At 44.0% G+C, this 288,358-nt stretch overlaps 3 protein-coding genes across 9 annotated transcripts; 2 read left to right on the top strand and 1 right to left on the bottom strand.

The window, feature by feature from the left end:
• Window positions 1-51,541: 51,541 nt before the first annotated feature.
• LOC140906085 (histone H4-like) lies at window positions 51,542-51,844 on the bottom strand. Its single transcript, XM_073329594.1, has one exon. It carries the CDS (start codon window positions 51,842-51,844, stop codon window positions 51,542-51,544), a length of 303 nt encoding a protein of 100 aa, XP_073185695.1.
• A 9,873-nt stretch (window positions 51,845-61,717) lies between these two features.
• Window positions 61,718-182,337, top strand: CTDSPL (CTD small phosphatase like). Of its 5 annotated transcripts, XR_012157652.2 has the most exons (10): window positions 61,718-62,260; window positions 135,239-135,393; window positions 148,487-148,519; window positions 159,900-160,001; window positions 160,343-160,459; window positions 162,968-163,024; window positions 173,680-173,772; window positions 175,558-175,743; window positions 177,276-177,613; window positions 177,763-177,848. XR_012157652.2 is itself a non-coding variant. In XM_073334730.2 (9 exons), the coding sequence occupies exons 1-9, from the start codon at window positions 62,185-62,187 to the stop codon at window positions 177,886-177,888; spliced, it is 945 nt and encodes a 314-aa protein (XP_073190831.1). In that variant the 5' UTR covers window positions 61,718-62,184; the 3' UTR covers window positions 177,889-182,337. The 5 variants fall into 5 exon arrangements, 4 of the variants coding, with proteins under 4 accessions (XP_073190831.1, XP_073190832.1, XP_073190833.1 ...); XM_073334730.2 differs by lacking the exon at window positions 177,276-177,613 and having other exon boundaries at window positions 177,763-182,337; XM_073334731.2 differs by lacking the exons at window positions 148,487-148,519; window positions 177,276-177,613 and having other exon boundaries at window positions 177,763-182,337.
• Window positions 182,338-222,013: 39,676 nt separating this feature from the next.
• Window positions 222,014-287,977, top strand: VILL (villin like). Of its 3 annotated transcripts, XM_073334726.2 has the most exons (20): window positions 222,014-222,156; window positions 235,614-235,695; window positions 240,629-240,703; window positions 245,776-245,972; window positions 249,437-249,545; window positions 251,792-251,902; window positions 253,317-253,516; window positions 253,635-253,713; window positions 255,093-255,191; window positions 256,067-256,220; window positions 263,681-263,781; window positions 264,304-264,441; window positions 266,695-266,853; window positions 271,305-271,484; window positions 271,940-272,085; window positions 272,862-273,006; window positions 274,553-274,741; window positions 279,847-279,915; window positions 282,999-283,259; window positions 284,742-287,977. In XM_073334726.2, the coding sequence occupies exons 2-20, from the start codon at window positions 235,627-235,629 to the stop codon at window positions 284,853-284,855; spliced, it is 2,595 nt and encodes an 864-aa protein (XP_073190827.1). In that variant the 5' UTR covers window positions 222,014-222,156; window positions 235,614-235,626; the 3' UTR covers window positions 284,856-287,977. The 3 variants fall into 3 exon arrangements, with proteins under 3 accessions (XP_073190827.1, XP_073190828.1, XP_073190830.1); XM_073334727.2 differs by lacking the exon at window positions 235,614-235,695; XM_073334729.2 differs by lacking the exons at window positions 235,614-235,695; window positions 240,629-240,703.
• The last annotated feature ends 381 nt before the right edge of the window (window positions 287,978-288,358 follow it).

Here is a 288,358-nt window from a genome sequence, read left to right as displayed (position 1 = left end):
CAGTGCTTCCCTGCTTTTCTGGTCCCAGAGTTCTTGCTGTTCTTGCCTGGGAATCTCTGTTCTCCATTCTGTCTGCTAATGGAGATGCCTCCTTGTCCCATCTTCGGTGCAAATGAGGCTATGGGAGTTTCCTTAATCCTGTCATCCTTATCCCAGGGGTGTAGGTGTGTCTCCCACTGCCTTTTCATTGCTTTTTGTAAGTCTTTCTTCTGATGCAGATTTGGTTCAAGCAGAGGCTGGGGGCGGGGAAGGTCTTTCGTGAGTCAGACAGGCTGGGTACTGCGCTCTGTTTCCCCAAGAACACAGAGCTGCTAGGTAACAGAGCCCCCGCCCCCATGCCACCCCTTCCCGCGAGGCCCTGGCTGTTCCCCATTTGCTCCTCTCCGCCCTCTCTGCCCCATCACTTGCCCTTACGGAGGGTAAAAGGTGGGAGGGCATAGGGCTCCCACTTTTAAAAGTGGTGGGGCCATGGTCCTCCTGGTCCCCTGGGCCAGTAGTATTGCCTGTGTAGTCACAGCCTGGCTGCACAACACTAGCCTGAGGGCTTTGTGCAGTGAGATGCTTGTGGCCCTCATGTGATAACTACGGGTCTGTCTAAGGGATAACTAAGGGTCTGCGACTGGCCCGTGCCAGCTGACTCAGACTCAGGCTGTGGGGCTGTTCCACGGCTGTGTGGACTTCCGGGCTTGGGCTCGACCCCAGGTTCTAGGTCCCTGTAGAGGGTCCCAGGGTCTAGGGTCAGCCCGAGCCTGGAAGTCTACACCACAGTAAAAGAGTCCCGTGAACCCAAGTTGCCTGGCACGGGCCAGCTGCAGGTTTGTCTTTGCTGTGTAGACAGACCTTAAGGGCCCTGTGACTCTGTTCTCTCTCCCTTCTAGTTGGGCAGATGTGCCTCTCGGCTTGACTGCTACTATGGAAATGAAAACAGCCGAACACAAGACTACACATCTGTTTTTCAACTAGAGCTAATACAGCGAACACAGCCGCAGAGGCCCCAGTCTCGCGTCCCATCCCCTCTGCACCATGGTAACTCAATTTATCACTTGGAACAAGCCCTACTGGAAGGCTTTCAGCTCAGCCGGGGCAATAAAACATAGCATCAGAGCAGAGGCAATGCTAAAAATATTTGGCATAAATCACATCTTTCAGGGACACAGGTAACGAGGCTGTGATTTAGCTCCCCTTGCACATAGGGATTTTTTTTTCCTAGTGTTTTCCTTTTTAATGACCCACTTAACCCGTTTCTGAAGATTTAATTTATGGCTCCACATTCTTAACAGAGGGTTAGCGGCCTCAGTGCATCAGCTTTGGCGGCTTTATCGCTCGATTCATTCCACACGGTTTTGCGTGACAGCACAAGGGCTTAGTGTGCTGACTGGTCTGCAGATAAAACAGGGGAGGAAAGCTTGCGCTCACAGCTGCAGCGGTGGAATTGCTAAGCGGGTGTGTCTGGGGAAGTTGTGAATGGCCGAGCATGCTGTGATGGATGCAGTGTCTCGGCTGCTTTGATGGAGTCTCTGAATGAGAGTGAGATGGCTTTTCCTCAAACCCGGTTTGAGCCTTGCGTTGTTGGAAACGTAGGGCCGGATTCAACCCAGCAGACACCAACTGCAGTAAATCAGTGCCCTGGGGGTGAGGTTCGACCCAACTGAGGACCAATGGGGTTACAGCCTGTTGCCTGGCCTTGGGGAAATCAGGCAGGAGAGGACAGCTGTAAAGGTACAAGCCTTTAGTAACAAGAGGCAGGATGGTCCAGTGGTTATGGGGCTAGCCCAGGACTTGAGGGGTGTAGATTCAAGTCCCTGCTCCATCACAGGCTTCTTGTGTGACTTGGGATGAGTCACTGAGTGCTTCAGTTCCCCAGCGGGAAAATAGCAAGGCTGTACCCCACAGGGGTGTGTGAGGATACACATGATAAAGATTGTGTGGTGCTCGGATACCATGGCAATGGGGGGCAGATAAGTACCGAGAACAGATTCCACTGTAGCCCCTACTTAGGTTGAAGCAGTGCAACTTGCTGGGCTGGGCCTCCTCCCAGCCAGCTTTGTCTGCTTCTGGGGGTGTGCTGGGCCCATGCTCCCTGTGCTGGGTTGCTGCAGTTTTCCACCATTGCAGCCTTCATCAAACAGATTTTTCACCCGCCCAGTTCTGTGCTGGTGGGAGCCACAGCTGACCCTGCTGTAAGTCATGGCCCCTGCCTATGAAGGTGCAAGAAGAAACTAATTCACTTTCCCTTCACGTGTGGCTGCAAAGTGAAAACATGCCTCCTTTTACTGTTTTTTGCGAGCGGGGGGAGGAAGAATTCCTGCCTGCTTTGCCACGTTCCTCTGAACTGACTTCATTGAAATGCCATCCGCTATATTTAGATCTTGGAGATGAGAGGTAATGAGAGGTAGGGTTGACACAGCAAAGAGAATGGGATTGTTTCCAGCTGTAATGTATAATGTTTAGCTGAGAGACGGAGCTTTAGGAAGACTGGTCGTGCTGCAAACTGATCCTGGGGGCAATTGTATTTGTGTGGGGAGGAATGTGATGGGTCAAGCTACATTCTCATGGGTAGGGCCCCACCAATTTCACGGCTGTGAAAATTGTGTCGTGGACCATGAAATCAGCCCTTCTGTGTGAAATCTGATCTCCCCCTGTTGCTGGGTGCCAGGGGCTCCTAGCTGCTACTCCAGGGGGTTGGGGAGGGACAGGAGTTGTCCTTCCCCTGTACTACAGCTCTTGGTGGGGAGATCAGACCCACCTCCAGAGGCAGCACAGAAATGAGAGTGGCACACCCTCACTTCTGCGCCACCCCAGAGCTGGGCTCTGGGCTTCCACTCGCCCCCGCCCCCTGCGGCTCCGGCCACGGCTCCAAGTGCCAGGCTTGGCACTTTCGCCCCCTGCCACTTCAGCCAGAGCCACCCGGGCTCGGAGCTTCCGCCAGCAAGGTTTTTTCCAGGGCTGGGGCACCCATTTTTCCAGGGGGTCCCCAAATAGGCCAGGGGCCCCTGCTTTAATCTGCCACTGGCTGGGACTAGCAGCTAGGAGCCCCTGGCTGGGGCACTCCCAGCAGCAGAGGGGAGATGGTACCCACCTTCACCTCTGGGAACCTCCTCTAGCTGCAGGAAACTGGAGACTGCACATCTTTAAGTGCTTTAAGGCCAGTTCTGAAGGCAGCAAAGAAGTCAGGCTGGCAATTCTGTGACCCCACCCCCTCAAGATACCCTTTTGGGTTGGCACCTCCACAGTTACAACACCATGAAATTTCAGATGTAAACATCTGAAATCGGGAAATTGACAAATTTTAAAACCCTCTGGCCATGAAATTGACCAGAATGGACGCTGAATTTGGTACTCATGGGCCTGTTGCTTTGCAACCTAGTGATTTCAATTCTTCACCAACAACCGTAAGAGGCCATAAAGATTTGATCTAAGCTAAAGGCTGGGTTTGGTGCTCCATTTGGGCCCTACTGTATATATTTCCCATGAGCCTCGTGACAGTCACAACTTAATGCTAGAGGCAGGGTGGAATCAAGTACCCCTCCACACCCATCTTTACTCTGACTGAGGCTGGGCTCCCAGCTTTGTGGGCTTCCCTTCTCTCTAGTGGATCACACCAGAATCTCCGAGGAAAACTCCAGATCCACTGCTACTACATATCAAGAGATAGGAAGTTTCTGCCCTCCCTGAACTTTGGGGAAGATCTGGACCTAGATCTACAATCTGCAGCTTAGACCCTTTTCTTAGGCCATGTCTACGCTACAAAATTAAGTCGACCTAACTTACATCGGCAGACAGCCACCATGGTAATTAGATCACTTGTGCGTGTCTACGCTTTGCTCCTTGTGTGGGCGGTGCGCATCCTCACCGGGATTGTACTCTCATGCAGGGCATTGTGGGATGGCTCCTGAAAGCCAGTAACAGTCGAGGTAATTAATGTAGGGTCTACACTGACACTACATCGACCTAACTACGTCAACTTTGATTCTACGCCACTCGTGGAGGTGAAGTTATTAAATCGGCGTTGCAGGGTAGTTAAGTCGGCAGGAAGGAAATTTTAGCACAGATGCATCTGTAGTTAGGTTGACATGAGCTGCCTTGCCTCGACCCAACTCTGTAGCATAGACCAGACCTTAATTCAAGCTTTAAAAAGCAGGGTTGTTATTTAGTCAAGACTATGTTCTTGAGAAGCCAGATGTGGTGTGAAAAATGAGTTAATAAAATGTGTTAATAGGAGCATTAACATTTCAGCAGTGTCTGGGGCACCCTTTATTAAGATATTCCCAGTCAGGAAGGCAGTGACTGACTTCAGGTTTCCCCTTAAGGAAGACTGAGCAGAGTGTAAAGTTTCCAAGGCGGGGCTTTGGACCAGAGAGGAACTGTAGCAGCAACAGCTAAAGTCATAGGCAAGACCACTCTGCCAAAGTGGCCTATGGTGCAGGGAGATCTGCTGCTGAGGACGTTACAAACAAAGGATGGTGCTAGGATTGTTCACACAAGCAAGGTAGGGTTGCAATGGTTCAGAAATAAGATATCAGGACAAGAGACTGGATAGTTCTCTATAACGTGTACCAGCAAAGTACTGTCATTCTGGTACAGAGGGACTGAGACTGAGTGAAAGAGAAAGGGGAGAAGGAGCAGTTCTCTGCAAAGTTTCTACTGTGCCAGAAGCCTTGTATCCCGTAGTTTGTTTGGTCCACTGTGTGCTCCCTCTAGCCCTACTCTATAGGTAAATTCCAACTTTACCTGTTCCTTCGATCCAGTACCCAGATAGTTGTCCTCATTTTTCTCAGGTTCTTTGCCAGTTAGAGTTTCTTCCCCTGCAACAAGGACAACCACGAATGGCGCAGGAAGTAACAGTCCAACAACAGATTAAACAAGAGACTATACAGGTGATTTTTACCAAAAGGAGAGGAAATTAGAAATAGGGGATTGTAAATTCATCCTTGCCAAAGCATGTGCAAAACAGGAAAGAAAAAAAATCAGATGTGAACGTAAAGTCGGTCAGAGTATACTGCACTGCCTGGTTAGCTGCTGTTATAGCACTGTTACAAGCTGCCTGGCCTCTGAAGAGGAGTGCTGGATTCTAGCCAAGAAACAAACCACAACAATAAAAATCCCATAGATCGTGACTCTGAAAAGCACTTAAGCTTGTGCTTAAGTCCATCCCTATCAGCAAAGCACTTAAAGATGTGCTTAAGTCCCATCAACTCAAATCCATCTTTGAATGACAGGTCTGAAATTGCATAAATTCTATTTGGGACTAAAGCATGTGCTTAGATGCTTTACTGAATGCAGGCCTTAGAGCCAGTGCCAAAGCCCAATGAAGTCGATGGCAAAGCTTCCACTGGATTCAGTGATGCAGGATTCAGCCAATAGAGACTGTGAGATTTTCTTTTTCTTTCCCTTTTCAGATTTTCTTTCCCTTTCTTTTAGTATATTCGGCTCCCTTGTCTTTTGAAGTTATCACGGAACAAAATACCTATTAAGTTCCTCACTAAACATTGTCTCTGGTGAATTGAAAACTATGCTGAAATTACAAGCTATCACTTAGGTGTGAAGGGTTTCTTGGTCCTGCTTGCAGGCTAGTGGGCCCTATAGGGAGGCATGCGATCTGGCTCCTCAGCTGTCAGCTGTAAAGAGCCAGCCCAGAGCTAGGCGGATTGAGTTCTGCCTCCCTGCCCTAGGGAGCAGTCTGCTTTGTCTCTCTGTTTTCGGTTCTTGTGTGTTAGGGTTCTGGAGTCAAAGAAATAAAGTAATGTCCCGTTTCAACCATCCAGCGAGTATTTTATGTTTTTATCTAACGTCTCTGTTTGTGCACAGAAAACGTAACAGTGTCCCAGTCGGTGGAAATCAAATGCGATTGTATAGCTGTGGGGTTTGGGATTTGCTTAAAATTCCTGTCTCCTCTGGACATCTTTCTTCCTCTTGTATTATCAGTGTTCAAGCTGGACAAACAAAGATCCAGGTTACGTATTGCTGAACTTTTTTTTAAAAATGTAATATTGTGCAACAATTCTACACCACTTTTACCTCAAAGTGCCTTACAAGAGGTGGGTAGATATCAGGCCCATTTGGTAGAGGGGGAAATTGAGGCAGAGATTATGTGAATTACCCAAAGTCAGACAACAAGGGAATAGCATCGCTAGGAACAGAACCCATGCCCTCCTAACTCTAAGGCCCAGGCCCTAGCTTCTGGACCACACTGTGTTCCATATAGTCTAACAGAGGCATGAGCTGAATGAAAGAGTTGAGACATCCATTCTTGGGAATTAGACTGCCCCGATATGGCAATGATGAAAATGGAACTGCCAGCCACTCCTTGGTTTTCTGTTAAATTAATGCATTGCTCATGAGAGGCACGAAGTAGGCAGCCTGGAAGACAACTTATTTATCCATGGAACACATGTGACAGGCAGCAGCAGTGCAAGATTCTCATCTTATCCCACCAATGGTATGTCTTCTACTAGAGGAAATAGCCGTGCAGGCACCCGACCTAGTTAGTTTTGGGTCTTTTTGCAGGGATCTTCAAGTGGGCGCCAGGGAGCAGCAGTCACTGAGGTCAGTTCTGCTCCCACACTAGGGTAAATCCTGAGTAAACCCACTGAGAAAACAAAAGTCACTCTGGAGTAAGTGAGGGCCGGATTTGGCCTTCATCATCCACTTGTGTTTAACACCACTTTATTGTAGGTGACATTTAGTGACTTGCAGGGACTTCTGTCCCTGAGGGTACTGAGAGAGTGAACTGCAAATGCTTCTGTGATTGAATAGGAACCTCACCTGCCTCTGACTTTAATCTACTTTGCAATGGTTGCAGGGATTCTTTGTCTTCATTTCCGTAATCATAGAAGATTAGGGTTGGAAGAGACCTCAGGAAGTCATCTAGTCCAACCCCCTGCTCAAAGCAGGACAAACACCAACTAAATCATCCCAGCCAGGGCTTTGTCAAGCAGGATCTTAAAGACCTCTAAGGATGGAGATTCCACCACCTCCCTAGGTAACCCATTCCAGTGCTTCACCACCCTCCTAGTGAAATAGTGTTTCTTAATATGCAACCTAGACGTCCCCCACTGCAACTTGAGACCATTGTTCCTTGTTGTGTCATCTGCCACCACTGAGAACAGCTGAGCTCCATCCTCTTTGGAATCCCCCTTCAGGTAGTTGAAGGCTGCTGTCAAATCCCCCCTCACTCTTCTCTTCACAGATTAAATAATCCTAGTTCCCTCAGCCTCTCCTCGTAAATCATATGCCCCAGCCCCCTGATCATTTTCATTGCCCTCCGCTGGACTCTCTCCAATTTGTCCACATCCTTTCTGTAATGGGGGCCCAAAACTGAAGGCAGTACTCCAGATGTGGACTCACTAGTGCTGAATAGAGGGGAATAATCACTTCCCTCGATCTGCTGGCAATGCTCCTACTAATGCAGCCCAATATGCCATTAGCCTTCTTGGCTACAAGGGCACACTGCTGACTCATATCCAGCTTCTCGTCCACTGTAATCTGCAGGTCCTTTTCTGCAGAACTCCCGCTTAGTCAGTCGGTCCCCAGCCTGTAGCGGTGCATGGGACTCTTCTGTCCTAAGTGCAGGACTCTGCACTTATCCTTGTTGAACCTCATCAGATTTCTTTTGGCCAAATCCTCCAATTTGTCTAGGTCACTGTGAACCCTATCTCTCCCCCTAGCTTAGTGTCATTCGTGAACTTACTGAGGGTGCAATCCATCCCATCATCCAGATCAGCAAACATCATATTACAATGTAATATATATATATATATATATATATATATATATATATATATATATATATATATATATATATATATATATATATATATATATATATATATGATGTAAAATGTCCACTCAAGCTGCTCCTCTCATCAGTGTAAAGCTTGTTCACCGGTTAAGGAAGAAAGCACATTGGATGGCTACTATTCATCACCTAAGGAGAAGACTCCTGGCTGGTCTCCTGCTGCCATTGGTGCATCTTGATATTCTGGAAAGATGCTTCCGACACACCTGTGATACCAGAATGTCTGCATCAGGCAAGATATGTCACCCCTCTGCTGCTTGCCCAGTGACATGTTGATACTTCTAAACTTCATCCCAGCGGTCGTAGTGCAGTTCTAGAGCCTCACTTTCCCCGCTTACCTTAGCCTGCGGTATCTACATACCACTACAACTGGACTCTACCTCGGAGTGCCCCCTGCCTGGTCTTTCTCCCACTCCCGAATCCTAGGGTTTCCTCCTAAATAGGACAGCCCACTAACCCCAAATGACAAACACCTGGCAGCAGTCAGATGCGCTACATCTCCATGCATGGACCACAAGGACCAGATGCTGTACTAGGGTTGCCAACTTTCTAACTGCTGAAAACTGGACCCACCTGCCCCGACTCTTCCCCCAAGGCCTTGCCCCCTTCCCTGCCTCTTGCCCCTAGGGCCTGCCCCCTGCACACTCCTCTTCCCCCCTCCACCCCTCAGTCACTGTTCTCCCTCCACCCCCATCTGGGCTCCCTCTGGTCCAGGGCTGGGATGGGAGCTGCAGCCTCTGATGCGAAGCCTGACTGAGCAGGGGCTGGTGTGGGTTGATGACCCGGTGCCTCCCCACCCATGCCCACAGTAACTGAACTTTTGGTGTCCCGTCACTACATCTGACCAGACACTGCACAGGTCCCCTTTTGACCAGACCTTCCGGTCGAAAACTGAACACCTGGGAATCTTATGCGCTACACCTTTACTCAACAGACCACAAGGATCGAAGACATATGCTTTAATCCAGCCCTGCTACCAGCTGATCAAGTACCTTTCCTTCCCCAAGCCCTTATAAACAATGCAAAAGAAAGGTCAAAGCGTGCACACACAGCTTTAACGTGGAGACCAGGTTTCGCACTGTTAATGTTTCCAGCATGTCTGTGCAGGATCCATGTATTACAGCCCAGGCTAATGTGGAAGTCTCTGAGCTAGCAGGAGCCCAAGAAAGGTTGCAGTCGAGAAGGAAGTTTGGTTCAGCATGGAGCTCAAGCAGTGGGGTCCCCCCCGCAGAATGACAGATGCTGCAATTTAGCACAGCGGACACTGCAGGCAGTGGCCTGGATTTCAAAGGATATCACATCTGTACACTAAACCATGTGTTTTTCCCAGCCCTTATGAATATTCTAAAGCAGGTGCAGGATGGCGAGACAGCATAGTGATGAATCCTATTGTGATAACTGAGGAGGGACTGAAGGAGCTACAGTAGCGTTTATGCATCCGAATGAGAGACATGCCTAGACTAGATGCCAGATCAGAACACTCCTGGGGTATGGCGAATGGCTATAGCCCATCTCTGAGCTACATGTAAAGAATCCCTAGCTCATCACATCGAATTCAGTGAGTTCTCCAAAAGGGCCTGGCAAGATTCAGGCAGGAAGACTCCAAATGCAGAGTGGCTGTCAGTGAGTTGAGTGCATGGGAGCATGGAGGAGTGATGGGGAAAAGGAAGCAGAGTAGTTATGTCAAGGGAAGCAACATGGGAGAGGTACCTGGATATACGAGTCCATTCTTCAGACCCATTCAATTCTTGGCATCTGAGATGCCAGCAAGGCTAAATGACTCCTTAGTGTCACGCCATCCTGCAGGTGGCTTTGGTGCCGCCCGACCCAGCGCTTTAGTTCAGTTCTCTCTGGCAGAGGACAGAGCTGCCTCTTTGAGGGTGGGTGGGGCAGAAAGTAAGTCAGAGTTGCTGACTGCCTCACCAAAGTGACTGCAGCATGGCAGTCCTCCATCTCAGACTGTGTCCTTCGTTTAATAGCCAAACCTCCCATGTGGGATTAGAGCATCCATTCTGGACAGGCTCCCAGCACCTGGTGGAATGAGTGGAGCTGAGAAGCCATCATGGAGCAATCTCAGGCCATTGACTTGGATTGTCTCTCAACTACTGGCCCATCGCCATGGAACTAGGGACTCTCCGCTGCACCTGGCTGAAGGGAGGGATGGATATTTCTCCGCTGGAACATGTGGGCAAAAAAGGGACAGAGACTGTATTTAACGGGAGGTTTCTCTGAGCATGAGGCCCTCCACTGCCACATGCCAGAAGCCCAGGCTGAAGAGAGAGAGGGACTTTGCCTTGCCTGAAACACTCACCAGACCTCAGACTCACAGAAGGGGCAGTATCAAACTCAGGGGGGGCTTGGCAGGGGTTAGACACTGGTTTTGGGGTCTAAGGCAGCCAGACTGCAGAGTCTCATGTCCTAAGGAAAGAGGCAGACACGAGGTCTGCCCCTGGGAGTGTGCCTTGGAGATCTTCAAAGCTAGGGACACTAGCCGGGCTCTACCCAGACCCAGGGGGCTGAGAAGCCTGTGGGATGCAGCAGCTGGGTCCACTCACAACAGACTAGAGTCCATCCAGACAGGAAGGCTGGGCTAGTTGTGACATAAGGGACAATGGCACCTTCGTAGTCAGCATATCTGCATCTCCAAGTCATATCTGCTTACCTCGCTGTGACCACAACCAGGCTTTTAGTCCCGGTAGCTGCAGCTGGGCAGGGGTGCGAGGAGGAGGAGGAGGCGGAAGAGGAGACAGGGCTGCAGCCAATCCCCTCTGCTTTTCCAAGCCCTGGCTGAGAAGGTGGTACAGCATACACTCCCCCTACATGCCGGGAGCTCCAGAAGAGATTGTACTTCAGGAGGCCCAATGCTACCCTGCGATACTTGCCTTGGCAATACAGTGCCTCACCGCTCCCAGCCACAAGCCTGGGTCTGGGTAGAGCTCTTAGCGATTGTTTGTCTCTTGGTATTTGTTCTACTCGGTAAGAGAGGAGAGGTAGGGGCTGGAACTCAGGAAAGACTGATCCCTACTGGGTGACAACTGCCATTAAAGAGTTGCCAGCCTTTCATTTTAGGAAGACTGGTATCACCTCTCGTTCCTCCCAGCCCATCTTCTGGTACCACCGCAGTCCTAGAACTGTTCAGTATTAATTGGCATTAGTTTGGTCAGTTAGCCCATTCTTTTCACAGTGCCCTAGGACTTATGATTTCTATACTGGCAGTTGGTTTGTGTTAAGATTGTCAGGCATTCCCTTACTTGATCTTTATCACTTCCAGACCATATAAACTTTCTCTGTTTTTCTTACTAAAGAGAAATTTAAAAAAAAAACAAAAAACCTTCAATACCTCAAATGAGCACTGCCCTTCCATGACCCTAAATTCTCCCCGTCCTTTGTGTTACACCCTTGAAGGGTATGTAGAGGGTTATTATGCTCCACGCCCCTGTGGCTGTCCATTAGCAAAGCTATATGTATTTATCTCTTCCTCAGAAGTCAGCCACTCCAGCTACCCAGTCACCATGGCTGGATTCACTTGTCACGCTTCACTTCAGCATTTCTCCTGGATGGAGACATTATTTGTTGCCTATTGCACGCCAGCTACACGGGAAGCTGCCTGTTCCCAGATTCAACGCACAACTTGACCGTTAAAGTCGCTCCGCTTTCCATACTCAGTTCTGAACCACTGTTGCCAATTACCTTAATTTCAAGTGGCCAGTCCTCAGCGGAGACGAGCTATGATCACAAATCATGTCAAATCTGCAGTGTTTCGCAGTCTCTCCTCTGGAGACCTAGCACTGAAATAGCGTAACAGAGAGTCTGCATCACGCCGCACACCAAGCAAGAAGTCAAGACTGATGTTAATTACTGGAAGTGCAGTAGTGCAGGGGACCTTGAATTGCAGCAGCTGACGATAGAGCTGGGAATAGCTCGTGAATTCATTTCCAAAGGCTGCTAGCAGCTCCCTGGTTTCCACTCAGAATCTCCCCAAATTCCTTACGTGGCGAGGGATGGCAGAGAGTTACTGGGGATTTGTAGGGCAAGGGTCTTGTCAAGAGCGTGACAGCTAGACTAGGAGCCAATGGAAAATCATTCCCTCCTCTTCTTTCCTTCTTCTCTCTCCTCTGTTCTTCTCTGCTCTTTTGGATTGTGTCCGTGCAAGAGCTGAACTGAAGAAAGCGGGTAAAGCCCTGGCCCCATTGAAGCTAATGGAAGTTTTGCCACTGACATTAATGGGACGAAGATTCCCGTCCCCCGCTGCCCCCCGGTCAGATTTGTGGGTGATTGTAATCATTGGCAGGAGTGAGCACCAAACCACTGGCCCCTTGGCTCAGAACATCCTGCTTCCCCCTGTCACGCGCTTCGCTCCTGAGTGGCGAGCACCATCTTTCTGAGGAACATGGGTGATCAGGTGAGGTTGGTGCTGCATTAACCTGGATTGCCTCCAGGGAGGGCCTTGCAGATTAATGCCAAGACATTGCATTTGGCCTGGTCTTGTAAAGGGAGGCAGAGCAGGGGCTAATGGAAGCTTTGTTTTTAAACGACGAAGTGTTCATCCCTATGGACAGTGAATTGGGGTAGCCCAGCTCAAAGGTCATAAAGATGATCGCCAGCATGGCCAGTTCCATGTTCGATAAGATGTGGAGTGCAGTCTTCTGCCTTGCTGGATATGAAAGAAAGATAGCTTTTTGTGTTGCCACGTGCCCAACAGGAGCAGGAAGCCTTAGGTTATGGATCAGCCTGTTAACATGGGACCAGCCCCTTAGATGGAGAACGAGGCGATAGGTATTCAAAACACTTCACATCTGCCCACCAAGATCGGCTCTTTCTTCCCCGGGTTCATCATCAGCCAGTTGCCTTGTTTTTGAGGGCTGCTCTGTGGCAAAGATAGAGGGGTTAGTGAATAATAGCAGCCAGTTTGAAAAAGAACTGGAGGCTTATTTGCTACAAACTATTCAAACCCTCGCAAACAAGTAGATCGCGGCCTCTTCATGAGTAATCCACAAACAGGACGAAGGGCTAGATCTCTCAGAAAGAACCATTCAACCAGCTGTACAAGCTGCCTAGATTTTAGGAGCTCCCAGTAATCAGTATATGGCCATGGTTTAAGGAGGTGCCAACTCTTGTGACCGGATGGGGCGGGCGTGGGCTTTTGGGCTCTAACTCCTGACATCTCTCAGGGCATGGCTATACTTGCAGATGTAGAGAGCTGTGAGTTAAACCAGCCTTCGGAGAGCGCAGCAGGGAAAGCGTTGCAGTCTGTCCACACTGACAGCTTTGAGTGCACTGGTGGGGCCACATTTGCAGCACTTGCAGCGGCATTGGGAGCAGTGCATTGTGGGCAGCTATCCCAGCATGCAAGTGGCTGCAATGCGCTTTTCAAATGGCAGGGTGGAGTGTGACAGGGAGTGTGTTGTGTGTATGTGGGGGGGAGAGAGAGTGGGTTTTGGGGGGCTGAGAGCATGTCAGCATGTTGTCTTGTAAGTTCAGACAGCAGCAGACCCCCCTCCCCGCCTCTCTCTCTCTCTCACACCCAGCATTCCACACTAATGCTTGCTTTGTCTCGGAGCAGATAAGCAGCCGGCTGTCAGAAACGGAGCTTTCAAAGGGCATAGCCGCATTCCTACAGCGATTCAAAAACAATGACAAGAGTGGCCACGTGACTTAAGGGGATTATGGGATGTTTCCGGAGGCCGATCAGAGCGCAGTAATGCAACACCTCGTCCACACTGGCGCTGTGGCGCTCCAGCGGGGGCGCAGCAAACGTTCTTCCACTCGCTGAGGTGGAGACCAGCAGTGCTGCAGCCGCGGAGTCAGAGCGCTCTACGTGCCTTGCCAGGGTGGACGGGGAGTGAGCTAGTGCGCCCGGGGCTCCTTTATTGTGCTGTAACTCGCAAGTGTAGCCAAGCCCTCAGTTGCAGAGAGGAGATACCACTGTCGCGCAGAGCAGCCTCACAGGTGCATTTCTTGCCATTTCAAGGCAGTTCCTCCAGCACACAGGAAACCTCTCAGAGCTACTGATTGCCTCAGCGGCACAAACAGCCTTTGGAAAATGTCAGCGTCTGGCTTCTCAGCCCTCCTGCACTAACTGACGACATCCCAGGACAGAGCGGTGGGGGGAATAAGGAGGAGGCAGTGCTGGTTTAGGATAGGCTGCAGGACAGTGGCTCAGCACCGCAATTCCGAGAGGTCTGGTTGGGGTAGGGAAGGATGACAATGTGGGGCCACTCCCACACATTGCAGAAAGAAGATTCGGAAATTTGAATGTGACTCTGGATTCAAATTTTGCAGCTGGGCCCAGTGGCTATCCTGGACTGGTTCAAACCCCTGCACTGGAATGCGGGGATGTTCCAAACCCAGATCTAACCCATCTCTAGGTGTGTCACTTGAGACTGTGGCTGTCCCTAAAATAGAGATTTCCTCCTGGAACTTGTTCACTAGCACTGCACATGACCATATTTAGTTTTTTCCAGTGTTATCAGGGGAAAATATCATCCTGGAGGCATAATTATATCTCAGGTTCTCCTTTTCATGGGGCTTTTTAAGCAATTGTTTTGTTTCGTTCTTCTCCTTTTCTATTTTCAGGTTACAGCACTTGCAGGAACGGGAGGAAGATGACAGTTAACACAGGAGAAAAGCTGTGGGTGTTGGAGCTTCTCTGTGTGTGTGTGTGTGTGTGTGTGTGTGTGATGTGAACGCTCCAGAAGAAAGCAGCACAGATCCAGCTTCAGGATGTTAATATCAGTGCTGGCTTTCAAGGAGGTGTTTCATAATCTCTGATTACATTAGGTACAGGGACATAAGGTTCATTAAGATGGATTGGGCCATTGGGTCCTGTAATGGGACTTTGGGTGCTCGAGGAGCTCCAGATTGGGCTTTCAGGCCCAAATTCTCCAACATGAGCTCCTAAATTGGGAGCCTCCATTTTTTGGATGCCCATCTCCAAGCATCTACCAGGACCTGGTGCTTCACAGCAGCAACTCCAGTCAAATCAATGGGATCTGTGGGGGTTCAGCATTTCTGAAAACTGGGCCCTAAGGGTGTCAAGTTGGGCACCCAGCACTTGAAGCACCCAAATTAGCCTTATCAACCGATCAAGGTTCCTTCGTACCCCATCGCAGCAGCCTCCGAGTTACACCCCCCAACATTAATAGTTACTAGTTGATTAATCGGTAATCATTAATTAGTAGACACTTGAAATTTGTGGCTTTAGACTATTATTTGACAGACATATCTCTCCTGCTACAATGATCAGCACCCCCCACAACACACCTTTCAAGATCCATGGGCCATACACATGCCTATCACAACCAGGTGTATCATCCCATTCACTAAATGTCCTGATAACAACTATGTGTGTGAAACCAGACAATCACTAGACTCTCAAATGAACTCACACAGAAAAATGATAAAAGACAAAAACACCCTATCACCTGTGGGTGAACACTTTTCACAAAGGGATCACTATATCTGACCTCTTGGTTCTCATCCTCAAAGGGAACCCGCAGAATGCCTTCAAAAGATACACCTGGGAACTTCAATTCATACCTTTTCTAGACACTAAAAATCATGGACTTCATAAAGATGCTGGATTTATGGTTTATTGCAACAATGTGTAACCAACTAATCTCCCGCTTTCTTTTGTCTAATGACTGCAGAGGTGTTAGCTGGCCACTTCACCTTGAATGGTCTCTTACAGTATGTGTTTTACTACTCATGCTAAGCAATCTGTTCCACCTCCTATTTAGCTGTGACACTCTGAATACATTTCCCAGACCTGAGGAAGAGCTCTGGATAAGCTCAAAAGCTCGTCTCTCTCACCAACAGAAGCTGGTCTAATAAAAGCTGTTGTCCCTTCCACCTTGCCTCTCTTATGTTAAACCTCTGCATTTAAGACACACACACACACGTTCGCATCATCGATCAAAATTTAAAGGGACACTGTCCATTCAAATTAGCTCCCAAATTTAGGATGCGTCAAAACAAAATGTTACAAAATCTCTTACTATTTGAAAAGGGCCCGATCCTGATCCCAGTGAAGTCAATGTGTCACCTTCCATCGCAGATCCTCAGCTTGGGGTAGATTCTCATGACTCCATGGAAGTCAGTAGAATTATGACAATTTACCCCAGCTCAGATTCTGCCCCGAGGTGTTTTGCCAGTAAATAGGCAGCCCGATGAAACGCTGACTAGATTTTAAAAAACCTTTTGGTATTCCTAACCTACGGTGGTGGTAACAGCATTGCGAATCCCAAGCCTTCAAAAATCATGAATCAGGCCCCTGAAAGTCATCAGACTGAGCCAAAAATCAGGGCCAGTGTAGGGATAGTCTTACTTTTTCAAAAAAAGAATACGCTGAGATTTTCACGCAACCGCCTCTTGATTCCAGCAGCTGGGGATTTAAGAAAAAACACTAAATTTCGCAAGTCGTATGGTAAAATCATAAGAGGTGGCAACACTGTTCTTCATAATATAAGGGATTGGATGCTACTATTCTTAACTGAACAGTGTCCCTAAAGCACATCCCCTCACACAAGATTTCATCCAATTGAAGCTAATAGACAGGCTCCGTTGATTTGAATGGGCTTGGGTTCACATCCACAGCACGCAGAATATATTTCTTTGTGAGACTCCATTCATAAAGTCAGTTGTCAAATTCATATAAAAAAATGCCATAAAGATCAGTGTAGCTGCCCAAGAAGGAGATTTGTTTAACTCTAGGGACCATCCTTAAAGAGATACCATAAATACTGAACTATTGCATATGGGCAAATACCACTAGTCAAACACACCTGATCTGACTTGTGAATACTTGTGATTAATGTAGCAATTCCTTCGCTCCGGTTTTCTCTGCCACTGTCCCATTAGTATCCAGGCAGCAGTCGAAGTAGTGAAAGCGAAACAGTTCTGAGCTGGAATTTAAACAAACCATTAATTACTGTGATATTCCAACAGATGATGATGCTAACCATGCTTATCATCAGATGCTTCATCAAGGCATCTGCTCTTCCGTGTAAGAAGGGATAATGATCTTGGCGAAACTGCTATGAGAAAATAATTAAAAGCCATATAACAAGATGTTTTATTAATGACACACATTACGACGATGTTCTAAGAAAAATTGGACAATCTGCTCATATGCCACATCTTTCCACTGGGGGATTATATTTGCCATTGTTTTAATAATAACTTATTAAGCAGCTGTCTATACCCCTGGTTTTAGCTTCGTATAAGGAAAAATAAATAAATCCATACCCAAAGTCATACACAGATGATCTTTTATCGAAGCCAACCCATTGAGAGCCATTTCCATGGAACAATGAGGAGTATTAAAAGCACAGAGCTGGACAGAGATGCAAAGAGGATTATCCTGGAATGTTCAGTGCATTTGATTGCATCTAATCCCATGGGTGGCAGGTATTGAAGGCCAGGGGAGGCTAAACCTCTCCTAACCCAAGTCATGGCCCCATCCACGATCCGCCCCAAGATCCTGCCCACGCTCCCCCTCTCCCTGAAGCTGGCAGGAGGCTCAGCTCCAGCTGGTGGCCTGGAGCTTGGGGCTTGGGCCAGTAGCGGGGGCTGGAATGGCCAGGGGCAGCTCAGACCGGCGCTCAGGTCGGCCCAGGGGTCAGGCCAGCGCCCCAGGGCTATTTGGGCCAGTTGGGGCAGTTCAGGGATGCCGGCCAGGGCTCCTCCGGCCCGGGGTTGGGGAGGCTCGGGAGGCAGAGGGGCAGGGCCTTGGGCAGAAGAGGCAGGGCCAGGGGCTAGCTTCTCTGAAGGGGTGGGAGATTCACCCACCGTCCAGGTCTAACCCAGAGATCTAGGGTGCTTTCTTTTCCCCTTCCCCCCTCCCAACCCCGCAGCAAGGCAACAATTAATAAATATCCCTTGAAGGGATTCACCTGCAGAAGAAATAGCAAAAAGACTCTCTTTTCAAAGAGAAAGAGCTTACAGTCGTACCGCTTTCATTATGGGCCTGATTCCGCTCTCCATGGAGTCAATGAGGAAACGCCCAGTGATTTCAATGGGAGCAAGATCAGGCCTGAAATGGTACACATGAGGCCCAGTAGACCTGTGGTGTAATCCTGTTTACATAAACTGAATCATTATCCATTTTAACCGGTGGAACTGAGTGCAGAGTTTGGCCCAAGGTGTCTGGTGTTTTTAGTCATGGGAGTCAGGACTCTTTGGTCCTGGTCCTCACTCATTGGGAGACTTTGGGTGAGTTACTCAGACTCACTTTATCCAATTCCAGATTTGGGGCTGCAAACCAAAAACTTTCTGGTTTTGGCTTTCTCAGCAAATACTTGACGTTTTCCCTGGAAAGTAGACACTTCTTGGGGAAAATGTTGCGTAGTTGATAACCCATTTTTCTGTTCAAAAACAGGTTTGATGGAAATTTTCTGACTGGTCCTAATAATATTTACCTGCTATGTGAGGATTTGCTACCTGGTGTTTCTGAATGTGCTAGAGAAGTGAAAAGTATTCAGAATAATAATAAATGGTGGTTAACCACATGTATCCTCACTGATCTATATTGTCAACTCTCTGCACATAGCTAAGTGGGATACAGGGCCCTTGTGTTGGTAGTAGTGCCATGCACCTCTAGAGTAAAGAATTGCTCTTTTTGTGTAGAGCACTGGCTTGGGGCTCAGGAAATTTATATTCAAGTCCCTGCTCTGCTACAGACTTCCTGTGTGACCTTGGGCAAGTCACATAGTCCTCTTGCACTGGAAATTAGGAGCCTAAATATCTTTGAGGCCTCAGATCCTCATTTTACAGGTGGGGAATGTAATATATGTCCATTCTCTCATCATTTGTCTGTTTCGGTTGTAAGCTATTCAGGGCATGATCTGTCTCTTGCTAGGTATCTGTACAGCGCCAAGCACAATAATAATACCTAGCTCTTATACAGTGCTTTCCATGAGTAAATCTGAAAGCACTTTAAAAAGACAGGTAAGTATCATTTACAATGGGGCCCTGATCTTGTTTGGGGCCTCTAGTGGTGCAATACTCTTGCTCCTTAAAAGATGGCGTGGCTGGTGTAAGGGTCTATGCAGAGAGTGTGACACACCAGAGCCTCCTTGGGGCAAGTAGGCCTGGCCTAGGACTTTTATATTTGCTTTGTTTCTGGTAGCCAGTGTGTTTTATTTTTTAACTTGGGAGTCTGAGTTTGTTGCCCTGCTTAAGGTCGGAGGATGACCATGATAACCAGCAAGTTAAAGAAGTATGGGCTGGATGAATGCATTATAAGGTGGGTAGAAAGTTGGCTAGATTGTCGGGCTCAACGGGTAGTGATTAATGGCTCCATGTCTAGTTGGCAGCTGGTGTCAAGTGGAGTGCCCCAGAGGTCAGTCCTGGGGCCAGTTTTGTTCAATATCTTCATAAATGATCTGGAGGATGTGGGGATTGCACTCTCAGCAAATTTGTGAATGATACTAAACTGGGAGGAGTGGTAGATATGCTGGAGGGCAGGGATAGGATACAGAGGGACCTAGACAAATTGGAGGATTGGGCCAAAAGAAATCTGATGAGGTTCAACAAGGATAAGTGCAGGGTCCTGCACTTAGGACAGAAGAACCCAATGCACAGCTACAGACTAGGGACCGAATGGCTAGGCAGCAGTTCTGCGGAAAAGGACCTAGGGGTGACAGTGGACGAGAAGCTGGATATGAGTCAGCAGTGTGCCCTTGTTGCCAAGAAGGCCAATGGCATTTTGGGATGTATAAGTAGGGGCATAGCAAGCAGATCGAGGGACGTGATCGTCCCCCTCTATGCGACATTGGTGAGGCCTCATCTGGAGTACTGTGTCCAGTTTTGGGCCCCACACTACAAGAAGGATGTAGATAAATTGGAAAGAGTCCAGCGAAGGGCAACAAAAATTATTAGGGGTCTGGAACACATGACTTATGAGGAGAGGCTGAGGGAGTTGGGATTGTTTAGCCTGCAGAAGAGAAGAATGAGGGGGGATTTGATAGCTGCTTTCAACTACCTGAGAGGTGGTTCCAGAGAGGATGGTTCTAGACTATTCTCAGTGGTAGAAGAGGACAGGACAAGGAGTAATGGTCTCAAGTTGCAGTGGGGGAGGTTTAGATTGGATATTAGGAAAAACTTTTTCACTAGGAGGTGGTGAAACACTGGAATGCGTTGCCTAGGGAGGTGGTGGAATCTCCTTCCTTAGAAGTTTTTAAGGTCAGGCTTGACAAAGCCCTGGCTGGGATGATTTAATTGGGGATTGGTCCTGCTTTTGAGCAGGGGGTTGGACTAGATGACCTCCTGAGGTCCCTTCCGACCCTGATATTCTATGATTCTATGAACCAACAGCCCCTTGCCTGGTTCCTTGGAGAGGAAACTGCCTGCAATAAGGGTTAGACCCTACCAAAGCCAAAGTAATAATGTGTTATGAGACCTGAAGTGAACTGCCAAAGCCTCACTTTACAAATGGGGAAACTCAGGCACAGTGAGGTCATGTAATTTTCCGAGTGTCACACAGAAGTCAAGAATAGAACTGAGCGCTCCCATGGTTTGGCCATAACAGAATCTTCTTCTCCCTTACTACTAGTAGTAGACAATATTCATAGTATGGTGTGCACCAAGGTCCCAGCTGAGATCAGAGGACCCTTGTGGTGGCCATTCTCCAGATATAGATAACAGACAATCCCTGCTCAGGATCTAAAAGGTGCAAACCAGACAAAGCGTAGAGGCCACAAATAAATGAGAAAATGTAATTAGTAGAAAATAAGCTTTTGGAAAAAAGAAATTGTCTCTGTTTACTGTTCTCTGGGCCAGGCTGAACGTGGAACTCAAGAACTAGGGACCGACTGACTAAGTGACAGTTCTGCAGAAAAGGACCTGGGGATTACAGTGGACAAGAAGCTGGATATGAGTCAGCAGTGTGCCCTTGTTGCCAAGAAGGCCAATGGCATTTTGGGATGTATAAGTAGGGGCATTGCCAGCAGATCAAGGGACGTGATCATTCCCCTCTATTCGACATTGGTGAGGCCTCATCTGGAGTACTGTGTCCAGTTTTGGGCCCCACACTACAAGAAGGATGTGGAAAAATTGGAAAACATCCAGCGGAGGGCAACAAAAATGATTAGGGGACTGGAACACATGACTTATGAGGAGAGGCTGAGGGAGTTGGGATTGTTTAGCCTGCAGAAGAGAAGAATGAGGGGGGATTTGATAGCTGCTTTCAACTACTTGAAAGGGGGTTCCAAAGAGAATGGATCTAGACTGTTCTCAGTGATAGCAAATGACAGAACAAGGAGTAATGGTCTCAAGTTGCAGTGGGGGAGGTTTAGGTTGGATATTAGGAAAAACTTTTTCACTAGGTGGGAGGTGAAGCACTGGAATGCGTTACCTGGGGAGGTGGTGGAATCGCCTTCCTTAGAAATTTTTAAGGTCAGGCTTGACAAAGCCCTGGCTGGGATGATTTAGTTGAGGATTGGTCCTGCTTTGAGCAGGGGGTTGGACTAGATGACCTCCTGAGGTCCCTTCCAACCCTGATATTCTATGATTCTATGATTCTATGAACTGTCTATTCATCTGTTAAGGGCTCTGGCTCATTAAGAAACCGAAGATGCTGTGTTGCTCTCCAGTTGGTGTCTGGTAATAAAACGTGACTACTGAGAATTTGTACCATGCAAGACGATCAGTTATCATGGTGATGAGCTCTACCCATTGGCCGGAGTTTGGAGCAGAGAGTATCACCGATGACACGTTTGTACAGAGCCTAGGGTAATGGGGCTCCAACTTGGGTGAGGACTCTTGCTGCTACCATGATATGAGTGTTAAATCTTGATGATATACAAATATGAGAGAGATACTAATTATCTTGCCCTAGCACCCACAAGCTTCCATTGGGAGCAGGGCCCCCTGCACTTTCAAATGTTCTTCTTCACTTCCTATTCTAAATCATCCTCTGCTATCCAACAGCTGCCAGGTTACCCCACCCCCCGCCCCAGTGATGGCTGCATTACTGTGGTGGGTGAAGAGATTCTGACAAGTGACATGAAGAGCTCACTCTGTTGAGTCTGTCAAAAAGAAGAACAAAAGCTGCAGAAGTGTCCCATGAGGTGAATACACTGGGTATCAAAGGGCACTTTAATCTAGCAGAGAAAGGCAGAACAAGAACCAATGGCTGGAAGCTGAAGCCAGACAAAGTCAAATTAGAAATTAGGTGCAGATTTTTAACAGGGAGGGTGATTAACCACTGGAATACGACCATGGTGGATTCTCTATGTCATGATGTCTTCAGATAGGTCTGGATGCCTTTCTGGAAGATGATATGCTAGGACAGGGCAGGGCTGGTCCCCAGCCTGACAAGCATACACAGCCACACCCAATCTCCTTTAAGTAGGTTGATTACCCAAACATAAGCAAATAAATTGACAAAACAATCCCTTAACTCACCCTTTGTCCGAGGCTTTTACAGCCTCCCTACCCAGGGGTCTGTGGTAATAATCCTGCTTCCTGCAGTTTGCCAGTACCATTCAGTCAGCTCTGTTGCTCTTCTGGAACTGCAGGTCCAGTGCAACCTTCTTGGCCCTTTGCTCCAGGGGCCCACCATGATTCCTCTTCCCCAGGTGCAGACCCCAATCACTCCTCCTCTTCCTGCCCTCTGTCAGGCCTTTATAGCCCCGTTGTAGCCCTGCCTCTTTGAACTGGATCAACAAAGACCATAGGCCATAATTACAGGATGTGGGATTCTCTCCTGGGAAGCAGTGACTCTGAAAAAGATTTGGGGGCCATGGTGCATAATCAGCTGAACATGAGTGCCCAGTGTGACACTGTGGCCAAAAGGGCTAGTGCAGTCCTTGGAGGCATAAACAGGGAATCTCAAGTGAGAATAGACAGGTTACTTTACCTCTGTATTTGGCACTGGTGTGATCACTGCTGGAATCCTGTGTCCAGTTCTGGTGCCCACAGTTCAAGGAGGAAGTTGATACACTGGAGAGGGTTCAGAGAAGAGCCACAAGAAGGATTAAAGAATTAGAAAACATGCCTCAGACTCAAGGACTCGACTACTATATCTATTTAAGTTAACAAAGAGAAGGTTAAGGGGTGACTTGATTATACTGTAAGCACCTCCATGGGGAACAAATAGTTCAGTCTAGCACAGAAACACAATCCAGTGGCTGGAAGCTGAAGCTAGACACATTCAGCCTGGAAATAAGGTATAAACTTATAACAAGGGGGAATTAACCATTGGAACAGTTTACCAAGGGTTGTGGTGGGTTCTCCATCACTGACAATTTTTAGATCAAGATCAGATGTTTTTCTAAAAGCTGTGCTCTAGGAATTATTTGGGAGAGATTCTCTGGCTTGTGTTAGACAGGAGGTCAGATCAGATGATCTCAATGGTCCCTTCTAGTCTAGCCTTGGAATCTTTGAGTCTGTGAACTGGGCACGTCTGCTCTGATGTGGAGAGCTGGACCTGCTCTGCTTACAGGGACCAGCTATCCGGTGCCATGTACCTTAGCCAGTCTCAAGTTACTGTGCTCCATGCAGGTTAACTGGATGAAATTCCATGGCCTGTAGCATACAAGAGGTCAGACTAGATCCCTAAGTGATCTACTGGTTCCTTTTGAGCATGAAAGTCCATGAATACCCCTTACCTACCTCGCAGAGTGTTCTGTGTAGGCTTCATTCATTCATTCATGTTTGCAAGGGACTTTGCAATCCTCCGATAAGGCACTATAAAAGGGCAAATGATTTATAAGGAGGATGATGTTTATTGCATTACAGGGAAAATTTAACAAACTAGCTGTGTGAGAGTTGTAAACCACTTGTTGCATTTCACTCATGACACCTTACAAGATAAGCTGCTCCACAGCACAGGGCCCCATGCTCACAGGCGGCCAGAGCCAGCGGTCAGTTACACAACACACAATCCACATCCACTGGGACTATTAGGCCCCCTCAAGAGGCACAGGTTGTGCCGTATGTTGACCTGCATGAAATGCAGCCAGTAATTTGTGGTACTGGTTTAACGGCCCCATACTCACAGCTGGCTTTTTCAATTGTATTTACTTTTCCAGTGTTGCAATAAGCATCCTCATAAATCATTCGTACTTCCAAAGGGTGAACGTCACCCCTGTGTCTGCTCCCCCCTGATGTCCCATTTGCAGAGCTTCTCAGTGGTGTTTATGTTAGTCCTCGGCGCAGGGCTGAATTTTACCTGTTGCAGGTCTTACGGGAGCATGTCAAAACATATCACAAATGCTAATCAGTTACGCCTCACAGCACCCCTGTAACACTGCCATGCATTAAGAACTTCAGTACAATTATTTCAGACTCACGTCAGTGTGACAGAGCGGAAATTATCCCTGCACGTCTACATTCTTCACTGCTCCCATTCAGGAGCCAGTTCAAAGAATAAAAGAGCACTCCTGAATTTTTGCCCAGAACTAAATCAAACCCAGCATTATTCTTGGGTAGGGAGGCTGACGTTATTCTCCAGTCTGCACTCACGAGAGCTTTCCCAGGTTCGGTGGTGGAGATTCTAGCTTAGAACAGAAGTGCAATACTACCTGAAAGGATCTTTGGTGTCGGGACTCTTTCCACTCTGTATTTGTGCAGATTCTAGCACCATGGGACCTTGACCTTGTTGGAAGACAGCAGGGGCTGCTGTAATATAATAAATAAAGTAAAATAATAATTAGGTAGGGCTAGGCTCGGAGTGAATGGGATTCCTTGGGTGAATAACTCCTCCCCATCGAGAATAAAGGGGGTCATAATATGGCTGCTTTCATGATATTTTGAGCCAATGCTGCAGACACAGAGATGAGATCCTGGCCCTTGAAAAGTCAGTGGGAGTTTTGCAATTGACCTTAAAGTCAGGACTTTGCCCAGAGATGTTTGGCCAAGCAGGAACACAGCTCGAGAAGTGCTGGGAGAAGGTTCCACCCCCCCTTTCCCCCCATCTTCAGGCCCCTGTACTCTTCTGCAGATAGAGAGAGAAGCTAGGTCTCTCTGGCTGTTAATCTGGCCCCTCTCACCGACACTAAATCCCACCTAAAACTAGAACAAGTGGCCCTATTCGTTCTAGACTGGTGTGTTAAGTTCATCCCTGCTCCTGACAACCTGTTCACTGGTCCCTCCGTTAAACAGCAAGCAGGATTCTCAGGGCCAAACTCAACATGATAGGCAGGAGCTAAAAGAACTGGAGGGAAAAAGAGAATGGGCACATAAGGAAGTGAATAAAATGACAGATCAAGCTGCTGACAGTCACATCCTGCACTGGAGTGTCAGCTACTGGAGCAACAGAGAGTCAACCCAGATAGGAGCGTGCTCAGCAGTTCGGTTTGCATTTCTGTGACTGGGGGGAGGAGGGGGGGGGCATTAGGGTACTATCTGTAAAACACAACACCCAATACCTCTCGATGAGTTGTCAGTAGCACCACTGAACTGGGGACCTCTGGATCAAAAGGCATAAGCTTTTTGAAATGGGTTTCTGTACCTTAAAGGCTGTAGATGACTCCATAAATCACGAGAGGGAGACAGCGAGCCTACTAGAATGAAAGCCTGGGTTCTGTCTGGAGCAGTGATTTCTTGGGATGAAGCCTCTCCAGAGGCAAGAACAGATTCAGAGCTAGATTGTGACCTAACAACCTGCCCTGAGTAAGGGGGGGGGGTAGTTATGCTGCCCCAGGAGAAGAGCAGAGAATGAGTTGTGACAATACCTGCTGTGGTTTCCCTCTTGCTCCAGTGGGGGAAGTAAATTGCTACTGGATTATCCCCAAGAGCAGGTAACTTCCCATTCTGCACTAGCTCAGCTCTTCTGGCTGGTGCATTGGGAGGAGTGGGTGTAGAACCAAGGGTCCCTACCCTCACATGCTTCCCACTCACACCGCGTGGAAGGTGGGGGGAGAAGGTCTGTGGAGGCTGCTCTACTTCCCGGGCTGTGAGTGACTCCAGGGGGGCAGATGCCCTCTCGCTCCCTGCGTGCGCTCTCTTACTGTCCTGCATGGGCACATCAAGCAAGAGACAATCATGCCCTAAATTCTCCATGGACTTTGTTCTTCCAGCGAAGAGAGCTCGTATTTAAACATTGCATAACCCAGCAGCAAGAGACCGCTCTAAGCTCCAGCCTGCAGCTCACTGTCTCTGCAGTCTGAAGCCCCACCTTTCAACATGGCGGGTAATCCCTTTAACCCTGCAGCGACACCTCACATTCTTCCTCACCAATAGCTGCCCCATGCAAACTGCATGGGCCACATCCTCCGCTGATGTAAACTGGCCTAGCTCTGTGGATCTGGCCCCATCAGTGTTAACAGTGTACAGCAAATCCACTGTTTTCTAGAAATGATCATGATACGAAAAGGTCTGTCCATAGCTCTGCCCATCCAGGCATTAATGCATAATTTATTCGTGGATTTTCTTAGTGGATTGTTTTGTTCATGTGCCAGTATCTGGGAGAAGCCAAACAAAATTGTAACAAATTAATCAAATCAAAAAGAATAACAACAATCTCTCTATCAATTGATGTAGCGTATCTAGGGGTTAGAGGGAATCAGGACTCCTGGGTCCCATTCTCAGATCTGCCACTAATCCGCTGCTTGACCTGGGACAAGTCAATTAATCTGTGTCTGTGATGGGGCATGTCCCCCATCCCAATCAGGGGAAGGCTAACGAGCCCCTCTGGGCTCATTCCCTACCAAATAGACACAGTGGCAGAACCTGCTCCAGCACGAGGAGGCAAGCTTAAAAAGGCAAGATGGTCAGAGGAAGGGGCAGCAAACAGGAGGAAGGCTGCTGCTGCTCCTTGGAAGAGGCTGACTCTAGTTACAGAGTAGCGGAGAGCGAGCGGAGAGGGAAACCGCTGACAAGCCTCTGCCGCCCACAAAGACTAACCAAAAACCCAGAAAGATCTTTGAAAGGGTGAAAGCCCTTCAAAGCGCCTGAGTGTGACCGCCGAGAAGGGCCCGGCCTATCAGAGTGTCTCATTTTCACCTGCCTGAAAAAAAGAGAGCATTCTTCCTAGCTCACAGGGGTATTGTGAGACTTTATTGCAAAGGGCTTTGTGATCTTCAGCTGGAAGGCGGAATAGGTGTGAAAAGGCTAGTTACTGTGTGATAAGGGTAAGACTGAAACCCAGCACAAGAGGAATTTAAAGCAAAAGCTGACTTACTACCCCCATAGTGTTCTACTGCAATGAACAGGCCAGTGGGCATGCCTGTCACTGCCCTCTCCTGGTTGGCATCAGAACTGTTCCGCTGTGTGGCATACAGCCTTTACAGCTGTCTATTAAAGGAGATACTCTTTAAGTTCAAGTGGCAGGGCCTGTGCTTTTGCAGCAGTCAGATCTCTTGTCATCATAATGTTCCAACAGGGACATTATCGTGAAATTCCCAGGTGGGCTCAGGTTTGTCAAAGTACTGTATAGATGCACCTATAGAGCTGATCCTCAGCAGGGGTAAGCTAGTGTAGTTCCATAGAGATAAATGGAGCTGTGTTGATTTACCTCAGCTGCAGATGCGGCCTTTGTAATGTAATTGACTCTCCCATGAATGGATCCTCTGGTTTACATATTTATAATTTACCAGCTGAGGGGCCTGCATGTAAGCGGATCGCTCCTTCTCTGTGTAACTGATTTTACTCCTCTCTCCAGCAGGGAGCTATCTCCAGGTGGGAGGGGAGAAAGAGGAGCTCTCACTGGAGACCCACTTCCAAATGCATCTGCCTCTCCGCCGGGCCTCCACGTCTGCACTGAAAAAGCAGCAGCAACCTCCTTGTACCACTTTTGCTGTTTGTTTGGTTTAGGCCATTTCTGCCTGAGAAATAACTGGAGCTGAGCAAAACGTCTCATCTCCGTCCCACAGGAAGTTCCGATATTTCAACATCTGGTTTTTGCCCATAGTGGGTCAGTTCAACAAGATGAACTATTCTGATTTGGGTCAAACTGTCTGGAAAGAAAAGATTTCATTTTGATTTTCCCAACCAAAAAAAAAAAAAAAAATCAATCAAATTGGGCAAAACGGAGGGGTTTTTTTTTCTTTTTCCCCATGGAAAACTTTGATGTTTGCAAAAACTGCATTTTTCATGACAAAATTCCCAAGCTATAGAATTAAGATGGACGAGGATGGTCCATTTCATCTTCGATTTACACTCAGTTTCACTGTCTGGGTCTCAGGCACTAGAGCAATGTGCTGCTGGGTTGCCTACATGGGAGGGGAATGCCGACCTCCCAGGAATGCTGCGGAAGGTAGGCTCCCAGACGCCCCGTGTTAAAATTCTGCCACCATCCTGACGGGAGGGTTGGGATGATTTCCCTGCCTTTTCCAGATTCCTCACTCATCCCGGGAGCCCCTTGTTAACAAATACGCAGCATGGCTTAAATCCAGGCACGAGACTCTTCATTAAAACGTATTTTAAAACAGCCATGAAAACATTACTGTGACTATTAGTTCTGTTCTGTCTGCCAGAATCTATATGTTGGGCATAAACTATTTAACAGTGGGTCTGATTCTCCTGTCACCTACACGGCTGTAGATCAAGAAAAAACACATTTAAGCTGATTGAGGTTTTGCTGCTGTAAAACACACATAAACAAAAGGAGAATCAAACTCCATGCTCCTGTGATTCAGAATTTCAAAGGAGCCCAGGGCCAGATTTACAAGTGCTCAGCATCCACAAGTGGGACAGGATTTTCATGAGCACTATGAGCAGCTTCCAGTGTGACCCTCACGGTCAGATTTTCAAGACAGCTCAGTAACCTAGCATTCTGAGCCCTCTTGAAAATCTGGCCACAGTGGTCCCTGGGGGTCGGGGGGTGTCTCCTGTGAGTGTACACAACACATACAATGGCAGGAGGAGGAATTGCTGGTGTCTACAATACGTCACTCTATCGGTCAGAAGGTATCTCCATCCTCCCGTCACCTCCCCTGGAATCATTGTGGATTCGAGGCTGGTGATCACTCTCCTTGCACTGCGGAAACGCATCATTCCAAATTGCAATGCAGGTGTGCACCAGGCTAGGAAGTGAGTGCGTCACTCCTGCTGTTATACAGTCTGCCCAGAAGAGATGAATACATTATGTCAGCAGCTTCCACACGGCTTTTTTATCTCGATGGGAAAAATTCACATGGACTTGCAGATCTCCTTGTGAAAAGTCCCCCTCCCAGACTGCCTGAAAGGTGTTATGGAGAGTGAGTGACACAGGTCAACTCTGGTAACATCTGTCGAGTATCCTAGTTACCTGATCTTACAGCAGTGCTGCCATTGTTTCCTATTATGCATGACCCCTCTACACCAACTGTGCCTACTAGCCTATCTGTAACCGGTCCTGATCGATTGTTTTGTATAGCTCCTTTCTTCCTCAAGGATCCCAAAACACTTTACAAATTATGGATTAATGCATCATTCCTCTTCCATGAGTGGATGGGACCAAAAAGAAGCAGGTCTCAACAGAGGTGAGTGCATGGAAAGAGGCAGCCCAAGCTCCCCTGACCTCATGGAGGCTCCTTCCTGGGTTTCCATGCAGCCACCGTTCCATAATGGGGATTGAAAGGCTAGGGCTGGGGGTGGGCGGGGACAGGGCCAGTGAAGGACATGTGGTTTTCTTGGAGTTCTCCTTCTCTCAATACCATTGGGGTTCCTGGGTGGCTTGGGTCAGGGACACATCCCAGCATATGGAGCTCATAAAATCACATCTTCTGTGCCAAGCCAGGCTCTCACAGGAGCAGGAAGATGAGAGGAGCTATGTGGAGGCACAAGGCCCCTGTGTTGCAGGGCTCAGGGCTCCAGAGGGTCTCCCAAGATCCATGTGTTTTTTAGGATCCAAATTCACACCACAGCAGGGAGGGAGAAAAACGCCAGCTCCCCAGAGGAGTCAGAAACTCTCCCATAAATGGAAATAGCCTGAGTAGGGCTCTTGAGTGCAAGGCAGAACACTGAACCAAAAGTCTTGTTCTACAAAAAATGCTATGGGAGAGTTGGTGTTGAGCCAGTGGAGATGGCCATGGCCTGATGTCCCCACCCTCAGCACACACAATAATGAGAATGGTACTCATGTTATTTACCCCAGCACACGGAGGTCAGTGGAGAAGCTGTGAGCAGTGGACCTGGTGGTTCTGAGGTTATGTAGGCATTTCAAACCTGAACTAAAAAGGGAGCGGATGGCATTGGGATGAGATTAACCCTTTGAACATGAACTGGCTTTGGGGGTCATCACAAGAGCCTTAGAATTACACGCTGGCTGTAAACTGCCTCTTTAACAAATTAGAGAGAAGTTTATAGGCTTCCAAAACAGTAAGATCAGTCTCAGTCCAGGATGGATTTCAAATAACCATCACCTACATGAATGATAACTAAGGATAAGATTTGGTCATGGAGGTCACAGCTTCCGAGACTTTCAGAGACCTTCTTGACATTTTCTTCAGCTTCAGCCCCGAGCCCTGGGGCGGTGGGGCCTGAGCTGCCAGCTGCCAGGGTGGGGGACCCCACAGCTCCAAGCCACCAGCCCTGGAGCTCTGAGCCACCATGGGTGGCAGGGTCCCCAGAGCTGTCAGCCACTGGGGAGGGGCACTCGGCAGCTGTAAGCGACCACCATTGGTGGCGGGGGCTGGAGCTGTCATTTCACACACACACACCCAGCCGTCAGCCCCAGGTCACGGGCTTCTGTGAGTTTTTGTTTATTGCCCAATGCCCACCACCTGTCCGTGACTTTTACTAAAAATAACTGTGACAAAATCTTAACCTTAATGATAATGGCAGGACAAAATAGATTTAAGAATATGCTCTTGTAGGACATGATTCAAAATCGGGGTGACTCTTTCCACTGACTTCAGTGGGCTTTGGATCAGGCCATTAGGCCTTGGGACAAAAAGTGGAATTTTTCTTTGATTAGATGTGGCCTGTCTTAAACCCATGCCCACAGTGGCAATGGAGGTCTGACAGATTTGTTTGTCTTATGCATTCCAGAGCAAATGGACATTCCATTCAAGGCAGGGACTTTACCACACCTCAGATGGGTAAGGTCACTTGACCTTTGCTCTTTTGCCTGTAATGCTACCTCAGGAATGCTGGATAATTACTTAGAAATGCATTTGCTTGTTCCTCTCACCCCTTAAGGACAGGATTCTTTACTGGTCTCTGAATGGCTGGAGTCTGTATGCCCCTGCCTGAGGACAGTTATTCAACACTTGTAAAGTGAGCTGATGCCAGTCTGCAGCTGCATTGGGGTTCATCAGGCCAGGGTGCTGCATCGGCAGTGATCACTTGATACAACAGGAATAAGGTCACAGTACAGTGGAACATTGTCACGTGACAACAGCATGGCCGATTATTGTCACATGACCAGCACACCTTTCACCTTCAAACTAAGTCCCTTGGCTGAAGAAGTAAACCCATTATCCTCAGGGGAGTCATTTCAGAAAAATTCCGGGGGACGGCGGGGGCAAAGTTGTGTCAGAGTATAGAACATTCTAGGTGATGATATTATATCCTGCAAAGTCAGAGGGGGGTGGAATGGAAGATATAACGGAGCGAATAGACCTATGAAAAAGTCAGGGGGTGGGGTGCCCCACTTGCCCCATAGCTAAGGCTACGATTTAGTCACGGAGGTCGCAGAGGTCATGGAATCTGTGACTTCCACCGACCTCCGTGTCTTCAGCCTGCGGTGGTCGGGAGTTGCCAGGTACCCCGCTGCCTCTGGCGGTCCCCACAGCTCCTGGCCCCCACAGGCAGCAGGGAAACCCCCTTGCTCCCGTCCTCTGCTGGTGGCGAGGATCACCAGAGCTGCCAGTGGTGGGGAAACCTCTGAGCTCCCAGCTGCCTCGGGCGGCGGGGGAACCCCCAGCTCCTGGCCACCGCAGGCAGAGTAGCAGGGGAACCTCGAGCGGGAGCCCCAAGCTCTCGACCACCAGGGCAGCGGCAGAACTCAGAGCTCCTGGCTGCCGGGGGAACTCACAGATCCCCACTTTGTCCAGGATATTTTTTGTAAAAGTCATGGACAGGTCACAGCTTCCATTAATTTTTCTTTTTTGCCTGTGGTCTGTCCCTGACTTTTACTAAAAATATCCGTGACAAAATCTTAGCCTTTCCCATAGCACATAATGCCCCTGACTATTCTGTGATGCTGTATTCCACTGGAAAATATTCAGTGTATATTATCCACTTAGCACATAAAGCACTTAAAGAGCCCAACTCCCATTGAAAGTAGATGGGCCTTGTGTTCCTAAATCCCTTAGGTGCTTTTGACAATCCCGCCCAGGTCTTGCCTATATACTACAATAGATTCCACTGTTACTGTCACTCAGCTGTAATAAGCTAAATTCAGCCCTGAGGTCCTGGTGAAGTTAATGGAATTTGGTCCACTGTGTGACTAGTGCTGATGGTGCATTTAAAGTCCATTAGGGTAGCAAGACTGACCGAGAGAAATTCATCTCTTCAGAGAGGTGGCTTTCACTTCCGTTCCCCACTGTGTCTGCTCTAATAGCCAGCAAAAACAGACATCAAAACAAAAACATGTCTTTGAAACTCTAAATGCTTCTGGGCCAAATTTTGATCTCACACTAGAAGCTTTGCTGACTTCAGTGAGGTTATTCCTGACTTCTACCAGTGGGACTGAGAGAAGAATCAGGCCCTATGACTTGAATAATGGTACGTACTGCTTTAAAACCTCTAACATTTCTAAATCTTTAGAAGCTCTGAACTCTGATTAACATAGCAAAGCTCTGCCTTTTCCTCTCTCTTTTCTCATGGCTAAATTCTTGGCAGCTCTTGCCTGGAATTCTGTAACCTTCCTGCCTCTTCCCTGGCAATCTAATATGCTTCACCTAAAATAATCTTCCTGTCACTGGATCTTTGGCTCCTGCAACAAGTTCAAACATGTTCTGTATTTTATTTCAAGCTCTTCGTGGCCCTGTCCTGACCTGAGCCCCAATTCAGAAAAGTGTTTAAGCACACGCTTAAATCCAGCCCTATGCAGGCCAACACGTAAGCAATTAACACTTATTATTAAGCATCAGCCTTAGCTCTGCTCTGACTACTTTCTTGAATGGAAGCTCTGCATCTCAACTCCCTCTGCTTGTGCCTTGATCTTAGTCCACTCTTCTAACAAATAAATTGGTCATGCTCAAATAAATTGGTTAGTCTCTAAGGTGCCACAAGTACTCCTTTTCTTTCTTCTAACTTTGTTGCTCCCTTTTGAACTTTTGTTTTTCATTTTTTTTCTTTTTAATGCAGCCACTAGTGCTTGGAACAGCCTCCTGTTCCCATGTACAAACGCCCTCAGCATATTCACAGGGCCCTTCACCCTCCATGAACATTTAAGTTCCTCTTTGAGACCCATTTCTGCCATGATGAACCTATATGACTTGTATAAAAGATCTCTGTTGTCCCCTTCCTCTGACCACTGGTATCACAGGGCAGCCCTGTCCCTTCTGGAATGTCCGGAACAGTGGTTCTCAATCAGGGGTACACAGAGGTCTTCCAGAGGGTACATAAATTCATCTAGATATTTGCCTCGTTTTACAACAGGCTACATAAAAATCACTAGGCATTGATTTCAAGCCTCCCTCTTTTAACAGTTACATTGGGGTGAACCTGGAGATAATGCAGCAGTGAATCAGGTCCATGAACAATAAGAATGAATATCCCCTCTCCGCTCCACTCCTAGAAATAGACCACTTCCCTTTGTCTGTCTCATTCACCCCTGCTTTACTCCACATGCCCCCTTGTAACTGTACGACCTTCCTAATTAACATACTCCTTCCATTTTGTCTATCACACGATATCTGATACCCCCCCCATGTACCCTTCCTGTCTTCCTTCCAAAATTCCTTGAACCCACTTGTCTGGTAATACGTTCCAGCTACAGGGCACAGTCTGCAATGGGAGCTGCAGATGTTCAGTCCATCTCTAGATCAAGCCCTCAGTTATCCCCTACCACCCCCTCTTTGTTTTTCCATTGAATTCATACTGCACCAGCTTGTGCCGATATGGCTGGCTCTTGCTCCTATAGAAGTCAATTTGATTTTTTTTCATGGCAGCAGCCTTGAAACCTTAGGCTGAGATAAAGCCATTTAGGGGACACCTAGATGGGCATCCAAATCCCAGAGGGCCTTTGAAGACCTCCACCTTAGGCTGTATTTTTTATTTTCCCTTTGGGGGAAGGGAAGCTCATATTTATTTGACACACTAGGCAAATAAATAGTTATCATGTAAAATAGGAAAATAACAACTCCAGGGAATAAGTCATTGCCAACAGTTAAGGGCTGTTAGTTTAAAAGGGTGGTAAAAGTTCTAAGAGGCTGTATGTCAAGCCTCTTAACTGTATGTCAAGTGACTGAGAGAATTATTGCATTTACACATAGGTCAATTATTTGCTCATAAATTTCTCTGTTTAATTTCCTTGTAGTCTACTTCCTCCATTACATTTGCTTAATCATCTTCCTCCCATGTTCTCCTCCTACAGCTACTAATTATTCTTTCTCTTTCTACAGTAACCACATATCCTTCTGTGCCATATACATGGTGAATATTAATTTTACATGTAGCCAGGATTTTTAGTTAGAGGAATGTTCTTTAGAAAGACATTTAATCATCAACTAAATTTAACAAATACTGAAAAGTCACTGAACAAGAATGCCAATCAAGGCACTGGGCTACAATTCCCTTTGATAGCTCAGCTGGTAGAGCGGAGGACTGTAAAGGAGCTGCTTGCGGGAATCCTTAGGTCGCTGGTTTGATTCCGGCTCGAAGGAGACTGACTTTTAGGGGGGGAGGGATAGCTCAGTGGTTTGAGCGTTGGCCTGCTAAACCCAGGGTTGTGAGTTCAATCCTTGAGGGGGCCATTTAGGGATGGGGCAAAAATTGGGGATTGGTCCTGCTTTGAGACAGGGGTTGGACTACATGACCTCCTGAGGTCCCTTCCAACCTTGATATTCTATGATTCTGTGAAGTGGCATCAATCATGCTTTCACTGTTTGTAGGGCTGGTATAATCAATCCAGGGTCTGTGGGTTTTCTGTCTGGGACCCATATACACACTTTAGCCTTCGTTTCTGAAGTAGATGCATTTGCCCTCTCAGTACCTGGTGCAATCAACCAGCATTTCAACTGCTCTGGAAAGGCACTGAAAAGGAGTAGCTTTGTGCAACGTGCTTCAGCCAAGACAATAAAGAAAGAACCTCTTGTATGGTGTCTCCACTTAACAGTAGGACTAGGGTGTGTCTTGCCTTTCCTAGTGAGCTAAGCTAAGCAGTGAGTCTACATTCATGTTCAAACTCCAACACGGAAGACTCAGCTCTTCTTCCTTCTGTAGTAGATACACTGAGTGCTTTGTGTGCGAGTTTCCAAAGAACCCCTGTAACTGGGTCTACAGGACTTTTAAGGCTAATGATGCTACTGGGCCTGAACTTCCTCATTCCAGGTTTGCTGCTTAAGAAAAATGTCTGAGGGACAAGGGTCACTGAGCTGATGGTCTAAGGGAAGCAGTGTACAGTTTGACACAGTCCATGCTGTAGGGCCTGGGGTTAGTGTTCATTGAGTTGGGCTGAAATTCCCTTTCCCCGCTCTGCAATGAGGGGAAAAGCTTGCTCAGGATGGTTCCCATCTCACCTCTCTCAGAGATCCGGGGGAGCAGGATTGTTGGGAAACGTAGTTCCCAGGGCATCTAGAATGTAGTCCTAGTCTGGGGTAATAAACCCTGCCCTTCCACAAATGCAGAGAGAACGATGAGTCAGGGCCTCTCCTGACATTTATAAGCAAATGAAGCTACTTTCCATTGTTTGTTTCCTTTTACAGTGGTTTTGAGGCAGACGTCTCTGAGGAGCATCTTAATCAGCTTCAAAGAGCACCTTGGATATTTTGTACTGCTTTGTTCAGCAGGTTGCAATAAAGTCCCTGGCAGAGGAGGGGCATCTCTTTTCTGTTTATAAGAAGACAGGATGGATGTGCCTTTTCTCTGTTTGGGCTGCCATGAATGCTTTAACTGAGGTCCTGTCTGCTTCATGGATATTCTTGGCACATGTGGCTTGGTTACTCGCCAGCTCAGAAGGAGCTGCATTTTCAGCAGCAAACGAGCAATCACTATAACTGGTAAAACACCTTGTGATCACTTCACAGAGATACACTCTAGGCTTAAGAGTAGCAGCTGTGTTAGTCTGTATCCGCAAAAAGAAAAGGAGGATGTGTGGCACCTTAGAGACTAACCAATTTATCTGAGCATAAGCTGTAGGCTTAATTTTTTCAGAATTTTGTACTAAGCACCCAAATTTACAACTGAAGTGGCTGGGAGCTGAGTGTTTCGCAGCAGCAAGCCCTATACATACTGCAATATTCTTGAAGTCACTGGGCATTTGCTGAGTATGGGCCAAATAAAAACTGAGTAGAGACCTCAGGACTTAGCCCAGAGACAAGGCAGAACAGTCTTGTTAATTCATCTGGCCCAGGAGTTCTTAGCCAGTGGGGTCTGGCGTATTCTTGTGTCCCCACAAGGTTCTGAAACAAGCAGAAAATAATACTGGCCTGATTTCCAGAGAGAGAGAGATCATGTGGTGAGATAGCTACACCTTAGGGGCCATGTGAACATAAGAACGGCCATACTGGGTCAGACCAAAGGTCCATCTAGCCCAGTATCCTATCTTCCGATAGTGGCCAATGCCAGGTGCCCCAGAAGCCATCGCTCACCCATTCCCAGCTTCTGGCAAACAGAGGCTAGGGACACCATCCTGCACATCCTGGCTAATAGCTATTGATGGGCCTATCCTCCATGAATTTATCTAGTTCTTTTTTGAACCCTGTTATAGTCTTGGTCTTCACAACATCCTCTGACGATGAGTTCCACAGGTTGACTGCATGTTGTATGAAGAAATACTTCCTTTTGTTTGTTTTAAACCTGCTGCCTATTAATTTTATTTGGTGGCCCCTAGTTCTTGTGTTATGAGAAGGAGTAAATAACACTTCCTTTTTTACTTTCTCCACATCAGTTACCATTTTATGAACCTCTATCACATCCCCCCTTAGTCGTCTCTTTTCCCAGCTGAAAAGTCCCAGTCTTATTAATCTCTCCTCATAAAGCAGCCGTTCCATACCCCTAATAATTTCTGCCCTTTTCTAAACCTTTTCCAATTCTGATGTATCTGTTTTGAAATGGGGTGACCACATCTGTACGCAGTATTCAAGATGTGGGTGTACCATGGATTTATATAGAAGCAAAATGATATTTTCTGTCTTATTATCTATCCCTTTCTTTATGATTGCCAACATTCTGTTCGCTTTTTTGACTGACACTGCGCATTGAGTGGATGTCTTCAGACAACTATCCACAATGACTCCAAGATCTCTTTCTTGAGTGGTAACAACTAATTTAGACCCCATCATTTTTTGTGTTTAGTTGGGATTATGTTTTCCAATGTATGTTACTTTGTATTTATCGACATTGAATTTCATCTTCCATTTTGTTGCCCAGTCACCCAGTTTTGAGAGATCCTTTTGTAGCTCTTCGCAGTCTGCCTGGGACTTAAGTATCTTGAGAAGTTTTGTATCATCTGCAAATTTTGCCACCTCACTGTTTACCCCTTTTTCCAGATTGTTTATGAATATGTTAAATAGGACTGGGCCCAGCACAGATCCCTGAGGGACACTACTATTTACCTTCTCCATTCTGAAAACTGACCATTTATTCCTACCCTTTGTTTCCTACCTTTTAACCAATTGCCAATCCATGAGAGAACCTTCCCTCTTATCCCATGCCTGCTTACTTTGCTTAAGAGCCTTTGGTGAGGGACCCTGTCAAAAGCTTTCTGAAAATCTAAATAAACTCTATCCACTGGATCCCCTTTGTCCCCATGCTTGTTGACCCCCTCAAAGAATTCTAGTAGATTGGTGAGGCATGATTTCCCTTTACAAAAAACATGTTGACTATTCACCAACAAATTATGTTCCTCTATGTGTCTAACAATTTTGTTCTTTACTATAGTTTACTATAGCCCTTTTTAAAAATTGGCATCACTTTAGCGATCCTCCAGTCATTTGGTACAGAAACTGATTTAAATGGCAGGTTACAAACTACAGTTAGTAGTTCTGCAATTTCACATCTGAGTTCCTCAGAACTCTTGGGTGAATACCATCTGGTTTTGGTGACTTATTACTGATTAGTTTATCAATTTGTTCCAAAACCTCCTCTACTGATACCTCAATCTGGAACAGTTCCTCAGATTTGTCATCTAAAAAGAATGGTTCAGGTTTGGGAATCTCCCTCACATCCTCAGCCATGAAGACTAATGCAAAGAATTTATTTAGTTTCTCCGCAACGGCCTTATCATCCTTGAATGCTCCTTTAGCATCTTGATCGTCCGTGGCCCCACTGGTTATTTAGCAGGCTTCCTGCTTCTGATGTACTTGAAAAAAATTTGCTATTACTTTTTGAGTCTTTGGCTAGCTGTTCTTCAAATTCTTTTTTGGCCTTCCTAATTATATTTTTACACTTAATTTGCCAGAGTTTATGCTCCTTTCTATTTTCCTCACTAGAATTTAACTTCCACTTTTTAAAGGATGCCTTTTTGCCTTTCACTGCTTCTTTTACTTTGTTGTTTAGCTGCAGTGGCTCTTTTTTGGTTCTCTTACCATGTTTTTTTAATTTGGGGTATACATTTAAGTTGAGCCTCTATTATGGTGTCTTTAAAAAGTTGCCATGCAGCTTGCAGGGATTTTACTTGTGATGCTGTACCTTTTAATTTCCGTTTAACTAACCTCATTTTTGAGTAGTTCCCCTTTCTGAAATTAATTACTACAGTGTTGGGCCCCTGTAGTGTTAACAGGGATGTTAAATTTAATTAAATTATGGTCACTATTACCAAGCTGTCCAGCTCTATGCACCTCTTGGACCTGATCCTGTGCTCCACTTAGGACTAAATCAAGAATTGCCTCTCCTCATGCGGGTTCCAGGACTAGCTTCTCCAAGAAGCAGTCATTTAAGGTGTCAAGAAACGTTATCTCTGCATCCCATCCTGAGGGAATATGTACCCAGTCAATATGGGGATAGTTGAAATCCCTCATTATTATTGAGTTTTTTATTTTAATAACCTCTCTAATCTCCCTGAGCATTTCACTGTCACTATCACCATCCTGGTCATGTTGTTGGTAATATATCCCTCCTGATATATTCTTATTATTCAAGCATGAAATTACTATCCATAGAGATTCTATAGTACAGTTTGGTTCACTTAAGATTGTACTTCATTTGATTCTATGTTTTCTTTCACATAAAGTGCCATGCCCCCACCAGCACGACCTGTTCTGTCCTTCTGATATATTTTGTACCTGGTATTACTGTGTCCCATTGTTTATCCTCATTCCACCAAATTTCTGTGATGCCTATTATAGCAATATCCTCATTTAATACGAAGCACTCAAGTTCACCCATCTTATTATTTAGCCTCCTAGGATTGGTATATAAGCACTTTAAAAACTTGTCTCTTTTTAGCTGTCTCCCATTACATGATGTAATTGAATGAGACTTTTTTTTCATTTGACTGTTTCTCCTCAGATCCTACCTGTTGAACCAGTCTAGAGGAATGTCCCACTACCCACATCTATCATTAGGGTTTGTTGTTAGCCCCTTAAAAAAAAGGTAAACCAAGAAGGATGTGTGGGTGTAAACAACCAAGGTATTTATTAAACCATCAACAGTTCTAAACAAGGTAAACCAGAGGTAAACCAAATGAATAGGAACACAGGTAAAGCAAGGACCCCCACAACAGATGATATAAAGGTAAGTAAAGGACCGGTAGTAAACTGACTGTGACTGAGGATAAGTTCCCTCCCCTAGGGTGTGACCCAGGTAAGAGGATGAAGGATCAATGGACCACGACGATGTCTTGCAGCTCTGAGGACCCATGCGACAACAGGACAGCTCCGGACTCCGTCCAGGTAGATGGAACCCACAAGTAAGGAGTGAACCTCAGGATCAGGCAATGACAGCTCTGCCCCAGCGATGACTTGGCTTTTACTCCCCCTGAGACATTGTGGGGGTGTGTTTGTCCTCAGTGAAAGATGGCAGCTGGTGACACACTCCCTGTATGCAAGTGAGAACTACTCTCCCGCAGCCAGATGGATGAGCGCAGTGTTCAGCATACTCCTCTGAGGCAATCTAGAGAGCTGAGATGTCTGCTGTTCTTTCCAACAGTTGCAGCAGCAGTACCTCCAGACTCTGCCACTCAGAAAGGCAGCCCCTTCCTTCTGACGTGTTAGCCCTTGTATTCCCTGCTGTTACTGGGCAGGTCACTGGTCACATGGTTTGCTTGGTTTCCCGCCTTTCAGTAGAAAGGGCGGGAAACTATACCTGAGGAGGGGGAAGAAGGGCAGCCAAGATGGATTCCTAGTTGTTGTTTGGGCATTTCAAGTTGGCGCACCTATGATGTTAGGCACCAACGTTTTTCCCCTACACTACCTGTATATTATCTTCCATACTCTCCTCCTTACTAGGACATAGAGAATCTCCATTAGTAGATCCTCCCCTAAGGGATGTGTCTGTCCGAACCATGTGCTCCTCCACACCTGTCGGCTTTCCCCCAGCCCTTAGTTTAAAAATTGCTCTACGACCTTTTTGATTTTAAGTACCAGCAATCTCGTTCCATTTTGGTTTAGGTGGAGCCCATCCTTCCTGAATAGGCTCCCCCTTTCCCAAAAGTTTTCCCAGCTCCTTATAAATCTAAACCCCCTCCCTATACCTTTGTCTCATCCACACATTGAGACCCTGCAGTTCTGCCTGTCTAACTGGCCCTGTGCATGGAACCGGAAGCATTTCAGAAAATGCTACCATGGAGGTCCTGGACTTCAATCTCTTACCTAGCAACCTAAATTTGGCTTCCAGGATCTCTCTCCTATCCTTCCCTATGTCACTGGTACCTACATGTACCATGACCACCCGCTCCTCCCCAGCACAACACATAAATCTATCTAGATGTCTCGAGAGATCTGCAACCTTCCCACCAGGCAGGCAAGTCACCATGCGGTTCTCCCAGTCATTGCAAACCCAGCTACCTATGTTTCTAATGATCAAATCGCTCATTACTAATATTTGCCTCTTCCTAATATCTGGAATTCCCTCTCCTGGAGAGGTATCCTCAATGCGAGAGGATACCACATCATCATCTGGAAGGAGGGTCCCAACTATGGGATAATTTCCCTCTGCTCCAGTTGGATGTTCTCCTTCCCTGAGACTTTCATCCTCCTCAGCAGCCCAGTGGCTGTCAGACAGAGGGTGGGACCATTCTCCTGTGTCCCAGAAAGTCTCATCTGTGTACCTCTCTGTCTCCCTTAACTCCTCCAGCTCAGCCACCATGGTCTCCAAAGCCCCTACATGGTCTCTGAGGGCCAAGAGCTCCTTGCACTGAATGCACACATACGCCACCTTCCCATAGGGCTGTTAATCATGCATGTTGCATTGGGTGCAATAAATTGGGTGGCCCCCACTCTGTTGCCGGACTTCTGCCTGCATTCTCTTTTTACTCCTGCAGCTGGTTCCTTTGTTGTTTTGTTTTTATCAGGGGGTGTTTTTTGGCTTAAGTTTAAAGAAGTTTAAGGAATGTTAAGTGTACGTACTCCCCCGACCCACTCCCTCTGTAAACTGCCTCACAAAACTCCCCTGTTAGCTACTCCTGTTCACTAGCTCCTCTGGTCGCTAAGGAGCGGGATGTGGCACGTGACTGGGGGCTGGGATGAAGAGGAGAGAGAGAAAAGTAATGGGAGACTAGAGGAGCTGCATGCTAGTCTGTTTCTCTTAAGATATATGGGCCAGATCCTCAACAAGTGTAAATTAGCATAGCTCCACTGACTCCAGTTGATTGGCTGGTTGTATTCCATGGCATTATGCCAATTTGCACCAGCTGAGATTCTACCCCATTAAATTTAAGCAACACAGGTTTCTCTGTGGGCTGGATTTTTTTCTTCTCTCTCTTTCCACTGTTCTCCCCTTTTCCCTCCAGCCCTACAACAGACCTGGCTGCAATGTTTCAGACGAAACATTTTTTGATGAAAAACTGCTTTTGTCCAGAAATGGAAGCTTTGTGGGAAATGTCCATTTTCCATTAAGCTTTGGGAGTGTTTTGCTGCAAAACTGGTTGAACATTTTCAGTGTATTTTGAGGGTTTTCAGTGAAAACCCAGAATATGTTCTGGGGTTTCTGTGGTTTGTTTGTTTTTTGGCGAGGAGCGGGTGGCTCGTCAAGATTTCCCTGGAGGAGAAAACCCGCGTTTCCTGCCCAGCTCTACCCTGTAGCTCTAGATGGTCTGTTCCCATCTTCTCTCAGCTACCCAAATTTAAAGGTCCGGAGGCAGGGAGAGACCAAGACAAGCTGGTGGAAGGGGAGCAGGGCAGGTGGGAGAAAGGAAAGGAAAGATGGTTGATCGGTAGATGGGGCCTATTCTTCCTCCTCTTTTTCTCTTTCCCTCCCCCTCACTCAGTGTGGCTGATGCCTCAGCCTGTAATCTGACGGAAAAAGCCCAGAGCAAGCTGTGCCTCCTCTGCACCAGCCGTTGCTGATCGCGGGATCCAGTGATGTGACTCTTGTGCTCATTTTTCTCATCTTGAGCATTGACTTGCATGTAAAAATTCACTGATTTACGCTCATGTGGAAGTCCATCAGAGGAAACAACGGTTACTGCGGCCGCAAAAATGTGATGCTAAGGGAGATGAATCAGGTACTGAAAGGTCTTGTACAGCAAAAATATGGTCCCATTAAATGTCACAAGTTACACACATGGGAAAAGAGACTGAATCCAGATCACAAAAGTCATAACAGAGCTCTATTTCAGTTGGCTGCCTAAATCCCTTAGACAATCTCAGCCAAAGCATATTGGATGGTGAGAGCATGAAGCCATTAAATTCCAAGATATTTTGGGACAGATTCTGCCAACTTTACTCACGTTGAGTAATCCCATGGTCTGGAAATAGTGCCTGTTTCTTCAGTGGGCTCATTTTAGGAGTAAGGTACCACTCAATGGGTATAATGATGGCAGAATCTGGCCCTGAGAAAGCCAACATAGTATGAAGATAAAGATCAGTTGATGTGACAGAGTGTACCAACCGCACAATGGAGAGGTGAGGGTTAAACTGCTCTGGGCCCAAGAAGCCCTGCCCCCTTGTCCCTGCTGGGCATTCTCCTAGTGGAGGGACCATTCAAAAGGGCCTGAGGAGGGGAGCGGTTGGATGCAGCAGTCTCCTGCTGGGACATGAAAGCTGCCAGGGTCGAGCCTCCTGGCCGCACCAGAAGAAGCCACTCAACCAAAGAGGACAACTCACTGTTGCCAGCAGAGCAGACTGTGGAGAAGAATCAGAGGGAACACAAGAGGGATCCCATGTCCAACCCCAAGACAATGCTGGAGTGGCTGAAACGAAGGTAGGAAGCAACCCGGGGAACGTGCTTGGGAGTATTGGGACCTGAACCCTGTGTCAGGGTCCACTGTTTCAGAGGGCCCTGGGTCAGAACCTGATGGAGTAGGGCAGGCCCGGGTTCCTCTACCTTCCCCGCTCAACTACTTGGCAACACTATCCCTGAACTGTAGCCACTACATGGAGCGGCTTTGGGACGCTCACCAGCGGGCAACACTACCCTGGAATATTGCCACTAGGGAAAGCTGCCTTTGGACTCTCACCCCAGCCCTAAGCAGTATATCCTGAAGTGTCACCATTAGGTGGCACTGCCGGCCCAGAGCACTCAACCAGCCTCCTACAGTTTAATATTTTTAGAAAAACATCCCTTGCCCTCCCCAAAAATGTCAGTTTTGGAAAGAAAAGCAAGGTCTAACTTCATCGATTCCTGCTTCTGGAAACAAAATACCAGCTTCTTCTTTGGCACCGTACAGAACTGCAAAATGTAAGACGCCTCCTATGACTGAGGGGAAGTCGGTGCTACCAGCTGCTATTATCACTTGTAGAGAATTGCTTGGGGATTCTATTGCAAATAATTGATGTGTGCTCCACTTTCCAGTGAACTGGGGAAGCATGTTTCATAGTACACAGAAAAACTGATGAGAGAGCTGAAGATTTTAAGCTTCAGTTGATAGATTGAGTAAAACAGAGTATAAACCTTGCAATTTCATGCTATTTTATTGGTGTACATCTCAGGATAGTTAATGTGCATTGGTTAGCCAATGGTAATATGCCTTTTTTTTTTAGCAGTGAACACAAAGCCACAGACACCGCCAAGAATGTACAGGAGCAATCAGTGTCATGGGGTTGCCATTTTTTTGTAGTGGAAAGCACTAGCTTGTATGCTGGACTGCATGGTGTCCCGAAGACAGCAGGTAAAGCTATAAACCAAAATCCACGTTGGTTGAATAACAGTATTGGTCAAAGCAAAAATCCAACCAAACCAGCGGGACTACTTGTGCAGAAAGGTACCACTCCACAGAAAGGTGGGTTCCAACTATCTGATTCCGAATAATTTCAACAAATATTTCAGACTGGCTCACTAGAGAGCTATTTCTGAGCTAGCAGCAAAGAGTCCTGCGGCAACTTATAGACTAACAGATGTATTGGAGCATAAGCTTTTGTGGGTGAATACCCACTTCGTCAGATGCATGTCACCCACGAATGTCACCCATGTATTCATCCATGAAAGCTGATGCTCCAATACGTCTGTTAGTCTATAAGGTGCTACAGGACTCTTTGCCGCTTTCACAGATCCAGACTAACATGGCTACCCCTCTGATATTTCTGCGCTGTTCATTTAGTTTATGGCCTGTGATTGGTCACATGTCACTTCAGTCCCTGGAAAAATCATGGAGCAGGTCCTCAAAGAATCAATCCTGAAGCACTTGCATGAGAGGAAAGTGATCAGGAACAGCCAGCATGGATTCACCAAGGGAAGGTCATGCCTGACTAATCTAATCGCCTTTTATGATGAGATTACTGGTTCTGTGGATGAAGGGAAAGCAGTGGATGTATTGTTTCTTGACTTTAGCAAAGCTTTTGACACGGTCTCCCACAGTATTCTTGTCAGCAAGTTAAGGAAGTATGGGCTGGATGAATGCACTACAAGGTGGGTAGAAAGCTGGCTAGATTGTCGGGCTCAATGGGTAGTGATCAATGGCTCCATATCTAGTTGGCAGCCGGTATCAAGTGGAGTACCCCAAGGGTCGGTCCTGGGGCCAGTTTTGTTCAATATCTTCATAAATGATCTGGAGGATGGTGTGGATTGCACTCTCAGCAAATTTGCGGATGATACTAAACTGGGAGGAGTGGTAGATACGCTGGAGGGGAGGGATAGGATACAGAAGGACCTAGACAAATTGGAGGATTGGGCCAAAAGAAATCTGATGAGGTTCAATAAGGATAAGTGCAGGGTCCTGCACTTAGGACGGAAGAACCCAATGCACAGCTACAGACTAGGGACCAAATGGCTAGGCAGCAGTTCTGCGGAAAAGGACCTAGGGGTGACAGTGGACGAGAAGCTGGATATGAGTCAGCAGTGTGCCCTTGTTGCCAAGAAGGCCAATGGCATTTTGGGATGTATAAGTAGGGGCATAGCGAGCAGATCGAGGGACGTGATCATTCCCCTCTATTCGACATTGGTGAGGCCTCATCTGGAGTACTGTGTCCAGTTTTGGGCCCCACACTTCAAGAAGGATGTGGATAAATTGGAGAGAGTCCAGCGAAGGGCAACAAAAATGATTAGGGGACTGGAACACATGAGTTATGAGGAGAGGCTGAGGGAGCTGGGATTGTTTAGCCTACAGAAGAGAAGAATGAGGGGGGATTTGATAGCTGCTTTCAACTACCTGAAAGGGGGTTCCAAAGAGGATGGCTCTAGACTGTTCTCAATGGTAGCAGATGACAGAACGAGGAGTAATGGTCTCAAGTTGCAGTGGGGGAGGTTTAGATTGGATATTAGGAAAAACTTTTTCACTAAGAGGGTGGTGAAACACTGGAATGCGTTACCTAGGGAGGTGGTAGAATCTCCTTCCTTCGAGGTTTTTAAGGTCAGGCTTGACAAAGCCCTGGCTGGGATGATTTAACTGGGAATTGGTCCTGCTTTGAGCAGGGGGTTGGACTAGATGACCTTCTGGGGTCCCTTCCAACCCTGATATTCTATGATTCTATGATTTGCTGCTCCCTGATAGGATGACTGAAACACTAACAGGAGAACAATGAATGCCTAATAATAAACAGTGTGTTTCCAGTGCAAACTCACAAAAATGCCAGGATTTGCAAACTGTAAACCAGTAGGCCAACATGCTAGCAGTGCACCAGATAGCCTCCCAAGAGCAGCAGGACTTCAACTCTTCAGGGTTGAATTGTAGTTCTCCAAATTAAAAAAAAAAAGTCCGCATAACTCAAAGATAAACCAAGTTCCTTCCCCTGACCCAGAGTCTTCTGCAGGTCCCACTCTTTGACTAAGCTGCTTGCTGAACTTTTATATGAGGACCCGGTGACCAGCAGACTGTCACCTGATCTATCACATGGGAGACAGCTCATTAGTTATAGGTGGGGGCCTAAGTCCAACTCCCTTAAAGGGCCATCCCACCCAGTGATATAAACACTTTCACAAATACCACTGGCCACATGCATAGTTGCAAATAATGAACAGCACAGCCACATAAACAGCAGCAAATTGAAGCAGCCATTGATCTGCTGACTGATTGGCCAACCTGTTCTCTTCATTATTAACCAGCTCTAGTAAAACCTAGTGCACTTAAGTGGTGCACAGGTCTTGGGGTGGGCCTTTGGCCAGGGGTGAATTTCACCCATAATGCTAGACAGTTGTGCGTACAAATGGGAACCAAGTACATTACACTTCTGCTATGCCCAGAAGTAGGCAAATTAACAGGCGGCAAAACATTGCAAACCTTGATTGAACCAGGATATTGCAACACAGTCTTCCAGTTTAATTATGTTCTTTGAAGACAAGTTCTACTTGTACCTAGTGGTATATTTTCTCCTCCAAATAAGCTTAATGCAAGCATGCAGGGGAAACTGCTTCTTTGTCTCTGGCCATGGGGGAAAATATATATTTGTATATTGCCTGTCAAGAAAAAAAGAAGTCTTGTGGGGGGGAAAAGTAGGCTGAAAATGTCAGGCTACACATGTTTCCTATCACAGCCAAGTGTTCCAAAGACAATAATTTGTGGAGTGCTTTACAGATGACAGACAGGCAGGATCTGATTGGATTGGGACACCTATATTTCATGTGTTGATCTCGCCACAGAGCTAAAGACCCGATTAATTGAATTAACGTGTGATACCAGGCTCAAAAGCCAGCTCAACACTGTCCCATTGTTTGAATTTTGGAGTTCTGACAGAACTGCATAACCATCTCTAGCTAATAAGGCCATGATCTACTTACTTCCATTTACAACCATATGTCTTTGTGTGCTGGAAATCTCAGAAATGACAGCCATTAAGTTGGAGGCTTGGAACGGGCTTTCGGTTGGAAAAGGCTCAGTGACGCCCTGCTGTGATGCGATCTTCAAAATAAACAAGCACAGATTTCTCACTGATTGAATGCACCAGTTACGTTTTACAATTGGTACTTTATTAAGTGCTGAGTTTATTATTTCATTATACCACACTCGCCTGATGACAATAGGATACACACTAAGCCTGTTTTGTGTATGTTCATAATACTGGGTGAGTTCCAGTACCTATATTTGTGACAGATAAATCGTAAAACTGGAAATCATGGCTCTAGTCCATCTACTGGCTAGCAGGGCAGAATTTTCCCCACAGGACTTTTTCTTGTGCCTTGACCAGGTTAATGGTTTGATCTCATTTGAGAAAGGAAGGATAGCACCAGACTAGGACTCAGGAAAGATGGGCTTAGTTCCCATCCATGTCACAGACTCCCTGTGTGACCAAGGGCAAGTCACTTAATATCTCTGGGCCTCAGGTCTCCATCTGTAAAATGGGGATAATATTTCCTTTCTCCCACCCTTTGGTTTGTCTTTCAGGATATGGACTGCTTCTTACTATGTGCTTACTATGTGAGCACAGTGGGGCCCTGATCGTAGCTGAGACCTCTAGATGCTGCTGTAATAATAAATAATTAATAATAATCACACAATCAAAGTGTTTCTTGTTATTTAATCTAAATTACCCTGATATTTAATCTAAATTCTCCTTTTATTAATTTCATTCCACTCCTATTTATACACCCCTTTGTACAACCCTATATAATACATTTCCTTGACGTTTAGGCTCTCCAGATATCTATAGATACATATTATAGTCTCTGCTTCATAGTCGGTTAGCCAAGACATACATATCTGTAATGTATAGGAAGAAGGTATTATCCCTTTAAATAGCTGGTGAGCACACTAGTTCCAGAAGTTGCCAGAAACCAACCAGAGAAGCAGAGAATATGCAGCCAGGCCAGGCATGTTTGTGTGTATTTAGCAAACATGGTTATCTGGGACTGTGACAGGATCCCCAGGCAACAACCTGGAACTGTGGGACCACTATACTCCCTTAATTCTTTAGCCCTGGATTGTCTCACACAAAGCTATGCCAGTGACAAACTGCAACACCCCTCCAAGCACTGTGATCATTCAGCCATCAGCATGTGGAGACCCACACCTAGCTGTGTTACATGAATGCTCCCTGAGCCACTCAGGAATCATACAGAGAGAGGCTCCAGCCAACCACCCCAGCCTTGCACTCCAGAAATATACCGTCTTACACTGCTCAAGACTTTCTTGGGCAGTGCAAGCTCATTAATTAGTTTGCCACTTCTTCATAGGAAAGTGGACACTCACCAGCCTTTATAATCTGAGCTGAGACTCTCCACGCCCCTCAACCAAAACCACACTGTTTTAGGTAAAATATAAAACAGATTTATTAGCTACAGAAAGAGAGAATTTCAGTGATTATAAGTAGCAGGCATAGAGTCAAAAGTGGTAACCTAAGAAATAAAAATAGATATGCAGTCTAAATTCTAACTTTAACCGACTAAGCAGGATTTGAATCAAACAGTCTCTCACCTTAATAGATGTTACAGATAGTTGTAGTTCTCAATACTCAGACTGAACTCCCTTCCAGCCTGGGATCAATCTCCCTAGTTCAAAGTCTTGGTCTTCCAGAGAATCTTCCAGGTGTTGAGATAAGGTTGTGGGGAGGCCAAGTAATGATGTCACTGTTTCTCTTTTTATACTTTCTTCCAGCTGCGAGAAAGATCCTTGCTGTGACGTAGGGGTCAGGCAGTCCCCACTGTGTGTGCGCCCTCTCCAAGGAGCCTCTGGGATAGTGGATTCTTCTTGATGGGCTTAGCGCCTGTCTGGCCAGTGATGGCTGCTCCTTTGTTGCAACTGAAAGGTCAGCCCTGAGCATTCCCAACCTCACCACATATTTCAGTAACACATATAGCAACACTTCACAACTTCACGTACAACGATAGTACATACAGTTCCACAGGATATTAAGGTTCAACAGATGAAGACTTTTTAAATGATGCCTCACAAGGAGTACTTTGTACAAAATAGATCACAATCACATGACAGTTGTGAATATGGGGGTTCCAGGGTGCTACTTTGAGGTACAGGGTGTCGCTGGGGCACAATTGTGCCCGTGCCTTTATTGTTTTTGTTGTGTACAGAGCAAAATAAACAATTGGCAAGGAGGATGGGACTCCTCCTATACACTATATTACCTAATTCATTTAGTTTTCCCTCACAGTCCCAGCCCGTTTAGCAGTGCTTAATTTGTGCTAGGGCTGAGCCCTGGCACCTTTGGGCTTGCTGCGTAGGGTATAAATGTAAAAAAAATTGCTTGAGCTGCAGCACCTAATTGCTTGAGCCCCGGCACCGCTTTCATTACAAATTAAGCACTGCCCTTTAGGGCTTGGCTACACTTGCAAGGTAGCGTGCATTAAAGCAGCCCCGGGCGCCCCAACTCACAACCTGTCCACGCCGGCAAGGCACTTAGAGCGCCTGGACTCTGCAGCTGGAGCGCTCCTGGTAATCCACCCCCACGAGAGGCATAACGCTTGCTGTGCCCCGGCTGAAACGCCCCGGCGTCAGTGTGGACGAGGTGTGGCATTACTGCGCTCTGATTGGCCCCCGGAAACATCCCATAATCCCCTGAAGTCACGTGGCTGCTCTTCTCGTTGTTTCGAACTCGGCTGCAGGCATGCGGATATCCCCTTTCAAGGCGCCGTGTCTGACAGCCAGCGTGCTTATCTGCTCTGGGACAAAGCAACCATTACTGCTGCTGTGAGTGTGTGAGAGAGAGACAGGCGGGGGGAGGGGGGTCTGCTGCTGTCTGAAGTTACAAGGCAGCATGCTGACACACTCTATGCCCCCCAAAAGACACTGTCTCTCCCCCCACATACACACAACACACTCCCTGTCACACTCCACGCCCCCCCCCGCCCCCCATTTGAAAAGAACGCTGCAGCCACCTGCACACTGGGATAGCTACCACAATGCACTGCTCTTTGTGGTGCTGCAAGAGCTGCTAATGTGGCCACGCCAGTGCGCTTGAATCTGACAGCGTAAACACACGGCAGCGTTTTCCCTGCTGCGGTCTCTGAAGGCTGGTTTAACTCCCAGCCCTCTACATCTGCAAGTGTAGCCAAGCCCTAAGTCATTTTGTTGCTCCACTCAGAACTCCACCTACTCTGTTGCATTTTTCCAGCAATCAGGTGCTGAGGACTGTCTCACCAGAAACCCATAGAAACAGATGCTGCTTTGATAGTGAACCCTTCTGAGTGTGAATGAGTGCCTAGACTGAAATGCGGATGTTGTCAGGCGCCATCCTTAATGAGGTTTCTATAATCACCTCTCTCCCATTCCTGGTCTTCCTCTACTCTCCCTCATCACTTTTTTCTCCCTTCCCCCATCACACTCTTTTTCTCCCTCCAAGCCACAGCATGTAATTCACACCTGCTCAGGGCTGTCTCTCCTTCAGTGGATTCTACGCCTCTCACTCTTCTTCCCACTTCTTCCCACTTCCTCCTCTTCCATCCACCCTCTTCCTCTACATTCTGCCCTATAAGCCCTCCCAACTTGGAAACTTGTGAATTCACAAAAGCATTCATGACACTGTCCTGTTTCACGAACATCCTTGCAAATACAACTTCCCTCACATGAATGCTCCCAAAAAGGCAAAGAAAAGTGGGTTACAAATACCATCAAAGGAAATTCATTTCTTCTAATTCAAATATTTTTGCAGTATTCGTCCATCTCCAGTTAATAGACATAGCACCATCCTTAGCCAATCAAATCACTTCATTTTTCAAAAGCCATCACATAATTAAGCAATAAGGCCTGATAGGCTGCGAATTATGATGTAGTAATGTGTTCTCAGGTTTTGGCTTAACGCCTAGAAAAGCACCTACGTGCTACCTACACAATTTGAAATGAATTGCTATAGACTAATGCACTGGCTAGAATTCTTGCTGCAAATCTTAATGGTTTTGGTTTTATTTTTCTGATACTCAGCATGATTTTCTTCGGAGAACCACTCTTTTTAATTAGATACCATCCACCATTAATAATAGTTCGCTCAAAGAGTAGCACAAAATAATACATTAAAGAGATCTTCAGTGTGGGGTTTTTCTAACTCTCTTTTCAACCTAAAGACCAAAATTATATGAAATTGTATTACCTTGCTTGCGCTGAGTTTTCCTCCATTTCACAAGTCACCTTACTGGTTTCAGCGGAATGGTGGCCTGAGGAAGGTACTATGTAATGTGTGCAGAATCTACCTGAAGTCCTTATTCAGGGCCCAACCAGACCTCTATGATCCCTCTGAATGCAGATCTCCTTCCCACAGATTCCCTAACCTGTTGACTTTAGTGACCCGATTAGCCACCAAAACCATAGAGAGTACAACCCAGGTGCTTCAGAGCATAAACCACATCCATAGCTGTTACAGTCTTTCGCTTGGCATGTTCAGTGTAAGGGACAGCATTGCGGACCACATTCTCCAAGAACACCTTCAGCACTCCACGGGTCTCTTCGTAGATCAACCCCGAAATATGTTTCACCCCGCCGCATCGAGCCAAGCGACGAATAGTAGTACCTTGGATGTTATCCCAAAGCACTTTATGATGGCGCTTGGCACCTCCCTTCCCCAAGCCTTTACCACACTTACCGTGACCAGACATGGTGAAATCACACACACAACCGACCAATTCCCCTATACTATGTAGCAAGGAAGTTTATCCATCTCTACAGTAACATGCTCCTTTCCCTCAGACCTCATACTTTGTGCTGCATCAGGATTCAGCATGTTTAACTTAAAAACAAAACCTTGTAATTAACAAGCCATGTGCCTGTCATCACTCTGGTTACTCTAGCCCTGATCAGGCTTGGAACCTAAAAATGTGCCCGCCCTTAATAATGAGTAGCCCCACTTTTATGGGGCAATTCATTTATGTGCTTTAAGTTAAGTATGTGCTTAAGTAAGCTGTTGAATCCAGGTCTCTGTTTGTATTTCACATCCACTTCCCCACCCTTCATCTGTCTTTTAGATTGTAAGTGGTCCTGGGCAGGGACCGTCATCCTGTATGTTTGGAAAGCACTTTGCACATTTTGGGTGCTCACCATAATCTAAATCAGTGTTTCCCAAAGTTGGGACGCCCCTTGTTCAGGGAAAGCCCCTGGCCGGCTGGGCCAGTTTGTTTACCTGCTGTGTCCGCAGGTTCGGCCGATCTTGGGTCCTGCGGTTCGCCGCTGCAGGCCAATGGGACGTACTGGCTGCCGCTTCCTGCAGCCCCCATCAGCTGAACCTGCGGACGCGGCAGGTAAACAAACCGGCCCGGCCCACCAGGGGCTTTCCCTGAACAAGCAGCGGAACAAGTTTGGGAAATACTGATCTAAATCAATAGTGATATCCAAAAACCCCATGTTAAAAGAACATTAAGGTTGTAAAATCAAACACTCAAAAGTTAGGAAAAGCCAGAATTAAATTTGCTTGTGCAAACTTAATTCTGTTACATACATAGATACATAGATACTAAAGTCAGAAGGGACCATTATGATCATCTAGTCTGACCTCCTGCACAATGCAGGCCACAGAATCTCACCCACCCACTCGTGCGAAAAACCTCACCTATGTCAGAGCTATTGAAGTCCTCAAATCATGGTTTAAAGACTTCAAGGAGCAGAGAATCCTCCAGCAAGTGACCCGTGCCCTGTGCTACAGAGGAAGGCGAAAAACCTCCAGGGCCTCTTTCAATCTGCCCTGGAGGAAAATTCCTTCCGGACCCCAAATATGGCGATCAGCTAAACCCTGAGCATATGGGCAAGATTCACCAGCCAGATACTACAGGAAATTCTTTCCTGGGTAACTCAGATCCCACTCCATCTAACATCCCATCATAGTGTAGCCATGGTCTTAATATAGAGACTGAGGACTCTGCTACTACTTCCACATAAATGATACTAGCTCTTATCAGGAGCGTCGGAAATGCCCTGTGGGAGGGAGGGGGGCTACAGGCACCTGAACTGTGGCCCCCGCCCCCTGTGCCATGCCACCCCTTCTCCCCAAGGCTCCGCGCCCACAACGTCCCTTGTCCCCAAGCCCCTCACCTCCATAATGCCCCTTCCCCCAAGACCCTGCCCCTGCACTGTCTCTTCTCCCGCTGCCCCACTCCCTCACCACCTCTTCTCCCCCATGACCCTGCCCTCCCACTTGCTCCTGTCCACCATAGGTGCTAAAACTAAGGGTTCTGGGGGTGCGGCCGCACATCATGACTTGAAGTGGAGTCCATTATACACAACACAGGGTATACAGTTTGGTTCAATGGCTCTCAGCACCCCCACTATAAAAATTGTTCCAGCACCCCTGTTCTCCACCCCCTGCCCCAGTCGCTCGCCCTTATGGCCGGTAAAAAGTGGGAGGCCATAACCCTCCCACTTTTAAAAGGGGGGGGGGGGGGGACATGGCCCCTTGGCCCGCCCTGTTCTGGCACCCCTGGCTCTTATCTAGCACTTCTCAGAAATCTTTTGGGGTTTTAGAGTAGCAGCCGTGTTAGTCTGTATTCGCAAAAAGAAAAGGAGTACTTGTGGCACCTTAGAGACTAACCAATTTATTTGAGCATAAGCTGTAGCTCACAAAAGTTTATGCTCAAATAAATTGGTTAGTCTCTAAGGTGCCACTAGTACTCCTTTTCTTTTTGGGGTTTTGTAGTTGAATTGGTAGATGCTCATACTCTCACATCTGGGGTCCTGATTCAATCGTTCTGGATGAACCAAATGGGTGTTGATACATTTCCCTATGCGGACTGTAATCACAAGACCACAAACCTGCTTCCAGAGCCAGGAATAGAAACCAAGAATCCTGATGCCCAGCATTCTTCTGCTGTCATGCAAATAGTCTTGCAGCCCATTGGCAATGTGTGTGTTGTGTCTCCCTAATCCACAGAGAGCTAATCCACACAGGGTAGCAGAATGCTTTCACCTACCAGTTACTCCTATTGCTGAAGTGGAAAAGGTCTGTACTGAATATTGTAGATTCACACCCTACTGATGAACTGTTGTACGTGTAAAAACACGAAACACATAGGTATGAAAGTTACAGTAACAATCCTAGAGTAATTGTTGGAATTATTTTATATTGTTAAATATTGTATTTGGATGTTGTGCTGATATTTATTTTACTTTTGCATTTTTATCATTTGTACTGGGTTTCTGGGAGTGGTTTATGACAGTGGTTGGCTGCATCTGTACAGTATTTTCCATAGATTCTCACAGCATAACCTACAAAATTCAAAGGCCTCTAATAGAAAAAATATTTTATTATTTCTAGAGCGTGTATATCTACCCATCCTGGTTCTTATATTGCTCTCCATCACCATAGTTAAAAAAGATATAACATCTCTCTCTCTCTTCCATCTCTGCAGGGAGGAGTAAATGTTGGGTTGAATTAAGGTTTGTTTGTGTGCGTCCTTTTTTACACTAGAACAAGACTATCCAGCATTATAATTAATAACAAAATTTTGAAGAGGATGTAAACCTCAAGCTTCAGGATTTAAACCAACCTCTAATCATTAGAGACCAAGATGAAGCCTAATCTGGGGACAACAGATTATCTCACATTTGCCTACTGCAGGGTTCTTACATGTTCTTTTGAAGCGTCTGGCACGGGCCACTTTCAAAGACAGGATCCTGGCCTAGGTGGACCTTGGGTGCGATTCACCTTAGCAAGTTCCAAGTTCCTAGATTTAGAAGGTGCTCTAACCTATGTCTTGCATGCAAAAAAGGTGGGGGGGGTTTTAACATTCAGGTAGCTGTCTCAGTGTAAAATTGTAGTGGAAACAAGACACTGTAGTTTTTTTGTTTTTTTTTTGTCAATATAGCTAGTCAAAGACAACACTAAACCTGAGGTTTTCCTTGATTAGCTCCATGGATGTAATAACTAAAGTATCTTGATTCAGTTAGTCTCAATGTGAAAAACATACCTTTTTGCAGTAAAGACATAATCTTACTGTAGACATGGCTCTGGCAATCACCAGAGTGTTAACCACTGTGGCTTGGTCTTCACTAGGGAGAAAAAAGTCTTTTACTACATTTACTAACCCATGTTACACTCCTACTGAAGACAAGACAGGTGTAATTTTACTTCAGCTGGTTGATGAAATTCCTATATTAATTAATGTGGGTTAGTTCATATGAATTTGCTTAATACTGATGAAAAATATACCTTTTTCCCTAGGGAAGACACAGCCTGTGCTATCTAGACTCGCTCTGAACAGGGTTAGATGTAGATGGTTCAAATGTCAGCGCTAGACACAGTGGACTTCACGGAGAGGGGTGAGGAGTTGCAGCAATGGTGGGAAATAAGGCTAATATAGACAGCCCCTTGGTGCATGTGAGAGAGAAATACTTGGTATGCGAAAACCAGCTAGAAGAAATGAGTACTGTATTTAGTTCGGGATGCAGTGAGGTTTGTGGCCATTCTTATTATGGCCTTTTGTAGAAAATTAAGAGGGCAGGCCCTGTTATGAGGAGCTTGAAATCTACAAGAGGGCCATTCTGAGTTACTGCGCACATCTTAATGCACTAAAGTCCTTCAAAAGAGAGATTTATCTTCTCTCATAAAGCCAGGGTTTGCCGAGCAATGCTGCATATAGAGGTACCAATACTTCATGCTTTTATCACTTGTTTTTGGGGCTCTCCTCTCCTATTTTAATGAGGAGCCTTTGTACCAAGAGCTAGTGCTACTACTGCTTGCCTCCCATCCAGTTGTGCAAGTTTCAACCTGCAGTACAGCGTTGGCATCCCAAAACAAGCATCTTGCAACTGCTAAAAGCTCATTACAGGTTAGGGCAGGAACAGATCATAGAATCATAGAATATCAGGGTTGGAAGGGACCTCAGGAGGCCATCTAGTCCAATCCCCTGCTCAAAGCAGGACCAATCCCCAACTAAATCAGACGAATTGGTGTGATGTGTGCGAGCTGTAATAAATCGGTTTCAGAGTAGCAGCCGTGTTAGTCTGTATTCGCAAAAAGAAAAGGAGGACTTGTGGCACCTTAGAGACTAACCAATTTATTTGAGCATGAGCTTTCGTGAGCGACAGCTCACTTCATCGGATGCATCGGATGCATCCGATGAAGTGAGCTGTCGCTCACGAAAGCTTATGCTCAAATAAATTGGTTAGTCTCTAAGGTGCCACAAGTCCTCCTTTTCTTTTTGTAATAAATCGTGCAGTTGCCCAGAAAAGATGGTAACCATCAGGGCCGGCTCCAAGCACCAGCGAACCAAGTAGGTGCCTGGGGCAGCAAATGTAAAGGGGCAGCAGGAGGTCAATCCGCTCCGGGCGGCAATCCGCTCCGTCACAGCACGTTTCGCGCTCGGTGGCAATTCAGCGGTGGGGATGCGACTCTTCTTTGGTCGCCAGCAACAATTCGGCGGCTGCACCATCACTCCGCCTCTGTGTTTGGCGGAAAGATTTTTTAGGGGGCACTGCTAACACCTGAGGTGGAAGGGTTTTTTTTGTTTTGTTCTTTTTGCTACTTAAGGCAGCAAAAACGCAGGAGCCGGCCCTGGTAACCACTGCTCTAAGCATTATTCAGCTTTATCACAGTGCTGGTTATGTTGCAATCCTTTGAGTACTTCATCTCGCACCCTCCCAAGCACTGAGGGCATTTTTAATTATCTAAGGCTGGTCTACGCACATACTTTCCCTGAAATAACTAATTAATCCATGCCTTCTGTTATTTTGGTGCTAGTTTGGGTGTGGACACTTGTTTTGAAATAAAAGTGTCTGCACATAGACTTCCAATGCAAGTTTGTGCGTAAACCAGTCCTAAAACAAATCCATTCCTATACATCCAGAGGGTCATTACAATGGAAGCCAGAAGGATATCAGCTATACATTTTGGTTGGAGAAATATTTCTCCCATAGACAAATATAAGGGGAAATAAAGATCTTGTCCATTTAAGATCATTAGCTGAAATTGGGCAAATAAATTAGAGATTCACCTGGATGTGAGGGGGGGGGTGCAGGGGTGTTGGTGCTGCAAAGCTCCAGACCAAAAACTAATTTGTTTACTTATTTATCTTTATTTGGTCCCAGTTCTTGAAGTAATTGTATCTGGGGTCAGGAAAAGAACTTTCATGGCATCATGGATCAAGTGCTGAAATCTCTTACTGGATTGAGGTAAAGGGGACAGAAATGGCCCTGGGAGAATACACTCAATTAAATGGAGTACTTGTGGCACCTTAGAGTCTAACAAATTTATTTAAGCATAAGGTTTCGTGAGCTACAGCTCACTTCATCGGATGCATTCAGTGGAGCGAGCTGTAGCTCACAAAAGCTTATGCTCAAATAAATTGGTTAGTCTCTAAGGTGCCACAAGTACTCCTTTTCTTTTTGTGAATACAGACGAACATGAAACTTATCAATTAAATGGGGTTCCCCTGTCATCACAGATCTTTTTGACAGGTTTCAGAGTAACAGCCGTGTTAGTCTGTATTCGCAAAAAGAAAAGGAGTACTTGTGGCACCTTAGAGACTAACCAATTTATTTGAGCATGAGCTTTTGTGAGCTACAGCTCACTTGGCTGCCAGCCTTTGGGATAAGGTATGCAGAGGAGATATGTGAGTAGCAAGCAGAGATAGAGAAAGTACATGCACATTGGCTATTTTTAGGGGTCCATGGGGAACAGAATGTGACTTTAAGCAGCCCTGGAGTTGCTATTCCTTATACCGGAGGTGGGGCAGGCAGTCCCACAATTTGGGAAGTGTTTAAAATTGCCTTTGATCACTGACCCCACATCCTCCAGTCCCTTTCCCTTTCCAGTGCTGAGTTCAGAGCCATGTAACAGAATTGGGGGCAATACATTGTTTTCCAACTTTGCTCTTAAAATACTCTTACATTTACACAGCACCTTTTATCCTGTGCTCCTGTGCTTTACAATCATTAATTAAGCCTCAAGAAAACCTGGTATGGCAGGTGGGTAGTACTATCTCCATTTTACAGATGGGAAGACTAAGGCACAGAGCTGCTAGGTAATTTGCTCAAAATCACAGATCAAGATCAGCTCTTTTTCCTAACTCCCAATCATGTGGTCTTGTCACTAGATCATGTCCCTTTCAATTCCAAGGGATGTTTTCAAATGGGAAAAAACTTGTTTTGTAGCAAAGTGTTCTATGTTAAAAAGAAAGCATTTACTTTTGCTGCTATCAGCTCAATGAGGGCCCATCGTACTCCCGCTAGGGGAATTTTACACTTGACTTCCGTGAAGGAAGGATTAAGATCTCATGATACTACATTGTAAGGAAAGGAAAATACTGCAGTTTATCTCATTAAAATAAATACTGTGAAATTAATGTAAACTACTGTATTCTTGCAATAAATGGCTTGATAGATTGATTAAATGTCTCAACTTCACTTCAGCTATTAATCAGTTACAGCAGCTGTTTATTGCTTTGTGTACTTCAAAAGAACAGAGATTATCCCTTAATTATCTCATTGCAATTCATTCATTGTTTCCTAAATAGTGCCATTACAATGGCAGATTATAGTAGTGAAAGAGTGTCAATATAAAGTTACAGAGTCCTTATTTTATGATGCTTCCATGGTGTAAATGTGATGTAGCTGAGATGCAATTGTAATTTCAATGCAACTGCTTGAAAACCCCATTCTGATACTTTACAAGAGATTATGTTGAGAAAACATCTTAATGCAAGTCTACTAGGGCCCTGTTCTCACCAAAGCAAAACAGAGTATAATTCTCCTTTGAAATATATGTACATACAAGAAACAGGACATGTTAAACCTGGAGGTATTTGATCACTTCCCACTTTACTGAGTGGATGTGAGTTCCAAACATTCTGTACCTTTGAGCATGTCTATACTACAATCTTAAATCACTCTATGTTAGGTCAATTTACAGCCAACACAGTAATTACTCCAGTGGCTGATGGCCACACTACCCTCGATGGTGTGCGTCCTCACCAGGAGCACTTCCACGGACTGAAGAGGGGCAGTGGAGAGGGGACAGGGTGAGAGCCAGGGCTCCCAGGTCTGCACAGCTCCCTGCCGGGAGCCCAGCTGCCCCCAGGGCTTCTCACCTCCCTGCTCCCAGCCGGAAGCAGTGGGGCAGCCTCCCAGGGCTTCTTTCCTCTAGCGGGGAGATCTGCAATCGGAGTCCAGTCGGCTGCCCTTCTCCCAGTGGGGAGTAGGGAGCTGGGACCCCAGGGCTCCTTGTGTGGAGCGGGGAGCCCAGGCATCAGCCCAAGCCGGGAGCCTGAGTGGCAGCCTGGCTTGTAGCAGAGACCCAACAGCATCCTAGCTGGAGAGCCAGGAGCCAGCTTTTTTGCCAATGTCAGGGCTCTGACAAGACAGCCAACAGCCCAGGTAAGGAATGCAGTGTCTACACAGACACTGCGTCACCACCAACATAAGCCCTATGCCTCTTGTGGAGGTGCAGTTATTATAAGGCGTAGCAGGGCACTTACATTAGCGGGAGCAAGGCGGTAGCGTACAAACTGACATAGTTAGATTGACATAAATTGCCTTATGTTGACCTAACTGTAGTGTAGACCAAGCCTTTGACTACACTGTCTCAGGCCATGTCTATACATACAGTGCTGCAGCTGCTCCAATACAGCTGAGCCACCGCATCACATCTGCTGAAGACGCTCTGTTCGGAGGGAAGACACCTCTCCTGTTGGCATAAAGAAACTACTGCCTTTGGGATGCCTCCTCCCCTTTGTAGCACACCCCACTGGCTAGCCCCACTATCAATGTGTATTAGCGCTCCCCAGCCCTTATCGCACAACCCTTCCTACTTCTATGTGTTAGCCCGCCCCCCACCTTGTGGGATGGCCCTCCCCTCCTCCATGTCAGTTCCACCTCCTACAGAACAAGGACTCCCACTTTTGAAGGTTACCCCCCCCCCCCTTTGTGTGAGAGGGTTGGTCCCACCCCTATGAAATGGCACAGCCCATTTTTGGAGTTGACCCGCTCCCTTGTGGGCTAGCCCCTCCCCCTCAGGTGTTAGCCGTGCCCCCTAACAAATGACCCCCCCCCCCCCCGGCTTTTGAAGTTGACTGCTCCCTTGTGGCTAGTTCCTCCTCTTGTGCCTCCGCCCCCCCAGGAATAACCACTCCCACTTTTGAAGTTGACCCTGCCCCTTGTGGGATAGCCCCACCCTCGTGTGTTAGCCCCGCCCCTAAGGAATAGTCACACCTACTTTTGAAGTTGACCCACTCAGTGTGGGACAGCTTCAGGCCCCCAGGTGTGTTACCCTGCCTCCTAAGGAATAACCACGCCCACTTTTAAAGTTGATCCCGCCCATCGCGTGATACCCCCTCTCCCTGGCGTGTTAGCCCCGCCCCTAATGAATAACCGCGCCCAGTTGTGGACGTCACATGCCGCTCAACCACACCTCCTGGGCCAGCCCCGCCCCAAATGAATAACCGCGCCCGGTTCTGGACGTCACGTGCCGCTCAACCACACCTCCTGGGCCAGCCCCGCCCCTCGGAGTTGGTCCCGCCCCCTAAGCGGGCGGAGCGGGGCGTTTCCCGCCTGGCGGCGGAGGCCACGCCCCGTTGTTTACCGCTCGCTCGGCCGGCAGGCTGCTGCCACCGCCTCCATCTCCATGTTGGAGCGTCCCGCTGTTCGCGGCGCGGCGGGGAAGCAGGGGGCGGGGGAGGCGCCTGTGGCCTGGCTGTGAGGGGAGGGAGGCGGGGCGCGCACTGACAGGCTCTGAGCGCGGCGGCGGCGGGGGGGCGGCTGGCAGTGGCGCAGCGCGGAGACCCGGACTGGAGCCCGGCCCGGCCCCCGCAACCCCGGTTCTTCCTCCTCCTCCTCCTCCTCCCAGGGCGGCGGTGGCTCCTGCCCCTGGAGCTGGTGTCTCGGCGGAGCCCGCAACGCTGCCGCGGGCGGCGGGCGGGGGCCTGGGCTGGGGGAGCGCTCCGGGGGCGGGTTCTGGATCCGGGCGTTGTGGGGGGGCATGTAGCGATTGCGTGTCGGGGGGTCTTACAGGCTTCTTCGGGAGGGTGGGCTCGGGGGTGAGGGAGGGGAGAGGGTTTTGGGGGCTGGGTAGGATCAGACCGTTTTGGGGGACTGGGTTGATTTGGGGGTGATACAGGTGAGGAGGAGGGGGGTCCGTTTGTTGTTGGGGGCTGGGTTGATTTGGGGGTGATACAGGTGAGGAGGAGGGGGGTCCGTTTGTTGTTGGGGGCTGGGTTGATTTGGGGGTGATACAGGTGAGGAGGAGGGGGGATCCGTTTGTTGTTGGGGGCTGGGTTGATTTGGGGGTGATACAGGTGAGGAGGAGGGGGGATCCGTTTGTTGTTGGGGGCTGGGTTGATTTGGGGGTGATACAGGTGAGGAGGAGGGGGGGATCCGTTTGTTGTTGGGGGCTGGGTTGATTTGGGGGTGATACAGGTGAGGAGGAGGGGGGGATCCGTTTGTTGTTGGGGGCTGGGTTGATTTGGGGGTGATACAGGTGAGGAGGTGGGGGGATCCGTTTGTTGTTGGGGGGCTGGGTTGATTTGGGGGCGATCGAAGCTGCGGGGGAGAGTTATTGAGGGGGTCGATAGGCTCAGATAGTCATTGGGGGCTGGGCTGATTTCGGGGTGATACAGGCTAGGGCGGGCTGGTACATATTTCGGGGTGGTACAGGGTCAGGAAAGAGGTTTCCTAGGCAGCGTGTTTTTTGGGGTGATATATTTTGGACGTTCTAGGGGTGGTGATTCGGCGGGGGAGTGCTACGGGATTTTTGTTCGTGTTTTTGTTTTGGTGGGGTGATTGTTCCCTCCTTCCCCTCCTCCCCCCCCCATACTGGGAATTACTAGAGGAGGAGGAGGTGGCACTATAGGAGGGGTCCCCTGTGCGCGCGTTTTTGGGGGGTGTGTGTGGTTTTTCTGGCTGGTTTCGTTCCTGAAGGAGTTTTTAGAGAGAAATCTGCCTATTGATCCCTAAAAACAAACGCACACAAACCTGCCCCTGGGAGGGAAATAGCCAGGTGAAATCGCACTCTGTTTCCATGGACAACCCGTCCATTATCACCCAGGTGACTAACCCCAAAGAGGAGGAAATACTGTCCTGCACTCAGGATAAAGGTAAGCGTTCCTTTCAGATTATACTAAAGTGATGGGCACTCTAAAGATGCATGCAATAATAATATACACTCCAGACACAGACCTCTGTCTGACTTGTTAGAAAATTTTGAAATCTCATTCTGGGGCAGAGAGACGTTTTAGGGTGAAAGAGGGTTGTGATTCTCCGAACCCTAATTTAAAACAGAAAATTTATCTTCAGATCTTGTTGAAGGATTCTGCCTTGACCTTGCAAAAGAAACAGAGGCTACTTAGCATCTGAAAGTCGGCAGGCAAAACTGATCTGTAAATATACAATCATTAGGCTACTTACAGCATCATGTAAAGATTATATTGTGCCCTGACCCAAAATAGGGTTGACAAAAGCCTGCCCTCGGGAGCCTCCATTGCTCAAAAGTTAAAACATTGAAAGTTACCCTTACCCTTGTGCCCTTCTGGGATGTTGTAGGGGTGTTGAATTGTGGGTGGCAAGGTGTCTGTTGTGATAGAGGTAGGCACTACAGGGTGAATAAAAGACCATCTTTAACAGAGTCCAGGGTCACTGGAATTTTTTTGAGAGCATTACAGATCTTGAAAGTTATTGCGTGCATAAATGTGGGGGGCGTTTTTTGGTAGAATAGGTGAAAACAAGGCAAAAGGGACAGAAATATGCATATATGAAAGTAACATCTGTTAATAGATTAGCACTATTCTTTTTTATTAAATAACTCAGTATTCTCATTTCCCTGTGATCAATATGCATCGTTTTCCGGTGTGCTGCAGCACTCTTCCTTTTTTTGCTAAGTGTGAAGGTTCTTGTAATGGTAAGGAATTCTGACTAGTTAGAGGGCTTGGTCCCTGTTTCATTATAACAGTGTTTTAGAGCAAAACACTCCACACCCAACCACTGATTGTCATCCCATACCAGGAAGGCTATTTGTAAGAAAGTACAGTGATATATAAGAAATTAATCCAGGCCATTAGAGGTGGTTGTTATAAAGGAGCATTTTCTCCTTTGGAATATGAATACTACAATCACTCTTCTCTTATCCAACCAATTGTGAAATGACACATTTAGTATGAGGTCTTGTGTATATAGACTTCTAATATTTCCCACTGGTGGTAGCAGTGATTGGTTTGGGGTGTGCTACTGTATACAAGGCACTTGTCATTGACGTTTTATACAGGGGGTCTCAGACATCTTTGGAGTAGGGTTAGGTGATAACAGTAGTTAAAACATCAGTGACACCCAGAGGCCTGTTTATATTGAAGCTCCCATTATTGCTGTTATTACTGGTGAAGGTGTACTGGTGTTATCAGCAGTGAGAATTTTAGAGTAGACAAAATAGTCAAGGCACATCTGATAGAGTACAGCTTGTAGTAAATATATGCATTTGCAGTAAACATAAATGTCTTCAAAGTCATTATTCTGTGTTGATTATATATTTGTGGTATGTATTTGCATGTTGTATATTCATATTATTACCCATTCTAGTCTAAAAGTAAAAATAATGGAAAATTAGCCAGTGTTCACCTGCATAGTAGTTGGTTTTTTAAACCTTGGAATTTTTACAGCTTTCGAAAAATAAAACCCAGAATTAACTAACTTGCAATATAGGTTATTGGTCTTTAAAACTTCATTTTTAATGGATTTTTGTTAGGTAAGCATGTAGAGAAACGTTTTAAATAAGTGAATTTTAGACTGAATTTGTTTCAAAATTGGTAACAAAATAATATATGCTCTGAGGTTTTGTCAGGTGTCATTCCTATGCAAATTGTTAAGGTAAAGAGTTATAAATTGCCAGTCTGCTGGGTTTTGTAATGAAAACACTGACCATCCTTAAAATCTAGGTATGGTTAGAGGATTTTCTATTTTTCAGGGTTTGTATGTTGTCTTAAGTTTATTTGCATACCTCACTTTAGTGACTTCAGGTTATGGTAAGGCTTTTTTGTAACTTGCGGATTCCTTAGAGTTCAAGCAAAGCTTTAAGATGGTGTATGCTAAAGCAGAGCCTAAACCTTAACGTGCAGTATACATGTGGCTGTGGGGAACTCGAACTTCTGGTGGGAGGCAACCCGGCTGTATAAATCAGGGCGTCAAGATTAATCTTCAGTAACTTGTTTGTGTTAAATTGACGTGTATACAGTGGTTCTCTAACATGCATGTTTTTAATGTATGCTGATTTATCTCTTTAAGCAATCAGTTTCAGATTTTGTTTTTAGTACATAATGTTTTCTGAAATTGTTCTGTAATTATCAAAGCACTGTTTCTATTGCTTCAGTTTAGTCTGTCCACTTCCTGTATGATTTTAGGATTTGGCGGTGAAAATGTGCTTTAGGATATAACTTGTCGTATAGGGTTTTCAGAAATAATTTTTTAGCTATTTAGTACACAGTATATATGCTCAAACTCTGAAAATGTTTAATATTTATATATTTTACCACCGCAATGTGCCATGATGTAGGCTAGCAAAATAAAGACCTACTTAATAGGCACTGGGGGCAGTTGTCTTCAAGTAAACATTAAAAAAGTCAAAATATTTTCTTGTTAGTCCAAAAAAATCCTTAAAAAATTAGATTCTATGGTCACGGAACTTCCCATTAAAGTTTTTTAACGATCAGTATTACAGTGGCACAGTTAACAAATATTTAATTCTAATAATTGGATCAAAGCCATGAAAAAAGTTGACATTTTTATATGAATTATTCAATGACTGACTGCCACATGATGGTGCACTACATTTAGTTCTGCCAGTCAAAATGAAGGCCAGCTACTGAAAGTTGTAACAACTACATTTTTCATGATTTCATTTAATATTTGTCCTGAAATAGTTTCTTTTCTATAAGTTGTTACACTTTCAGCTAATATTGGTATTTGCTGATGTAACTGTAAAACAATCAGTGCTTGGAAATATAAATCTCTTGTGCAAATTTAGAAGATTGGATGGCTATTTAAAAATATTTTCAAGCAGAAAGCTAACAAATGCTTTTAATTCTTTGATAGACTTTCAGTAAGCTAAAGTGTTCCCCTTTGCTGAAATCTCTGGAGCTTGTCATTTCTGCCTTTTATAAACACAAAACAGCAACAAAAGCTGTAGCTAGCAATTAAAATGGAAATACTTGTAAGAATGAGAGAGGTAAAATTTCTTGGTGTGGGTGACGGAAAGATGGACAAATTTTATCTTAGTTTTTATTCAAAATTTAGATCTTCATGGTACAGATGAAAGTAGACACATTTATTTTAACTGAATTATTTATATTTATGTACTGATCAGTTACTTCTTGATATACTAGGTAAATGCTTCATGTCTTGAAAAGAGAGCAGTGATGATAGATTTTAGCATTGAATATTGTGTAGGCAGACAAGCTAATTTATATTTTAATCTTCATCAGTGCAGAGGTATTAGGCTGCTTAAATAGTCATAAATTAACTTGTATGTAGCAGTGGCATGAAATTCTAGTCCAGTTAGTAAGTACATTGCTCTCCAGATTCTCTTTGATGTTTGTAAAAAGAAAAGGAGTACGTGTGGCACTTTAGAGACTAACAAATTTATTAGAGCATAAGCTTTTGTGAGCTACAGCCTGATGAAGTGAGCTGTAGCTCACGAAAGCTTATGCTCTAATAAATTTGTTAGTCTCTAAAGTGCCACAAGTACTCCCTTTCTTTTTATGGATACAGACTAACATGGCTGCTACTCTGAAATCTTTGATGTTTGGCTGCTTTTCTCAGTTCAGACACATCTTTCCTAACTTGTTCTAAAATTTGACCGTGAGCAAAGCTCCCATTCAGTAATTTGGAATTCCTGCATGTTGTCTTCATGAATGTCTTCTATTGTATGTGTAAAAGCAGTTATTTTGGGGGAAAATTTCAGGCCTGGAACATAAAACCAGTAACCGTATTTTGAATAAAGTATGACCTTTAGTACTTTATGAAAATATAAAAGTCTTGAGGAGCTTCATTTCCCTCCTTTTTTACAAAGAGTGTTCATTGTCATTTGAGGCAATATGTTTGCAGTACCATTATAGCTGTGTTTGGCCCAGGATATATGAGAGAGACAAGGTAGGTGAGGTAATATATATTTTTTGGGCCAACTTCTGTTGGTGGAAGATACAAGCTTTTGAGCTACACAGAGTGCTTCTTCAGGTCTTTTTTTAATTTGAAGTAATAAGCATTTCAAAAGATCTTCACCTAAAAGCACACATATGGAGTAGAACTGAAGTACAGTGTTCTTGAATTTTAATGTTAACGTGATTTAATCACAACTTAAGTGTCTAATATTTGGAATATTTCATTTCCTCTTTATCATTGTGATTTCAATAGGATTTTTAGTGCTTCATGAACATTTCAGCACACACTAATATTTTAAAATAAAGTATCGATGTAACAATTTTTTTTATATTCACCAAAACACAATAAGTAACATGAAGTAGAAAGTAACATTAAGAAGAAAATGTAGAAGTCACCTCTAGCTCTGCATTGGAATGTGGTTCATTACAGAGGGTAAATTCTAAAACGTTAACTAGTGACGTAATTGTTATATGAAACCAGAGCAACCATACAGTAAGTTTTGCGTTCTAGGTACACTGTAATAACCCATGGTAACCTAAGATTTGGTTTAAAGTTGCAGTTAAAACTCAACAAACTGGGATGTGTTTTTTTGTTGGGTTTTTTTGGTGATCTGAATGATAGTTTATACAAATATCTGGTATTCAAACCATATCTGAGGGCTCTGAAGCTGCCATTTTATTTAATGGTGGTCTCTTTGAATTCAGACTTGTCTTAATGTGGTGATTTAATGTAAGCTTTCAGAAATTAACGTGCCTTAAACAGCAAGTTTGGACTACATTTTGTCAATCTGGCATTCAAAAATGCAGATTGAAACACATTTCTAATGAGTCAGTAAAACACAGTGTGATCTGTCATGCACTATATTTTAGCCTTCTGAATTTAATCTGTGCTGAGATTCACACTAATAAACATCATAAATGTTTCCAAGTAATTTGTGTGTGCATGGAAATTGCTCATCACGTTAGTGCTAACACTAATCTGAACTATAAAAATAGTATATGAAATATGAAGCCCTAAATTCTCATTGAGGAGTGTGTGATTTGTTTGGTTTATGGATGGGGCGAAAGTTCACTGGAAAAAATCACTTGAGTCTGCTCAGTAGGTATCTTTTTAAGTGAAACCTGATGAAGCTGTTCCCATTTAATGACATTATTGTATACTTTCTCCTTACCTGGCAAAAGCTGACCAGAAGGCTCAGTCAAGTGGGAAAAAGAAAGCCCTTTTTGCTGCTTTGTCCCTGCAAATTTAAAAGACTGGATGGCTATTTACAAATATTTTTAAGCAGAAAGCTAGCAAATGCTTTTAACTCTTTGATAGACTTTCAGTAAGCTAAAGTGTTCCCCTTTGCTGAAATCTCTGGAGCTTGTCATTTCTGCCTTTTATAAAGGCAAAACAGCAACAAAAGCTGTTTGCCATGTTAATTGTGTAGGTTTCAGTTTCTTATACATTTCTTGATGACATAAGATTTTTATCTGTGCAGTTTTAATATTGCATGGCAATAGTTTTTGCAAGTACTAAAATCTGTTTGTTACAGGACAAATCAAAATATTTTCAGATCAGAATGACTGCTAAATAAACTGTGGCTTTCAGTACTAGTTAGTATAGAGTAATGTAATATTAATGTTTACAGTGAAATTTCCAGCTTCACTCAGATGGGGAGGAAAAACCACATTAGTGATGTCAGGACTAGTCTATGTTCTTAGGCCTTATTCAAAATTTTATCAAAGTAGCTTTTACATGAATGCAGTAGTGTCTAGTATTTTACCACAGTTCATACTACTGCAGTGTTGTTTTTTTTTTAGGGTTCTTGAGCGTAATAGATTGACAGCACTGGAAACTGATGTCTTTTATCGACAGAACAGATGCAGTAAAATGCATCTTTAAGTATACCACATGATAAAATGCTTTACACAGCGGGTGAATCAAAAGTCAGATAATTATTTTAAAACAAGACCGTTTCCTCAGTTTTTAAAAAACAAACAAGCCTGAAGAGCCACCGCCTCTTTCCTAACAATTACAAAGTCTTTATAAGTAGATTTGAAGGCCAGAAATAGTCATCTAGTCTACTTTCTGCATAACACAGGGATGACCCACCCTCAGGTGAAAAATGTCCAATGTGCCAAAATTTACTGAATGTATAATTTTTTAAAGGGTAAACTGAAACTTCTGGAAGAGGTATGTAGGAGATGAAGTAGCAGCTAATGTGGCATACAAAAGATACATTATGTATATTCCATATTCTTTCATCTTAGAGGTCTTGTCCACCCACTGACCAGACCATTTTTTTATGCCTGTGAGATCTGACATGGTTCCAGCTCATGGCAGTATTGGTGATGCTGATTGCTTGAGTTCCCAAGGCTTCAGTGAGCATTAGGAGCAGGAATGAAACTCTGTATCATACATAATACTACAGAGCCCTACAGAGGCATACCTGGAAAAACAATATAGATACAGATATATTAAAAAATGTTCAAAACAAAACTTTAGTAATATGCAGCTGTAAGCCAGAAAGTTGAGCCCACATAGTTGCATGGTAAAACTGAATATGTTTTGGATCACTTTCATGGTGGTCCAGTAGCTTATTAATAGCACCTGTGAAACTGGTTGGTCTTGTCAGTTTCATTCTTCTGCTGCTCCTTCAGAGGCTCTTCCACTTTCTGGGCAGAGTGACTCAACAGTGGAGGATTGTCTCCCTTTCTCCCCCGTGTTCCTTCAGAGTTCCCAGAAGCAGCGCAATGAAACTTGATAGCAATCTTTCAGTTTTATGACTGCTGTTCCTAGCTATTAATCAGCAGCAAAACTGTAAATAGTGTTTTTGTTATGATGGTGCTAGGCAAAGCCATGGACTCCACCCTCACTTTCAACAACCAGAAGAGGGGAGCTGTGCAACAGTGGGAAGGAAGGAGAGAGTTTTGTCAAGGGCATAGGAGTAAATCCCTAATCTTACTGAAAGTGCCATAGTGCCATAGCGTGCTGAGAAGATGGATCTCAGTTTAAGATCTCATAGTTGTTAGTGGCATGACTCTGCCACATCATTTGTCATAGTAAAAGAACCAGGATAGACAAATATGACTTCTGTTAAAGTAAATTGTGAAGAATTTTCACATGCATGAGTCCATGGAATGCAATAAGTGCACATAGGGTTTGTGGACACGCAGAGCAGACTTGTCTTTGCATATCGGAGTATATGCACACTACAATGGGTATGCAGAAATGCACATGCATGAGTATTTGGGATCCTGTTTTTCTAACCTGTTGGAATAGTAAATGTAGTGGATAAAGGAATAGTGAAGGACATAGTTTGTTTTTGAAAAACACTTTTTGAGGATGAATGATAAGGACCATCATTAAAACAGTCCACGAGATAGAAAATGGTTATGGCCAATTTTTCTAGTGGAGAGAAGTTAATAGTATGGTGTCCCAAGTATTAGTACTGTGTCCAGTGATGGTCAGAATGGGCTTGGCCCTGGAAGGTACTGAGCATTTTAATTCCTGATCCTGCAGGATGCTTTGCTGGATCATGCCAACCACTTGGAGGGATGGGTGAATGGTGAGGTAGCAAAACTTGTTAAGAGCACAGCTACCTAAATTAAAGGGAAAGGAGGTATGAGAGACATTTCATGGAAACAGCCAACAAAACTGAGGAATTGGTAGAGGGTATGTAACAATGGTAGATAATTCAATGTACATAATTGTACTGTATTGCATATTGGAAGGAACAGTTAAACTCACTCATTACACACCAGTGGTTTCTCGATTAGTGAGGCATCTTTGTGGACTGCTCAGTGAAGATATCTTCATAAGGTATAGCAGCAATCCAAAAAGCAGATAATACGCTGGATTAAATTAGGAAGTGAATAATGCAGAAAATAAGGTAATACTATCGTAAAATCCAATGATGAGTCCACTTCTCAAACAATGTGGGAAGTTTTGGTCCTTTCATCTTAAGAAAGACAAGACGTAATGGAAACAGAAGAGGTTTTAAAAACAACAAAATGATTAAAAGCCTAGAAAGAATTCTATTTGAGATTAAAAACTACGAAAGGAAAGGAGAAAAATAAGACGAGATATAGACGCACAAAATAACAATTGGTATAGAAGAGGCCAAGAAAGGCCTCTTGTTAGTTTTTCTCATAATACAACAAGACATTTAGAATTAAAAGGCAACATGTTTGGAATAGGTAAAAGAAAGTATAGTTTTATGCAGCATACAATTAACCTGTGTAAATCAGTGCCAGAGGATAACATTGCAAAAAATCGATAGGTATTGTTAAAAAGAATTGATGTTTATGCATATCTGCAGTTACACTAACTAGGATGAAATGACCAGGTTATATTAATCATATTTCAAGGAATAAATCAATGATCATCTGGAGTCAGGCAAAATATCTCCCTTTGGTAAAGTGCACAGTTGGGTGCATTATATCTTCTCCTGAAGCCTCTGCAGTGGCCTGCAGTTTTATCAGAAAAATTGGTGGTTGGATCCATTGTAATATTGGTGTTCCTAGAAGTTCAGTCTATATGTTAAGTCAGTTATAGGCCTCTGCTGAAACTGCTAGCCAGGTATGCTGTTTGTGCGGATTGTTTTTGTGACGTGGACACTGGTTTTCTGAGAACTGAACCCCAGGCTATTTGATGGAAGCTATTAATAGTCAGTAGCTGAAAATGACTGTTCATTTTTGACATGGGGTAAGGAATGAAAACTTTCATTTCCAGTTACCGATCTCCTATGCCATTCATTTCACTCATGCTAGTTAAACTTGTTAACCTATGTTGTAAAGCCCAAGAAGGGGCTTTATAACATTTTACACAGAATCATTTTTTAGTTAGGATGTAAACAGCTTCCCAACATAGGGCTGAATGTTTTTAGTTTCCATTTAAACTCAGATTTAACCTGAGTGCAAGGTTGTGGGAATCCTGCATTTTCTCAGCACTTCCCAATTTCCTCCATTTTTTGAAGGTACTCTAATTTTGCATTGAATTTCAGAATGGCTGGGGAGCCTGTATAGAGGGATTTCATAAAGAGGGTGGGGGAGAGAGAGAAACATAGGAAGAGAATGACTTGCTTAATTGCAGGATGGAGATTATACTTGTGTGTTTTTGTTTCCAGTTAATGGTGGTAACTAAATTGATAGTTAAATGCAACCCTGAAATTCTAAAGCCTTGTCTTTGACTGTGAAAGTGCGACAAAAATTTGAACACCTAAGTTGGCCTGTATTTAAGACAGCTTCTTTTAAAAGGACAGTAGTAATTTAAGATTTCCTACTGTTAAAAATAATTCAACAGATTACTAAAAGTGACAGATTATAGAAAATGTTGTTTTTCTGTATTTTTTCAGGTTTTTTTGTGTGCATTAGACTCACTTAGGTCTGGTATACATTTAAAAATTTTGCTGGCATAGCTGTGTTGGTTAAGAGTATGAAAACATCACACCTGTAACCAACATAGCTATTCCAGCAAAAGCCCCAATTGTATATGCAATTAAGGACTTTGTTGTAAGGGGAACTTGCATAACTTACACCAGCAAAGAACTCTTTTGCTGGTATAAGCTGTGTTCCCATTAGAAGGGTGTACCAGTATAGTATTACCAGCAAACCCTTCATAGGGTAGACAAGGCTTTAGTGTCTAGTGGTTTTCATGATTTCCCTTGAATCACTATTCAGTTTTCCTCTTTTGCTTGTGTGTGTCTTTCATATGGCAACAGGATAGAGAATAAGCATTAAAACAAAATAGGAAATTGTGATCGTAAAACTGCAAAAATCAACAGGGCAGGAGTAATTGTACCTAAAAAAAACCACTTCTAACTCCCTTTTAAAAAAAAAAAAAAAAAAAAAAAAGCTTGACTGTGTCACTTTGAGCATAATCCTGGTGGGTATGTGGTCAGATGCACTTGCCTATTGGGAGCTTCACCTCCTAAAGAAGAGTCACATTAAGCAGTAAAGTACTATCCACAGTATATTGAAACTGTATGATCAGAAAAGGAAAATTCAGTAGTTAAAAAATAAAAACCTACCCACTGCCACCCTCGATAATACATAGTACTTTTTTTCACTAGTCCCCAAGAACCTAATGCCATTGAAACCAGTGGCAAGAGATTGTGGTTAATAATTCCAAGATACAAGCAAACAGGATGAGAAGAGACTAACAGGAAGCTCTCCTTTAGCATTTCCATTCCAAGTGTCCTTCCTGAAAATGTATGTTAAATTTTGGAAAAAAAAATAAAATCAAACAGTATCATTTTAAGGTAGTGATATGTATGGTACTAGAAGTGCAGGAAGTGCAACACTAAAATGACCTGACCATTCATTGGTTTGTTTCTTAGTTTGATGTGAGTTTGGATACTTTTAGTCATGTCCTTGATTTTTTGTCATGTGTTTAACAGTACTTCCAAAAATTTTGCTAGTTCGCTAAACTCTATTTTTTACTTTACTTATTCAGCTAGCACTTAAACTGTGTAGTTAAACAGATTACAGGTTCAGGGGGATCATGTAAAGAAATTACAACATAATGAGATCTGTTTTTGTTTTTTTTTAAAATAAGTACACTTTTTTTAACAGGGCAACATTAACAAGAAGACAGGCTGTAAAAAGGAAATTAACTAACAAATCTCCAAGAAGTATTGGAAGGAAAAAATTCTAAATAGATTGCCACTCTGGGAGAAGGTACTAATGGAAAAGTTTGGATATATAGTTTTGCATTCTAGTCCCACAAAAGAAAAAAAATAAACACACAAATTTCATAACAGAATGATAAAGGAGGATGCCATAGTATAGGGAACCATGTTCATATAATCTGATAATGTCCCAGATTAAGAGGTCAGGTCTGATGTATGTTTCATTTTGGAAATTTCTTGACTTGATTCAGTAGCCTTACAATGACAGAAAATATGGGTCAAAATGTAATTATGCTGCGTCATGGCCAAATACATTAAGACAAAAACTTCGTAATAGATAACCTTAGACAGATAAATACATGAGACCACCTGAAATGTAACTGTAAAATTCTTTTTTTTAATTTGGTCTCTTTATTTTTGCAAAATGTTTGACAAGTGCTTTACGTCTTCTAAGTATTTTACAAACAAGATATGTAAAACATGTTAATTATCCAGGTATCAGTAGTATTAAACACCTACTGATTACTAGAAGACTCCTTTTTTCCTTTTCTCTCTCTTCAGGGTTGTAATAAAATAAAATATTTTTGGCATCATCTTGCCCCTAAAGTGAAATGGGAATCGGATCATATACCATCGATGGTTGTAGTCTTTCTTAGATAAAACTACTTGTAATTAGGTTTTGAGAGCTAAAGTTTCTCTCATTTTGTATAGCAACCTTCACAGAGGCAATCCTGGCAGTTACAGGCCAGTAAGCCTAACTTCAGTACCAGGCAAACTGGTTGACACTGAAGTGTAGAACAGAATTATCAAACACATAGATAAACACAATTTGTTGGGGAAGACTCAACATAGCTTTTGTAAAGGGAAATCATGCCTCACTAAACTATTAGAATTCTTTGAGGGGGGTCCACAAACATGTGGACAAGGATGATCCAGTGGATATAGTGTACTTGGACTTTCAGAAAGCCTTTAACAAGGTCCCTCACCACAGGCTCTTAAGCAAAGTAAGCAGTCATGAGGTAAGAGAGAAGGTTCTCTCATGTGTCAGTAACTGATAGGACAGATAGGCTAGGAATAATTGGTCTGTTTTCGGAATGGAGAGAGGTAAATTGTGGTGTCCTCCAAGGATCTGTATTGGGACCAGTACTGTTCAACATATTCGTAAATTATCTGGAAAAAATGGTCAACAGTGATGTGTTAACATTTGCAGATGATACAAAAGTACTCAAGGTAGTTAAGTCCAAAGATAACTGCGAAGAATTACAAAGGGAACTCACAAAATTGGGTGTCTTGGCAACAAAATGGCAGGTGAAATTCAGTGTTGATAAATGCAAAGTAATGAACTGTGGAAAACATAATCCCAACTATACTCACAAAATGGTGGTGTCTTAATTAGCTGTTACCAGTCAAGAAAGATCTTGGATTTATTGTGGGTAGTTGTCTGAAAACATCTGTTCAGTGTGTAGGAACAGTCAAAAAAGGTAACAATTAGGGAAGGTATAGATAGGGAGGCAGAAAATATCATAATGCCACTATATAAATCTATCCTATGCTCACACCCTGAATACTGTGTGCAGTTCTGGTCACCCCATCTCAAAAAAGATAGATTAGAATTGGAAAAGGTACAGAGAAGGGCAACAAAAACAATGAAGGGTATGGAACAGCTTCCATATGAGGAGAAATTAAAAAGACTGAGACTTTTCAGCTTGGAAAAGAGATGACTAAAGTGGGGAATATTATAGAGGTCTATAAAATCATGAATGGTATGAAAAAAGAGAATAAGGAAGTGTTATTTACTCCTTCACATAACATTGAAATTAACAGGCAGCAGTTTTAAAATAATTAAAAGGAAATACTTCTTCACACAAAGCACTGTCAACCTGTGGAACACATTGCCGGGGGATGTTGTGAAGGCCAAAACTATAACCGGGCTCAAAAAAGAATTAGAAAAGTTTGTGGAGGATAGGTCCATCAACGGCTGTTAGCCAATATGGTTAGGGATACGGCACCAGGCTCTGGGTGCCCCTAGCCTCTAACTGCCAGAAGCTGGGAGTGGACAACAGAGGATGGATCATTCGATAATTGCCCTGTTCTGTTCATTCCCTCTGAAGCATCTATCATAGGCCACTGTTGGAAGACAGAATATTGGACTAGATGGACCACTGGTCTGACTCAACGTGGCTGTTATATTCATAAACGGAGGCAGCATGAGTAGGGCAGGCAAACTTAAATCTGCAGAACTTTCCTTATGTAACTCATTTATTAGCCCTCTAATGAGTTTTCCTAGTTTCGTAGTGTTTCGTTCCATGTACACATGCATACAGGACTTCACTGTCATTGTCTGGGATCCTACATTTTAAATTATCAGTTAAATAGCTAGTAAAACCACTTTATGGACACCATATCTCTCTTTCCCTGTAGAGAATGGGTGCCCCTGAAAAGGAGCTTTTTTCCATTTCATCATGTAAGGCAACCTAAAGTTTATTTCATGAGTTTGAAAGCCTCCTACTCTAAGATAATTGCCAATTAAACTTTTTTTCTAGGCCTGAGAAAATGACCTGCTGATAACTATATACTTGCAATGTTCAGAGCCTGTGTTTTGAAAAACAAGCTCTATAATAGGTGGCAAGAGATCCATAAGCATGTATGTTGTCTTTACTAAATCTGCCTGGGACAACTTCTCTTCAAAGCACTATTTTTGGTGACAGGCATCATAGTAGCAACAATAATTAGACCACGATTTTCAATATGGCATGCACTGCATTATATGTATTGGGGGCCCAAGTGCCAGTGGGCTGCTGCTGTTTTAAGCACTGTGTTGACACTGCTCTGAGCAGGATTAGATGACACGGTACTTAAAATACTGGTAACCTGTGTGTACTAAGAATATATCTACAGTGCAATTAGACATCCACAGCTGGCCTGCGTTAACTGGCTTGGGCTAAGGGGCTGTTTAATTGTGGAGTAGACATTTGAGGTCTGGCTGCATCCCAAGCTCTTGCAGGGTCCTAAAACTTGGGCTTCTGCCCCAACGTCTACACAGCAGTTAAACAGCCCCTTAGCCTGAGCCCCAGGAGCCTGAGTCAGCTGGCACAGGCCAGACATGGGTTTTTAACTGCAGTGCAGTCATACCCTAGGACTCCCAAGGTTGCTGGACAAATGGTTAGCAAGAAACCTACCTTTCAACCTCCAGCATCCCACTTGTTTGTTTTGCTCTCTCTGATTGCACCTTTTCTTATATTTAGACTGTATACTCTAAATCTTTAGACTTTCTACTTGAAAGGAAACATGTGTTTTTATTTGTGAGACACCTAGCACACACTTGTACACTGATATAATTACCTTGTATATGATATGCTGTTTTACTGCTTACCTACAAAACTATTTAAAATCTTTAATGGGATATAGTTAGTAACTGAAAGGATATTTTACATATTTGACTAAACCTTATAATTAAAGCTAACACAAATGTAAGAGAAACATCTCCTTTCATCCTAATTGTTATACTTTGAAGCTGTGAATTACTTTACCTGTGGGAAAGAGAATAGCTGTAACATTCCCTGTAAAATTGGTATTTAACTACTGTTGGTATATGTTTAGGGCATGTCTTCACTACCCGGGTAAGTCAACCTAAGTTAAGCTACTCCAGCTACGTGAATAATGTAACTGGAGTTGATATAGCTTAAGTCAATTTACCCCGGTGTCATCACTGCTCTGTGTTGTCAGAAGATGCTCTCCTGTCGACTTGGGGAGCTGGAGTACTGGAGTCAACCACAGAGTACTTTACCATCCATTTAGCAGATCTTCACTAGACCCGCTGAATCGACACCGGCTGCATACATTGCAGCGGTGTCAGTCTCCCCAGTAGTGAAGACAAGCCCTTAATGTGCATGTTTGTGTACATCTTCAGTGGTTGTTCTTGACTTTCAATTTCAGCCGCTTAGGTCCTGTCTTCTCATTTGCTAACATCATTTTGGCTGCACTGATGACAGCAACACTAAGATCTCTAGTGTAGATGGGCCACCAGCTGCTTTCAGAAGCTTTGATATAGTGTCATATAACCCTGCTCAAAGGAGGTGGTCTGGATGATACTATGGTTAAAATGCTGGTGCTCTTCTATGTTAGAGCTCCTACTGTTGCTATCTGATGCAGCTTAACCTGTGGTAGCAATATTATACATTTTAGGAGAGAAATTCCTAGCGTAGATAAAGTTAGAATATTCCTGCGCAGGTGAGATCTGAATGTTCTTTCTTTTAAAAAAGCTTTTTGGGCCTGCTTCATAAAGAAGTGAGAAAGGTACACCCATTTATTTTTTTCTTTGAAGGGCACTTCCAGGTTTAATGGCAAGGACAACTACAAAAATTGTTTACACTTGTAAACTTCAGAGGGGTAGCCGTGTTAGTCTGGATCTGTAAAAGCGGCAAAGAATCCCATCTGACGAAGTGGGTATTCACCCACAGAAGCTTATGCTCCAATACGTCTGTTAGTCTATAAGGTGCCACAGAACTCTTTGCCGCTTTTACTTGTAAACCTCAACAATGCTGGCTTTATATTTCTGTAAAACCTTCTTTAATAAGATTAAGGACTGAAGTAACTGTTCAGGTTGTAATGTTTTGGAATATTGGCTCACTTTTTGCTAGTATACATGATTTGGTAACTGCTTGATAAGGATTTAGTGCCTGTATATAAGCTTAAAAAACTAAGCTCAAGATAATAAAATATTTAATACAGTATAGGCACTTGCTACTACACAGTGGAATTTACAGCTTACTAAAATTTCACTGTCTACCATTTCAAAATGTACTTGAGTACTGTAAGTAAAATAGATGCCTGCAGGATGAAAACCAAACCATAAATACAGCCATGTGCTAACACTTGTGTATGATTAAATGAACATATATACCTCTACCACGATATAACGCTGTCCTCAGGAGCCAAAGAATCTTACCGTGTTATAGATGAAACCGCGTTATATCGAACTTGCTTTGGTCCACCGGAGCTCGCAGCCCCGCCCCCCAGGAGCACTGCTTTACCACGTTATACCTGAATTTGTGTTATATCGGGTCGCGTTATATCGGGGTAGAGGTGTATTACATACTGTCATATTTTGATACATCTTTGCCTACTGTCAAATCGATACACTATAAGATGAAGGATGAGGTCTGCAGCTAGCTTAGAAGATAGAGAGCATTTAGCAAATTTCTAAAGTTAATGTACGCTTCCCCTTTTCTCTGTGACAAAGACATGTCCCCTGATTAACCATTGGTTACTGCTTGGTATGGCACTCTGCTGTTGATGCTGTACCCAGAAGGTGATTGAAGTGGCTGTAGTGTCTGAATATCAAGGGCCTGGAAAAAGGACACTTGCTGATACTATGCACAAAATTAAAAAAGACGAGTAAAATAACTAAATTAAAAATTTGGAGGAAAAATTCCCTTAAACTTGAAAATCTAATCAATTTAAAAAAACAAATTCAGGTTCTACACCTGCCCCTGAATCCACTTGCCGGTTTTTGTGGTTTGGGAACCACACTGTCCTAGTTTTAAAATAACTTTTTAAAAAATATTCTCTCCTCTGATGCTGTGTAAAGGAACATAAAAGGGAGAATGACAGTACAGAAGGTGGTGTGAAATGAATATTTAAAAAAGATGTTTTTGCTCTGCTTTCATAATGAATTAAATTTCAGATGTAGGAATTTTTGTTAAAAGTTGCTTTTCTTTAACCTCTTGAGGTATGTGAACACTTAATTTTGTAAATACTAGCAGATCATTTTTAACAGTGTGTTTGTGGCCTTAATTACAGTGTGTTCCCATATAAATAAGTATAGGTATGTAAGTATTTGCTGAACATATTTACATAGTTGCATTTTAACTAATATTTTGGATATTGTTTGGCTGTGTCTTTCTGCTTTATAGTAAATATATTAAGATTTGAGTGTAATGGTTCTACTTAAAACAATTAGGAAAAATTGGTCCTAGTTGAGAGTTCACTTGAACATTTTTCTTTAAAAAAAACTTTTTTTAAAGATTACGCATTAATCTGCACATTTATTTTTGTTTTTCCCCACAATGTCATATTTATTTCCTAAACTGCCTTTAAAAATCGGTAGCTATAGACATAGTGCAATATGAAGGAAAGGGATTTTGTTAGAGCTTTGAACGTAACATGTTCACTTGGATTTCCTTAGTGGTGTAATGGAGGCCAAATATGGCTTGTTAGATGTATTTGCATGTTAATGTGTATTCAGAGCTCAGGTAAAATTTTCAAAAGCACCTAGGTATTATTTTCAAAAGAGACTTAAGAATCAAAGTCAGTGAAATTGGAGTCTAGGCTTGTAAATCTCTTCTGAAAATATTGCCCCTCTTCTGTTTTTCAGTATTGTTTTGTTAGTGGAATTTGACATTCTAGCTCCTGAGACAATGTAAGGTTGGTGTTCTGATCGAGTTTCTCATTAGGTTGTTATAGATTTAGTTTTCTCCTAATGACTGATTCAGAAAACAGCTTGAAAAAATAAATAAAAATGGTAAGGGTGAAGACAAGACAAGGACAGAAGCATGAACTTAGGAGACTGCTATTGCTGTACCGGATCATGATGGTATAAGCCCAGGCAGTCTGAAAACCTGGTCCCCAGGAATGGTTGGAGGAAGTGAACTTAAATGATAGGGTTATTTAAAGAGAAAGGTCATTGACTTGTCATTCGCTTAAGAGCTACAGTATGTGGACTTTGAACACTTTATCACTTATTACATGACAGGAAGCAGCACTACAGCATAGCTGGCATTGCTTACTACCTGTAGTTGGAGTTCAGGTCGTATTTAAAAATATATATATATATATATAAAAATGGAAATAGTCATGAATTGTCCCAAGTCCATCCATGAAAGGAGACCTGCATAGGGACACTAACTGGGCATCTGTGTCCTTCTTTTGCTGCTTTATAGTCTGTGTTAATATATTCCTTTTAGGTCCTGGTTGACAAATTTAGCCCCGAAAATGCAGTGTCTATCCTTTTCTTCCTACATGGGAGCACTATCAGTTAAAAACTAATCTGTGTTTATATCATATTCCATCTTAAAAGATTCTAGAGTGCACAAGTTGAAATGTAAGCACTACCTGAAAATTGCTGCTTTCACCATTGAAACACAGTTCTCTCTGGGGTGAAATATAGTAGCTTTTTTGACAGCAGTTTTACACAGTAGTTTAAGACATGGAAGGAAAAAAACATCCTGTTGAAACTACAGAATTTAAATAGGCAGCAATTACAGTGTTGTAATTAGATGAGATATTAACTATGACATCCTGGCCAATTTTAACTACCAGTGCCCTTGAAAAAATTCCCTTGGAATTTTTAAGGATGACAAGTAGTCATGATGACCTCTGTTTGAACTTCTCCAAAAGACAGTAGCACAGTGACCCCCTAACACCATGCTGAAGCATTGGTTCAGCTATGATTCAGATTAATGAATTGCTGTCATACCACTTTGTGCATTATCTAGATGTTTTTTAAGGTCTTCCATCCATGTGTAGACTATGACTCAGCCTTACTTAGTATGAGAGATCTGACAGGATCACAATATATAACGGTATTTATGTGGGCTTGAAGTTTGTCCTTTTGCCTTTTTTTCTACACGTTCTTTTTATGGTAGATAATTTTAAAGACTCATGGTATAATATCTCAGGACTGAGGTCATTTGGTGTATTTTAATGTAAGGCTTTCTTTAACCCCACATTTTCTTTATCATTTTTCTTTTTAGTCACCCCGTTTTACATTGTCTAAGAGTCGTGTGCTCCCAAAAAGGCGTGGAGCGGCATCTTTCAATACTGATCTTAATTTTATTTCTTGGACTGACAGCATGAGGATATTTTGTCATTGACATAATGGTTACTGTGTTATCGACATTGTGCTTCCCTTTTGTCTACTTTCCTCACCCAAAAAAGTTAATTAGCAATATTGTCTTAACTGAATGGTAGTGAAGATTAGGAGCTTAAAGGTAAATGTTTTCTCCTACCTTAATCTGTTACTTGCAAATTGTCATCCAGAGGTTGCAGAAACAATTATTCAAATAAATTCTTGTTATGGATATGGATTTTAAGCATTTTTGTTGGTATAAGAGCTAATACTTTAAAGGTGTTAAAGTTGTGAAAGCAGAGTCAGTATCTTTGCTATTGTAAACCTTTTCTTACAAGTCTATCAACTCCAAAACCAGTTTTAGCCACAAGTTTTTCCCTAATTTATTATAGCTGTGGAGCTACAGGCAAAGTGAGAAGGAAAATTGTTTTATACAATTTCAGAAGAACTTTTGCTTGCCAGAAACCTCACAAGAATACAGATACCTACGTTTTTATTTACTTGATACTCAATGTTTCAACAGTAATTTTCAAAGTAGAAGTTTCCAGATATTACAGATGTTCTCTCTTTTTAAAAGATTTCCTTACCCGTTTAAGACCATAGTCAAAAGTATTTATTCAAACAAATATAGAGACATGTAGATAACTTACCTTCCTGACAAAGTGCTGATTAGACTTTTTATTCTTTTGGACCTAAATTTACAGTCCTCTGTTGCAGTGATCTTCATTTTATTACTGCAATACTAATGAATTCTTAAGACAATGCTCTGCCTTTTGCTCTGGCTAAACTGCATTACTACAACCAGTTACAAAAGACTCACCTTATCCAAGAGTTAAGATATTGTGCTTTTTATATGTTTCCTGCATTATGTAGGAGTCATCCCTACTATGGAATCGGTGGCATATTTCTACATATATTTTCCTTACAATATTTGTTCTTTGTTATGATGCTGTGGTTGGTTTTAGATTAACATATTTTTAATCTGTGTAATACGATACCATACCAAAATGCTCTATAGGTTGGTGACAAGTGATTGCAGTGGGTAGTTTTTATAGCAGCATGTAGTGTTATAACTATTAATAGATTCCAAGGCCAGAAGGAACCATTGTGATCATCTAGTCTGACTTTCTGTATAACACAGGGCATAGAACTTCCCCAAAATAATTCTTAGAGTATGTCTTTTAGGAAAAAATCCAAATTTGATTATCATTATCATTATCTTTACGACCGGTGTACTCAACCTAAGGAGATGTTTCTCCAAAGGTGAAATAGCCATTTAACTAGCACCACACATAGCTACTAGTTGGCAGACCGATTTTTTTTATATATATATACACACACTTACACACTTCTTTTCTTTCTTCAAAGCATTTTTATAAAACACCTATGCTATGTTTCAGAGTAACAGCCGTGTTAGTCTGTATTCGCAAAAAGAAAAGGAGGACTTGTGGCACCTTAGATACTAACCAATTTATTAGAGCATAAGCTTTCGTGAGCTACAGCTCACTTCCTCAGATGCATATCGTGGAAACTGCAGCAGGCTTTATATATACACAGAGAATATGAAACAATACCTATTCCCACCCCACTGTCCTGCTGGTAATAGCTTATCTAAAGTGATTTCCAGCACAAATCCAGGTTTTCTCACCCTCCACCCCCCCCCCCCCCCACCTATGCTATGGTAATCCATAAATCAGCAATGTTTAGTTGCAAACAGTTTGTAGGGAGGATTTTCTGATTTACTAAGGAATTTTTAGTGCAGTTCTGCAATATGTTATGCTTGGTCACCCATGTATAATTAAAATTACTTATTCAAATCAGATTGTTGTGTTGTTTTTTTTTTTAAAAATGGTTTTAGTAGGCAAGCTCAGTAAACTAGCATCGAGGAGTGTGCTGCCACATCAGTAAGCTAAATCTAATCAGAAAGCGCGCTTTCTGATATGGTAATGAAGATTTTTATCCAGTTGATGCTGCTACTTAGTTTTCAGTGCTGATTCAGGGGGAGCTCTTTGCTGGAAAACCATTGTCAGTAATAGTTTTTCTGTGGTAAAAATGATGATTGAAATTGCTGTTGATGAATTATTGAGAAGTGCTCAGTGTAAATAGCCTTTAAAATGTTAAGTAGAGAGAGACCTTTCGAAAGAACTTTAAAGTATGTGATGTGAGTTGGCTGAGCACATCTAATCTGTTTCCTCATACATACATGGCTCTGCTATGGACACAGTTTAAACCAGGGATCAAATTGGAATCAGGAGAAAATAGTGATATTTTCTCAAGCTCCCTCAGTAAATCCACCTCTACCCACTTGAGGTTCCAAAATGAGATGCTACTCGGAGTAGATCATGCGGATATTCTAATTATGATTCTCCAAGTTGCTTGTGTGCTTTGATCATCAGTGAAAGTGGTTAATGTCTTCCCAGACCAGTGGTCAGGGCGGGGCCAGACATTGGGCCAAATTCTGACAGGCACTGCATAAACCGATCTAGCAACAGGATCATAGTGTGGAAGTGTTCTACTCTAGATTACTTCAAAATTGAATGATTAGCTGCTCTTCAGCTTCTTCAAGAGTTTGCAGAGAGGCATTTTGGCATGGAATATGTGTCAGGATGTAGTCCACATATTTGTGCTCCTTGACTAGCCAGCGGCTATGACGAATGACTGCTCGGTGCAGATTTTTTGCTCCTGGAAGGAGTAATGTGCTTGGGGTATGGGTTGGGCTGATACCAGCAAATACCAATACATATAAAAGACTGCTTTTTTTCAGCTTACAAGTGTACACATTTTGAGAATTTTTGTGGTTCCGGCAATGTTCCCTTTACATTTTCTTTGTACTGAACAGGCTACAGACTCCACTGAGAACTACATTTTTGTCCTTGGGCAAGTTTATAATTGCCCAGGACAAAATGAGTGAGGGGAGTTGTGGGGGGTGGAAGGGATGTATACAGAGGGGGTTTTCACTTTCTTCCCTACAAGTTGTGGGTTCAGGGGCTAGAGGTGAGTGGATGGACGTGTGTATGTGTAGGGTTGAGTGATGTGTAGAAGTGTCCCAGGGCTGCTGCCACCTCCTGACTAGGCTGAGTGTGTCCCCGAAACCAGCAGCATTCCCACTCCCCCTGCAGTGAGGAGGCAGGGCCGCATTCGCCCTGTCATGAAAGGTGGTTGGTGAGCAGGATACAGCAGGCGTTTAAATGGCACCACATATACCTGCTGGGGCTGCACAGAGGAGATGAGTGGCAGTTTCTAACCTGGGCAGCATGTATAAGATTGAGGTTTGGCCGTGCAGTTCACAGGTAACATTAGGTTCTGATTTTTTTGCCCTAAAGTTTTACGTTGTTAAAAAGGACCTTGAATTGCAACTAGGTGTCAATTTCTTACACAAATAGGGATTTTTTAAATTCATCTCCTAGAAGAATGAGGAATATGGCTGTTAGCAATTTTCTCTACAAATAGAGAGGAAACTCAGATCTTTGAGGCAAGTCAGTAGATTTTTTTTTCTTTTGTATCTGGAGAATGTCTCCAGAGATTCTTCTAAATCCCTGGAATCCTCCAAGTAACAGTATTTTATGATTCATGCTCATATTTCATAGAATCATAGAATATCAGGGTTGGAAGGGACCCCAGAAGGTCATCTAGTCCAACCCCCTGCTCGAAGCAGGACCAATTTCTTCCTCCTTTCATTCTTTCTTGGCTTACTGAGTTACTTGTGAAAGGAAGTGCAAAAGGCAGCAAATGTATTGGTTGATACCACCGATTTTTAAGAGGATCTGCATTGAGAAATTTTGGGATGAGCAGTGGTGGTATGTGTATCAAGACCCTATCAAATGAACCATAATTAGGGCCACATCAAATTCATGGTCCATTTTGGTCAATTTCACTGTCATAGGGTTTTAAAAATAGTAAATTTCATGATTTCAGCTATTTCAATTTGAAATGTTATGGTGTTGTAATTGTAGGGGTCCTGACCCAGAAAGGAGTTAAGTAGGGGAGGTTGCAGTACTACTACCATTACTTCTGCACTGCTGCGGCCGGAGAGCGGCGGCTGCTGGCCGGGCGCCCAGCTCTGATGGCAGAGCCATCGCCAGCAGCAGCGCAGAAATGAGGATGGCACGGTATAGCCACCCTTACTTCTGCGCCGCTGCTGGTGGGGCACTGCCTTCAGAGCTAGGCGCCCAGCCAGCAGCCACCACTCTCCGGCCGCCCAGCTCTGATGGCAGCACAGAAGTAAAGGTGGCAATACCACAACTCCCCTAAAATAATCTTGTGATGACACCCCTCTCTCCCCCCCGCAACTCCTTTTTGTGTCAGGACCCCCAATTTGAGAAACGATGGGTCTCCACTGATCTAGACGTGTTCTGAGTAAGTTTATATAACATTGGTTAAAATGCTGGTGGCAGCCTAGTGCTCTGCCTACATTTGCATTACCACTAATGGAGCTGCAACAGTGGAGAAATTTTAGAGAAATGTATGTAGAGAAGGCCACTGAATTATGAACTATTCCACCAGTGTGGGCATCGATTGTATTTTGAGTAAGGTGCTAATTTGACTTTGGAGATGCGTTGAGCAACAAAATTGCATTATATTTTTTTTCTGGACTCTTGAATCTCCAGTCTCCTGCCCCAGAAAACACTGAAGTTAAGGTGCTGCTGAGAGTCCTTTGTGGTTGGACATGTGGAAATATTTGGGCCCAATGACATTGACTCCCTGAAGGATGTTGCTCTGCTTTCCTCTTCTGGGACTTAGAATTGAGACACTCTGTGTAGCCGGTATAGTTAGATACAGGGGAAGTGTCAGGGCAGGCAAGCCTCTTCTTGTCAGGATGTGACAATTAGAGAGAAAATCCATAAGGCCTTATCTACATTACAGAGTTAAATTGATTTAAATTATGTCAACAATCGCATGCCGCTTTAATTACATCCGCTGTGCATCTCCACACAATGTCCCTTATGTCAGCAGAGTGCATCCACAGTCGGTGTTCTTGCATCAACAGAGAGCGTGTTGCATCATGGGTAGCCCCCACTGTGCAACTCTCCACCCTCTGCCGCTCAGAGATCTGGGAACAGATTGTAGTGCATCGTAGCAGCATGCTCACCATCCCATGGTGTCGTGCTTTCTATCTCATCATTCCCGTGGCTTCTGACTTCATTTCATGCCTTTTTGAACAGCCCCTGTAAACTGTGCTTCCGTTGTCTCTGCCTGAAAACATGGATCCTAAACTGCTGACCAATCTAGTGATAAGTATTATGAACCGCAACATGGTTAGTCCTGTAGCATTTCATGAGCTGGGAAACAGAAAGTGAATCTGTGGCGCTTGCCTTGCTGTGTGCAATTGAAAGAAACAATTCAAGATTGCTGCTGGCATTCATGGAGTAGCTGTACATGGTGGACCGTCCGTACTGGACTCGGTAAACAAGCACTGAGTGATGGGATCGTATCATGATGCATGTATGGGATGATGAGCAGTGGCTGCAGAATTTTTGGGTGTGCAAAGCCACCTTCCTGGAATTGTGCGTGGAGCTCACCCCTGCCCTGTGGCTCAAGGATACCAGAGTGAGAGCTGCCCTCGCAGTGGAAAAGCGAGTGGCGATCGCTGTGCAGAAGCTGGCGAGTCCAGACTGCTGCCGGTCAGTCGTGAATCAGTTTGGAGTTGGAAAGTCCACCGGGAGGGGGGGCGTCAGGGAGTTGTGGTGATGCAAGTATGCAGGACTGTTCATCACCTCCTGCTATGAAGGACTGTAAATCTGGGTAATGTGCAAGACATAACTGATGGCTTTGTGGCAATGGTATTACAAATAACATAAAAACTCATCAGTCCTCTGAAGGCCAGAATAGCTGAAACCTGAATTTAGGAAGGCAAATTTCAAACCCCTCTATTTAACCTAGTTAAAATCAACTCGGACATAGAATCATAGAATATCAGGGTTGGAAGGGACCTCAGGAGGTCATCTAGTCCAACCCCCTGCTCAAAAGCAGGACCCATCCCCAATTAAATCATCCCAGCCAGGGCTTTGTCAAGCCTGACCTTAAAAACTTCTAAGGAAGGAGATTCTCATAAGACATCTCGTAAGAAACAACTTCTGAAGTGTTATGCCTGAACATACACAAAGGTTATCCAGACCAGCAATTAAGCTTCTTGATTAAGAGCTTGTGGCTACTAGCCAATGTACTTGCAGCCTTACAGGCAAAACCTTCCTCTGGGTATGTCTACACAGCAAAGAAAAACCCACAGCTTGTTTGTGTCAGCTGACTTGGGCTTGCAAACTCGGGCTGTGGGGCTGTTTCACTGCTGTGTAGCCTTCCAGGTTTGGGCAGGTGCCCAGGCTCTAGGACCCTCCAGCCTGAGCCTGGAATTCTACACAGCAATGAAGCAGCCCAAGCCCCGCGAACCTGAGTCAGCTAGCACTGGTGTGACATCTCCCAGGGTACAATCTGGACTGTTGAGCCACTGTGTCCCCTTATATATCCAGCCCAGGATGCCTCTTACACTGCTTTACTAGTGAAAAGTAGCATCTCCAGGCTCAGCTCACACAGTCATTGGCATGGTAAAGGCACACCCAGCAAGGTTACATGAATGCCCTTTCAGCCACTCATGAGCTATATACAAAGTGTAATGCCCACAAATTCTTGGCCCCAGTCTTGCACCCCAGAACTGTGCATTTTGTACTGTCCAGCACACTACTGCACAGAGCAAACTGTGTCATTTTATCAAAGAAAATTTATGCTCTAGCCTTTGTTACCCTGAGTGGAGATTCCCCAAACACTTCAACCAAAACACACTGGTTTAGATAAGACAATAAAACAAGTTTATTAACTATAGAAAGATAGAATTTAAATTAGAAGTGGCTAAGGCATAAAAGTCAGAATTGGTTACAAAAGAAATAAAAGACAAAACCGCAATCTAATTCCTAAATTGTACCCAGCTAAATACCATTATAAAGCAAAAAGGTGTCTCTCACCCAAAATCCTGCAGTAGTCCATGCTAACTGGAAAGCCTTCCAGTTCGGACCAGTCCTTCCAGTTCAATGATGGTTCTTAGTTTGAAAGACAGCCTTGCTACAGTTTGGAGAGATGAGGGGAGGAAACATGGCCAGAGGTCTTTTTTTCCCTCCTCCTTATATCCTCACCCTTTTCACTGGAAAAGTCCTTGCTGGGTCATGAGATCATGTAGTTCCATGGTGTTCATGCTCTGCAAACTGTCCTTCATATGAATTGTAAATTCTTTTGTCTATACCTTCCCTTTTTCTCTTGAATGTCTGATTAAACAGGTAATGGCTCTAATACTTTGCTGGCGAGCCAGCGTGCATTTGTCTCTGAGAAATTGGCTTGTGGGTATTATCCAGAATTACAGCACATTTCAGAAACAATCATATAGCAAAATCTCGTTACTTCATGTATAACGTTGATACACGCTAACAGGACAATGATGTTACCCCTGACTCCCCCGAGCCTTTGCACTGCTGCTGAGGGGTGCAGGGAGTATGGTTCTGTATTGTAGTTTAAATGAATTATTCAAAGTTCTGTATTAATATGCCTAGTAAGGAATCTATTTGTCAGAAAACATTTCCTGAATCTTTTTTGTTGTCTGTATTGTTACAGACATACTTGCTGACAGGTATTTTGAAATAAATGACCAAAAGTAATCGAAACTGATGTGATTATTTTGTCAAAATAACACAATATATGCAGAATTTTAAAATATTGTGTGTAGAATTTTTAATTTTTTGGCACAGAATTCCCCGAGGCCAGGAGTAGAATTTTTGGGTATGGGGGTGTTACATGGGGTACAGTGTGACACAATGGGCCAGCTGCGGGGTTTTTTTGTAGACATACCCTTTGTCATCTTCTAGGGCATAAGGTTCAGGAAGATGGAATTGAGGAAAGGGGACCTTGACTTTGGAGAAGAGCAAGTATGATTAGGAGAATATATAAATGCTACACTGCAAGAACTTGAAGCTTGGAGGACAGGGTCTGTGAGGGCACCATGTAGGGGCAATCAGGGTAGTAACAGGCCTGTCCAATCTGATTTAAAATAGGTCCAGAAGACAGAGGGAAGAGATAATCAGACTTTCTCCTAATCCTATCTTTGGCATCCTGCCAAGGGTTTAGAGGTTGGGCAGCAGATTCTGGGGACTGGCATGGAATCTGAAGGTAAACCAATTCACGGTGGGAATTCCCCATCGGTGGCTGAGGGAAAGGAGACTCGTTAGTGCAAATGCTAGAATAAAGGAATGGAAGGCCGAACTCTGGAATCCACTCTTCTTCTTTGGCTTTGTCTAATTAACTAAAACCACACATTGACAAAACTGAAGAACAGAGAAGCTATAGAACCTTCTTTTGCTTAGTCAGCATGCTAATCCATTATACAAAGGCCACAGGTGGAATCCACAACAGGAAGGAAGATGTTGTAACATGGAATATAATCTTGAATTCTTCCTGCCCTTCTAGTATTTAAAATGGAAGATCCAGCTTTCTATACCAAATTTGTTTGTAAATGAGGTTGACAGATTGTTTCATCAAAATGGAACACTGTGAAAATAAAATAATGCAAAACCAAGGCAATGGAATCAAGGATCTGCTATCCTGTTCAGACAGTTTAGCATGAGTCAAGAATGTTAATTCATTCAGATTGGTTTGGTCAAATCTTTGTGGTAGGGTTGATGCTGAGAAAGCAAATACATTGGTAAAAATGTGTCTAAGAGCAGATGCAAAAGAATGTTAGGCCCAATTTAGTTAATAGACTGGGGCCTCGGTTATTGTGGTGTTGTGTTTTACATGCAGAATAGAAAGCAATTCACTTTGAGCAATGTTTGTCTCTTTATGCTTGATGAATGATTGTTTAGTGATTTTTGTTCAACTTTTTTCATCTTTCTTCCTCCCGCCCTCAGGAAAGAAGTGGTGGATTTTTGTCTTTTTTTTTCTTCTTTCTTTCTTTCTTTTTTTCCCTGGGGAGAGGTTAAGTAGGTGGGGAAGGGTTGGGGAAAACTTGCTATTACCCTGTTTTAGCGACATGATAATTCCATTGGGATTCTGTAATACTGTTCGAACTGCATAATCAGAGATTTTTTTTCCTCCTCCTAAAGTCAGTACTGAAATTCATAAGCAATTGCAGTACCAGCAGAAGCAAGAACTAGATTATGTGCTGTGAGAATACTTTTTGTAGTGATCGCTGTAATAGAGCAGAACTGAATGTTCAGGATTAAATTTGAGGCCCTGACTTCCTGTGTAGGGGAAACAGAGCATTTATGAACAGTGTAGACTTGCCAAAAGGAAAAAAGAGTAATTGGACAAACATAGAATATTCAGTTTACTCTGGCATCTGCCAGCAACTGCTGAGTGGACTTCCTGCTTTGGGATAAGGCTGACATTTTGGGCAGTCTCTGTCTGTGTGAAGTTGCCCTTTAACTACACTGAAAACAGCTGTTGTTTAGATGACAAAGGCCAGTTAATAAAATTGTTTGGCAATTTATCATGATTTTAACACTTCTAAAAGCAATCTGCTTTTACATTTTAAAAAGGGGTTGGGCAAGAGAGCTGCTTACATGATTGTTCATTAAAAATTTCTGTTAATTCTTTGTGTAAAATCATTATTCTAATTAAGGAAAAAATTGAAATGTAGGAAAATGGAAGTTACTGAAATGACATAAGGAATGGGTGGCTTTTAGTTTGAGAACTATAAGTTTTCTTACCATTTTCCCCTGAACTGGTGAATCACAGGGTGGATTTGATTTAAATCGGTTTGATTTAAATCATGATTTAAATCACTAGTCAGGAAGATTCAATTTAATCATGGATTTCGACATAGAAGTGCATTCTTGTTGGTTGTTATAACCTTAATACATATTCTTCACAACTCAGATGTAGGTTTCATTTTTAGAAGGGACACGCTATACATTTTTTAAATGATTTATTTTTGAAAACTTTTCAGATTAGTTTTACATCTATATCAGAAAATGCATGATTGTTTGGTTAATTCAAGGTAATTGAAGCAGATATTTATGAAGTCATTGGGAGGTGAACTCTCTCCAGTTCATCTGGTTAATCATTAATATTTGGAGAATTTTCTTGCCATGCTGTATTAGGAGGAGAACATCACCAGACAGACATTGTTTTGTTTTAACTAAAACAACAACGTTATGTATACTGGATTTTTTTCTTCAACAGCAAACATATAATATTTTAACAAAACAAGCATATGAATTTTTGAATTTTTAGTTAAACATTCAAGTTTTTTAAAATCAGGTTTGTTTTTGTTAAAATTGTTTTAAACTAAAATAGTTAAATGAAATATTAAAAAAAAAAAGTAAATCGACTACGTCAGCCAGGTCAACATGAGAAACTTAAAATATTGTCTTCTGCAGCTAACTCAGTTGTCTTCACCTTCATGTTTCTGTTTGTTCATAATCTGGAAAAGAAAAACAAGTTTTCCTGCTTTTTCAGGTCCCAAACAATTTCTCAATTTGGAATGAATTAGTCCAAAGGAAGAAAATATTCTTCCTACACTGGCAGAAGAAGCTACTGCTGTTAAGTGAGATTCATTTCAGCAGTCTCTGAATCCAAGTGCTTAAGTGACTTCCACCAGTTCACTGGTGAGACTTTCTTTAAAACATCAGCAAACATATATTTCTTGAATGGTTCACCCTTAGCTCTGAAGTTTATTATAGTTGGCATAATGGAGGGATGATTGCTGGATGTCCATGTCACAGCCAACTGCTCTTCAGCAGTTAAGGTTTGACCCTGGTACCGAGTACTGAGAATATTTGCAAGAAAATGAGCTGGAGATAGTGCTTGTCCCATTCGTTTTTTTTAATGCTTGTAATTTAACTCGGTCATTGCATATTTCTCTTTTTAAGATCTCACTCAGTTCCTTCCAAATTTCAACAACGTCAGCAATAAAACAGCTATTTCCCTGCATTTTGTTCAAGGCTTCAGAAATAGGCTTCAGGGTACTCGGCATGTGTTCAACATTTCTCTTAAGCCCAGTGTTGAGCGCTTTGGCTGTGACCGTGCCATCTATTTTTTCTTGATTTTGTTCACCAATTGTCACCAGATTAGGCCAGTTCTTGATATAGTGCTCAAAACAGTCCACTACTGAGTTCCATTGCATGTCTTGTGGGAGAGCTAGCTTGGTTCCTCCCACTTTTCTCAGAGCAGCAGCTGCAAAGTGGTTGGTACGGAAGCATTTTGCAATTTCAACAACATTAGCCTTTATTTCTGGAACACTGAAGTCTTTGGCTAGGAGGTGCAGCAGATGAGTACTGCAACCGTATGTTGTTAGGTTGGGACTCTCTTCTAAATTTCTTCTCATCTTGAATACATTTGCAGCATTGTCTGTGACCAAGCTATGTACTAGACATTTGAATTTTTTTTCACAGTTTGTTATAGCTTTTACTGCCACTGCTTGTAAATATTCTGTTGCGTGTGCATTTCATGGTGTATCAATTGTTTCTGTAAGGAAGACATTCCCTTCTGTTGTCACACAAGCACATACAACACAATCGTGGTTATTGCTCCACCCATCAAGACTCAGTTTGACAATTTCACCCTCTATACCTTTTGCACACTGCTCAATTTCTCTTTCATACACTTTATCCAGCAATTTCCCTGCGACATTGCTCTGTTGGGTAGACTGTATCCTGGTCTTAATGACTGAACTATATTAACAAAGTGTGGGTTCTCAATCATACGGAAAGGAGAGTTTGTTGCATAAACAAACCAAGCAATTTTTTCATCAATTACCTCTTTTTGTAATCTGCTGGTTGTTTCTGGATGATGGAGTTTTTTTTTCTTTTTGCTGCAGGTGATCTGTTGTGGCTATGTGACAAACATGATGTGACTGAAACACTATCATTGCCAGATAACTCTGAAACTATAGAAAATGATGGTGATCTTGAAGGTGGATAGTCTTCAGAATCCTGTATGTTGAGGATGGATTCTCCTAAACAAAAGAAATCAATGCAGTTATACTCAGTGTACGTCTCTCACCTTCCCACCCAAATGGAAGTTCAGGATTGTCCGCTTGCTTACTTCCCCCAGTCCTTTCCTGACCCTTCAGCATCTTCCTCTTCCGTCAAATGTTCCTCTCCCCTCTCATTGCCAGAGATACTTCAAATAAAGGCACAGCTCCTACCGTGAGGGGCAGGTTTTTTCTTCCAGTCTCATGAGAGCCAAAATCAAACAACTCAGGAAGGCTATTTGATACTAATGATCTAGACCATTTAGTCAAAGTAATTAATTCCATATCTGACACTGAAGAATTTCATCTCCCCAGACAAAGCAAGAGCCTCTCACACTAAAAAGGTGTGTTGGTTTTCCCTGTTGCTAAATCTTTTCAAAACTGTAGACCAAGAATAGAATCTTGCTGAGTGCAGACATCCTTATAAACAAGGCCTCAGTGATAAACTTGCTAAGAATGAAAGATTCTTCTCTGTTTCCCTGGAGCCTGACTCTTGTATTCAGGAAGGTCCACCAACAAGAATAGAATATTCTGATTTTTGTGGATGGAACAGGTAAAGAAATAGGATGAAGAGAGAAACTCCCTTGAGTGGTATTTCACTCAATTAGCTATTGAGCTGAGAGCAGGCCCTGCAGTTACAGCCCACGTTATTTTGTTGATAGTACATTCCCATTATCACCCCAAAAAGAAGAGTTCCAGACACAAGACCAAAAAAAAATAATAATTAAACAGCTTCTCAAAAACATAGAAACAGCTATCTCCTTTGTCTAGGCCATAGTGTCTGATAAATCAAGTTTTCTGTGCAATACCTAGCTCATACCTCTCCATGTAGTCCCCTTGTCGAGGGGCAACCTCATTCCAGTTCCCTTCAATAATGTGAACCTCCTGGTGAGTCTCTGGAAAAGGTATTCAAAGATTCCTTAGAATTGAACACCGTTCCACTATTCTCAGATTCCTAATGTAGTATTTCCAACCACAAGAGTTCAAAAATAATGAGTCTTGTTTAAAAATGATGAGATTTTAAAAAAACTATGTTGAGGGTTCATTTTATTAGCAGTTCATTTTATCTACTTTCTGGTTTTTGAATCTTTAGGATTCATGTTTATTTCCACAACCATGAGGGTTAGAAAACTTTTTAAAATGAAAGCTGAGATTTCTGGTGAAGTTACATGACTGCAGGATTTATGTTTGTAAGAAAAACACAACTATTTCGAGATGAAAATCACAAGAGTTAGCAACACTGCTGAGGACTCTTTTTCCTCCTATAGGACTCTTCGTTGCTCTACAGATTTCCAACCCATTTCCAGTTACAGTTGTTTTGCCCCATGTGGTCTAGCGAGTGATTTCTCGGTCAGAGTGGTTCTGTTTGGTTTGCTTTATTTCTGAGGCCCCATAATTTTATTTGGTGTTGCTTGTGTTATAATTTTATGGAGGTGCTTGTGACATTACCTAGGGTACAATCTGGACTGATGGACAACTGTGTCCTCTCAATTCCCCAAGTTGGGGTGCCTTTTACACTGTGTTGCTGTTGAAAGCAGCCACTCCTGGTCTGCTATCACACAGCCTCCAGCATGTAAATCAATCCCAGCTATACTGTGAGATCTATGGCCAATCACTCGTGAATTACATTGCAGGAAAACACCAGCAAATTCCCAGTCCAGACTTTCCCCCAGTAATATGTGTCTGGTACTTCCCGGCACTCTTCCAGACAATACAAGCTCATATAATATCCATCATTTATTAATAGAAAATGATATGCACAAATCTTGTTATCCCAAATGAAGTTTCCCCAAACACTGCAATTCCAACTCTCTGTAGTTAACCAGTTTGTTTTGTTGTTTTACCTAAACGAGTAAGATAGATTTTAAGTGGCTACAAGTAATGAGGCATATAAGTCAGAATTGCTTATAAGGAAATAAAAGGTAAAACGCACTGACCCCTAACTTAACAAGCTAAGTGAATACAAAGCAAAGGTCTCTTTCACCATGTGTTCCAACAGTCATAGACTCATAGAATATCAGGGTTGGAAGGGACCTCAGGAGGTCATCTAGTCCAACCCCTTGCTCAAAGCAGGACCAATCCCCAACTAAATCATCCCAGCCAGGGCTTTGTCAAGCCTGACCTTAAAAACTTCTAAGGAAGGCAATTCCACCACCTCCCTAGGTAACGCATTCCAGTGTTTCACCACCCTCCTACTGAAAAAGTTTTTCCTAATATCCAACCTAAACCTCCCCCACTGCAACTAGAGACCATTACTCCTCGTTCTGTCATCTGCTACCACTGAGAACAGTCTAGATCCATCCTCTTTGGAACCCCCTTTCAGGTAGTTGAAAGCAGCTATCAAATCACCCCTCATTCTTCTCTTCCATAGACTAAACATCCCTAGTTCCCTCAGCCTCTCCTCATAAATCATGTGTTCCAGTCCTCTGATCATTTTTGTTGTCCTGCGCTGGACGTTTTCCAATTTTTCCACATCCTTCTTGTAGTGTGGGGCCCAAAACTGGACACAGTACTCCAGATGAGGCCTCACCAATGTCGAATAGAGGGGAACGATCACGTCCCTCGATCTGCTGGCAGTGCCCCTACTTATACATCCCACAATGCCATTGGCCTTCTTGGCAACAAGGGCACACTATTGACTCGTATCCAGCTTCTCGTCCACTGTCACCCCTACGTCCTTTTCTGCAGAACTGCTGCCTAACCATTCGGTCCCTAGTCTGTAGCGGTACATGGAATTTTTCCTTCCTAAGTGCAAGACTCTGCACTTGTCCTTGTTGAACCTCATCAGATTTCTTTTGGCCCAGTCCTCTAATTTGTCTAGGGCCCTCTGTATCCTATCCCTACCCTCCAGCGTATCTACCTCTCCTCCCAGTTTAGTGTCATCTGCAAAGTTGCTGAAGGTGCAATCCACACTATCCTCCAGATCATTTATGAAGATATTGAACAAAACCGGCCCGAGGACCGACCCTTGGGGCACTCCTCTTGATATCGGCTGCCAACTAGACATGGAGCCATTGATCACTACCCGTTGAGCCCGACAATCTAGCCAGCTTTCTATCTACCTTATCGTCCATTCATCCAGCCCATACTTCTTTAACTTGCTGGCAAGAATACTGTGGGATACTGTGTCAAAAGCTTTGCTAAAGTCAAGGAACAAGATGTCCACTGCTTTCCCCTCATCCACAGAGCCAGTTATCTCGTCATAGAAGGCAATTAGATTAGTCAGGCATGACTTGCCCTTGGTGAATCCATGCTGACTGTTCCTGATCACTTTCCTCTCCTCTAAGTGCTTCAGAATTGATTCCTTGAGGACCTGCTCCATGATTTTTCCAGGGACTGAGGTGAGGCTGACGGCCTGTAGTTCCCAGGATCCTCCTTCTTCCCTTTTTTAAAGATGGGCACTACATTAGCCTTTTTCCAGTTGTCCGGGACCTCCCCCGATTGCCAGGAGTTTTCAAAGATAATGCCCAGTGGCTCTGCAATCACATCCGCCAACTCCTTTAGCACTCTCGGATGCAGCGCATCCAGCCCCATGGACTTGTGCTCGTCCAGCTTTTCTAAATAGTCCCGAACCACTTCTTTCTTCACAGAGGGCTGGTCACCTCGTCCCCATGCTGTGCTGCCCAGTTCAGGAATCTGGGAGTTGACCTTGTTCATGAAGACAGAGGCAAAAAAAGCATTGAGTACATTAGCTTTTTCCACATCCTCTGTCACTAGGTTGACAGTTTTACTGGCTGAACCTCTTTCAGTCAGTATCTCACTCACGGGGAGTCCAGTGCTGCTTTCTTTGTTCAGGGGTGGATGATGTTGTGGGTAGAAAGCAAATGAGACATGATTTGGGGCATCTTCCCTCTCTTCTAATAGCCCTTTCTCTTGCACAAGAATCATCTCCAGTTGATGTGTGGTCAGGAACCTTAAACTGCTTCTTTGTCAAAATGTAGGATTCCACCCCCGACCCTCTCTCTCTCTCCTGCTGAAGAGAGGCCACTTAGTCAGGTGGTGGTCCATTTGATCTCATTGACAACTGGCTGAGGTGCTGGCTAGCCTTTTGTCTCTGGGGAACTTGTTTGTGACTGCCCTCCAGAACATGTTGGAACATGTCTTTGGTAATACCATACAGTGGAATCTTATCTTTACAATGTTGCCACACATATTTTACCAGGACAACAATGATCAACAAATCATGAGTTTTCAAATGATACCTTATACAGTATGTTTTGTACAAAATTTAACGAAGTCTTGTAAAAGGGGTGAATATAGGGGTACAGACTGTCACAGTGCTGAGTAAATGTTATAATTCAAAATGGAACATAGCACAGTGTAAACCTGTAGTATGTAACACAGTGACTGAAATGGAATGCGTGTCTTTGGAAATGGGAAGGCCATATATATTTATAATGTTAGCTGTGGTATGTTAAATGGGGAAATGTATCAGCTGTGATACTTACAGCCCAACCAGCTCCACAATGAAGTTTGGGGAAAAAGACACTGGATTTATAGCTTATTACAACAATTTGTTACTCGCTAACACCCCATTTTTTTCCCTGTGACTGCAGAGATGTTAACAGGCCACTTTACCTTGAATGGTTTCTTACAGTATGTGTTAGTGACTTGTGCTAAACAATCTGTTCCACCTTGTATTCATCTGTGACACTCTGATTATCTTTCCCAGACCTGAAGAAGAGCTCTGGGTAAACTCCAAAGCTTGTTTCTTTCAGCAACAGAAATTGGTCCAATAAAAGATATTACCAGACCCATATTGTTTCTCTCAGGATGAAAGAGGCAGTGGATGCAAAGCTTAGGACAGGTCTTCACTACCTGCCAGATCGGCGGGTAGTGATTGATCTATCGGGGATCGATTTATCGCGTCTCGTCTAGATTAGGTAAGTAGCTGAAGTTGTGTGTCTTAGGTCGACCCCTACCCCTTCCCAGTGTAGACCAGGGCTTAGATAGGGTTTGTCTCCACTTAACTCTACAGAAGTGCAGCTTCTAGCACTTCAGTGTAGACACTATCTATGCTGACAGGTAATCTACCTCCCTGAGAGGCAGTAGCATTGACGGAAGAATGCTTTCTTTGACCTAGCCATGGCTATGCTGGGGGATAGGTCAGTATAGCTACACCTCTCAGGTGTAAATTTTTCACACCCCTAAGAGATGTAGCTATGCCAATCTAAATTCCTGGTTTAGACCTGGCATTAAAGAAGAACAGGCTTGAATCAAGCCCAAGAGTCCTGTGTAGATCAGATATTCACAGTAGGGACCATTATAGAAGAATGTATAATATGGCAAGCTCCTTTCCGTCAGTTTCATTGCTTTTTCAAAAGACATTTGACAGTCTGCCCAGACATACTTTGTGGAATATTCTTCAATCCTGTGGAATTCCAGCTAAAGTCGTCATCAAGGCTATGTACATAAATGTGAAGTGTTATGTAAGGGTGAACAGCCAGACAACAGAGTGGCTCAGTGTGGACACTCGCATGAAACAGAGTTGCATTTTACCTCCTCTGTTGTTTGCTGCTGCCAGAGACTGGATAATGAAGAAGTGTATTAGCAATACAAACACCAGTACAGCATGGGTAGATGGTAAATGCCTAGAACAGCTAGACTTTGCTGATGATATTGCATTACTTAAGGACACTCCTAACTAGTTGCAAACAAAGACGGGTGACTTGGTAAAAATAGCAAGCTAAGTGACGCTCAAAATTAGTTATGCTAAAACAAACTTCCTTGAAACTCAGATGTCAAGCAGTAACATCAAGTTAGAACACAAAAATATTAAGAGGAGAATAAAGAAAAGGAGTACTTGTGGCACCTTAGAGACTAAAAAATTTATTTGAGCATAAGCCTTTCGTGAGCCACAGCTCACTTCATTGGATGCATTCAGTGGAAAATACAGTGAGGAGATTTATATACACACAGAACATGAAACAATGGGTGTTACCATACACACTGTAACGAGAGTGATCACTTAAGGTGAGCTATGACCAGCAGGCGGGGGGGGAACCTTTTGTAGTGATAATCAAGGTGGGCCATTTCCAGCAGTTGACAAGAACGTCTGAGGAACGGGTGGGGGGGGGGGATTGAATAGCTGGTAATAGCTCACCTTAAGTGATCACTCTGGTTACAGTGTGTATGATAACACCCATTGTTTCATGTTCTGTGTGTATATAAATCTCCCCACTGTATTTTCCACTGAATGCATCCGATGAAGTGAGCTGTAGCTCACGAAAGCTTATGCTCAAATAAATTTGTTAGTCTCTAAGGTACCACTAGTACTCCTTTTCTTTTTGCGAACACAGACTAACACGGCTGCTATTCTGCAAAGAGTAGAATAGTTCATCTACCTGGACAGCACCATATTAGCCAACAGACCTCAAGGAGGAGATGACATCAAGTATAGAAAAGGTATCCACAATGTGACCGGTTGGTTCACAGAAACCCCCTGGGGGTTGCCACCTGATGTCCCAAGACTACTTCTGCTCCTGTTTTCCTGCTCTGTCAGCTTAGGACTTCAGTGCCCTGCCTGGGCTGAGCCAGACCCACTAGCTTGCTGCAAACCCAGACCCAGGTCTGAACCATGTCCCCTAACAGCTGCAGGCTTAATTGAAAGCAACTTAGGAAGTGTTCCTGCCTTTAACACTCAGATGCCCAACTTCCAATGGGGTCCAAACCCTAAATAAATCCGTTTTATCCTGTATAAAGCTTATACAAGGTAAACTCATAAATTGTTTGCCCTCTATAACACTGATAGAGAGATTTGCCCCCCCCCCAATATTAATACATACTCTGGGTTAATTAATAAGTAAAAAGTGATTTTATTAAATACAGAAAGTACGATTTAAGTGGTTCCAAGTAGTAACAGACAGAGCAAAGTGAATTACCAAGCAAAATAAAATAAAACACGCAAGTCTGTCTGGTATGGTAATAAAACTGAATACAGATAAAAACCTCACCAGTTCCAGTAAACTTTTTTACAGACTAGTCTCCTTCTAGTCTGGGTCCAGCAGTCACTCGCCCCCTCCCTCCGCCCCGTAGTTACTGTCCTTTGTTCCAGTTTCTTTCAGGTATCTTTGGGGGTGGAGAGGCTCTCACTTTAGCCAGCTGAACACCAAATGGAGGGGTCTCCCAGGGGTTTAAATAGACTTTCTCTTGTGGGTGGAGACCCCTTCCACTTTCCTATGCAAGGTCCAGCTACAAAATGGAGTTTTGGAGTCATCTGGGCAAGTCACATATCCATGCATGACTGAGTTCCTTACCAGCCAAGCCACATTCCTGGGAAAGCTCAGATGTGGATTGGCGTCTCCAAGTTCATTGTTGGCTTAAGGGCTTCTTGATTGGGCACTTACTGAGAACAGTCTTTTCTCAGGAAACTGACCAACTGCTTCACCAAAACCTACTTGGAATCAGACAAGTATACAGCCAATATTCATAACTTCGAATAGAAAAATGGTACATGCATACAAATAGGATTAATAGATTAGCAGATCATAACCTCTGCAGAGATATGTTAATGGCATATGTAGCATAAAACATATTCCAGTTATGTCATATATATATATATATATATATATATATATATATATATATATATATATATATATATATATATATATATATATATATATATTCATAAGCATATTTCCATAAAGCCTTATGGGGGGCACCGTCACACACAGCACTTACTAAACTCAATCATGTATGGAAACACACACACAAGATTTTCAATTCAAACATAATCTTGGTGCTAACATCTGGCTGCAAGAGCTACTCTTGAGGAAATTCTGCACCAAAAAATTAAAAATTCTGCATGTACTGTGTTAAAATTCTGCATATTTTATTTGTCAAAATAACAGTATAATCACACCAGTTTCAATTATTTTGGTAATTTATTTCAAAATATTTGTCAGCAGCTATGACTCTAATAATGTAGACAACAAAAAAGATTCACCCAGGAGTAGAGAGTTAAAGAGACCCCTGACAACCCAGTTCTGTTTCTCTGTCCCCTCTCACCCAGAGCCAAACCACGGGGCCAGACACCCACATCCCCTTCCCTGCCCAGAGCCAATGAAGAGATCTGAGAAATAACCAACCAGCAGCTCATTTTCACCATATGAAAAGGAAGTGCTGGACATATTTGGGACATGTACTCCAGATGCCAACACCCAGACTCCCAAGTCAAGTAGTGAAGTGGAAACCAACTTGTGGGAGGAACCAAGGACACCCAAGAGAAACCTTAAGAAGCACACTTAGCAGAGAGAGAAAAATAGTCTATCTCAGTGGTTCTCAACCCGCGGCATGGAGGCCGCGTGTGGCCCAATCAGTGCACAGCTGCAGCCCTTGTGACATCCTCAGGGCCACACAAGTAATATATGTATTGTGTGGATGCAGGCTACAAAACACGCAGAGAGCTGCATATGCGGCTCACCATGATAAATAGGTTGAGAACCACTGGTCTGTGTCAACATCAGAGAGCAAATGACAGAGAGGAATGGAAGAGGTTGGTTTCAGACCTGTGCACCAACATTGGGGAGGAATGGATGTTAAAAATGAAAAGTGTGCATTCACAGCAGAAGTGTATAATTTTAGACTTTCAATTTTACCCTTAAAGTATTCAAATGGCTACCTGAATCTTTTCTGGAGTATTCTGGCACATACTGACTGTTTCTGGTGTCTGCCCTTTATTTTAATACATTATTAAAATGGATTCATGGAAGGAAGGCAAAGCTGAAAGCTTTCTTTAAACCAGAAATGAAAGAGGCAAATGTTTTTTGTTCTATATATGGATGTTGCAAAAAATATTCTGTTGGTATTCATACTGCTAAAGATACCTCTTATTGAATGTTTGTACCATTGGTCGTCACTCAAGTTGGAGGAAATAGAATTTCTTTGGAAAAAATGTGTGATTTGAGCAATGAATGAGGTATGTACTTCCTCTCCATAATTTAAATACTGTACTTGTTAGGATTTCAGTTCTGCAGGAGAGCTGGATAGTCTTGTTTAGAATGCGCTTTGATGAAAGGAAGTAATCTATCCCATTCATGAAATTACTTAAAATTTCATTGCTGACCCTGGATTACCTTTCCTTTGTTTTGCGTACAGGATTGGGGTAGATAAATAATTTTTCCCTTGTTTGCAAAATTTCTGAACAGATTTCTGAAAATTATTTTTGCTAGCATCAGAGCCTGTTAAAATAGGTGAAGGGATCATGTATGAAATTGTCATTTGCTCCTTTTTTCAGAAGGTTTTCTAGCTTGTCATTCCGAAAATTCTTTCAAGTTACTTAGTGTTATGTAGTATGGAAAGCAAAATTCATTTTTAAAATTTGTTTTAAACCAGGCGCATGCAGTCTGCTAGTCATGCTAGTTTCCAGTTTACCTAGGATGGAGGTAAAATAGAACAGATATTCTGAATATCCTGTTCAGTTATGCTTTCCATGTTAAGTTTATGTGTAATTTCACTTAGATTACATTTGATTCAGTTGCCTGAATTTACTCAAGAAAAAATGGAATGTTGCATGCACAGGCAAGTAGACTTCAAGGTATTTAGAGTAGCTGACTGGAAAATATTGTGTAAGAGCTAATGGGAGAAAACAGGTAACTAGTAATGCACAAGTGTCTTAAAAACATCAGTGGATTGTGGAAACATTACCTAAACCCTTACTTTTATTTACTCTTGAATGGTAAGTAGCTCATCACAGCATTCGCTCCTATACTCTTAGCTCAGTGAGAGAACTGCAGTACATTGGAGAAAACCTTGCACGGTAAATCCCATAGTTAATTGGTCAGTGTTAACGAGGAAAAAGCAAGTATATTCTATTTTAGGTACTTATACTACAGTAAGGGGCTGCCATATTGGAGCACCTCACCATTTTCAGTGTATTTATCCTCCACACTCCTGTCAGGTAGGGAAGTTGAACTGGGGCACAGAGAGGCTGTCCCCAAGGCACATAGGAAGTCTGTGGGAGAGCAGGGAGTTGAACTCAGGTTTCCCAAGTCCCAGGGTAATACTGTAACCACTGAACTCGCCTTTCTCTTTGTTCTTCTATCTATGTAAAGTCTTGAAAAGAACAATGCACAAGTTCAGTTTCTCATTTGACCCTAAGATTTTCAACAAAGAAAGAACTTTTAGTTCTGTGTCTTGGTTGTCATCAGCTCAGAGCAGTAAGTATCGTCTGGCATTATCTGTTGAAGAGTTTTGTATTTCCACTGATCACTCTAGTATCTGAGCATCTTCTGCATCAAATAGATTGGCAATAGCTAAGGCACAGATTTTCAAAGGTATATAGGCTCCACTGGAAGTTAGGAACCTAAATATCTTTTGAGGATCTTGGTCCAAGTCTCTAATGCAGGGATTGGCAACCTTTGGCACATGGCCCACCAGGGTAAGCCCCCTGGCGGGCCGGACCCATTTGTTTACCTGCTACGTCCGCAAGTTCGGCCCATTTCAGCTCGCACTGGCCGTGGTTTGCCACTCCAGGGCAATGGGGGCTGCGGGTAATTTAACTGTTGAGGCTGTTCTCATGAAGTTGTGTGCTGGTATTGATAGGGTGATGCTGGGCTGAGTCATAAAGCTTGGCAATGCACAGGAGATTATTGATGAATTTGTGTGAATGGAGTTCCTGAAATGTATTGCGACCCATTTACCTATTCATTGCCCAAAGCGGTATTTTTCCATGGTGTGGCAAGGTTGATCATCATGGAAGATTCTTGTGGAGTAGTCTAGAAAGGTCTACGATGCCAGGATCTGTAGGAGTTTGCCCCTATTTACTGCAATAAAAAAGGGAACTTTTTTGCTCCCAGGATCACTGTGGACATTAAATGGTGGTGTGATTACTGTCATTCAGGGAAACCCACCTTACCCTCTGCTGCCATAGCTTATGAAGCCTTTCACTGGATGTTTGGACAGGGCAAAGGATAGTTTCACTATAGTTTCACTATACCAGCTGCAGAATGACAGTGGGTGTTTGGAAAACTGAAGGGAAGGTGGAGGTGTCTCATGACACGACAAGATGAATATGAGCAATATCTGCCTCTTGGGATAGGTGCTTGTTGTGTTTTGTATAGCATCTGTGCGAACAAGGGAGAGATCATCACTAATGACTGGGACGTAGAGATGGAGAGAGTTTATGTATGTTATGAACAGCAAGAGAGGGTGCATTTACAAAGTGCCCTAACGGATCAGGGAAAGACTGCAATGGATAGAAAATGAATAAACTGTAGCCAAGAAAATGAATGAAATGTGTGTGTGTATAAATATTTTATTAGAAATAGATGATGATGTGGAGCGGGGAGGAGTAGAACTTCAATGACGTTTCTCAGTCAAGTTTTTCATAATGAAAACCTGTGTTGATTCAGTGTAACAATACAATCTTAAAACTTGTGGAACAGTGTCAGAACATTCCTGAAGTGTTTGCATATCTGTATGCTATAGATACTCTCTCAAATGTGCGGAGGTAGCGGAGATCAAAACTGTTCTTCTTGTCCTGGGGGCAGTGTGGCATAGGAAGAGTCTAACATTTGGGGTTAAAAAATGGATTTCATCCTGAAATTTTTAGCACTAAAGTACAGGTCTCAGTACCTTGTGTTCTCCACAGCGTGTAGGACATGACTAGATTGGAGTGCTCTTCATGAGCTTTCCTCCATGTCCTCTTCTGAGTCCAGGCACTTCCTTGAAAGCTGCTCAGACTGCTGCAAGAATCCTTTCCTCCACTCTTCTGCTTCCTGGGCCCTGTGCTGAGATGTGCCGACATCTCCTTCTTTGGCCTTCCACTTCATCCAGAGATTTTTCAGAGACATAGCAGATGATAACCTTCCTGTTTACAATGTTTGTGGCATTTCAGGTGCCAAGAGAACTGACAAACAGCACAAATTTTAGTGTTGCAATAGTAGTCTCCATGGCAACAGTGATAAAAAGTTGTTGGGTTTTTTTGTTTCGTTTTTTAATTTTGGAATGCTCTTCTGTAGGACCACTGTACCAATGCTCACTGGGGCACCGGTTATTGGATTGGGTGTGGGAGAGGAGTAGCAGGGGCCAGGTTAGTAATTCCATGTGCACCTATGCAGCCTGTCCATGTTTTTGGAGGCTGTCATTCTGAAGCATGTCCCCAAGAGGCAGAGAAAGTAGTAGACAAAATGGGAAGATATGCATAGTTACTATTTGCCAGGGTGTGCCCCCCCCAATCCCTCTCAGCTTGTTCAGGAGTGGGAAGGGAAGCACTGCCTATCTTGGCTACCCTGGGAAAGCTGCCTTGCAACGTGCATGCCAAAATAGTGCCATCTTCACCATAAAGTCTTTTTAAAACTCCTTCAGATCAATACAAAATGTACTACAAAATAGACTTTTTCAGAAGTGTCTTGAACCCAAGGCGTTAACAATGCACAGAGTCTGATTAAAAATAGACACACATGCCTTATCTCTATGCATTTTGAAATGTGTATGTAGCCTAACTTAGGCAATTTACCTCATAAAATGTAAAGGTAGCTAACAGCTTGGGGCACTGATCAAACTGCAAGCTCTTTCTGTTGCTCTCCTTCAGTATCTTTCTTTACAGTAAATATGCCTATATTGCAGTGTATTTGATTTTTAACCCCTGTGATGCCACCATCTTGAACCAGGGACGGCAGTCGACAGGCAGGGAGAGGAAGAATCATGAGGCATGGAGTGGTGATGGCAGGGCACACGTTTAGCCAATGGTTGTGGGACTTCATACTTCAGGGAAATAAACTCTTTAGAGCTTAAAGTCTCTGACACAGATGCCATTTTGAGAATACTAAGGTGGTAAGCTGAGCGGACGGCAAGTGGCTTTTCCCCAAATGGGGCGCTCAGACAGTACCCACCCAGAACAAAGTGAAATCGCTCTACACCAGTAGTTCTCAAACTTATTTGATCAGGCCCTCCTTCTTTGTAGTCGTTTATGCCCCCCAAGTATGTATACTGCCACCCAGCTCTGAAGGCAGAGCGGAGAGCAGTGGCTGCTGGTTGAGCCCCCAACTTTGAAGGCAACGCCATGCCACCAGCATCACAAAAGAGTGGCAATGTGGAAAGTAATATTTGTCAATATCAGTTTTCACAGCAGAGTTAGTACCCCATTACCACCCTTACTTCTGTGCTGCTGCTGCCTCTAGGTGAGGGGGTGGGGGTGGCGAAGAGCCTGAGCGGCAGGCTCCATCTGTCCCCTTTATCGCCTCCTGGGTGTGCACAGCCCTTCTGCACGACTCCCAGCCACCTGGGGCTGAGAGCCAGAGCTCTTTAAAAAACAAAAAGGCACACAGCTGGCACCTCCCTTGACACATTCACGTCATTAAGAACTATTACCCCGTCGTTGAGAACTGCTGCTCTATACATACGTATTGTAATACAGCACATAATACTTACAAGCAGTGCTCCCTTTGGCAGGAGCTTCTGGCGAAGAGGGCTTTTCAAATCTATAAGGATCGAAAAAATTTACAGCTGTGGGTTAAAGCTACTGCCTTTTAATTTTTGTTTCTCAGTGAAGGTTTTGATGTATACACTCAATGCTCTTTATGCTGCAATTCTATTTTCAGTTCAAAATAACTTCATCATCTCACTTGGATCTTGTTTACCAGTTGGATTCTGTGTGACCTACATTGCATGTTAAGTCTTTGTGGTATGAACACCTGCTAAAAAACTGAAGTAGAATCTTAACTGCAAACTGGAAAGTTTGATTCTGTTATCAAAATGCCATATGGGAAACATTAAATAATTTAAATGGGTTATTCTAATCAAATGGTGACTGCTGTACTATAATGCCATACATCAAATTTTTCAAAATAAGAATTTAGAGTTAGGGTCATAAGTGCTTCAATATGATCTTTAAATTAGTGGCCTAAAATCTAAAAGTGCCTGAGCACCCACAGCAGCTCCTAGTGACTTTCTGAGCAGAGAAGGAGCAAAGTGCCCTGGTTCAGAGTCATACGTGGCTAGATTCTCAGCTTCATGGGTTAATGGAATCCTCCACAGTGGATGAAGCTGTGCTGTACTTCCGTGCTAGAGCTGGCTCTTTCTGATGCCATGAATGGAAGGCTAGTAGCAGCTTCTTTATGAATAGAAGAAATCCAGTTCTGTTTAATATTGTAAGAAAGATTGAATCTAGCACTCATTGATACAGGAACTACTTGTGGTCTGGTACTAAGTCTGCAATTCTCTACAGCCTTAGTAGTGAGCGGGAATATTTTGTGGGGCAGAGCCCATTCCCTCATCATCAGGGCTTTCTAACGCAGGAGATATGGTCTGGTGGCCCTTTACTTCGTTAATGTGGTGGATTTATAGAAAGTTTGAGAGCCACTATTGGGAATTCTCTGAGGATGGTAACTTTAAGGGAAGTATAGTTCCTGTTGCATAATGTCTTTTCAGTATTTTATGAACTTCATTAGTCTTATTTTCAGGAAATATCACTGATACTTTGTACATTAATGAATTAGAGATCTTGTCTCATCTTTAGTAGTAGGAGTTTCAGATAAATGATGGATTTTATTAAAAAGTTGCTTTGGTAATGATACAGTAATACGTGTTGCAGTGACCTTCAGACTTAATTGGGAAGTGTTGTTATATTAGTTTTTAAGGAACATTTAGTGTAATGACACACTGCAAAAGTCATGTGCGTGATGATTTGAGTTTCACCCTTTAGATCAGATAGTATTTTGTCCTTCATGGACTCCACTTTTGGTGACATTAACATATCTGTAACCAAATATGTTTTCCTTTTTTCTCCAATAAGATAAACTTTCTGTAGATGCATGGGTATTTTTTTTTTAATTTAAACATGATCACTTTTAAGTTAAAATGCTGTATCTTTTACATACTATTGATTGTCTTCCTGGACAGAATTAAGCAGAATAGGATGTTTTCATTTGGAGCTACAGTGTTGGTGGCAACTATTATTATTTAATATTTTAATTAAGAAAAAAGCAAGCAATGATACTGTACATAGTTGTGAATAAAACAGTATTTTCTTAGTAAGTGGCTAACCTCCTGCATTACTTGTCACCCAGTAGAAGCTTGAGTGCTGGTATTAAATCTTCTACAGTCCTCTGAGGCTAAAGTTGAGGATATTTCTAACAGGTCAAAAGAGCTTGATGTGCTGGCTGTCTTGGAGAAACACAGGCATGTTTTGCAGCTGTTCTTGCCTGCATCTGAATTGTCAGTGTAACAAAAACAGCTGTGAACCAAAGGAAATGTTTTGGAGCCTTGAACAGCTTCACTGAAATCAGATTTCCCTGCCCCCCTTTTAACTGCCTTATTATGTATAATGAAAACAAATACAGACAACCACATAAGAGGGAGAAAAAAATATCAGGAATTATTAAAACATGCTCCTTCCAGTTTGGAAAAGGATTCCTAAAAGTTATGTAAATCTTGTTGTTCTTTGTCCTGTCCTGCTTGTTGATTCAGTTTTGGCAGTATCCGCTTGACATTCACTGTATAACCCATTCTGTATTGAGAATGCTACAAGTCCAAGGAGTTGAAAGGGATTGGGTATTCTTTAATCCCAAGCATCCAGTCAGAAGATCTGGATATTAACATTCTGGAAGTTTCCTCCTGGGGACCAGCTGAAAAGGTTTGACGGTTGCTGAAAAAAGTACTAAATATTAAGCAGATTTTACCTTCTGTTATATTTAGGTTGGAAGTGCTGCTGTCACTGACTGTAGATAAATTTAATGTAGGTAAATTAAAGATGTGGTGTTATGCATTTTGATGTAAAGCAATATCGTATAGAATGTTTTACTGTAGAGTTTTCTCAGGATTCATGAAATGCAGCAAGTCAACTGATCACTTTATCTGAGCTTATTTGGGTATTTTTCCCTTATTGTGCTTTGATGCTGCCTACACAACTGACCAGAGACAAAAGAAAAGTCTGTAAATCAAAATATTAATCACAGTTTTGAAATGGCAGACATATCTCTGGCTCCTTTCTCTTCCTCCATGAACAGTTAGTTGAGCAGTGATTACACTAGACAGCAATAAACATTTAGGTGTGTTAAACTTACAATGGGCTTATTACATCTGTCATTCAAAAATGACATTACATATCCTACTGGGCCTTTAAATCACACCCTAGAGAAAGCGACTGTTGAAAGCACGAGGGAGAGGCCTTCTGCTTCAACAGCATATTTGCTATGTATATTAGCAGATCACTAAAACATGCCCTGCTGCTCTGTATTGCTATTTTGGCATAAGCCAGGTCTACACTATAAACTTATATCAGTATAACTACGTCACTCGGGTTTGAAAAATCCATGCTCCTGACCAACGCAATTATACTGACTTAACACACACACACACCCACCCACCCCCGGTGTAGACAGCACTATGTCAACGGGAAGGCTCCTCCCGTCGACATAGCTACTAACTCTCACAGAGGTGGATTAACTACGCTGATGGGAGAAGCTCTCTTGTTGGCATAGTAGCATCTTTGCTGAAGTGCTGTGGAGGTGCAGCTGCAGCGTTTGAAGTGTAGATCCACTCTGTCTTAACTTTGAGTACAGCAATAACGAGGGCTCCGTGTATCTTGCTACAATATACTGCCTAAAATCCTCATCACGGCCCCCTGGCCTCTGCAGCACAGCAATGCTACGTTTTGCACCAAACTGAAAAATCTGCAATAATAGTAAGAGTATTCGTTATAAAATAATTCAGAATATGAGATTTTAATGACATTTAAAAATTCATCACATAGTATACAGGTTTCATTGGAGTGGATGAAAATCATTGAAAAAATATTTTTAAAATTGGATTATTTAAATCAGACTTTGATTTAAATAATCTTTTTGATTTAAGTTAAATCCTTTTGAAAATGTTATTTAAAATTGAAACTAAGGCCTAAATTTACTATAATCTACTAAAATTTAAATTAAATAAAAAATATATTAAAGCAATACATGTTTAGAGCCAAAATTTTAAAGAGAGTCAAACCTCTGAACTGGTGGAAGTTTCTAGTTAGGCTCATGGAACCAGTTTGTTGAGGTACTAAACCAGTTTTTGCAAACAGTAGCTGCTTCTGCAGGTGCAGAAATAGTAATTTCTTTATTTCAGTTTATTCAGCTAGATCAGTTCAGTAGCTGGTCCATTCAAAGTTGAGGAACTGATTGGGAGTTGAAAAAGCAGGAGAGCTTGTTTTTCTCTTCCAATCTGTGAATAAAAACGGTGTGAGAGGATGAGATCTTCTAGTTCTAAAATCTTCAGGGACATGGTAACCAGAAACAAATAGTTCAGTTCACTAGTTTAATAAATCTGTCCATTTTAAATGCAAAACATTTTAAATACTTTTTTCATATATCCAGCACATTTTAAAATGTTTTTGTGCATTTTAATTGAATGCTAATTTTCATCCACACACATGTAAAAATTAATCTGGTAAATAAAATTGCAATTAATACTTTTCTAATTTAATAAAAATGTAAAAATTAAGAATCTGAATAAATGTTAAGCTACACGATTGCTTAAATGTGTGTGTATATATATGTAGTGTATCCTTCTGCAGAAAGTAGTACCAAATTTAGTGAAAAGGCTATATTTAGTGGCAAATCAACATGTTTTTACCGGTTACCAACCGATGAGAACCTTCCTTTAGGAAAATAACTAAAACATAAAAATACAAAACAAAATTAAAATCTGATTTAAATCATTCCACCTTGAATTTAATACTTACTCTGTAGACAGAATGGCCAAGTGTTGACATTTTTGAGTGCCATGATTTTGTGCCATTAGACTTGAGTTGTGATCTTATGAGACTTTCCCGATAGTGCAGGATTTCTGCATGAACTGTAAAGGATACTGCAATTCTGACTGCAGCCACCAGAGTTTGTTGTTGGGAGACCAGGTTTCAGGCTTTGATCCCATTTCCAGCTGCCACCAGCAGAGACTGCTGCTTTACTAGGTGTCTTGCTGCTCCCTTGCCTGTGCTGCCTGTACTGTCCATGGGAACGTTAGCCTGTGCTTCAAGTGGAGAAGCACGGAGCTGGCTCAAGGTCAGCTCTTACCTGTCCCCTCTCTCTGTGCAGCACTAAGTGGAGATGAGAGAAACAAAAGTGAGCAGGAAGATGGGGGCGGGGTGTTGGAACGGGGGGGCCCAGGAGCCATGGCCCCATCACATTTTACTGACCGTAAGGGTGAGTGATGGGGGGAGGGAGCAGAGAGGAGCAAGCAGGAGGCATGACCTTGGGGGCAGGGCCGGAGTGGCGGAAAGGCCTCAGGGGAAGGAGCAGCACAGGGGGGCAGGGCCTCAGTTTGGGTGTCAGTGCCCCCCCCCACACACACACTTTTAGGGCTTGGCTAAACTTGCAAGTTAGAGCGCATTAAAGCAGCCCCGGGCGCCCCAACTCCCGACCCGTCCACGCTGGCAGGGCGCTTAGAGCGCCTGGACTCTGCAGCTGGAGCGCTCCTGGTAATCCACCTCCATAAGAAGCATAACGCTTGCTGCACCTCGGCTGAAACGCCCCAGCATCAGTGTGAACAAGGTATTGCATTACTGCACTCTGATCGGCCTCCGGAAACATCCCATAATCCCCTTAAGTCAAGTGGCCACTCTTCTCATTGTTTTGAACTCGGCTGTAGGAATGGGGATATGCCCTTTCAAAGCTCCATTTCTGTCAGCCGGCTGCTTATCTGCTCTGGGACAAAGCAACCACTAGTGTGGAATGTTGCTTGCTATGAGTGTGTGTGAGAGAGGTGGTGGGGAGGGGGGTCTGCTGCTGTCTGAACTTGCAAGACAACATGCTGACATGCTCTCAGCCCCCCCACAACCCACTCTCTCCCCCCACATACAACACACTCCCTGTCCCACTCCACCCCACCCCCACATTTGAAAAGCACTTTGCAGCCACTTGCGTGCTGGGATAGCTACCACAATGCACTGCTCTCTGTGGTGTTGCAAGAGCGGCTAATGTGGCCACGCCAGTGCGCTTGAATGTGACATTGTGGACACACTGCAGCGCTTTCCCTACTGCGCTCTCCAAGGGCTGGTTTAACTCAGCGCTCTACATCTGCAAGTGTAGCCATGCCCTTGAGCTTTCGCTGCTCCTGGGTGAGGGTGAAAAGGAACCTGCATCAAAAGACAGTGTGAGGCTTAAAATAAGTTTTGTTTTTTAAACCCATGATTTTTTGTCACATGATTTTTTGAACTCATGAGTGTGGCAGTACCGTACAAGGAGGATACCAAGGATATCAGACTGCTCTGACTTGTGCTATAGCAGAAGAATCCCACCTGATGTGTAGATGGGCTAAAAAAAGCTCCCTTTTGATCATTCCTGAAATATGAAGTGATTATGGCAGTGTTTTGCAGCCTACGGATCAGGTTTGAGGAAAGCCTAGGGAAAACATGAAGTCTGTTTGTAGCCCAATAAAAAAGACAGCAGAGAGCAGCCGCATGGGAAAATGAACATTCATAGCAAGGAAAGCTCTTGGGGAAAATATATGAAGCAATAATGTAGTACAAGGGAAGTTAAGAAATATGTTAATTTCATGGTATTGCATGGGAAAGCCATGAGCACTAGGAAAAGCAATCACTGAGGGATGAGGACCCAAAAAAAGAGGTTGAGGTAGGGCAATGGAGATCCATTCCTTGCCGCAGTCAGGGAACTCTCCTTCCTTCCTGCAGTTAAGGGGGTTATGACACCTCAGATTTATCAGACACTTATTAGCCAAAAGTTGGTATGGGAGGCACAGCCTTTCACAGCCAGAGAATGCACCCCAGTGAAGTCTGAGCATTCTTTCCAGTCTTCGCTGTTGGTGTCACGGAGAGCTGGGATTCTTAAAACAATGTTCCCCCTGGGTCTTTCTGGTAGGCTGTTCATTTCCCACCACCTCCAAAAATCTTTCATATCTACTTCTGTTTAGTACATATCAGTTACCTTGAGTTGATCTTTGTCTCATTCTAACAGCTCTCGACATAAGCTGTCCTGTCTTCTTTCCGTCTGAGATAGCTAGGTTTACTCTGTTCTGCCAGCAGATAGAATACACCCATTCCCCCAGTCTATGCTTGCTGTTTCCTTGCACATCTTCTGAACTTAGAGCAGCCTTTCAATAGGGGAACAGCCTCTTTTTGGTTTTTAATCACACTGGATTTTATTGTAGCCTTTTCTTTACTGTAACCTTGTATTCCAACACCTGAATAAGATGGCCTTAGCTGATGTCTGAATGTTATCTTTTTGGGTTATGTCCTTGCTTAGCATAGGGGAATAATAAACAATTGTCCTCTCTTTCAATGATTGTTTAAAATAAAACATCTTTTAAAAGCAGGTCAGAATAGAGTGTTTTAAAATGTGTTTGCTGTTTGATTTATAAATTGCACTCAATTATATGCCTGAATATAATTTTAAAACATATATACACACAGACAAAAAAGGACAAACCCCAAAGACAGCTACCATCTACCCCCTCTGAGGCAAAAGCTAAAGAAGAGGTGGCTCTTGCAACACTCCCTGAAGTCAGGCTCTATCAGAACAGATTAATTTGTGTTACCCTTTCTTAAGAATGCCACACAATTAAATATGTAAGTACTTTTGTTTGAAGTGTCCAACTAGCCTCACTTCCTCTGGCAGCTCACAACAAAAGCAGCGATCTCTTAGCCAGGACCCAGATCATTTAGGGTGTTACAGACTGAAATCAAACACCTTGATTTTTTTCTCAAAAAATACGGAAATCCAGAATAGTTGTCAAAGAACTGATGTAATGCGTTTTTCCGAGCTAATATCGGCCTCATTCTGCATCAGCAGCAACTTCTGAGTGGTTTTCAGAGGTAATACTGTGTAGAGCACATTACAGTAATCTAATGTAGAAGTCACAAAGGCATGAGTCACAATGGCAATACCTGCAGAGGTTACAGACATTTAAATTCATGGTATCCTCTGAGTAGGTGTCCTCTGGCTCTTTAAGAGTGGAGTGGGGGGGGGCAAGGGGGGAGGCAGGGGTGACAGGGAGAGAGAGAAAAGAGAAAATCTTTCAGATCAGAATATTTACTCTGTAAGAAATGTAGATCTATTCTTGAAGTTAGACTTTTTGTGAAATTAGATTGTAAGATATTTGGAGAAAGGAACACTAGTTGCTATTTCTACAGTTCCATGCATGTTTCTGCCTTTATATAAAACTGGGATGTTCTTCAAAGACGGTGTCATAACAAGGATAAGTTGATAGGCAAAGGGTGGGCATCACAAAACAGAAAACATGTTACTTGAAAGATTTTTTGGACCTATGCCTCACTACAAAGCAAACCAAACTAGTTATTTCATGAGAAGAAGCTGTAGGGATATAGAGGAAGATTAACTATAATGCAGCTGAGATTTGCTAGGGCCTACCAATTAAAAAAAAATCCAATAACCCTGAATTCTAATTGGAGATTGGTTAGGGTTTTTTAGGATGCCTACCTCTATGTCCCGGTTTGACCTCTGTTCTATAAATGGAAGTTTTTAGTAGAGCAGTGTCATTCCTTTCAGAACAGAACTGTAGAGGATTGACCAATTTAATATCAGGTGATTATAGCATCACGTTAGGGATCTGAACTCACAAATTTTCCACTGAAGATTCTTTCCAAAATGACAGGTTTCAGAGTAGCAGTCGTCTTAGTGTGTATTCGCAATAAGAAAAGGAGTACTTGTGGCACCTTTGTTAGTCTATAAGGTGCCACAAGTACTCCTTTTCTTTTTCCAAAATGAGGGCTTCTCATCTTTGGCTTGTCCCAAAATATCCTCCGGAGACAGACTGAGGGAACAGTAGGTTTGGGTGGAGAAACTTAACCTTCCTTGATAAAGGGAATTTTGTAGCAATGATGCACCTTTGTTCTAGCAAATATCAGATTGGAGAAGGAGATATTCTGTCCTTCAGTCCAGGGTTATCCTCTAAGTAGAGTGGGAAAGTTAATAGTTCTTAAATGGTTTAACTTTGGTATCCCCCATCAGAGGATTGTAAATCATCGCCATGTAGAGCTGAATACCATCATAACCTCTGTGTTTATATGGTAGTGTACCTTCTTGCTATATTCAGGACAAATAAATTAAAGCTTGTATGTTTGAGGAGTGGAATAAGTATTTGGGGAGGGGCAGTTGGAGGGAAAGGAGAGTATATCTTCTCAGATCAGGTGGCCTTGACCACTGGTATGGAATTCTTCAAGCTGAGAAATGGGTGCTAAATGCTGTTCAGATGAGTAAACTACTTGTATGTTTGATATGTGAGATGGAAAGAACTCAGCTTGACTTTCAGAGCCTTGTCTGAGTTTGTGGGTTTGGCAGTTAAGAAAACACATTTTCTGATCAACTGAACAAATTTGATATGAAAATCTGTAAGACCTGGTGAATGCAGAACCCCATGCTGCCTCTTTTACAGGGTTTGTTTTTTTTTAAAGATAGAACTGCACTTCCAGCGTGAAGTTTCATCAGCTAGGTAAAAATATTTAAAGACACTTGGCTAGTATAATGGTTTAAACATTGCACAATGTTTATGGAATGGAGGGAAGAGATTTTTTTATAGTATTTCGACGTCTTTGTACCTTGTATTGTGGAGGAAATACATACATAGGTATTAGTGTGTAGACATACATAAAATATGACTAAATATTTTGAGTGCTGATGGTTCTAGTTTTTCACCCTTGTGTGTAGTCAGAATTGCGTTAGACTCCTCAGTCGAAAAACAAAACGAAGTATAAATTATATTTCAAAAGAGGTGTGTGGGAGAAGAGTTCTGGCTAGCCTGGTTGTGCAACCACTTCAAAGTCACCTTTCTATTGCAGAGTATATTTTTACCACTTGAGAGCTAACTCCTAGCTCAACTCTAATTTCCTTTTCTTTCCCACAGTCTTTCATTTAAATTAGATGTAAAGCACTGCAAATCAGATACATATTTTTGTTCTATAAATACGTGTTTGTTTAAACATTTGTTTCACCGCCATTCTGAGCATGCTCTGACTTTCTCTAATCCCATTCCAGCAGTGCAGGGTGTCAGGGCTGACTAAAAGTACTTCATGAGATATTGGTATTTTGGCCCTGTGTACTGCTCATTCCCATTTATTTATTTTTGCTTCATCTTTCCTCTCAAGTAGTTAACAAATTATTATTTAATATGTTCCAGAAGTTAAGAAACCAATTTAGAGGCAATTTGAAAGAGAAAGTAACTTGAACATTTGGTGCATGTGTCTCATTCTGTTCCTTACTATACACTTAAGAAACAGACAAAATCCAGAACTTGTATGTTGCTCCTTCTTGAGAGTACTGAGTAAAATCTGAGTAAAACTCAATGTTCATAGAAAAATTTTTCATTTTTCTTACTATTTTTGCACTGCCAAGTTTTTCATACAAGCTGTATTTGATTGTGGCAGTCTCTACTAGTATTTGACAAATCATTTGTATGGAAGACGGCTCCGAGGAGACTTACAAATGAGGTTTTTGCATCATGAAAAAACTTGTCTTTACTGACTTAGCATCTCAAAATGGTGATGCTTCTTTGACATTGCAAATACATTGAATTCTTTTTCTCAACAGAAAAGGATGTTTGGATTCATAGACCGCATCTGCTGTTGAACTTTGTGCAGTCTGTCTTTTTTTTTTTTTTTTTCCTCTCTTACTAGAAGAAAGGTTTGTTTGTTGGCCACTCTCTCAGGGCAGGAAAGGAATGTAATGCATGCACAGACTGCACAGTATTTCCTGTTAAAATCCCATTCCAAACCACTGTGCTGGGAAGAATTCCAAACAGGGCAACTAAATCCTTGTTCTAAAATGAAGGAATGATGCATCTATTTAAATATTTAGATTTTATAGGAAACACAAAAAATAAAATTAAAAAAAAATCAGTCCTTCATTATTTACAACCACAGGCTCCATGGAGTATCATATATATCATCTGACCCTTTACAGATTACACATTGATTCCACAGTGAATGACACAAAAACATTATTAACTTGTTACTACTGGTACTCAAATGTTAACATCTAACAACAGTATAATGATGGAGCTCTGTTATGTTAGTTCTGTGACAAAAATACATCTAAATAATATTTCCCGTTCACATAGTTAGTTCTCACATAGCTCATTTTGCCTTCATGTAGCAGCACAGAGATTTGAATGGGACAGAGAACCAATAAACTGCCATTTAGAAGGGGAAAAATCTGGCATTTGACACAAACAAAGATCTTATTTTGTTTTGCTAGAATTATCTTGCATTATTCACTTTTTATTTATTAAGCCCTCAACTGTGTTTTAAAGTGTCAATTTTGTATTGTAAATATTTCACTTAAATTATATATCCGTTTTAAATCAGTATAGCAGAATTTAAAAGACTAGCTGTAGGTCCTGGAGTATCTGCCAAGAGGGTCCTAATTTCCAAAGATGGAACTTCTAGTTCATGTGTGCTATGAAATTGTGATAAGGAAACTTTCACCCACAGTATTATTCTGTGACATCTTCAACCCTATGTAAATGTGACAACTCTGCTATGGCCCTTGATTTTCCAGTTGATTATCTCTTGCATTGACATAGGGAATGGAATAAGTTGACCATGGTCTTTTCTATGTCTAATTTCTATGAGCGAGAGCTTGTTTCCACAGGGTGTTCGGGAGTAATGTATTGTGGTAGCGGCACCTGTATCTTGTAGAAAGAAGAGATTGTGATAATTCCGCTACTTAGACACAAACTAAAAGGGTATTGTATAGTTGCATCTCATTCATGGATGGATACATGCTTGTGAGTTCTCAAGAATGGCATCAATATTATTTTCTGTGTTTTGGCTTTCTTCCTGGGGCATTTCTAATCCACTGCAAGTGGCTAACCTCCCAGAGGGTGAGGCAATATGGTGAACAAAAAAATCTCAAACAAATTAGGAACAGACAATGATTTTGGTCTACCTCCCTTTTTCAGGAGTGGGTTGATTGTGTCCAGCAGATGAACAAGTCTTGGACTTCCCCTTATTTAGAGAACTAGTAGATTTGTTTAAAGTTTTTTTTTTAAAGTTTTCATCTTGGCACTTATTATTTAGCCCTATGGTTGGCCAATTAGTAAGTTAGGGTACCAAAGGACCCTTTATAGTTAATGAAGTTTGTCTACACCTGACGGCTTACTGGAGGAAGATAGGAAGATGGATTCTGCAAAGAGAAGCGTGCTACTGTCCAAAAATGCTTCAGTGTTTCTAAAATACTGCAGGAGTAATGAAGAGATCGTCCAAGGGCTGACAAAACCTGGCACCCATTTCTACGGAAGATCTCTTCTCAGGGGAAATGGAGGTGCATACTGCCGATGGGAAGATAGAGTGTTTCCCTACACTAAAACCAGCTAATGCTGCAGACTTTTACACTTAATTAAATTCAAAAGTACCTGAAGCTAAGAGAAGCTGTACTGCTGCAGTCCTGTCTGCACAGGAGAGGGGAATACCTGAAATGAATCCTATTATGAAGAGTATGTAAATTTCCAAATATTTAAGGTTTTAAAAAAGAAAATACCTGAGATCCTTTCTTCAGTGATGTGTAAGAGGGATGTGAGCATATATAGGACTGTCCCTGAATTCCAGAATATCTATTTCTGGGAGCCATCTCTCTCTATGGCACTGTTTTCAGAGCTTCATTCCAGCTCATAGACTTATAGACTGAGGAGGAAAGAAAGCAGGAACGTAATAAGATGTTTCAAGCAGGATCAGCAATCTCACTTTTGGTATATTCCTAAATACCCGTTTTCCTTGGTGCATTAAAAGTTTTAACACTTCATTATTATAAGTTAAATACTGTAATTCTACCACTAGGTGCCTCTTTTAGTTTTACAGATAACTTTTGTGTCTTAGTAGAGCTGCCTTCAGAGCTCAATCAACATAAATTGAATTGTAAGCCCCTAGAATTCAAAAGCAGTAAGCTTGTATGTTAAAGATTAGGGTACTCTGTGAACTAGCCTCCCCATTTTTCAGCCAGGCCTACTCAAAATCAGTGGTGAAGAATAAACATGGGATTGGCAGGATAGGCTGCTTGCAGAGGTCTTAAAGATCTTGTTTAACACCCTAATTTATAGTGTCAAGCTTATATGATCCTTAGCCTAAGAAACCTCCTTGAAGGCCAAGCTTAGCCCTCCTACTTTTAGCTCTGTTCTGGGAGACAGACGTCAGTGCAGCCCATAACCAGCCATGTTTCAGGGTCTCCAAAAGCTTGTCAGGAACTCAACCTGTTCAGTCAATGGTTCATCTACAGGTACTCTTCCAAGTACTCAGCCAAAGAAGAGGGTACAGTAGATCCCTCAGGCAATCAGTGTTGTGCTGGAGTGCCACCAGAGCCAGATCTGAGAAACTTAGTGTCTTCTAATTCTCTCTCTTTTTTTTATACTACATTGTGGGCCTCTTCTCTTCCCAGTCTTCTATTCCTACACTTTCCCTGTGGCAGCTATTGTTTAGTAGTGGGTGTGGTGGATGTTAGTTCCCTCCTGGATCAGAAATGGAATAATAGTCCACTGGAGATGGAGGGCTGTTATACACTTTGTTCATTGACCTTGAAAATGGTATTCAAAGGTACAAGCTCATAAGACTGAATTCTAACAGTGCAGCCTTCATGGCTTGTAAAACCGCAAAAACCTGTAAGGAACAAGCAAAGCTATATGCCAGTTAACAGGGGCATAATGATCGACTTGAAGGTAGTCCATTTCTTAGAGTAGTTGAACCCAAGGGCCTTTGGGTTCAGTTATTACACCAGATGAATCAGATTGTAGGAACTGACTTTCAAAATTTCAGCTACTTTGCCAAATGGTGAACGTCCCTTGGCCCACGCCGCTTCCCGCAGCCCCCATTGGCCTGGAGCAGCGAACCGCGGCCAGTGGGAGCCACGATCGGCCGAACCTGCGGACGTGGCAGGTAAACAGACTGGTCTGGTGCGCCAGGGGCTTTCCCTGAACAAGCTGCTTTGAGAACCACTGACCTAGACCATCCCTGACAGGTGTTTTGTCTAACCTGCTCTTAAAAATCTCCATGATGGAGATTCCACGATCTCCCTAGGTAATTTATTCCAGTGCTGACAGGAAGTTTTTCCTAATGTCCCATTTAAACCACCCTTGCTGCAATTTAAGCCCATTGCTGTTTCTTCTATCCTCAGAGGTTATGGAGAACAATTTTCCTCCCTCCTTGTAACAACCTTTTATGTACTTGGAAACTTTTATCGTGTTCCCCGTCAGTCTTCTCTTCTCCAGACTAAAGAAACCCAATTCTTTCAATCTTTCCTCGTAGGTCATGTTTTCTAGATCCTTAATAATTTTTGTTGCTCTTCTCGGGACTTTCTCCAATTTATCCACATGTTTCCTGAAATGTGGCACCATATTCCAGTTAAGGCCTAATCAGTGCGGAATAGAGCGGAAGGATTACTTCTCATGTCTGTCTTACAACACTCCTGATAATACATCCCAAAATGATGTTTGCTCTTTTTCTTTTTCTTTTTTTTTTCTTTTTTTTCGCAACAGTGTTACACTGTTGACTCATATTTAGCTTGTAATCCATTATGACCCCCAGATCTCTTTCTGCAGTATTCCTTCCTAGACAGTCATTTCCCATTTTGTATGTGTACAACTGATTGTTCCTTCCTAAGTGGAGTACTTTGCATGTGTCCCTGTTGAATTTCATCCTATTTACTTCAGACCATTTCTCCAGTTTGTCCGGATCATTTTGAATGTTAATCTTATCTTCAAACGCTTGAAAGCCTCCCAGCTAGGTATCGTCCACAAACTTTATCAGTGTACTCTCTATTCCATTATCTAAATCACTGATGAAGGTATTGAACAAAACCAGGCCCAGAACTGATCCCTGCAGGACCTCACTCAATATGCCCTTCCAGCTTGATTGTGAATGACTGATAACTACTCTCTGGGAATGGTTTTCCAACCAGTTCTGCACCCACCTTTCAGTGGCTTTCTGTTATTTTGTGTCACAGGGTAGCTGATCTCTGTGGATAGACTGGGCCTAGGGCCCCTGCACTGAAGCAGGTGAGCCCAATCCAGCTAATTAAAGAGGGCTGGGCTATACCTGGGCCTATAAAGGGCTGCTAGTAGGCAACTTAGGGGGAGAAAGGACTGGAGTAGGCTGAGCCCCAGGGAGGGAAGGCCACAGTGGAGTAGAGTTAACTCCAGTAAAAGCTGTTTTATCTGGCACTTCACCAACCAGAAAGCTCCACTAAACCGGCATTTCTGATCTTCATTGAAATTCGGGTTTATAGTCCAGTTGGTGCGAGGCTGGCAGGGGGTTGGGATGCAGGAGTGGGTGTGGAGTGAGGGCTCTAGAAGAGAGTTTGGGTTCAGGAGGGGACTTAGGAGGGGGTGCAGGGTGCCGGATCCAGGGGCCGCTCCCCTCAGAAGGTTCCCCGCAAGCAGCGACTTGTCCTGGCTGCTCCTAGGCAGAGGCGCGGCAGGCAGTTCTGCATGCTGCCCCCACATGGCCCTGAGTGCTAGCAACACAGCTCCCATTGGATGGAACCAATGGGAGCTGCGGGCGCGGTACCTGCAGGCGGAGGCAGCACACACAGCTGTCCACTGTGCCTCCGCCTAGGAGCAGCCAGGACAGGTCGCCGCTTGCGGAGAGCCTCCCGAGGTGAGCGGCCCCTGGATCCGGCACTCTGCACCTCCTCCCAAGACTTCTCTTGCACCCAGACTCTCTCCTAGAGCCCGCACTCCACACCCCCTCTGGATCCACCTATTCCTCCAATGTGCCGGATAAAACAGCTTTTGCTGTACTGTGGTGGGTCTCTTAGGAGATGCCCTCTAAGTTTCTGGATGAAGCTGGATATGAGTCAGCAGTGTGCCCTTGTTGCCAAGAAGGCCAATGGCATTTTGGGATGTATAAGTAGGGGCATAGCGAGCAGATCGAGGGATGATCGTTCCCCTCTATTCGACATTGGTGAGGCCTCATCTGGAGTACTGTGTCCAGTTTTGGGCCCCACACTTCAAGAAGGATGTGGATAAATTGGAGAGAGTCCAGCGAAGGGCAACAAAAATGATTAGGGGACTGGAACACATGAGTTATGAGGAGAGGCTGAGGGAGCTGGGATTGTTTAGCCTGCAGAAGAGAAGAATGAGGGGGGATTTGATAGCTGCTTTCAACTACCTGAAAGGGGGTTCCAAAGAGGATGGCTCTAGACTGTTCTCAATTGTAGCAGATGACAGAACGAGGAGTAATGGTCTCAAGTTGCAGTGGGGGAGGTTTAGATTGGATATTAGGAAAAACTTTTTCACTAAGAGGGTGGTGAAACACTGGAATGCGTTACCTAGGGAGGTGGTAGAATCTCCTTCCTTAGAGGTTTTTAAGGTCAGGCTTGACAAAGCCCTGGCTGGGATGATTTAACTGGGAATTGGTCCTGCTTTGAGCAGGGGGTTGGACTAGATGACCTTCTGGGGTCCCTTCCAACCCTGATATTCTATGATTCTATGATTCTAAGGTATCTTTCTGCCTTGCTACAAAAAGCATGGCAATAGACACATTATTCTCTCTGAAGGATAAAAGTTATTGATACTATAGTTGTAGTTATTGGGTTTTTCAAAATTCACATTTAGTACTTCATTCTTCTTTGCTTTGCTTCTGGTGCCATCTGTGCTAATTTTTTTTCTATTTTGTTTTAATACCAGTTGAAAAGAGTAATGAACATAGGGGGTGGCTTTCAACAAACTTGTATGTCATTGAGAGTTTATAATTAACTTACATGTAGAACACAGGGCTGTGTGCTTTTCTTAATTATTCTTCCAGTTACCTCCTCCACACTGTGGATTTGCAATACGAAATATTAACTTTATTCTTTTTGAGCAATCTTTCTCTTTCCTTTCCCTGATACGTGGTATTTTTTCATATAGCCAAACAACCCTAATCCCAGGATAATTTGCTGCAGGTTTTAGGCAGACAGGTCTTCCACACCCTCACTGATCTAGATTTAATTATATATGTTTATATTTATATTTATGCTCTCATTTTAAAATAAATTTGCATATTCATGCCAAAGGAAACCATACAAAACTGTAAAATGTTGTTGCATGACCACATAGGTTGCCTTCACTCTTCCGCAGATAAATTGATCACCAGCATAGTTCTAATTGAATATCATATGGCACACCATTCAGAAATCCATAATAATACCTAGCTTTGAGATTGAACAATAAAAAAGCACTATATAAGAGCTCTTTACAAAGGAGGTCAGCATTAGTATCCCCATTTTACAGATGGGGAAATTGAGGCTGACAGAGGTCAAGTGACTTGCCCAAGGTCACCCAGCAGACCAGTGGAAGAGCCAGGAATAGAATCCACGTCTCTCAAGTCCCAGTCTTGTGCTCCGTCAACTGATGATTTCCTGAAATTGGAAAAATACTTCTCTAAAGTCCACATGCTGAGAGCTGCTTCTAACCTTATTATTTAGCGCATTGAGCATATATTTCTAATGACCTGTTTTCTTTGCTAATCTGATCTATTTGCTTTAAAAGAAGCCAAAACAAGTTGTCATCCTCCTTTCTTTAAAATAAAAGCCAGCACCCGTAATAAACAAATTGTAAGTCTTGGGGAAATGTTGACACTGAGTCAGTCCCAAAGTTTTTTTATCTGTTCCACAAATGTAACCTAAGCACTTTACACAAAAACAAATGAAGCAGACAGCTGGAATACTGTGCCATGTGAATTTGATCAGCAGCGAAAGTACTTCCTTTGAAGCAAAAGACTGCCATTGGGGTCTCAAGCAAACAGTCCCCTGTACTGAAACCAAGTACCCACAATGTACAAGACTAATACAGACACTATAGACAGATGTAAACAGGGATGGTAATTCTACAGATAAGTACACGTAAGACACCCAAAAGAAATACCTTTCACTCATAAAATCCCATAAAAAACAAATAAGGATATAAGGCATAAAATCCCTATGAATAGCATATAAATTAGTGAATGTATCTGTTTGGAGAACAGTTAAGTTACAAATTGCGAAATTATTATGCAAAAAGAAAAGGAGTACTTGTGGCACCTTAGAGACTAACCAATTTATTTGAGCATAAGCTTTCATGAGCTATAGCTCACGAAACTGGTTTTTGAATGTTATAATTCTTGATGTCTGTGTTGTGTCCATTTATTCTTTTACACTAACCCAGGAACCTATCCTTGCAACAAAGCCCATTGCCAACTGTGTCCACACATCTATTTAAGGGACACCATCATATTGCGGCTGATGTGATTAGGCCCTATCAGAGGCTCATTCACCTGCACATCTACCAATGTGATATATGCCATCATGTGCCAGCAATGCCCCTCTGCCATGTCCATTGGTCAAACTGGACAGTCTCTACGTAAAAGAATAAATGGACACAAATCAAACGACAAGAATTATAACATTCAAAAACCAGTTGGAGAACACTTCAATCTCTCTTGTCGCTCGATTACAGACCTAAAAGTGGCAATACTTCAACAAAAAACCTTCAAAAACAGACTCCAGCGAGAGACTGCTGAATTGGAATTAATTTGCAAACTGGATACAATTAACTTAGGCTTGAATAGAGACTGGGAGTGGATGGGTCATTACACAAAGTAAAACTATTTCCCCATGTTTATCCCCCCCCCCCCCCCCAACCTGCCACTGTTCCTCAGACATTCTTGTCAACTACTGGAAATGGCCCACCTTGATTATCACTACAAAAGGTTCCCCCCCCCCCCATCCTGCTAGTAATAGCTCACCTTAAGTGATCACTCTGGTTACAGTGTGTATGGTAACACCCATTGTCTCATGTTCTCTATGTATATAAATCTCCCCACTGTATTTTCCACTGAATGCATCCGATGAAGTCAGCTGTAGCTCACAAAAGCTTATGCTCAAATAAATTGGTTAGTCTCTAAGGTGCCACAAGTCCTCCTTTTCTTTTTGCGAATACAGACGAACACGGCTGCTACTCTGATACCTGTGTACTTCCAGTTCAAATGAGGTGTGCTGTTGACTGGTCAGTTCATAACTTTGGTGTTCATAGCTCTGAAGATCTACTGTATTTTTCTTAAAAGTCTGACTTCTGGAGTCAAGAGATGACATGAGATCTCTGCTTTCATTTTAAAAAAAGAAGGAATTTTCTGATGATTGCAGAGAAAAGTTTACAAATGTGATGTGAATGTACCCTGAAAGCCTAGAAACCAGGAGATAAAAAAACATTTGGGTTCATTTTATTTAAAAACCTCTGGATTTTTAGGCTAACCACCTGATTTTTGGGACCTAACTTGATATTTTTTTTAAGCGTTGGGGACTGTTAATACTTAGTTTTGTACCCTGTCATTTATTTAGAATGAGCAAATCATGTGGTTTTCTTGGTAGAGAACACTATGCTTGAGGTGATGTCTGGGCTTTCAATATTATCTCCTATTTACTGTTGCCTATAGCATTTGAAAATATTCACCCTTTTGGCTGAAAATACCCTATTTTTTTCTCAGTCAAAAGATTTTTTTTTGGTAAAGTTTGAACAAAATCTGTTCACCCATTTTTCAGGTGAGATGTAAAAAGTAATTTTCTTGTTGTAAAATGAAGACTCTTGGTAAGTGTAAATCAAAGGGCAGAACTCAAATCTCAAACTTTGGGTAAGTACTTGTCTCTTGAGGGTTACTCTCCAGGTCAGTGTTTGGGTGCATTTGATGGTAGAATTGGACTTACTGTTTGCAGTGTAGGTGAGGTTAGGGTTATTGTGAGAGAGCTATCTTTTTCACTTCGTGACTTTTGAATGTGTTTAATGGTAGCAGTGTTAGTTTTTATATTGAATAGGATAAAATGGTAAACAAAAACGTCATTATCTGCAATAGAAAACTATTAACATTAGTTTCCAGTAGAGCTCAGTATGCAAGAATAGGTCACATGTCTCCTGGGAAGTTAAAAGCAAATACTGTCAGAGGCTACTAATAGTTAAAATATATGCCTGCTATGGAAACTTAAGGCCTAAATTTTCAAAAGTGACTAGTGATTTTGGGAGTCGCAGAGGTCTGATTTTCAGAGGAATGATGCTCAGAACTTTCTAAACACCCAAAATTATTAGTCTCACTTGAAAATGTAGTTCTTAAATATTCACTGGCACTCCAGTCCATCTGCTGTCAAGCAAAGTCTGTATTATTACTAATATGAAAGAAATTTCCTGTACGTCATACTTCTCTATTCAAAGGCTAGCAATTACCTAGGAGGAGCTCTGGGATAAACAAGACACTAGAAGATCTGATAAATCATGAGAGGGTCAAGTATTCCACATTGTTCTTCTGGCCATGCACCTTATTTTTAAAGTTTCTGTATTACAGAGACAATTATAGCTTTGTCCCTTGCAGTCATGTTTTCTATGTCAGCTCATTGTGAGTACCTAAATTAGTGTTGTGCAGCGATTTCCACACTCTCTCCTCCCTGTCCCGCCTCCCCCGCGATATTTCAGGTGCAGAGCTTATCTTCATTGCAACAGTTAGCTCAAGTTATTCCACTTGAGTGAGAGTGGCCACACTGCAAAACAGTCAAGCTACACAGAAAGACTGGATTCACAGCTGATGAGTTGTGCCAATTCAAACTCTAGCCTGTAGCTGCACCCCCACTGCATTGCTAGCTTGAGCATCAGCACCATTCAAGCATCAACCCATGCATCCTGCCAGGTCAGCTAGCTCGAGTGCAAACCACCACTGAGCTCAAGCTAGAGATTTTTATGTGCACAAAGGAGTCAGGTTAGGGGCAACACTCAATTTGTATCTTCAGCTAACACTGTAGTGAAGGACAATCCCTTAAACTCTGATAAACTAATGTCTCCACATTTAAACTGCATGTGAACAATATGCAGATCTACCTGTCTCTTTCCTGTCCAAACAAAAAGCTCAGCCTCTCTCTCTCTCTCTCTCTCACATCTCCTTGTGAAAGTCTAGTGGTCAGTTCAAGCTTAACATGGCTAAAACATCTTAATCTTCCCCCCCAAGCTCTTCACACTAGCTCCTTTTCAATCACTGCGGACAGTGCCACCATCCTGCCTTTTACTAAGGCCTGTACCCTGAGTATCATTTTCAACTTAAACCTTCTCTAGATTCTCATGTCCAGGCTACATCTGTCTTGCAGATTCTTATGTTACATCTCTAAGATACTGGCTTTCCCTGTCCATTCACGCAGTTAAAACTCTCAATCAGGTTCTCCTCATCTTGCATTTTGCTTACTGCAACATCCTTTCCTCTGGCTTTGCCAAGTGCAATTTTTCCCTGTTCACACCCATTCAGAATGCTGCTGGAAAGATCACTTTCCTACCTAGTCACATGAGCCATCTCTTTGCATGCCTGTACTGGCTCCCTCTTCTTTATCCACCAAACATATGCTACTTGTTTTCACTATTAAGGCCTTTCGTGACCTATCCCCACCCTACCTCTCATTTCATTCACTATTGAAAGGTTGACTAAGCCTCTGTTGCCTATCCAGTCTGTCCTGCTGATTGATATTGTCTGATTGTTTCCTTGTACTCCCACATCAGTCTATCCATTCAGTTTCTCTTCTCTTATATCTAGATTTGTAAGCTTTTTGGGGCAGGGAGTGTCTTGCTGTTCTGTGTTTGTACAGCACTTAGCACGATGGAGTCCCGGTCCATGACTAGGGTTTCAAGATGCTACCGTAACACAAATGATAGATAATAATAATTATAAGAACCATGACTGAATGCACAGTTTCTGGTGTCTGAGACTCAAGGATGAAAGTGCTGTAGCACAGATGATGAAATTTTTGGCACATTAATATCTCCTTTACGTTCAGTCGTGGGCAGCGGGTGAACCCCCCATTTGGGGAGGCTAACCTGCCTTCCCTGCACGCCGGATGAAGTGCATCCGATGAAGTGAGCTGTAGCTCACGAAAGCTTATGCTCAAATAAATTTGTTAATCTCTAAGGTGACGCAAGTACTCCTTTTCTTTTTAGAGATTGTCACTGCCCTGAGGAGTTTACATCAAAATGCCCCAATCTTGCAAATATTTATGCATATGTATAACTTTACATGCACAGATCCATTAACTTCAAATGGGGGCTATTCACATACGTAATTGTTTGCAGGATCATGGTCTACCTGAAATAACCATGAAGCGCATGGACAGGAAAGATGTAATAAAAGAAGTGTTCAAACAAATAAGTGTCACTTTACGTAACAAGCTAATCATGTAAATTTTCAGATTTTTAAGTAGAGACTGAGACTGGGGAGTGTGAGATCAGACAGCAAAGGAGTGCAAATAAACAATGAAAAACTAAGTTGAAATGGGCTTATAGGAAGGATTTGGAGGAAAATGAAGAATTAAGTAGGTATTTCAGATTTACACAGGTGTAGCTAAGATCAGCATTTGACCTCCAAATGAAGATTTATGAATTCAGAGATGAGAAAGCAAAATGAACAAAATGCAAGGTGGACAAATGTTCGTGACGCTGAGTGTAAGAGAGTAGAATGTAAGGGACTGTAAACTACCTGTAGTCCCCATACAGATTTGATACTTGTTTAATATTTAAATGTAGGAAAAATGAAGTTTGTATTAAGACAAAGAAGAGTTTCATGATTGATAAATTAATAGAAAAGCAAGATTAAGTGTTTTACATTTGCTGACACTGTGTTTTCCTAGGCATCTGCTTTGGGAAAAAAAAATCATTTCAAAAATGTCCATTTTTAATAAACATTAGCCCAAATGCTCAAAAGTGCACATGTGGAAATCCTTCAAGTGTTCGCAAAAAGAAAAGGAGTACTTGTGGCACCTTAGACTAGTTTATTTGAGTTTATTTGAGCATAAGCTTTCGTGAGCTACGGCTCACTTCATCGGATGCATAAAGTGGAAAATACAGTAAGGAGATTTATATACACACAGACCATGAAAAAATGGGTGTTTATCATACACATTGTAAGGAGAGTGATCACTTAAGATGAGCTGTTACCAGCAGGAGAGTGGGGTGGGGGGAGAGAGAACCTTTTGAAGTGATAATCAAGGTGGGCCATTTCTAGCACATTTGCAGGAGTTAACAAGAACATCTGAGGAACAGTGGGGGGCGAGGAAGCGGGGAGAGGAATAAACAATAAACGGAATCACAGACATGAAGGTCGCTATCTTAAAACAAAAAAACTTCAAATCCAGACTCCAGCGAGAAACTGCTGAATTGGAATTCATTTGCAAATTGGATACTATTAATTTAGGCTTAAATAGAGACTGGGAGTGGCTAAGTCATTATGCAAGGTAGCCTATTTCCCCTTGTTTTTTCCTACCCCCCCCCCCCCCAGACGTTCTGGTTAAACTTGGATTTAAACTTGGAGAGTGGTCAGTTTGGATGAGCTTTTGCCAGCAGGAGAGTGAGTTTGTGTGTGTGTGTGTGTGTGTCCGGGGAAAAAAAAAGGTGGGGGGTGAGAGAGCCTGGATTTGTGCTGGACATGGCCCACCTTGATTACCATGCACATTGCAGGGAGAGTGGTCACTTTGGATGAGCTATTACCAGCAGGAGAGTGAGTTTGTGTGTGTATGGGGGTGTGGGGGTGAGAAAACCTGGATTTGTGCTGGAAATGGCCCACCTTGATTATCATGCACATTGTAGGGAAAGTGGTCACTTTGGATGAGCTATTACCAGCAGGAGAGTGAGTTTGTGTGCGTGTTTTTTGGAGGGGGGTGAGGGAACCTGGATTTGTGCAGGAAATGGCCCACCTTGATTATCATGCACATTGTGTAGAGAGTTGTCATTTTGGATGGGCTATTACCAGCAGGAGAGTGAGTTTGTGTGTGTATGGGGGTGGGGAGGGTGAGAAAACCTGGATTTGTGCTGGAAATGGCCCAACTTGATGATCACTTTAGATAAGCTATTACCAGCAGGACAGTGGGGTGAGAGGAGGTATTGTTTCATGATCTCTGTGGGTATATAAAGTCTGCTGCAGTTTCCACGGTATGCATCTGATGAAGTGAGCTGTAGCTCACAAAAGCTCATGCTCAAATAAATTGGTTAGTCTCTAAGGTGCCACAAGTACTCCTTTTCTTTTTGCGAATACAGACTAACACGGCTGTTACTCTGAAACCTGTCAAGGGGAAATAGTTTTACTTTGTATAATGACTCAACCACTCCCAGTCTCTGTTCAAGCCTAAGTTAATTGTATCCAATTTGCAAATTAATTCCAATTCAGCAGTCTCTCCTTGGAGTCTGTTTTCGAAGTATTTTTTGTTGAAGAATAGTCACTTTTAGGTCAGAAATCAAGTGACCAGAGAGATTGAAGTGTTCTCCAACTGGTTTATGAGTGTTATAATTCTCAACATCTGATTTGTGTCCATTTATTCTTTTACATAGAGACTGTCCAGTTTGACCAATGTACATGGCAGAGAGGCATTGCTGGCATATGATGGCATATATCACATTGGTAGATGTGCAGGTGAATGAGCCTCTGATAGTGTGGCTGATGTCATTAGGCCCTATGATGGTGTCCCCTGAATAGATAGATGGGCACAGTTGGCAACGGGCTTTGTTGCAAGGATAGGTTCCTGGGTTAGTGGTTCTGTTGTGTGGTGTGTGGTTGCTGGTGAGTATTTGCTTCAGGTTGGGGGGCTGTCTGTAGGCAAGGACTGGGCTGTCTCCCAAGATCTGTGAGAGTGATGGGTCTTCCTTCAGGGTAGGTTGTAGATCCTTGATAATGCGTTGGGGAGGTTTTAGTTGGGGGCTGAAGGTGACGGCTAGTGGCGTTCTGTTATTTTCTTTGTTAGGCCTGTCCCGTAGTAGGTGACTTCTGGGTCCTCTTCTGGCTCTGTCAATCTGTTTCTTCACTTCAGCAGGTGGATATTGTAGTTGTAAGAATGCTTGATAGAGATCTTGTAGGTGTTTGTCTCTGTCTGGGGGGTTGGAGCAAATGTGGTTGTATCGTAGAGCTTGGCTGTAGACAATGGATTGTGTGGTGTGGTCTGGGTGAAAGCTGGAGGCATGTAGGTAGGAATAGCGGTCAGTAGGTTTCTGGTATAGGGTGGTGTTTATGTGACCATCACTTATTAGTACTGTAGTGTCCAGGAAGTAGGATCTCTTGTGTGGACTGGTCCAGACTGAGGTTGATGGTGGGATGGAAATTGTTGAAATCATGGTGGAATTCCTCAAGAGCTTCTTTTCTATGGGTCCAGATGATGAAGATGTCATCAATGTAGCGCAAGTAGAGTAGGGGCATTAGGGAACGAGAGCTGAGGAAGAGTTGTTCTAAGTCAGCCATAAAAATGTTGGCATATTGTGGGGCCATGCAGGTACCCATTGTAGTGCCGCTGATTTGAAGGTATACATTGTCCCCAAATGTGAAATAGTTATGAGTGAGGACAAAGTCACAAAGTTCAGCCACCAGGTTTGCCGTGACATTATTGGAGATAGTGTTCTTGACAGCTTGTAGTCCATCTTTGTGTGGAATGTTGGTGTAGAGGGCTTCTACATCCATAGTGGCCAGGGTGGTGTTTTCAGGAAGATCACAGATGGATTGTAGTTTCCTCAGGAAGTCAGTGGTGTCTCGAAGATAGCTGGGACTGCTGGTAGCGTAGGGCCTGAGGAGGGAGTCTAAATAGCCAGACAATCCTGCCGTCAGGGTGCCAATGCCTGAGATGATCAGGCGCCCAGGATTTCCAGGTTTATGGATCTTTGGTAGCAGATAGAATACCCCAGGTCGGGGTTCCAGGGGTGTGTCTGTGCGGATTTGTTCTTGTGCTTTTTCAGGGAGTTTCTTGAGCAAATGCTGTAGTTTCTTTTGGTAACCCTCAGTGGGATCAGAGGGTAATGGCTTGTAGAAAGTGGTGTTGGAGAGCTGCTGAGCAGCCTCTTGTTCATATTCTGACCTATTTATGACAACAGCACCTCCTTTGTCAGCCTTTTTGATTATGATGTCAGAGTTGTTTCTGAGGCTGTGGATGGCATTGTGTTCTGCACGGCTGAGGTTATGGGACCTTCAAATGTTAGTGTGTCGGCATGCAAATTCATGATGTTCATGCAGGCATAAGTAGGGCCCTACCAAATTCACAGCCATGACAAATGCATCATGGACCATGAAATCTGGTCTTTTGTGTGCTTTTACCCTATACTATACAGATTTTAGAGGGGAAACCAGGGTTTCTCAAATTGGGGGTCCTGCCCCAAAAGGGAGTTGCAGGGGGTCACCAGATTATTTTAGGGCGGTCATGATATTGCCACCCTTACTTCTGCGCTGACTTTAGAGCCGGGCAGCCGGAGAGCGGCGATGACTGGCCGGGCACCCAGTTCTGAAGGCAGCGTCCTGCCAGCATCAGCACAGGAGTAAGGGTGGCAGTACCATACCATGCCATTCTTCTATCTACGCTGCTGCTGGTGGCGACTCTACCTTCAGAGCTGGGCTCCCAGCCTGCAGCCGCCACTCTCCAGCTGCTCAGTGAAGGCTACACGTGTAGAAGTAAGGGTAGCAGTACTGCAACCCTCCCTACAATAACATTGCGACACCCCCACACACAATCACACAGCTCCTTTTTGGTTCAGGACCCCTACAATTACAAGACCATGAAATTTCAGATTTAAATAGCTGAAATCATGAAATTTACAATTTTTAAAATCTTATGACTGAAATTGACCAAAATGGACCTTGAATTTGGTAGGGCCCTAGGCACCAGGCATTGTGTATATGCAAATTGGGTGTAACCGAAAATGTTCACACAATTTAGAGAACGTTGTCCTTCATTTATAGTTGTGGTTTTTAATATGTCAGAAGCATTTAGAACGTTGTTAATGTATAAATCAAAGTAAATAAATAAAATGGATTTTATACAAAAAAATGTTTCATTGTATGAACTTTCAGAGTACTGCCTTAAGCAACATAGGTTCAGTTTCTCTTAATGTAAAATTTACCATGTTAGCTAAAAATAACCTAGATTTAAGAGGATATACATGTACAAATCCATTTGCTTTTGGATACTGTGAGTGTTTCCACTTTGTGGCAGTAAACCAAAAGGAACCATGTTGAGTTCTGCTGCTGTTTTTTTAAAAGGGAGAAAATGTTTACCAAATGAAATACTGGGGACAGAGATATTACTCTTAGACCTGTACTAGAATTTTGCAAATGATGGGGAGGAGAAAATGTTATGAAAGCATAATTTGTACAATGACTGTTCAACATTAAAATAATAATTTTATTTTCACACAGCAATGAATTTATTTAAAAGACCATTCAGTTCTATGACGAGTGTAGAGTGATGCTTTATCTCTATCCGCTATTGTGTGTTTGTGCCCTGTGTGGTAGAGAAAGAGTTATGTTGCTCCTTTTTATTGTGGATTAATTTTATTGTATCTTTCTTAAGGATTTTCATTTCCTGGATAGATCTGTTGCTTTGATCAGATTTAAAACTTTAACGTATGAGGAGAAAAACTATCTGTGATAAGTTGGACAATATTTTTGAGGGGGGAAAATGAATGAGGTGATATGTACTGTTTTATTGCCATGTTTTTATAATGCATCTTTGTGAAATTGTCAGGAAAATAGACTACCAGGCGAGCCACAAAAAACTACTTCCCACACTTGACCATGGTGATGATGAAATAAACTAGATGTTTTATTTACTTGTTTAAAAAAAAAATCACTCTTAGTAGTCAATTAGAATTTTGCAAGGCTGAGCTAATGTGTTTAGAAAAGACATTGTAAAAAATTGAAATCTAAGGTGTTGATTACTATTCTGGATCTGGGTGGCGGTTGTGTATACGTTACCTTCAGTAGTCCTGCACCTGTGAAAGGACAGAGGAAATTGAGGGAAATAGCTTAACAACTTTTTTCATTCCGTCTGTCACAGCAAAATGTTTAGGAGTCAATGAAATCCTTAAGTCAGCAGCTTCTGATTTGAAGTGGTTCTCTCTGTGCCTTTAATTTAAATCTGTATTATAATTGAAAAGAGGGTAGGTATAAAATGGTTGCTTGCTCAGACTTTGTTTAAAAGATTATTTTTATTAAATTATAACAGGATCAAAAAGTGAAGGTAATTAGTCCTTTGCTTATTGGGACCCCTTCCGCTCCATGTAATGGGAAGGGCAAGGTGGTCATGCCCCCCCGACTATATTACCTTAAAATCACTTGAGAAGAGTAGGTATACTCTTCTCAAGTGATTTTAAGGTAATATAGTCTGGATCTCATGTCTCACAACAGCATCCAAAGCATGCGAGTATCTAGCAGTAATCTTGTCATATTTTTGTTCATACATGCTATATAAATATCCTCTGATTGCATTAACATTAGTAAGTATATTAAAGCCTTGTTTTTACCAAAAAATGCACGTAATATATTTTAAATTTACATTATATTACCATGGTATATGTTCAGTGTCACTAACAATTGTGCAGTGAAATAGAGAAGATTGTGTGAGAATCATATGGTGTGAAGTAGTGCACCATTATTAGTTATCTTTCCAGGAGAGGTAATGTGGATTGTATTGATCAATATGTCAAGTAGCGGTAAATAAAATATTTCTAAATACTTATTGTCATCAGGATTAGTCCTAAGGAAATTCAGAAAATGTTGCTTTTCTAACATGTATCTGATAACCTGACACTGAAGTTTGTAGTGAATATTTGGATAACAGTTGTCGGAGTCCTTGAAAAGGAGTAATAGTAAAAGCTAGTTGCTAAAACTATGGGCTGAAAGCATTTGGGCCTACTGCAGGTCCTTTGTGTACCTAATGAGTGATAGCTCATAGTCCGTATGTTTTATTATATCTTTCAAAAACGTTTCTCTGCCTCCCTTATGCTGCTGCAGCTTCAGTTACCCTGTATCAGCACACAGGGCCATGTAAATCTGTTCCACAGTAAGAATGGCAGCCTTCCTTTCCTTCTAACGTTTCATTTAATTCTCTATGCTACAAGAATTGTTTGTTTATTGTGCTTTTTCATGTGCTATAACATAGCTGTCAAGGCATAAGCAGCAGGAGAATAAAAAAAAAATTCTGTGTGGAATGAGTTTGTGTCTCAAACAGTAAAGTGTTTTGCCCAAAATATGCCCAGGGATCAGTTGACTTCTCCTGATGACATTCTGTTGTAGAGCAGAGTCCCATTTCAGAGTCAGATTTTGGCAGCAAATTACTGGATGTAGGTCACAGTATCTGTTTTAGGTATTTCTAGAGCAGTGGTTCTCAAACTAGGGCCGCCACTTGTTCAGCGACAGCCCCTGGCAGGCTGCTGCAGGCCAATGGGGGCTGTAGGAAGGGTGGCCAGCACATCCCTCAGCCCGCACCACTTCCCGCAGCCCCCATTGGCCTGGGGCAGCGAACTGCGGCCAGTGGGAGTCGCGATCAGCCGAACCTGTGGATGCAGCAGGTAAACAAACCGGCCCAGCCTGCCAGGGGCTTTCCCTGAACAAGCGGTGGCCCTAGTTTGAGAACCACTGTTCTAGAGCATCTATCAAAGTAAGATCTCAGTATGGTATCACAAGAGCTTGAATTGTGCGGAGAGCCAAAGCTAATATGTATCTACAGACCTGTGTGTGTAAGTTTGACAGTGAAGGATGTGGTGTAAAGTGGATGAACAGCAGGAATTTTCAAATAAAATATAACCATTTTATATCTGGAAAACTTAAAGCATGATTTCTTTCCCCCCCCATTTTATAGTGTCTCAATGTAATATCAGCTTGAAGAAGCAAAGGAGTCGAAGTATCTTTAGCACCTTATTCTGCTGTTTTCGTGACTACAATGTGGAACCACCATCTATCAATAGCACTAGTACTCTTCCTCCATTGGTGGAGGAGAATGGAGGACTTCAGAAGGTGAGTGACTTGTACCATTTTTTTTGCCTTTAGATCCTTGTAAATAAATTGGCAGTCTCAAATTGCATGGTATGTTTCCCATGTGAAAGGCTCAACTTTACTGTAACTCAAATAGTGTGAACATCGTGAAAAAGTAGCAAATAGCACCCGTTGAGACACCAATTTAAAATATTTTCATTTTTCTTTAAAAAGGTAGTCCTAATTTAAGACAAGGTACTAGTACTGCAGCTCTGAAGAAAATAACGGTATATGCAAATAATATGGATATGTCTGCAATACAGTTGCTATGGCGCTGCAGCTGCGTTCCTGTAGCAGTATAATGTAGACACTTTCTGTGTCGATGGAAGAGGTTTTTCCAGTGATATAGTTAATCCATCTCTCCAAGAGGCAGCAGCTAGGTCAACAGAAGAATTCTTTTGTCAATCTAGCTGCCTCTACACCAGGGGTTAGGTTGACCTAACTGCAACACTCAGAATGTGAAATTTTTCACAGCCCTAAGCTACGTGGCTAGATCGAGCTAATTTGTGGACCAGGCCTATGTAAAACCTCAAGGAACCCCAAAATCTAGACTTGTGTTGACATAGGAAAAGGACTCTTACTTTTCCTTCCCCCAATCTATCTCCTTCCCCTCCATTGTTAATCTCCAACTAAAGAGGGTTAGATATTGTTCCTTCTGGAGCCAATTAGCACTACTTTGAGCTTCAGTTGAAATAGCTTTTTAAGTGATATGAGGCATTCCTAGCATGCGGTAGGGCAAGGGAGAGATTCACATTCCGATTCTTTCAATCACACCTCACCTCATAGGTATTGTGCTGCCATGAGACCACCCCAGAGATGTCAATTTAGAGTGATTATTTTCCGAGATTGCAGGTTGTGTTGTGCTTGCTTATTTTGAGGTTCAAAATAGTAATTGAACAGTGGGTAATTTAAATTGAGTAACCCCTTAACATTTCTAATCTTTAAATGAAAATCAGTGGCTATGAAATCCAGAGGGTTACATAGCTATATAACTATAGCATATAATGATAACTCTGTACATCTTTTAAACTGATAACATGGAGGCAACTTGCCTTGCTTGACCAAAGACTTAGTTTGGCATGGGGATCATAGGCATCCTATCTTTTTCCCAAAGCCATGCTATATTTTCAGAACTCGCCATGGCAGAATTGTATTATACTGTTATCCAGAGCAACTTCCCATCTGTTCCTTTAAGCATGGGAGCCTCAGAAGAACAGAGGTGAGCCTTTGCTGCTGATGTGAGCAAGAGCAATCGAAATAAAGGAATTCCTTCCCCCCACCCCCTTCCACTTCTCGCAGTTCAGAATCTTGACGCAGTTCATGTCACTTTTCTGCTTTTGTAAATGCTTCGTGGACTTTGAAACGCTGGAGCAGTGGCACAGGCGCTATTCAGGGGAAGGAAGAAAGGATAAGCAGATCAGGATGGCAGGGAAACTAAGTGGAAGGTTGGAGTGTTGAATTGGAATAGTGCACACTAGTCTGGGACTGAATTTGGTCCATTGCCCATGGGGCCAGTAGGTTAGGTGCACTGCAGTGTGTATGCTGTACCCGGAGAAGAGGTGGAATTGCATCTCTGTCTAGTAGACCTCTTTGCCTAGCTGCATTATTGACTAATTGTGGAGTGAGCAAAATCTAGTCTTCCATGGATAAAGGGAGAGTCTCAGACTTCTAGTCTACTGCAGGGAGTGTGTGCAAAAACGTAGTAATATGGGAGGAACGGGGAATTAACAAAGCTCTGTCCCTTACAAAATAACAGGATGTGTGAAGGTTGCAAGGAGATAAGATTATTGGCAAAATAAGGGGTGAAAAAAAAATGAATAAATTCCAGAGGAAGAAAAAGATCCAGAGAAAGAGATAAATGTTAAATATTTGAGTTTTAGTAGTGGTATTGTATTGGGAGACCAAACTGATAAAATGATCTAAGTTCTTTGGATTGATGCCAAAAACTTCAAAATGTAAAGTACCCCTAAATATTCTCTCACTTTTTAATGTATGTGGTATCCTCAAATCTCTAGAAAATATCTTATAATTCAATTTTTATGGGATAGAATAATTACTCTTAGTGTGATTATCCAAAATAGAAATGTTCATAAGGCATCATAATATACAGATAACTCTGACAGATGTACATTATGCCTTGAGGGACCCACCACATATGCTATGTAAATACTAGATATTGTCCTCATGTTAATCTGTATTAATATAATATTAATATTAAATTGTTGACTCCAATTTGTAAAATTCAGAAATGAATGTTCATCCAAATTCATATAGTCAGAAACAAATGTCACAAGGTTCACATTTTAAAATTAGACAACAGTTTTCAGTGAATTCAGTAGAAGTATTCAGTGAATAATTAACAATCAAAAGAATGCTTAGGAAGGATTAAATTTTTCATAACTATGAATAGACTAAAGAGTGAGGCAGACATATTTTAATTTGTAAAAAGGCCAGTTTCAACAAAGCTTTAGAGTACTTGGTAGTAAAAAGTGTCAAATCCTTAAACCACTTAACTAAGCCTGTAAAGTAGAGGGATAGCTCAGTGGTTTGAGTATTGGCCTGCTAAATCCAGGGTTGCAAGTTCAATCCTTGAGGGGGCCATTTAGGGATCTGGGGCAAAAATTGGGGATTGGTCCTGCTTTGAGCAGGGGGTTGGACTAGATGACCTCCTGAGGTCCCTTCCAACCTTGATATTCTGTGATTCTATGAAAGTTATTGAAAGGAGATGGAGGTCTTGAACCTTGATGAAAATAAGTGAAAGCTGTATGAATGTGTCGTAGATAGGAGCTTAGTTGCAGTGGTAATGTATATGCTGCCTTTATTTTAAATTTGAAATAACACTGTCAGAGAATTTAAAGTTGATAATTGCATAAGTAATTTGGAATGATAAATAATTGAACATTCAGTGTCACGTTGTATGGGATAATGCAGTTTTTCAGAAGATGCTTTGAATTTGCAGCTCTCAAGTCATGTTTCATCAGGCAAAAGTTTTTGTGACCTATTTCCCTGAAAAACAGAGGAAGGGCATTAAGCAATTATGGTGTTCGTCCCTATCAGGAGCTGTAGTATAAAATGGTCTATGTATTTCACCATCTGTCTTTTAGGGTTGTTGCTATATGGATGCTGATGATAAAGATAAGAAAAACAAATTGAGAGAAGGAAGTAGACATGGGGAAAGCACATTGTGATTTTATAGCAATTTAGTGTAAGCCATTCTAAAACTGTTAAAGAACGTTCTTGAAATTGATCTAATAGGTTTAGTTTGAATTGGTTTAGGAGTTAGTTTTTAATCCGTTTCAGCATTAACAGCTTGTTGTTAAGCAAAATGGAAAGCAACAACTACATTTTTATAAAATACATGTCTCCAAAACTAAGTGAAATAAGACAGATCTTCTAACATTCTTGTGTTAAATAATTCTGTTGCTATTTAATCTTTTTGGTTTACTCTGAAAAATATTTTTCAGAACATACAGCAAATGTGGTGTTTGAATTTTACCAAGCATTGCAGTCTGGCTACCTGAGTGACCCCTTACTGGTTTATAGGGTTGGAAGAAGTGCACAGCTGAGGATGATATTGCATAACCACAATTTTATAGCAGTGATTACTATTGCATTTTAAAAAAAGAAACTTTGATACTCTCTAAAAAGTATGAAGCTATTTTTTAAAGTTCTACTCAGAACAGTCTCTTTGCAACGTGTGCCTTATATGTTGAGTTCTGAGCAGTCCATTCTGTAAAATAGTTAATTTGCAGCACAGCTGAAATTATAATGCAAACTTTTTTCTGTTATTTGTCCATTTAGCTACAGTGCCCCTTAATGCAGAACAAACCTTTGTGCTGTGGCCCACAGATCTGTTATAATGGGTACATCATCCTGCTTGCACCTTAGGTGCAGAACCAGACCTGTCAGTATGGCAGCAAGGGAATGCCCTTCCTCTTGAAGTTCCCTCCATTTTTTCTTCCTCCCCAATGGCAAACAGAGTCAACCAATCCTCCTGGCTGTATAGGCAAAAGGAAGGTCTTTTGAGTGCTCCCCCCTTATCAGCTGTGTCATCGGGGAGTTCAGATGACTCTGGCTAGAGTGCAGTTTCATTCACAGCGTAACATAAGAACGGCCATACTAGGTCAGACCAAAGGTCCATCCAGCCCAGTATCCTGTCTACCGACAGTGGCCAATGGCAGGTGCCTCAGAGGGAGTGAACCTAACATGTAATGATCAAGTGATCTCTCTCCTGCCATCCATCTCCACCCTCTGACAAACAGAGGCTAGGGACACCATTCCTTACCCATCCTGGCTAATAGCCATTAATGAACTTAACCTCCATGAATTTATCCAGTTCTCTTTTAAACCCTTTTATAGTCCTAGCCTTCACAACTTCTTCAGGCAAGGAGTTCCACAGGTTAACTGTGCACTGTGTGAAGAAGAACTTCCTTTTATTTGCAAAAAGAAAAGGAGTACTAGTGGCACCTTAGAGACTAACCAATTTATTTGAGCATAAACTTTCAGCTACAGCTCACTTCATCGGATGCATTCAGTGGAAAATACAGTGAGGAGATTTATATACACACAACATGAAAAAATGGGTGTTATCATACACACTGTAAGGAGAATGATCACTTAAAATGAGGGATTACCAGCAGGAGAGTGGGGAGGAGAAAACCTTTTGTAGTGATAATCAAGGTGGGCCATTTCCAGCAGTTAACAGGAACGTCCGAGGAGCAGTGGGGGGTGGGGGAAATAAACATGGGGAAATAGTTTTACTTTGTGTAACGACACATCCACTCCCAGTCTCTATTCAAGCCTAAGTTAATTGTATCCAGTTTGCAAATTAATTCCAATTCAGCAGTCTCTCATTGGAGTCTGTTTTGAAGTCTTTTTGTTCTAATATTGCAACCTTTAGGTCTGAAATAAATTGGTTAGTCTCTAAGGTGCCACTAGTACTCCTTTTCTTTTTGCGAATACAGACTAACACGGCTGCTACTCTGAAACCTTCCTTTTATTTGTTTTAAACCTGCTGCCCACTAATTTAATTTGGTGGCCCCTAGTTCTTATACTGTGGGAACAAGTAAATACCTTTCCTTATTCACTTTCTCTGCACCACTGATGATTTTATATACCTCTATCATATCCCCCCTTAGTCTCCTCTTTTCCAAGCTGAAAAGTCCTAGCCTCTTTAATCTCTCCTCATATAGGACCTGTTCCAAACCCCTAATCACTTTAGTTGCCCTTCTCTGAACCTTTTCTAATGCGAGTGTATCTTTTTGAGATGAGGGGACCACGTCTGTACGCAGTATTCAAATTGTGGGCATACCATGGATTTATATAAGGGCAATAAAATATTTTCCATCTTATTCTCTATCCCTTTTTTAATGATTCCTAACATCGCATTTGCTTTTTTGACTGCCGCTGCACACTGTGTGGATATCTTCAGAGAACTATCCACGATGACTCCAAGATCTTTCTCCTGATTAGTTGTAGCTAAATTAGCCCCCATCATATTGTATGTATAAGTGGGGTTATTTTTTCCAATGTGCATTACTTTACATTTACCACATTAAATTTCATTTGCCATTTTGTTGCCCAGTCACTTAGTTTTGTGAGATCTTTTGAAGTTCTTCGCAGTCTGCTTTGGTCTTAACTGTCTTGAGCAGTTTAGTATCATCTGCAAACTTTGCCACCTCATTGTTTACCCCTTTCTCCAGATCATTTGTGAATAAGTTGAATAGGATTGGTCGTAGGAGTGACCCTTGGGGAACACCACTAGTTACCCATCTCCATTCTGAAAATTTACCATTTATTCCTACCCTTTGTTCCCTGTCTTTTAACCAGTTCTCAATCCATGAAAGGATCTTCCCTCTTATCCCATGACAACTTAATTTATGTAAGAGCCTTTGGTGAGGGACCTTGTCAAGGGCTTTCTGGAAATCTAAGTACAATATGTCCACTGGATCCCCCTTGTCCACGTTTGTTGACCCCCTCAAAGAACTCTAATAGATTAGTAAGACATGATCTCCCTTTACAGAAACCATGTTGACTTTTGCCCAACAATTTATGTTCTTCTATGTGTCTGACAATTTTATTCTTTACTATTGTTTCAACTAATTTGCCCAGTACTGAGGTTAGACTTACCAGTCTGTAATTGCCAGGATCACCTCTAGAGCCCTTCTTAAATATTGGCGTTACATTAACTATTTTCCAGTCACTGGGTACGGTAGCTGATTTAAAGGACAGGTTACAAACCATAGTTAATAGGTCCACAATTTCACATTTGAGTTCTTTCAGAACTCTTGGGTGAATGCCATCTGGTCCTGGTGATTTGTTACTGTTCAGTTTCTCAATTAATTCCAAAACCACCTCTAGTGACACTTCAATCTGTAACAATTCCTCTAATTTGTCACCTACAAAAATATCCCATTTGCCTTGACCCCTTCTTCCAGGCAGGGTAGGGGAGACCAGCTGTGCTTGGCAAGATGAAGTCCAGACAGGGCAACATTGCCTATCCCCCCTCCCCTGGCAGGAAAGGAGGTGTGCGGAATTGGAGAAGAACCGGCTCTGAGACAAGCAGCCCCTCCCCCCAATCTTCATGAATGGAGGTGAAGCCAGAAGGGCAGCGTACCAGATGGAGATTTACTCCTGGAAGAATTCTGCACCAAAAAAGTTAAAAATTCTGCTGTCAAGGTTCCTCCCCCACTCTGAACTCTAGGGTACAGATGTGGGGACCTGCATGAAAAACCTCCTAAGCTTATCTTTACCAGCTTAGGTCAAAACTTCCCCAAGGTATAAAATATTACACCCGTTATCCTTGGACTGGCCGCTACCACCACCAAACTAATACTGGTTACTGGGGAAGAGCTGTTTGGACGCGTCCTTCCCCCCAAAATACTTCCCAAAACCTTGCACCCCACTTCCTGGACAAGGTTTGGTAAAAAGCCTCACCAATTTGCCTAGGTGACTACAGACCCAGACCCTTGGATCTTAAGAACAATGAACAATCCTCCCAACACTTGCACCCCCCCTTTCCTGGGAAATGTTGGATAAAAAGCCTCACCAATTTGCATAGGTGACCACAGACCCAACCCCTTGGATCTGAGAACAATGAAAAAGCATGCCGTTTTTTACAAGAAGACTTTTAATAAAAAATAGAAGTAAATAGAAATAAAGAAATCCCCCCTGTAAAATCAGGATGGTAGATATCTTACAGGGTAATTAGATTCAAAAACATAGAGAACCCCTCTAGGCAAAACCTGAAGTTACAAAAAAGATACATAGACAGAAATAGTTATTCTATTCAGCACAATTCTTTTCTCAGCCATTTAAAGAAATCATAATCTAACACATACCTAGCTAGATTACTTACTAAAAGTTCTAAGGCTCCATTCCTGGTCTATCCCTGGCAGAAACCAGCAACAGACAGACACAGACCCTTTGTTTCTCTCCCTCCTCCCAGCTTTTGAAAATATCTTGTCTCCTCATTGGTCATTTTGGTCAGGTGCCAGCGAGGTTACCTTTAGCTTCTTAACCCTTTACAGGTGAGAGGAGCTTTCCCCTGGCCAGGAGGGATTTCAAAGGGGTTTACCCTTCCCTTTATATTTATGACATCTGCACACAACTTTAAAATTCTGCAAATTTTATTTGTCAAAAGAACACTATATAATCACACCAGTTTCAATTATTTTGGTAATTTATTTCAAAATACCTGTCTGTAACAATACAAACACAACAACAAAAAATTTCCCCAGGAGTAGAGTTAAAGAAACCCCTATGACAACCCAGTTCCTGTTTCTCTGTCCCCTTTCTTTCAGAGTCCAGCCATGGGGCTCCCCCAGCCCAGAAACTCACACCCCTTTCCCCACCAGAGCCAAGCCACGGGCCTCCCAGCCAAGACACTCACACCGCCTACCCTCCTAGAGCCCAGGGATCCAGAGGAAGATCCCTGATGCTGGGTCCCGTGCTTACACAGAGTTTCCTGCACACTCCCGCATCTTTCCTTCAAGGAGTGCTGGGAACTGCAGCTGCTGGGAGCCCTCCAGTTCCCTCCCACTCACCTTGTCTTCTGTTTGCAGACTGGGCTCTGTTGGATCCAGCAGCCCCTAGAGGCGGTCAACATCTCTGCAGCCTGTTTTGTGGGGGGGAAGGAAATTCTGCAAACACAACATTAATCTCTGCAAAATTCTTCATTGCGCAATGGCACAGAATTCCCCAGGAGTAAAGATTGCTCCTGAGTCCCTGTAGCTTGCACCAGCAGCCATGCCCCAGATTGCAGAATTCAGCCACCTCCTCCAGCTCCACTTCCCCAGGAGTCATAGGTGGAGGGCCCTTGTCACAGCACAGATGTTGCCAATGCTGGAGAGAGCTCTCTCCCCCTGCTTCCACCTATGTAACAGCCTTCCTTCCCCAGAACTTCTCATGTCACAGGCTGAGACCTCCAGGAGAAACACAGACCAATCTGGCCCATGTAGATCCCATGCAATAGAGCGGGGACAGCTTCTGGTGAGCCCATCCTTGAGCCCCAAGCCAGTACCTTCCTTGAGAGACCCAGAAAGGGTCCATATGAGGAAGGGGAGAAAAAAACACCCAACCTTTTATAGGACAGGGAGATCACTAGCCATGTGACTTATTTTCGGAGCAATCCCTGAGCACAGTTTCACTCCCACTTCTGAAGCAGGATTAAAGGGGCAAATTCCCAAAGGGGAAATAAATGAATAATCAGTGCTGTTTCCCCTGCTCTCCTTCACAGAGTGTAGTAGCGTGGGCAATCCTCAATGTCTGATTCTCATGGATACCTTCATGAAGTGCATCATAGGAATTAATCATCCGTTTTGGGTTCCTCTGCTCACCATTACAGAGTGCAGCATGGCAGATCAGTGCAGAAAAGATCAGGCCACTGCTTCATAGATACCAAGGCCAGAAGGGACTATTGTGATGATCTAGTATGACTTCAAGTAGAACATAGACCATAGAACTTCCCCAAAATAATTCCTTAGAGCATTTAAAAATTCAGTGATGGTGAATCCACCACAACCCTTTGTAAATTGTTCCAATGGTTAATTACTCTCATTTAAAATTTTTCGGCTTATTTCCATTCTGAATTTGTTTGGCTTCAACTTCCAGCCATTGGATCATGGTTTACCTTTCTCTGCTAGATTGAAGAGCCCATTATTAAATATTTGCTCCTCAGGGAGGTAGGTAGACTATAATCAAATCACCCCTTAGTCTTCTCTTTGTTGAGCTAAATAGATTGAGCTCCTCGACTCTATCAGTATAAGTCATGTCTTCTAATCTTTTAATCATTCCAGTGGCTCTTCTCTGAACTCTCTCCAAGTTATCAACATCCTTCTGGGATTGTGGACACCCCAACTGAACGCTGTATTCCTGCATCAGTGGCACCAGTGCCAAATACAGAGATAACATAACTTCTCTACTCCTACTCGAGATTTCCTGTTTATGCATCCAATGATCACATTAGTCCTTCTAGCTACAGCATTGTACTAGGAGCTCATGTTCAGCTGACTTATCCACCATGACCCCCAAATCTTTTTTTAGAATCACTGCTTTCTGTGATAGTTCCCCATCCTGTAACTATGGCCTGCACTGTTTCTAGATGTATACATTTACACTTAATCATATTAAAATGCATATGGTTTGCTTGCGCCCAGTTTACCAAGCAATCCAGATTGCTCTGAATCAGCGACTTCTCTTCATTATACTCCCCCAATTTTGTGTCATCTATAAACTTTATTAGTGATGATTTGATGTTTTCTTCCAGGTTATAGATAAAAATGTTAGATATGTGCTGATTCCTCAAGGCATGCATGCACATACACCCACTAAGGGAATTCTTCTTCCTTAGTGGAGGAAGGCCAGCAGTCTGAATCAGAGCTAAAAAATTGAGTAGTAAAACATATACATTAAAAAAAAAAAATCCAGGCAAAAAAGTACTCGGTATAGTGAAATTACACTTAAGAGGTCTGCAGTTGCCCTAGGTAAGCTATGGCTGTATATCTGTTCTCCTGAACCCTATGAAGGTATAATAGGATAGGGATTTCCTGCCACACCTGAAGGACTGAGAAAGTGTTGCTTTTTTGATCCCAGCTGCCATTGCAGGTTACCATGCCTGGCCTCACCTTCACCTCCTCCCTCCAGAAGCTGGCTGTAGTATAGAGCACTGAGGAATAACCTGAAGCACGCACACACTGATACATGGGCTTCCTGATGTATCTCGAATTCAGGACAAACACAGACACATCATTCCAGGAGAGTCCGTCATAGCCCTGGGCTGAGGATGAATACTGTCAGATACAATGTCTCGTGTCAGAGGAAGATTAACAGACTATAAAGATGGTCATAATGGAAAACAAGTGGTGTCATAAACAAAAATTCAATTCTTATTGGAGGCTATTAGGAATTGTGGTCTAATACACAGGCATGCTCAAGTGATGCACAGTTCACATAATACACAGAATTACTGGGTTGGTATACCTTCTGCGTCTCACCAGTCTCATCAGTCGGCAGAGTTCTAGCTCCAGTTGTACATTCTCTGCTTCTATAGGTGGTGAATGCAGCGAGTCAGATTTTTTTTTTTAAGGGTTTTTCCTGATTCAGATCAGGGAATGGAAATGAGGTGGAACACAATGATTCATTGAGGTCTCAGAGCACTGATTTTTCAATGGATAACAGACCTGTTCTTTTTTCAGAGTAGCAGCCATGTTAGTCTGTATTCGCAAAAAGAAAAGGAGGACTTGTGGCACCTTAGAGACTAACACATTTATTTGAGCATGAGCTTTCGTGAGCTATAGCTCACTTCATCGGATGCATTAAGTGGAAAAGACCTGTTCTTGTGACAGTCAACATGTCTGATAGAGTTTTCAGAATAACTATGAAGAACGTGATCAGCCCCATGCCCAAGAGAAATTCTCCTGTGCTGGGTGGAGCAACGTTTCTTATCTCTCTGTGCACTGCTCACCAAGGAGATGGAACCCCAAGATTTACATGGCAGAAGTCAGTTTAGCAAAGCTGTGGTTGCACCCAGAAATATCTTAATCAGCATGAGTCAATTTGTTGGGCTGGTGATAGACCTCTTTGCATCTGGAACCAGTAAATAAAGTTCCCTGCACTCTGGACCCAGTGAGGTCTTCGTGGAAAGCTGGGTAGGGTTCATGCTATAGGTCTTTCCATGCTTTTTACTGCTTCCCAGGATTATACAGAAGATAAGAGCTAGAGCAGAGGTTCTCAAACTGGGGGTTGGGACCTCTCAGGGGGCCATGAGGTTATTATATGGAGGGTCGCGAGCTGTCAGCCTCCACCCCAACCCCACTTTCCCTCCAGCAGTTATAATGGTGTTAAATATATTAAAATGTGTTTTTAATTTATAGGGGGGGGTCGCACTCAGAGGCTTGCTATGTGAAAGGGTCACCAGTACAAAAGTTTGAGAAGCACTGAGCTAGAGTGTGGTTATGATTCTGTTTTTGTACTTCTGGCTGAAGAAGCTATGGCTCTCAGAATTGATTAACCTAGCATTGCCTTTTGGGATGCCTCTGTCTCAGGGGATCTGCTGTTGTAAGTTCAATCCTCTATCTTGGCCCAGACAGATTTAAAATGAATAACTGGATGAAGTGATTACTGCTCTAAAGGATCCCAAAACAGAAGTCAAGAAATATAACTTATTCTACTGCCTGATGCAAAGTCCATAGTTTTAACTACCGCTTCCAATCAGTGAAACACAGCCTTGAGTTCCCATAGTATGACTTTATCGTGACGTATAAGCGAAAAGGTCAAGTGGGTGTAGTATAATGTTCTCAACATGTTAAAAGCAAGGAAGTTTTGTACACAGCTTCCAACATTAAATGCGTCTTTGGGGCATCAACCTTATTCCAACCCTGCACAGTCCTAGAGGACAACCTTGAAACCTCATTCTGCTCCTTACAGCACTACCCAGATTGAACCCTGGCAGTAAGTAGTGGTATACTTCCTACCAACTGGGGTAGGCCTCCCAAGGCTTACATATTCAATCAGATGAGTTATTTGAAATTGAGAGCTTTCTCTGAGATCTAGTATTGTACTTTTAATTAAGACGGGTAGTCCTCAGAACTGTCATGGCATTCAAGAAATATTCCTCCTTCGGTTAGGTATCGTAGTCCAATCCTTAGCACTGACATTCTCAGAGGAAAGTAGCCATGTCTCCTATAATTGAGATCTGCCAGAAGGCCTACTTCAACAAATCCTGCATATTGGTCATTTCCATGCCTTAATGCCCAAGGAATGGTAGAAGAAATATTTTTATATAATATTTTTTCATTTTGGATGTCCATATTTAAAAGACGATCCTGCTTCCCACCCTGGACACACATTGCTATGAAAATCTCATTGTAACCAATCTGTGGACTTTAGGACAAAGAAGAATAGGAAATTTTATTTATGCTACCTGAAAATGTCTTGTCTTCAAGCAATCAGGTCCACACATCAGGATCATCCTGGAGACAGGTGGCTCATCTAGAATAGAGATGGAAATTGACACGCAAGGTTGTAGGTTTGTTAGATTAAATTTACCATGCTCTGGAAATTCTTTTTCCTTAAACTATATTTAACACAATCTGTAATTTAGGAAAGTAGTTTTGAATGAACTTGGCTCTGAAAGTCACCTCAACTGGAGGGAAATTCAGGGGGCAGGGCATTCCACTGCTGCCAGTGAGTGACAAGTCTGAAGCTTCTGGGCAGAATCAGTCAGACTGGCACACTCGTTGTAACTGATCTGTGGACTTTATTACTGAAGAAAGGAAATCTTGACGTGAACATGGATACATTTGCCTACTTCCTCTTATTAATTAAAGCATGGGATTTATTAGTTTCTGGTCTAAAAAAATACTATCACTATCTAATACTAATACTATCACTGTGTTATACTAACCAATCATTTTAGTAGCTAAAATGCAAGGACCTGTTTGATTATTTTTTGTTGAGTTCTTGAATACTTGGAGCTTTTTTGTTAAAATGTTTGATTGCCAAATTTAATGTCTCAAATCTTTCTGTTCCACCCTTTCAAAAGCCCTTACAATGAATTTTTTTTCTTTTCCCCCAGGGTGACCAGATGCAGGTCATTCCCATACCAAGTGTATGTATTTTTATCCCTTTTATTTTAATAATTTTCATAGTTTTTGCTTTGGTTCATTTTATATTACGTTGGAGTTGACTGGATCTGCTCTGTGTTGCATGTTATAAGACTTTTGTTTTCTAATCTGTAACGTTGTATAAAGTTGTGAGATAAATTACCTTAAATGTGCATATAAGGTATACAGATAAAACTAACTAATAGGAACAAAAGGACAGTCCAGCTTTCTAAACCTGTCATTTATCTATCATGTAACTAAACGCTGATTTTTCACTTTGAAAATGTATAAAGAGGTACTCAAAAGCCAATATGCTGAATTTATTTAAGTCACATTGGGGACAAAAGACAACTCACTGGTACTAAATGGGTAGGCATATGACTCAACAAATCCTGCATCTTGACAGGGGGTTAAACTACATGACCCTTGCGGTCCCTTCTTACCCTATGATTCTGTGAACTTTACTACTTCTATTTCCACATGCCCCAATTATTTAAGCTGGTCTGTTGGAGATTAGAACCTGTAAAATGAGGCTTTAGTTTTCTTGGTGCAATCCAGTCAAGAGTATAACAGCAACCCCAGTCATGCTACTGTAGTTGTTTAAGGTAGTGGTTTTTTTATGAATCATAGTTTTCTGGGCTTAGTAGGTCGATGTCACCTGGTTCAAACTTGGAATACAAGTTGCCAGGTTGGAGTTATTCAAAACCAAATAAAAACATTTGACACTCTTTGACCTAGAGATTTTAAAAGTCGTTTGGACTTAAGCTTTTTTGCCAAAGAACTGATAATGCTTAGACTGCTTTTAATATGGACTTGGGGTTTTTTTTAATGTTTTTTAAATTGCAGATATACTTTTCAGCACTGTATGTGCCAATACCCCTTCACCATTTACAGTACCTTATTGAGATTTGCCACAGCAAAATTCTTAAAGCAATATCAGTGCAAGTCTGTGCGGGCACTGATATGTTCCCCCTCCTGCAGGTGTCCTAAATCTCTGAAGATTGGAATATTTCCCTGACGATTCTCCTATTTTTCTTTTATACCCCAGCTCCGTAAGGCCCAACATTGAAACCAATGTCTTTTTGGACCCCATTAATGCTGCAGCTTAATAGTGTCAAGATTAGTATTTCAACCACACAGATTTCTTCTCTCAATCACCTTCTTTTCTTGGAGCTGAAAAACTGTTGGAAATTATACTTGTTCCAGGACCATTGCTTCCTGTTCCGTAGTCCTGGACCAGTGGCAAAAAAGCATTGTCCTGAAGGAACAGTGACAGTTTTAAAACTTGATATCTCTCAGATCATCAGGGCTAGAAGCAGAAGGTGTATAACACTAGAAACCTGAAAATATCAACTTTTAGTGGTGTGCAACATTCACTACTAGATTACTATCTTGCTTTCCCATCCCTTCCAACTTCAGTTCTCATCATTTTAGCAGCACTGACAACCACTAGAGCTAGAAACCAGTGCTGTAGCTGTCTTACCATATCAAACCTGGCACCCAGCTTTAAATGAAATAAAGCAACAGTTTAAGATGAGATTTTACTATTAGTAAAATATAACCACAGCACTGCAAATGACAGAGGAATGTAGTAAAGCTTGGCTGTTAACTATGGCTATGAACTCATTCAGCACACTCATTCCAAACTGAAACATCTTAACAGAAACAGCAAACCCTTTTTATAAGAAATTAGACATCCTTCCAAAGAAGTATGGTGTTTGAGACTTGTTAAACTGTGCACTGTCAGTATTCTACCACTGTTTGTATTTACCTGTTAAGAAGAATATCCTTGTAAGTCTATAAAAATATTACTCAGAAATTTCAAATTCTCCAAATGTTAAAGAAATAGCAGAATTAAATGGTGAATTTGATGCTAAGTGTGGATGGTGCTCAGTAAATGAGGCAGCTGTTCAATATTCTCATTGTTTAGATGTGTGGCATGCTTGTTGCACTGCACAGCACCTAACCACTTCTCTGAAGGAAGAACTTTTTCTTTATTAATAGGCTTTTCTGTGAGATTCCCTGTTATAGTACAGTATCAGAGTTAACAAACATTTCTGAACTTATCTTCAGAATATCCCAGTGAGGTGGGAAAGTATCGGTATATGGTCATGTAAATAAAGACTGAATCATAATACCTATATATAAAGGGCCAGAGTTAAGGTTTTTTATGCCCCCCTTTCTACTCTTAATGCACCATCCATCCTGAGCACTGAGATCCTGAGGTTCAGTCTGTAAAGCATGTAAGCATCTGATTAAGACCCATTGAAGTCAGTGAGTCTTAAGCACATGCTTAAATTAAATGCTTGCCGAATTGGGGCCTGAATGAGGAAGATTTCCTTTGGGTGAAATACCATGTGATTATGTACCTAAAGGTTTCACCCTAATATGTACCATGAGGATATAGAACTAAAGTTACTTAAGCAACCTTAATTTTGTTTTTGACTTTTATACACTTTACTTTGCATATTTAATCATATAGTATATTAGATTTTTAATATTTTTTAAATTTCCTAGATTTCTGAAAACAGAGCCTCGCTAGATTGCACAAGTCCCTATATATTAAAATTGAAAATCCATTCAGTTTTATTGAGCATATATGTATAAATCTAGAGAGATCATCTGTTCTGTGAAAATTTCCAATTGCTTTTCGCATGTGTGCATAACACCGGTGAAACATCAACAGATAATTAGCTTTATTGTGTCAAAAACAATTTACCTCTATGAAGTATGTTTTATTTCAACACGCAGGACATGGCAAATTTACAGATTTCCTCCTGATCCCGGAAAGGCATGTCTGTCAGCCAGAGATCACATCCCTGTCAGATTTCAAGTTTTCATCAGCACCTGCAGAAGAGCCTTACTTTTAAAAAAATTAAAATAAAAAAAGTGTTAATGAGAAAGCATTTCTGCTTTCTGTATAATGTAGAATGTTACATTTGAATTTGCAGGGGAGGTGTGTTGAGCAGCAAGAAAGTAATTCATTTTTTTCCTAATATTGTAAACTGATTTTAGTAATTTTTGATGGTGCTGTGAATAAACAAAAAAGAGCTTGCTTCCCACCCGTCCCCCCCAGAAGACCAGTTTGAGATATGGAAAATTTCCAGGTGAAATGGAGTCAGTAAATTAAAGGTGTTGTTTTAACTGTAGTTCAGAATATCCTTGCTTTCTTGGATTTCTGTCAGCTTGATTCTTCTAGTGTCTTTCTTTCTAAGTAATAAAGCAGAATCATAGTGATTTCAGCAGTTGGCTGTTGTCTTCTTTGAGTGAAAGCATAGGTGAATATTCAGCACTGGTTATGTAGTTGTTTAAGACTTCAAATTGCTGTATCCATTTCTTCCATTCACTCAGAATCCCAGTATTCTTTAGAAAGTAAGTGGCACAGAAAATCATATTCCCAATCCCCATGTAAGTGAAATCTTATGCACAGAGCATCTGATTTTCACTTCCTGTCTTTACTCATTTTTTTCTTTACTTTTGGCCAATTTAATGCTTTTGTAACTTCTAGGGGGGAAAAAAAGCGTTTTGGTTTGTTTACAGGTTTGTTTGAACTGACTGCATACTTTTCAACAGAAATTGGTTTCATTGGCAGTGAGCTAAATACAATTTTGAAGTCTTTTAAAATCTCATTTATTGTTTGTGTCCTATGTTCACACATGGTGTGTAACTGCACTAAGAAGACTACTCAGCATGCTGCCGTGGTGCATGCTCAAGCAGTAAACTGCAGGGAGAATGAACAGGAAAGAAACACTTTACCATAGATCAGATAGAAGTGTAGATAGAAATGTAGAACGGGAAGGGACCTCCAGTCCAGTCCCTTCTACTCAAGACAGGACTACGCAATAGCTAGACCATTGCTGACAGGTGTTTGTCTGACCTGTTTTTAAAAATCTCCAATGATGGTGTCAAGGTTCCTTCCCCACTCTGAACTCTAGGGTACAGATGTGGGCACTTGCATGAAAGACCCCTAAGCTTATTTTTACCAACGTAGGTTAAAAACTTCCCCAAGGTACAAACTTTGCCTTGTCCTTGAACCGTATGCTGCCACCACCAAGCGTGTTAAACAAAGAACAGGGAAAGAGCCCACTTGGAGACATCTTCCCCCAAAATATCCCCCTAAGCCCTACACCCCCTTTCCTGGGGAAGGCTTGATAAAAATCCTCACCAATTTGTAAAGGTGAACACAGACCCAAACCCTTGGATCTTAACAATGGAAAATCAATCAGGTTCTTAAAAGAAGAATTTTAATTAAAGAAAAGGTAAAAGAATCACCTCTGTAAAATCAGGATGGTAAATACCTTACAGGGTAATCAGATTCAAAACATAGAGAATCCCTCTAGGCAAAACCTTAAGTTATAAAAAGACACAAAAACAGGAATATACAGCACAGCTTATTTTACCAGCCATTAAACAAAAGGAAATCTAACGCATTTCTAGTTAGATTACTTACTAACAGAAGTTCTGAGACTGCATTCCTGATCTGTTTCCGGCAAAAGCATCACACAGTCAGACGAACCCTTTGTCCCCCCCTCCCCCCCACCCCACCCCCCCCCCAGCTTTGAAAGTATCTTGTCTCCTCATTGGTCATTTTGGTCAGGTGCCAGTGAGGTTAGCTGAACTTCTTAACCCTTTACAGGTGAAAGGGTTTTGCCTCTGGCCAGGAGGGATTTTATAGCATTGTATACAGAAAGGTGGTTACCCTTCCCTTTATTTTTATGACAGATGGAGATTCCACAGTCTCCCTAGGCAATTCATTCCAGTGCTTAACTACCCTGACAATTAGGAAGATTTTCTAATGTCCAACCTAAACCTTCCTTGCTGTGGTTTAAGCCCCATTGCTCCTTGTTTTGTCCTCGGAGGTTAACAAGAACAATTTTTCGCCCTCCCTGTAACAACCTTCCACATACTTAAAAACTATTATAAGAATGGCCATACTGGGTCAGACCAATAATCCATCTAGCCCAGAATCCTGTCTTCTGACAGTGGCCAATGCCAGGTGCTTCAGAGGCAATGAACAGAGCAGAGAATCATCAAGTGATCCATCCCCTGTCATACATTCCCACCTTCTGGCAAACAAAGGCTAGGGACATTCAAAGCATGGTGTTGCATCCCTGCCCGTACTGCCAAATGGTCATTCGTGGATCTATCTTCCATGAACTTATCTAGTTTTTTTAACCCTGTTATACTTTTGGCCTTCATAACATCCCCAGGCAGAGAGTTCCCCAGGCTGACTGTGCACTGTGTGAAGAAGTACTTCCTTTTGTTTGTTTAATATATGTTGCATATTAATTTCATTGGGTGACCCCGGCTCATGTTTATGTGAGGGGGTAAATAACATTTCCTTATTTACTTTCTCCGGTGTACACCAGTCATGATTTTTTAGACCTCTATTGTATCCCACCTTTAGTCGTCCTTTTTACAAACTGAAAAGTCTGTCTTTTTAATCTCTTCTCATACAGAAGCTGTTCCGTACCCCTAATAATTTTGTTGCCCTTCTCTGTACCTTTTCCAATTCCAATATCTGCACAAGATGTGGGTGTACCATGGATTTACATAGAGCAGGGGTTCTCAAACTTGTTGCACCATGACTCCCTTCTGACAACAAAAATGACTACACAATCCCAGGAGAGGGGACGGAAGTCTGAGCCCTCCCGAGTCCCACCGCCCTGGGCAGGGGGGCTAAAACCAAAACCAAGCCCCATCACCCAGGGCTGAAGCCCTTGGGCTTCGGCCCCAGGCAGTGGGGCTCAGTCTTTGGCCCTGGGCCACCAGCAAGCCCTGGTGACCCCATTACAATGGGCTCATGACCCACTTTGGGGTCCCATCCCACAGTTTGAGAACTGCTGATATAGAGGCATTATGATATTTTCTGTCTTATCTATCCCTTTCCTAATGATTCCCAACATTGTTAGCTTTTTTGACTGCCGCTGCACGTTGAGTGGATGTTTTCAGAGAACTATCCACAATGACTCCAAGATCTTTCTTATCATGTCCCCCCTCAGTCTTCTCTTCTCCAGACTAAACAAACCCAATTTTTTCAATCTTTCCTCCTAGGTCATGTTTTCTTCACCTTTAATCATTTTTGTTCTCTGGACTGTATTTAATTTGTCCACATCTTTTCTGAAATGTGAAGCCCAGAACTGAACACACTATTCCCACTGAGGCCTTATCAGTGCAGAATAGAGTGAAAGAATTACTTCTAGTGTCTTTCTTACAACACTTAACATTAACAAGATGTGAATTACATTGAATTTCACTTTTAACCTTGTCATTTTGTGGAGGCTGTTGTTGCTTTATATAGTGAATTCCTAAAAAATGGTTGCTTGCCATTTGTTGAGACTTCAAACAGAAAACCAGAATTCCTGCTTACTCCATCAGAGAATGTAGTATTTCTTCAACTCACTTGAGACACTTTTGATCGATCATTGCTTTTTGAAGGCTGTTATGCTAATTAACAGCATGGAAACCTGAGATGAATGCATAAGCCTTGAATGGTGATTAGTTTAATAACTTCTAAAGACACAATGTCTATTGTAATATGCATAAAGTTTTCATCTTGATTGAACAAAAGGCTCAGCAAGTACTTACCTGGTGCTTGTATTTAAAAAGTCAACATTTGATCCATACTGTCCACACAGTAATATCTGAGAACCACAAGTTATTTTTCTACTTTGTTCTAGGGAAATACTGTAGTATTTCAGATATTGCTGTGTAGTAAGTGTGAATCATTGTTGATTTATTAATGGTGACCACCATTTGTTATACTTTTTTTAATTACTAAAAAGCTTGATTTTTTTTTAAAGAAAACAGGTAATGAGTTTGAGATCTCATTTTAATCACCATAAATATTTTACCTTCATTGACTAACTGTGATGAAATATCTACTAATTATGACTTTTCTAGGCAATTTCTCCAGTGTCTTCATTTAGATCAACTACCTGAAAGGGGGTTCCAAAGAGGATGGATCTAGACTGTTCTCAGTGGTAGCAGATGACAGAACGAGGAGTAATGGTCTCAAGTTGCAGTGGGGGAGGTTTAGGTTGGATATTAGGAAAAACTTTTTCACTAGGAGGGTGGTGAAACACTGGAATGCGTTATCTAGGGAGGTGGTGGAATCTCCTTCCCTAGAAGTTTTTAAGGTCAGGCTTGACAAAGCCCTGGCTGGGATGATTTAGTTGGGGATTGGTCCTGCTTTGAGCAGGGAGTTGGACTAGATGACTTCTTCCTGAGGTCCCTTCCAACCCTGATATTCTATTATTCTATGATCTATTGGAATGCATTTAAAAATTGATACTACAGAAATTAACGTTCCCTATTCCTTGTTACAAGCTTTGCTACAATTGGGTAGAAAGTGCTCCAGTTAGAAGGCTTGGATGTCAGCATAAATGAGTTACTGTCAGATACACACATCCCTTACGTTCCTTAAACCATCTACGTGTCACCCTAACACTAAATTCCTACTCAAGATACTTAGTTTCCACATGAATTGTGAAACCTTTTCCTTCGTAATTCATATTTTCCACGCTCCTTCAGATCTGCAGGAGAGAGAAAAGTCTTCACATGTTAGATGTCAGCACAGAAATGGCATTGCATGTGAAGAACTAATGGACTAGGAACCAAAAGCCAGTTGCTTGTTTCCTCTGATCTTCAGACATGCAAACTATTGAGAAAATTTGGTGTTTAGCATGGGGTCCCTTTTGGCATTCTACTTTTCAGGCAGAATCAGATGAATTGTGCCTTGTGGCAGGGACTTGAATGGCAAGTCCTAGGACCCTGTCTGAGAATGCAACACTTTCATCATGCACTCAGATGCTGTATGAAGATATAGTATATCTACTGCTACATCATACTAGCAAGTTGGTCCAATTAACACCAACCAGGGAACAAGAAAGGCCGGCGTCTCTCTCTGAAGAGGAAACTTGGGGCTGAGACAGAGGGGATCCTTCAAGGAAAACCCTAGATAAAGGCAAGCTTTGGGAAAGCTTAGTCTCAGATTTGTGTGTAGCATTTCTTGAGTTAAGGCAAAACTCTAGGTAGCAGGAGATTTCTGGATGTTAACCAGATATGTGAATATACTGAATGGAGCGAGAAGGATGGAGATACACTTGTTCCCCTCATCACTGCTGCTTAGTGAAAGCAAAGCCTCAAATGGAGAGAGAAGGGAATACAATACTACTTGGCCCAGAGTCAAAGGCAGTTAGCCTCTTTCAGTCTAAGGCCCTTGAGTCTTGTAATATTTTCAGAGATGTTCATTCCCTTCCTGGTTTTGGTTTGATCAGCTGCCAGGAAGCAGTTATTGGTTCTGTGTGATGATGCATATTGTACAGCCAGTCTTGTCCTGGATTTTTTTTATCATGCCATTAATGCACCATACATAGCAATGTCAGTCTTTGTAACAATCCCTGGTTTGTTTTTAGTCTGAAGTAGTTACCTCAGCTGTTCCAAATTCCACCTGAATAATATATTCATTCAGTGCTACTACTCATTACTGAGGGTCGAGGAATGCTATTAGCATATATTTTTCCTCAGATATTTAATTTTGAAAAAACTGGACATAGTGCATTCTTTTCATGACTTTTTTCCTGGTGGTACCCTAAAGATAAATAGCACTATCTATCTTTTTTTTTTAAAAAAAGTAAGAAATTAGATCCTGTTTCATATATAATGGAACACTTGAGGGTGGTATCATGTCATTTATATCTTAATGGTGTTTTGGATCCTTTACCACTGTTAGTAAAAACGCTCTTCATATAGCAGAAGAAATTGCTATGTAGTTAATGTTACCATGTAACCTTGTAACCAAGGTTGTTACAAGGAGGAGGGAGAAAAATTGTTATTCTTAACCACTGAGGATAGGACAAGAAGCAATGGGCTCAAATTGCAGCAAGGGAGGTTTTGGTTGGACATCAGGAAAAATTTCCTAACTGTCAGGGTGGTTAAGCACTGGAATAAATTGCCTAGGGAGGTTGTGGAATCTCCATCATTGGGGATTTTTAAGAGCAGGTTAGACAAACTACTGTCAGGGATGGTCTAGATAATACTTAGTCCTGCCATGAGTGCAGGGGACTGGACTAAATGACCTCTTGAGGTCCCTTCCAGTCCTATGATGATGCACTTTGAACTGCTTATACACATTGTGCTACTATTAAATGAAAAAAAATATACTAACACTCCTTAACATGAAAAAACATACTACCTTGAGAGGCAGGATGGTCTTGTAGCTAAGATACTGAATCTCTTTGCCTCAGTTTCTCATTTGTAAAATGAGGATAATACTTTTTCCCTCCCTGTCTTGTCTATTTAGATTGTAAGCTGTTTGGAGTAAGGACTGTCGTTCTGAGTTTATACAGTGCCTAGTAACCTTGGGCCCTGGCTTAGCCTCTAGGTGTTTCCATAATACAAATAATAAATATATCCACAGCAGTAAAGCAACTTTTTACTATACCCTTAACTGACCTCATTGTGTTTGACTATTGTCAAATCCTGTGTATAACATCTAGACTGACAGCCTACACGCTGAGCAGGCCTTATCAACTGCAATACAATGCTTTATCTCAGTTTCACTCAGCACTAATCTAAGGATCAAATAGAATTAAAAAGAAAATGAGAGATCAGTAGATTAAGTGGTTTTCAATTTTGATATATCAAGAAACTGTCACTGACTTCCATAGAATCAGAGTTAGCTCAACACTGAGCACTTCTGAAAATCCTATCCAGGATACGTAAAGTAGCTGAAGATTGTCATATTATTTAAATCTTAACAGTATTTCTTTTAAGAACACTTAGTTATTGAATTAAAACTAAAATTTACTGGGGAGAATTTACACAAATTTAACAAATTTGGGCTTCTTACAGAGGCTGCACTTAAGTGTTTGACTTCATGACTTAATATTATTGAATAGCCTAGCTTGGGAATTATTTTTCATTTGTCCATTGGTAAAGTCAATATGGGCTCTTTGTGAGCTTGGGAACCTTTTTCCTACATATATGAGAAATGTTCTGATAGAAATAAAATGTGGTAAGAAAATATAATTTGTTTTCATATTTCTAATTGGTGGTTATAAACATTATTTTAAAAATTATGGAAAATATTTTGCCACTCTCTGGCAAACACCAGAAATAAAGCAGTGATTGATACCCTTTTTATTATAGTGCACACAGATGTAATCTCATTCAGATAGCCATCCTACTGTAGTGTGCAATATGGAGACTTCGCCCTCTCCTATTGTGATTTCAGTATTGTATTGTTTTTAACCCCCTACCTGTGGGCTTTAACCCATTAAAATATTTAATTTCCTATCCATATTGAACATCTCCTCACTTTATACCCAACTCCAGTTTTCCCTCCCTTTCAGAACTAACCCATTTCTTTAAACATTAAAGACGCCCTTAAGAGTGTGGTAGCATAGCAGTATCTCAGCTTCTTTAAGCATCCAAAAGATGTATCCTCCCCTTCCAGTTCCCTCATAGTGCTGCTGTGGTAAAGGACACCTGGTACCAATGTCAAAGAAGAATACAGTGAATGTTGCAACTCAGGATGCTAGGTCAGGCAGTGGGCCCAAAAACTGTGCCCACTCTACCTTCTCCTGCCCCAGCTGAAGTCTGTGTTCCCCAAGATATTGCACCATTTATAGACTGCTGCAGGAGGAAGTTTGTGGAGCTCCCCATTATATTTTGAGTCCCACCTTTGTAATGGGTACTGGCTATAACAGAGCTAAGTTTGATGGAATTTTCATTTACAGCATTTTTATTCTTGTGATTCTGAACATGTAATCCATGCAAAAGCATTAATTCAACACTTGACGTAGTTCAGAGCCCCGTTCTGGAAATGACCATCACTGTAATCTCATTTGACTTCAGAATTGGGGCTTCATCTCAGTGTGCATTGTGGCAAATGGAAGCATTGATTTATGTAAGTTTCACAGTCACTCTTGCATGCTGTGGCCAGAAGTTTATGCTTCCAGTTGCTGCTTTGGACTCTGAAATGGAGAACAAAATGGGACTGCAGCTGTCTAGCCCATATTCTGAGGCATGAGAAAGCAGGCCAGTAAAGAAGGTCAGTGCTACTAATTGAGTCTCATTTCCACCACTGACTTGAGCTATCAAAATTGTTTTGCTGCGTTCATCTGTATTGCTTAAATTCATCTCCAGAGCATTTGATATTCATTCAAGAAATAAAAATACAGAAAGCAGTTTGTGTATTGCATGAGAGCTTTCATTTCCAGCTGTGTATTGTAAACTGGCAGGAAAAAACCTATTCAACCTTATGACTTATACATATGTGACTTCCTGTTGCTAACTGCTAGTGAGTAATGCTGGGGGGGGTGTACCTGTGGTTAATGCACAGAAATTTACGTTTTTCATTGTGCTGTTTTTTTTCTTTAGCCACCAGCTAAATACCTCCTGCCAGAACTGACAGTATTGGACTATGGGAAGAAATGTGTGGTTATTGATTTAGATGAAACATTAGTACACAGTTCATTTAAGGTAAATATACTCTGAAGTGGTCTTTGCTACTTGATCATATGAATGTTAGTGAACACAACAGAGACAGTAATCTTCTTAATATATTAACTAATCTTACAAGCCACCCATGAATGTTCTGGTAATTGGATCATTTTCTTGATTCAGTATAGACCTGTCTTCATAGAAAAAAGATGCCCTGTAGACCATTTCCTTATTAGGGTTTTGGGTTTGGTTTTCTAACAGATAGACCTTGAAAGGAGCCTTTTCAGTCATCTCCATCACTATGCGTTGTTGTAGGAAAATTTTCAAAATTAGTCTGTCGTTCCAGATAAACCTCTTGTGTAATCTCTCTCCCTCTACAGAGACGACAGATATTCTGCCTCCTTTGGGAGCTGTTCCATCGTCCAGTTCCTACAATTATTTTCCTGTTCTTATTGGTTGTGGTGGGGGACAAGGAGGATAGAATGAACATTGATAAAGTAATGAATACTTCTTGTTGCAAGAGAAAGCCCTATCTCTAGGGAAACAAGACACTAACTGAATGATCACTCAGTCCTGTCACTTCAGTAGCTAAATATTCCAGCAGGGTTCAGTATTTAACATACGTAGAACTTTGCTGTCCTGAAAAAAACTGACTTTCATTTTCTGAAATGTAAATTCTGCTGCAGTTGAGTCTAGAAATCATAGCTGTGGAAAATGGAATTTCAGGGCCTCTGTATGCTAGGTGGGTGTATAATTCTGCTAGAAGAGATTGTGAATATTACATTAATAAATCTTTGGTGCCCGTAAGAACTGTGTTCTGTGCCAGAAAAGATTGCTCCCAATGTCATAGGGTTCAGTAAATAGGTTTGTCACCACCTCTACTCTAGTCAGCACATTAAGTATACAGCCTCCATTACAGGAAGGTGGGTGGTATAAGGCTATTGCTGGTGAGTCAGTCGTTTTGAAGCAGAATCTTGAAGAGTTTTAAAAATTTCTGTGCTGGAGTGTGTTTATTGTTCAGATAGGATGTAGCATTAGGACAGGAGCAGTGACCATTTCAAATTGGCTCAGAAATGAGATCATCCTTCATGTTCTGTAAATCTGAGGCATTATAAAGCATCTCACTTTATAGGAAGATGGTTAAGCAATTAACAGGAGCAATTTCCAGTAATGTTGTAGTACTTTCAATTTTGGCTATACTATATTTTTCATTACAAACATAAATCTTTTATTTTAATCCTAGTAAATATTCAGTTGCCAGACACTTGATGTTGTAAACCATAGTTCATTAGTGGTCTGAATCTGGAAACCATTTTTCTTGGTTGACTTTAAAAGGACCGTATATGGATATATGGTTATGCCTACACTCATGATACAAAGTCAGGATGAAATTGTAGGATTGTATAGATTTGCAAACTGTTATAGACTTCAGTGCCAAATCCCTGATTTTTGTAGTCACTCCTGAAGTTATACTTGGGAATTTTCTTAGTGTTCTATCAAGGTAGACACTCATTTGGACTTCTGAGGGGGGAAAATACTTACTTTTTGTAAAGCTATTAAATTATTTACAGAGGGAGGCCAAAATAGCAGGGGAGAAAATGAAGAATATTCAAGAAAGGTTGCATGGCATCCACAAAATCAGAGAATCAGTATCAATCCACAGTGTGAAAAATCAGTGTTAACTGAACGCTCCTTAAATTGTGAGTTCTGTGGTTCCTTAGTGAAAATAAAATCTATATCTCTTTAGGTTATTCTAGCCAGTTAATTTAAAATAATTTGAAAGAGTATATCATCTCCTCAACAATTGACATCACCAAAATCCCTTGTCCAGAGTAGAGGTTTGCACATACTGAAAAGGTTTCGTGCTCCCTTGCATTCATTTTCAAAGTTGACAATGGGAGTCTGTAAGGGGAAAACCAGATGCTAAAGTAAATGACTTTAGTTATTCTCTAGCTGGCACTCTTTCCAGTGCATCTCAGTGGTACGGGTGAGCTTTGTGCTGTCTTTCATCCGAGATGAGGCCCTTGCCTGCTTCTGGTCACTAAAGAGCTCGTGATAATTTTCACAAGGGTAGAGTTAACAACTGCTGGATGTCCAAGCCGACTACCTATTTGAATAATTGAATTCCAACTACTTAAATTCCTTCTGCAGTTTCCTTTAGTTGTGGTATTCTTCACTAAAGTGCCCTATGGCAGTGTGCTCTGTTTCACAATTATTGCATTCTACCCCAAGGGTTGGCTACTTTTAAGTGGGGAGGTCGTGTGTGACAGCATAAAAATATGTTGAGGCCCTTCAATATGAAATACATTACATAAAAGGAATTAATATACTTTAAAAGTACATAACAGTAATTTTGCAATGAAATAGTTTCAGATAGCTGCAGATGCTTGTATTTAGAAGCACCTAGAGCTAAACTTTTTATTTATTTTGGTGCTCTTTTTTGAAGACAGCTTCCTGAGGGAATATTTCTCATTTTCCCTGTTTACTTCTTCAGCGTATTTGAGCAGCCTTTGGTGCAGCTAGTCTATTGTGTTAAATACACACCTGAAGGATGGGGGAAGGGAAGCGTGTTTTATAAGGGTGGAAAGCGTCATCAGAAATGATAGTTCAGTAGTTTAATGACAAATCCCCATCATGAGACAATAGAAACAAATATTAAAATCAGACTATTGAATCAGGGAGATCCTTCGCATTCTCTCACCATCCTTCTGTAAAACAATCCTAGGTCCTATGCAAAATCTGAGTTTAGTCACATTGAAAAATTGCTGTGAAGTGTATTATTCAATCTATGCTCTATGAAGTTTTTTCTTTTCAATATCAAAATAGGCAATGTTTCCAGCTTTTTATATTCACTGTGGGGAAGAGATTTCCAAAGGCTCATATTGGGACTTTTGGTGGAAATTAGGAGCCTGACTGCTGTTGGTGCCTTTGAAAAGCTCCCCCTGTAATGGTATTTACACTTGTTTTTCGAAAATATTATCTGACTTTGTTGTCATTCTTTCTAGCCAATTAGTAATGCTGACTTCATTGTTCCTGTTGAAATTGATGGAACCATACATCAGGTAAGCATTGCTCTTAAATTGGGCTCTAATTTGTTCATGGAGTTTAAGGCCAGAAGGGACTTTTATGTCACAGGCCAATATCTTGTACACAATGATCCCTTGATTTTTTGAGAGTCACTCTTTTCCAGGGTGTAGTTCCCCATTCTGTAGGAATGGTCTTATTCTTTGTTCCTAGATGTATAACTTTGCATTTGGCTGAATTAGTGCACAATCCAGATAGCTCTGTATGACTGTGTGTCCTCATCATTATTTAATACTCTGCCAATCTTTGTCATCTGCAGATTTTATCAGCAATGATTTTATATTTACTTTGTATTGCATACAGTTCCTCAGTGTTTTGACATACAGGAATTTACACATCAAAAATTAGTTAAATATAACTCTTCTGCTTATTTTAAAAGCTAAAAATAATCTGACATTAAGCACATTATTCAGTAACCTATAATATCCCTAAATAGCAAGTATTTTGGAATGACTAAGTCCAGAAGGAATTGATACCGCCAAACTTTGGCTAAAATAAAAACTGAATTGCTGTGTGCAAAGGATATGTTCTCACCTCTACATAGAATAAAGCAGCTGTCTGGTTTGTCAGTTGCTCACAACACACCTGAAGCTTGTAAGAAGCAGGGTTGCAACTCACACTTCTTGTTTTATATGGCATTGTTTTGAGTAAATGTGTGTGTTTCTATAATTGCACTAATACAGTTCAGTTATCATAACTTCAGAAAAAAGTCACTTTAAGCCTTTTGGGTGACATACTGCATTATATTGTAGTCCTGGTGTTTTGGACCTTGGTTTCTGCATGTTGGAATATTTTCCTCAATCTTACTCTTTATTCATCATTTATTACTGTCAGTTCTTAATTTTAAAGGATTGTCAGAGATATGGGAATATTTTAATACAAAAAATAGATGATGATTTTCAGTTATTTGACATAGATTTACAGTTGCCAAAATGGAGGTTTTTATCTTCTCAGGCCGGTTAATGGCCTACCTGATGAGTTGTGTCTGACTGCCAGTGTCCCTCTAACTACTTCAAAACTCTTTCTAGAATCTTCTCCTCAGGACTTTGATATCAATTTCTGACTCCTCTTGTGGATTCTAAGCTTCTCCAAGCATGAAGTGATCTAACGCCACATTTACAAACATTGTCTGTCCAGGTAACAGCTATTTCTAAGACATTTATCATTCCCTAAAAGCACTGACCAGCAGAGGCAGATTATAAACTGAAATTCCATATAAACAAACATTTTGTAAAAACACTCAACTATGCAAAATAGAATTAAAGATGTGTGCCAAGCATTCATGCCTTTACATTCCTTCCTCTCGCCCTTCACCTTTTGTCTGTATTTAGATTTTAAGCTCTTCAAGTCAGGGTTCCTTGTAGTCTTATATGTCTTTCAAGTACGTAGTCTGTTTAGGATAATATGGACAAAATTTTCAAAAGTGACTCGTGGTTTTGGGTACCTCAGTTTTTGGGACTTCTACATCAGACGCCTTAAGTGAGATTGATTTTCAAAACATGGTGAATATGTACTCTCTGAAAATCAGGCCCCTTTAAAGGATCTCAGATTGGGCATCCAAAAATGGAGGCATTCAGAATCACTAATCACTTTTTCAAATCTTGGTCCACATAAATAATACTCATAAGTTTCTCCCTCCAGACAAGCTCAAACATTGCAGTGTTTGTTAAAACTAGCCTGCACTAGGTACTATAAACTTGGATCCTAATTTTCTGATGAATTGAGCCTGCTAATTGGTTAAAATATCTTTTGTTGGTTAGAATAGGTTATATGCTAGATTGTAAAAATAACTGATTACATTTCTTAGCTGTATATAATTTAGGGGGGTGTGTGTGTGTGTGTGTATGTATATATATATATATATATATATAAATAAATCAACCTGAAGAGCTCTGTGTAGCTCAAAAGCTCATCTCTTTCACCAGCAGAATTTGGTCCAATAAAAGATATTACGTCACCCACCTTGGTCCCAGAATAGTAGAAACAACATGGCTACAACACCACTGCAAGCAGTCTTTGAGTAATCAGTTTAGTTATTGCCGGCACAAATATTGTCCTGTCACTACTTATCTGAAAACTGTTCAGTAGCCTGTAAAATAAGTTAGTAGTCTTAGTTTGATTCCTAAAATGAGTGTATACATTGTGAAAACTATCCACACAGTTGTCACCACTTGACACACTTGTTAAACATCTTAGAGACCAAAGATTAAATGGGCAATGAACTGAAATATCCTTTAGAATGACAGGTTTCAGAGTAACAGCCGTGTTAGTCTGTATTCGCAAAAAGAAAAGGAGTACTTGTGGTACCTTAGAGACTAACCAATTTATTTGAGCATAAGCTTTCGTGAGCTACAGCTCACTTCATCGGATGCATTCAGTGGAGCGAGCTGTAGCTCACAAAAGCTTATGCTCAAATAAATTGGTTAGTCTCTAAGGTACCACAAGTACTCCTTTCCTTTAGAATGGTGGTCCTTCTGCCAGCAATGATTGTATGCCTGTTCTGTGGTGGAGAACGTCAGTTTTTAGGATTATTAATCTTTCGTCAGCACTACATTCACTTACAAGGGACAAGAGCTGTATATTTATTATTTTATTTTTTTATTTTTTTTATTTTTGCGTTGTCCTGTCCAAAGGCCTACGTAAGGATTAGGATTTCATTGTGCTAGGAACTGTACGAACACACAGGTAGACTCAATGTCTGCCCCAAGAGTATACAGTCTAATTTTGAAGCAAGATGTCAGGAGTGAGTGTGACAAACAGTAGGAGGAAACATAGTAGATTAACAATAAGATCAGAGTCGCATACATTGCATTACATACCAAAACAAACTACACTAAAAGAATGTTACATTTGAAAAATCAAACACTCAGAAATTAAGAAATACCAGAATTAAGGTTGCCTATTCAGTCCCCTTCTTCATTCACTACACACCTTTCAACTTCTGCAACAATTTACTGCAGTTAAGCACCAAGATCTGGTGAATGCATGTGAAGTTCTGAAAAACTGTGTCCATAGGGTGGGTTTTTTCATGTGTATGATAAATAATATGAAGGGTAATTGGCCCTTCCAGAGACTTCCTGTGTTTTATTGGGCAAGTAATTTAAACACTGTGAATTTCCATTTCTTCATTTGTAAAATGGGGATAATACTTCCATTCCTACCAGATTGTTAAAAAAATTAATTGTAAAAAGCATTTGAGATCTGGGGACAGACAATAGTTAATTAATTGTAAAGCATATGAGCTCTGAAATGTTATGAAGCTATACAAACAATAGTTAAATCTGCTGTGTCAGAAAGCAGTAGAATTTTGTCAAGCAGCAACTTGTCTGAAAAAATGGGGATCGGGGGGAGCCACCAACTTGCCTCAGTGGGGAGGATGAACTTGATGGGGCTAGCAATGGAAGGTGACAGCCCCAGCATTGAGGAAGGGAGACAGTTTCTGAGGGACACCAAGTAGCTCCTGCCCCCGAGATGTCTCTAGCACCCATTGGCCAGTTGTGGGGGAGGGATGCTGATTGGCCATCATCCCCAGATCCAGGGATTTAATCTGGAGCAGGGGCCACATGAAGCCTCATTCAACTCCATTCCAGCTCCTTTCCTTGAAGAAAAGATGAGCAATATGGTACTCAGTATAGAGGTATTCTGTGCAGTTCATGTGATGTAAAAGTAATCATCTGTCGGGGAAAAGTAATATGTAAGTATTGTCTGTCTAATAATATTTGGGGACGGGGGGGAATCCAATTAATAGATGCCAAGGCTGTATGAGAGGGACCTTTATGATCCAGTGTGACCTCTTGCATAGCACAGGCCATAGAATTTCACCAGGTGGTTCCTTAGTTGTTTGTCTGAATCTGCCATCCTTGTATTATGTATAAACTCCTTAAAACAGAAAGATCATTGAGCAATTGGGAAGTATTTTATACCCATTTTAAATATGATAGAAGCTCTGAAATGTTATGAAGCTATACAAACAATAGTTAAATCTGCTGTGTCAGAAAGCAGTAGAACTTTTGTCTGAAAAAATATTACCTTGCCTGATCTTACACTAAAGGGGTCTGTTTTAGGTAGCGTCTACACGGTGGGGGAAAAAACCAACAGCACCAAGTCTGAAAGCCTGGGCTCAGGCTATGGGGCTAAAAATAGCCTTGTAGACAGTCCTGCTTGGGCTGGAGCCTGGCAAGTAGGGAGGGTCTTAGAGTCTGAGCTCCCGCCCAAGTGGGAACATCTACACGGCTGGTTTTAGCCCCTCAGCCTGAGCCCACAAGTCCAAGTCAGTTGCCCCGGGCGATAAGACTCCGTGCTGCTGGTTTTTCTTTGCAAGGTAAACAAGCAAAGGGTATGTGCAATTAAACACCCACAGCTGGACTTTGTTAGCTGACTCGGGTTCATGGGGCTCTGGCTGCAGGTTTATAAAGTTGCAGTCTAGAGGTTCAGGCTCAGTCTGGAGCCTGACCTAGGGGACCTTTAAATGGAAGAGGGTAAGTCTCTGATGCAATTAAGAACCCGTGGCTGGCCCATGCCACCTGACTCAGGTTTGCAGGGCTTGGGCTAAGGGGCTGTTTCATTGCAGGGTAGAATTCTGGGCTTGGGCTGGAGCCCAGGGTCTAGGACTCTCCAAGGTGGGAGGGCCCCAGAGCTCAGGCTGCAGCACAACCCTGGAAGTCTATACTGCAGTGAAACAGCCCCTTAGCCCAAGCCCAGCAAGCCCGAGTCAGCTGGCAGGGGCCATTTGAGAGTTATTAATTGCAGTTTAAACATACACAGAGGGTCCCAGAGCTTGGGCCCAAGCCTAAGCATCTGCATTGCAATTTTATATCCCAAGTTAGCTGTCACGGGCCAGCTACGGGTGTTTAATTGCAGTGTAGACATACCCAAAGTTGCATTTTTGTGCTGCTCTGTAATTTTCTGAAGTGCCCTATCTGAAACACATTTCATGTCTTTTTAAATACAACAACTTAACTCTTTCTGATTTTCTTTAAATATCAGTATAAAATTTATTAATGTGCATTTGGCTATGAAATACCTTGAATTCTCTTGGAAAGTATAGCAATATAACACATCTAGTAAGCTGTTACTCTCTTTACATTGTAATCTCCAAGTGACACACTAAGAGCTTAATTATCCTGTCAGTGGCACATCCCATAGCATGTTTATGGGAACAAATACCTAGGAGGACCACTCCAGTCCAAGCAGATGCTGTACTGGCTAGATAATAGCGTGGTCCTTTTCACTAGTTTCTAGTTTCTAGTCACCAAAATTTCTGTCCCTACAATTGAGAGAGTCAATCAAAGTAATCTTGTTCCCTACCAAATTGTTCATCAGAAATCAAGATCAATGAAACACATTTGTTAGAATTCATGAAGTTTGTTTTGAGGAGGTTTATCAAGGCTTGAGGTGGGCCCACTCAATACAATAAATCGTTGTTTCTCAACCTTTTCCATACTGCAACTTTGACATTTTCCATAGCAGGACCATCTCGCCCTGGAACTCGTTTCCCGTTTAAGAGCATGGGAAGGGCCAGGTGGTTGTGACACCGAGGTTGAGAAGCCATGCATTAGAAAGTTTTAATTCTAGTTCCCAAGAGCATCAGTAGGGTACACTCATTTGGCTACTAAAAGGTGGATAACATTTTAAATGAAGTGACTCAGAAGTTTGGAGTTGTTCTTTGGAATGTTCCGTGCACTTGACAATATTGTATGGTAGCTTTTGATAACTTGCTTTATATCGTCTCTATAGAAGAGACTATTGACACTGACTCAGCTCCAATCCCCCCATATGATGAGTGTAAGGATCCTTAGTTTAGGTAGTTCTTGGTCTATTATCCAGGTTGCCTTACCTAACTTGATTCATGTCTTACACTTGAATGATTAGGAGCAGAAAAGGCAGCCAGCAACAGTTTGATTTGGCGTGGTTTTGGACTGAGTTCTTGTTCCTTACTAGGACTTTGATCTAAAGTTGCCATACTTTGTAGTGAACACTGCTATTGGTTGTTCAGTGTTTTAACAGTATATTAATAAGGAAAAAATTATTTTTAGCCAATGAAAATAAGAGAAATGTTTATGAAGTTTATTTAGAATATTGTATGTGATTATTTTTTTTCAGTGGGGAACAAATTTAAATACAAACTTTCTCTTCATAAAGGACCAAGTTCCTCAATTATTCTCCTGGAAAAGGCTGTGACCTGGTTCAAGTAATCCAGGATAGGCTGTGTGCAATCTAATTGGCCTATTCTTGATTACTTGCACTGGGAGGCAACCACGACAAACGAACCAGATATGTGAAGACTCAAGAATCCACATTATTTCCCCTCCTTTCTGTTAATAGGAAGTGCATACGCGGTCAAATGAAGATTACAGGTGCTTGGGTTGTCTTGGTCAGACTGTTCTGCTATTGCATAAAGATTCTAAAATTCTAAAACTGATATTTTAAAAACCAACTATATGGTCCTATTTCTAACATTACACTAAAGCTTGCTGTTCTGTGTACAAATACTTTATTCTCCAAAACTGACACTTTCATATGACATAGAGTATATTTACAGATAAGTTTTCTAAAACAGTTGCACTTAATTTGGGTGATGCCACTTATAACAGTTCTAAACTAAAAACTGACAAATATATGCAGTATTGTAAGAGCTTGCCTAAAGCCGGAAAATACCATTTAAATGTTAATGTCCAAGAGAAGGTTAATAAAAAGCGATGATATTCCTTTAAACTGTTACCAGAATAGAGCGGTAATTAGCAAAGCATGCATCCCAAGAAGTACAGATATGAAAAAAAAAAGGGGGGAGGGGTTCCTGCCCTGAAGACAGTATGTAAAGCTGAGAGAAAAGCCAGGAGTCAGTCAGTCTAGAGACTTGAACTGAAGACATCATATAACAGAAAAAAGCCAAGCCACAAATAAGCATGCAGCATTGAGATTCAAGTCCAGTAACTAATGAAGCAAAGAAAATAATACAGTAAATGAGAATGTAAGGAGGCAGAGGAGAAAAGAACTGCACTGTCAAATGGAGAAAAGGTTCATGTAAAGTAGATCAAGGGATTTTGTAGTTCAGCATTATCAACACACTTGCAGTTGCTACCAACACCTTGTAGGGTTGCCAACTTTCTAACGACACCAAACTGAACACCCTAGACATGCACTGTCCCTGAGGCCCTGCCCCCGCTCACTACATTCCCCCTCCCTCGGTGACTCGCTGTCCTCACCCTCACTCACTTTCAGTGAGCTAGGGCAAGGGCTTGGGGTGTAGGAGGGGGTGAGGACTCTGGCTGGGGGTGCGGGTTCTGGGGTGGGGCTGAGGGATTCAGCGTGCGGGAGGGGGCTGCGGGTTGAGGCATGGGATTGGGGTGCAGGAGGAGGTGAGGGTTCTGGTCTGGGGGTGTGGGCTCTGGGATGGGGCTGGGGATGAAGGCTTTGGGGTGCAGGAGGGCGCTCAGGTTTGGAGGGGCCCAGGCCTGTGGAAGGGGGTTGGGGCTCGGGGTTGGGGCGTAGGCTTACCTCGGGTGGCTCCTGGTCATTGTGGCTAAAGGCAGGCTGCCTGCCTGTCCTAACACTGTGTTGCATGCGCCAGAGAAGCGGCCAGCAAGTCCAACGCTAGTAGGCAGGGGGGCAGGAGGCTCCATACGCTGCTCTTGCCTTCCGCAGGCACGCACACACACCCCTCACCAGCTCCCGTTGGCTGGGAACTGGTGCTCAAGGCGGGGGCAGCGTGCAGAACCCCATGGGCCCCTCCGCCTAGGAGCTGAACCTGCTGGTCGCTTCCGGAGTGCAGCGCAGTACCAGGACAGGTAGGGACTAGCCTGCCTTAGTCCTGCAGCACTGCTGACTGGACCGGTGCTGACCAGAGCTGCCAGGGTCCCTTTTCGACCGGGTATTCCGGTCAAAAAACGGACACCTGTTCACCTTTACACCTGGTGATAACTTTTCAGAAAGCAACTTCTGTGGGGAACGCCTCCCTCTCACTTCCCCCTGCCCCCACCAAGCGCTCAGAAACCTTGTTTAGAAAAACATTGAGGCACTGTTGGAGGAAGTGTATGTGCGTGCGTGCGCTCGCAAGCAGGAAATGGTTAGGCTTTATCCAGAAATTGGAAGTGGTTCTGTAGCATGTACTAAGAACTGGCATACACAACAAGGCATCTGAATTAGTGATGAGGCGAAAATCTAGTGGCAGGTGCCCAGGTAGCATAAAAGAGAAGAAACTGAACTAGGGAGGCATGAGAAGGCCTGGAGTACCATGGCATAATGTGAGGCTGCCTAGTTCCAGTTCAGGTCAACTACCTGCTGCCTGCCACAGAAGCTCTGCAAAGGAAACATAAAGGAACTGATTTCAAACTGTATTTCTATGTCAACCAATCTTCATCAGTGAGTTTGTAATCAAGAAATGGTTTTACTGTAGGTTGGATATGGCTGCCTTGGTACATGGGAGAACATTTTATATTGCAAGCACCCACAGTTTATATGTACCTAAGTGTGGCGGGAGGAGGATATAAAGCTAAAGAATTTAGAACTTGAATGTTTACAAACAGTTGATGAGTAATGTGCCTTGCTGTTTTCTATTACTATGTGTTGTAAAAGTTGCATTTGGAAGGTAAACCCTAGTCAACAAAGTATCTCTCAGTGAGTCCAGCTTTTAATGAAAAACTAACGGTTATCTTAAAAGGGGAGAGAGAATTATTTGCCACAGTCTTATTGAAATCCAAGAAACTATAGTGCAGTTCTCTGGGAAAAGAGAGCAGCAATTAAATAAACCTGTTCCTAATATAATCTATTGTAAACTTAGTTCCTGAAGTTAGAGTTATTTGATTAAGTAGGATCAGGTGCTTGCCACAATAATATTAAAAAATAGGGAATCAAAATGAAAACCAGGCTACATATTGTCCTCCCCTTCCAAGTATGAATGTACTGAGAGTCAGCTCCAGTGGCAAAAGTAAAGTTTAGTTCTGATTTAATAAGAATAATCTAATCCAGAAGACTGGTTTTGAGGTCCATGTAGCTTGTCACATGACTACCCAGAGTGGAAAGTACATAGCATTTTGATCTGACCGCTTTGGCCTTTAGATTATAGTGCTTTGCATGTACATTCTTTTAATATAAATCGGGTAATGTTTAAGCCCTGAACATGCAGTGTCCCTTCTCTTCCCTTACTGCATTTAATTTTTACATTATTAAGTTCAAACTGGTGTTTCCATAACTTTCTCTTTCACTGTGTATATGTATGGGCTCACTGCACTTTTGCCTTTTAATATCACTGTTAACCTAATGAAAATAATATGTTAGCCAGTAAAACTCCCTTAAATAACATACAAGGCATTAAACAAGTTCAGTTTTGCGTGTTTTACCTTATGATAGAGAAACCTATTTAATTTACCAGGCTTTAGCAAGAAATCTACAATGCTGAAATTCTCTTAAATGCAAAAGTAGGAATTCCTAATTTAGTTCTATCAAGAACCTTTATCAAATGCTATCAAGCAAGATAAATAACATAATTTTTTAAAGTAACCATTTAACACAGACACACCCCTTCCCATCCCCCCAGTTTATTGTTTTTACCCAATTGTAAGCTTCCTGGATAGGGACTGTCTTTATCTTGGTATCTTATATGAACACTAAGCACATTGTTGGTGCTTAACAAATATTTTTAGTAGCTGTATCAATTGCAATAAACAACTGGTTCTTGCTGCAAAATGGCAGCATGGCTCCTTTGCTGGAGCTACTGCTGCCTGAAAGGAGGAAAACCCAGAAGATTTACTGTATTTATGACAAAGCCTCAACTGAAGAGATTTTACATGCTCAGTACAACTCAAAATATATACTGGAAACTCATTTTTCCATTGAAGAGGTGGAAGCTTGTATTTTATTAATGGGTTTGGAAAATCAATAAAAAACAGCAATAGAGTGTGTTATCTGACATCCAGAAACAAAAATTGAGGAAAAGTATTTTATTTACAGAAGAAAAGGAAGTAGTCAATACATTTCAAAACTCCTCCCAACACAGGATAAAACTTTCCCTCAGATTTTGTTTCCTCTCATACTGTTCAAGAATTGAAGAAACATAAGCATCAAAGAGTCATGCTACTTAAAGGCTCTCAGGCCCAGATTTTTAAAGGTATTCAGGAGTTGCTATGATCCGTTAGCAATGCCTAACTGATTTAGGAGCCTAGATCTCATTTTCAAAAAGGATTTAGGCACTTAGGAACCTAAATCTAATTAACTGTCAATGGGATTTTGGCTCCTGAGTGTCTAGATCTCTTTTGAAGATGGGATTTAGTCTCCTAAATTTAGTCTCCTAAATTAGTTAGGCATGGCAACACTGAGCCTAACAATGTCTAAATACCTTTAAAAATGTGGGTCGCAGTTTTTATTGCTTTGATGCCCCATTGCATGTCTGTCTGTCTTTTCAATTTTAAGAATGTATCTTTCCAGCAGGACACAGTACTACCAGTGTGCAGTCAGCATGGGGCTATCAAGTACATATGTTCAAATATTTCATTATTTAATACTATGCTTTGTTTACCAGCCTTTTCCTTCATCTGAGCCTCCTGTGTCACATATTAGTCCTACCTACCAATTTTAGGCTAACTCCAGCCTTTTTGGCTTAAGCCTCATTTGACCTAAACAGTTATTGTCATTTCAGGTTTATGTATTGAAACGACCACATGTGGATGAGTTTCTCCAGAGGATGGGAGAGCTCTTTGAGTGTGTACTCTTCACAGCTAGTCTAGCCAAGGTTTGTCGTGTGTCTCTTCCTTCTCTTTAGTATTTTTAATGCTGGTTAGTGGACATTTTGGTTGGGTTTTCTGTGGATGATTGTTTTCCTCACTCGGTATGATGTTAATTTTTCCCCTTTTCTGCTTCTTTGCCTGACAGTGTGTACTTTGTCTGCTAGTGTGTGGGTAAGTGTTTCCATGGTAACAATATCACATATGGGCTTGTCTCATAATGTAGCCTCCATGCATTGCTCATGATGCCAATATGAAAGGCTTACAAGTTACCATGGTTATAGTGGGAAATTAGAACAAATAGTGTACTACATGAAGCAGTATATTAAAGCTGGGCGTGAAATAAGGTGCGCTATATCTAAGCTATGAAATCAGCCAATAGTTCAGAAAGTACTTTGGTGCAAAAACATAGGACACAGATGGCTGAGATGTGGATGTGCAATTATAATTTTGGTTGAGACTATTGAATGCTGTTCGTAAAGCTTGATATATTTAGCATCTGAAATGCAATATTTTGTGCCCTTTTAGCTTTGGTGAAATAGCATCTTATGTAGGTAGTTTTGTAGTGGACAGTGCAGCTTTAGTTCTGCAATATTTTTGGTGGATTTGTCTTTGTGGTTTTGATTTTGAAGTGAAATCAGTTGATTGGTAATTTTTTAATTCATTTTATTTAAATATCTTAAGTTTAGTAAAGCAAGTTAAATTCTAATCTTTTTGTGGCTTTCCGTAGACTCTAGAGATGGGAAAGACCTGTTAAATCATCTAGTTCATCTCCTTGTGAGCGCAGGATTGTGTGTTTACCAATATTGTGTCCAGTCAAGTTCTAAATCCCAAAGCAGGGGATTTGCACTTTTTCTATTGAAAAAGCCTTAATAAAAGGAAAGGTTTATTGATAGCAAGATCTATTTTGCTTGCTGTTCAATTTAGAAAAGTCCCATCAAATGATCAATCATATCTTTCAAAGAATATGTGCTAACTATAATTGTCGAGGATATCTGCTCTTACAATCTGGTTTCCTATCTAGGTGTCTCTCCCGGCCCACCCTCTTGGGCTATTACTATCAATTCTTGAGTCAAAATTCATGCCATCATGTGCTATGGTACTTACATTATCTTTGAGGTGTGATATGTAGCACTCCTTTCCTTTGAATAATGCCAACACAGAATGTTACAAATGGATATTTGTATTAGATGTTTTTGCCTGTCCTCTCACGATTGGAGTGTGCATGTTTTGGGGATCTTCAGATCCCTTGCTGACATCAAAAGACAAAATGCATTATTGACAAAGGCACATCATGAATTAGGCTGAGTCAGATGCCTCCTCCATTACCCTTGACTTCACAGGTACATGGAATTGAATTTGGTACGAGTAACTGCAGAAGTGGCATCTTGTGCTCTAGGTTTACCATTACTTTTTCATGCATTTTTACAGTCGTGTTAAGTGAGATCTCTGAACTCATCAGCTTCTAGGACTTAAAGGACAAATGTAAAGAGCCCATGTTGAGATGTGTTAAGATAATTAGTAAATCATAGCAAGCTTTACAATGCAAGTTATTTTCTTTCTGAAAGATAACTGTACTGCAGTCCTGTTACCCATTTAGTAATAATTTTAGCTTTGCTAGCACATAAATTAATATTAAGGAGAAAAAGCTGAAGCAAAGCAGATTGTAGTTCTTTCTATAATTGTCCTTTTTATTTGTCCTTAATATTTAGTTCTAGGAAACATTGCTGTACCTGCAGACGTGCAATTTCCGTTTTTTAAACTTCTGAATCATATTAACTTCTGTCTTTAAGTATGCGGATCCAGTAGCAGACTTGTTGGATCGCTGGGGTGTGTTCAGGGCAAGACTCTTCAGAGAATCCTGTGTTTTCCACAGAGGAAATTATGTGAAGGATCTGAGTCGACTGGGAAGAGAGCTGAGTAAAGTTATTATAGTGGATAACTCTCCTGCGTCTTACATCTTCCATCCTGAAAATGCAGTAAGTAGTCCCAAGGAATAACTTCCTCTCTTCCATGGTCTGGTTTCCACATTCAAACAATATTAAGTACTCAGATTTACTTTTAAAGTGTTAACTGGTGTCAACAGCATCGTCATCCTCTGAAATGTTAAGTAGAAGATCAGGTTCTAGTGCTAGCTATTACGAAGTTAGATATAGGCCAAGCTTCTCCGTGCTACTCTGCCAATTCATCTTTCTCATGCCTAGCTCTCCTTCAATTTTTAGCTTTGGGCATCTTCTGAAGAAACTGCTAATTGTGCAGAAAAACACCAAACAGTGTGATGTCTTTATAACCACTCCTTATACAGGCTGGTAGAAGAGGGGATATTCACCCAAAACCCTCAAAACGATTTTTATTTTTTTAATGGGTACTCTGACTTTGTTTCACATGAGTGAAGTTATTTTAATAGACAAGCTAATAACTATTTTTACTGGCACAAGTTGAATACCTGTCTGTGTTTTTTTATTTATAGATTTTCCTTTATTGTGAATTAAGATTATATTTGAGGAGAATTGGCAGACCTGATGCTGCTTCCTTCCCTCCTTTCCTTATCTGCTAATTAGAATTTCTGTTACGGGTCATTCTGTGATTAGGAATACTAGTCAACCAGCTTATCCAGCTTTAGAAATAAAGCGAAGGGAAGAGGGTGGGTTTTGGTGGTAGTATAAATGCCAGTAATACAGATATTTCTCACTCAAGGAATTTTTTCATATTTCCCTTTGGCGATTGAGAGTAGAGATCCTTGCTTTTGGGATGTGCAATCCACATGAAGCCTGGAACCCATTGGAAAGCTTTTGCACTCGGGGGTTACACAAACAGAGACCTCTCCATCAACCACCACTCTCAATATACACGCATACACTTCTCTTGCTAGTCACCTAGCAAGCTGGGACTCCCTCTAGTTCCCTTGAAACATTAAGTTGCCCATCAGGCATTTTCTTTGTTTTTGAGGATTATTTTACTGTCAGTTGTTAGATTTAGTGTAGCTTTTAGCTGATATGGTAAAAAGTGAAGGTTTAAGGAAAGCTTCTTAAAACATGGAATTTCTGAACTCAGGCCCTCAAATCCTGATGCCTTGGATGCTTGAGTGAGAGACCTTACCTGTTTAGTGCCACATAAGGCTTCAGTTTACCTCATTTTACCAGCTCTGCGTGCAAGGATCAGGAGCCACAAATCTAATCCATGCTGAAAGTTAAAAATCAAAGCAAGCTCCAGACCACTTTTGGATGTTATAAAATCCATTGCTAAGAAGTTATCTGCGTTATTAAATCCTGTGTGGAAAAGCGCTAAAAGCTAGTGGCAGTTCCAGTCCCTGGAGGACCACAGAATGAAACTAGATCCAAAACAGACTCTAATGCATTACTTCAGTAAGATCCCATAGTGAAAATACACAATATTCTTCCTTAGAGCCACTCTACTCCTTTATGAAGCATTATTCTCTGAACCTTGCCTCAAAATCTGATGTACAGTATAGAGCAGTTGAGTATTCATTGTTCAAATATTTCCTCCTCAGTTACACTTCCGTGAGGGTTTCTTGCTCTGTGCATAGGCATCTGTATTGACTACTCTAAGGAGAAAGAAAAGAGACTCACCTGTAATTGGAGTTTCTCCAACTAGATTATCGGTGTAGAGTCATAGTCTGCACCCTACTTCAGGCTATTCTGGATTCTAAGGAGGCAGAAGACATTGAAGGGGAGATGTGCCGTGCCTCATGTAACCTTGCTTGGAACATTCCACATCTGGAAAGAGTCTGCAGTTAGCTTTCCAGAGCTTCCAGTCTTGATGTGGGTGTGCAAGTATATCTTAAGGATGTGGGTCTGAACTGGCAATGTACTTGAACCTCAGTTACAGGTGAGTAACTTTTCTTTATCATGGTCATTAGCTGCCGGTAGGATGCCTGCCAGTAGGTGCTGTAAGCTAAGGTTCTGAGGTAGATGGAAATTGTGCATGTGTTCTTGATGTAGCAAAGTCTCTTCTATTTTTCTCTTCCTCTGTTTCAGGTGCCTGTGCAATCCTGGTTTGATGACATGACAGACACAGAGCTGCTAGATCTTATTCCTTTCTTTGAAGGACTAAGCAGAGAGGAAGAAGTTTACAGTATGCTTCACAAACTTTGCAACAGGTAGCCCTTAAATCTGACTGCTTCTGGTTGATGTCAGTTGCTACAGACTCTTTCTCCATCTCTCAGCTCTTTCAAACTAAGCTTTGAGGAGGCTGCTCCTGTCAGACATGCTACTCTTGATCTTCCTGTTACATTGTACACGAAGGACAATCATGAGTGATGCTAGTGAGCCTTCAGAAGCCTGACACCCTAAGGTCACATGTTCCGACTACTTTTTTTAAAAAAGAAAAAAAGAAGCTATTTTAAATGGGACTCTTTTAATGACTTTCGTAAGTGGACATATTTTACTGGATCAGCTTTTCTTAAAACATGCCAAAAAAAGAAGCTTGTCGTATTTCAGCGGTCAAATTTCTGCCCCCTCCCACTATGCAGACAGTTCCCCCCCTCTGCTTAGAGCAGTTGACCTGACTCTGAATTTTTTTTTTTACAGAATGAAGTGCCTTTTTGAATGTTATTTTAAGATAAAAGTTCATTTTGTATAAGGTGTATTTCCAGACATCTTTTAGTCTTGTATTGTCTAAACGCTTTAAAAAGGAAAAAGGATTTTTTTATAGAGCACTGTAATATATGGTAACAAAGGAAAAAGTTGAAACAAATACGCTGGGGTCCTGTCTCCATGGTGATGTTAAGTTGCATTCATTACATTTTGTCATGCTCAGAAGGTTTAGGAGTTTGGGGAGGGGTGATTTCGGTTACAGGTTTGTGTCACTATGGTCTTACTCATTTTGGACACCGTTTGAACATATCTGCAGTTTGGGTATTAGGGTATGATAGAATTGGGAAAATATGGTGGGAAATAGATCTCAAGCACCTTTTGTGCTAGATGGATCAAGTTCTGTTAACTCTGCTTGCGCACAACTGCCATGCCTCTCCAATTTTTTAAAACATCATAATGAGAAACCCATTCTATTGGGGGGGAAGGAGGGAGAATCTATTTATTGATCTACATTCTTACAAAAACCCATCTGGGTAAGCTGGATGTGTGCTGAGCTGTTAAGAGTATTTTTTCTCTTAATCATTGCTACTGTATACTCACCAAATGGAGCTGACCATTGGCTGTTATACTGTTCTTTGCCACTGTGCCTGCGCTACAAAAACATTTGCTGTAAGCTGCAAATTTGGGCAATAAATGAAATGCAGGTGATATACCCCACCCTTATGTAGTAAACTTGTGGTATATGACATCCCACATACTCAGTTAAAGGTGACCTGCAAAGGACTTTGAAAAATGCCTTTTGCTGCTTTATGCACCGTAAAGAAGCAAAATGGAGGTATGAGCCCAATTTATTTTAAAGTGGGGGCTTTTTTTTTCCTGTTTGTGTTTTTCCTTAGAAATGTCAGGAATGTTAACTGAACTTTCCTGGTTTTTGCTGAACACTTGCTGAGAGTCTCAGATGTAGATTGGGAGCCATATAACCCCTGCTGGAGGTGCGTTTAACTCAGAATTCCTTTCTCTAACGTACTCTTTAGGCTTTGGAGTTAAATAGGTGTTAACTTAGAATATTAAAAACAATATAAAAATCTACTAAAAATCCTGTCTTCTCAGTTCACTTGGCTTTCATTCATTTGTGATGTCATAATTACACTAGTTCTTCATCCAGGGTAGACAAGACCTGAATTTCTGATGCTAAAAACACGTGTAACTGTTGTTTTTAAGCCTTTTGAAGCAAAAAGGCACAGCCCTTTTTTTCCTTTCCCAGGTCACCGTTTAACCATTTTTACACCAGTAGAAATCTAATCATACAAATTAGCCATTATTGGCAGGCATCAAACAAAGTTAAACTAATAATTTGGTGCTTTAATTAGCCTACTGTCAAATGTCACAGGGTAGATACAAGTTGCCTTTTTTACAGGTATGACCAATAGGAATTACAAGAAGCTGACCTAGATTGTCATCCTTGGCTAAAACATTTACTAAGCAGCTTAATAAATTCATTCCTAAAAGGGTGGGCCAGCCTACACAGTCATGGAATAGATTATCACAGGGGCAGTATAAGACTGAGAGAGGACTTGTCTCCTTGCAGTGCAGCTTTGCACTGTGCTCACAGTGTTTCTCAGTGAGGGTGTTCTAAGCAGTACCATGACATTTAAGGCACTCTTTTGTTCTCTTACCAGTTGTCATTACCTTAGTACTGTATGTTTCTGTGCCAGAACTAAATCCTGACAATTAAAAAAAAAACAAATCTAGATGGCTTAAAAGGACATACGGATTCTGGTTAGTCCATTACATTTGCGTTCAATCTAAGATCTTTAGTTTTGTTTTTGAATACTGAGTAATGAAACCGTAAACTGCCAAAAAGTTGTTCTCTGAGCAGTATTTTTAACTGTATTTGTGACCTCTGTGCCTCAGATACAGTCTGCAGGGAAATATTCAGGTTGTAGTTTATTGTGCAGGTGTGATGAGAATGGCTGAAAAAAGTTCAAAGATTTTCACACAAGTATTAGACCAAACAGTCTTACCAATTAGACAGTGAATAACCCCTTCATGAGACATTACCATTTAGACAGTTGTGATCTGTTGTACATAAGACAAACCAAGTCATCAGCTGTTCACACTTATAAAAGCAGTGATTTCATGAACCCAGTTGCCTTAAATGTCTGTGAATGAATGTTGATATTAAAGTGACCTGTATTGTTTTGAAATCAACATGTAATGGACAACTGAACTTCTGTTCCCACATCTGAAACCATTTTAACAACTAATACTGTACAATCACTGTCTTTGTGTTGTTTCTGTACAGTTTTAATGCTGTTTTGGGCTTTTGTAATCCACAGAGTTCCAGAAAAAATTGGCTTTATAATTTCAACTGATAAAGCATACAAAATAACACACAGCGCTCAAAAAATGACAAAATCAGGGGTATAACATAGTAACATTTCTGATCCATGCTAATATTGTAAGTGCATTTTATATATGATTTTTGTTTTAGTTCTAATCATGGTAAGTTTCACTCTAGAATGTGAGAATATTTTTGGATAATACCCGATTTCTTCTGACCTCAAATGGGGTGGTTGTTTAAGATCAAGTTTTGGGTTTCCTAAGTGTTTGGATTTTTTACAGTATGTGAGCAACTATCATATATACCTTTTTGCACTTTATTTTCCCACACTTAAAAATCCAGATTTTTATAAGCTCTTTTAGTTTATATATAACTATATATTTGAAGCACCTAGATTTTAACAAAGCAATATAGATCTCAACATAATGCCAGAAAAAGAAGTAGAATGTTTGTAAAAATTGCAATATGATTATTTTGGTTTTACTTTAATTAAATGAGATTTTGAAAATCAAAACAGAAAATCAAATTATTTCCCAAAGTTCTTCCATATTTAAAAGTGCAGTAGTGCATGGTGCATGTGGGTCACCAAGACTGTTAGAAACCTTGTCTTTCAATTATAATTCCCAGATATTATCGCAAAACTATTAAAAAGTCTTTCCCAGTGGATCATTCAGTTCAGCTAAAGAAATGCTACCCAAAGTTCCGTTGTCCTTTCTGTGTTGGGTTAAAAAAAGGTTATTTCCCTGCATAGGGATATATATTATATATATATATATATATTTTTTAATTTAAAATGTAAGGCAGAGTGCCATAAATTCTTGAAATTCAACTAAAATGTTATGATTAAATTGCCATCTGTAAACTAGGGCTGTGCGCAGAATATTTGTTAAACACCCGGAAGTTTTGAATGGAAGATTTTAGCAAATGTACAATACTACTGTATTCATTTAGGTAGCTTTGGAAAAAAACAAAAACTGTTTCTTGTTTTTCCCTTTAATTCCTTTTTAAAAACCAGTGAAGTTATACATGGAAGAAACCCGTCACCTGAAGAGCTTGGTTATCAGTGTGTTCAGTCACTTTATCACGGCATGATTTTGATTAGAGTGGTTGGGGGGGACAATAAAATACCTAAATTACACTCGCTTGTACTGGGGTTGCTGCTTTGAAATTTCAATGTAAAAAGTCTGTAGCAATATAATTTACAAAAACACACGATCCTATGTTTTACAGAATTTTTTTACTAATAAAACACAGAACCGCACAGCCCTATTGTAAAAGAAAAAAAATGTTTGTGGCTCTGATTTCAAAGATGCTGTGATGTATGCCTTTGTGTGGTGAGGAGGGCAGGTAAGACTAGGGTTGGGGAATTGCTTGAAATTCTATAGGATAACTATGCAAAAAGAGCTGTTCGTTTTCTGTTCATATTTTATTGTAAAAATCCAGCTGTCTGGCTTTTTGTTAAAACTCTTCTGGGAAATTAAGAGGAGTAAGCAATGGACATATTGCTTGTTTGTCTAATAATGGAGCTGTTTACACTTTAATGCAATGAACAATCCAGCAATACTTGAGAAACACTACATATACAGTGTGAGTGTTTTGAGGGGAGAGAAGTGTTGTCAATCAGATATTGAATGGTTTCTTTACTGTCACAAATAAAAGTTTTTAACAATTTAGATACTTGTGCATGTAATACTTCTCTGAGAAAAATTCTGTCCTCTTATTGCCACTGTCAGGGTCTTTATTCCCTCTGTGTGTGGTTCCTCTGTAGATGGGTAGAATCATCCCCCCCTCCTTTTTTTTTTTTTTAAAAGCATATATTGTAGTTCTTACGGAATACCTTGGCACCTGCTTGTGCAGACAAGAGCTGATGAACTCTGCTGAATAAATTGATGGTGATTCCGGCAGATGTTCCTGCTATTTAGATCTCTTGGATGAGAGCATACTATAACTTGTTCAGGTCTTAAAGATGTAACTTATTTTTGGAGGATTCTCAATTCAGCTGCTTGAATAATGGGGTTTTTTACAGTATTTGCCATAGTTTAAGAAAAATCTCATTAAATTACGTACTATATCCAGTTGAACAATCTACTCTGATTCATTAGAAACTAACTTTCTATAGAACCTTTCCTCCAAGGAAAGTGTTGTGTATAGCTTGGGTGGTATGTATTATTAACGTTTTAAACTCTTAGGCATACACAGGTTAAATAGCTTATCCAAGGTTATACAGCAAGCAACTGCAATTAGGAATAGAATCCTGTTTTCCTGACTCCTGGTTCATTTCTGTAGCCATTTCACATCCCTGTCTGTATGGTAAATTTTTAAATTTTATAGATTGATTTTATTTTTCCTCCAACTTTTTCACTTTACTGTGTACAAAATGACCTGTGTTTTAAGATCAAGAGCTTTGGCTCATGTGTGCAGAATAATGCTCCTGATGTTAACATTGTTATGTCCAGGGTTTAAAATGTTTCCTCACATATTTCTTAGGACCAGTTCTTAGGGCAGAGATGACCTCCTCTTCCAAAAATTGAGCCCGGAGCTTAGCGAGGTTCAGAAAAGTATTAGATGTTGATTCAGGTAACAAGAACATCCAAAGTTCTTGCAGTAAATATGAAGAGAACAAGAAAGAATTTTGGAAGGAATATAAACTAGATCTGTGTGGAAATAGGGAATTCCATTTCACTGAGGAGTTCAATATTTCATTCTGATTCAGAGCAAACCACCAAAATTTAAAAAGTTCTCCCCAAAAAGGCATGGAGCGGCACCAGGCAGGCAGAGTTCTGTCAAAATCTTGCCTGGGTTCCACTGGAACTTCATCAAAATTGAGCGGTCTCTGCGAAACATTTTGATTTCAACATATCTGCAAATTCTGACCCCAAAAAGAGTTTTATCAGAATTTTTTCCAACTAGGGCGAGTATAAGCCCTCCTGCTTTCAGGGCTTGAGACAACCTCTAATGGGAATTGGAAGGAAACTATTTTGGCAGGCAGGTCGTCCTAGAACAACCTACTACAGGGTTTCTCACACCTTCCTCTGAAGAGCCTGTACCATCCCCTGTTAGTGACAGATGGAGTGAGCAGTGGCATGATCTGTGTGGCAGTTCCTATGTTCCAGATCATATACTTTCCCTGCACATCTGGAGCATTTAGTTACATTGAAAAGGTAAGATTTGGGCAGTATTTAGATAACATGCTGAATTTGCTTTATGGTGATGGTGGCTATGTTTACTTGTTCAAATCCCTCACAGACGCACCGTTAGAACCTCTGCTGCTTGTATCATCCACTGTTTTAATCTGTTACTCTGTCATCGATGGTCTTTACTATCCCTCTGATTTTGGTGGTGTACATAAATGTCATCCAGATTTAATTTATGCAAATGGACAAATAAATATGGAGTATTTATGCAGAGCGCACAGAACTGCTTGCTTGTTCCATGTTACCTGGTTTAAAATAATTCTTGCAGTCCTGGACATGGCCCTACTTGAAGACTGAAGGGTGATTCACCCTTGTGCCAGAAGCATTTCTGCCATATGTGTGTTGAGAACCACTGTTCTGGATAATTAGGCTTGATTATTTCATCTTTCCAAAGAGGATTGTACAAGAGCCAGGAATTCCCAGCACTGAGGTAAATGCTTTACACTCGGGAATCCCTGACTGCTCATTCAAGAGTTAATTATTTCACAAAGGTTTGCTTTATTTGTGGTATTTTGTGATTCAGACTAAACTTGTTTAAAGAGCAATTTACTGTAAATTGGCTATCAATTTATGCCTCAACTCAGGACATTCATAAACTGATGTGTTTGCACTGAATGCAGATTAGATACTGTCTTTATCCTGTTCATGCCTGATAATCCACACTGACTTTTCCTGCTGCTTGTGACAAGTGGGAGCCGAGAATAGAACCTCTTCCTGTTAATGAGCCTAAGCACAACTCCCTGGTATACCCACCCCTAGAATTCTCTGTCTGCAAAGGCTTCCAGAGCTCCATTCGTAAGCAAATTTCTCATTCTTATTTCTTATTTATCGTTTTATGTTGGATTTGGTGCACCTTTATAAGCTTGGCTGCTAGCTCAGGTAAATTAAGCAGCATTAAGGCACCAAGGGTCAGGGTCCCTGTTGGCAACTCTGCCAAGTTCAGCTCCCACTTTTTTTGCTGTAAGACTTACAGAGGGGATTAAAACAATTCCTTCTGCTTCCAAAGCTGCCTCTGGGTCTGGGTGAATGATGACCAGGAGAAAGGGATTAGCTCTTCGCTTTTTAAGATGAGACACTGGCTTAAGATAGCCATGATGCAAGCTGTGCTTGCTTTCCCATACAATTCAGTGCATCTTGCTTCCCGTCTTGCACTATTCTTCCTGTAGCAGTCCAGTGAGTAGACTGTAGATTGAATCAATTACATATTGGTGCATAGTGCAACTTCTCTCTACAGAGTCTAGCACAAATTGGCCCCAATCCTTGATTTGCGGTTACTAGTTCCTACCACAATATGTGTTCTTGTGATGTAGATATGTCTCAGCAATGAGCTAGGGTGAGACCCAGCACCAAGATCTCCTCCAGAGATGAAAGGCACAAACTCCAAGAATCACCTAGCTCCCAACTCTCCGATCTTGACCTGGTAAGACTAAAGACAAATTAGTACGTGTATGTATGTGAGAGTAATCGTGTTTGTGGCATTGAAAGGGGTTTTATCAGCTTGCAGTTGGAATGGTCATTTTGTTCATAAGTACATTAGGCAGGTCACCCCAAATGAGTGCTGATGAAACCTTGATGTCACTGCACCATTACATATTCTGTGTATCCTTCATTTGTCACAGGGAAACAGTTTTAGGAATGTTTTAGTTTTAAAAGGAAGAATTCAGACTCTCTCTTGTATCACTCCACCTGTAAAGCCAGATGCCCTAGTTAATCTGTCTGACTGTGCAGGGTTCAGAGAGCCACAAGAACATGTACAAATGATCAAAAATAGTTTTTTTTTTTTTTTTTTGAGTCCTAAAAATGTCAAGATCTATAGTGTGATGTTTCAGGTCATTTCATGCCTAGTGGAGAAAATGCTGTGTCCCTTCACAGAGGGGGTTAGAGAAATCCTTTTTTGCCAAGAGTTGAAAGCTCGTTTCTAGCCCAGGAAGTCCACAAGATGGCTTAAGTTGTGACACTATTGAAGAGCAAGTGGGTGGGGCACCAGACTGGGATTCAGGACACATGGGTCTTTTACTGTGTGTATGTACAGCACCTACCATAATGGAGTCCTGACCTTAGCTGGGACCTCTAGGTGCTACTTTAGATTGTAAGCTCTTTGAGTCAAGGACCATCTTTTGTGGTTCTGTGTTTGTACAGTGCCTAGCACAATGGGGTCCTGGTCCATGGCTAGGACTCCTAGGGACTATGGTAATACAAATAATTTTAAAAATTAGTTCTATCACTTGTCTGTCCTGGGCCTTAGGCACGTGTGATTTTTTTTAAAGGGAATTAAATTTTAGCGGGGAGGAAGAAACACGGCAAGTTTGCTTGTTTGTTTTTTAATATTAGTTTGAAGCTTCCTATGAAATTGGAATGTTAGAATAAGTCCTGGGGAGATGGACTGGGGAACAGAGAGTAGGTAAAATGGTAAAAAGTGTGTGATAGCAATTTATCACAAGGACACCACTGCCGTGGGAGGGCGGGCATATACATGAGTGCACACACAGTTCAGGACAACCACTATTTTTAAAAAAAAAAACGAGGAGTACTTAGAGACTAACTAAATGTGTTCGTCTCCAAGGTGCCACAAGTACTCGGTTTTTTTGCTGATACAGACTAACACGACTACCATTCTGAAACCTGTCACTATTTTAAAGTGATGGGAGACATAAGCTACTTATTCATGCAGAACTTTTGTTAGCCCACTAGGTGGTGCAATTGAGTTGTTTTGCCTTTAAAGGTGAATTGACGAGCTGCTTTTAAAAAAAAAAATACACACGTATACCCCACAAGTCACTGCACCTTAAAAAAGCTCAAGGCACCAGATCCCCAGCTGGTGTAAATAGGTCTACCAGTGGAGGATCTGGCTCAATACTTGAGGCAGTTCTTTCATTTACCAGGTAAGTCATTAACTCATAAATTCTGCATTTCCCCTGTAAAAATTTGACCTCACCAACTGGGCCAGACAAATATCTGTAAATAGGTGGGAATATTAAATCTCTCAGGCAACATGAAGAATCTTCACATCACCACTTGAAAAGTAGGAATCAGTATCTCTTGAAAAGATTTTAGTTTTTAATGTATTTAAGTTACACATTCTTCTATGGACATTTTTTTTCCCCCCCTCCAAAAGTTCTGCGCCTAACCTTTCTAAGCAAGGAAATTGTAACTCCTTTTGGACTTGGCTGAAATACATTGAAAGAGCTAAGGATAAATGATAAACCTTTGCAAAAATGCAATGCCAATCTTCAGCGTGTATTATAACATGTTAAGAGCTCCCAGTGCCTTTTCTTCAATTCTTCCCTTTCCCTGCAGTTCTTTGCACAGCACTCGGTTTGTAATGTTTAAACTTTGCACCATGAATACTAGAATACTAGAAAAAGCCCTGGAGTACAAGCTAGGCCAAAATGCTCACCATCTGCAGGAGCATGTTTCAGGCCACATGTACAGGATCTCTTCCTTTCATGTGAAAAATCTCCAGATCCATTCAGCAAGATAGAGGCTTTCAGCTGGGACCTTACAGGTGTGACCTCAGTTCTCGCTCACTCAGTCTACTCCTCACCCGGCCCAGGGAGTTGAAACTGGGGCAAAGGAGAAGTTGGAATTGCTGGGCTCTGCCCACTCTGTCTACCCAGAGAATAACTGGCAGCTCTGCTCGGCATAGGAGCCACTAAATTATGCTTATGCGCAAATAAATTTGTTAGTCTCTAAGGTGCCACAAGTCCTCCTGTTCTTTTTGCGGATACAGACTAACACGGCTGCTACTCTGAAACCTAAATTATTTGTGTGCTCCTCAGTGCCACAGGCAAGATCAGGGCCCCATTGTGCTAGGCTATGTACAGACACAGAAGGTCCCTGCCCCAAAGAGGAAAGATGATTCCCTAGAGGGGAAGCAGCAAATGAGTTGATGCATGTGTGTGTGTGGGAAGAGCTCTGGCAGGAGCTGTAGGACTGTTGTTCACTCCTGGTGGCTGAGCCAGACCCCGGCTGGGAGACTTTCCTCCGCAGGCATCTCCACCTCCTTTCCTGCGTAGCTCTCTCAGCTGAAGAACAGAGACGCCTGCGCTCCACCTTGAAAGGTCGGTCCCAGTAGCGCAGGGAGAAGATGAGAAGAATGGAAGAGAAAAAAAGGGGCAAAAAGGAGGAGCAAAATGTTTTCAAGAGAATTTGCACATCCCTGGGGCACTGGGTGGGGGCGCATCCTGCGGACATGTTAGGTGGTTTTTGTTGGCTTCCTCGTTTTTCTATAAAGGACATACCCTGAAACTCACCTGTGCTGCCCTCTGGAGCCTGGGGCTTCACGGCCTTAGCTCATAAGACAAATTGTTCTTGGCAACATTTTTCACAGAAGTGGATGGAGCACTGGACTGGGAGTTCGGAGACCTAGATTCCATTCCCCAGCTCTGCCACTGCTCTGGAGTGTGACCCTGGGCAAGTTACTGCAACTCTGTGCCTTTGTCTGTCTTATCTGTTTTTAGTTGTAAACAGAGCACTGGCATTCTCACTATTGGTTTGCAAAACACCTGGTACAATCATAGAACCATAGGATAAGAAGAGACCGCAAGGGTCATGTGGTCTAACCCCTTGCCAAGATGGAGAATTTGTTGTGTCTAAACCATCCGAGACAGGTGGCTCTCCAGCCTCCTTTTCACAACCTCCAGGGAAGGAGCTTCCACAACCTCCCAAGGCAGCCTGTTCCATTGTCCTGCTGTTCTTACAATTGGGACGTTTTTCCTAAGATTTAATCTAAATCTGCTGTGCTGTAGTTTGAACCCACTGCCTCTTGTCCTGCCCTCTGTGACAAGAGAGAACAACTCTACTCCATCTTTTTTATGGCAGCCTTTCACGTATTTGAAAACCACTATCATATCCTCCCTCAATCTCCTCTTTTCCAAACTAAACAAACCCAGTTCCCTCCGCCTTTGCGCTTATGCCTTAAATTACATCCCTTTGATCATCTTTGTCGCCCGCCTCTGGATCCTTTCCATTTCTCCACATCCTTTCTATACATTGGTGGCCAAAATTGGACCCAGTACTCCAGCTGAGGCGGAACCAGCCCAAAATGGAGTGGTATTATCATCTCCTGTGACTTGCCTGCTATGCCTCTGTGGTGTTGCAACCTAAAATTGCATTGTGCTTTTTTTTCTTTAATACCAGCATTGCATTGCTGACTCCTGTTGCGGCTGTGATCTACCACAACTCTCAGATCCTCTTCAGCCGTGCTGCCGCCAAGCCAGTTATCCCCCATTCTGTATTTGGGCATTTGATTTTTCTTCCCTAACGGTAGCACCTTACATTTACAATGGGGCCTTGATCTCAGTTCACGCCTCTAGGTGCTACTCTACTACATGTAATTCATGTTTCTTCCTCCCCTCCACCCCCAATTAGTGATCGCTAAGCCCGGGTCTACACTGCAGAATTACTTCAGTACAGCCGTGTCGCTCAGAGGTGTGAATAATCCACACCCCCGCGTGATGTAGTTATACCAATCTAAGTGCTAGTGTGGACAGTGCTATGTTGGCACAAGAGCTTCTCTCGCCCACATCGCTGCCGCCTCTCACAGAGGTGGAGTTCAGCCTACCGGAGAGCTCTCTCCCATCAGCTTAGAACCACAACTAAGTAGTTGCTGTCGCTCTTCTAATCCCTTCCTCCTTAACTGGATTCCTTTAGTCCTCTGAACACTACAATGTCCTTATTAGGAAGTATTAAGCTGTGACAAGTGTTCTCTGCTGTAGAGAACACAGACAATCCACTCCAAGTCTCTTGCCGTGCTCCTCCCTGCGTTCCCATTACTCTTAAAGCTAAACATTAACACAGTGAATACTTAGCAGCTCAACCAGTATCACTGGGCAGTTTTAGTTTCAAGTCATCTGAACTGGGTGTTCCCAAACAGATGCATCTAAGCAACTGGCAAAGGTGGGGTAGCAAACAAAATAGGGGTGGGACTTTACCTAGTATTGACAGTAACCTGACAGAGGCACACAATCCCATTGCCCTTTCCTGCGCTTGAGTGCACAAATACCGGCTCAGTTGCCTGGCGGATTTTTCTAACCCTTACAAATCTGTTCATTTTTAATCCTGCCGACTGAGGGAGGTTTGTGCATTCCAGAGTCGATGGGTAATAATAACTTATTCTATTCAGGCTGTCCTGCTGGTTTTATATGGACTCTTTTACTGTAGGTGGAAATCAGGGGGCAATGAGTTCTGTGGGCGAGGGCAGAGGAGAGGTTTACAGGTGTCTCAAGACATAAGTGCAAGAGAAGGGTGTGCTGTCAGTGAATTGCACTACTCCCTTGGAGCAATATCCATGGGAAGGCAAATCACTGGTAATCATCTAAGGGTCCATTCCTTCTCTTACGGAGGTCAGAGATTTGATGGGAGAAAGTATCTTAGCCTAAATTCAGTTTCCTTTTATTTAGAAACTGCCTTTGCCAAGGGTGAAAGGGCAGTTTATGGAATTTTAATGACTTGATTCTGTTAAAATACACTATAGCCTCAATTCCCCCCAAGGTTGCAGGGAAGGTGGTGACACAACCCCTCACTGATCTGGATTGCACCCCGGAATGTGGTGATAGCATCAATTCTCCAGGCCTTTCCATTGTGAGAGAGAGGGTGGTCTTGCAGTTAAGGCATCGAAGTGGGCCTCGGGAGTTCTAGAGGGATAGCTCAGTGGTTTGAGCATTGGCCTGCTAAACCCAGGGTTGTGAGTTCAATCCTTGAGGGGGCCATTTAGGGATCTGGGTCAAAAATTGGGGGATTGGTCCTGCTTTGAGCAGGGGTTGGACTAGATGACCTCCTGAGGTCCCTTCCAACCTTGATATTCTATGATTCTATGATTCAATTCCTGGCTTCCACAGACTTCCTGTGTGACTTTAAGAGGTGCCTACACAGAGCCTTGATCTTGGTTGGTATCCTCTAAATCAGTGTTGATTCATTATGAATGGGCCTAAATAACAGGAAGAGAAACACCAAGATGCCCCCCCTCCTCCGCCACCGCAGCCACAAGACAATCAGTTTGATAAACCCACATAGGAGCACTTCCCCAGATTCTGAACCGCTGCGAAGCTTAACTCAGGGAGTGGTGAGATGGTGCTCCGCTCACTACTTGATGCAATGGAGCGTGAAATCAAAAATGTGGAGGTGGGAGTTGAGGCTTTCCCTTTGCAGTGGAAGGAGGTAAGAAAAAGTTGTATAAGAAACGTAATGTGTGAGTGGAAGTCCCTTACTACAGGGGGCAGGGGTCTTGGGAGTAGGGAAGTAGTGATATATCCCTGTTTTACTCATGGGGAAACAAAGGCACAGAGGGATTGTCCCAAATCATACCGGAAACCTGTTTCAGAGCAGGGCCCCTTGATTCCCAGGCCAGTGCTTCAACCATAACTATCCTCCATCTAGGAGCCTGCTAACCCCTGTTTCTGCAACCACATGCTTTACAATCTAAACAAAAACTAGCCCTCTCACCTCTCGGGCTTAAGTGAGCTGTGATGGTACTTGGCGTATAATCGGCATGCTAAGTAATATCAGAATTTTGTTATTTTTACGTGATATACTTTACTAGCAGCCTCTGAAGTCTAAATTAAAACTAAATTACAAAATAAATGAACCAAGTAGCATTTGTGATGAAATGCCCTGGTGTGCTTTAATTGCTTGTTAGTTCACTAATTAACAGTGTTCACCTGCAGGCAATGGGTCTCTGAGGCACTGGGATGATTTCGCAAGTGATGCTTTCAGATTATGACAGGTTTCAGAGTAACAGCCGTGTTAGTCTGTAATCGCAAAAAGAAAAGGAGTACTTGTGGCACCTTAGAGACTAACCAATTTAAGGTGCCACAAGTACTCCTTTTCTTTTTTCAGATTATGGGAAATCTATAAATAATACAGCCGGCTGCAATTTTCCAAAAATCAGGGGTTTTTTTCATTGAAATGTTTAGTCAAAATTTCAGAATCAAAACTCAAAATTACTGAATATTTTGGCTTTTTTTTTTATTTGTTCAACCAGCCCTAGTAGATACAATGCACTGGAAACTGAACATTGGCCAAACCAGACAATCTCTACACAAAAGAATAACTGGACACAAATCAGACATCAAAAACCAGTCGGAGAACACTTCAACCTCCCTGATCACTTCATTTCAGACCTAAAAGTCGCAATTCTCCGACAGAAAAACTTCAAAACTAGACTCCGACGAGAAACTGCAGAATTGGAATTAATTAGCAAACTGGACACCATTAAATTAGGCTTGAATAAAGACTGGGAGTGGATGGGTCATTACATAAACTAAAAACTATTCCCCCTCCCCCCCACTGTTCCTCACACCTTCTTGTCAACTGTTTGAAATGGGCCATTCCTTTTTTCTTCTCCTGCCGATAATAGCCCACCTTAATTAATTGGTGTCAGGGTTCCTTCCCCACTCTGAACTCTGGGGTACAGGTGTGGGGACCCGCATGAAAGACCCCCTAAGCTTATTTCTACCAGTTTAGGTTAAAAACTTCTCCAAGGCACAAATCCTTCCTTATCCTTGGATGGGTACTGCTGCCACCACCAAGTAAGTTAGACAAAGATTCAGGAAAAGGACCACTTGGAGTTCCTGTTTCCCCAAAATATCCCCCCAAACCCTTTCACCTCCTTTCCTGGGGAGGCTTGAGAATAATCTACCAACCAAATAGGTAAACCAGGTGAGCACAGACCAGCCCTTGGGTTTTTAGGACACTAAAAACCCGTCAGATTCTTAAACAGAACTTTTTTACTTTTTTTCTTTATAATAAACACCTTTGTAAAATCAGGATGGAAGGTAATTTTATAGGGCTATAAGATTTAAAACATCTTCCCCTCTAGGCAAAACTTCAAAGTTACAAAAAAAAAAAAAAAACCCAGGAATAAACCTCCCTCTTAGCCTAGGGAAAATTCACGGGCTAAAACAAAAGATAATCTAACGGATTTCCTTCCTATTACTTACAATTTGTAATCTTAGATGCTTAGTTCAGATATGGCTTTAGGAGATGTATTTTCCGTGCCCTGGTTCCTCGCTGACCCGGAGAGAACACAAAGACACACAAAACAAAACCTTCCCCCACAGATTTGAAAGTATCTTCTCCCCTTATTGGTCCTTTTGGTCAGGTGCCAACCAGGTTATTTGAGTTTCTTAACCCTTTACAAGTAAAAGAGGGATTTTTATGCTACTCTTAGCTGTATATTTATGACAATTGGTCTCGTTACAGTTGGTATGGCAACACCCATTTTTTCATGTTCTGTGTGTGTGTGTGTTTGTGTGTATATCTTTCTACTGTATTTTCCACTGCATGCATCCGATGAAGTGGGTTTTAGCCCACGAAAGCTAATGCCCAAATAAATTTGTTAGTCTCTAAGGTGCCACAAGTACACCTCGTTCTTTTTTTCTGAACAAACTCCGGTGTTCACAGTATGGTGGTCTGGTATACCCAGTAAGTTCTGTTGATAAGATCATAGGGCAGTAGCTGAGGCAAGTTTTGGTGTGGGGGAATGTAAGAAAATACGCTTGCAGTCTAAGTCTTAGTTGACTTTCCGTGTAGGTAGGGCCAACCTAGCTTTCCATTCCCCCAATTTTCAGGGAGGTGGGGAAGAGATGACACTTTATAGTGGAACTCGTTGCCAGAGGATGTTGTGAAGGTCAAAACTATAACTGGGTTCAAAAAAGAATGCGAAGTTCATGGAGGATAGGTCCATCTATGGCTATTAGCCAAGATGGTCAGGGATGCAACCCCAAGCTCTGGATGCCCCTAAACCAAAGCTGGATCTGGACAACAGGGAATGGATCACTTGATAAATTGCCCTGTTCTGTTCATTCCCTCTGAAGCTTCTGGCACCGGCCACTGTGGGAAGACAGGATACTGGGCTAGATGGACCATTGGTCTGACTCAATATGGCCGTTCTTATGAGATGAGGTAAGAATCTAGAAGGAAAAAATAAACAAAACATGAAGGGTGAAGATTTTCTAACATGCTTGGTGTTGTCCTAAGTAGGGAGGAAGGATGGCCAAGTGGTTAGAGCACTATCCTGTGGGTCAGGAGACATGGGTTCAAGCCCCCTGCTCTGCCACATATTGCCTGTGTGACCTTGGGCAAGTCACTTTGGCCCAGTTAAGTGCCTAACTCCTGTTGATCGTAATGGGAGATTGGTGCCTACATACCTTTGAGGATCTGGGCTTTAGTCTCTCTGTTCCTCAGTTCCCCATCTGTAAAATGAGGATACTTGCCTAACCCCACACTAACTGTGAGGTGCTCAGATACCATAGTAATGGGAGCCATGTAAGTATCTTAGATACACAGAACTCTGCTGCCACTGAAGTCCATCAAAATGAAACCCTGGATGTTGAAAAGAATTAATCTAGGCCACTTTCAAAAGAAAGAGATAAAGCCTGACCCTGCAAGTCCTTACCCACAGAAATAGTCCCATTGAAATCAGTGAGATGAGAACTGATCTGGACTTTGATTTAGGATTATGCAGACGAACACCAGTGGAGGATCTGGGCTATATAATTGTCTCAACATGACATGGTAGCAGTAGCAAAACTCTCACCATAGAAAAACACATCACCCATGCAACACCTGGTCACCATCAAAATGGTAGGCCTGTTTATGTAGAACAGAGAGGAGTGTTTGCTTCTAGCAAGTTACTACATGAGAGATTTCAAAATAGCCAAGTGCTTCCTGGGTGCCAAAAGCAAGCCACTCGCATGCCATTGTCATGAGGCCTGGCAGTCTGGAAAAGATGCACTGCAGTTCACTGTCCAATTATATCAGTGAGAGATTTCAAAAGTTTAGCGTGAGACTGGGAATCTAAGGCCACTACTGTATTGTTGAGAAATCCACTACTGGAGAAGATGTGGGAGAAGACCATTCTTGTTTGAATCATGTCAGCAGTGCGCTTGGCACTCTGGACAGCGAAGAAGACAAGGTAACCCACCCTGCAGATCTTACAAATGGAGCTGGTTGAAAATCTTTCAAATTTACATTGACAAAATATTGAAATTTGAAAAACAAACTGCCAACTTATTGCCAATTTTCATGAATTTTCTGCACCCCTGATTCCCCTCCCCCTTTTTTTTTCCAATTAGCTATTTTAGGGTTTCTATATTTTGGAGTTTACTCAATTTCATTTTGGGGGGTTGTTTACCAATTTTTGAATTTTATGTAGCTGTCCCCCAAACCTGGGGTGGGCTGGGAATTGAGGCTTTCTTTATGTACTGTAATGAGTAATGTAGGTAAGAACATGAGAGCTGCTGTACTGAATCAGACCATGGTCCATCTTGCCCAGTGTCCTGTCATTGACAGTGGTTTGTACCAGAGCTTCCGAGGGAGTGTACAGAACAGAGTAATTATGGAATGATCCACCACTGTCACGTCTGGTAGCCAGAGGTTTAGGGTTGCTCCAAGCATGGGGTTACATCAGTGACCATCTTGGCTAATAACCATTGATGGACCTGTCCTCCATGAACTTACCTAATTCTTTTTTGAACCTGTTATACTTTCTGGCCTTCATGACATCCCCTGGCAAGGAGCACCACAGGGTAATTGTACATCGTGAGAAAAAGTACTTCCTCTTGTTTGTATTAATCCTGCTGCTTAATAATTTCATTGGGTGACCCCTGGTTTTTGTATTGTGTAAAAAGGTAAATAACGCTCCTCTAATCACTTTTCCCACACCAATCACGATTTTATAGACCTGTCAAAGCCGCCCCCTTTAATTGTCTGTTTTCTAAGCTGAAAAGCCTTAATCTCCTCGTATGGAAGCCATTCCATACACTTGATCATCTTTGCCCTTCTCTGAACAACTTCCAGTTCCACTCTAGCCTTTCCCTGTGATGGGGAGACCAGACCAGGACACAGTATTCAAGGTGTGGGTGCACCATGGATTTATAGAGTGGCATTATGATATTTTGTCATCTTATCTATCCCTCTCCTGATAGTTACTAACACACCTTTAGCCTTTTTTTGACCACTGCTGCGCATTGAGCAGAAGTTTTCAGAGAACTATGTACGGTGACGCCAAGATCTTTCTTGGGTGGTAACAGCTAATGTAGAAACTATCATTGTATATGTGTCGTTGGGATTATTGTTTTGCAATGTGCTTTACTTTGCACTTATCAGTGTTGAATTTCGGATGCGATTTTGTTGCCCAGTCAGCTGGTTTTGTGAGATCACTCTGTAACTCCTCGCAATCTGCTTTGGGCTTAACTATAATCAGGGCCGTCCCTATCGGGGTGCGGGGCCCAGGCAGAAGTGACGTCACTTCCAGGACTGACCGCACCAGGGGTGGCTGGGGGGAGGTGATGCCTCTCCAAACAGCCAGACAAGGCACCGCCCACACTCAGCCCTCCTCTCCTCCCCCACCCCCCAAGGGCCCTGCTTTGGTGGTGCCGCTGTGCTCCAGGGGGCTGGAGCCACACCACCTGCCTTCCCAGCGCGCACTCCCTTGGGTGGAAGAGGCAGGACTGGGAGCTAGCATCTCCCAGCCAGTGGTTCACCCCCCACCCATGTGGCGTCGGCCAATTGAGCTGTCCTGCGGGGGGGCCCCCCACAGAGCGCAGGGCCCGAAGCGGTCACCCCAGTTCGCCATCCCCTAAGAACTGCTCTGACTATAATAATAAAGTTAATTAATAGTTTGCATTGTCTGCAAACTGTGCCACTTCACTGTTCACCCCCTTTTCCAGAACATTAATGAATTTTTTGAACAGCACAGATCCTTGGGGGGCCCCCGTTATCTAACTTTCTCTGTTATGAAACCTGGTATTTCTTCCTACCATTTGTTTCCTGTCTTTCAAACAGATACTGATCTGTGAGAGGACCTTCCCTCTTATCCCATGATTACTTAATTTCCTTCAGAGCCTTTGGTGAGGAACCTTATCAAAAGCTTTCTGAAAATCCAAGTTCACTATATGGACTGGATGTTAGTTCACTCCCCCAAAGAATTCTAGTAGATTGGTGAGGCACGATTTCCCTTTACAAAAGCTGTGTTGACTTTTCCCCAACAAATCGTGTTTATCTAGATGTCTGATAATTCTTTTCTTTACAGTAGTTTCTGCCAATTTGCCTGTAATTGCCAGGATCTCCTCTGGAGCCCTCTTTAAAAATCAGTGCTACATTAGCTACCTTCCAGCCATCTGCTACAGAGGCTGATTTTAGTAATAGGTTACATATTACAGTTAGTAATTCTGCCACTTCATATATGAGTTCCTTCAGAACTCTCGGGAGAATATCATCTGACCTGGTGATTTATTACTGTTTAGTTTATCAGTTTGTTCTAAAATTCCTCTATTGGCACAACCGTTTGGGACAGTACTTCAGATTTGTCACCCAAAAAGAATAGCTCTGATGTGGGACTCTCCCCCACATCTTCTGCAGTGAAGATGGATGCAAAGAATTCATTTAGCTTCTCTGCTATGGCCTGGTCTTCCTTGAGTGCTCCTAGAACACCTTTGTCATCTCGTGGCCCCAGAACCTGTTTTGCAGACCTCCTGTTTCTGATGTACTTACACAAACTGACAGCATTTATTTTTTTTTTATCTTTAGCAAGTTGCTTCTCAAATTCCTTTTTGGCCAGCCTTCCATGTCTACTTTTTACTTGCCAGAGTTTTGTGTTTCTTTCTATTTTCCTCACTAGGATTTGACTTCCAAATTTTAGAGGATGCTGTTCTGCCTCTAATGGCCTCCATTACTCAGCTGTTTACTCGTGGTGGGGTTCTTCCGAGCCTCCTACTGACTTTTTTCCTTTGGGGGTATACACTTACCCTGAGTCTCTCTGATGGTGTTTGTAAGTAGTCTCCATGCAACTTGCAGGCATTTTACCTTGTGACTGTTCTTTTTAATTTCCCTCTAACTAGCATAGTCCTTCTTGTGTAGTTCCCCCTTTTAAAGTTAAATGTTACTGGAGGGTGGTTGGTATTTCTGCCCCGCAAACACACACACAAGGATTCTAAATTTCATTATATTATGGTCACTATTTCATAGATTCATAGATATTTAGGTCAGAAGGGACCATTATGATCATCTCTTCTGACCTCCTGCACAATGCAGGCCACAGAATTTCACCTATCACTCCCAAAAAAAATAAAACCTCACACCTATATCTGTGCTATTGAAGTCCTCAAATCGTAGTTTAAAGACTTCAAGGAGCAGAGAATCCTCCAGCAAGTGACCCGTGCCCCATGCTACAGAGGAAGGCAAAAAACCTCCAGGGCCTCTTCCAATCTGCCCTGGAGGAAAATTCCTTCCCGACCTCAAACATGGCGATCAGCTAAACCCTGAGCATATGGGCAAGATTCATCAGCCAGATGAAAGCCATTTCCAAGTGGTTCAGCTATATTCACTACTTGGACCAGATCCTCTGTTCCACTTAAGACTAAAAATTGCCTCTCCCATTGTGGGTTCCAGAACTAGCTGCTCCAAGAAGCAGTCATTCATGGTATCTAGAAACGTTATCTCTGTATCATGTTCTGAGATGACTTTTACCCAGCCAATATGAGGATAGTTAAAATCTCCCGTTATTGTTGCATTTCTGGTTTTGTAGTCACTTCCCTTTAGCATTTCACGATGACGGTCACCATCTTGGTCAGGTGGTCAGTAGTATATTCCTTCTGCTGTACACTTATTACTCAAGCATGGAATTTCTGTCCATAGAGATTTCATGGAACAGTTTGATTATCAACATGTTACATACATTTGTAATGTTCCCTAATGTGCTTTAATGTAGTACTGTTTTAGAGAGCACCGTGTTAAAGCGCACTAGGAAACCTTTAGTGCGCGCCTGTGGGGTCTACTCAGGCCAATTAATGTGCAACACTTTAGTGTACTTTAGGAATTACATCCTGTAGTGCACATTTCTGCTCCACATAGACAAGCCTTAGATACAAGTAACCATTTCCGGTGTTTTTCTAGTGTTTACTGGATAAACACCTATTTCATTTTTTACATCAGAGTGTTTTATGGGTGTTTATCAGTTAAAACCAAAAATCAGAAGCCCTGCGCTATTTACAATCCAGTGAGCATTTCCAAAGGCATAGGGCTTATTCTAGAGAGCTCATTAGCTACTCTTCTAAACTGAAAGCTAGGTAAATCCATGCATGTAGAAGGTATGTTATGGTAATTCTAGGCAGAAAACGGAACTTCTTTAAGTGACAACAAAGATACAAGTAGGACTGGAATCTTATAACTCCATGGAAACAAAATTCTGCCTTCCATAGCTGCTGTTTTGTGGAAAGGGAAGGAGAGAGATCTTTTCTTTATGGGCCTGATCCAAGATTATAAATGGGTTGGTGGCACGGACTGTCACTGCTGTTACATGTATGAATGGTGCCTAGCATGATCCATGACAAGCAATGAACAATCATGGACTTCAGTTGGCAGGGGTAGGCAGCAATGGGGCCAGTTGAATGCCAATGGCTAGGAAATCACTATTTTCCCTGAGCCCCACCACCCTGCATGCTGATTCTCCTTCTTTCAGCACACTTCCCCCTCCCCATGGCCAGAGCTTTGGGACTTCCTGTTGTGCCCCTGTGCACACCCATCTTGTGATCCAATTATCTTGTTGAATAGAACATTGAAGTTGAAAGCATCTTAGCCACGCATGACACTTTGTGGGAAGGCACTGCTCAGCCTGCCCTGTTCTAATGTTGCCTTTTAAACCAGCTGCTTTCTGGGCTTTTCATATGCATCTGGTTTTTACAGAGCTTTTCACAGCGTATGCTGGGGGGGCTGGCTCTTCAATGGAGTCGTGTTGTGGCAAGCTCAGTACAATGATTGTGCTCTCGGAGTGGAGACAAAATAGAGCTGTCATTTTATATGGTCCAGGAATAGTTGCTATATTAGGAATGACATTCAAGTGAAAATGTCTGTCTTGTTGTTTGCTGCATGGGCCAGTGGGTCGTCACACACTAAACGATTCTGCCTGTGGCTGCTCACTGCGGCACATCTGTGAGTGTCACTGGTACACACCACCGCCCACGTGCTCGGGAAAAACAAGAGTGTCAGAGGTAAGTGCTGTGATGGTTTGAATATTGCATACCGATACACCTGCAATTACCTCATGGGTTAGGTGTCCTGAGACGCATCTTGTGGGCAAACACTGAGTGTTTTTTTCAGAATGGATTTCAAGAAGAGAATCTAATGAGTGAAATAATACTGTGTCCTCAAAAGAGATGCTTCCAGTAGCTGTTAAAAATGAAGATGGCGAGAGGCCTGAGCACAGTTTTAACACCATCGTTGGGAAGGTTTATTTATTCGCTGTACTGAGGTAGGACCCAGAGGCCCTCAAGTTCACTACAAGCAGAGAGGTTCCCTGTCTAGGAGAACTCTCAAGCTAGGATTAAGGACGAGCTGGGTATAACTGGCAGACAAGGAGCAGAGGGAAGCAGTAAGACTGTATGGATCTCAATAGCCTTTCAACTTTTCACTTAAGGGGCTTTCAAACTGTATTTTATAGGAATTTTCCTTCTTTAGAGGAAATGTGGACTAGTGTATAGTCTAGCTAGCTCTCGGGGAAGCCTATTCCCAGTTCTGCCACTGTGACCTGCTCCATGACCATGTTCCAGTCCTTTCCCCTCTCTGTCCTGCTTTCCGTTCACTCTGTGTCTTGTCTCCTTAGCCTGTAAAGTCCCCAGGATAGAGATTGTCTGTCACTGTGTCTCTACAGCACCTACCACAACGGGGCCCTCGTCTCAGTCAGGGCTTCTAGGTGCTGCTGTAATACAAATGATAATAATTTTGTATTGTGATAACTCCAGAGGGCCCCACTATGCTCAGCCCTGTAAACACACCCAGTGAGAAAACAGTCCCTGCCCCAAAGAGCTAACGATCTGAAGGTACATCCACCTTGCCAAGAAGAGCCCAGGGCACCAACTCTGAGCCCAGGTCAACAGGCCTAAGGCTCGGGCTAAGGGGGTGAAACTAACAGTGTAGACGCTCAGGTTGGAGCGGGGCTTCAGGGCCGGGGCTCCAGCCCAAACTGCTACACTGATATTTTTAGCCCCGCAGTCTGAGCCCAGCAAGCTGGAGTTCATTGAGCCGGGCTCTGAGACTCGGCACCGCGGGTCTTGTATTGCAATGCAGACATACCCTAAGCATGCTGTAGACAAGAGGGAATACCAGATAGAGGGAGCACAAGGTGACAGCGAAACTTAACATGAATATAATAAGCAGTGGCCCCAGCACACCAGCTGCCTAGGCTTCTGCTGAAGGATTTTGCATTGATACTAGAGCTAGTTGGAAAATGGCCTGGGGGGGGAATGTCAACTTTTTGGCAAAAAAGAAAACGGAAATATTTTGCCAGAACCCTGAAATATTCATTCAGAAATACAGCTGTGGTGCTGCAGGGGAGTTTTAAGTTGGTTGCATCATGCTTTGTTCTCTCTCTAGGCTGGGCTGCCTGCACTACATATCCCATGATGCACCACGGTTTCACCTTGTGATGCATCGTGAGAGTCCCTGGGCATGGTGCATTATGGGAGATGTAATCTAGCTGGGAATCCTGGCCCATAAGGGGAAATTGGGACATGAGGGAACAACTACAGTTTCCATGAATCACCTTGGCGGGATATCCAAATTGCAATATTTTGGGGTTTTGGGCTAAAATAGTTAAATTTGGGGGCATATGTTTTTTTGATGAAAAGTCTAAATTCTGCAAGTGCTTGTTCATGTAAATTCCAATCAGATGTGTGCACACCACATGCAGGACAGCCGGAAGATTTTCCCCCAGCAGTATCCATAGGGTTCTCCTGGGTGCCCCCTGGAGTTCTGCCCTCATGGTGTCCAATATGGGGCCCTACAGACCCGACCCGACCCCCCGCACACTCAGTTCCTTCTGACCGCCTGTGACGGCTAGCTGGAACTCCCCGTTGCTCTTGCCTCGGCAAGCACCTGCTTCGCAGTGTCATGTGTGTATAGTTAGGTTTAGTAGTAGTTTAGTTACTGTAGATAGTTTTCTCTCATAATTTTACTTTGGGGGTTCCCCCCCACACACACACACACACTTCTCCCCAGCCTCGGTCCCCAGGCTTTAAGCCATGCTCTGACTGCGGCAGGTTTATGCAGAGAAGTGACCTGAACAACTTTGTGCTTGAAGTGTCTCGGGGAGAAACTTTAGGGGCTACCTTCTCCATCTCATGCAGCAGGGGACAGCAGGGACTGTCCATGTTGTCAATAATGGTTCACTTGGTTGCCATCTCTGCCTTCCATCCAGGTGCCGAGGGCCAGTCAGTCTTCGCCAACCCTATGGTCAGCCATTTCCTCAAAGGTCTCGACAGGCTATATACACACGTTCGAAAGCCAGTTCCAGCCTGGGACCTCAACATGGTCCTTTCCAGACTGACGGGGCCACCCTTTGAACCACTAGGGACGTGCTCGCTGCTCCGCCTCTCATACAAGGTGGCGTTTCTGGTGGCCATAACCTCAGCCAGGAGGTTCTCTGAGCTCAAGGCCCTGACATCACAGCCTCCTTACATGGTCTTCTATAAGGACAAGTTTCAGAGCGGTAGCAGTGTTAGTCTGTATCGGCAAAAACAACGAGGAGTCCTTGTGGCACCTTAGAGACTAACAAACGTACTTGGGCATAAGCTTTTGTGGGCTGTTTGAAATTGGCCACCCTCATTACCACTACAAAAGTGATTTTTCCTCCCTTGGTATTCTACTGTTGAGAATAGCCTACTTCCACTTTAATTGAATTGTCTTATTAGCACTGACTCCCCACTTGGTAAGGCAACTCCCATCTTTTCATGTACTGTGTATATATATCTGCTACTGTATTTTCCGCTCCATGCATCTGATGATGTGGGTTTTAGCCCACGAAAGCTTATGCCCAAATAGATGTGTTAGTCTCTAAGATGCCACAAGGACTCTTTGTTTGTTTGTTTTTATAAGGACAAGGTTAATCTCAGGCCCCACCCAGCTTTTCTCCCAAAGGTTGTCTCCACGTTTCTCATCAACCAGGACATCTTCCTCCCAGTGTTCTATCCTAAGCCGCACTCGAGCAGCAGGCAGCAGAGTCTTCACTCATTGGATGTCCACAGAGCGCTAGCCTTCTACATTGAGAGAATTAACCTCTTCCAAAGGTTCTTGCAACTATTTGTGGCTGTGGCAGACAGAATGAAGGGTCTTCCTGTCTCGTCTCATAATGAATTTCTTCGTGGGTCACGTCCTGCATCCAAGAGTGCTACAACCTGGCACGAGTGCTTGCCCCTCCGCTCACTGCGCACTCCACTAGGGCACAGGCTTCTTCAGCAGCGTTCCTGGTGCAAGTTCCCACCCAGGAAATATGCAGAGCAGCGACGTGGTCCTCCGTACACACTTTCACCACTCACTACACCATCACGCAGCCAGCCAGGGACGATGCAGCCTTCAGATGAGCGGTGCTCCAATCAACAGACAACTCCGACCCCACCTCCTAAGTTTAGTCTTGAGTCACCTGATTGGAATGGAAATGAACAAGAACTCGAAGAAAAATGGTTACTCACCTTCTCGGGACTGTTGTTCTTCGAGATGTGGTGTTCTTGTCCATTCTAATATCCGCCCTCCTACCCCTGGAATAGCCGGCAAGTAGGAACTGAGGGGGAGTCAGGTCAACAGGGCCCTATATCGGGTGCCATGAAAGCGCGACTCCAGGGGGCACCCAGGCTGACCCTACGGATACTGCTAGGGGAAAAATCTTCTGGACATCATGCACGCAGCGCACGCACACCTGATTGGAATGGACACGACGAACAACACATCTCAAAGAACCACCGTTACAAAAAGGTGAGTAACCAATTTTTTGTGTGGAAAGCAGACGCTTTTCATGAAAAATTTCTTTAGGTCCAAAAACAGTTAGATGGAAAATTTTCGACCTGCCCTAATTTATACGTGAAGTAGCAGTTCTGGAGTGATAGGCTGTTCCTTGTTCTGCAGTGAGTAACAAGTTGTCTGTACGTGACAGTAAACTGAGACAGCTATCGCTTGCATAGTGTCAGCCTCCTATAGAGTGCTAATAGCAATCAGAAGTCGAATAGATTTCATGGCAATCTGAGTCAACACTGCATGAATCCAGATGTCTCAACTACTCGGCTATATATACATTTAAAGCTTATGGCCTGAAATGTGGAAACCAGTCTGTCCTGTTACAATCTCTTTCAAGATCACTGCTTTTCACTACTTGACTACATAGAGAGATGGGGTTTTATCCATGTGCTTGGAACATGAGTCTCCTGTCAAACTAGAAATGAAAGTTCTGAAGGCATCTCTTGGGGTTGCAACTAGGAATGTTGATTGGAGTTTGATTTCTGTGTGGGTGTGGGTGTTCTTTTTCAGTAGGTGGGTGGCAGGACTGTGCATGGAAAGAATTACTGCTAATATGTCTCTAGACAAAGAGGAGTAAATCCCTGTTTATACAGATCCTCCCTGATACCAGTGGGATTTGGAAGCCTTCTCAGGGTGTAGGCCAGTATAATAATCTACCCTGAGAGGAATGGCTGGGGTTTTCCAGGTCCTGTGTCTAGACCAGTGGTTCTCAAACTTTTTTTTTTTTTTTTTTGCAGACCACTTGAAAATTGCTGAGGGTCTCGGCGGACCACTTAATGATCTTTCCAAATGGTGTTTGTACCGTTAGCTAACTACTGTAAAGCACTTTGGATAAAAGCGTTATATTGAAAAAACCTTAATAGTTAATGTGTTTTGTTCTAGAAATAAAAGCACACAACTCATATTAAAATACCAGTAGTCTCACCTTTCCAGTGCACTGGATGGCCCTCTCTCCCCCACTGTGGCAGTCCCCGAGCTGGGGCTGGGAAGGAGGATGGGTCTCTCCCTCTCTCCCCTGCCGCAGCAGTCCCCTAGCTGAGCGGGGCTGGGAAGGGGGGGGGGTCTCCTCCCCCACGGCAGCCCCTGAACTGGGCTGGGAAGGAGCGGGGGGTCTCCCCCACCACAGCAGCCACAGAGCCATGCCACCGTGGCTCCACTGGTTAGGCGGGTGGCCCTTCATTCTCTCACATCCGGCTGCCCAGGCACGCACCTTAAAGGGAGCTATCCACGGACCACCTGAATGGCGCTCATGGACCACTGGTGGACCACGGACCACAGTCTGAGAACCTCTGGTCCAGACCATAGGGGAATGCTGCAGTGTGGATTGGGGGGGTGGGGTGTATTTGTAGCTTTATTCTAGGCCCAGTACTGGTTTGCTTCTGTGATAAATAAACGGAGGGGAGGGGGGTAGTTCCCTTTGATGGACACCCAGCCATCCAGTTAGCTGTAAAATCCCTCTTGGTAGCTGTTCTCTACTTCCTTACCTGTAAAGGGTTAAAAAGGCCCCCAGGTAAAGGGGAAAAAAAGCGGGCATTTGACCAAAAGAGCCAAACTTTTTTAAAATTGGGAAAGAAACTTTCCCTTTGTCTTTTCTCTCTGGGCTGCAGGGACGGAGCAGCAATGCAATAAGCAGGAATGCTGGTAAGGTTTGAACCAGGTATGAAAAATTATCTTCCATACCTAGAAGGAATCATTTGGATAGGGAATGTTTAGATAAATGTGATCAGGTTTATTTCTTTATTTTGGCTTGTGGATCTCCTCTGTGCTAACCCCTGATGCTTTTGTTTGCTTGTAACATTTAAGCTGAACCCTCAAGAAAGCTATTTTGGGTGCTTAATTTTTGGAATTGTTCTCTTAAAATCTAGCAAAAGCCTAAGTTCCAGATGTATTTTCTTTCTTTTTGTATTTAATAAAATTTACCTTTTTTAAAAAACAGGATTTAAATTGTTGTGTCCTAAGAGGTTTGTGCCTATGCTGTTTAATTAGCTGGTGGCAACAGCTAATTTCCTTTTTCTTCTCAGCTCTTCTTTGGAGAGGGGGTAAAAGGGCAGAGGGTACCCCACAGGGAGAAATTCCCAAGTGCTCCTTCCTGGGTCAAAGGGGTTTCTTTGCATTTGGGTGGTGGCAGCGTTTACCAAGCCAAGGTCAGAGAAAAGCTGTAACCTTGGGGAGTTTAATACAAGCCTGGAGTGGCCAGTATTAATTTTTAAAATCCTTGCAGGCCCCCACCTTCTGCACTCGAAATGCCAGAGTGGGGATTCAGCCATAACAGCTTCTATAGAGAGTTATTCTCCCTCTGTTCCATACAAAATGCAGCTGTTAAGGTCACTCCCCTTTTCCTCACTAACTCAAATCTGCAGGGAATGAAGGGCTGGTGGTGTTATGGGAAGACTTGGCTGGGAAAAAAAGTGATTGCATTTTGCTCTGCAGCTGCTGAGATGTGACGTCATCTGTTCTGATCAGATTCTCCTACTGCCCATCTCTGGTCTCTTGATTGCTTCCGGAGTGATCCCAGGTGGGTGGGCCAGTTAAGAAATTTCTCTTCCTCCTACGTGCACGTGTACAGAATGGAGCCAGAATAGCAGGGCTTGTGTTCACCTGGGGAACTCAGCAGGGCATGCAACCTAGAGCACGTGAGCCAGAGGGGAGACCCTGGAAACAGACAGTGATGACGGCCCTTAGGGAATAGGGCTACAGGGCTGTGGAATTTTTCTGTGAACCAAAAACAAAAGGGCAATGCCCGAATGCGGCATGTTACAAGCACAATAATGCAGCACAGGGTGGGGAATGCTGCCTGGGATCCCAGCACCTGGGGTGGCTGCAGGCACCCCCTCTTGTCTGATACCTCGCATCGTAGTGTTGCCCAGGGTCATCGTCAGCCACAGCGCCATGCCTGTTGTTTCATAGTGCTTACGTGTTGCTGCTGGGGAATCACAGGGCCTGACACACTGGTCCCGACTGTAAGTGAGAATGAACCACCCTTCCCACGTTCCTGCTCGTACCCTCTCCTCTTCCTCCTGCTGGCGCTGCTTTCCATTCTTACAGGATGTCGTTTCAGAACAGCTCTGGGCAAGGCATAGATAAAGCCCATGGGGCAGTGGCCAGAATGTTTATACGTGAGTGGAGGTTGATAGTATCTCTTCTCCTCTCCCAGGCGCTCATTACACGCTCTCTCGCTCTTTGTCACTGCACAGGGTCCTTCCATAAAGAACCCCCCGCACACACTCCTAGAGGAAAGATCAAACTGTTTTACCAAAACCCTTTGCTTCCGGTGCCTGGTGTTAAACGTTCCAACCAGACCGCACTAAATAGCGTTCTAGCTAAGGTGACAACCCCTCCCCCCGCTTTGGTTAATCCCTTGCAAGCAATAAGAATGTCAATATTTGCACAGAGGAATAACAGAAGCAACTCCAATAAGGAATTGTGCCTATAAATCTGAAACTGAGTAAAAGATGCCTGCAGAAAGGAATGTGGGCCGAAGTCCAGTTCACAGCTTCTTTAATAGAGCCCATTAAAGAGTCGATCCAAGGGCAAGTCTTTGAGTAAGACTCAACACCCATTGGCTCCAGAATAGAATCCAGCTTGCACCTGAATTGTCAGTGTTTGATTTGAGAGAGGAAGGAAGGTCTAGTGGTTCAGTCACTGGACCAAGACCTGGGTTCAACTTCTGGTTCTACCACAGACTTCCTGGGTATCCTTGGGCACGTTACTTAGTCTAAACTTAGCCTCATGTCCCCTTCTGTAAAATAGGATAATACCTCCCTACCTCCCAGGAGTCTTGAGGGTAACATGCCTTGGTGATTTGTGAGATGCTCAAATAACCCACTGATCAGTGTGAGTTAGAGTTACTGCTCTGGGCCTGATCCATAGAATGCAAGTCTGTGATGGTCCCAGCCATAGGCACTGACTTTTGGTTTTGCCAGTGGGTGCCCCACGCTGGCTCCACCCTTCCCCACTCCACCTCTTCCTGCCCCCGTTCCATCCCCTCCCCCAAAAACCCCTCTCCTGAGCACCCCCCACTCGCTCCTTTCTTCCTCCTCCTGCCTTAAGGGCAGTGAGGCGAGGAGGAGGCAGAGAGGAGCCAGGTGTGGGGCAGCCCCGCTCAACAGTTGAAGAGAGCACAGGGGCAGGACCGCCAGAGTAGCAGCCCCGGCCAGCCCTTTTGGTGCTGAACACCCCTTATTTTTCCTCCATGGATACTTGAGTCCCTGAGCACCCACGGAGTCAGCGCCGATGGTCCCAGCTACAGAGCTTGGTTCTGTAGCTCAAGTTCCAAAGACTCATGTTTCCAGCTCTGGAAGTCCTTTGTGTGTCAGCCAAGATGGCGGCCATCACGCTCAGAGGCTGCAGTGCTGGGGTCCATATTAATTCCTAGCTAAAGAGGTGAGAAGGGGGAGTAATTAGCAAAATTTCTGTCCTTGGAAAGGAACCAGCTTGACCCCCAGTTCCCAGACTGAGTTTGTGAAACTGGCAGTTGGGGGAAAAAAACCTCCTTTTTACTTGTAAACTTGAGCTCTTAGCACAGCTTACCTTCATTTCAAGCCAGGCGAACTGCCCTAGTGCAAATCTCAGCATTTATTGGCTTTGCCTGGCCACACTGGGGGTTTGGTGCCGGTGGCTCTACCAATGGCTAAAATCCCCCAAGCCTTAGTCAGCTGTCAGAGAAGAACTGTACTTTCATAAGCCTACCCCAGCCTGCCCTCTTGTCTCAGAGGATGATCTCGTTTGGGGGCCTGCTGGATCTTAGTTTTAGCACTGGAGGTCCTAGGTCCAATGCTAGTGTCAGTCAAGATTGTGGCTCATACACTGACTTTTTCATAAACTTTAAACAAGCCCATGAATTTCTTGCTACAGCCAACAGCCCATTCTCCCTCCTATGCGGTGACCTTCTGAGGGCTGGTCTACACTACTGCTTAGGTTGATGTAACTTAGGTCACTCAGGGGTGTGAAAATGCCATCGCTCTGAGAGACATAAGTTTCATCATCTTAAAGCGGTGTCCACACCGCGGTCTGTCAGCGGGAGACGCTCTCTCACTGCCATGGCTTCTGCCTCCCGCTGTGGTGGAGTAATTCATCTCCAGTTGGCATAGCGCATCTTCACCAGGTGCGTCTTGGCAGTCCAGCTGCACTGGTGTAATGCAGTAGTGTAGACTTGTCCTGAGAGACTTTGTTTTACTCAGCCCCCTCAGAAGGAGCATTTCTTTCTTGTGATTTTTTTCATGCCCAAACCCTTTTTCTGCCTCCGAAAAAAAACTCCAACACCTTGTGAAACTTTCTAGAACACTGGGCTCCTTTTCAAGTTCATCCTGAAATGTGAAAACCCTTCAATTTCCAGTAACTTTGCATGACGTTTGGAAAGATTTCCCCAGGCTTCATTGCTGCTTTCTGTTGAGAACTGAGCATCATCTTTTAAAAAAAAAAAAAGACAGTTATGGAAGCAGCATTTTGTAGCTAAGACCTGACAGTACGCCAGGGATGTTGCTTGTGAAATTGTTACACTAATTCTCAAGTCATTGAAACATCAGTAATCCCATAAACCAGCCGTTCTCAAACTTTAGCCACCTGAGGACCGCCATTTTAATGTAAAATTTTTCAGGGACCCCCAAGTTCCCCCACTCAGCCCCAGCCCCCACCCCCACTCTACCCCTTCCCCCAAGGCCCCACCCCATCTCTTCCCACATACCCCTCCCTCCATCACTCGCTCTCCCCCACCCTCACTCGCTTGCATCAGGCTGGGGCAGGAGGTTGGGTGGCAGGAGGGCATGTGGGGTGTGGGCTCTGGGAGGGAGTTTGACATGGGAGGCGATTCAGGGTGCAGGTTCTGGGCTGGGGCAGGGGATTGGGGTGCAGGAGGAAGGGGTGAGGGGTGCAGGCTCCAGCCAGGAGGCGCTTACCTTGGGGAGCTCCTGAAAGCGACCAGCACGTCCCTCTGGCAGCAGCTCCTAGGCGGGGGGCCAGTTCCCAGCCAATGGGAGCAGTTTAGTCAGTGCTCGGGGCAGGGGCAGTACACGGAGAAACTCTGCCCCTCCCCACCCCCCAGGGGTCGCAGGGATGTGCAGGCCACTTCCAGGAGCGTTGCAGAGCCAGGGCAGGTAGGGAGCCTGCCTTAGCCCTGCTGTGCCGCCAGACTTTTAGCGCCTAAAATCTCCCGGTTTGGCTTCAGTAACCTTCCAGGAGATAGAGGGAGGGGAAGGAGTGGAGGGAGGGGGAGGAGCTGATCAGCAGAGCCCGAACCCTTGGGGACCCCAGGTATCCGCAGACCCTAGTTTGAGAAACGCTGCCATAAACCAAACTGGGGCAATCAGTGTATGTGTCTCAAACTGTCTGCACACTCCCAGCTGTCATCTCCATTATCGTTTCGCTTCAGTCATTGAAGCAATCAGTTGGAGACGCTCAAGGCCTATTAGGACGTCCAAGTCCATGGCCCTGTCAAGGCTGTGTAGTCGTGATGGAAACACTGAACACCAGGCTCGGTCCTGCTACACAGGCTGGCTGTCAGGTGTGCGGGGAGCCGTATCCGCCGTGCTCAGAGCTTCTGTAGAGTGCAGAGAAATCTGCAGCGTGTTCAGCAACCAGCTGATCTCCGTACCTCTGCCGAACAGAGGGGTGTCTGTGCTGTTCTATCCAGGTTCTTCCATCCTGCCCATCACCGTGTATCTAGTGCCTTCCCGGAGTGCACTCAGCATCTGTTACCTGTGGGTAGCAGGGCCAGTGGGTATGTCTGGGTGAAATCTGGGAAGTGAAGGTGCCCTGTACCTCTCAGGATCTGGGCCTATGAAAAACAGGGCAGGGGAGGATTTTGTGGCATTTCCCCAGCTTTTCTAACGATTGACTTTTCTCTTTCCTGGTTGGCACACTCACAGCTACATTCCTGTGGACAATAATTCTATGCCAAGTCAGCACCAGGGCTTGGCCTCCTTCTGCAAACAAAGCTGCGATAGACAGCGCCTCCGTTCTGCAGCAGGAGCAGGCATCAGCTGTCTCTGTGCCCCCCCAGCTCAGTGCCGGATGGCTCAGGAGAGGAGCAACAGAGCCTTGTACCTCAGAGGCTGCTGGGTCAAATTCAGACCCCGCGGGCAGCCACAGCAAGTTGCTAGGCTCTGGTGGCTTGAGTGAAATAAGTGCCGGTGGGAAAGGTGCCATCACCCCTGGTACTCGTGAGCGTTTTGACTGGTAGCCTCAGTGGGAGGCTACGGACCGACTGGGCCAGGGAGTCTGAAACAACCCTCACCTCTAGCGACGATCCCCTCAGGACCGGGTTGCGGGATGAGCCGGGTTATTTAATGTCCTGATATGGCTGGCTCCCATCCCTTGCACGTGTATTTATCCTCCTGGCCCTGGGAGGCAGGGAAGTGCTGTTTATCCCCATCTGACTGAGACCTGAAGGTTGACAGGCCGGTGCAGGAAAGCTTGCGCTGCTGCGGCTGCTGGGAGCGACCGGAGGCTTTCATACCAGCATTACCGATCCTTTACAATCGAGACAATTCCACACTCTGATTTTAATCCCTCACCTCTGTTCTCGTCAGCAAAGGATAAGAAACGAAGAACGAAATCTCAGCCCGGATGCCTCGTGATGCAGTCAGGTGGTCTCTGCGGTACCTTCCCAAGCACAGGAGAGCCAGTGTTGTCTCAGCCGAGAGCAAACGCTGCCGTTGGACCTGCAGCAATTTGAGTTCACTGCCGACGCAGTTCTGCATCGCCCGTGTTCCTGGGCGCGGGGACGTCCCCTTGTTTTGAAATGGAATTGTACATCCATCACTGAGCCCGGTGCCGCGGCTGCCATGCCTGGCTTCATGCAGCCTCCCCCATGGGGCACTGGGCCACCACGTGGGGAACTCAAGCATCCTCTGTTATGGCGGCATCCTAACCAGCTCTCCCCACGAGCTGTCGGTCGGTGTCTTTCTCTTGCACTCTTTGTTTTCGTTCTATTACTCTACTCAGTTTGAGGGACTTCCATTGTGCTCATCGGCAACACAGCTCCTAACCCTGCATGGGTGAACTAGATCTGCGGGGAAGGCTGGTTAAAGCACTATGTGAGATGGCACCTGGGAGACCAGACTTCGATTCCTGGCTCTGGCACAGACTTTGACTCCCTGGTCAGGTCACTTACTCTTTGTGCTTCAGTTCCCCATCTGCGACATGGGGATAATACTTTTCTCCCACCCTTTGCCTGGCTTATCTATTTAAATGGCAGGTTCTTTGGGGGCATGGATCATCTAGCACTGTGTGCGTGTACAGCACCTAGCACAAGGGGGCTCTGACCTCAGATAGGATTGTGCCAGATGCCAGAGACATGTGGAATATCTTCAAGGCCATTGCATCAACTTTATAAATGAGATACATATCTCTATTGGCCAGGGGTCATATTCTAGCTCCAGGGAGGAGTTACAGGAGTTTCCTTCAAGAACTAAAATTACCGGGAGCAATTAATGCAAATCCCTAGGTGGGTAAACAAGTCTGGAGATGCCTTCACCCCCTGCGGGAAATCGCATAGACTAGTTTCAGCTGATTGAAGAAAACTGGCAAAGAAAAAATGGAAAAGGATATAAATTGACCCCTACTGTCCCTTCATCCGGGACCTGACATGACCCTGCGCCCAAGAGGTGGGAAGGGTTTGAAGTACTTAATCCCAAGCAGGGTTTCCGTGTGGAAGATGGTGATGCCTGGTGAGCTAGACATACCTTAAAAACAACGAAGAGCGTATATGTGTGTTTTCTCTGTAAAGCGTTTGTTGTGAATACGTACTACTTGGCTGTGGGAAGGCTGGCAGGTCTCTGGTTAACCCTGTCATTGCGCCCAAAAGAACAGGACCACAGGTGCTGAACTAAAGTCAGACTTGCTGAGGCAATCACAGTGAATTGCAGCCTAAATCTCTGGTCTAGAGGGAGAGGGTTGCAGGACTCCTCCCCATGGTGATGGCTAGAGGCCTGAGACCTCAGTGGAGTGTCCTCAAGAAGGCCACAAAGGGTTCAGAGGTGCAGGGACCTCAGGAACCTCACTAGGTATGTCAAGGCACTACCATAGTAAAAACCAGCATGGCACTACAAGAAAAGGAGGACTTGTGACACCTTAGAGACTAACCCATTTATTTGAGCATGAGCTTTCGTGAGCCACAGCTCACTTCATCGGATGCTGTAGCCCACGAAAGCTCATGCTCAAATAAATGTGTTAGTCTCTAAGGTGCCACAAGTCCTCCTTTTCTTTTTGCGAATACAGACTAACACGGCTGCTACTCTGAAACATGGCACTCCAGTAACTCTAGTGAACTTCATGGGATATTCTGCTGTTTGCCTGTGCCAGGTTATGTTGTTAGCCGCTCCTGAACAGTGACTAGTGCTAATCAGTCCCCCCTGTAGTTGGGCCATAGCTGTAAAATGTATTCTTCTCTGGTCAGACTTCTCTAGAGTCAGCTGACCTTGTAAATAACAAGGCTATTATTTAATGACAGTGTTGGCATGTGCTGGCATTCTGTGTACATGCAGTGCTTAATTTGTGCCAGGGCTGAGCCCCGGTGCCTCTGTGCTTGCCGTGTCAGTTATGAAAGTTTAAAAAAACCACACAATTGCTTGAGCCCCAGCACCTAATTCCTTGAGTCCCGGCACCTCTTCCATTATGAATTAAGCATTGTGCACATGTGGTTACTGGTTTTTCATAAGGTTTTCATTAGAGATGGGAGCCCCTCCTGCAGCTTGAGGTTTTGTGAAACTCCTAAACAATTTTGGGGGGGTTGCAAAAGTAGGTCAAGTCCATGAACATGTTGTTACTGAACTGCTGACCCATTTTTAACTCTTCAAGGGTGAAATATTTCTCTAGCACAGGGAAGTAGCTGTGTCTACTGAGGACAGAGGATCAGCCTGTGCTGGGTGTCGAGGGGAAAACTATAAATAACCTATAAACTACCTCTCCTTGAGAAAGGAAGGTTGTTCTTGTGGGTAAGGTGTTGGCTTGGTGCTCAAGAGATTTGGTTCAATTCCTGCTTTTTCTCCAAATTTCCCATGTTAACTTGGCCAGATCATTTAATCTGAGTGCTATCTATTAAATGGGAATAGTGATCTTCTAAATTCTAGTCAGGTAACTACGTCCTTCACAGGTCTGCCTTTTCAGACAAAGTGTCCTTCACGGCCCATCCCGAACTGTTGTGTGTGGTGTCGCTGGACACGGTCTCAAGGCTGTGATGTCTCACCTTAACAGGGGCTGCATTTCTGTTTCAGCGTGTAATGTACTATCAATTTGTAAAGGCTGGAGCAGGCTTTGGGATCTTTGGCACAAAAGACGCTGTGTAATAACCAGTCAATGATCCAGACCCTCAGGGGGTTAACACATTGTAGCTCACTGACAAAAATAAAGAAAACAGTCCCTGTGATCAGAATGTTCCTCCGCCATCTCCTCCTCCTCAAATGCATATAGCCTATTATGGGCCGTTGTGCGTGATGACGGTTGATGGTGCCAGGCATTATGGAGTGAAGTTCCTAGATCTGACTCAATCCTGCAAATCCACCAATCTCCAGGGTAGCCCTGCAGGCAGTGCCAGGTAGGGTCAGGGCATGCACCCTGTGTGTGTCGGGGGACAGTTGGAGAGCTGGGCTGGTTTTGTCCATCCTGGCAACCTGCAGAAGAGCACGCGACACCACTTCACAATATAACGAGCGACCGTAGGAAGGTCAGATCTCTGCGAGACCACATAGATTTGCACCAAGTCCAGCCAGTGTACACTCAGGATCTGGAGCCAACGCCGCATGTGGATTGCCTCTTCCTCATCCCAAAATTCAAGACGGTGACACCTAGCCTCTACTGCCTCGAAGGTCACTGGGCAGCACCTCAATCCCTTCTCACTCCTGCCAAATTCTGAAGGCCCACTGGCATCCGTACCTCCCAGGAGCTCCCCACAAGGGTCAGGCCCATCAGGCAGCGCAATGGGGAATTCTAGCTGTCTTGTAGAAAACACGCTTTTTCTACCTGCTCTGGCTCACAGGAGAGCTCTCTTCTGCAGTGAACGGCTGTTAAGACGCAGAATGCCCAAGCCCTGATTTCCATGGGAGGAAAGGACTCCAATTCCCCACTCCCCATTCACTCCCAATGGAGTGCAGAAGAGACCATGTGTCTGATGGTGGCTTTTATGTAGTGACCTGGGGTAAAAGTCTCCTTGACTCTAATGGGAGCAGGCTCCGGGACTCTGAGTGCCACAGTCTCAATTTGGCTATATATAAAACCAGAACTGGGTTATTGACAAATGCCACATCGTTCTCCCTGCCTGAATCTCTTGCCTGCTCTCCACACTTGCTAATATCTGGCTGTAGTGCAAGTGAGTAAACAGTGAGCAAGCAGAGAGCCGCACAGCAGCATGGATTCACACCTACAGTGCAAGCAGCACGAGTGACCTTCCTGAGCAGGGTGACCAGATAGCAGGTGTGAAAAATCAGGATGGGGGGTGGGTAATAGGAGCCTATATAAGAAAAAGCCCCAAATATCAGGACTGTCCCTGTAAAATCAGGACATCTGGTCACCCTATTCCTGAGGCATGCGGGTTATGAGGATTAGCTGTGTAAGAATAGCACGTGCAGGTATGTTAATTAGGAAGAAACTCATCAAGGTTATGGCAACCATCATGCTTCAGGGCAACTGGAGTCAGGAGGAAATTTCCCCTTCATGGGGTAGTATTGAAAAATTGGGTGCATTACAGAATGAGGATTAGGTTTGCTTCTAAAGTGTCCTACGTTGGCCACCATTGGATACAGTTTGTAAGACTAGCTTTGGTATGGCAGTTTCTATGGCCTTGTATAATTGTAGCCCATTAGTTCCTATGTGACATTTTAGTCATTAAAGGATTTGCTCTTTTCAGCCTAAAATATAACGAGCATGAATCTGTCTAAGGTCAGTCCCTGTCTAGCTGTCTGCCTAAGGTGCTTTTGTGGTCCCATCACTGTAGTATAAGAGCACCTCACCATTTTTAATGTATTTGTTCACAGCACCCCTATGATTCAGGGCAGGGCTATTATCCCCATTGTACAGATCAGGAACTGAGGCACAGAGAGGCTAAGAGGCTTGCCCAAGGTCACACAGGAAGTCTGTGGTGGAACTGGAACATGAACCAGGTCTCCCAAGTCCAGGCTAGTGGCCAAACCACAGAGCCAACCTTCCATCCCTCTCGCCCAAGGTTTGGGTTTGTTTTTTCCTCATTGGTCTTAACATGGAAAGTTTCCCAAGGAAATATCTTACTCCCTTCTAGTTTGGACATTGGAGTGAAACCAGAATTCTTTCCATCTCTCCTTTGTCACGTTGGCTGCACAGTTGCTGTCTGTTTACACTCTACTATGGCTTCTACCTCTAGTTTAATGTCCCTCATTGTGTGTTTGGTAAGTGTTTTCTTTGGCAAGCTGAAACTTGGAAAGCACAATAGGCGTGGTCAACGAAAATGCCTCACAGACACTTTTAAGCAGAATCTCGCCTCGTGCAGCATGAATCCTGATAACTTTGAAGACTTAGACAAGGGCAGACCTGAATGGAAAGTGACTTTCCCTAAAGGTTATAAACACTTTGAGGAAGACACACAAGAAAAACTGGTTTGAAAAAAGGGCCAAGCATCCTGCCAAGTCTTCAGTGGGAGCCTGCACATTCCTGTGTGACATCCATTTGCAAGCTTGCTCCTCACAGATCTGACTCTCCAACCACAACGGTGGGAATGCTCTAAGGGGGGAAAAAAACCCGGTGGTACAAAACAAGCTCAGGAGTGGATCCTTCTGCTTTCAGTGAACGCTTTGCACTGGTGCAGAGCACTTCACTCCTTAGCTAAGCACTGACCATTGCACAGGGCCAGTCTCTGTAGGAAAATGCATCCCTCGCACCCCTACAGGGCACTCCACCCAACTAGGAGTTTCAGCCTCAGTTGTCCAGTTAGATTGTATCAAATACATAGTTAAAAGCTTTGCAAGCCCTCCTGTGCTGTTCAGTACACCTTCTTTCTCCTCCTCCTCCTCCTCCACATTGACTGGCCCTCCAGGAGAGTCTGACTGCAACAGCAATTGTGTGTGGTGGCCCCAGCTTTGATCTTAGCGGGTTTGCTATACCCAGGCTTATGCAGGTAACTCCCAGGGACTTTTGAAGGTACAGATTCAGGCAGGACCAGTTCCATTCCCTCCCCATCCCGGGACTCTGGAATGCAGAGAGTTTTGCTTGGGGGATGGAAAGCCCCCAAAGAAGTTAATGCAGCTGAGCCTAACAATTTCTGATAGAGGTGCCCAAATGGCAACCTTAGATTCCTCTCAAGGATCTGAGGTCAGCTCGGTCATTTCTGAGGCAACATCCGTGTGATGAGTGAGTGCCTAGTGAGTAGAGCAAGAGACCGAGTCAGGAATCCTGGGTTCTGCTCCCGGCCCTCTACCACTAACTCACTGTGCAACTTCAAGCACGTCTCCTAGGCCTGAATTTTGAAAAGTTTGACCGCCGCAGTTTTTGGGGTACCCACCTGTAGACCCCAATGGGGCTGATTTTAGAGGTGCTTGAGCCCCCGCTGCTCCCACGTACTTCAGCCGATCTGCAAATCAAGCCTTCAGTTTCTCAAGCTGGACACCCAAAAACAAAAGCATCCAAAATCAGAGTCCATTTCTGACAATGTGGCTTGAACCTCTGGGCCTCAGCTCGGGTGGGGCATTTCCTTCCTTCACCAGGTGCGAGGAGTCACAGTTAATATTTGCAAAAGAACTTTGAGTTCCTTGCATGAAAGATGCCACAGGAGGTAAAGTATTAATGATTACTCACCGCTAGCATCAGCCCGGCCACATGACACAACTGCAAACAGCTGTGCTGTCGGGTGAAGTGAGGCCGCTTCTGTATGGTAGTTGACTATTAGTATTATGGGCTGCTCAAGGTATGGGATTACATCAAGGTAACGAGGAGTCTAGGCAATGGAGCATTCAGCCCATAGCCTTGTGGGCATGTTATTCATTTCAAGGCAGTTCCATTTTGTGCAGTCGTGTTAACCATTAACCGGAACACAATTGCCAGCCAGAGGCAGCTACATACCAGTATGCCATCCATTCGCACAAAAGAACTCCAGGACAGCTGCTGTTTCCAGAGAGGGTTCTCACCTGCCAAGCTGTTCCATGTACAAACATTGCTAGAGAGCGAAGTAACTATCACTGTGCTCAGTGGGCCAATTCCTTACTCCAGCAAAACATACCCTGAAGGCAGCGGGGCTCAGTCCCCAGGTTAGTACTCGATCCATCCCTACTTGGGCTAATTACCACTGATATGCACAGACACTAGAGGCTCATTTCTTTCTTGGTTTTCATGGGAGTTTTGGCTCAGAAAGGACTGAGTACGAACTGACTAAGAAGCTCAGGATTTGGCCCTAAAACACTCCTCCTCCATCAATGCAGCTTCATCTCAGAAGCCGTTCCTTAATATTGTCCAGAGGGCTGCTCAAAATGTGTCCATCAAAACTGTTCTTTGCTGGGAAACTGGGGGGGTTGACTGAATTAAATTTTTCATCAAAATTTCTTTCTGTGGAAAAATTTGAATTTTCATTTAAAAAAAAAAATCCAAAAATTGAAATGTCTTAGCCAAATGTTGAAATGCTTTGTTTCAGCTATCCCACCATGATGCCTCACGGGAGCTGTAGTTCAGTTTCCGCATTCTTCTCTCTGGGCCAGTTGCCCCAATCAGACTTTATCTCCCATAATGCACCACAGTCAGAGACTGCCATGATGCAACTACACTGTACCTCCTCTCACGATAAGGGGGAGACCGTGATGCATCATGGGAGATGAAGTCCAACTAAGGCACCCAGTCTAGTGAAGAGAAAGGGAGTATGAGGCACCCATCCTACCACCCCCATGAGGCACCAGGATAGCATTTCAGAATCAAAATATTTCAGGTGTGGATTGTCTACCAAAAAATCAATTTTTTTCCCATGGAAAATATAGAAGATTATTTTTTATTTTATTTTTATTTAAATTTTCAGTGGGAAAAGCACATTTTCAGACAGCTCTAACGCTAAAGAGCATGCTGGCCCATGCACTGTGCATGTGGTTCCCTGCTGAACAGTGGGGAGCAGTACCCCCATCGTTGGCACAAGTGACGCAAGCATGAGTCACCCTTGTGAGCTGGATCTGATGAGACTGGACCTGGTTTTCAAACGTGCTGAGCACCTGCTGTTACCATTCAGCATCACTCTAAGTCAGGCCCATTAGGCTCATCCAGAGCTGAAGGGACATGACAAAGACTGGGGGGAGGCAGTGCTTTATACAGTAGGGTACAAAGCCCTCCCTGCCCGCCATAATCTCCTGGTTAAAGGCAGTACTCGCCTATCCTTCTTATTACGTAGCTTGATCTTGTCTGGATGGATGGAACCAAACTGTATGGTTAAGCCGTATTACTGCCAGACTTTAGGCTTGCTCCCAGCTAGGTGGCCAAGAGTAACCGATGTTAGAATATGGGTCAGGGTACTATTCTGGCATGACCCAGTCCCTGGAGAGGTTAGGTTGCCTGTGTAGACAGGCTTATGCACAAGCAAGCGAGCAGACCACCTTCAGTTGATGTGTGTCCATGTAGATCCATTGTAGCCAACCTGCCCATCTATCCCTATTGCCTGGGCACTTCTGTTCATTTAACAGAGCATCCAGAAAGGAGGGATTGTCCCTGCCCCTTCCAACAGATCTTCAGTGAAGTAGGCAGTGGTGTGTTTGAGGGTAAAGGCCACAATCTCACTGGGAGAATATGGTGTATATTCACTCCTCCTCTCCAGTGATGAGCAAATCAAGGCTGTGTGGTCACTGGGTATGTGACATTGAGTGCCAGAAATGCAGTTTAATGGCACTTCTGGTTTTCACCCTGATGTCCTCCAGTCTAAACTCAATTCAAAATAAGAACCTGAGGTTATCCCACGACAGCCTGGAACATGGAGGTCTTAGAGGGTGGTTCTAAGAAGGATTACCCTCTGTCCAGAAGGCTCAGGTGTTGCAGGTTGGATCAAACTCAACCCAAATCACACATGTACAGCACACATCTCACACTGAGCTGGCATGGGGGTGGTTTAGGGCATGACAGGTGTGTGAGTTTAAACACCATCCTACAGCCACGTGGGAGATCTTGTGCACACCCATCGTGTTGTACCCCATAGCACTTGGATCTTCTACAGCACCTTCCAGCTAGGTTTTCAAAAGCCAAAGTCTGCTTTCTCCCCACATTGATGGGAGCATGGAAGCCAATGAATGCATTCCTGATTTACACCCATGTCAATGAGTAGGATTTGGCCCTAAGCACATGTAAATATTAACAAATTCAACCTCATGTTACCACAGAGAATGGACCAAATTTTCAAAAGTGTTCTTTAATGTTGGGTGCCCAACTTTCATCCCTAATGGGCTGCCTTTCAGAGGGGCTGAGTGTCCCCAGTTTCCGTGGACTTCAGCTGGAGTTGTGGGGCTGTGACAGCCACTGTTCCTAACCAGTACACCAGGCCTGGACAGAGGACCTTCAGAATGAAAAGCGCAAGTCTCTCGAGCTTGAAGTAAAAGCAGGCTTTGCACCGGGAACTGTAACAGAGCCAAATCCTCTGTGGATTGGGCACAGGGGGGAGACGACAACACGTTCACCAGTGGATTACATTCTCCTGGAAGGCGATGCTCATCCCAAGCCCCACAGTGGCTCAAATTCCAGACAGGACCCCATTCATGTAGTGGCCACTATCTTGGCTGACAGATTAGAGACTGAACCGGAGCTAGAAGTATGAATCTCCATCACTTGAACTAATGATCCAGGATCTGTAATATTCTCTGCCTCAGTAACACACCCACTGACTAATTGCTGACCGGAGCTCTGTATCCCTGAAGAGCTGCCCCATGTGTGCCAAGCAGGGCACCCAGAAACTGGTCTACCTAAAATCAGAGGCCACGTTTGAAGACTGCCCCAGGTCACAGAGCCAGAAATAGAACCCAAATCTACTGCCCTAGGAGAAAACCGCAAGACCAGGCTTTTCCTCACTGTCCCACTAAAAGATATGGGGCTACTTTGAGAAATGAATACCCAATGCTCCACTTAAAATAAAACCCTGCACTACTTTATGTGAAGGGCAACAGGAAGGTTACGCTGTGTCCAAAAATTTGTGCACCGGTGTCTAAAGTTTCACAGATAATGTGCGTTCTAGTGACCACAAAAGGCCTTTCCCACATCCCTGTATGCCACCACCAGTATAATGTAACCATTATTAAGGTCTGACATAAATATTTGTACAGGTCTTATTTTGTAAGGGCTGAAGATAGAACCCTCACAACCGAACTGGAGCCATTATTAAATGGAAAATGAGATGTAATAGTCAGAAACTAAGGAGCTTTGCGTTAATTTGGGGTCAGGTTAGCAAATGAATTCCTGTTCCTACGGCGTTATGTGCTGTGGTCTCTGAAATGTGTCAGTCTTTCAAATGACCTTTAAAAATAAACATCTGTGGGCAAGACCCTTAGATGGTCTGGGCCGGTGTAGTTCCATTGCTGTCAGGCCAATGCATACTAGCTGAGGGTCTGGCCCATAGTGGTGGGTGTGGGTCAACCCTAAAGGGCTAGGAATACTGCAAAGAACAAATCAATGAAAGCCTAACAGGCAGGATGAATTGACCATAGGTTTGTTACCGGTCTCTAAGAGCTGTGTGCCCTTAGGGTGCTTGTATGGCTCTCATATGGATCTCACCACACTTCTGAGAGGTAGGGCGGTCCTATTTCCATTTTACAGATGAGGAAGTAAGATAGAGAGAGGCTAATGGATGCTGCTACCTTCCATCATATTAAATATTGACCTCCAGGAGCACCTTTGACTTTTCATGGATAAGCCCGAGCATGGTTCCTGGACATAGGCGTTTACAATTTAAATTATTCAATGATCCACCTCTGAGATGCCAGTCAGAGCTTCTGCCCATCAGCTCCGGCAGTTCCCTGCTTGTGCACCATGGACTGAGGAGAGAAGTTACAGGCTGGCGGGATGTGGCTAGGAGATGGGGAAATTGAGCAGGATGGGGCCTGGCAAGTTATTTTACAGCGGGTCAGCCTTGTTGGATGATCTGATGCTCTGTCATGTGACCATGTCATCCAAACATCACTGCATTCCACTGCCCCCATAAACCTATGAAAAAAATCCAACACCCACTCTGTAAATGCCAGCAAAACAGCTCTCTAGCAAAGCAGCTTGTAATCATTAATGCCCATTGAATTTGTAACATGGATATTACAGAAAAGCCAGTGTCTGCTGAGCCCTGACAATGAGCCCAGAAAACCTTGGGTAGAAGCACGTGGCTTCCTGGGTCTGTCTCTTAGCAAGTCTCATTGAAGGGAATGGGTGTGATCTCTTAGGAGGAGGTTCCCTGTAGTTAAGTACAGTATTAAATTACTGATTTCTGCAGTTCCCCTGCTGACAGAGGTGGCGGAGCAGCAAACAGTGTCTGACTCTAGCTTGCCGAAGGGGTGAGAACGCAGCTTGTGGGTGTAGCTGGAAAGGCAGAAACTTTGAGGAGACCTCACACTTTATAGCAAGGTAAGCTTCTTTTTTAATCCTCTTCATTTCATTTCTAAATGTCGAAGCTGCGGCATGAGCACTCCAACTGCGTGGGAGAACAAAGCCCTGTCAATGTCTTATCAGTTGTATTTAAAACAAAAATGGGGCCAGATCCTCAGCTGATGTCAACCAGGGTAGCTCCATTTACACAACTGAAGGGTCTGGACTGAGAATTTCATGCACACACAAACCTTTCGTCTCAGATTTCTGAGAATCTGGCAAATCTGCCTAACACCTCTGCTCTGAGGAAACATAGGCTTTTGGACTGGTTATCACCCCAGGCTTGCCTTTATTTTCATGCAACACGTAATCAACTCTGTTTTGTTTGACACCCCTCATTTGACTTTCTGCTGAGTGGGAATTTGTTTAAGGTTGAATTTTTCGTTCCGTTGTTACACGGGAGGGCAAAAACAAATGATCTGGATGGTCTAGATCAACAGAACACACTATTCTCATGGCCTCATCAGTATAGATCTGCTAAAAGTCTGAATACGCAGCAGTTTGCTGCTTAAAAGGAAGCAAAGGCTCTGTTGTATGTAATCTGTTTGTGCTTTGTTACCTCCCAAGTTCGCCCTGTTCATTTGAGAGGCAAATTACACTAAGGAGAAATTGGTCTGTAATGGAGTTCAGCTTCAGGCTTATTTGCTGGTATTTTTCTTAGGCACGTCTCCTAGGGACATAACATTAATAATGTGAAGGAGAAACCATGTGAATTAGCATCTGTGGGAGATTTGCATTCCTTAAGCAATATACTGGCGAAAGATGCAAACAAAGCCTACGGTAACTGAAGCAAACTTGCTCTGTGGGGAGTGGAACTACACCGTGATGAAGCTCTATGCTGTCTTTACACAGAGTAGCTAGGTGTGGCTCCGACCTTGCAAAGGATGTGGCAGTAGGTCACTGCTAGGAGCAGCCTCCTTCCTAGCATTCCCTGGGGGTTTTACAAGGCCTTTCCAGTTGGGATCCACTGTATGGTGGATGCTGCTTGCTTTCAAAGTACGTGGGCAGTACCGGAGAGCCCAATCCAGACCACAAAACCATTGCCTGTATTTCCATGCCTTGCTGCGGGCACTCAGCAAAGGCAGGTGAGCCTGTTTTGACTTTGCACAAACAAGCTGCCTTCCTCCCCTCCCCCCCTTCCCCTCCCGCCAGCAGTGATGTAGGTCTCATGACATTATTTGCTAAGAAGGACTTTGTGGCAACTGTTGCTAAGGCTTCCCAAATGGGAATGGCGGCCTCTTGCCATGCTTTGAGGCAGAGCCACTAGGTTTGTTCTGAGGCAGGCACCTGAGGAGGGAAGAAGGCAGTGCTCCAGGCAGGAGGGGAGCGGTGGTAAAAAGAAGGTTTTGTGGCTATTGCCCACATGGTATCTGTGCTGCGGAGAGAGGGTGTCCGTCTCCAGACCTGCTAGTGCACGGATCCACAGCCACCTCCGGAGAAGTGGCCACTTAAGCATCCATCTGTGCTGCGCCATTAACCACGTTAGGTGGCCTGGTTCAAATGCAGCTGGTTCCTGATGGGGGCTCTGTCCTATGTAGTTGGGGCCTAGCCAGTGCTGCCTGCCCAGCTCCCATTGGGTGCAATGAAGCTGGATTGTGTCCGTGTTCACACCATACTTCCGAAGCGTCCTGTCCAATGAAGTGGACAGTCCTACATTTTACCACAGTTCAGGGACACGATTAAGGTCTTATCTGCTACCAAAATGGGAGGGCCACACTTTCACCGAGTCTATGGAGCATCCGTGTCATAAAATGCCATATTGGGTGTTACAATAAATAGATTCCCATAATGGGGGGATATTGTGCAATCACGTACAGGAACTTAGGGTTTGTCTACTTGGGGATATTCAAAAAAATTAATCCAAAGTAACTAAAGGTGTGAATTTAAAGTGGGTTGGTTAATCTGCATTAAACCCCCATGTGGACATTCTTATTCAGAATTAATAAGTTTTTATCTTAATTCACTTTGTAAGCTAAACCAAATTAGCCTGAATAAGAATGTCCACATGGGGGTTTAATGCAGTTTAATCAATCCACCTTAAATTCACATCTTTAGTGTATTTTGATTAATTTTTCTGAGTGTAGACAAGCCCTTGAAGAACTCTACTTTCAGGAAGTGCTTGTTGAGACAGAACATTACATGTGGAGGAAGGAACGAAGCCGGAAGGTTGCACTGTCTTGGCTCTTTATGCTGCATACACAATAGCAGGGGACCTGTAATTGTCATGTAGATTTGGCCCTACTGTTCCATTACATTTTGCAGCCCTCTAAAATCTGACTTCTCAATATCCATTAATTTTCCCAGCAGAACTTGCTGTGTTCATCTCCTCACAGAGAGTTCACCCAATTGCATCGTTTCCAGCTTACTAATAGATTCTCTACTGGCTCTCACTGCCATCTTGCCCCAGCAAACTCCTCCCTCTCGGGAAAGTAACACTCACTCCCAGGTTATGGGAGTTAGCGCATCAAGAGACGAGCACAGTGTATACCTCACGCTTCAGCATTTGCAGTGATCTTCTTAGTGTTCTGGATGGTCACTGGAGACGAAGCCCAAACTGGAACATTGAATCCAGCTTTCGGGGACATTCAGATCCATATTGGGATCCAAACTTCATGGCTTGGTCCCAATTCTAGTTAGAGAGCATCTCTTATCCCAGGGTTTCACATCCCCTTCCTGACCCGACAGCCACCCACATACATGCCCTTCCATCACCCTCAATCACAGAGGAATCCATACCTGACACTCTCACACAAAAACACATCTCCCCCTAGTCCCGTGGAGCCCCATAACCCTCCCCCCCCCCCAGGAGATGGGGTTAGTGGCAAATAGGAGACACATACCAGTGATTTTCACGGCTCATAGGCACATCCTGTTTCCAGCACAAAACAATGTGATTACTTCCATGGCCTGTATGGGACTATTCAGGCCAAGTGCCTTCAAAACAACTTCCCTTCCTGGGATTTTTTGCCCTTCATTCTCCCCTTCATTCTCGCTCTCATTCTCCTGGCTCAGCACTTTGTTGTGTAATAACAAGCTTCTCTGCTGCTCTCTACCCACCTCAAAGAGATTTGATATATTGGGGATGCTAAATTGTATGTTTGAGCGCCATCCGTCCTGGGCCTTTACAGTGGAATGTGTTTCAAGCTTCAGGCCCCCACAGCCTAAATATGCTCCTTTGGCATGTCATGAGCATGAAGTCTAGGCTTCTGGTTCCTGTTTCTTTAAAACAGCTCTTCTGAAAGCAACCAGACATGATACAACATATGCCTCCCTAGAAGCTGGATTCTATGGAGCTATGTGTTAGCTAGACAGTAGATATCTATAGCTATCTCCCAGTAGGGAATGTGTGTTGTTAAGGTTTCATCAGCATTTAAATAAGATATGTACAGGTAGGGTGACCAGATAGCAACTGTGAAAAAACAGGACAGGGGATGGGGGGTAATAGGTGCATATGTAAGAAAAAGTCCCAAAAAACTGGACTGTCTCTTTAAAAACAGTACATCTTGTCACCCTACATACAGGCATATATCTATAGCTGTGAGTGTATCTATCCTATTTTAACCACGGGTGTACACACACGCATCGACATTAAAATTCAGTCTTTGCCATGCAGTGGAATTGGAGATAACAAAACCAAGGTGTGTAGTTCTATGCGGTAACTGTTGATGGAGGCTGACTTTTTCATCTTGTATCTTTATTTCCTCTCCTAAATTCTTATATTGTGCGGCCGTCTTCTGGCGAAACAGCTGCCATGTTCAGCCCCAGAGGTGGCTGCATTCCAGTGGGTGGTAAAATAACACTGATGTGTGTGGTTAATCCTGTACTCCTGGACCAGACGCTCCTTTTCTGCATCACTCAGTGTTGCGGTCCTGCCGGTGCACAGACAGGAGCCTTTTTGGCAGAGTCGTGTGTTTGGACAGGATACTGGGTCTGCTCGGCCTGCAAGGTACAGCGAGAAACAAAATACCCCTTGCTGTTAATGAGCCCAAACTGGTCTTTTCCTGTAAAGCTGTGTCAGTGGCAGGTTGTTTCAGACCCCTCATCCTTCATGAGTTAAAGTGGGTCACTAGGCTGAGCCCGGGGTAAGGGGCAAAGTATAAATTGCTCCCCGCCCCAACGTGACTGGAGCTTCCTAGGTGATACTGTCTCAGGGAGGACCCATTCCTTCCCTGCTCCCGTCACTCTTGGTGGAGCATCACTTACTCCATTCCTTTGTGAGGGTTAATTTATTCCACCCTCCTTGTGCTCATTCAATTCCACTGGTTAGTACTAGGAGAGGGGAGGGGAGAGGAGGGGCTGGGGTCAGGCCTTCTGCACCCACTTGCTCGCCTGGTGCAAACCATCCCATTGAATTAGCACGGGGCGTTGCTGTAACCCCAGCTCGGCACCGACGACCATAACAACTCAGCTGCTGTTACCGAGGCGAGTGGCATGCTCTGCACTGCCCCTGCACTGCTGGACTGTCCCCACCTGTTGCATGCAGGAGTCCCAGAGCTAGGACCATGAGGCTCTGCGCTTTGAGCTAAAGGATTAAATCGATGCGCCGAGAGCTGTAGCGAACTCATCTCCTCTGTGGATACAGCACGGAGGGTGCAATGTATGCATCGCATGCTGCCGATGGCTTACAGAGCGCTCCTATTTAGTAACAGGATATATGCATTGGTGAGGGGTGACAGTGTTGCCAGCAGCTCTCTGGATGTTCCCTACAGCACGGTCAGAGACGACAGGATAAACCTCTACCACACGGCTGGCACTGACCGTGCCCCTGCAGGGTCCTGGTAATATTCTCCCAAGGGAAGATCACCTTGAAGTCTGGCTCTGTTTCGGGGACCTCAGAGCTTAGATCCTCCCCATGCTGCATGAAAGCGACTGGAAGGAGCGGGAGTTGGATCTGGTTGGTCGGAAGCTGCTTATCTCTCGCCAGTCGTGCTGCTACTTTCGTTCTGTTGTGTGTGACCACGCTGCGTCCAAGGGCATGATAACCAGACAAAGGGCGAGCTTCCCTCTGCAGCGACGGCCGTGCACCTGAGTCCTGACTAAAACTGCCATTCCTGGCCAGAGATGGACACCTGTTACAAGCCGTGCGGGAATTTCAACACCAGTGTCCAAGCTCATTTCACCTGTGACCTCAGCCATGCACCAGCTCTTCAGCGAGAAATGGGCAGCCCTATAGAACTGCCTGCCCTCGCCTCTGGAATGTCTGATGAACTCATTCTGAGCTAAGTTCGAGAGTTGGAATAAACATTAATCTCTCTGTTTGCCATTTGAAAGCTAACAGCATGGACCCAGTCCTTGCAGCCCGCTGTGTGAAGTCAAGGGAGCAGAGTTGAGGATAAGGCCTATCTGCTTTCACGGGGGGACGATAACTACCTAAATCGATATTTAGACACCCAGATAAGCAGAGGAACCGAGCAATCCAGCCTCGGTACCTCTAACAATCAGGCCACCCATTTAGGTGCTTGCTGTCTAGACACTACAGCTAAAACCTGTAAATTGGGCCCCCACCTTGAGGAGCCCCAAATTAAAAGCCACTTTTGAAAATCTGGCCTTGAATGGTTTAGAAGGGGGAACTCCAGAGCAGAGATCTGCGTGGTGCAAAATGTCTTTTAATTTTAATGCAGAACCCCAACGGCATAAAAGAAATGAAGTTAAATCTTATACAGCCTGCAGAGAGCTTGGCTGTTGCCTATTTGTTACTTGGCTCATTTCCTTCTGAAGAAGCCTTGTGGGACGTTATGCTCGGGTAACTCGAAATCCTTTTCCCAGCCTTGCTTCTAGTGGGACTATTTCACCTGCTCTCTTTTAACAGCCTGATCTTCAGCGGCACGCAGCTCCAGGGGAAGGCAGTGAGATTGGCAGGGACTGAAAAACCAGGCCCTCTATTTTGGCTGTGACCATGATGCCTTGTTTTAGAGGGACGTGGCTCTGCTCGAGCTTCTGAAGGAGGCTCAGTGTATTCACGGTGAGCAGGAAGCACTTGCTCATGCTCACTCTCTCTCCCTCCCCCTCTCACCCACTGCACTCCCGAATGGCTCAGCCCTGGGTGGCAATAACCTTTGGCCGTTCGGCTCAGTAACAATATACACAAATCTCACCAAGGTGGTCGAGGGATACAGCCTTTTCCCCTAGGCTGTGCACGCTGCCGCTCTGATAAGAGGCTGCTGGGAATAATTCTAACCAGAACGGCTTCCGAGGAAAGGAGGAAGTGGAGTTAAAAAGAATCCAGTTGTGTTTCTTGCTGCATAACTCGGGTGATTCTTCCAGCCTGTAATGTGCCATGTAGTTCTGCCTCCAGATTCAGTCCGGGTACTTCGGCAGAACCCGTTCCATTACAGCAGAGTAGGAAGGAATTGAGAGAAGGAAAAATTTGTTCATGATAAATTGGCAGCTTTATTCATCTCCGAGTTTGCTGCTCCCCTGGAACTGATCTGTATCCTGTTACTGAATCAATAATTTCTTCATTAGACGCCACAAAGGGGCCGCTACCCTACCCTTATTAGAGGTTAAGTCAATCTTCATCTCTCTGTGCATTTGAAAACAATGCACCCAGCAAAAGGCCTGGAGAGTCCTCACACCAGTACAAATGTTGACACAGAGTTTGCACAAGGCAGATTCTTGCCAGTGGCTCTCAGTGCCAATCTTGTCAGAGGCAGGCCTAGAGAAAAATGTGTCCCTGTTCTGAACACACCCCAGCCTTGTCTGCTGCTTCTGTCTGCTTTGACATCCGGAGAGCCCATGTCACTTCTTGCAGTTACTTGTCACCACCCCACAAGGGCCTAGCATGCCCAGAGATCCCCCGGGAGCGTGGGTGGCCAGGGGCAGGGATGGTCATGGGGAGGAACCCCCAACCAAGGAGAGCATGGTCTCTCTGCCTCCTTCCCTGGGTTGCAGGGAGGATCAACTGCTTCTCTCCTTGTCACTGGTGCTCTCATCCCAGCTGCGCTCCAGCCTGTGCTCCACCCTGGGCTCTACCTCGCCAGCTTCAGGACATACTGATGGTTAATGGTATGGTGTCTCCACACAATGTCACTGATTGCCAGAGCTGGGCAAACTCGTTATTTGAGACCTATAGCTCCTTTGTCTGTTCACGACTAGACTAGGTCAGGCTGCTAATAGTTGGTTCATTCTTTGACGATACTGAATAGTGGCTACCAACACCTCTGAGCCTGTAGAATGGCTCCAACACAGGCTATTGGCCAGGGCTATTGCTGCAAGTACTCACGAGTTATAACTCATTATTGGTGCAATGGGGAATCACCCAAGTCACATGGTAGGGTTCCTGCTTTCTGACAGGATGGTGTCCAATCTTCTCCAGATCCTCAGAATGGCCACATTAGCATGTCTAGTGTCAATCTGTAAGAACATTTCCAGCTCTTACCTTTTCCCTCAAACATCTTATGTACAAAAATGTTTCTATAGGAGTGTTTTCGGGAAGCCAGAAAAATGGGTCACAAATACCATCATCTGTAGTTTTCATTCAAAGAAATGCTTTACTGGCAAATACTGCAAACCACCCCTTCCCCCCCGCCAAAAAAAGTCTATTCGCCCAGCTTTAATCATCACATTGCAGTGTGGTTTGGGAGTATGTTAAGGTCCAGTGTGCTTTGGTGTGAGTATTTGCCTTGCCTGTGGGAGAAGATATGAGGCCTCCAAAAGGTGCCTATTATATAGGTACCTTCTGTTTTCCCACCCCCTGCAACCATCCTCCTCAACATCCGATGAAGTGAGCTGTAGCCCACGAAAGCTTATGCTCAAATAAATTTGTTAGTCTCTAAGGTGCCACAAATACTCCTGTTCTTTTTGCAGATACAGACTAACACAGCCGCTACTCTGAAACCTGTCATTATGCAAGGCACTGAATTTAGCCGTATGGAGTGGAAATCCATCAATTTCATGAAAAAACTCTGTACAGATACAGACAGACATGGCATGCATCCGATGAAGTGGGCTGTAGCCCATGAAAGCTTATGCTCAAATAAATTTGTTAGTCTCTAAGGTGCCAGAAGTACTCCCTCCTTTTTGTGTATCTGCTTTCTTTTTGAAGGGGTCAGGCAAAAAAAAATAGCCTCGGGGAAGAATTGTTGTTCGAGTCAGGAGTAGACATTGACCAGAGCCCCAAACAAAGCAGACAAACCCATTGCTGGACTTTTGTGCAGAACATTTCCATTTGGACTGCAGGCTGCTTTGTCTCCTTCTGGGACATGCTAAAAGCTAGACGAGGCGCAAAGAGGGTGGTCTGAGGGGGGACGGTGCTCCACAGTGTGCTGGCGGGCTGGGGCTCGTTCACTCGACATCAGCACCGGTGTATTCAGCAGACTCTGATTTATATAGGAGTGCTCAGGTGCATAACACATATATGTGAGTGTAGGATCGAGGGTTAGTGGCCAACCAGCATAGACAGGGCGTAAGCAGTTCAACAGCCGAAGACAAGAATATCCAATACCAACTCAAATATTACCTATAATCCTAGCTTTCAAATTGGCACAGCCTGTCAAAAAGCACGCCCATGTCATAGTTTCCTAAGGCTTTACGGCACGTTAGTCATTTTGTTTGGGGCTCTTATTGTCCGAGTGCTGTTGAAATACAGAAAAGCCAAGTCGCCGTCAATTCAGACTGTTCTTTGGGTGTTTGACATGAAGCCCAGACACCTTTCTGGGGTTTTCATTCCCCCAGCATTCCATGAACCCTGGAGAATGTGTAGGATTTGAGACTGTCTCTATGTTTTTACCAAGTAATACGCCTCCCAAAATGAAAAAGTGACTGCCGGCATGTCCATTGAACTGTTATTTATTCACCGTTCTTGGGAGTGACCCTGACAGGTTAGTCATCTGCTCCTTCCTGGAGTAAAATCACACCCCCACACAAGGGAGGCACTGAATCTGGCGCACACAGCGATGAGTACTGCTGTGGTTCTGATGTTGTACGATGGGAGTGTACTCTGCTGAGACGTGTGCATTACAGGTCCCCCGCTGGGCTGATCGGCAGAGGATGCAAGTTTCTGCAGCCCACAGCTAAGGGGTTTGGGCTGTTTAGCTCAAGCTGTAGCCGCTCAGTCGTTTAATTCTGGCGGTCGCCCATGCAATCCCCCGTGTGTTGGCCAACAAGGCAGTGGCCGGAGGAGCATTAAGGTTTCCAGAATCTGCGGCCTCAGCCCGAGAAGTGTTCTGCAATTTTCTGTTGAATTTACTTATTCTCTACTATCTGCAGGGGTTGTTGGTATGTAGGTGGGGTGGTGAGTGCCGCTCACTATGCCAAATGGCAGTGGAACAATGAGGCTAAAACAGAATTTTTGGCCAAGTGGCTGAAGCTTCCTGTGGGCGGAGCAAGAGGAGACTCTCATCTGCTTCTGCCTTTTATGGCTGGCCCCTCAATGCTTGAACAATCCCTGCGCCACTTAGAAGAGCTGGGGTTGACCAAGGACAGCTGCTATTGGATGGTGGGTGTACTGGTGCTGCTCAGGGGGGAGTGACTCAACTTCCCAGCCCTTGCCTTGCAATTTGGAGCTGGTTGTGGTGGCCATCCCCTCTTCTCTGCTACAGTCCATTTCTTCAACTTGTATCGCCAGCCTCCTGCCATTGCTACTGTCACTGTGGCGTTTACAGGACACGTCTCCTCTCTGTGCATTCACACAAACCACCCATCTGTGGGGATTGTATATGCCTGTGAGGAAGCTGTCCCAGCTGCACCTGGATCCCTCCTCCATCATCCATGCCAGGAGTGCCTAGTCAGGTCAGAGCCTCCAGACGTCACCTGTCTCTGGCCAAGGACCCATGTCCCACTCCACTCTGCTGCGGGGGGCTTAAGGCCGCACAGCCCTCTACCATACATTGTGGTGTCCCCAGCAAGCCAGTCTGCCTCACGACCAGTCCCTGTGCATTGCTTTCTCTCCAAGGGCTATGAACAGTGCGCCAGCTGTTACCAGTCACCATACGGCTCTTGCTCAGCAAAGTGTATTTCGTCAGGATAAAACATAAAGCACGAAAAGCATTGACACGCTCACTCCACAGATCAGAAATTGTCCATCCTCCACAGTGGGAGTCTGGTAGGCTAACATCCCTTTCCTCAAGGCTGGGGGCCTTTCCTTGGACAGAAGGTCCTGTCTGCTGAATGAAAAGACAGACTCTGAGTCTCCCCACATTCAGCCGTTCTATGCCCCCAAAAGCCCTTTCTACATTTCTTAGGCTTCAAAACGCATGCAAATCGCCCAGGGGGTGGAACGGCTCTGGAGCTGTTTAAGATCTCAGGGGTCATCACCCCCTACTGTTTTTCGTTCCTGTAGGAGCTGTGGTAAGCCCCTGCTTCCATATACAATCCAGGCCATTCACAGGAATAAAAATTTCACTGCTTTTGGAGGGGCACTTTCTGTGCTCCCCAGCAGCCAGAGGGGCTGGTTCTCCCCCTCCCCCTCACTCTCTCTGCCCTGGCCCTGGAGGGGTTCTGTGCCCCCACTGATTGAGGGGCCCGTGCCCCTACTTGCCCCCCACTTTGCGCATTCCGCAGCAGACAATCACACAGAAAACATCAATACATTGAATACAGTGGTCCTCAAAGATATTGCCTGGGGTTGCAATATCTGTGGCAGAAGTGCCCAGCCGTTCTCAAAAAGAAAAGGAGTACTTGTGGCACCTTAGAGACTAACAAATTTATCTGAGCATAAGCTTTCATGAGCTACAGCTCACTTCATCGGATGCATGCCCTTCTCAGTGACTGGCTTTTGCCCTTGAACAGGTGAAAATGCTCAGGGCTTTATGAGGGATACTTTTTCCTAGTGGAGTTTACTCATGTCTCTTCTCAGTTTCAGAGGAGCAGCCGTGTTAGTCTGGATCTGTAAAAGCGGCAAAGAGTCCTGTGGCACCTTATAGACTAAAAGACATACTGGAGCATAAGCTTTCGTGGGTGAATACTCACTTCGTCGGATGCAGTTCTCAGTTTGTGTTTCATCTAGCATTGGGCAAAACCAGTTTGGGATACAGTAAGAACCAACTTGCATCTTCCCTCAATCCTCACAATTAAGCCAAATGTCTAGAACTTTATAAATGTTTCCATACTTCCTGCTTGTGGCAAAGACAAGACACAAGCAACTGGTTTTTGTGTCTGGACAGGGGTTGAGTTAATGGGAACACTCACACTACAACTCACATTAAATCACTAGTGAAGACAAGCCCAAGGACAGAAGGTTGTTTTCATGGTATTTCAAGCCTGACCATAAGCAGAAATAAACCTGAAATCTCATGAAAACAGCTGATCTTCAGTGAGGTTGCTATCTCATCACTGTTTTCTAGACCAGGGGGTTGTGTTTGCTCTGGTCTTAATAGGGGCAGGGAGCAGGGAATAACAGAGGGGCTCAGTTTAGGAAGGGAGGTTCTTGGTGTGGTAAAGATTAAGCATCACTGTTTTAAACCAGGTTTCAGAGTAGCAGCCGTGTTAGTCTGTATTTGCAAAAAGAAAAGGAGTACTAGTGGCAACTTAGAGACTAACCAATTTCTTTGAGCATAAGCTTTCGTGATGAAGTGAGCTGTAGCTCGCGAAAGCTTATGCTCAAAGAAATTGGTTAGTCTCTAAAGTGCCACTAGTACTCCTTTTCTTTTTGTTTTAAACCAGAGATTTGGATTATAGTTTTTAATAAGCATCTAAGCTTCTGGATGCTAGTTCAAGCTGATTATCTGAGCTCAGCTGACGCCTGAGATCTTCTGAGCTAACCCGTTTGCTAAAGAGAAGTGAATATTGTCCAAACACCTGAGTTCTGCTGTGAGCTCTGTGGCCTATAAGGTAAAACATTTGATGCTCTGCCAAATTCAGATCCAACAACAATATTCTGTGATCTGATATATAATACATGCAGCTTAACAAAAGACCAGGAAGCACACCAGGGGCAGGACTGGCTGGCTGTAGTCAATGCAGGCCTTTCATTCGGCAGGAAGATAGGCAGAGAATAAAATGCAGTCAAGGTATTTTTTTTTAAACTAATATAATAATTAACTATGTTGTAAGCAAACACAATTTGGGAGCTAGAGAATGACACCACCACAGTGCTTTGGCATATGAATGAAAAGAGAAAATCAGTGAGCCACATTATACCCTGCGTTAGTCCTGTTCAACCCCAATAACTTAATTGAGCGGAGAATTTGTCCCAAAGATTGTAAATACAGTAATGAATTGGCTGGTGCATGTGCATTCTACTGCCATCTACTGGAGAGCCTGAGAACTGGTCACCTGCGTGTCATAGATCTTATACTGATACGACACCGTTTGTTTTAACTCCGTGGTAGTAGCCTGTGCTTACAGAGCAGGAGGATCTACATTCTCTGCCTCCTGCTGCTTGGATGTTCTGAATAACAACGATGATGGCAATAAAGTTCGCAGGTGTCTGGGTTTGTTACAATGTTCCAGCTCAGGTATTACTTGAAATAAGTGGGGGGTTAGCCCCAGTACCCTGGCCAAATTGCATTCTAACTTCCCCCTGCAGTGTCTACTGGCTCTTGTATCCCTGTTTGCTTGCTGCTTAAACTGTTCTGCAATGCTGAACGGTTGATTAGCTGTTGGGTCCTACCCCAGAGGTGGCTGCATGTCACTGTAGTCTCAAATCCAGGTTTTCTCACATCCGCCCCACCCCCATACACACAGGAGAGTGTAAGGAGAGTGGTCACTTTGGATGAGCTATTACCAGCAGGAGAGTGAGTTTGTGTGTGTGGTTTTTGGAGGGGGGTGAGGGGGTGAGAGAACCTGGATTTGTGCAGGAAATGGCCCACCTTGATTACCATGCACATTGTGTAGAGAGTTGTCACTTTGGATGGGCTATTACCAGCAGGAGAGTGAGTTTGTGTGGGGGGGGGGTGGAGGGTGAGAAAACCTGGGTTTGTGCTGGAAATGGCCCAACTTGATGATCACTTTAGATAAGCTATTACCAGCAGGACAGTGGGGTGAGAGGAGGTATTGTTTCATGATCTCTGTGTGTATATAAAGTCTGCTGCAGTTTCCACGGTATGCATCCGATGAAGTGAGCTGTAGCTCACGAAAGCTCATGCTCAAATAAATTGGTTAGTCTCTAAGGTGCCACAAGTACTCCTTTTCTTTTTGTAAGAAGCATGACGACTTGTAGGCAGGGCCAGCGTTCTGCTCCAAACTCCTCATTGTGCATTTGTGGGTACGATCCCCTGCTCATGTTGTGCCTGGCATCTTGTCTGACCCTTTGGCCCTGTTCAGTGTGGGGCCAAATCTGAGCGTGGGGCAGCATTTTATCTATCCCCATTTGAAATGACACCACAAGGTGAGGAATCAGAGCCACAATCTGTTGTTTGAATGGCTAAATCCAGCAAAAGTCTGCAGAGACTTTTGTTCTTATGGATGAATCTATGTTATAGGAGCCTCGCTGCCACTTGGCTTGGAGTTTTATCAAACTGGATAGTTACTCCACTCTTCGTCTTTCTCCCCTTCAGTTCAACCAGCAGAATGACAGAGACTGACCTGGGCCTCCCCACTATCGAGAGAAAGCCGGGGCTGCAGATATGGACCATTGAGGTACGGTGAGAGGAGCGCATCCTTTGCAGACTGGGGGTGTATGGGGGTGTTTTACAAGAAAGAGATGCTGTGAAAATTGCTTGGTGAGAGAGGAAAGATGGTCTTGTAGTTAAAGACAAAGGAAGACTAGGAATCAGGAGCCCCAAATTCTATTCCCAGCTTTATCCCACTCAGTGTGCAACGTTCAACTCACGCAACGGCTCTGGGCCTCAGTTTCCCCATCTGTAAAACAGGGATAATACTGACTTAGGAAACAGGAATGTTGTGGGACTAAAGTTGATACTTTATTACCATAGCAACCAGAGACTCCACTGCACTAGATGCTGCTGGTACACTCTGTAATAAACAGTCCCAGCCTTGTACAGCTTTCAATCTAAATAGACGAGACCATGGGTGGGAGAAAGGAAGCATTACTATTCCCACATTACAGCTGAGAAATAGAGGATTTAAGTGACTTGCCCAAGGTCCCATAGTGAGTCAGTGGCAGAGTCAAAGACTGAGCCCAGCTCTTCTGAGACCACAAGACTATCTTTCCTCTCCAGAGCAAATACTGTTGTTCACAGCAGCACTGATATGACTGTAGACATGCCTGAGCCCTGTCTGCACTAGTGGCTTAGCCTTGGTACCGACGGCCTGTTGCCAGCTGTGACGGTAAGACAGGTGCTAGGGAGATGCTGCAGATAGCGGGCAGGCCTGACCAAAGGCCTTGCATTCAGTTCTGAACATGGCTAGTGCCTGGCTCGGCCTGTTTTCCCCAGAAGGGTGTTCCACGGCTGGCTTGCTGCTGCTGAGCATGCCCCAAACAGGAGCCCAGCCCCAGGCTTAGAGAGCAGAGCCCAAGGAGCTGAGCAGAGACTTAGTCGTGTGACTCTCGCTGGCAGGGACTGTGCAGTGAAACCTACTTGGTGACGATGTTGCCACTGGGAATGATCGAAAGTCATTGCAGTTCCCTGTTTGTTCACGTGGCATTGCGCCACTTTCCAGGGGAACTGTAATTAAAAGCAAGTCTGTTCCCTAGGGACATGCTGGTATGAGGGGAAACCAGTTGGGCCAGCAGAAAAATGTATGGCTTGAATGCCACGGAACCGGTGTGAGCTGCAGGCTCATGGAGCAGCTCAGCACAGCCGTGTGTGTGTGTGTGTGTGTGTGTGTGTGTGTGTAAGTCATGTTGTAGTGCCCACCAAAGCTGCTTGTTCAACCCCCTCTCCCACCACCAGAACTGAACGTAGGCCAGGGCCCACGCAAATGCGGGAAGCGACCGACTCCTGCCTTGACCCTCAGATCACCCTGTCACAGAGCTGTGAGATTCAAGAGGCAGCTTGGAGCAGGAGGTGTAACTAACGCTCTGAAGTATGTACACGCACTGATCCCTCCGCTGCCTCGCCCATCCCCACCTTTAGTACGCTCATAATTTCCAGGCTACATACCGTGAGCAGAAGAGATTTAGATCAGAGAAATTGGAGATGGAAATGCCTCTTAAATCATCCAGTCCAACCACCACACCCCTTCCCCCCCACCCCCAACCCCATGCAGGCTTGGTTATTGCAGTGGGGGAGGTTTAGATTGGATATTAGGAAAAACTTTTTCACTAGGAGGGTGGTGAAACACTGGAATGCGTTACCTAGGGAGGTGGTAGAATCTCCTTCCTTAGAGGTTTTTAAGGTCAGGCTTGACAAAGCCCTGGCTGGGATGATTTAACTGGGAATTGGTCCTGCTTCAAGCAGGGGGTTGGACTAGATGACCTTCTGGGGTCCCTTCCAACCCTGATATTCTATGATTCTATGATTCTATTCATTCATTTGGCTTTAAAATGTCCCAAGCAATGGAGTCTCCACCGTTTCCGCACAGAATACTTAGTGGATCACATTGTCAGGCCCTTTCTCCTGGTATTCACCCCAGTCCTTCCTTTCTGAACTTCATTGCATTCCTTCTCGTTAGACACGCTTGTATTGCCCTGAATAGGTCACTTTCACCCTTTAGATACTGGTTGACGGGGGAGGCGAGTTATGTGGACCATGGTGCCCGTGCTCCTGGAATATTCAGGGCCAAGGGGTCCAGGTCCACCAATGTGTGGGGCCGGGTCTCTCTCCCGGCCCCACCCACCATCCCCGTGCACCTCTCCTGGCCCCACTTGCTGCCCCCAGGCAATTTAAAAAGCCCCAGCAGCCCCCAGCCACCACCACCGGCAGCGCAGCGGGGCTAAGGCAGCTTTCTGTCCGCCCTCGGTCCGCACCACTCCCGGAAGCAGCCGGCACGTCCCTGCGGCCCAGGGGGAGCAGGGTGACTCCACGTGCTGCCCCCTGCCCTGAGCGCCGACCCCGCAGCTCCCATTGCCCTAGAACTGCAGCCAAGGGGAGCTGCAGGGGCGGTGCCTGCAGGCAGCGGGGCATGGAGACCCCCCAGCCCCTCTGCCGGAGCCGCTGCCAGAACGGTGTGAAGGTCGTTTTCAGGAGCTGCCCGAGATAAGCACCACATCCCTCACCCTCTCCCTCACCCCAACCCCCTGCCCCAGCCCAGAGCCTGCACCCCACACCCAAACTCCCTCCCAGAGCCTGTCCCCCACATCCCCTCCTGCACCCCAACCCCCTGCCCCAGTCCAGAGCCCGCACCCCACACCCAAACTCCCTCCCAGAGCCCTCACTCCCAGAGCCTGACCCTTCACTCCTCCTGCACCCAAACTCCCTCCCAGAGCCCGCACCCCACACCCCCTCCTGCCCCCCATCTCCCTGCCCAAGCCCAGAGCTCGCACCCCAAACACCCTCCCACACCCAAACTCCCTCCTAGAGCCTTAGGTAGGTGTGGGGGGAGGGTAGCAGGACTTGGACCCATTTTGGGCAACACCAAAAATTATACAAACCTGCCGCCCCTGCTCATTGATCATTGTTTTGAATCCCTTGTGGTTCATTGATTCATAGAACTTAAGACCAGAAGCAACTAGTATATTGCCTCAACTTATCTACAGGCCATAGCCTTTCACCCAGTGCCCCTGCACTGAGCCCAGTCACTTGTGTTTGGCTAAACTCTTCCAGAAGGGCATCCAGTCTTGCTGTGAAGACTCCAAGAGAGAGAAACCACTGCTTCCCTGGGTAGCCTGGTCTAAGGGTGCATCACCCTCGCAGTTGTAAAAATGTGTGCCTTCTTTCTAACTTGAGTGTGATCCCCTCTTGATTGTCTAGCACTGTGTTAATAAAAGGCGTGATATGGAACAAACCAAACCAGAACATTTGTTTGGGAAATTACAGTAATATACCCTTGTGTACATAGTATGCAGTATGTACAGTGTACGTGGTCAATATCTGCCTACACCCATAGCACACAGAAATCAAGCTAGCCCAGGACTGTGCTCTATAAATAGCGAGTGAGTCATAAACCACACATCACTGGTCTGAATTTCTGCCCAGTGAGTTTGCCCAGTTTCATATTCTTGTTCGAAGTGAACTGGAAAATTCAATGCAAATTTGAATGGAGCCCAGAAAGCCATGCTGCCTGTTCTCTGCTCATCTGAGTGAGAGGACACAAGGGGGCTCTCAGCATGTGGCTTACTGACCTTCCAGATGCTAATTCTCTGCCTCTATGAAGCCCTCTGTCTCTTCAGTGTTAACTAGGTAGGTGCCAGGAATGCTCCATTCTGGGCCGGCACTGCCCCAAGAGGTCAACTGCAGCAGTCAAATCCTCTGGTAATGGTGAGCCTGGATGCTGCTCAGGCCAACAGCTGGGTTTGGACTCAAGTCTTTCAGCCGTAAAAGTATGAAGCTCTGTCACTTGATTTAACAGACTAAGGGCCTGAGTCAATGCCTGTTGAATCACATGGGATTTGTCCCAGGCTTTAAGCAGTAGGAGACCTTTACTTCTGCTGATAATCATAGATAAGATGAGACATACACTGCGCATTGGGTTGCTTTGTTATTTATTCATTCCCCAGGCGCCTCCCTGGGCTGGGCACTGTACAAACAGCTAATGAGACAGTCCTTGCACTAAAGAACTTAGCAACAGCAACTCAGGGGCACAGTCGGGAATAGAACCCAGGTGTCCCAAATACTAGTCTAGCACTCGTCCCACTAGACCACGCTGCCCCCGAAGGGAAGCGGTGTACTTCAACAGAGGCTCAAAACAGATAGAGAGATCTATTTTAAAGGTCCATTAAATCATAGAGGGAGAATTCAGCCTGTACTTCTGGGCTTCAGCTAAAACTGAGTTAAGTTAGCAGTCCATCTTTATTAATCCTTGACAAATTTAGGGATGGATTTTCCCAGCTAGGAGACCTAACAAATTTTCAGTTGCTCTCTGATCGTATAGCGATGGGTGGCGTGTAAGAACTTAGAAACAGAGGCCAAGGCATGAGTCATTCACCCACCCTCCAGTTCAGAGATGAAGTCCTTTGGCTTGCTCTGCTCTGCACGTTAGAGACGTGCTGTGAATAGAGTCTCCAGTTCGGCACCTGTTGCTAGCACTATGCAAAATCTTAGAGCCTAATATTTTCAAAAGGTGTTTGTTTTGTTCGCACGTGGTTTACCCAGCTTGTGTCTAGAGTACAACAACTGGTCTGGAAGCATCAAAGAATTTATATTCTGGGGTGTGGGAACCTGCTGGGGTGGCTGGGTAGGTGGCTGGAGTCTCAGTGTAGCAGCAATATGGTCTTTCTGCAAAGGTGAACTCAATGGCACAGGCCGTAAACAGCAGAAAGACATGATGGTTCTTGGAGCAAGACTCTTGGGTGCTTAGTGTGAAATCCTGGCTCCCCTGAAGTCAATGGCGAAATCCCCATTGATTTCAGTGGGGCCTGGATTTTGCATCTTTGCTGCTTCCCTCTTTTGAGCCAGGCTTATGGCATATACAGAGGAGAAGAGGATGCCCCATTTGTTACCGCAGCAAACTCACTGTTGTCTCTTGTCCAGGCCTTTTTTTTACTGTTGCTTTCTCCGATTTCTTGCAGAAAATGAAAATGGTTCCCATTCCCGAAAAGGCTTACGGGAGCTTTTTCAAAGGAGACTGTTACATCATATTATATGTAAGTCAGTCAAGCAGATGTTGGTAGGTTTGGAAATGCTCTGCACTGTTTCATTAACCTCCCTTGGACTGGAGCTCAAGTCACTCCTTTGCCTGGTTCCAGCAGCACCGTTCTAAAACGTAACCTATTCGCCAGCCCATCAACCGCCTGATTTTAATGCCTGAAATTGCATATTCAGTATGAGAGAGGCCAGAGAAGCAACAAGAGGGGGAAGTGCATGAAAGAGACGATCATCTCTGTTATGGCCTCTTGAAATAACCCTCATGCTCTGCGCTCCTGCGGTGCATTCCACTCCCCCACCCCACCTCCAGGGATCGCGAAGGCGAAGGCCTATAGATTGAAAATGGACGAACTGGATTTTGGGTGTGCCAAGGGCCCGGTTTTGGCTACCTTAAAAAGGAGCTGGTTTTCAGGGGTCGGGTGATCAGCCCTTTTCTTGAGAATCAGGCCCCTCTAAGGTGTCTCAAGTTGGGTTCCTAGAAATTCAGGCAGCCAAAATCACTGGTGGTTTTTGCAAAAGTAGGCCTTCGTGACTTGTCCACGGTCTCTCACACAGTCCATAGCAGAGCTGGGAATAGAAGCCAGGTCTCCTGCATCCCGTCCTGTGCTGTAACCACAGTATTGTGTAGTGGTAAGAAAACTGGAAGGGGCGTGAGGAGAGCTCATGAGTTCACTCAGAACTTGAGCCAGGCTCGCTTGCAATTTGACCTCAAAGGCTGAGGCACTTCAGAGAACCTAGGCTGAGCAGCTGGCGTGTAGCAGCAGAAGTGCCCTGCGTTCCCAGGGTGATATTCCAGGGTAATGTGCTGTACTGGGGCTTCTTTAATATCTCCCCAACTCTTCTTCATTTGCATAGACCATTCCAGGTTCAGAGCATAGGTGCTGGGGGGACAGCCCAGTGGTTTCCGTCATAAAACAGTGTTTACAGTTTGGTTCACAATTCTCTCAACTCCCCGGCCATACACATTGTTCCAGCACCCCCAGTTCAGAGGCCTCCTTGGGTTCACTTTTCCATTTGGCAGCTGTTCTGAGCAGTGCACCAGGTTGCAAAGGGATGAAAGCCTCTTTGATGGACTTAGCTCACGTCCTAAAGCGGGTGTGTGTGTGGGGGGGGGGGGGGGTAACTTCTCTCCTTCCTCCATCACCCCTGCAACTCAGGTCTTCCACCCTCCATACTGGGGGAATTGCTGGTAGACCCTCATGGTCAGTGGGCCACAGACCCACCCAGTGGTGAGCTGGAGCCGGTTCGCACTGGTTTCCTGGAACCGGTGGTTAAATTTAGAAGCCTTTTTAGAACCGGTTGTCCCACGTGGGGCAACCGGTTCTAAAAGGGCTTCTAAATTTAACAACCAGCCAAAAGTGGTGCCTTAGGTGCTGACTCCATGGGTGCTCCGGGGCTGGAGCACCCAAGGGGAAAATTTGGTGGGTGCAGAGCACCCACCGGCAGCTCCCCTTGTCCCCGTCCCCAGCTCACCTCCGCTCCGCCCCTGTGTTACGCACTGCCTCGCTGTGCTTCTCCGCCCCGCTTCTCCGCCCCCCCGACTTCCCGCGAATCAGCTGTTCGCGTGGGAAGCCGGGGGGCGGCTGAGAAGCAAGTGGCAGCTTCGCGCTCAGGCCCAAGGAGGCAGGGAGGGGAGGGGAGCTTGGGCGGGGGGGCACGAGGAGGGCCGCCCGCACCACAGCAGGTAACTCAGGGGGCGCACAGAGGAACCGCTCCCCGCCCCAGCTCACCTCCGCCTCCCTGGGCCTGAGCACGAAGCCGCCACCTGCTTCTCAGCCCTCCCAGGCTTCCCGCACGAACGGCTGATTCGTGAGACGGGGGGGGGGGGCCGGAAAAGCAAAGCGGGGCGGCACATTCAGGGGCAGAGGCGAGCTGGGGCCAGGGGCAGGGTGGGGGGGGACCTGCCAGTGGGGGCTCCGCACCCACCAAATTCTCCCCGTGGGGGCTCCAGCCCCGGAGCACCAACGGAGTCGGCGTCTAAGGTGCCACTTTTGATGTGATCGGTGGGGGGAGCGGCCGCTCCCCCTGCTCCCCCGCTAGCTTTGCTACCCCGCCCCTAGGAGCCAGAGGGACCTGCCAAATGCTTCCTGGGAGCTGCCCCAGGTAAGCACCGTCAGGACTCCTCACCTCGCCCCCCGGCAGGTCCCTCTGGCTCTTGGGGGCGGGGCGGGGCGGAGTGGGCACCCACTACTGTGGCTCACGAGACCCTCCTGCCCCGTTCCGGGGGCAGTCAGGTGAGGGGGGTGGATGGGGCAGGGATCCCAGGGGGAGGGGAGGACTGAGACCCCCTCGTGGGGTGAGGGGGGAACCAGTTAAGATTTTGGCAGCTCATCACTGGATCCACCCCTTCTCTGCCAAGTCCTGCTCACATTGCACTGGTACATGAGCAGCTCAGACAGAGCCGTGTTTTCCCCCAGATCCTGCCCTGCCTTCCTTATGGAGGGGAAGCAGAATTATTCCTTTGGTTTATTCAGGGCTGGGGGTGGACTCAAATGGGTCTCTTCTTCCCACCCGTCAGGCTGATGCAGCTGCACATGGACTAAGCCCAGGTTTATTCGATGGAGGAGTGTTTGTCACTCCAGCATTAGAAGAATCAGTTTGTTCGTGCTGGGACATGTTTCGCTTTCCTGGCCAGACATTGCCTGAATACAGCCTGCCTGCTGCTCAGTGACTCATAGGGTGGCACCCTTGGGATCTTTAACAAAAGGGAAGGCCCACTGTGCCCTGCAGCTAATCATATTTCTCAAGCAGATGCTTTATGAAAGCAAACAGCAAGGCTGGCTAAATCTCAAACACAGCCATGTGTGCTCGGAAATGAAAGCACCCAGCTGCCATTGACTTGAATGGAAATTCTGCATGAGGAAACAGAACTTAGCCCTTAGACAGGGCTAGGGGGGAAAGTGGGGTTGTGTTGAAGAGTTTGTCTACACTGCAGTTAGACACCTACGGCTGGCCCATGCCAGGTGATTCAGGCTAAGGGGCTGCTTAATGATATAGACGTTTGGGACCCTCTTACCTCACAGGGTCCTAGAGCCGGGGCACCAGTATGGGCCCGAATGTCTACACTGCAATTAAACAGCCCCTTAACCTGAGCCCCACAAGCCCGAGTCCACTGGCACAGGCCAGCGGCAGGTTTTTTAACTGCAGTGTAGACATACAGATGGGCAGTAGACTAAGACTCAAGCCTCGAGCTGGGCAGGAAATGGTTTTTCTCTCCCACAAAAATGTTCCTGTTCTTCATGGGGACAAAGCTCTGTGATCCTGGGCAAGTCACTTAATCTCACTGTACCTCCAAGTGTAATCACGCTATTACTTCCCTTTGTCTTGGGTATGGAGGTCGCAAACTGGGTACGGATTGTCTCTAGAGCAATGAAGCTCTGAGCTGCTTGCAGGATTGCACATTAAATGGAGTGATTTCATTGCACATTAAGCAGCTATATCTAAAGAAATCAAGTTCTTCTCTATTTGGGCTCTTAAACCGGTGCTCACCAGTGTTATCTGAGCACTTTCCACAGAACAAAACAGATCAACAGAACTTAGCTTCAAACCATTTTATAAAATGAGTCTCTATTAGCTTTCCTGTACAGTGGATGATGGAGTTTAGATGAGAAATGCCGGCACCATTCACAAAACACCTGCCTTCAGAGGGCTTGCCTTTTCTCTTTAGGGTATTTGGCTTCACACACCAGGAATCACAATAGGAGCTGTATGGACCTCAAACCACATGGAGCTAGACCTGTGTTTGAGAGTCAGCAGGGTTTCACACACCATTTGTAGTCACTTTGTATTTATTGTGTGTGTATAATATATATGTGAATAGAATCATAGAAGATTAGGGTTGGACCTCCCCCACTGCAACTTGAGAACATTGCTCCTTGTTCTGTCATCTGCCACCACTGAGAACAGCCGAGCTCCATCCTCTTTGGAACCCCCCTTCAGGTAGTTGAAGGCTGCTATCAAATCCCCCCTCACTCTTCTCTTCTGCAGAGACATTGAGCCATTGATCACCACCTGTTGAGCCCGATGATCTATATTGTGTACAAAAAACTGCATTCAGTGAATGTTATTTAGGCTGCAAAATCAATCACTCAAAAATTAGGAAATGCCAGATGTACAGATGCCCCTGCAACTGTCAGTCTGCCACCTTGTACTCGATGAGCCAGGGATCCTGTGGGGAAAAACAGTGGGTGATCATGTAATTGAAGACTGTATCCTCATAATGCACATGTGTAAGAGCGTTTTGTCCAGGGATCCAAAAGCACGTAGGAACATTCATTAAATAACCAATAGAACACTCACCAAACATGAGAGTAAGGGCAGCTCGCAAGTTGCCGCTCTCAGGCCCTGATCTAGGATAGGGAGGGAAAGGGTGGGTCTAGTAGTTAGTATTGGTCTGGGGCATGGGAAACCTGGAATCAAGGCATTGTTCTGTCACAGGCTTCCTGCGTGAATGTAGGCAAGTCACTGAGCCTGTGCCTCCATGAAATGGGGATAATAGCACCTCCCTACCTAGCAGGAGTGTTGTGAGAACAAATAAATTGAAGATTTTGAAGCACTCCGTTACTATGGTAATGGGGCCATATATCTACCTGAGACATAACCAGTAAGCACATGCTAAAAATGTAGGCATGTGCCTAAGTCCCATTAAGTGCTTGCCTGAATCAGGGCCTTCCAGCGTTCTTTATGGCTCAAATCCTGCTCCCATTGAAATCACTGGCAAAATTCCCAGGAGCTTCTGTAGCACAGGGCTGGGCCCTAGAAGGACAGCTTGACCTCAGGCAGGTTTTTGCATGCAGAATATTAAGGGTAAATCCTGTTTCCCTTGCTCGGGGAAACTTCACTGATTGCACGGGAGTTTGGCCTGAGTAAGAGCGCCGCGATCTGGCTCTCTAGTTTATACCAGTTCTCTTCTGTCAGAGGTATTATTCACAAGATGCCAATCACACTTTCAAGCTGGCTTGGTTCCTGGATTGCAGATCTAAGCAGATCTGCATGATTCCACTGAGTGAAGCCTCTCAGTGCAATGAATCTCACCCTGACCTCCTCTTTATACCGCTTTTGTCTTTCCAAGAATAAGAAGACCTCAAACGGCTTCATGATGGACCTGCACTACTGGATTGGGAAGGATTCATCTCAGGATGAACAGGGCGCTGCGGCCTTCTATGTCACCCAGATCGATGACATGCTTGGGGGGAGCCCAGTGCAACATCGAGAAGTGGAGGGACATGAGTCTGAGGTCTTCAAAAGCTACTTCAAAAGCGGCATTATGTGAGTGGAAATAAATGGAGACTGCCAGGCTGGTCCAAGCACGCAGGCTAGGCTGTAGGTCTGGTCAAAAACATTTTTTTTTTATTTTTTTCCCCTGTTTTGTTCCAAATTTTCAAAAAATTTAATCACCATTTTAAAATCTGAAACATTTTGGCCAGCCTCAGAGCTGGTCAAAATCAGGGGAAATTTTCATAAACTCCTTCCTCAAATTTTTCTCCCCAGTTTTTTTATTTTGGAATGGGAAACATTTCCCCCATCTCTACTAAATCCTTTGAATCTTTACTGTACACGCAGGGTAAAAATTGGATGGGCCAAAACTACCTCTTTATTAAACCCCAGCAGGCCTGAGTCTCATCTTAGCTAACCAGAACACATCGTTAGGACCTTCATAAAACAAACTCAGCACAAGGGACAAGATTCTAATTTCACATTGGCAGTAATCAGGAGTAACTCCATTGGAGTCAATCTCTGTCTATTTTAGGCTTCTTTGTGACCTCCATTACCACAGTATATGAAAGCTTTACAATCTCTAATGTATTTAGACCAGTGGACCAACCTTTCTCTCCGGGACTGCCGCATACCTTGTGTAGTTAGCCATACCTGTGCAAAGCTGGGCTAAAATGCTATGAAATCTGAATTCCCGCTCACATTGCTGATAGCATGTTATTAACTATGTTAATAACTATTATTAAATGTTATTAATTATTATTAAATTTGTGGACCAAGTTGAAATATTATGTTACTGGTGTGTTCCCAACGGGGCTAGAACTATTATAAAACCCCAAAGCTACATCTTTTCTTTCCAACACAGGCATGTACATTGCTGAGACTTAGTGCAAGGCCTGATACATGTATGTGAGGTGTTAGGTTGTGCAAAATGCATGGTGATCATGATAGGGTGCCACCCATCCCATTCCATGCTGGTGCACCCCACAAGCCAGGAAAACAGCTCAGGAATTGTTTCTGATTGCTTTGTCATCTTGGGATGCGTCTGGGTCTTCATCATAAAGTTTCAGAGTAACAGCCGTGTTAGTCTGTATTTGCAGAAAGAAAAGGAGGACTTGTGGCACCTTAGAGACTAACCAATTTATTTGAGCATGAGCTTTCATGAGCTACAGCTCACTTTGTGTTGGAAGGAACTAATGACATCATGCCTCGTGACAAAGGTGTGGGGCAAGGGTACCCCAGTGTCATGAGGCACCTCGCTACCACCTGCCCAGGAGCATGGATCAGCGTTCAAGTCACACTCCCGGTCAGTATCTGGCCTGAGCCGGGGAAGCTAATGGTTCAACTAGTGGACCAAATTCAGTGATGAATCCTGGTCGCGTGCCAACTGAGGCGCGTTGCGCATACACGAAGAAGAAGAAGAAGAAGAAGAAGAAGCAAGAAGCAGTCAACAACAAAATAGGAACGGCCATACTGGGTCAGACCAATGGTCCACCTAGCCCAGTATCCTGTCTTCCGACAATGGCCAATGCCAGGTGCTTCAACGAGAATGAACAGAACAGGGCAATTATCAAGTGATCCATCGTCTGTCGTCCAGTCCCAGCATCCGGCAGTTGCTGTGTATCAGCAACCTAAATCCACCAGTTTCTGTCAACACAAGCACTTCCCTCCAGGCCCCTCTCTCGCAGTACAGGTTAGCGGTAGGCACACACCAACCTCCAAGTCGTCCGAGCATCCCACTGAAGTGCTCAGCCCCTGTTCCATGGAGCACGCATAGAAGTCTCAGATTTACTACTCCCAGAGAAGTAGTACACCAAGCTTGCAAGGTTCAACTCAGCATCACCATTTACTTTACACCCAGCTCTCCATATATTGATAAACTTTTCAAAGAACAGAGATTCAAGTGGTAGAAAGTAAGAATATTGGAAACAAATGGTTGCTTAGAAAAAAATCATAACACGCTTTCCAGAGCCTAAACTTAACTCACAAGACATTCCCTGTCTCCTACAGGGTGGCTTCCCCAAATTCCTTTTCCCAGCCAGCTCTCATAAGATCAAGTTTGCTGATGGCTTGTCATCACACATTGAAAGGAATAACTCGGGGGGAGGGCTTCCACCTGCATCCCCAGATCGAGTTTCAAAAGTTCATTGTCTGTCTTCAAAACAGGATAAACCCTGGCTGGGCTTGTTCTTTCCTGCAACCTCCGTAATCTATTGGTTAGAATTTTGCTCAGACTGTAAATGGATGTGAACTGTACAACATTTAATTTACATGTAAACAGACCGAGAAACATTTCTTGCCTGAAAAAACACAACTGCTTTTCACCTTCCTGATGACCAGTCCCTTTGTCACAGACTTTAAGTATGTAATTGTCAGTTTATATATGTAACACCTTACCCAACATCCATACGTACACCTCACAATGGTTATGATGACCAGTGTGACACAGGATTTAATTGGAAACCTTACATGACATTCTTCTAGTGAACCCAGTGGATCCTTGTACCCTATATGCCCTGGGCATTCAGTGGTTCTAGGGTCACACTAGGACCTGCAGTCAAACATTGTGATTCACATGTCCCACAGCACAAGCACAAATAGCTTACGTCAGAGAGGAGGGTGGCATCCTGAGTCCCTGCAGAATGCTGTTTTAATTAGGGATGGTCAAAATTTTTCCATCAAAACTATTTTTTGATGGAAAATTAGATTTTTTTCAATACAATGTTTTCTATTTGCAAAAAGCGCCTGGGAACTGAAATATTTCAATTCCGAAATGCCCCTGCAGTGCCTCATGGGAGAGACACTTCAAGTGGTCATGAGCCTATTCTCCTCTATGGGCCAGGTTCGCCATATGGATGCCACCTCCCATGATGCACCACAGCCACGCAGGACCGTCCTTACCCATATGCAAAGTACGCAGCTGTGCAGGGCACCTGGAAATTTGGGGCACCACATTTCCTGGTGCCCTGCGTAGCTGCGTGCTGCCCCAGCCCCTGCCCTGGCTCTTCCTGCCCCTGCTCTGCCCCAGCCCCTCTCCCACTCCCCTGAGCTCTGCAGCAGGGCCGGGCCTGCACTCACCGGTGGCGGGAAGTGCAGACACAGACCCAGCCACACCGCCAGTGAGTGCTGGGGGGTGGTTCTCCCTGCCCCCCAAGCCAGCCCTGCCCCCCCCCGCAGAGGCCTGCCCCACCACCCCCCCGCAGGGGAGCTGCGTAGGGCCCCAGAATAGCTAGGGACAGCCCTGCAGCCACGTGAGCCCTAGGATACAAGAGGGAAGATCATGGTGCATCATGGGAGATGTAATCTGACCAGAGAACCTGGCCTGTCGAGGAGAATGGGAGCATGAGGATCACAAACTACAACTCCCCTGAGGCACTGTGGCAGCATTTTCAAATACAAACTTCTGGATATTTTGGATTTTGGGGGTTTTTTGCCAAAAACTTGACATTTTCCTGGAAAAAAACCCTCATTTTCTTACCTGCTCTAATTTTAACCCTCGATTCCCTGTTACCCAACAGCTACAAGAAGGGAGGCGTAGCTTCAGGATTCAAGCATGTGGAGATCAATATGTACAACATCAGACGCCTCCTTCATGTCAAGGGGAAGAAGCATGTGTCAGCCACAGAGGTAAGGGCAGAAGCGCTTGATTCGTATTAGTCACTCGTGGTGAATTTCATAGGAGCAATGCTGTTGGGTAATGGTCTGGCATACCATATGGCTTTCCAGTGGTCCGATTCTGACCTCGCTTCGGTTTTATACCCATGTCACTCAATAGGACCAAATCCTCAACTGGTGTAAATCACTCTGATTCCAATGAAGCCAATGGCGCTGCATCAGTTTGAACCAGCTGACTATCTGGGCCATAGATTTCAGTGGATTTACGTCTTACACCAGTGTGAGATCCAAATCAAGCCCTCTGAGCAATGGCTGCAAATGCAGAGCCTCATTCTCATCATCTTTACACCAGTGTAACTTGATGTTGAAGACAATGGAGTGACACTGGTATAAGTGGAAGCAGAATCAGACTTGCAATCCTTCCAGCCGAAGTCACGGATTTCTTACACAATTAAAACCAAGCCAACGATTAACTTGATTTTGTAGCTGCCTTGTCATCTGAAGCTGGAGAAAAATGGTTCCGGTTTTTCTATGCATTTCCTTAGGGCCTACTGCAGGTGGTTGTAATAATAATGATTACATACGATGCTATCATGTTTCATTATGTATGATTAACATATTATTCAATACTGTAATATTATTGTATTTTTAAGACCGCATTGGCTTGCCAAGACATGCACATGTCTAAGCTGAGTCACCACACTGCTGCATTGCTGTAACCCTGGCTGTCCCTTCCCTCCCCCACTCAGCGCTAATATTCGGCCCTGATCCTTCAGAGGCTTGCACACATGCTTACCCTTGTGCTGTGCTAGGAGTCTCATTGGCACCAACTCACACAGTACACGCAGAGCTTCTGACCCTGCTTTATGCAGGATCGAGACCTTGGCTTGTATATGTGCTGTTGGGCACTGCACTCTTAAATGGGTGAGCTTCCCAGACAGGGAGCCTGGGGGAGGAGTTCTGTGGAAGCCCGTGCTATAGAAGCCCATGCTCTGTTATGCAGAGGCAGCTGGGACTGCAGCACTGAATATAAAGGGTCTCTTTCAAGCAGCAGCGTTATTGCTCATCCCCACTGTAAGCTCCTTGGGTCAGGGACCGTGCTCTTTCTATTAGTCCTGAAACTTTTCCATGGGGGCGGGGCGAATCCATTTTCCGATCAACTCTACTCAACTGATCATCACCATTTGCAAATCCCTGCCTTACAGAATAAACAACATTCAATAACTTACAGTGGATTTTGCTATCCTGCAGAGAGAGAGAGAGAAGCTGGATATGAGTCAGCAGTGTGCTCTTATTGCCAAGAAGGCTAACGGCATATTGGGCTGTATTAGTAGGAGCGTTGCCAGCAGACCGAGGGAAGTGATTATTCCCCTCTATTCGGCACTGGTGAGGCCACATCTGGAGTATTGCGTCCATTTTTGGGCCCTCCACTACAGAAATGATGTGGACAAGTTGGAGAGAGTCCCGCAGAGGGCAACGAAAATGATTAGGGGGCTGGGGCACATGACTTATGAGGAGAGGCTGAGGGAACTGGGCTTATTTAGTCTGCAGAAAAGAAGAGTGAGGGGGGATTTGATAGCAGCCTTCAACTACCTGAAGGGGGGTTCCAAAGAGGATGGAGCTCAGCTGTTCTCAGTGGTGGCAGATGACAGAACAAGCAGTGGTCTCAAGTTGCAGTGCGGGAGGTCTAGGTTGGATATTAGGAAACGCTATTTCACTTGGAGGGTGGGGAAGCACTGGAATGGGTTACCTAGAGAGGTGGTGGAATCTCCATCCTTAGCGGTTTTTAAGGCCCGGCTTGATAAATCCCTGGCTGGGGATGATTTAGTTGGTGTTGGTCCTGCTTTGAGCAGGGGGTTGCACTAGATGACCTCCTGAGGTCTCTTCCAACACTAATCTTCTATGATTCTAAGCTGTTGGCCATTAGGCCCAGCTAATCATTTATTCCCATGCAGTGTCCTGCACAGAGGTTATTGTTGTTACCACAAAACTAGACTTTTAAAAGAAGAACAAGGAGATCCGCACATGGGCCTGCACAACACATTCTTCCTTGAATTTTAAAAAATGTCTGGTGTTCCTATCCGTTCAAACAGGATAATAAATGATAAATCCCTGATCATGTTATGGATAGTTAATGAATTTGCAGAGGAAAACAAGCATGTTGTTAATATCAGAGTGTTGTTCCTTCCCCAAGAGCCAGTTTTCTTTGACGATCGTTGTTCCCTGGTAACATGCACTGTTTCGCTATCTCATGACAGGTGGAGCTTTCGTGGGACAGCTTCAATAAGGGGGATGTGTTCCTGATGGACCTTGGGAAAGTGCTGATCCAGTGGAATGGTCCCGAAAGCAACATTGCAGAGAAATCCAGGGTCAGTGTGGAAAATGCCATTGGATTTATTTGGGGCATTTTGAAAGCCTGAAAAACGAAGAGAAATATGACAGATGATGATTGCAAAATAGCAGCCTCCCCAGCACAAAATGAGTGATACACTGATGAGTATAAAACCCTAGCAGAGGGCTATTTTCCCATTAACAACTGCTACAGGAGTGGAAGAACAGTGTTGCAGTTATGACATAGGACGGGTTCAGGGGATGTGGGTTCAGTTCCTGGTTCTGCTCCAGATTCTGTGTGTGGCCTTGGGCAAATCACTTAAACCTAAATGATGTATAGAGAGGCTATGTGACATAGTACTTAAAAAGACAGAAGCTTTGTCTACACTAGAGATCTCAGGGGTGGGGAAATTTGTATTAAAAAAAAGGTACTGTGGACTAGTACAAAGTGACCAGTAGCAGAGGAAAAGCAGAAGCAGAAATAAGAATACCAAGCTCTTACGTATCAGCTTTCCTCCATAGATCTCAAAATATTTTACAAAAGTATCATTATCCCCATTTTACAGATGGGGAAACTGAGGCACAGAGCGGTGATGTGACATGGCCATGATCACCCTGCAGGGCTGTGGCAATGTTAGGAGTAGAACTTCGTCTTCCCTGAATTCCTGTCCAGTGTGTCGTGTCCCACTGGACCCCACATTGCCTCTCTGTGGTTGTCAGGGACAATGCCATGGAAGGCCATCAAAAACTAGAAGGGCAATTATGAACCAGGTTTAGGGTGCATAGGGGAGGTGCCTGAGGTTGTGGGTGAACTCATGGCACCCCTTTATATGTATGAAAAGGCAGGCAGCATCTTTCTGCATGTTGTGGTACCCAGAGAACTGGGCCTTGGGGACACCATGGAGAAGATAGCAGCATGGTCAGGGTAAGGCGAGCCGCTGATGCTTTCAGCAGAGGTGGAGAGGAGGCAGGTTCCCCCAGGAGCAAAGGGGAAGAAGGGCTGCAGGGCAGATCTGCAGGCATGGGAAAGGTGGCAGCAGGAGGAGGGTTTGCAGTGAGAGATGATGTCCAGATTTCCTTTGATGCTAGAATTCCAAGGCTGCTTGAAAACATTAGGTTTAAGCTGTTTTGCAATGGAAAATTGGGTTTTCAACTCAACAGCTTTTTTCACACAAAAAAAGTCTTTCCACAGAGAATGTAAAGATTTGGTTAAAAACCGAAACATTTCCATTTGGAAATGCTGTCGTGGTGCATCATGGGAGTTGTAGTTTGGGTGCCTCGTGCCCCCATTCTCCTTTATGGGCTAGGGCTGCCCAGGCAGACTGCATTGACCAAGATAATAAATTGGACTGAAATGTCCTGTGTGAGCATTGAAAGTCTGTCCTGACCCGGCACCTGCAGAGGTGAAAGGCGAGTCTTTTCATTGGCTAAATCAGGACCCATCTCTTGCAGGGACTGGCTCTGGCTCGTAGCATCAGGGATGGCGAGAGAGGCGGCCGGGCCCAGATTGGCATCATTGACAATGAGAAGGACTCCCCAGACCTCATGCAGATCATGAAAACAGTGCTCGGGGAGAGACGTGGGGCGCTCCGGGCCACCACCCCCGATGAGAAAGCCGATGAGCTGCAGAAAGCAAACGTCCGGCTCTACCAGTAAGTCTGGATTAGGTCTCCAAACCCAAGCCCTGGGAATGAGTGTGTGTCCCCCAGGAGGATAGTCCCTTCTCCCCCAGCCCTCTGTGAATCTTTCTCTGCCCATTGCTTCCTCTAGTGTCTACGAAAACAACGACGACTTGGTGGTGCAGGAAATAGCCACCCGGCCCCTCACACAAGATCTCCTCCAGCATGAGGTAAGGTGCAGGGAAATGGGGGGAGATGCTAAGGTTGTCGGCTCTTTGTGATAAGAACTGTCACTTCTTGTCCTCTGCATGCACAGCACCTGCACAGTGGTACCTGGGTCCTTGCCTGAGGCCTGTAAGTTAAATGATCGTACAAATAATAATGAAGGCGGAGTATGGCAGTTGATGACCTGCCCGCCCTCGCAGCCCAAGGACCTGTTACCTCGGCAGTCACTAAAGGAACAGTCAAGTGTCTCAAGGCATTGTCAGAAGAGAGATGATTAATAGCTTGTGTTCGTAGACGTGAGGGAGGATCTGACTAAAATATGATAGTGAATTTGTCGCCACTAATTTCTTCACGCAGAAACCAGCCCACAAGATGTGGGGGTTACCATGAGGGAAACCAATATGTCTGTCAGCTGCCACCAACCCCTCTGACTAACCAGGGTTCTCGCCTCCCTCCCTCCCTCTGTTTCTAGCCGTAGAAGCGTAAGGTGTTATCGAGGGTAGATCAGTGTACATGTCACCTCTGAATAGAAATAAGCAGTGCTTAATTTGTAATGAAAGAGGTGCTGGGGCTCAAGCAATTTTTTTACTTTCATAACTGATGCAGCAAGCCCAGAAGTGCCAGGCGCCAGGGCTATGAAATGCCAAGCCTAGAGGTGCCAGGGCTCAGCCCTGGCACAAATTAAGCACTGACTGAAAGGTTCTGCTTGCTTCTGGGTTGTTTCGCTTTTCCTTTAAAAACAAGAAGCTCAGTTCTCCGTCATTGTTACCTGGTATGGTACCAGGATGCAGTTAGACTGTCAGGGATTTGAGGTAGAGTTACATGGCCCAGTTCTGATCTGGCACAGCTTGGTTCTGATGTTACACTGATTTTACACCAGTGTACTCCTCTGGCTTCAGGGAAGTCACTCCAGACCTACACTGGTGCAAGAAAGGTCTAAGTCAGTCATTGCTTCGTACTCCTCTAGCTCCCAGCAGGCACTCTACAAATCAATACCACTCATTAGTCTAGCACAGTGGGCTGAGGGTTGAACTTTCAGGGCCTGTAGTTCTAGTCTCTCTCACCCCATGCTTTTGGGAACGGACCCATTGGTTGCTGATGTGTGCAAAGGACTCATTGCTGGGTTTGGAACAAGTGTCAGATACTCTCGGGATCAATTCAAGCTGGGTCTAGGGCAGAAAACATTGTACCCATTTTCTGGGAATAGTGCAGCTGCCTATACTAGCTCTCAACCACCGCTAGCAACTGTGCACCCGACCCACTTGAGGAAAAGGGGCAAAACATTTCCTAGTCTAGACGTGAGTGCTGGGGACCCTTTGGATAAGGGGAGAAACCTGGCCCCAGCAGGATTTTTGATCTATCTATTTCCTGTGCTTCACTTCAGGACTGTCACATTTTAGACCAAGGTGGTTTTAAGATCTATGTTTGGAGAGGAAAAGACTCCAGCAAGGAGGAAAAGAAAGCCGCATTCAGCCGAGCTGTGGTGAGCCCTGTATTTAAAACAATCTGCCAGGGGAAGTAGCTAAGAACTAGCCCAGTTGCTGATAATTACAATGGAGCATTGATTGATGGGAGCTGGCCTGTTTTCTCGCATATTAACTGGATGAAATAAATGGGAGCTGTGGGGATGAGGCCACTTATTTAGGTACCTAAGAGCCCAATCCAAAGCCCACTGCAGTCGCAAAGAGTTTTTTCCATTGACTTCAGTGGGCTTTGGAATAGGCCTTAAATGGGAATTTGTAGTTGACATTTTCAAAGTAGCTAAGGGATTTAGGGCTTTGTCTTCGCTGGGGAAGAAGGTGTATTCATGAGTTCATGAACTTGAAGTGAAATCCTACTGAAGACAAGACAGTTTGTAGTTTTCACACAAATTAGTACATGAGGAACTGCAGCAGAGAGGCTAAGTGACTCACCCAGGGTCACACCGGAAATCCGTAGTAGGGCAAAGAATTGAACCTGGGGCTACCAAGCACTAGGCTGACACCCAAACCGCTGGATCATTCTTCCTCTCAACTCCTGGTGGCTCATCAGGAGCTCTATATGTCTATGAAGCAGGGGAAAAAGGGGGGCATTCCTAACCGGACATGGGCCCATGATGCCCTGGTCAGCCCTGGATATTGTACATCTCAAGAGTTTGTGGGTGTCTAGGTATGGGTTTTTGGCGCAGCCTTGTATTATAAAGGCCAGTTACAAAATTTAGGTCTAGCTCAGGGATTCACATTCCAAACTTCTTAAGGGTTTTGGGGGTATTTGGATCATCAGGGTTGGTGTAGGTCCAGGCAACATTCAGTCCAGTTGTACTTCTGTACAGAGATTGGTATGAGCTAAGTGAAGTCCTTTTGGAATCCCCCCCCATAGGGTTTTATCCAAGCCAAGAGTTATTCTGCTACCACCAATGTGGAGGTGGTGAATGACGGCGCAGAGTCAGCAATGTTTAAACAGCTCTTCAAAAGGTGGACAGAAAAGGAGGAAACTCAAGGTCTTGGCAAAGTCTACACAACTAACAAGATTGGTGAGATCATCAAGAATGATGCTGATAAACTGGCGAGAGTTCAGAGAAGAGCCATAAGAATAATTAAAGGATTAGACAACATGCCTTGTAGCTATAGACTCCCAGAGCTCAATCTATGTAGCTTAACAAAGAGACGGTTAAGGGATGACTTTATTACAGTCTATAAGTACCTCCCTGGAGAACAATATTTGATAATGAGCTCATCAATCTAGCAGAGAAAGATCTAACATGGTCCAATGGCTGGAAATTGTAGCTAGAGAAATTCAGACTGGAAATAAGGCATAAGTTTTTAACAGTGAGGGTAATTAACCATTGGAATAATTTATGTAAGGTCATGGTGGCTTCTCCATCACTGATCATGTTAAAATCAAGATTGGATGTTTTTGAAAGAGATGCTCTGGAAATTATTTTGGGGAGGTTCTCTGGCCTGCGTTATAGAGGAGGCCAGACCAGATGATCACAATGGTTCTCTGTGGCCTTGGATCTGTGAATCCTCCAAGCCAGCAGTGGCTGATCTTTAGCTTACTTTATTGTCATTGATTTTGAGTTCTGTCTGCTTTCCTTATGAAAAATGAGGCCCGAGGAATATCTTTTACACTGATTGTTTCAAACCTTCAGTAGCTTTAAAGCCTTATTGCCCGTTCTTCCATAACCACATATCTTCCATCTTTGGTAAAATACAAAGGATTCAGCAATTTAGCAATAACAAAAATTGCTGATACTGCATGCTTAGGGTATGTCTACACTACGAAATTAGGTCGAATTTATAGAAGTCGGTTTTTTAGAAATCGGTTTTATATATTCGAGTGTGTGTGTCCCCACAGAAAATGCTCTAAGTGCATTAAGTGCATTAACTCGGCGGAGCGCTTCCACAGTACCGAGGCAAGCGTCGACTTCCGGAGCATTGCACTGTGGGTAGCTATCCCACAGTTCCCGCAGTCTCCGCTGCCCATTGGAATTCTGGGTTGAGATCCCAATGCCTGATGGGGCTAAAACATTGTCGCGGGTGGTTCTGGGTACATATCGTCAGGCCCCCGTTCCCTCCCTCCCTCCCCCCGTGAAAGCAAGGGCAGACAATCATTTCGCGCCTTTTTTCCTGAGTTACCTGTGCAGACGCCATACCACGGCAAGCATGGAGCCCGCTCAGGTAACCGTCACCCTATGTCTCCTGGGTGCTGGCAGACGCGGTACGGCATTGCTACACAGTAGCAGCAACCCCTTGCCTTGTGGCAGCAGACGGTACAGTACAACTGGTAGCCGTCATCGTCATGTCTGAGGTGCTCCTGGTCGCCTCTGTGAGGTCGATCAGGAGCGCCTGGGCAGACATGGGCGCAGGGACTAAATTTGGAGTGACTTGAGCAGGTCATTCTCTTTAGTCCTGCAGTCAGTCCTATTGAACCGTCTTATGGTGAGCGGGCAGGCGATACGGACTGCTAGCAGTCGTACTGTACCATCTTCTGCCGAGCAGCCATGAGATGTGGATGGCATGCAGTCCTTCTGCACCGTCTGCTGCCAGCCAAAGATGTAAAAGATAGATGGAGTGGATCAAAACAAGAAATAGACCAGATTTGTTTTGTACTCATTTGCTTCCCCCCCTCCCCTGTCTAGGGGACTCATTCTTCTAGATCACACTGCAGTCACTTACAGAGAAGGTGCAGCGAGGTAAATCTAGCCATGTATCAATCAGAGGCCAGGCTAACCTTCTTGTTCCAATAAGGACAATAACTTAGGTGCACCATTTCTTATTGGAACCCTCCGTGAAGTCCTGCCTGAAATACTCCTTGATGTAAAGCCACCCCCTTTGTTGATTTTAGCTCCCTGAAGCCAACCCTGTAAGCGCTCCTCCCAGAGTCAGAGCAATGGCAAACAGTCGGGCATCTGAGAGTGCTGTCCAGAGCACTCACAATGGAGCACTCTGATGGGGCTAAAACATTGTCGCGGGTGGTTCTGGGTACGTGTCGTCAGGCCCCCATTCCCTCCCTCCCTCCGTGAAAGCAAGGGCAGACAATCATTTCGCGCCTTTTTTCATGAGTTACCTGTGCAGACGCCATACCACGGCAAGCATGGAGCCAGCTCAGGTAACCGTCACCCTATGTCTCCTGGGTGCTGGCAGACGCGGTACGGCTTTGCTGCACAGTAGCAGCAACCCATTGCCTTCTGGCAGCAGACGGTGCAATACGATTGGTAGTCGTCCTCGTCGTGTCCGAGGTTCTCCTGGCCACGTCGGCTGGGAGCGCCTGGGCAGACATTGGCGCAGGGACTAAATTTGGAGTGACTTGACCAGGTCATTCTCTTTAGTCCTGCAGTCCTATTGAACCGTCTTATGGTGAGCGGGCAGGCGATACGGACTGCTAGCAGTCGTACTGTACCATCTTCTGCCAGGCAGGCAAGAGATGAGGATTGCTAGCAGTCGTATTGTACCATCTTATGCCAGGCAGGCAAGAGATGAAGATGGCTAGCAGTCGTACTGTACCATCTTCTGCCGAGCAGCCATGAGATGTGGATGGCATGCAGTCCTTCTGCACCGTCTGCTGCCAGCCAAAGATGTAAAAGATAGATGGAGTGGGTCAGAACAAGAAATAGACCAGATTTGTTTTGTACTCATTTGCCTCCTCCCCTGTCTAGATCACACTGCAGTCACTCACAGAGAAGGTGCAGCGAGGTAAATCTAGCCATGTATCAATCAGAGGCCAGGCTAACCTCCTTGTTCCAATAAGAACGATAACTTAGGTGCACCATTTCTTATTGGAACCCTCCGTGCAGTCCTGCCTGAAATACTCCTTGATGTACAGGCACACCCTTTGTTGATTTTAGCTCCCTGAAGCCAACCCTGTAAGCCGTGTCGTCAGTCGCCCCTCCCTCCGTCAGAGCAACGGCAGACAATCGTTCCGCGCCTTTTTTCTGTGCGGACGCCATACCAAGGCAAGCATGGAGGCCGCTGAGCTCATTTTGGCAATTAGGAGCACATTAACCACCACACGCATTATCCAGCAGTATATGCAGCACCAGAACATGGCAACGCGATACCGGGCGAGGAGGCGACGTCAGCGCGGTCCTGTGAGTGATCAGGACATGGACACAGATTTCTCTGAAAGCATGGGCCCTGACAATGCATGCATCATGGTGCTAATGGGGCAGGTTCATGCTGTGGAACGCCGATCCTGGGCTCAGGAAACAAGCACAGACTGGTGGGACCGCATAGTGTTGCAGGTCTGGGACGATTCCCAGTGGCTGCGAAACTTTCGCATGCGTAGGGGCACTTTCGTGGAACTTTGTGACTTGCTTTCCCCTGCCCTGAAGCGCATGAATACCAAGATGAGAGCAGCCCTCACAGTTGAGAAGCGAGTGGCGATAGCCCTGTGGAAGCTTGCAACGCCAGACAGCTACCGGTCAGTTGGGAATCAATTTGGAGTGGGCAAATCTACTGTGGGGGCTGCTGTGATGCAAGTAGCTCACACAATCAAAGATCTGCTGATATCAAGGGTAGTGACCCTGGGAAATGTGCAGGTCATAGTGGATGGCTTTGCTGCAATGGGATTCCCTAACTGTGGTGGGGCTATAGACGGAACCCATATCCCTATCTTGGCACCGCAGCACCAAGCCGCCGAGTACATAAACCGCAAGGGGTACTTTTCGATCATGCTGCAAGCTCTGGTGGATCACAAGGGACGTTTCACCAACATCAACGTGGGATGGCCGGGAAAGGTGCATGATGCTCGCATCTTCAGGAACTCTGGTCTGTTTCAAAAGCTGCAGGAAGGGACTTTATTCCCAGACCAGAAAATAACTGTTGGGGATGTTGAAATGCCTATATGTATCCTTGGGGACCCAGCCTACCCCTTAATGCCATGGCTCATGAAGCCGTACACAGGCAGCCTGGACAGTAGTCAGGAGCTGTTCAACTACAGGCTGAGCAAGTGCAGAATGGTGGTAGAATGTGCATTTGGATGTTTAAAGGCGCGCTGGCGCAGTTTACTGACTCGCTTAGACCTCAGCAAAACCAATATTCCCACTGTTATTACTGCTTGCTGTGTGCTCCACAATATCTGTGAGAGTAAGGGGGAGACGTTTATGGCGGGGTGGGAGGTTGAGGCAAATCGCCTAGCTGCTGGTTACGCGCAGCCAGACACCAGGGCGGTTAGAAGAGCACAGGAGGGCGCGGTACGCATCAGAGAAGCTTTGAAAACCAGTTTCATGACTGGCCAGGCTACGGTGTGAAAGTTCTGTTTGTTTCTCCTTGATGAAACCCCCCGCCCCTTGGTTCACTCTACTTCCCTGTAAGCTAACCACCCTCCCCTCCTCCCTTTAATCATTGCTTGCAGAGGCAATAAAGTCATTGCTGCTTCACAGTCATGCATTCTTTATTCATTCATCACACAAATAGGGGGATGACTACCAAGGTAGCCCAGGAGGGGTGGTGGAGGAGGGAAGGAAAATGCCACACAGCACTTTAAGCACAGCACTTTAAAAGTTTACAACTTTAAAATTTATTGAATGACAGCCTTCTTTTTTTTGGGCAATCCTCTGTAGTGGAGTGGCTGGTTGGCCGGAGGCCCCCCCACCGCGTTCTTGGGCGTCTGGGTGTGGAGGCTATGGAATTTGGGGAGGAGGGCGGTTGGTTACAGAGGGGCAGCAGTGGCAGTCTGTGCTCCAGCTGCCTTTGCTGCAGCTCAACCATACACTGGAGCATACTGGTTTGGTCCTGCAGCAGCCTCAGCATTGAATCCTGCCTCCTCTCATCACGCTGCCGCCACATTTGAGCTTCAGCCCTGTCTTCAGCCCGCCACTTACTCTCTTCAGCCCGCCACTTACTCTCTTCAGCCCTCCACCTCTCCTCCCGGTCATTTTGTGCTTTCCTGCACTCTGACATTATTTGCCTCCACGCATTCGTCTGTGCTCTGTCAGTGTGGGAGGACAGCATGAGCTCGGAGAACATTTCATCGCGAGTGCGTTTTTTTTTCTTTCTAAGCTTCACTAGCCTCTGGGAAGGAGAAGATCCTGTGATCATTGAAACACATGCAGCTGGTGGAGAAAAAAAAAGGGACAGCGGTATTTAAAAAGACACATTTTATAAAACAGTCGCTACACTCTTTCAGGGTAAACCTTGCTGTTAACATTACATACATAGCACATGTGCTTTCGTTACAAGGTTGCATTTTGCCTCCTCCCACCGCGTGACTACCCCCTCAACCTTCCCCCCTCCCTGTGGCTAACAGCGGGGAACATTTCTGTTTAGCCACAGGCAAACAGCCCAGCAGGAATGGGCTCCTCTGAGTGTCCCCTGAAGAAAAGCACTCTATTTCAACCAGGTGACCATGAATTATATCTCACTCTCCTGAGGATAACACAGAGAGATAAAGAACGGATTTTGGTTGAATGCCAGCAAACATACACTGCAATGCTTTGTTCTACAGTGATTCCCGAGTACGTGTTACTGGCCTGGAGTGGTAAAGTGTCCTACCATGAAGGACGAAATAAGGCTGCCCTCCCCAGAAACCTTTTGCAAAGGCTTTAGGACTACATCTAGGAGAACCGCAAATGCCAGGGCAAAGTAATCCTTTCACATGCTTGCTTTTAAACCATGTATAGCATTTTAAAAGGTACACTCACCAGAGGTCCCTTCTCCGCCTGCTGGGTCCAGGAGGCAGCCTTGGGTGGGTTCGGGGGGTACTGGCTCCAGGTCTAGGGTGAGAAACAGTTCCTGGCTGTCGGGAAAACCGGTTTCTCCGCTTGCTTGCTGTGAGCTATCTACAACCTCCTCATCATCATCATCTTCTTTGTCCCCAAAACCTACTTCCGTATTGCCTCCATCTCCATTGAAGGAGTCAAACAACACGGCTGGGGTAGTGGTAGCTGAACCCCCTAAAATGGCATGCAGCTCATCATAGAAGCAGCATGTTTGGGGCTCTGACCCAGAGCGGCTGTTCGCCTCTCTGGTTTTCTGGTAGGCTTGCCTCAGCTCCTTCAGTTTCACGCGGCACTGCTTCGGGTCCCTGTTATGGCCTCTGTCCTTCATGCCCTGGGAGATTTTGACAAAGGTTTTGGCATTTCGAAAACTGGAACGGAGTTCTGATAGCACGTATTCCTCTCCCCAAACAGCGATCAGATCCCGTACCTCCCGTTCGGTCCATGCTGGAGCTCTTTTGCGATTCTGGGACTCCATCATGGTCACCTGTGCTGATGAGCTCTGCATGGTCACCTGCAGCTTGCCACACTGGCCAAACAGGAAATGAGATTCAAAAGTTCGCGGTTCTTTTCCTGTCTACCTGGCCAGTGCATCTGAGTTGAGAGTGCTGTCCAGAGCGGTCAGAATGGAGCACTCTGGGATAGCTCCCGGAGGCCAATACCATCGAATTGTGTCCACAGTACCCCAAATTCGAGCCGGCAACATCGATTTAAGCGCTAATCCACTTGTCAGGGGTGGAGTAAGGAAATCTATTTTAAGAGCCCTTTAAGTCGAAATAAAGGGCTTCATTGTGTGGACGGGTGCAGGTTTAAATCGATTTAACGCTGCTAAATTCGACCTAAAGTCCTAGTGTAGACCAGGGCTTACATAATAAAATAGCAAAACCGTCAGCTACGTCAAATGTAAATTGTGGCAATCAAGAAATCAGTTAGGAAACGAATCATAAAAATTTACAAAAAAAAAACCTTTTATCTTCAGAAATCAGTATCTATGAATCTAATAAGCAAACTTTGGATGAAAATCTGCTTTCATTTATACTGGCATAAATCTGATTCCGCTGAAGTCAATGGGCTCATTCTGGATTTACACTAGTATAAGCAAAAGCAGAATTTGGCTCACTGGCTTTTGTTGACATGAATATTAATTACAGTGAGTTGTCCCTCAGCTCAACGTTTTCCCTTTTGGAACAACAGACCTAGATGTGGACAGAAACATGAAGTGAATATGTGAATAGTTACATAGATATTGAATGTCATCTTCATAGTCCATCTCTCTCTCTCTCTCTCTCTCTCTCTCTCATTACCTTCAGAAATTTAACCATTTTTCCTTTTGAAAAGAACATTTAAAAGGAGGAAATAATCATGAATTGTTTGTTTGGGAGGTGAATAATACTTTGAATGGAACTCATTAGAGCCAATTAGGGTGTACTTTTTGAATATACAATGTGATTGAGTAATACTGGTCTGTAATTCTATTATTATTGGCCTCTGAGGAGGTCAACAAATAGAACCCCCAGCTCCATCAACAACAGACGTTTACTTTGAATCATAGAACCATAGGTTTAGAAGGGACCACAAGGGTCATCTAGTCTAACCCCTGCCAAGATGCAGGATTTGTTGTGTCTACTTACTCATGATATGATGGTTTTCAGATCATTACAAGCCAGGATTTTTCTCATGTATTTGCTAATTGTGTGTAGATATGAGGCACTGTACAGTACTTAAACTGTATGTTTATATGGTTTGATTAATGTGTATTCTGCTTATGTGTACAGCCAAGGTGGAGCAAGTGAAATTTGATGTCTCTCAGTTACATGCCAGACCAGAGCTAGCTGCAGAACAGAGAATGGCAGATGATGCCTCTGGGAAAGTTGAGGTGAGCAATCACTTTCCAAATCATTTTTCTTTTACTTAGGTTGCAGCCCTTGACATATTTCCAAACTGCTTCCATTTTTATGTGCAGCTGCTGTGCAGATCTCATGAGGTTCTGCACTAAGTCAGTGTGGCTGCAGCCAGAATGAACTCCCAGAATGCTGTGACTATTCAGAAGAGCTATTATAAATCCCCTCTCCCCCAAATATTCTTTTGGGAGAGGAGGGACATCTTATCCTATGGTCTTTGATCAGTGAGGCAAAAGAGTCAGCAGGTTTGTTCGTCTATCTCAGGTAAGGCACTGCGCGTTGTTAGCAGCCGAGAACGCGCTGATAGAATAGGCTGTGGAAATCAGTGGACCCATGCAGCAAAACTGGAGTAACACAGCGGAGAAGTGGGCATTTGATATTGAGCCTACAGGCCTGAACTTCAGTGGGCCCCTGAAGAGGTGGCTCGTGTATATTTACACATGCTCACATTTGCACACCCAAAATCCCACCTTTCTGACCAGGAAGTTTCTATGCAGGTGTGGCGGATTGAGGATCTGCACATGCAACCAGTGGATCCCAAGACTTATGGGCAGTTCTACGGAGGAGATTGTTACCTGATCCTCTATACATACCTGAAATCGGGCAGACCTCATTACATGATCTATATGTGGCAAGTAAGTAAAAGGCAAGCAGGAAAGGGCTGGATATAATTTGATTGAAGCTCAGAACCGAAGAAAATGCAAAAATAACCCAACCCCAAATGCTCACTCGCTCTTTGGAAAGCCCAGTATCTTTGGCTCTGTCTTGCACTTTCGAACCCCAGTTGAGCCAGCCGTGTGACCTTCTGCGTCCTTCCACATGGAGGTCTAGTGCGTTTCACTGAAGGGTATGATCAAATCAGGCTGCAAGTGGCAGCACTGGCTTCTACTGCAGTTCCTCAGAATGCAAGACCAGCCGAGGCTATCTGAAAGGAAGCCATGAATGCACTGCTTCCCTGAGACAATCAGAGGCTGCTGAAGAGCATGGTAGAGCTTGGAAAGGGGTGGGCATGCTACGCTTTGGAGGCATAGCAGGCCCATTCCCCACCATGCTGCCCATCAGAGAATGTTCTGTTCAGTCCTGGGCCTGAGGGGACTACAGATGTTTTCCTCTGGCAGGTGGGGCAGAGGGTTTCACTTGCATGACCTGCATTTTGTCTAAGCAACAGCAAGGATTGACCAAAAAAAAATTACCATTCCCCAACACACACACGCTTTTCATAAACCTGGGGGACCTGGCACCTTATATAACCCTTTGTGCGCCAAATGAATGCAGAGCGTATGGCCAGCTGCCGCGCTCCACCCCAGAGGTGGCTGCAGGCACCCTCACTTTGCAGAGAGGTACATGATGATACAAGATGCAAGGAAGCGGAGACTCGGGCCTGTGGTTTTTCTCCACAGCCCACAACCCACAGTGGCAGTGTTGCTGATTCTCATGATTTGATAGCGAATCTTGCAATATTTCATGTTGTTCTTCGCAGCCCCAGTGCATGAGTCATGGGAACGTGAATCTCCGCTATCCCTTTTTAAAAAAAATATTTTCTATCGCTCATGGTTCTGGAGAAAAGAATGAAAACATGAACTCTAAAGGCTCTATGACCAAAAACCAAATAAAAGAATCCCTCATAGATTATTTTTAAAATCTCATGATACATAGACTCATAGATATTAAGGTCAGAAGGGACCATTGTGATCATCTAGTCTGACCTCCTGAACAATGCAGGCCGCCGAATCTCACCCACCCACTCCTGCAATAAACCTCTCACCTATGTCTGAGCTATTGAAGTCCTCAAAGCATGGTTTAAAGACTTCAAGGTGTAAAGAATCCTCCAGCAAGTGACCAGTGCCCCATGCTACAGAGGAAGGCAAAAAAAAAAAAACCCAGGGCCTCTTCCAATCTGCCCTGGAGGAAAATTCCTTCCCGACCACAAATAGGCGATCAGCTGAAACCCTGAGCATGTGGGCAAGATTCACCAGCCAGATACCCAGGAAAGAGTTCTCTGTAGTAACTCAGATCCCACCCCATCTAACATCCCATCACAGGCCATTGGGCCTATTTACCAAGAATAGTTAAAGATCAATTAATTGCCAAAATCATGTTATTCCATCATACCATCTCCTCCATAAACTTATTGAGTTTAATCTTGAAGCCAGATAGGTCTTTTGCCCCCACTGCTTCCCTTGGAAGACTATTCCAGAACTTCACTCCTCTGATGGTTAGAAACCTTCATCTAATTTCAAGTCTAAACTTTCCGTTGGCCAGTTTATATCCATTTGTTCTTGTGTCCACATTGGTACTGAGCTTAAATAATTCCTTTCCCTCTCCAGTATTTATCCCTCTGACATATTTATAGAGAGCAATCATATCTCCCCTCAACCTTCTTTTGGTTAGGCTAAACAAGTCAAGCTCCTTGAGTCTCCTTTCATAAGACAGGTTTTCCATTCCTCGGATCATCCTAGTAGCCCTTCTCTGTACCTGTTTGAGTTTGAATTCATCCTTCTTAAACCTGGGAGACCAGAACTGCACAGAGTATTCCAGGTGAGGTCTCACCAGTGCCTTGTATAACAGTACTAACACCTCCTTATCTCTACTAGAAATACCTCGCCTGAAGCATCCCAAGACCCCATTAGCTTTTTTCACAGCCATATCACATTGGGGGCTCATAGCCATCCTGTGATCAACCAATACTCTGAGGTCCTTCTCCTCCTCTGTTACTTCTAATTGATGCGTCCCCAGCTTATAACTAAAATTCTTGTTATTAATTGGGGTTCTGCCTCATTGTTTGACTGCCTGGGGCAGTTTGTAACCATGAAACATTCCATGCGTTTAGCATCTCCTGAAATGCCTCTCCTGAACTGCGATACTAGGTATCTCTCGTTCGATCCTAGGGCCGCCATGCCTCCGTGGATGAAGTCACTGCCTGTGCGTTCAATGCCGTGGAGCTGGACAAAAAGTACGGGAATGAGCCGGTGCAGATTCGAGTGACGATGGGCAGGGAGCCTCAGCACTTCCTTGCCATCTTTAAGGGCAGCCTGATTATTTATGAGGTAATAATGGCTTTGACTCCAGAAATAGCTGAAGTGTGTAAACACCAGGGTAACGCTGATGCCCCTAGATTGATGGTCAGTGGTGAGGATCACACCTGGGACCTCTGGATCATAGTGCACGATCCACTGCTGCCTGAGCTGAAAGACACACCTCTGTTAGCCAAACCTGCAGCTTGCTGATCAATTTCTAACTGGCCTAGCTGTCACTAAGAGTGGGACCAAGTACCATGCTGTGTAGGCATAGCTTACACCAGGAAGGAAGAGGAACTGTTTAGGGTGGTAGATGGGGGTATCCTGAGGAGAAATGGGACTGTTTAGGCTGAAATAGCCTGACAGTTAGGTCTATTTGGGCTGTGTCAATCTCCCAAGAGAAGTGCTGGAAACCCATACTTCTGTCATAGGAACTTATTCAGCCCCTGTTGCCATAATATCTTAGCCCCGCTCAGTCGTTAATGGATTTAGCCTCACAACCTCCTGGTGAGGAGGCAGGGCAGGGCTATTATCTTCATTTTGCAGAGGGGCAACTGAGGCACAGAGGATAAGTGACTTGCCCAAGGTCACACGCAAGAAGTCTGTGACAGAGCTGGGAACTGAAAAACCGCTGGGCAATGCTTCCCCTCTCCACCTGGCACACTTCAAACGAGGCTGAGCAAAGCACTAGTAAATATCTCCTAGGGAATGGGCCTAGACTAGACTAGTTTAAGCCCTCAGATCTTTTCCATCTCTAAAGTCTAATTGTTTTGTACAGCGTCTTGCATTCAAATTCTATCCCTGGATGCTCTGCAGAATTAAACACAAGACATTATGCCGTAAATCACAGCAAATGTTCGTAGGCTGTCATCTTCCAGTATCCAGCCTCAAAATCCCCTGCAAGCCTTGTCCCGGCCACGTGACTGCGGAGTGGTCGCCTGTTTCATAGGCTCTCTAGTTACAGCTATGCCTGCTTGGGGTTCCTGGACCCTGTGTCACAAGTGACAGATGAAATGGAGGCACGGGGAGAGCCCAAGGTAGCTCAGTGCTGGCCTAACGCTTGGCTTCGTGGGAGCAGAGTTCAGCCAACACTGAGCATTGCTCATTAGCCCACCCAGGTGGCTTGTCCCTGGTTACACAGCAAGTCTGTGGCATGGCTCAGTGGTTCTCAACTAGGGGTATGTAGAGATCTTCCAGGGGCTACTACAACTCAACTAGAGATTTGCCTAGTTTTACAACAGGCTACGTAAAAAGCACTAGCGAAGTCAGTGCAAACTAAAATTTCCTACAGACAGTGACTTGTTTATACTGCTCTCTGTATGATATACTGAAGTGTAAGTACAATACAGTACAGACCCATTTACGTGCAAATCCACTTAACACGCAGTAGCGCCATGCCTCCCAGTGCTACCTATTTAACACGCGAGACTCGTTAACGTGCGGTACAGGAACTTGCTACGTAGCGCTACAGATTTGCTCACCAGCTCACTGACACAGAAATCGACAGGAAGTGTGGAGGGGAAACATGTTGTACGTCTTCACCGATATTGGTAAAGACGTATCAGGCACGCTTAGTCATTGTCATGCTAGAGGGAGAGATAATATATAGTAGTTACAGAGTAATATATACACTACATTAGAAAATTTTAACCGTAGGCCTAAAATAATGGTAGAGGGCAAGCGTCAGCATTCCTACACTGTAGAAGAAAAGCTAGCTGCAACAGATCGAGTAAATAGCGGAGAAACCCAGGCCAAAGTTTCAAAAGCTATTGGGATTGCCGAATCTACTGTCCGAGGATGGCTAAAAACCTAATCTAAACTGAACGGCTTTGTACGAAATATCGATTCTGCCACGGGGCGTAAGCGAAAACATGTGCGCTATTCAGGAAAACCCACAGTAGACAAAGCCACGTGCACGGGGTTTGCTCGGAAAAGGCTGAAAGGAGTGCCGCTCAGTGGACCAATGCTTCAAGCCCAAGTGACACAGTTTGGAAATTTAACGGGGGATGAATCATTGCAAGCCAGCAAGGGGTTTATAAGTCATTTTAAAAAGCATCATGGCATAGCGAAGGTATCGATTTCTGGAGAAAGCCGATGAATCGGCTGCGAACCTGTTTCCCGCCGAGTTAAAATCTATTTTACAAAATGAAGACTACCACAAAGAACAACTTTATAATGGTGATGAAACAGCTTTATTTGCAAAACTGCTACCTGATTAGACTTTAGCCTGTAATTACGAGATACAGAAAACAGCTGAAAGAAAAGGAGTACTTGTGGCACCTTAGAGACTAACCAATTTATTTGAGCATGAGCTTTCGTGAGCTACAGCTCACTTCATCGGATGCATACCGTGGAAACTGTAGCAGACATTATATACACACAGAGATCATGAAACAATACCTCCTCCCACCCCACAGTCCTGCTGGTAATAGCTTATCTAAAGTGATCATCAAGTTGGGCCAGGATTTAAAAGGATAAAAGGTCGTGTGGCTCCTCTTCTTTGTAGTAATAAGACAGGCAGCCATAAGCTCTCCCCTCTTCTCATTGGCCGCTTTCATAACCCTCGCTGCTTTAATCACCTCAATAGAGCGAAACTGCCAGTAATATACGCTAACAGCAAAACTGCTTGGATGACAAGACATATTTTCGACAACTGGTTCCACAACTGCTTTGTTCCAGTTGTTCGTAAGCATCTGCGGTCGAAGAAACTCTAAGCCAAAGCACTTTTGCTACTTGACAATTGTCCAGCCCATCCTCCAGCCGAATCACTGGTATCGAGCGATGGAAAAATTTGAGTACTATACCTACCATTCAACACAACATAAAAATTCAACCTTTAGACCAGGGCATTATTCAGAATTTTAAAAACAATTATCGATGGGAGCTGATTTCGGCAATAGTGTCATGCACATCTTCAGGCATTTCCGAATTCCTGAAACAGTTAAACATGAAGGAAATTATTTATTTAGTTAAAAAAGCTTGGGACGGAGTGAAACAAAAGTCCATTGAAAACTGCTGAATGAAGGCTCTCGGCGATGCCTTTTCCGTCAAAGATGGCTCAGACTCGGAAAACTCCAGCAGTGGCCCTGATTCAGAGCCAGACTTTGAAGGATTTTCGGAAGGAGATGTCCTACAAACACGCACGCAGACAAAAGAGGATAAAGGTAAACTTCTCTTTCAAATGATAGAAGATTTTAGTTTGGCTACGTCGCCGGAAATCATTACCAAGTGGCTGGAGATGGATGAAGATTGCCCGACTTCAGAATTTCTGTCAGAGGAAGAAATATTAACAGGCTGCGAGGCTACATCGGCCTATGAAAGTGATGGTGAGGATGTCATTGAAAAGGTCAAAATTTCACCCACAGAAGCTCTTAGTGCTGTAGAAACTGTAAGATTTATAGAGGAGCAATGTGCAGAAAATATCAAAATCATTCATTTGCGGCGAATGACAGATTTCATAAGACAGAAAAAAAAATGCAAGCCAGAAAGCGCAGAAAATAACAGCGTTTTTTTCATAGTGAATCATAAACACTTTTTTCAGCATGGCCCTCTTAACTCACGGTCTGTTAACATGCAGTCGTGATGGCTTGACTCTCGACATCCGTGCGTAAACGGGTCTGTTCTGTATTTATATTCCAATCTATTTATTTTATAATTGTATGGTAAAAACGAGGAAGTCAGCAATTTTTCAGTACTAGCGTGTTGTGACACTGTTGTATTTTCATCTCTGATTTTGGAAGCAAGTAGTTTTTAAATGAGGTGAAACTTGGGGGTACGCAAGACAAATCAGACTCCAGAAAGGGTAAGTAGTCTGGACAGGTTGAGAGCCACTGGCATAGCTGAAACTAGAACGATCGGGGTCCTTATACTGACCTGATCGGGGTCCTTATACTGGCCCGGTACAGCCTCCGCTCAGATCTGACACCAGACCGGGCCTTTAGCCACTAGCTATGGCTTCCCTTTCAAATCAGCGCTGTACAGCCATTGTAGGGTGAATTAGCTCCATTCGTATGGTCAATAGCACAGGGCCAGGGAAAGCAAGAGGGAGGGGGCAAGGGAAAGATGAGCAGCTTCACTTTGAAGAAAGCACCTGCACTGACCTGTGGCACAGAGCACCGTGCTTGGGGTACTGCCTTCTGCACAGGGTGCTTAGTTGGGGAAACAGCTTCTTCCTGCTCTGCAAGGCAGGCTGGAGACTCCCTCCTCGGCCTTCCCCATTCCTACCCCTGTGTTACTGGCAAATGCCTTGAGCAGGCGTGTAGCATGCTGGCTGTCTTCCTGGTGGGAGATTTGGGGCCCGGGTCAAAGACCACTGAAGGAGTGGAGAGGCTCCCAGGGAGTCCAGTGGGCTTTGGATCGGACCCTTGATCCCTCCATTCTGGCAGCTTGAAGGGCACGACGCCCGAGTGTGCTCTTCTCACCAGAGGCCTCCTGGGCTTTCACACCCATCACGCCTCGTGACGTGATCTGGATTTTTGCAGGGAGGCACAAGTCGCACACAGAATAACGAGCCCGAGCCCATGGTCCGTCTCTTCCAAGTGAGAGGCACTGATGAGATCAACACCAAAACCATCGAGGTGCCAGCCCGGGCCTCCTCCCTCAACTCCAATGACGTCTTCCTGCTCACGACCAGCCAGGTCTGCTACCTGTGGTGTGGGAAGGTAAGCAAGAGGATGAAAGGACCACCACAATGTTTACACAAGGCCCAATTCCGCCACCCTCACTCCTGTTGACTGTTACCTCGTTACGCGAGTAGTCCCATCAGTTTCAATGGGTCCACTGGGAGAATCAGTCCCTAGGGCCCAGAACCTCAGAGGTACTGAGAAATCAATGGGAGTTAGGTGCCTAAATGCCTTTGAGGTCTGGGCCTAGATGACTGCAAATGAGTCATAACGACTGACATCTCTGCTGTTTGCAATTCTCCCTGCAGAATTAACACATCCCCTTATTGGCCCAGCCACTGGAGGGGAAGACATAATCCCAAACATTTGGGCAGCTCTAGTTCTCTCCAGCAGAGGGCAGTGATGTACAGACACGTGGTTTACTGACCATCTGGTCACAGACCTATTCTGCCAGGCCCCTCCTGAACCCCTCTGATCTTGTGCCGTGAATGCAGGGCTGCAGCGGGGATGAGAGAGAGATGGCGAAGATAGTGGCCAACATCGTCTCCAAACGGGACAAGCAGACCGTTCTGGAGGGGCAAGAGCCGGTGGAGTTCTGGGCAGCACTGGGAGGAAAAGCCCCCTATGCCAGTGACAAGAGGTAATTCATTAAGGGCTGCAGTGAGAGCATCCCCACGCCCTGGATGTGACCCAATGCCCGGTGAAGTCCACGCAAAGGCTTCCGTTCACCCCCATGGGCACTGGGTCTGGCCCTTCTTGGGGAGTGGAGGTTGAAATCCAGATCTGAACTGGTCTGAGGCTTGGGCTCTTCTGTCGGAGCTGAGAAGAAGGGCTGTGTGAACGCTCCGATCGGTTTGTTTGTTACAAAAGTGGGCCTGGGACACGGGAAGTTTCAGGAAGCTAAACCTGTTTGGAGCCAACTTGACCTCCCCATTCCTCCTAAGCTGAGTCTGGGCAAGGTAACAGGTCTCTGCGGGAGCCATTTAAAACCTGGTGGGCTAATGTGGCTTCAACTTGAAAGCAGGCAAATCTTGGTGGTTCGGGTGGAATTTTACTTTGACTTTTGGTGGGGGCGAGAGGGGTTCTGAACCCTTGGGATCAACTCCCAAAAAGATTCCAGCAACTCTCCCCACCCCTACCCCAACCTGCCAGCGTTCAGAGTTCAGTCCTTGAGGAGGCCATTTAGGGATCTGGGGCAAAAATTGGGGATTGGTCCTGCTTTGAGCAGGGGGTTGGACTTGATGACCTTCTGAGGGCCTTTCCAACCCTGATATTCTATGATTCTATGATCACAGCTGATGGGTGCTGCCATGTACAAGTCTGACCCCTAGTGGCCACAACTAGTGTCTACAATGCATGTTAGACCCAAACGTGGGAAAAGATTTCACATTTCCTGGTTCTTCTCGTCCTGCCAAGATTCCAAGAGCCAACTGTCCGATACCAGCCCCGCCTATTCGAGTGCTCCAACCAGACAGGGCGGTTTATCATGACAGAAGTGGTGGGCTTCTGCCAGGATGACTTGGATGAAGATGATGTCATGTTACTGGACACTTGGGAAGAGGTCAGTGGAATTCCCTCCTCCCCCTTCAACCCTTTGTAATGGGAGCTGTGCAGTTTTGTTGGCTTGACTTATTTTAATGCAGTATTCAGCATGAAATTCAGAACAGTATCTTCCACCCAAAGTGCTTTGCCAATATTTACACAAGACCCCAGTAATGCAGGCCAGTGTAATTAATAATACCTAGCTCTTTTACACCACTTTCCAGCAGGACATATCAAAGTGCTTTACAAAGGAGTTCAGTCTCATTAGAAGATTGGATGGGGAAACTGAGGCATGGAGAGGCAAAGTGACTTGCCCAAAGTCAGCCAGCAGGCTGGGAATACAACCCAGGTCTCCTGAGTCCCAGGGCAGTGCTCTAGCCACTAGGCAACGCTGCCCTGAAGAGAAATTACAGTGTTAGATCCATTTGGCAGATAAGAAACAGGCACCATGCTTGGGATTTTCAAAAGGGGTCTGAGTGAGCTCAACTCCCAAATTCGTTGAGATCAGTGGCAAAGCCCATACCAGAATCCGGTAGATTTTAAGGCCAGATGGATCCATTAGACCATCTAGTCTGACCTCTCACTCTAAGCAGTGCGTGTCAGCTCCACTGAGCTCAGGCTCTGGCGGTTTGGCGAGATGTTGCTCTTGCAGCTTCCTAAGTGCCCTGCCAGAAGGGAGGGAATTACATTGCAATTCTGAGAACCTTTTTCCTACTGGGGGATTGCAGTGAGCATATACAAGCCGCTATTCCCAGCCGGGCTGGATGATGGCTCCGGTGCCCCATAGCCAGAGTATTAGGATATGGCTTCGCTAACACATGTAAAGGGACGTGTTCTCTTTGTCACACTGGTAAGCAGTTAGTGTCACTGATGTGCTAGCCCTACGCCCCAATTCTCTTCCATGTGCTACAGTCAGTGTTCGAAGCCTGCTCCAAATTTTAGGGGACAGAAGGGAGTAGAGTTAAACTGAAAACTCAGCTCTGGCTCCAGATTAGGTTTGAGTTCTATGCCAGACTAGCACTAGGATTTGGGTTTGACTGCACTGGACACTAGGGGATGTCTCCACTGCCGCTGGGACAAGAGCAGGTAGACTCAAGTAGACATCAACAAGTTTAGGCTTGAAATTAGACGAAGGTTTCTAACCATCAGAGCAGTGAAGTTCTGCAACAGCCTTGCAAGGGGAGCAGTTGGGGCAAAACACCTAACTGGCTTCAAAACTGAGTTTGATAAGTTTTTGGTGGGGATGGTATGCTGTGAGATGGTCTACAATGGCATATAGCTGATCCGCGACTGCTAGCAGCAAATATCTCCAACGGCCGATGATGGGACACTAGATGGGGAGGGCTCTGAGTTACTACAGAGAATTCTTTCCCTGGTGGCTGGCTGGTGGGTCTTGCCCACGTGCTCAGAGTCTAACTGATGGGCATATTTGGGGTTGGGAAGGAATTTTTGGCTGGGTCAGATTAGCCAAGACCCTGGAGGGGTTTTGCCTTCCTCTGCAACCTAGGACTAACCATCCAGGTCTCCAGTGGCTTTTACCATTCTCTTGTCTTCTCCCACTGTAGATTTTCCTTTGGATTGGCAAAACCTCCAATACATATGAAAGAAATGAGTCTATTTCCTCAGCCAAAGACTATCTGAAGACCCATCCAGCTGGAAGAGATTTAGCAACTCCAATAATAATGGTGAAGCAAGGCTATGAACCACTCACCTTCACTGGCTGGTTCAGTGCTTGGGATCCATATAAGTGGAGCGTAAGTTACTGGGAAATCTGAGTGTCGTGTCGTGTCTTGTCTTGTCTGTCTGAATATAGATACATAGATATAGATAAATATATATATAGAGAGAGAGAGATATTGCATAGAAGTTCAGTGGGTAGGGGTCTACATATTCTCTACGGTGTGTAGAGTAAAAACTAGTGAGAACATCATTTGGATTGCATCACAAATAGAACTAAGTGAAACAGTTGCTTTAATAAAAAAATTTCAATTAAACGCCATTTTTTGACACACACACACACACATGTATAATCTGAAAATCTGAATATTTTAATCAAACCCTGAAACCTGGATTCCAAGCTTACCTAACTCTAGTTAGAGACCAGCAGTTTAGGCCCAACATCTAGATTGTTCAGAGGATTGTATGTGGTTGTGTCTTTAAGTTTTCATAAAATCAGATTGTTTCGACTTTTTAATTAATTGAACACAATCTTACTGAAACACTGTCCTCCAGTGCTGTGAAGCCAGACTCCAGCCACCTGATGGCGCTAGAGTGCAAATGAATGGCATAGAAATAGCAAGTGAAATTGAGTAGTGTTGAAGAGATATTGGTAAGTGAAATGGGGGAAAACTATGGGCTTGTCTACACCATGCAGCTTTTAGTGACAAGGCTGTGTCGACATAGCCTTGTCGCTAAAAGTCAGTGTGTGTGTAAATGCTCTTTGTCGGTACTTTGTCGGCACTTTTGCCAACAAAATACTTCCAGCCCTGCAAGTGGCATTAGCTTAGTCGGCAGGAGAGTGCTCCTGCCACAAAACTGTGTTCACACTACCACTTGCATCGACAAAACTTTTGTCTTTCCCAGGGGGGCTTTTTTAAGCCCCCAGGAAAGACAAAAGTTTTGTTGACAACTTCACAGTTGTCACAGACATACCCTACAAATAGCTTCAGCTAAACCCAAGCATTCAAAATCATGATGGGTGATTGACTCATCAAGCCCTCGGATCGCTACCCCTTCCTGCTTCTCCACGTGGGCACCAATGATACTGCCAAGAATGACCTTGAGCGGATCACTGTGGACTATGTGGCTCTAGGAAGAAGGATAAAGGAGTTGGAGGCGCAAGTGGTGTTCTCGTCCATCCTCCCCGTGGAAGGAAAAGGCCTAGGAAGGGAGCGTCGAATCGTGGAAGTCAACGAATGGCTACGCAGGTGGTGTCGGAGAGAAGGCTTTGGTTTCTTTGACCATGGGATGGTGTTCTATGAAGGAGGAGTGCTGGGCAGAGACGGGCTCCATCTTACGAAGAGAGGGAAGAGCATCTTTGCCAGCAGGCTGACTAACCTAGTGAGGAGGGCTTTAAACTAAGTTCACCGGGGGAAGGAGACCAAAGCCCTGAGGTAAGTGGGAAAGGGGGATACCAGGAGGAAGCACAGGCAGGAATGTCTCTGAGGGGAGGGCTCCTGCCTCATACTGGGAATGAGGGGCGATCAACAGGTTATCTCAAGTGCTTATATACAAATGCACAAAGCCTTGGAAACAAGCAGGGAGAACTGGAGGTCCTGGTGATGTCAAGGAACTATGACGTGATCGGAATAACAGAGACTTGGTGGGATAACTCACATGACTGGAGTACTGTCATGGATGGTTATAAACTGTTCAGGAAGGACAGGCAGGGCAGAAAAGGTGGGGGAGTAGCCCTGTATGTAAGGGAGCAGTATGACTGCTCAGAGCTCCGGTACGAAACTGCAGAAAAACCTGAGTGTCTCTGGATTAAGTTTAGAAGTGTGTGCAACAAGAGTGATGTAGTGGTGGGAGTCTGCTATAGACCACCGGACCAGGGGGATGAGGTAGATGAGGCTTTCTTCCAGCAGCTCACGGAAGCTACTAGATCGCATGCCCTGATTCTCATGGGTGACTTTAATTTTCCTGATATCTGCTGGGAGAGCAATACAGCGGCGCATAGACAATCCAGGAAGTTTTTGGAAAGCGTAGGGGACAATTTCCTGGCGCAAGTGCTAGAGGAGCCAACTAGGGGGGGCGCTTTTCTTGACCTGCTCACAAACCGGGTAGAATTAGTGGGGGAAGCAAAAGTGGATGGGAATCTGGGAGGCAGTGACCATGAGTTGGTTGAGTTCAGGATCCTGACGCAGGGAAGAAAGGTAAGCAGCAGGATACGGACCCTGGACTTCAGGAAAGCAGACTTCGACTCCCTCAGGGAACAGATGGCCAGGATCCCCTGGGGGACTAACTTGAAGGGGAAAGGAGTCCAGGAGAGCTGGCTGTATTTCAAGGAATCCCTGTTGAGGTTACAGGGACAAACCATCCCGATGAGTCGAAAGAATAGTAAATATGGCAGGCGACCAGCTTGGCTTAATGGTGAAATCCTAGCGAATCTTAAACATAAAAAAGAAGCTTACAAGAAGTGGAAGGTTGGACATATGACCAGGGAAGAGTATAAAAATATTGCTCGGGCATGTAGGAATGCTATCAGGAGGGCCAAATCGCACCTGGAGCTGCAGCTAGCCAGAGATGTCAAGAGTAACAAGAAGGGTTTCTTCAGGTATGTTGGCAACAAGAAGAAAGCCAAGGAATGTGTGGGCCCCTTACTGAATGAGGGAGGCAACCTAGTGACAGAGGATGTGGAAAAAGCTAATGTACTCAATGCTTTTTTTGCCTCTGTTTTCACTAACAAGGTCAGCTCCCAGACTGCTGCGCTGGGCATCACAAAATGGGGAAGAGATGGCCAGCCCTCTGTGGAGATAGAGGCGGTTAGGGACTATTTAGAAAAGCTGGACGTGCACAAGTCCATGGGGCCGGACGAGTTGCATCCAAGAGTGCTGAAGGAATTGGCGGCTGTGATTGCAGAGCCATTGGCCATTATCTTTGAAAACTCGTGGCGAACCGGGGAAGTCCCGGATGACTGGAAAAAGGCTAATGTAGTGCCAATCTTTAAAAAAGGGAAGAAGGAGGATCCTGGGAACTACAGGCCAGTCAGCCTCACTTCAGTCCCTGGAAAAATCATGGAACAGGTCCTCAAAGAATCAATCCTGAAGCACTTGCATGAGAGGAAAGTGATCAGGAACAGCCAGCATGGATTCACCAAGGGAAGGTCATGCCTGACTAATCTAATTGCCTTTTATGATGAGATTACTGGTTCTGTGGATGAAGGGAAAGCAGTGGATGTATTGTTTCTTGACTTTAGCAAAGCTTTTGACACGGTCTCCCACAGTATTCTTGTCAGCAAGTTAAGGAAGTATGGGCTGGATGAATGCACTACAAGGTGGGTAGAAAGCTGGCTAGATTGTCGGGCTCAACGGGTAGTGATCAATGGCTCCATATCTAGTTGGCAGCCGGTATCAAGTGGAGTACCCCAAGGGTCGGTCCTGGGGCCGGTTTTGTTCAATATCTTCATAAATGATCTGGAGGATGGTGTGGATTGCACTCTCAGCAAATTTGCGAATGATACTAAACTGGGAGGAGTGGTAGATACGCTGGAGGGGAGGGATAGGATACAGAAAGACCTAGACAAATTGGAGGATTGGGCCAAAAGAAATCTGATGAGGTTCAATAAGGATAAGTGCAGGGTCCTGCATTTAGGATGGAAGAACCCAATGCACAGCTACAGACTAGGGACCGAATGGCTAGGCAGCAGTTCTGCAGAAAAGGACCTAGGGGTGACAGTGGACGAGAAGCTGGATATGAGTCAGCAGTGTGCCCTTGTTGCCAAGAAGGCCAATGGCATTTTGGGATGTATAAGTAGGGGCATAGCGAGCAGATCGAGGGACGTGATCGTTCCCCTCTATTCGATATTGGTGAGGCCTCATCTGGAGTACTGTGTCCAGTTTTGGGCCCCACACTTCAAGAAGGATGTGGATAAATTGGAGAGAGTCCAGCGAAGGGAAACAAAAATGATTAGGGGACTGGAACACATGAGTTATGAGGAGAGGCTGAGGGAGCTGGGATTGTTTAGCCTGCAGAAGAGAAGAATGAGGGGGGATTTGATAGCTGCTTTCAACTACCTGAAAGGGGGTTCCAAAGAGGATGGCTCTAGACTGTTCTCAATGGTAGCAGATGACAGAACGAGGAGTAATGGTCTCAAGTTGCAGTGGGGAAGGTTTAGATTGGATATTAGGAAAAACTTTTTCACTAAGAGGGTGGTGAAACACTGGAATGCGTTACCTAGGGAGGTGGTAGAATCTCCTTCCTTAGAGGTTTTTAAGGTCAGGCTTGACAAAGCCCTGGCTGGGATGATTTAACTGGTAATTGGTCCTGCTTTGAGCAGGGGGTTGGACTAGATGACCTTCTGGGGTCCCTTCCAACCCTGATATTCTATGATTCTATGAGATTGGCTTAAAAATCATAGGATTGTAAAAAGTAATAAATCTTGGGTTCTTTTTATTTGCCTTCTGGTGTTGGAGTCTTTAGGAATCATCTATTTTCAAGCTTTTCCTTGCAACCACAAAGGCTAACAACTTTGTTTTTCAATGACAGCTGAGATTCTCACATAATCCCATGACTCCAGGAGCTGGGGCTTTAAGGAAAACACCAGATGTCATAAGAGTTGGCATCCCTATGGCTTTCAGGGCCATGTGGTTCCCCTACACTGGTTATTCCTGTCCAGGGGACAGGGAATTGCTGCAATTCTGCACTGTGGGGGATTACTACAAATTCTCTCTTCAGTGGGGGTGGGATTTGCCCACCCTTGCAAAAGGGACAGGTGATTAGGATCCCATAACTAGCAGGTCCCAGGGAACCCCCAGAGGCAGTGCAGAGGACCTGTGCATTGTGTTTGTTCCCAGATCCCACCCATCCCCTGACAGATAGGCAGGAGATAAATGGAGGCCATAGCAAAGGTATAAAGTGCATTCTGCACCAGAGCCATGCCTTTCCCTCCATACTAATGCACCCAGTGATGCAGCATTAGCTCTTAATTCACTCGGAGACTGATGCAGATCTCAAAGTTGCATGTGGTTCCTATCTTGCAGCAGCAGTTCCTGGGATTCTGCATCCCAACTCATGTGGTATTGACCTAGATGCTGGTTTGAGGAGCAGGAGTACATTGTAACTGCAGTTTGAACTTGCTCACTGAAATAAAAGTGGCCTTTTCGCGGAGTCTGATTCTCATAACTCTCTTTACCTTTAGGATGGCAAGTCCTACGAGGAGATGAAGAATAGCTTAGGAGATGTGTCTGCTATATCAGAGATCACAGTGGTGAGTGGACACAGAACTTGTAGCTGGAACATCTAGATTTTACCTGTGCTACCCTGGCTAAAAGCTTGTTTCTATTACCTGAGTAAAAAGGACCAGTTGCTGTTGGTAAACAAAAGATTCATAGATTCCAAGGCCAGAAGGGGACCATTGTGATTATCTAGTCTGACCTCCTGTGTAACACAGGCCAGAGAACTTCCCCAAAATAATTTCTAGAGCAGATCTTTTAGAAAAACGTCCAATCTTGATTTAAAAATTGTCAGTGATAGAGAATCCACCATGAGCCTTGGTAAATTATTTCAATAGTTAATTACTCTCACTGTGAAAATTTGCACCTTGTTTCCAGTCTGAATTTGTCTAGCTTCAACTTCCAGCCACTGGATTGTGTTAGACCTTTCTCTACTAGTCTGAAGAGCTCGTTATTAAATATTTGTTCCCCATGTAGGTAGCTACAGACTGTAATCAAGTCACCCCTTAAACTTCTCTTTATTAAGCTAAATAAATTGAGCTCTTTGAGTCAGTCACTATAAGACAGGTTTTATATCCTTTTTAATCATTCTCACGGCTCGTCTCTGAACCGTCTCTAATTTATCAACATCCTTCTTGAATTGTGGACACCAGAACTGGACACAGTATTCCAGAAGCAGTCGCACCAGTGCCCAATACAGAGGTAAAATAACCTGTCTACTCCTACTCAAGGTTTCCTAATTTATACATCCCTGGATCACATTAGATTCTTTGGCCACAGAGTCACAGTGGGAGTTCATGTTCACTTGATTATCCACCATAACCCTCGAATCTTTTTCAGAGTCACTGATAGTCCCTCATCTTATAAGTACGACCTACTGTCTTTGTTCCTAAATGTATACATTTACATTTAGCTATATTAAAATGCATACTATTTGCTTGCACCCAGTTTACCAAGCGATCTGCATAGCTCTGAATCAGTGACTTGTACTCTTCGTTATTTACCACTCCCCCAATTTTTGTGTCATCTGCAAACATTATTAGTAATCATTTTGTTTTCTTGCAGGTCATTGATAAAAATGTTAAATAGCATAGGGCCAAGAACTGATCCCTGCGAGATCCCACTGGAAAAACAACCGCTTAATGGCAGTTCCCCATTTACAGTTAATTTTGCCACCTATCAGTTAGTCAGCTTTTAATCCATTTAATGTGTGTCATGTTAATTTCATATCATTCTAGCTTTTAAGCAAAATGTCCTGTGGTACCAACTCAAATGCCTTACAGAAGTCTATTTTGTCAACACTATTACCTTTATCAACCAAACGTGATCTGATCAAAAAAGATATCAAGTTAGTTTGACAGAATCTATTTTCCATCAATCCATGTTGATTGGCATTAATTACATTACCCTCCTTTAATTCTTTATTAATTGAGTCCTGCATCATTTGCTCCATTATCTTGCCTAAGATCGATGTCAGGCTGCAGCTTACCCAGGTCATTCCATTTACCGTTGTCAAATATTGGCTCAGCATTAACATTCTTCCAATCTTTTGGAACGTACCTAGTACTCCAAGGCTTACTGAAAATCAGCATTAGTGGTCCAGTGAGCTCCTTGGTTAGTTCTTTTAAAATTCTTGGATGCAAGTTATTTGGACCTGCTGATTTTAAAATATCTAACTGCAGTAGTTTTTTGTCTTACATCCTACAGAGATACTAGCAAAATGGAAAGAGTATTATCATCATCATATGATGAGAGTATATCATCCTTTTCCCGCCAAATACAGAACCAAAATATTTATTGAACACTTCTGCCTTTTTTGAATTATTAGTGATAAATATACCATTTCCATCTTGTAATGGACCTGTATCATTGACAGGATTTTTTTTGTTCCTAATATATTTTAAAAACTTCTTGTTGGCCTTAACTCCGCTGGCCATAAATTTCTCCTAGTGTCCCTTTGCTTCCCTTATCAATTTTCTACAGTTTCTAACATGTCATTTATACTCATTACTATCAAGTTCCCCTTTCTTCTATTTGTTATATTCTTTATTTTTATTGGGGTTTTATAATGTAATGCACTGGTTAGAGCAGTAAATGTGAAGCCACAGTGTCTAGGTTATTGTATGGTCTCAAAGTATTATCCGTGTGTCTTTGTGTAACTCTCAGTGAAATAGGTATAATGATCTGTACCTTCTGTACTACACATAGCTCCCATAAGCTTCAACCACAGCTGCACAAAGGCATCTGATGGCATGGCTTGGCCTTCTGGACAGCTGCTATATAAGTTACATATACAAAAAAAAAAATCAATGGGCAGGGATCTTTGGTGGAGCAGTTTGTACTGGCAGTGCAATCTCAGCACTATGCACTGCTATTAATGATGGTGAATACCAATGATAAATGTATGGATTCAACGGGGACAGTCTTGTTCTATATTTGTACAGCACCTGGCGCTATGGGTCCTGGTCTGTGACGGGCTCCTGGGTGCGACTGCAAAACAAAAAAATAAATAAAAATAGGATTACGGTATTCAAAATTTTAGCTGGATTGGTTAGCTGTGATTGGTCACATGGTATTGTTTCCATCCCCTGATTGGATCAGTGTGACTTTTAGAAGGAGGGCAGGGAGACGCTACTGGCCAGCCAGTTTTGAGCCACACAGGGAGAGACAGCAGTCTGGGGAGAGGAAGTAGATGAGCATGACAATTTAGAAAACTTCCGACCTTTTCCTTGACGGCTTACGCAGGCCTTTGCCAAGGCGTCATGAGTAGAAAAGCCAGGCTGCTGTAAGCGGTATTGACCGGATATTTATAAAGTTTACAATCACCATGGCATCTGGGTTCTAACACCATGACATAATGTCTGATGATTGAGGGGAAGCTGCTATATTGAATAATATTATGGGCTACCAGTTCTCTCTGCAGCTTGAGGGTCCTTAGCAATGGACCAATAGGTCCTGACCGCTCCCCTTTGATATTTTAACCCAACTTATCGCCTGCTAAGAAAAGACCCACCAGCCCCAGGCAGGAATAAACATTCCAGGAAATCACAAAGTCATCCACAGGTCTATTGCACCTGCCCAATGTCACTGTACTGACAGGCTTTCCTGTACCCCGCAGGATCTTAACAATGCCAGTCTGAACAAGAGAAATGCAAACAGTAAATCTGCCAGCCCCACTGGTTCAAGAATGGAGAGAACTTCACCTGCACATAAACGACACCCCAACAGCAGCGTCAACAGCACCAGTAACTGTCAGAACAACAATGCCCCTTCGATAGTTTCAGCAGTAACAAATGGAAATGAAGCCTATCCCAGAGAGGTGCTGATCAACAAGACAGTGGATGAACTTCCAGAAGCTGTGGACCCCGCTAAAAAAGAGGTGAGAGAATTGTCTGAGCTTTGAGTTGATGTCATTCCAGTTGCACATTGAACTTAGTTGAAATGATCGGCTACGTGAGACCTATTGCTCTCTAGGTTTATTAAGCTTTGCTTCAGGCTAAGGGAGTTCACTGGATAACCAAGGAAAGGATAGACAATAGAATTAGGAAAAAGAAAAGGAGGACTTGTGGCACCTTAGAGACTAACCAATTTATTAGAGCATAAGCTTTCGTGAGCTACAGCTCACTTCATCAGAATTAGGGTGGTCATCATACTAAACACAAGGGTGATTGTTCAGTAACGCTGATTAAAAGCTGGGCTTTCTGTCTCATGGGAAATTCTAATAACTCTATACTTGTTTTCATCCCAGATTGGGACAAAAAGGTGAAATATTGAAACTTTCCTTGGAAGAAACGTTTCCAAAACTCATTGATTCAGAAATATGTAAATGTTTCATTTGGACACTTTCAGTTGAAATAAAAGATTTCTGTATGTCTATAGTCCAGCAAGGGTACAAGGCCCATATTGGACATGGGCACCAGGGATCCAGGACTACAACTCCCAGGAGGTGCTATGGCACAGAGATTAAGGTTGACCCCAAATGAAATGAAGAGTTTTGTTTTGTGTTGACAAATCAAATGTTTCATTTAGATTTTCCGCCGCAGAAAATTCTGCAAAATTCGATCTCTTCCCTTCGAAAACAGATGGTAATGAAACCCCATTCTCGGATGGGCAAAGGTTGCATTCAAAATTTTTCTTCTGGCCCTAATGTTTGTGCACCATCCCTGCATGATCCAGGCTCAACAAGGGCCTAATCATCTGGGGACAGCATGTCTGATAGCAATTGACAGTGTCGGAAAGGGGTATCCATCTTCATCTGAACTTTTAGCGCCACAGTGCAAGTGTAAACCTCCCCAAAATGTTGTCCTGTAGAAATTTCTATTTTGACAAAATAGCCATTTTCCGTTTAAAAAAAAAAAAACAACAATGAACTTTAATGGAAACATTTCAGCCATGGGGGACATTTAGCTGGGTGCAAAGGGCTGGCGTGAGATCTATGCACCAATTAAGTCCTATTTGAGCGGTCAGTCAGGACCTAAGTGGTACATAGGCCTTGTATGAACTTCTGCAAAGGGATGAATTTCGCCCACTTTGCATAATGGTTGTTCTGGGTGCATTGTGCATAAGGAAGCAGTAATGGAGTGTGTGAACATTCCAAATTACTAGCTCCACCTCACGCTTCTGGGCATGTCATAATTCTACTCTATTCAGCCCATCACATGTCTTTAGGCTGTAAACTCAGTGGGGCAAGGAAGTATGTGCTTGTCGCCCTTCTCTCCTTGTGTGGTGCTGTGTACATCAGTAGCACTGTGGAGGGCACCACAAGGACTATGCACCACTTCAATTTTAGGATTCTGCAAGGGGGTGTAAACTTCATCCTATACAAAAGATACTAACTGAGGGTGACTGTTTTCCTCTGCAGTTCTATCTATCTGATGCAGACTTCCACGATATCTTTGGGAAATCCAAGGATGAGTTCTACCAGATGCCCAGATGGAAGCAGCAGAACGAGAAGAAACAGCATGGACTGTTTTGAAGCAGAGACTGTCCTGCACCTGCTGGCTGTGGAATGAAATCATGATTTCTGTAGCCACAGGAGGGGAATGCAGATACTTGTCAAAAAAACCTATGCAAAAACCAAAACCAATCCACCCAAACCAAGCCAAGCACAGCTGCAACCTCTAGAGTCAGACAAGCTTCACTGAACTGCTCTTCCTTCCTCCCAGCAAACAGTGGAAATTAGAGAGCCATCTCCTGAAGATTTGACTCAATGCTTTGATATTTGCTTGCCAGTTTTGTACCATTATTGCCAGTAGCTGCAAAGACCTGTCAGTGTAGAATTAGTGCATTGTACACAGTGTGACAGTTGCCACATTTTCATTGTGGAATATAAATACTGCATGGTAGACCTCAATTGTCAGGTTTGAGATGAGGCAGGACAAATACAAAGATGTAGTGGGAACGGAGTAGCCAAAGTAGAGTAGATGAGTGATACTTTCAGATTGACAACTTCCAGCTCCCACAAGTGGCTTTTTCCCAGTAAGGAATAAGGATAATAAATGTTTGAGTAAAATTCATCAGAACCTGGCTCAAAAAATAATTTTTAATTTATTAAATGACTTAAATTTGAAAAGAAAGCAGAGACAGAGAGCCAGGGGCTGCTGTCAATTTCCAGAGCTGGGTCAGGGCCTGACTTTTACCATCAGAGCTGTGTGCTGAATCCTTGCTCCATACAGAGCCCTATTGACACCAGTGGATTCACGTCCTGGATTCACGCTGATATAAGGGTCTGCCCATGTGCATCGGATTGCAGGATTGGAGTCTTAGGGAAGCTATTAGGTTTTCACTGGTATAACCAACAGCAGAAAGTGGTCCTTTTGTCTCCACAGGGCCTCCCTCGATCTCTCTGCCCCCACATTCTGCTCTGGGTACAAAGAGCACATTCCATATCACTTTTTGAATTTTGATTTGGGGCACATGGGTGATTACAATTTAATGGATCCAGCTGTAAAAAAATCAGTGTGACCATGGCTCCAGTTTCAGCTTTGTTCCGTTCAAACCCAAGCAGTGATTGCACATAAACAACCAAAAGTCATGCTTTAAGGGTGTTACACAGACATCCTCAGGCAGGGACACGCCCAACTGAGTTACATGAATGCTTTTCCCAGCCACTCATGAACTAACAATAGAGAGGCTTCAGCCAATTCCCCTCCACTCCCCAGCCTTGCACCTCAGAGTTGTGCTGCCTTGCCCCAGTCAGAAGCCTGACCAGTATAAGTTCATTACCCAGTCAACCCCCTCCCTCGATGTGGAGAGGACACACACTAGCCTTTGTAAACTGAGATGAGATTTCCCAAGCACTTCAACCAAAACCCACGGTTTCAGGTAAAATATAAAACACATTAACTACAGAAAGGTAGATTTTAAGTGATTGTAAGTAGTAAGCATAGAGATCAATGTTGGCTACCTAAGAAATAAAAATTAATTTGCAGTCTGAGTTCTCTAAACTGAACAAGACTTGAATCAAGCCGTGCCTTACCCTGACAGATGGTACAAACAGGTCACAGAACTTCAATACACAGGCTTGAACTCTCTCCTCCAGTCCGGGACCACCCTCCCCAGTTCAAAGTCTTTATCCTCCTGATGTGTTCCCAGGTGTTGAGTTATGGGGGGAGTAAGGCCCAGTCATGATGTCACTTCCCCGCTTTATAATTTCTTCCAGTTTGCTGGAAAGACCTATGCTTGTGACGTGTGAGTCCGCCCCCCCTTCGTCATAGATAATGGAGAATCCTATGTGTGCTATCTGTGGAGTCTTCTGGGATGGTCATTGGGAGCATGGATTCTCTTTAATGGGCCATCAGAGCATCTGGCTCCTCCATTGTTGTATCTGAAAGGCTGGTTGTGGGTGTACCCAACCTCATTATGTAGTTCAGTAACATGCACATAAAACTTCATAACTTCCCATACAACTGTTGTACATACAATCCAACAGGATATTAACGTTCAACAGATACAGATGTCAAATGGTACCTCACAAGGTGCACTTTGTACAAAATATATCATTAATTATATGACAGTGGTGAATAGGGGGTTTCCAGGGTGTTGCTTTGAGGTACAGCATGCCACACCTGGCTTCTGCATCTGTACAAAATATGAGTGATTTTAATCATTTTTTATTTAACAAGTTTTCTTATTATTTGTAGTAACATAGCACCAGGTGCTCTGGACCCTTGTCCATTTTAGAACTGGACTAAGGCCGCTAAGGAATTTTTAGTGCACACCAGCAGGGTCTACATGGGTCAATTAGTGTGCAACATGGTGCACTTTAGAAATCATAGTGTGCATTGGTGTACAGTGTAGACAATCCTTTAGGCCAACAACTCATATCATATAGGCCACCAACTAGCCAACAGATGGTAACAAATTTTGGTTGCTGCGGAGCTACGCTGGATTGGAATTGGTGATAGGTTCTAAACAGTCTTGTATTTAAGAAGTGGTAACATTCTTCATTCTGGTTTCATACTCAATACCTGAATATTTATTTTCTGTATTAGTGCTGTCCCTGTTTTGCTTTAAAAGCCTGATCCAAAGATCATCGAAGTCAATGGGAGGGGGGGATCTATGATGCACAGGGCAAAGCCAGCAGGGCTACAACAATACTGCATATTCAGGCATCAGACAATTGACATACAAATGGCCACACTGGATCAAACCAATGGTCCATCTAGCCCAGTATCCTGTCTTCCATTAGTGGCTGGTGCCAGATGCTTCAAAGGGAATGAACAGAACAGGGAAATTTATCAAGTGATCCATCCTGTCATCCAGTCCCAGCTTCTGACAGTCAGAGGTTTATGGATGCCCAGAGCATGGGGGTTGCATCCCTGACCATCTTGGCTAATAACAAGTGATGGATCTATCCTCCATGAACTTATTTAACTCTTTCTTGAGCCCAGTTATACTTTGGGCCTTCACAATGTTCCCTGGCAATGAATTCCACAGGTTGACAATGCATTGTGTGAAGATGTTTGTTTTTAAACCCACTGTCTATTAATTTGATTGGGTGACCCCTGGTTTTGGTGCTAAGTGAAGGGGTAAACTATTCTTCCTTATTCACTTGCTTGACATCATTCATGATTGAATAAACCTCTATCAAATCTCCCCTTTAGTCGTCTCTTTTCTAAGGTGAACAGTCACAGACTTTTAAATCTCTCCTTGTATGGAAGCTGTTCCCTACCCCTAATCATTTTTGTTGCCTTTCTCTCTACTTTTTCCAATTCTATTATATCTTTTTGGAGATGGGGCGATCAGAGCTACACACAGTATTCAAGGTGTGGGTGTGCGATGGATTTATAGAGTGGTATTATGATATTTTTGGTCTTATTGTCTATCCCTTTTGTAATGGTTCCTAACATTCTACTAGCTTTTTTGATGGCCACTGTACATTGAGCAGATGTTTTCAGAGAACTATCCACAGTGACTCCAAGATCTCTTTCTTGAGTGGTAAAAGCTCATTTATACCTCTTCACTTGGTATGTGTAT

Source organism: Lepidochelys kempii, chromosome 2 (assembly GCF_965140285.1).
Source record: "Lepidochelys kempii isolate rLepKem1 chromosome 2, rLepKem1.hap1, whole genome shotgun sequence".
Classification (NCBI taxonomy): Eukaryota; Metazoa; Chordata; order Testudines; family Cheloniidae; genus Lepidochelys; species Lepidochelys kempii.
This window is presented reverse-complemented; position numbering and strand designations above follow the sequence as displayed.

Bases quoted from the DNA above. Each gene is read 5' to 3' on its own strand.
- CTDSPL (XM_073334730.2), top strand. From the start codon at position 62,185: ATGGACAACCCGTCCATTATCACCCAGGTGACTAACCCCAAAGAGGAG. The intron at 62,261-135,238 runs GTAAGCGTTCCT...CCCATTTTATAG, and splicing joins GTCCTGCACTCAGGATAAAG to TGTCTCAATGTAATATCAGC. The intron at 160,002-160,342 runs GTAAATATACTC...CTCCCTCTACAG, and splicing joins TAGTACACAGTTCATTTAAG to AGACGACAGATATTCTGCCT.
- LOC140906085 (XM_073329594.1), bottom strand. From the start codon at position 51,844: ATGTCTGGTCACGGTAAGTGTGGTAAAGGCTTGGGGAAGGGAGGTGCC.
- VILL (XM_073334726.2), top strand. From the start codon at position 235,627: ATGACAGAGACTGACCTGGGCCTCCCCACTATCGAGAGAAAGCCGGGG. The intron at 235,696-240,628 runs GTACGGTGAGAG...GATTTCTTGCAG, and splicing joins TGCAGATATGGACCATTGAG to AAAATGAAAATGGTTCCCAT. The intron at 283,260-284,741 runs GTGAGAGAATTG...TTTCCTCTGCAG, and splicing joins TGGACCCCGCTAAAAAAGAG to TTCTATCTATCTGATGCAGA.